Source organism: Numenius arquata, chromosome 19 (assembly GCF_964106895.1).
Source record: "Numenius arquata chromosome 19, bNumArq3.hap1.1, whole genome shotgun sequence".
NCBI lineage: Eukaryota > Metazoa > Chordata > Aves > Charadriiformes > Scolopacidae > Numenius > Numenius arquata.
The window spans coordinates 8,697,680-8,982,005 of NC_133594.1; the positions used below are offsets into that span (position 1 = coordinate 8,697,680).

At 47.8% G+C, this 284,326-nt stretch overlaps 2 protein-coding genes across 8 annotated transcripts; both read left to right on the forward strand.

Annotated features, from left to right (window-relative positions):
* Window positions 1-30,820: 30,820 nt before the first annotated feature.
* Window positions 30,821-185,266, forward strand: COL5A1 (collagen type V alpha 1 chain). Of its 2 annotated transcripts, none has more exons than XM_074161155.1 (66): window positions 30,821-31,028; window positions 67,607-67,774; window positions 73,429-73,642; window positions 74,274-74,436; window positions 100,086-100,217; window positions 101,991-102,137; window positions 102,262-102,510; window positions 106,792-106,944; window positions 107,192-107,248; window positions 111,382-111,423; window positions 111,718-111,780; window positions 118,974-119,048; window positions 120,607-120,699; window positions 123,638-123,694; window positions 123,856-123,909; window positions 124,538-124,591; window positions 125,421-125,474; window positions 127,872-127,925; window positions 128,907-128,960; window positions 130,398-130,442; window positions 133,207-133,260; window positions 134,470-134,514; window positions 135,179-135,232; window positions 135,856-135,900; window positions 137,069-137,122; window positions 139,431-139,475; window positions 141,021-141,074; window positions 142,965-143,009; window positions 144,121-144,174; window positions 145,864-145,971; window positions 146,561-146,614; window positions 147,882-147,935; window positions 152,513-152,557; window positions 152,905-152,958; window positions 153,932-153,976; window positions 155,053-155,106; window positions 155,700-155,753; window positions 159,282-159,335; window positions 160,949-161,056; window positions 161,253-161,342; window positions 161,434-161,487; window positions 162,125-162,232; window positions 163,955-164,062; window positions 164,685-164,738; window positions 165,336-165,389; window positions 165,597-165,704; window positions 165,800-165,853; window positions 165,939-166,046; window positions 166,181-166,234; window positions 166,623-166,730; window positions 167,818-167,871; window positions 168,232-168,285; window positions 168,757-168,810; window positions 169,240-169,293; window positions 170,033-170,140; window positions 170,588-170,641; window positions 170,731-170,784; window positions 171,484-171,591; window positions 172,079-172,132; window positions 172,818-172,853; window positions 173,667-173,720; window positions 174,090-174,348; window positions 174,751-174,863; window positions 177,005-177,073; window positions 180,962-181,195; window positions 183,873-185,266. In XM_074161155.1, the coding sequence occupies exons 1-66, from the start codon at window positions 30,929-30,931 to the stop codon at window positions 184,017-184,019; spliced, it is 5,514 nt and encodes a 1,837-aa protein (XP_074017256.1). In that variant the 5' UTR covers window positions 30,821-30,928; the 3' UTR covers window positions 184,020-185,266. The 2 variants fall into 2 exon arrangements, with proteins under 2 accessions (XP_074017256.1, XP_074017257.1); XM_074161156.1 differs by lacking the exon at window positions 177,005-177,073 and adding an exon at window positions 177,128-177,196.
* A 57,991-nt stretch (window positions 185,267-243,257) lies between these two features.
* OLFM1 (olfactomedin 1) lies at window positions 243,258-277,033 on the forward strand. Of its 6 annotated transcripts, none has more exons than XM_074161036.1 (7): window positions 254,846-254,999; window positions 255,431-255,474; window positions 256,989-257,117; window positions 262,521-262,676; window positions 265,134-265,353; window positions 272,020-272,126; window positions 275,282-277,033. In XM_074161036.1, exons 1-7 carry the CDS (start codon window positions 254,846-254,848, stop codon window positions 275,954-275,956), a joined length of 1,485 nt encoding a protein of 494 aa, XP_074017137.1. In that variant the 3' UTR covers window positions 275,957-277,033. The 6 variants fall into 6 exon arrangements, with proteins under 6 accessions (XP_074017142.1, XP_074017140.1, XP_074017141.1 ...); XM_074161038.1 differs by lacking the exon at window positions 255,431-255,474 and adding an exon at window positions 256,443-256,451 and having other exon boundaries at window positions 254,846-254,962; window positions 256,968-257,117; XM_074161039.1 differs by lacking the exons at window positions 254,846-254,999; window positions 255,431-255,474 and adding an exon at window positions 243,735-243,800 and having other exon boundaries at window positions 256,968-257,117.
* Window positions 277,034-284,326: the final 7,293 nt, after the last annotated feature.

Sequence of the window (284,326 nt, forward strand, 5' to 3'; positions counted from 1 at the left end):
ATTGAACAGGCCAATATAAACCTGCGTGCACCGCAGGAATTTTGGGCACAGCCTATTCTGCAGCGCTGGGATCAGGGGGTAAATGAAAAAACAATCGCCCCAGCTCTGCTTTGTGGGTCTGAGCAGCTACGGGTGCAGTTGGTCACTGCTCTTCAGAGGAGCCAGAAGCCCAATGGCCGGAGTCCTCCTCCATCAAAAGACTTGATTGCAGGTGGAGTATTCACGCCCAGGGACCTGCCCCTAAGAAAACCCTCGGCCCTGGCGTCAGGGAGGAGAAAACTGGGAAAAGAGTTTGTACACATGGGAGATTTCAGCTGCGAACTGCCGGGGCTGAGGAGCACGTGCTCGACTCAGAGCTGGCAGAGAGAGACAGAGCGGTGGGATGTGCCCAGCAGCTCGGTTGCAGCAAACAGCAGCTCCTCTTCCCCTTCCCCTTGCACAGACGCCGCTGCTCTGTTTATTCTGTCTTTTCCCCCATTTGCAGGCCAGAACAGAGTTTGGGATATGCAGGGCCAGGCACTGCCTCGGGGTGGCACTTGGGGGTGAAGGGCCCATGGGAGGTCCCTGATGCTCAGTGCCGGGGAGGAGAAGGAGCAGCTGATGGCCATTTTGGTGCCAGATTTGTGTCAGCCCTAAATGGAAGGTCTGAGCACGATGCCCATGGTTCAGATGGGTAGATATCTCCCTGAATTCCTGATGGGATGTTGAACAAGTCACTTTGACTTTGTAGCCGGGAGCGTGGAAGAGGGTCTCTTCTCCTCCGGGCACCGTGGAGGTGACATGGTGACCTGGGAGAACACATCCCTTGCAAGTGCTGGAAAACTGCCAGTCCTGGGCAAGGTGGGTGTTGCCATGTGCAGTGGTGTTGTGCAGCATCCCCTTGGCACCCGATGTGCCATCCCTACTGGTCTGGATGGACAGACGGACAGCAGATCCAACGTTAGAGCCAGGGAGGAGCAGGCAAGGCTCCTGCCTGCCTGCTCCCAACACTGGCTCTGGTGGCAGGTTAAATATATGTCAATAGATTGTTAAAGAAATATATTGAGGATTAGCTGTGCTGTAGGTATAGACCCCTTTCAGATTTGCTAAGTTTCAGCAAGTATGTTTTCAATAATTGGCTAATATTTTAAAGCAATGAATAAAACCTATGCTACTAAATCTAGTCCTTCTTTTATAATAAGACATTTATTGCATGCTCAAAAGCATATGTCTTTAATATCTGCAGCAAAAGAAAGTAATATATAAGGGACCTCTTCTTAAATTTGAATGCATGTAGCCATAATCACAATTATTAGCTATCATCAAACATACACTAATGAAATAAAGAAGCCATATCATTAGTGACATTACAACTGGACATGCTTAAGAAATAAAGACAAATAAAGGAATTTCCCTCTTAACAATCTGAGATTTCACAAGGCAGAAGAAGGATCAAACGCGTTGAGATGCCTCTGCATCTTTGAGGAGATTTATACACAAAGCAAACTGATAGATTTCTTAGGGAGTCGTGCAAACAGTTTTGGAAGCCATTCTTGCTCCTGATTCCTGGCGATTATATTCTCTTGAAAAACTAAAATTGGAAAACTATCTCGCTGCTGCTGTCACCGCAGAGGTTACTGAGGTGGTTCTGCAGAATTGTGTTCACTTGCTGATTTACTTGTAGAGAGGAACCAGCACCGCCTTTTTTCCAGTGGGGAAATAATTGTCCAAATTACGGTATCTGTGGTACAGGTGATATCCGTGATACAGATGGTATCTGTGTGGGACTGGGAACAAACTGGGGACAGCCCGGGCTGCTCTGGGGGTCTCTCGCACCCTGCAGCTGGGTTTTCCATCCTGTGTCTGCTCGTTTGGGGCTGGAGCTCTGCTTGCAGCGAGCGGGGCTGATTGCACCAGCTTTTTCTCTTCAATGGAGCAACACCAAGACTGGGATTTAACCCAAATAGACAGACAACCTTAGCCCGGCCGCAGAAATGAGCTTAGAAAACACCCGTGCCCCCCAAATCAGGTATAAACCTCCATGCTGAGACAATCTATTGAGATGAAGGACAAAAGCAGCCCCCCAGGGAAGCTCCCCGCTGCCCTGGCTGCCGCAGGCTCCTCTCCATCGGCACAGGGTCCGCAGTGGGTTCTGTAGATTTTCTCTGGCAGATTTTATTTCATTTTATTTTAAAGGCACATTACTAGTTTGCAACATCATTTCAAGTCTCCAGCTGTTATTTAAGCCTTTGATGTTGGTATATGCGTTTCAAATTCCCACCTCCTAAGAGAGGGGGAAAATACCTGATGACCTTCCCCGTTTCCAATTCTGAGGACATCAGCCCTCGGACTTTCTGAGCTGAATGCGCTGCCCGTGGATGCCATACAGCTCCACAGGTTTCAATAGTGTTGTCACCAGCTGAGACTCTGTCCACATCAATTTTGCTGTCTTATTTTGTTTCTAAGCTGGTGCTCGAGTTTTTTGGCTCACGGACAGATTTTCCCTTCCAAGATTTCAGTGTTGGAGGGCTGCTTCCCTAATCCCCAATAGTTTAAGATTATCTCTAGCCAACTATTAATCAAAATCAGAATCTAGCACTGCTTGCTTGTGCTGTTGCACTTGAGCACATAAAAAAAAAAAAAAATCCTCTTTTTTCCTCTAAAGAAACAGGGTTGCTACTTTTCTAATTTGTCTCTGGTTCCTTTAGCACCAGCCCCTCAGACACAGAGCAGCCACTTCTCTCATTCAATACTCAATATCGTACCAGGATGCCACATGGGCCAAGGGATGCTTTAAAAACACTGGTAAAACAAGCAAACACCGATTGAGGAAAACTTTAAAATAAGATAGAAAACAACAAAGAAATTCTCTTGGTTTTTTTCCTTCCACCACGTGCTCCTTTGAATGCAGAAGAATGAACTGCCTTATAAAAACCCAGCAATTAGCTCATGCAGTGACATGGGTTATAGAGCAGAAGATGGATTTTTACAGCGTCTTCCATATGCCATGTTTCCAAAAGCATTCACAGTGAAGTGAATTAAACGCCACTGACTTTTTAGGGTCGGGAGCCCTTTCTCCTTCAACAGGGAGTTGTGCAAAGCAGCCTGTTTCAAGCCCAGTTGGATGTTGCTAAAGAGGAATTCCCCGGGGCCCGAGGCGCAACTCCCAGGAATCCACTTAGAGGAGAACCTGGGAGTCCAGCTTAGCCACGCACAGGTTTTGGCCAGGGGTAGGGGCTTTTCCTGTTTCACGACCCCTGTTTTGTAGTTAAATCCCTTCCATGCTCTCATGGCCGGCAGACGAGCACCCGGGGACTTGGCACTGGGGTAGTTGCCCTAAATGATTTGTTTGTTTGGGTGCATGAAATTCTAAGAGGTACTGTCTGAACGCTGAGCCTTTGAGAAATGCTTAAAATGCAATTACAAGCATCTTTCCTCCGTGCCAGCATCTCACCGGCACCGCCTGGCACTGAACACAGTGGAAATGGCCAGTGACCCCACCTCGGACTCCCATTGATCCCAAGTCCTCGGTTAGGAATTCCTGCTCAGGGAAATGGTCCAGCTGGGTCCAACCTTTCCAGACCCACTGCAGACCCTGAAACAGGTGACTTTTCTTCCAATCACACAGTCTTCTGATGGGGTTTACATCAGTTCAAGCTGCCTCTCTATTTTAACATCTCTCCAGGCTAAAAAGAAATCACACTTCCCGCAGCAACACAAAACGGGCAAACTGGTGCGGCTTTGTCATATCTAATTTCAGGCAGCTCTTTTCCTTCAGCTGGTCATGAACAAGCGAGGATAATGTAACACATAAAATGATTCTCCCATGCTGAGTCCCAATCTACGGCTGTCTGAGGCACTTTGCTCGATAGATTACAGCACGATGCCAGCTCCGGCTGGCAGACTACCCGGGACTTGTAGCCATGAAACTGGATGGGATTTGCATTTGTCCTGCTTATTCTGAGAGCTGTCACAGGGGAGGGATACTGCTCTCTCGCTGGCACCCGATATCGGCTGAGGAATCCCATGTTATCACTGCTGTCATCTTCCAAGCTCCGTGTTAGACAGAGCAGGAAAGCTGCCAGGTTGCTCTGCGAGCCAGTAGGTATTCTTGGAGACAAAAAGCTGAGCCCGGTCCCAAAGCCGTTGTTTAAGCTTTACTTGGGTTTTATTTCCTTGAGAATTGGACGCTCTTCTCCCTCTGTCAGCTCACAAAACTGCAGCCTGGACTGGGCCAACCTCCCTTCCAAACCGAGGACCTGATCCAGAGCTCAGCAAAGACCAGCTCCCATTGTCACCAGCGTTTTCTGGACCAGGAGAGGACTGTTTTCAGGCTCAGCAGCTCCTGCTCCCTGCTTGTCCGTGCCCATGGATCTCATGGCCGGTGCTCAGAGCCTGCTGCTCAGCCTTGCTTTGAAGGCAAGGTGTGCTCGGACCCTCTGCTGGGGTAGTTTTACCAAGGTTTTACAAGAAACCCTGCTGAAAATGGAAAGTTCACATAAAATTGTCATATAATCACCGTGAGGGGCTCAATTTATAAACGCACTGTCTGCGGGAATAGTTCTGCCTCCTCTATTTACCAGCCAGCAATTATCCTCACTTGAGTTACTCCTTATTTAGCTGCTCCCCAATTGAAATGAACAGGAATGGCATTTGCTTACTGAAGTATAAAATGGAAATCCTCGTCTTTGCTGAGGAAGCACCAGAGGAGCACCAGCTCTGGCTGCATCCTCCGCTCCCCATCAGCGACGTGAGCTGCGCATGGGCTTCAGAGCCGGGGGTGTTTGTAGGGAGCGTGTTATCTTTTGGTAACACCAGAGATATAAATATCCTGCTTACAAACCTCGGCTTCCTCAAAGAGGTCTGTAAAACTCTCCTCCCTTCGTGCTTCATTGTGCAGACCTGGGTATTTAAGCTGTGATTTTTCAGGAGAGGAGGACACAGACAGATTGTTCCAAATCCAACATCAGACTGGCCACTTGTACACAGCCTGGAATGGCATCTATTTCATAACACAGGAGCCTTCATGTTTTTTCTCCACAGTACTTTGTTCACCAGAACCTGCCACAATTTGGGAAGTTAAGCAGCAGCTTAACAAGGGAGTAGCTGGAGAAAGAAAAAAGTTATTACCGAAACCCTGGTTGAAACCAACAGTACCACAAGGTCCCCTTCAAATGCTGAAGCCAGTCTAAGACACAGTGTTCTTCAAGATTATTATATTAAAGTTAAAATAAATTTTTAAAAAAAGGTGGGTTTGTGGTAAATGGAAAACAGAGCTCAACAGAGAGACGGGGAAGCTGTGGATTTTAACTGCAGCGATGGTCCTGGGTGGGTTTGGAAGATCAGCTGCTGGATACACGGGGTCAAGCAATGATGAAGGATTGGGAATGGTATATATATGGATCAGCAGCTGGAGGTCTCTGAGGCCAGGAGCTCTTGTGATCCACCAGCTCCTCTTAAACCTCTCATGAACTATCCTGTGCTACAAAATGCACCACCCTGTACAAATATGTGTACATTTATATATGGATGTATATTTGGCCAGGATGTATAAACTCTGCAACAGTCTTCAGACATAACTGCATGTGACCTTTGCTGACAGCTCACCAGAATAAAATAATTTAATAAAAATAAAATGTCCCCCTGTCTGCCCCTACTGATCTCCCCTCTCTGAGAGTGCCCATTTCCCACCCTTTATTCCCAGGGGGTATCCCCCTGCTGCAGCCACAGCACTGCATTTGAGCCAGGGACACGGGCTGTGATGCTCCAGGTCCCCAGGTGTGTGGTGTTCCTCTGCTCTGCTCTGCTGGGCTAAATAAGCTGAGCTGCTTCAGCAAGGGAAGTTCTTCATCTGCAGGTGATTCATCTGTTCGTCTCCTTGATGAAGGGAAATTGGAGGATTCCTTGTGGACCTACAGTGCTGTGTGTGTAGGGTTAGAGACAGCTGCTGGACCAAAATTAGATGTGAGTTAGACAAGCGAGATAAGGAGTGGTAGAAAAGAACCATTCGCTCATTTACAGCCAAACAGCCCAGGCACAGAGCAATTAAAACAGCTTGACAAAGGTCATGCAGAGAACATGCGGCAGAGCCGAGAATGAAATCCAGATCTAAGCCTTTAAGCAGAAGGCTGCTCTCCTGTGTCTGCTGCTACAGCACAAATCAGAACTGTTCCTGAGCTTTGTCTTGCTTCCAAATAAAAGTATAATATCTGGTGGGTGACCTTCATGCCCTGGAGAGGACACACGTGTGCCCTTGAGAGAGCAAACAGCAGGGCTGCAGTCTTCATGCTGGTCTCCCTCTTCCAGGGTGACTTCTCCAGGCTGGAGGGCTGAGCTCCAGCAGGAAAGCTCCAGGCTTCTGTCTGATGGGAGCTCCTTGGGGAGACAGGGGCTGGAGGGACATAGTGGGGGACACCCATCGCAGCACTTGCTGGGGCTGTGGCAGGGCGGGAGGTGCGGCCCGAGGTGCCAGGGAGGCTCTGAACCCTTCTCCGAGGACATGCTCCACCTTCACATCTCACCTACGTCAGAATTACCTCATGTTCATAACTCCAGGAATTTCCAGCTGGTGCAGCCAAGCCCTTAGCTGCTAAATTAAAGTTTCTACCTCTCCCCAGAGAGTTATTTTCCCTCCATTCTTTTTATTAATAAATTAATAATAAAGTATTGTGCTGGAGAGACACAGTGGATCCGGCTCCAAGCGTGGCAGAGCGAAACTAGAATAAACATCAGCTTGTTTATAAGCACGTCTGTCTGTGGGGTTTGGATACCAGAAATCAAATCCTCCGCTTAGCACTTGCCAGAGCAACTGGAAGGTGTGATGGATGTTTTTACAGGAAAGAAGCCTCCTTCTTTCTGCCCACACCATGGCACAGTTTACCCAGCCAGGCAGCCAAGCCCTGCTCCGTGGTGGGGTCCAATCTCCGGCACCCTCTCCCCATGCGTGCTGATGAGTGCTCCCTTCATCCCTTAAAGCTGGGATTTCTTCAGACCTGACCCACAAAATACTTAAAGCCTGATATACCCAGGGCAGCAAGGCTCTTGGGTTCCTCACCACTCATCAGTGATGCTGGCTTGGCGACAGAGACCTGCTTTGTCCCTCTGCAGTTAGTTGTATGTCATGTCTCCAAAAGTAAACCAAGTCCATCCCCGCCCGTGAGAGGCAAAGCTGGTAAGAAACAAGGTAAAGCTATTTTCCTAAGGGTCCATCAAAACCTTTTGGGAAACCAAGATCTCATCCCTTCTTCTTTATGGGAGGGGACATGAAGAGCTGCTTCTTACAGATGATTTCTTTTCAGTCACCAATGATCAAATTCTAGCACTGTTCCTGCAGGATCGCTTCAGATTTTGACTTAAACAATTGCATTTATTACTAGATCAACATCTATCCTCTCTGACCTCATTGATAGCCCTGGAGGGAGCAGCAAGCAGCTGAAATGTGATTGCGGTGGCAGGAAATTTCAGATGCAGCCGCTGACCAGCAGGGTCAGGGCTTTGATCAGGCACCGACTGTGGCACCTGATGAGTACTAATGGGTTGGAGATTAAGAGAATGACTGAACACACGGGGCCTGGCCTGTAAACTGGAGCCAGCCCAGAGGAGGGATTTAGCAGCTGGTTCCCATGCCTGTTTCCCGTATTCCCACACGCAGTTGGTGCTGCATGAGGGTCCTGCTTCCCAGGTGGAGGGATGGGGACCACCTGCCGGCAAAAAACCAAGCACTGAGGTGCATGTGCTGAGGTACAGGATTATGTGTCAGGGAGGGAGAAGGCAAAATGAGGGAGAGTGGGTGGACTCCGCACCAAGGCTCATGTTTTCTGTACTTCCACAGCACTCCTCGGCAAGACGTTGCTGCTGGTTTCCTAACACTGAACTGGAAAAGCCAGCTGGGAACTCGAGGAAAGTGCAAAGGAAAACCTCTGGATCAATAACCCTGGCCTCAAAGGGCAGCTCTGTGCCAAGGGCGGCTTCTGCAATAGCCAGGAGGGCTCAGGGTGATTAATAAATCCCTGTATTCCCTGTGTCGGTGAGTTAAACACGCCGACGCACAATAATCAGGGGTGGCCCATGAACGCTGCAGATCCGTGCAGATGGTACCGTCCTACACGTGGGCAAGTGTCCATTTGGGCAGGACATAAATAAATGGTCCCGCTTGAACCATATCTCTGGTTTCTGTTCTGATCTGAGCCCGGATGCCAAGGGACACGGCGCAGTTGTAAACACAAACGGAAAACTGCACAGTCTGCAATCTGTTGGTTCATCAACAGCGTATATAGAGAGTTTTATCCATTAACCTGGGACCTGCTTTTGTAATCGCCACACAAATCTCCAGCTGAATGTTGATTTATGATGGTGCCTTTCCCCCCCAGCCTTTCGGTGCTTTACGAGAGCTACGAGCTGACGACACAAAGGGATGTTTTTTTGGCATGGGGACGCGCAGCCATCTCTGGGCTGCAGCGTGGCAGGGGTTTAATGATGTACAGCGAAATGGCTGCACGCAGAAAGATGGCAGCTGGGAAGGGAAAAGGAAATGCAAAGGATCAGACACTTCTCCAAGCCGCAAAGCTGTGACACGGTAGCAGCTGCCGAGTTGATAACGCCCTGAAATGTCACTCTATGATGAATTATACATATGATGATAGAGAGGAAAAAGTTGCCATCGGTTGGTTGGAAATAAAACACAATTCTGCGTTCATTTACAGCGCAGTGGGAATTCGTGTCTGCAGAAGGCACAGCCCTGATGTGGAAATTAGCCAGGAAAGTGGTGGCTGACACCTCTGCTCACCCTCCCAGCACAGCAGGGCCTTGGTGGGAGCAAGCCCTTTTTATTACCCACGAAGAGATCTGCAGCAGAGCATCCACTCGCCTGCTCCAGGGCAATGGGGACAAATTCCATGGCATGTTATCCTGTCCTGCTGGCCGAGGTCAGGGCTCTGCATGTGGCTGCTGGGCAAGCTCAGCCCCGGCAGGGCTTTTACCTCTGCCAGAGGAGAAGGGTGATAGGACGGGAGGGGAAGATTTACAGGAAAGACCTCAGAATAACCAAGCTTAGGTAAAAAAGCAGCAGGAGGGTGAAGTTTCAAATTATTAACAGCTGAGCTTCCAGCTGAGCCCCATTCTGGGTGATTAAGAAAAGCAGGAGTGGGCTTTATTAGGAGCCCACAGGTAGCATCCTCCTCCTTGCCTGCCTGGAGTGGTGTTGGGGTGCATGGGGCTGGACTGGAGGATGGATGGATGGATGGATGGATGCACCAGGTAATGGCTTTCCTGGGATCCTGGATGGATATACCGCATAATAGCTTTTCCTGGATCCTGAAGAACATCGGTCTTTTTCCATGGCTGTCATTCCTGGGATGCACCTTTGAGATGCTGATCCTCAGCAAGTGCTGGAGGTGGGAAATGCTCTGAGATCTCCCCCACAAAGTGCTCCCCTCAGGCTGGTGGGGTCTGGGTGGGTACTGGGACCAGCTCCTGGTGCAGAGGATGCTTGGGCAGCTCTACCTGGGGAGGGCTCCCCACCTGGGACTGAAGGCAAAGGGATTGCTTTCTTTTTTACAGGGACTTCATATTCCTTGTGCATTTGGTCCAAAAAAAGCCTGTATGCTTTTGTTGTGGGCCAGGTTGAATATTGTGGGTAATGATAGCTTAAAACTCCTGAGTGGTCCTGTAGAAACAGCTGGTTGAATATTAGAGTCTGAACCAGATCAGGTCTGCTACTGGATGATCTAGAAATTAGACATACCCCTGTGTACAGCTACAGAGAGAGGGATGTTAATGGGCGTGAAGCACCACTTATGTGTGTGCTCTTTGTACAAGAAAGAGACATTCAATTCAGTAGACTTACGTGGAAGCAACGTATTTATATTATAGTAGCACCCAGCAATAGACTGGTACATTATTTTGCACAGAATGTAAAATATAAAGCTAAAAGGCACTCCCTTGTCCTATGATCTTGTAAGTGGAAGGGCAGAGGATGCTCCTCAGGCCACACTGGCTTTTGGAGCAGTGCATTTCTTCTGCCCTTGCTTAGAGAGCACAGGCTGCTGTTAGCTGGAAAACTTTAACTTCTGTTAAAGTGGGGCTTAATTAGAAGACAAGAACTATTCCTGTGAATGAATAGTAGCTTTACAAATATTGCAATGATCTTTCCAATGACTGGGTGGTTTTGTTTTGCTTAATACTGATAGGAAAGAAGGCGAAATATCTTGGTTTGTGATATTTATTGCTCACAGCTTAGTTTGATTCACTTGAACCTGAATTTCAAAGCCACATTGAAGTCAAGGGGTGTGAATCCACTTAAATTAAAACCAAATGACAGCTGGCTGGGATCCCTGGGAAGGGAAACTGTGGAGCTATGCATGCTTCCCACTGAAGCTGATGGGAAAATGATTATACCTTTGTCAATGGGAAAACTCCCATTGACTGCTAGGGACAAAATTGGATTTCTAGTTAGTGCATACAAACAATGCCTGTAAGCTTGTGTGTGAGTGGGGACCTAAAATAATTAAAACTCTTTTGCAACCTCAGCCTGAAAGTTGGTGCAGATTGTTTAGGTCCAGCTGAACCCTTGAGGAGCAGTGGGTGATACCCATGAGAGGAGGAGACAGTTTTCAGCCTAAATAATTGAAAAATAATTGGTGACATAACCACAGAATTACATTCCAGGGACTGAAGGCACCATGCCTTCTTCCTCATTAATTAAAGATAATCAAAAAATACTGTTTCTAATTATTAGCAGAGAAGAGCTTAGCAGCTCTAACATGATGCAGTGATTGAAGTTGAAAAACTCAAGTCCCAGGAAACTGTGAACCAGCATCCCCTTGCAGTGTCACTAAAGTATCTTTATGAACAGCTAAGATGTGTGGCTCTGAATTACTGAGGAGGAGGGGGGTTGGGATGCTCACCACACTGAGGGTGGGTTTGTAGCTCTGCCTGTGCTGAGGTGCACTTGGATGATTGGTTTGTTTTCTTCTCAAGTGTCTCTTGTGTTCCCAATCAATGATTAATTAGCTCCAGCTAATAGCAATAATTGGCAGCTTCTCTTTGAAGATGAGCTGAGTTTTGTAGGCTGCAAAGCTGAGAGATGCCATTTTCTCTCCAAATGCTTGTTAGGTGTCTTCATGTGCTTCCATTTATGTGCAGGTGAGAAACCCTCAGTAGTTCATGCTGTTTCTAAATGCACATTGAGGTGCACTAATGTGGTGTTCACACTGTGGGTGCACCAATGCAGAAATGCTTGGTCCAATCTGCTACTCCTTTTTGTGTTTGACATATGAGAAGCTTCTCTTCTTCACCCAGATGAAAGTTGGAAGCTCATCCCTTTCTCTTGTGCTTCTGTCTCGCTGCTTCCAATCCCTTGTCAAATGGGAATTGCAGATTTTTTCTTTATTCACTGGGCTAATATTTTGTCAAAAAAGGACTTTGGGATCAGGTCTTGACTCGTGAAGTGTATCTGAAGTCACACCACAGTGCTCCTCTCACCCAGCCAGGCTCTTCCCCTCCCCTGCAATATTCCCTTCCCTTTTGGCTTTATGGATGGCTCATAGCCTTATGGCTTTTGAGCTCATACTTTCCTATTGAGCAGCTTCGCAGTCAATCTTCATTAACTGTTACCAATCTTGCATAGCTTCTTACTCTGATTTCATGTTGAAATAATTCTTTATTCTTTTCCAGAAATATATGAGCTTTCTGTGAGTTGTTTGGCATCTCCATGCCATAGTTTAAAAAAGGTTGGTGGGAGGGCAGAGATGCAAAAGATGGTTTAGCTTTCATTTAAATGCAGCAAGCTGTCTCCTAAATGCACGTTTGCTGCACAGGAGACCAGACTGATGCACTCTTTTCAGAGCCAAGACATGAGGATCCTTATTATGCTACATGTTATTCATTGTGCTGTTGAATTCAGTGGAGCAGAGAAGGCTTGAAGTTCCCCCAAATAATTTCCTGCCTAGGACAAACCGTGTGCCATCACTCTGCTGTAAGGCATGAGGCACATGTACCTCCTAATTAAAAAAAAAAAAAGGAAAAGTATAAGCAGGGTTTTGAAAAACCATTTATAGCTACCATCACAGCTTGCATAAGTGTCACCTTGTAGTGTCTCGCCAAGAGAGACAAAGGTGTCTGTAGCTGAGATCAAAAAAAAAAATAAATGCTGGGGCAGCTCCTCAGCGAATGGTGGTGGTTGTTACCAGCCCCATGTGTTTGACATCTCTGGAGCTGCTGAGAATGTGGACCTGGACCTCGGTTCTCTAGGCATCAGCTCTTTCCACCATATGTGGGGGTTTTGGGATGTGTGTCTTCCCTCCCCAGCAAGAGAAACAAGGGAAAGCGGCAACAACAGTCGCTCTTTAGCCCCTGCCAGCTAAATGGAAGAACTAATCAATCTGTCTTGCTCTGCCTGTTTAATGTTCCTCTTCTGCAGAGAAGTGAGACAGTTACTTACACTTTCCAATATGTTGGGACAGTCTTTTGGCCTCAAAATGCTCCAGAATAATGAAAAAGTCTATTTACAGTAGCAAAAGCTCAGTCTGTTACCTCCTGGGATTAATTTACTACACTGGGATTTCTGAGAAGACTGTTTTCTGTCTCAAAAATGAGTATCTTGGCAGCTCCTTACAAATGCCAGGTATTAAGTTTTTGCAAAGGTACCATGTGATTTATTTCTTAAAGATTTGTGGGACTTTTTTTTTGAGGGGGAGGAGGGAAAAAAAAACCTCTGTTCTCCTGTGATGGTGAGACTGGAAGAGCTGCTCTGGGACTGCAGATGCACCTGAAGGAGCTGGTGCCCTGGGAGACCCCTGGAGCAGGGGTGGCAGAAGGGGCTGGCTGGGGCAGGGCTGCTCAAATCCTCCTTGCCTAAGGTTTACTGGTATTCCCAGCCTAATGGTGAAGGTCTCAAACAAGTTGCATGCAGCAGGATGGGCAAACACAGCCCCTGCCCTGGGCCTGGAGCCAGCATAGCCACAGCAATCCCTTTGCTTGGCTGGATGGCTGGCCAACCTTTCTGGGGGCCAGGTTTAGCCCTGGGCCACTCTCCTTGGTTTGAATTGCCATTTCAGTGTATGGCTTTGGAAGCTGCTTGGTTTTTAGGCTGTCCCTCGGAGCTGGGAATGTTATGGTGGAGTGTTCACCCATCTGGGTGCCACTACCATTGCCAGGAAAGGGGGTTTGGGAGCCCTCTTCGAGATGCCCTTGTGCTGTGGGGGTGTTGGAAACCTCCCAGGAGGTGGTGGAGCCATTCCGTGTTGAGGTGGTTGGATACTGTCCAGTATCAGATGTATTAGGCAAAGGTTTTGCACAATGTTGTCTGATACTTTTGGTGGGTAAGTGAAGAGGACAGCACTGTGAGCACCAGACACATCCTATTATCTGGGACTGGCTAAATCTGTCCCTTTTGGAAGCTCCTCTGTTTATTACAGTTATTGTTTTGCTTTGCTGTTATTTTTACTTTGGAGGAGTACGTGGGGAGGTTCTGGCACTCGGTACATATACATGCTCAGTGTAGCATTGAGCTGTGATCTTTGCTGCCCTGATCTGCGGGATATATTTATTTCTTTGGCAAACTGGTCTCCAGAGAAGTTCCGTCAGGGAGAGCTGTTCTCTGCCAGCAGCGGTGAGGGGTTGCAGCCCCCTGCACATCCCACACTCGCTCCCTGCCGTGGCCTTGGAGAGCTGTGGTACAGCCCGACTGTGGCAACTCTTCCTATTGTAAGTCCATTCCCGCTGCAAAACATTGCAGTCTGTTTGTTTGCCCATGTGAAAAATGAGAAAAACCAACCAACCACTAAAAAAGGAGTACAAAAGAAATTAGTGTTTTATTCTCTCCCTGCTTTCCTCTCACCCTGGATTCAGACTCTGGCTTTTCCCGTCCTTGGCTCCCCTGTTTCTTCTCTCGCAGCTTTGCTGGTGCCTACACACGTGTACAATTTTGCTAGTGGATTTATGTTTTGAGTCAAAATTGGACTCGAAGCTCCTGCTGCAGCTTCGATTCACAAAACTCTGGGCTCATGTTGCTGGAGGCAGTTAAGAAAACAAAAGCACAGAAGAAATGCAAAAGCCAGCTGTGTAGTGTAGTAGAAGCGCTGGGAGTTTGCTGTTCCAGGTCACAACTGGGATTTCACTTCTGTATCGTGATGCCAGTCATGGTACATCAGTCCCTGGGCTACCCAGGGGGGTTACGGGTTTCTTCATTGCAGCCTATAGATCCTAGAGGAAGACAGCTGATTTTCCATTACTGAGGAGCCCTCTGGCTCCCAGAGGATCCTTGAACTTAATTATTCCTGAGGCTGACCAGCTCATAAATTTCACATTTCATTAAATTGGTTGGTCTTGTTTAAAAACAACATCCCAGCTGTTCCCCGTGTCCATCTCGGGTCTAACAAGGGGAAAAAGTCAGGTTTGTCCAACAGTCTTGAGCTGTAGCTTTTTCCATATGATATCTTCTCCTGTGTTGAAGGGCTGGTAGACTCATTATGATGTCTCCTAGCTGCAAAGAGGTGTTTGGCAAGAAGAAATCCCTTTTATTCTCTTCTTGCATCAAAAGAAAGCCATGGTATGTATGAGAAATGCAAATAGCTTGGCTAATTTTGGAAATCGGCAGCTAAGATTGTGGCCTGTATCCCACAGAGTGGGACCGAGCCTTGGCCCTGGCTCTTCATGCCGTGAGTATTGTCAGCCGTAACTGCGCCGTTGTCAAACCTCTGGGCAGAATAGGAGATGAACACAATAAAGCCAGAAGTAATTCAGCTCTTAGGAGGAGGCTGATATACTGTGCTGTTCACTTTCTTGCAAGAGATTTATTTTCAGTTAACCTTACTAAATATCCAGAAAATGTTCGTGTTTAACTCTTCCCTGGGTGTAAAAAAGAAATACTTGCATTGCTCACATCCATATGCACATCCATGCCTGCTGCCTGATCACTAGAACAAGTGTAATTTGAATTTTCGAATTTGCATGCAGGATTTGAGTAGGCTGAGGAGAGAAAAGCATTTGTAATGGCACTTTCCTCTTTTTTCCCACCTTTCCCTGAAGTGCAGCAGTAGCCTTGTCTCTCACCTCTGAATACCAGGGTTTTTCTATACTAGTTCTGGCTGATGTAGGTAAATACACTGAGCTGGGAAGAGAAGATTGTGGTGCTATGAAGCAAAACCATGATATGGTGGCAAGAAACCTTCATTTATTTCATGATCTGGGGCAGTAATAGTTGGCATGTTGTTTTGTACCACTGGCACAGATGTGTTTATGAACCGGTGAGTCCTCCAATGTACATGCTGGAAATTGTTCCCTCTAAGGCCCCCAAAAGCTGTTGCAGTCACTGTGACAGCTGGACCTGGGAAAGAGCGGGAAACACTGCAGCAAAAGCTTTTGCTCTCTGGAAGAAACAAATGGTGAGTGCCTCAGAGGGACAATGTGTCTAGAAAGGGCCATTTGACAGCCTCTGAGTGGTGTTTTGGCAGGGATGCTCATAGAATTATCAAAAGCCATAGAAAGCTGGAGTCTTGCAGCCTCTCCTTTTTCTAACAAAGCCCATAGATTATCTCTTCTTCATATTACTGTGCTTTAAAAGAGATGGGAGTGACGGCTACGGAGCGCAGCTCTTTTCCTCATCCCCAGGGCTATTGATGCCGATGCGGCATTTGGAGAAACAACGAAGCCCCTGTTTAAACTAATAATGTTAACTCCATATCATAGCATAGCCAGCGAGGGGATGAATAACCCTGTATGGTTAATTGACATTTGGCTTAAGCACAATGAAGAAAACATGCTGTTTGTATTATATGACCTTTACTGTGCAGGAGAAATGATACTGATGCTTGGTCCTGGGGCAGCGTGTTGATAGCTGGAGCCTTGCAGGTGAAGGGGACTGGTCCTTGCTGGGAGGAGAGTGACAAGGAGAGGGTTGCGATGGCCACAATGGCTCAAGTGCTCTTGTTTGCACACCCTTTGCCTCCAGCTGGGCTGGTTGTAAGGTGGTAAATCAAGGAGTGAAAAGGAGAGGTTCTTTGGGGCTGCTGCTGTGCTGCATGGATGTGTGGTGCTTCCTCCTCTGTGTGGGTCTCCTGGAGGTGATGTTTGCAGGGTGCCTAAGGCCATCATTGGCTTTTAATATCGTCTTTTTAGTCTAGAGAAGAGAAGACTGAGAGGGGATCTGATCAATGCTTATAAATACTTAACGGGAGGGTGTCAAGAGGAGGGGGCCGGTCTTTTTTCAGTGGTGCCCAGTGACAGGACAAGAGGAAATGGGCACAAACTTGAATATAAGAAGTTCCACCTAAACATGAGGAGGAACTTCTTCACTTTGAGGGTGGCAGAGCCCTGGAACAGGCTGCCCAGGGAGGTGATGGAGTCTCCTTCTCTGGAGACATTCAAAACCCTCCTGGATATGTTCCTGTGCAACCTGCTCTGGGTGGACCTGCTTTGGCAGGAGGTTGGACTGGATGATATCCAGAGGTCCCTTCCAACCCCATGTGATTCTGTGATCACTTGCTGAGCTGCCTGCTTCTTGAGCACTTACTCTGGATGCCAGCGCTCTCATTGCGCACCCATTTTTCAGAGTTGCTGGGATAAATTCTGCAAGTAATCTGCCCCTGGGGTTTTGTGCAAATGGCCCAACTTCACCCCAGGCTCACTTTTGATTCTTGCAATGCTGCTGCTCCTGTGGGAAATACTGATTCTGCTCTGTTGTATGCATAGTTCTTGGCAAAGCTCAGTTTTTGTGCCCAAATCACCGTGTTTGTCTTGCTTTGGGAGGATCTGCATGTGAATTAACTTCAGTTACACTGAACTGATGCGTTATGCAGCAAATGTTGATCTCAATCCTGCTACTAAATGATACTTGTGCTGCCACGTGCCGAACATCTGTAGCGAACCAAGATGCTCAGTGTCTCTGAAGGCCAAACTGCGTATTGCAAGATATGATTTCTTCTGTGTTCGAGGGACTTCAGTAAATGAAAAGCCAGAGCAGGATGATAAGGAAGGCATGTACGCAGCTTATCGGACTTCGTGTATCAGATGCTGCAGCACTCACAGAGGAGAAGTTGCAGCTGGTGGTAAATAAAACAGCCCCCAGCCAGCTTTTTGTCATGTCCCATGGGGATAATGTGATAATGTTGCATGTGAAAGAATGAACTTGGGAAACAAATGCAGTAAAGCGAGTCCCTGTTGGGGTCGGGGGGGTTGTTCTTGGGCTTTTGGATGGTACCCGTGGGAGGCTGGCATCTCCTCCTGGAAGTGTCAGAGAGAATTTGGGCTGTAGCAAGGAGAATGCAGAGCAGCAGCAGGACTAGTCTGGGTTTATTTACGCCATGGGGATTTGTGTGGGGGATAATGATTTTACAGTGGACTCTAGACTGATATTTTTATAAACGTGTTTCCAACCCGTCTGAGGAATTTGCTCAATCCACGCTTAAACTATGAACTTGTGGAATACAGATATTTGAAGGTATTTAGTTATTCATTTGGGGATGCAAAAATGCAGGTGCTGAAGAGGTCAGCGTATAGCTTTATTGGGGGATGATTGAACCAGCACATCTGAGATGTTCCTAGCATTAGGACACAGTTCAGCTACTATACAATATGCCAAAAACTGTACACTTTATATAATGTGACTGAAGAGCTTTCAGTGCGAGGCTACACATGCACCTGAGACCAACACTCTTGTGCTCCAGATTTAGTACTGAGCTAAACCACAGCTCTTCATACCTGAAAAGAGCCACTTCTGATTATATTTTTTTTTTCCTTCATCCTGCCTTGGAGCAGATCTAGTGAGAAGTCACAGGTGAAAGATTTACAGGATATTTTTCAGAGCTGTCTGAGAATGATGATTTTTTTTTTTTTTATATGTTTGCTTCCTTTGCAGTTGGCAAGCTCTGCTTCTCTGGGACTAAACCTTATGGAAACTTATCATTTATCTTCCACAGCTGGGAAGGAGGAGGCGGCCAGGTTTAAATCTGTGCTCTGAATCAGGTAGACTACTAAATCTCTATCCAACATCCAGTGTTTTTCTCAAAAAACATAGTTTTGCAGCTAGTGCAGGGACTGCTGTTGAACTCCAGCGACTGATTCACCAAAAAGTCAGTAGAGGGGCTGGGAAATAATTTAGGCTTCTTCCCCATGCCAGTGACTCAGTCAAAAGGCTTTTTCCTTTGGCTCTTATGGTGATGGGACCAGTGCAGGCTCAGATGCACATCCTGCTGCTGGAAGTCCTCAGCCTGGTCCCTGCTGATGTCTCCTGGTATCTTAAAGGCTAGACTGCTTCCTGCTGTGCTAAGACAAATTAGCAGAGGATGTGGGAGAGAACTGGGCGGTTGATGTGCCTGTCTCTGATGCAAAGGCATTTTATTTGGAGGATGCAACTTGCTCTAGCAGGGCAGGTGCTGTTCCCGCAGGCTGCTCTGAGCTTCCTCTCCTTGTCTTCTGCAAACCTGATTTCCTCCCCTTGCACATCTGCTTTCCACATTTGCTGCCTCCTGATCCGATGAGGCTCTGGCAGAGCTGCTGGGTGAGATCCCAGCTCTCCTCTACCATCCATTGGGGCCCATCTAGCCAAGATCCCCCAGTGTTGGTGGTGGGAAGTGGGGATGGCGTTGCCAGCTGCTAACAGCCCCAAATGTGAGGTGAAGAATGGTGAAGGCAGCACGTGGGAACGCAATTCTGGCTTTCCATGAATGACTGTCCTTATTTGGATCCCAGGCCCAGCATCTGGGCCTTTTTGCATGAAAAAAACCACACTGAAGTCAAAGAAGTTCATAGGGCAACAGGATGTCTTTGGCTGTAAGTAGTTTTACTGATGTACTTGGATGTAACTAAGCAGAGGTCAGGCACAGGGTCTTTAAGAGGAGACTTGATATTTTTAAGTTACTTTTTGAGAATTTTAGTGTTGGACTGTTTGCTTTGTAATCACTTTTTTTTTTATTGGATGCCTCTGGTGTATCAGACTGTAGATGCTCCTGGATTGCTCAGAGGGAAAGATGCAGCTTGCAAATTCACTATGGAGATACCTGTGAACCTTGTAATTTCCAGTGGCATGTTAAAAAAAAAAAATAAAATAAATCTGTTAGCTTGGAAAAGCAGTCAGTGTTTTGGGTGCTTAGCCAAACAGTAAACATCCTGCAAGCCAGTAATTTCTGATCAGAGGTGGACAAAACTGTTGCAATGAAAAGTTGAATTTATTTGGGAGTTGGAGTGTCCTTGCATTTGAATGGAACTTAGAAAATTATTTGCTTTCATCACTTTCAGGAACTGAGCACCTCTTTCCTAATAATAAAAAGCCTGTTTACATGTAACAGTGAAGCATTTGCAGTAAAAGCTGTTTTATCTCAGTGCTACAGTGGGTATAATGAAATCAAGGATGGGCATAGCCCTGAGGGTTACCCTTAGTTATTAGTGTGGGAGGCATTGGCAGGGGAAAAATAAATGTGGTACCTGAGACCCTGTGCCTCAAGGGTTCCTGCTTGTTAAAGCACTGGCAGCTGGCATGACCTGCATGATCTGTGTAGCTGTTTATTCCAGGGGACTGGACTTCTGCAAGGTTGCCCCAGAATCAGTGGGACACAGAAGGGTCTGAAGGACAGGTTAGCATTCATATCTGTGGGCTTTCCAACACTGTAGAGTCTAAGCTATTATTAGTTTCATCCTAATCTTTAAATGCCAAAGGAGACAACCTTCTGCTGAGTCTTTGTTCCCTTTTGAAGGAAAATGTAATCCCAGAGGTGTTAGAAATGCAAAAAAAATAAACAAAAACCCAAAAGGGATGAACACTGTCATGACATAATGTCAGTGATGTGACTTGCCAGTCCAAACTCGGCTGGCATATTGATGCAGTATAATTCGTGTCTGCTGGGTAAGCAAATGGTGTCACCCTCTTCCCAGATCCCGAACAACCTCCTCAACGTGTAGGCAGCAGCCGCTGATCCACATGGAACAAACATGTCACCTTCCAACTTGAGACAACACAAGGTTCTTTGATTCCTCCTAATTGCATTTCAGTGTTTGTGGCCCAATTGTATGGTTTCTGCAGAAGTTCAGCAATTTTGGTTGCTGGCTTCCTCTCCTTGCTGACCTACAAATACCAGTTTTCAGGGAGAGATTTATGAGCAGCATGAAATTACCATCTTGTAAAAGCACAAATCACAGCTATAAATAGGGGCCTGGAATATGCAGAGAAACCCCAAGGGAATCGTGCCTCTTGCTTTGTCTGTGCAGGACAGCCCCGCAAACCCAGGTTGAGGAGGAGTCCGGTGCTTTGACTCTTGTAAGCTGGCGAAGCGCCAGCCACCCTTCCCCTAATCCATATCCTCAAGGATGGAAATAACATCTGGCCGGACTGACAGTAGTCAGGCTTCGGAGTAAGTGAGAGCTCTGAAAACTGAGCCCTTCTCAAGCCTTGTATGCATTTATCTTCCTTTCCAGAACATTAGTAGGCAGAGTTTGTTTTCAGTGAGTTATTTAGCAGAAAGAGGGATTAGACCTTGGGCTAGCATTGATTAACCCCTGCATGTTGAGTTGTTTAACAGCATAATGGATTAGTCATGTTTGCTGGTGACCTTTGTCAATTGAATCCTTCATCCGAAGACTCTTCTGACTTTTTAAATACACAGATCCTTGAAAGTGGAATCTATGCTAAAATGTCCCAAAAGCGAAGAGCTGGTTTAGCAGAGCACGGGACTGGGGCAAATAGTCCCAGAATGTTGGATTTTTAGGTTTGACGTTGCATGAGTTAAGTCATGGGAGCCCCACTCATGGAACTGGTTCCTTAGCACTTCCCACAGAATGGATCAGTGTTTGAAGTCCTGCATGAAAGCTGTGTATGAGCTGGAAATAAATTGTTGTCTGAATGGAAAAGCATTTCTGGAAAAGGTCTGAATTTTCTGTCGGTCTTGGGGAAGGCTGTAGAATGAGAGTCCAGCTAGCAATAGGATTTAATGTCACCCTGGAAATTAAATCATGCTCATGTTTGGTGATTAAGTAGGTGACTTTTTCATTTAAAAGAAGGTGTGGGGGCAGAGATGCTGCATGGGTAAAGCCTTATGGTGTGAAGCCTTATTGCCTTTGATGGAGCTATGTCAATTTAAATCGGCTGAGCACCTCATCTGGATAAGACACACATGTCTGCTGCTGAAGCCAGGGACTGGGGGAAGAAAAAGTGCTCCGAGGGGCCAAACATGACACCAAGAAAAGCATCTCTAACTGCAAGAAGGCACTGATGGCAATTTAAGGGTTGCCAGAAGGGTACAAAGGGCCCTCACATAAATCAGCCCTGGACCCAGCAGAATGTGTCTGAGACGAGGCTGTCTCCTCAGATCTTCCATTCTCTCAGCAGTGCTGTAAGGGAGCTGTTATACTTGACTTTTCAAGCAAAATACCATCTTACTGCAGCCAGGAGTTCTTTCTGAGCTCATTTCACTGCAGTACAAGTCAGGTCAAGAAGTTTGTTTTGTTTGCTAAAAAAGATACTCTAGTTCAAACAAGACTTAATTCATTGAAGCCCCATGGCCTCTGTGAAACATGAACTCCTCTGGCCTCATGATTTATGAATACAAAGCCATGGGGAAGTCTTGCCAGAGGAAAACAAGCTGTATGATAGGTAAATAAAAGGCCCTGGGGCAGGAAAGGGTTAAAGACATCCATAAATGCGGAAGCCACACAGCTGGGAGGTGTAATGAGCTGTCAAGTGCTCTGCCCTGCCAGAGAGGCTTCACTTCTGTGGAGGGGAGCTGCTGAGGATGGTTTGGAGTAGGTGCCCTTGCTGTAGTAGAGGGTTTGGGAGGTCTCCTGTAGCCCTGTGCTTTTGATTTCTATGAATCTAAATAGAATTGAAAAGAGTAAATCTACAGCAGCGTTGTGAGGCTGTTCTGTGGTGCTCAGAGGTGGAAGGGACTGAACCAGGGGAGCAGCCATCAGGGCTGGATCCCAGGGAAGGAGTAGGACCCAGTTGAGTCTTCCAGCCTTCTCTCCTTGCCCTCCTGTCTGAGATGTGCTGCCAAATTCCTGTTGTTGTGATCACCAGCAGTTTAAAAAAAAACAAAACAAAACAAAAAAAAAAACACAAAACAACCCACCACATCTGGTCCTAATCAGGACCACATGAATCTCTATGCCAACTTAATCTCCCCCAAATGTTAATTATACAGATATCTATTTCTTAAGTTTAGGAGTTGCCTATATGCACTAGATGTCTGGGGTTTTTTTCCATATATGTTTGCAGAACCCCTACCAGGCACAGTGCTGCTTCCCAGGCCTAATAAAACTACCAGGAGTGACAAAGCTGTGGTTGCAATTGCACTCTGCAGTTGGATATGGTGATGCAGCAAACCCTTTTAACCCAAGAAGATAGTTGTAACCTACCAAGCAAAAAACCAATGCAAGCCCATGGTGTATATATCCACATAGGTAGGTAGTAGCTTATGTTTTCTGAAAGGTATGGTTTAGTTGGAATTCAAAGATAGACCGTAGTCTGTCTGCTACCTGCACCCTGACACAGTTGCTTTAATGCCTCGGGAAAGAACAATTAAGGCTGTGTTTTTTCTGGATCAGATCCTCAAAGGGATGTGAAACACTGATGGAGTATTTTGCATTGCTGGTCTTGAAGATACGTCGTGTGCCCAAAACTTCTTGGACTTCCTCAAGGGTGTCTGAGAAATGTAAAAAAAAAAAAAAAAAAAAAACCAAAGAAAACCAATCCAAAATATGTAAACAGGAGGCTTTAGGATGCTGCTCTGATCTGGAACTGAACTGGGGAAAAAAAAAACAGGTCTGCATTTAAAAAATAATTAAGCAAGACACTCTGTAAGAGGTGACCAACCAGTATGCAGTTTCAGGTAGCTGTAAAACCTGGTAACAATTTCAGAAGACTGTAGATGCTACAGGAAAAAAAAAAAGCACTAGGAGGTACCTACTGTTCAACTACTCAAGCAGTAGTTGAACATCTATAGTAGAAATATAGTGGATACATGGGTGCTGCATCCTGGAAACCCAGCTGAAACAAGAGGCTGAGAGACTGGAGTGTGAACCAGGGCTGGCTGGCTTTGGGGTGATCTAGGGTGGTGTGTCGGTTCTTAATCTGGATGTACGAGCACCATGTCTCTAGTTAAAAATGTTAATGAGCTGGCACCCTGTTCTGGCCAAGGTCTGTACCTTTGGCCTTGCTGTTTGGTGCTCCCCAAACTGGAAAACTCCTCAATAAGGACGGAAGGGAATAAGTTACTGTGAGGACTGTGGAAAGGTGCTGATGCGTCTGAGAAGGTGACTTACTGGAAACACTGAACAGACAGAAGCAAAACTTAGTCATGTCAGAGACCACTTGGTGGCTGGATTGGATTCCTCGAATGATTCATCCGCAGAAATGACTGCTTTGCCTGACACTTTATTTCCCCTCTCTATTTAGAAAGTAGCTTAGACTTACGAAGACTGTTGCCCGTTGTCTGAATTGTTTTTTGATAGCTGGGTGGTGCACATAGCATCCCTGTACTCTCATAACTTCTAAACCACTACTTCAGCAAGGGGGGAAAAAGACAACAAAATGAAGGGTTTTGTCACTCCAGAATCCCTCTGTGGAATGAACCTGTAATCTTGTGAAATCAAAGGGGAATGTAAGGAATGTGCCCTTTTTTGGTTTAGTTAATGCAACAAAATCATAAATGGAAATAGCTGCCTGGAAATTGTGTTACGTGGTTAATTGATAGAAACGGTAAAGAACGGGAAAATGTGGATGAAAATTGCATGGTGAAATAAAATCTCTAGGCTTTAAGTTGCTCTACTTCTTTCTCTTTTATTTTTTTGAGGAATGACTAGAGGGTGAAAGGACTAGAGGACAAAAGGATCAGCAGCTGATGCAACCAAAATGTACTGGGAGGCTTTAATCAGTTACTAGCCCTGGGTAGAACAAATCATAAACGATGTTAATTTGGGGTGTGCTTGGACATAAGTAGAATGTGCAAATTTTTTTTATTGTTATTTTTCATAGGGATGAAAAAACACTTGTGGGGGGTTTTGCCAGCTTGTGTGTGTAAAACCTAGCAAATAACATTGCTTGTCCCGAAACGTGTGCTTGGTCAACAGGCAAGAAGACCTGCTGGGATGTCTTGTACATGCCAGCAAAGGCAGGAGAAAGCTGGAACCCACTTGCTCAATGGTGGGAGCAGGAGCCACAAGGTTTGTCCTAGTGCTGCGACCACACTTTCTTGTGAAATTCACCCAAATTTTTTCAGGATTACTGAGCTACAGAAACCATCAGCGGAAAAGATGTCTCTGGTCATCTAACTCTCATGCCAGGGCAGGATTGTTCCCAACAGTGTATAGGTTTGTCCAGACTGATTTGATATGACTCAGGCAATGGGATTTTTCACCACTTCCTTTGGGAAGTCTAGTGGATCTTCCATAGCTAAGGAGATCCTAACATAAGGATTTTTTCCTGATGTCTTAGTCTGAATTTTGTGCTATTTAATTTCCATCCGGTAATCTCATGCATGCCCAAAACTCTACCTGTTTGGTGTCGTACCCTCACATGTGCACAGATAGCACACGCTTGGGTTGCAAGAGAGTATGGAGCTCTGGAACTGTTGTAATATCCCCCCAAAATACACACAGATGTCTTTAGAGATGACTCTTTCTGAGAAAGCTCTTCAGGGAAGAAGTTTTGGTTGCCATGCTTCCAAAAGCTATTCCATATCCTATAGATCAAGACTTAAAACTCTTGTTGATTTCTTATTCAGTCTGATACCTCAATTTCCAGCAACTTATATTTTGGATTCAGGGCTTTCTTGGGCAGGATTCTAGCACATCTTTCATTAGGAAAGAGTTCAATTGTAGCTCAATGTAGTAGGGGAAACTCAACTGCTGGCTTTTCCTTGGTACCACAGCAGGTATTGCTTAGGCTTAGAAGCTATCAAAGATGGTCTTTACTAATATCAAATAACTGTGCATGGAATATTTGGCAAAAATGGCACGGTGATTGCTTGAAGAGGTGGGTAATGAGGGAAGGTTGCTGGGGATGAGCACAATTGACTGTCCTGGTCATTATTTTAGGAAATGTAAGGTAGCAGGGAGGAGAGCGACCTCAGTTCTTGAAACTGGGCTCTACCAGCAAAAATGCTCATCTGTATTCTTGGAACAACAATGAGAGGAAAAAAACCCACCCCTGCAACCTAACAATTGCTGAAAATAATGTGGTCCTGGCAGGTGGAGTGTTAAGTAAATTTGTGATCACCGTTAACATCAAAAAAGTGGAGGTGTATGAAAAGTAAGTTGTCATCTGTTCATTTGACTCCTGCCCATCCCCGTTCATCCCTGGGGAAAATATTAAAAATCTTCCTTGTGGATAGGCTTGAAAATGAGCCCCATGGTGGTCTACAGGAAAATATTTCTAACGGGCACCCAAGCTCAGCCCCTGAAGCCAGATGTCACGGGTGACTTTTGGACCTGTACATGAGCTTTGTGGTTTGGGCTCACCTTTAATCTTCAGGCATGATTATGATGGACAAACTGGAGCTAGAAAATGAACTCTGTGGTCTGCATTCAACAAAACCTTCATTGGGGTCAGTGAGAGTTTAATCCAAGTCACTTGGGAACATCTTCATTTTTTTTTTTTTTGATCCTTGTGAAGACCATAGAGTAAATCACAGGTCCTTGTTCATGTGCAGCCTCGTGGTTTAACGTAACGATTTCTGTAGCACCAAGGATTATCTCCCTGAAGTCTAGACAGATTATATAGGGTTTAGCCTGGGGCATTGACCGCAGATCATAGGGCATGAGGAACCTAAAACACAGGGATGTGAAGGGGGAATGGCAACTCCTGCCAGTCTTCCAGGCTGGCACTGGGCATGGAGAGCAACCAGATAAAATGGGAAGGAGGTGAACTGAGTTCATGCTTCTCAATAGGCACCATGATGCAGTTTGTCCTTCTGCGTTTAATAGCTCAGTATGTATTTTTCAAACACATACAAGGCTTGGAGTCATTAACATGAAACTGTAGAGAGGGCAACAACACTGGAAAAAGAGGAGGAGTGGAAAGTCTGTTCTCTTTATAATGCTATTTCCTCTATTAAACAAACCCCTTTGACTATGAAACATTTAAACATACAAAAAACAAGCCCCACCTTGTGTTGGCTGCTCTTTCCACTGGTGAGGCTTGTCCTGGTGCCACCTCATGGCAAAAATCAGATTTGAATTTCCACCAGAGCAGCTGGGATCTGGGAGAATTGGCTGTCCAGCTCCCAGCACTGTGGCCGTTTTGTAAAAAAACGGGTCTTGCAAAGCCAGAACAGGTGCTTAACCACAGGAGTGGTGTTATTTTTATTTCTGTGCTTTGTGTTTTGTCTTTCTGGGAGGGAAAATTTTAACTTTCTAGAGTTGTACATTTTTAATGTTTGGGAGTTACCCGTTGAATCTATTCATCATGTCACCAGCCAGCCTGGAGTCTAACCAGGACATAACGGTGTCTGTTCTACACATTTGGTATCACCCAATAGCTTTCAGTATTGCAATATCAGTGGTGATGTGCTACCCATCACCATGCTCTGTAAATGCAGACTTGTGATGGCTTTTTTTCAAAACGATGCTTTCAGAAAGGTTTTAGGGCATTGGGGAAGCTGCATCCCACGCTGTGGCTCTTCAGCAGGGTGGGAATGGATATGACCAGTCCTGGATAGTGCAGTCAACGCTCTGCTCAGATTAAAGACCACACAGAGCACTGAGGCTTTAGACACTGTCCCGCTTTGGGATACCAGATGTGGTGCTTCCTCTGTGGATAAGTGGATAGCTTCATTTTTCAAGTCTCAATTCAAAATGTCTCAGAAGTATTAAATTCCCGTTTTTTTTTTTTTCTTAAGCCGAATTTGAGAGCAATCACTTCCATGTCAACTGGTGTGAGATCATAAGTCAGGATTGTGACTTCAGCATAAGACAAATCCTATAAGTTGAGTTAGGGGTAGGGATGCAACACTGGTAATAGCTTTGCGAAGAATAAAGATGGGCTATAAGATTGCAGAGGAAAGTTGTCTTTTTTGATACTTGTGCTCTTCATAAATAGTATTTGAAACCATTCCTGAGAGCAGTTGTCTTTCCTGATTATTTATGCAACAGCTCAGGTAAGCTCTAAGAAAGTCTCATTTTTCAGTCAGTTCTCATCAACTGGTCATAGGGTGTAATGGTTGTCAGTAACACCTAGAGCTATTCTTTCTGATTATCCCAATACTTTCTTTCAAACTACAGAAAAATGCCCTTTTGGGCTTTTTGGCTGAATGCTCACGTCTGGCTTCATAGCATATAAATGATATTAAAAAGTTTTTTTACATATGTACCTGAAGCTATTTTTGAGAGCTCCCAAATGTTAGCTACAAACAACAGCTAGCTGGGCTCAGGATGCTGGGCTCAAGATGCATTTAGTCATGAAAATACTTCCACAAACTGCTGTTCCTTAAAGATATTTGGCCATCTGCCACCGCTGCAATGTATTCCTTTGGCTATTCAGACGTTACCCCGACTGGCTGCTGGAGGGATTTAGAGTTGGCGTCAACCAACCCAGCTCGTGTCAACCTACTTGGAGCTTGCACCACCAGATGATCTGGCCCACTCCAACTTGCCTGGCTCTTCTAACTTGGCACGTGGATGCCGGAATTTTCCAGTTTGCCATTACACGCTTATTTTCTGTATTTCTCTGTTATTGCCAAGGAGGGGCAAACAGGTCTGTGCAAGCTTCAAAATCACCTGGAAAGCAACTGGAAACTCAGATTTGCCGCTCAGCAAAAACTCCCTGGGCCGAGTTCTCAACTGGTGTAAAGCGAAGTTGCTTTGCATCTGATGTGGGTCCAGGTTTGGGTAATCTGGTTTGCTGCTGGAGTTGAGAGCCCTTGGAAAATGGGTGGTGTGTCAGGGAGAGCATTGCTCTGAGCTGCTTTTATTTCCTTGCCTGCATGTTTCTGCTGGTTTAGGTATTCCCTTTCCTAGAGCTTTCTGCCTCTGGAAGGGCAGGGGATGTCAATGCTCTGGTTAGAGTGTTAAGGTGTTAGTGGGATTTTTCACTTGCAGCTGGAGAAGACAAAACAAGGTCTCATTGCAAGACAATGAGCTGTTTGTATGATCAGAAATGCCAATCTGGGATGAGAAGACCCAAGATCCTGGTATTTGTGTGACGGGGGCTGGAGTCAGACACCCCACTCTGTCAGTGGGGCTGGTGGTGCCTCTGGGGGTGATTAGGCATCCATAGAAATCCTACCATTACTTTGTCATCATAATAAGAAGGGTTATTAGGAAGGGGAGGGTATTTGCAGCCCACAGGGTCTGCTGGTGGGTTTAGCAGTCCTAGTTCCATATCCACGTGCCTGAGATGCTTCATTGTTCACACAAATGGAGGGGAGAGAAAGCATCTCCATCGTGCAGCGTTTCCGTGAGCTGTGGAATAGCTTCTCCTGCTCCACACCAGAGGCAGCTTGGGAGTCTGTGGGAAGGACTGTTGCTGGGAGGAGTGGGATACTTTAAAGGAGGATGGAGGTTTGCAGTGGTGCTGGACACTCATTGCTGGGTTGCCTCCAGTGGGTGCCCTGCAGTGGTGTTTGCAGGGTTGTACAGGTGTTGCTTGTCCTAAAAGAGCTTGCCTCCGGGCTCCTCCTGGATACGGAGCATCACTTAATTTGTCTAGCCAGCCTCTAGTCATCTGGTTACTCATGAAAGGCAAGAACTGGAAGGGGCTTTCATCTGAGGGATTTGCCTGGGAGTGCCACTGGCACCGTACCTGCCCTACACGTGGCCACAGCTGGCACATGCCATGCCCTGCTCCTCCTCCCAGCTCGGGGCTTGCAGCCAATCTGCCTCTCACCGTGCTCTGGTGAAAGGCTCTTTTAACAGAGAATGTCTTCTTGCGTGTGGCTCATGCTCCAGCCTTTCCAGTTCCACGGGGAGGCTGGTAGGTGGGAGCAGGCATCTCATAAGGCTCAGAGGCGAAGAGGGATTTCCTACAGCTCTTCTCCGCTGAACCATTAGAGAACCTCTTTATTAGGCTATAAGCTGAGCAGACTGAGAGCACCCCTTTCCCCTTGCTTCCTTCTGCAGAGCTGGTGGGATTTGGCCTCCTGTGCTTGTGGGTTTTGATGAATTAGTTTGACATCAATTATCTCTCCAAGAAAATGCCATTCCTGCAGGTCAAAGATTTATGCTGAGATAATAGCTAAAGCTCAACATAAGCCCCTGTTGTGCTGAGTTCCATCAGACAGCCCAAAGCAGGGACAGGATGAGCGACCCCTAACTCATACATTGCCCCCCTTGTAGATGATAAATGGCCAGTGACTGCCCAAGTTCTTGCAGTGCTGAATGGTTGAACCCATAAACAGAGACTGGAGTTCCAGGGTAGACAGTGTGTGGCGGTTCAGGTGATGGCAATGGTTGTTTTCCCTGGGGATGATGAAGGCCTTAAGGATGCTGCTGTGCAAGGAGGGGAGGGCCGGGACGCTTTGGTGTGGCTCAGGGTATGAGTCTATAGGTAAAATCACTGCTCCATGAAAATCAGTACCACTCCAACCACTAAAGTCACAGGAGCTGGGACTGTCACCTGGATGTGGGCTAGCAATGACACTGACAAAGCAAGTATTGATACCAGCAAGTGTCTTCAAAGCGTTTTAGTGAAGGGAGAGGGCTGCATTTTGTTGTTCTTCCTTCTCTGGTCTCCAGATGACCTGATCTTGGTTTTGTTGAAGGCTCTATAGCATTGTATGCCACCTTGTCCTACAGCGTGAGGACTGTCCTCCTCTCCTGGGACCTGAGGGAGGACACTGTTGGAGAAAAGGATCTGGTGTGGGGAAGTTACATTATCTTTCATGTTTTGAGGTATTTTTTTTTTTACAGTACTGTTCTAATATTGCTGCTATATGATGCTAGACCAAGTGAAATAATTTAAAGTTGCTGTTTATCAGTGTGATGCATCAGCCACCACTGGTGTGACGAGGTGATGGGTGCTCAGCGGCACAGTGAGGAAGAGCGATGGGAGCAGAGGGGTGCTGCGACTGGACCCTGGGACAAGCTGTGCCTGTAGCCTGAGGGCCAGCAGCACTTTCAGCCCTTACTCTCCCCCTTGCTTAACCTGTCAGGAAAGGGTTTCACCACTCCATGCACTCTTACCCTTTGCCTGCACGTTTTTGCAGCAGCCTCCTTTTTTTTTTTTTGACCAAATCCTTGCTTTTCTCTTTTTTTGACCAAATCCTTGCTTTTTTTTTTTTTGACCAAATCCTTGCTTTTTTTTTTTTGACCAAATCCTTGCTTTTTTTTTTTTTGACCAAATCCTTGCTTTTTTTTTTTTTGACCAAATCCTTGCTTTTTTTTTCTTTTTGACCAAATCTTTGCTTTTTTTTTTTTACCAAATCCTTGCTTTTTTTTTTTTTTTTTTTTTGACCAAATCTTCCACATGCCCTGGGCCCTATCTCCCTCGGGGGATGGAAAGAGCTGGGAAGGGGGGGAAGGGAGAGAAAACTCCAGCTGGGGGTAATTCCCGGGGGGGTGGGGGGAGAAGGGGAGGGATAACCCCGGTTTGGGGGCGGCGATGCCGCAGCCCCGCAGCGTTCGAACTTGCCGGGGCGGGCCGGGGGCAGGGCTGGGGGCCGCACCCCCCGGCCCTGATTTGCTGCTCGGCTCCCAGATTGACAAACTCTTGCCTTGGGTTTAAAAGAAGGGAGAAGAAAAAAAAAGAAAAAAAAAAAAAAAAAAGAAAAGGGGGGTGGGGGGAGAGAGAGAGAGAGAAAGAAAAGTTTTTTCGCTGCAGGAGCAGGCAGGGGCCGGGAGTGAGCGCGGCGGAGCCCCCGACAGCCCTCCGCCCGCCCCATGGCTTTATAAAGCGGCTGCTCTCCGGGGGGGGCTGGCGGGGGGGGTCTGAGAAGCTTTTCTTCGCTTGTGTCTGTGTGTATATATATATATTATTGGTTTCCCCCCGCCCCGAGTTGTCCCGAGCTGGTGCCCCTTTTTTTTGTGGACCATGGATACGCACACGCGGTGGAAAAGGCGCAGTTGGATACGGAGCCGGTCGGTACCCGCTGCCCTGGTGCTGCTGGGTGCCCTGTCCCTCGGCCGGGCAGGTAAGCGACCCCCGAGTGTGTGTCCCCCCCCCCTCCCCTCCACCGCCCATCCTGGCCCATCAGCGGGGCGGCGAGCCCCGGTAGCCGCGGGAGGGAAGCGGGTGTCTGCGGGGCCGGGATGGGGGGGAACCGTGCGGGTGGGAAGGGCGAGGGGCTTTTGTGCGGGGCAAAAAGTTTGGGGTTTTTTTTTTTTCCTTACTCAATGCATTCCGGAAAAAAAAAAAAAAACCCACCAAAAACCAACCCACCCAACCTCCTTTAGCTGCCCGAGCCTGAATGCCATTTGTCAGGGGGCCCGTAAAAGGGGGGAAAAAAAACTTAAAACAATACTTTATTCGCCTTTCTTAGAGCCGAGCTGCCTGTTGCTGAGCTTGTTTGGTTTTGTTTTTGGTTTGTTTTTTTTTTTTTCTGGAGCAAAAGTCAGGATGTGTTTCTGGAGGCTCTGGTTCTTGATGTATCTGCGGGGGTATATATCTGTGTGAATGTATATTTAGTCGACTGGAAACCTCTCCTCTTGCGTAGTTCCTCCTCCTTGAGGAGAAGAAACTTTTTGTCCTGCAGTAATCTGCGCTCCCCTCCGCGCATCTCGCTACACAAAAGCTTTCCAGCCGCTTTGCTCCGCACCCCAAAGGCGTCCTCTGCCCCCCCCGCCTCGCCAGCCCCAGTTTGTTGGGTTTCTCCCTAAAATTGCGGCCGTTGAGTGTGGCGAGAGGAAGCTCTGTGAAGCACCAGATGTGCAACAGCACTAGACGTGCGGCCAGGAAAATAACCCCTGGAATGTCATTTTTACAATCGGGAGGGAAGGAGGGAGACTAAATCACTTCATTTCACAAAGTGGATGCTTTGGGGTTGAGTGCGTTCCGAGAGCTCTGCTTTCCCAATGTCTGCCTTCCCCGGGTGGGCTCCGAAATGCCCGAGAAGGGCGGATGGAGACTGGGGGATCTGCTGAAAAAGTTTTCTCTGTGTTTTCAGAGTGTTTTCTGGGTTTGTAGCGGTCACATGAAGGCATCAGCGCCCTGAGGTCTTTTTTTATATTGTGTTTCAAGGGAGAGACTAAGAAGGGGTTTGTTGGCGTAGCTGATTTTTGAAATCTGAAAAGTTAAAAGTAGATGGAGTTCTGCAGGGTAACTTGAGAAACCGAGAAGCGCCCCGAAGAGCTGAGCTGTCTGGGATTTGGCTTTCGTGCTTGATTTTTTTGCATGCTCTGGGTATTTTTCCCTGGGAAGCCCAAGCAGCGGTGTTTGCGGGGTTGGTTGTGTGTTACCAGGACAAATGCGTGTGGGATTCTGCATATAGCAGCGGGATTGCAAATTATTGTAATTTCTAGGTTCTTAAAATGACCTTAAGGAAAGAAAAAAATAAAAAAAAAAAAAGGTGGGCGTATGAGGAATGCTTTCATTGATGGTTTGCTTGCAAAGTCTGAGCGAGATGGAAAAGAAGTTGATAGTCAATGAGTAAAACACCTCCAGAACATCGCTGCGGGAAAAGTTAACGGCAGCGGGAGCTGCCGCAGGAGTTTGTGTTGAACTGCAGAAGTCCTGGACTGTTAGAGCAGTTTTCTCTGACTAAAGAATACTGGCGTGATATTAGCTCCTCTTGAGTTCCCTTTTTGTGCAGCCAGCTTGTCAGGCCGCCCTGTTACTTTGGATTAATTAAAAACTGAATTATTACCAAGCCTCAAGTATTTCAAAGGAAAAGATGACTAAGTTTTTCCTTTTTCTTTTGTCTGTGCTGGTGTTCTAATGGTTTCTGAGCATCTTCAGACACTTTGCTTGTCGGTATAGACAGCTTCAATGTAAGACCTGGGTCCTTTTAAAGTTACCTAGTAACTTTTCTGGAACTTTTGGGTCCAGCTGTGGGCTGCAGCTGGAGGAAGCAGAGGGCTGGCCGGAGCGAATGCTGCGCTGGGTGGCTGGGGAGCTTCTGCAGGGCCAATGTGCAGCTCCAAGTAATGACTCTGGCAGTGAAAGGCTTTGAGTTTTCCTAATGAGCCTCCTAATAGGACATCAAATAATTTGAATGAGGGAGGAGTCAGATTGGGACTGCTGATGGCATTGACTAATGCTCTTTATAGCTCTTTCTTTTTTTTTTTTTTTTAATCTTTCCAAGTTCTCTCTGGTTTTATTTCAGCTCAGATTGTTTCTGTTTCAGTTTCATTTCAATTGGCTTCTCTGTACGGAGAGAGGTGAATCTTCTCTGCCATCTTCTCCCCAAGCAGATCCATCAGGTGGCCCCCCCAAAAAAGAGGGAAGAAACCCAGCAGAGAGGGTTTCCAGAAAAATAGAGAAACCGCAATGTCAAAGGCGACACGGACTGAACTGCCTCTGAACACTGCCCTTCCAGCTCACATTTTCCCATATTTTAACAGATGATGTCACACAAAAATCTAACCCACAGACAAAGTTGGAATCTGTTTCTGCTTTTACAAATCCCTATAAAATTGAATCAGGTTTCTGGGTGAAAATTTTTGGAAGGAGCAGTTTCCTTTAGTGGCAACGAAAAGTGTAATAAGAATACATGGCATGTCCTTTAAAAGAAATAAAAATGCTGGAAATTATGAAGTATCCTGTTACCATCTGTTGCTTCTCTCCTTGGCTCTTCCCCAGTGATCTAGAACGAGCTAAAAAAAAATAAAAAATAAAGTCTTTATCCAGCCAGTTAGAAGTGTTTTGTTTAATATTTTGCCAATCAAAAGTGCTGATATTGTTTTACAAGAAGAAATATGACTTTATAAGTCTGGAATTGATGGCAGATCTGATTTCCAGTGTAAAATCTGGATTATGCTGTCAATGTATTGCCAGATTGGAACAGGACTTTGTAACTTAAAAGCACCCAGCTGTCAGACATGCCCTATCCAGGGGATGCAGGAGAGGCCTTCAGCTGAGGTAATATATTATTTTTCCATGTAAGCTGGGGTCAAGATAAAAACTCTTTGCTGACCGTTCCCTTCGAGGCTTTTTGAAGGCTCCTGGCCGTGCTGTAGCCGTTGCTGGATGCAGGAGCTGGTTTCAGACTCTTGGTTGAGGGGTTGGTTCTGCCGGCTCCCACCAAAGCTAACGGGGAACTTTGGTTCTTCAGTCCAAAGCACTGCAGCGTCTGGACAATTATTTGAGGATGGGAGAAATCCCTTTTCATCTCTGGTCTTTAGGGGTAGCTCTAAGGCAAAACCTGCTGAAGAGTTGCTGATTTTTGGCATACAAAGAGGGACAAGAGCATGGGCTCGCCCGCTGGCACTGCTTGCTTGGGTCTCTAATACTGGATCCTCACATATAAACCCTCTTTTTAAGAGCAAGGATAATCCAATAAACAAAACTGGCTTGGTGTAACTCTGCTTACAGACGTAAAGTCTGCCCCAGAACAAATAGGGAGGGACTGTAAAGGGGATGTGCATCTTTATTTTAAATGGGTACTGTCCTTGCCCCTTATGTTTTGTCGTCGATGGACTTTTCAGGTTCATTCTTCTTGATGTAGAGCAAATCTAACCTGCAGGTTTCTGTCTCACCGTAACTTGCAGGCGGATCATAGCATTGCAGGGGATGCTCCAATATCTATTGGAATCCTTTGGGGTGTGACTCGGAAATGTGGCTCCTGCTCCCATCTCCCACCTCTGCTGCGGGAGGGTGATGCCGGTGTGGAAGTGTGAGCCTTGTTTAACTGGGAATAGCCTCCTGGGGGTTCCCAAGAGAAGTTCATCTGAGTGCGTTTCTCTGCGTGTGTGGTACAAGCAGCTGTGCTCTGGGATGTTCAGCAAGGTGGTTTTAATTCTGACTTGGAGCTCCAAGACGAAAATCTTTGCCACTGTTCCAGAGGGCCAAACCCTAATGGCACATAAATGTCCTGTCATCCTTGGTAGCACGTGCCCAGTTGCTTTTCTTCTAACGCTGAAGATGAGGTCTGGTCCTGATGCTGTCTGTCCATCTCTCCTCTGGTGACTCAGTTTCCCCGTCTGTCCTGCAGCCTGGTTTGGGGGCATAGACTTCGAGTCTGTGTTCTCCCAACTGCTTTGAGTTACAGATACACTCCTTAAGATGAGCCCAAGCGTGGCAACAAGTTCTGAGAAGCAGAAGGCCCTGCTGTGGCCTGCACCACTAATGCAGAGGGGTTTGTGTGAAGTGCCATTTCTAGATGTGTTTTAAATAATCCGAGTTTTGTCCAGGCTTCAGATATAAATCTGTGGGAGTACTTTCCAGGACTCTCTTCTTCAGTCTGAGCTTTTTTTCCTCTTCTGTAGAGGTAAAGCAACTTGGCAATTAATTTTTTTTTTTTTTTTTTTAACAATTACTTTGTTGTGTGCCCTGGATGCTTTGACCTGCTCCCTGTGCTCTCCCCACGTTATCTGGGTGCTGGGGCTGTGTTGCGGTGCTGCCCTTCCCGAAGCCGGCGGAGAACGGGTGGCCAGTCGATGTAACGTGTCACCATGAAAACCTCAGGCTTGGAAAAACTGCACGGAGCGACGCTGCTGGGGATGGTTCCATCCCAGCAGAGTGAGGGTTAGGGGCTTTGTGGCCCAGCAAACCTACAAGGGACAATGAGGGGAAAGGGAGGGGGAACGGTGCGTGTAGGGTAGAAAAGTGCTCAAATGAGGTATCGCCATGGTGATTCATGGTTTTCTTATTTATGTGTGTTTGCGTGGTTGCCTGTGGATACGTCTGGAGAACGGTGGAACCTGGGAAGAGTGGGGAGCTGAGAACCCCCTGGCGTTGCCGGACGGCAGCAAACACTGCAGGTGCAGAGATGGGTCTGGGACCTTGCTCAGAGAGATGGTGGGCATGTCACAGATGGGACTATTTGGCCTTAAAGGACTTCCAGAATATAGAATTAAGAGCCTTTCTGGCTCTTGCTGGTTGGCACTGGCATTAGACAGTAAGGACCAGTCTGCATACGCCATGGTTTGGGGTGGAGATGCCCGGGTCTGGAGTGATTTGGGAAGAGCTGGTGCTCTGCCGTGGTGTGAATTGACTTTGAAGTGTAGCAGCCCCGAAGACGGGGGAAATCCCTGCTGCGTTACAAGGATAAATTTGGCACTTCATCACGTGTGTACACGCTCGCCCACGTATGCTCTTGCCTGGTTTGTTTAGCAGGAGTCTTATTCTCAGGAAGCAGCTATCATTCTATAAAATGAATTATTTTGCAGAGAAGGGTTTAAAGCGTTATCTGGGTTCTGCTGAAAACATGATTATAACTTTTAGTTGCCTAGATTTTGGTAAATGGAAACTACTGTTTAAAATGAGAGAAGAATTGTCTGGGAAATAAACCAAGAATGAACCACAAAACACACCTCTTCTCAGACTTTATTCCCGTGGAGGAAGACTTCTTCCTCTCCCTGTTCTGTGCTTTTATCCAGTGTAGATTTCCACTCTTCTGTTTAGGAAAGCCCTGACTCTGCCCCAGGTCTCTGGTACTGCTACTGTTGAGGATGTTTTGGGAATGCTGGGGCCCGAAACTGTCATCTGCTGGACTCGGGTCAAATTTAAGATCTGCAGGATTTGTCCCACAGTAAAAGTCAGTGTCACCACAAAGGCATGTGCGCACACGGGTTATGTTTCTTCTGGAGTTCAGTTTTATAATCTCCGCTGGTTTCCCTGTGCTATCTGTACAGGTCATTGACTTTGAGCTTCTTTTTAGTATGGAGCGCAACCGTCTACCTCGGATATACGGCAAGTCTTGTAGAAGCAGCAGGACCCGGTTCTGGTGTCGCATTGGGAGACACTGTCCCCACAAATGGGGTTTCCCCTTGGATCGGCTGATGTGGTGGGGAGCCCCAAGGGAGGGCTGATGCAACAGCTCTGGTTCTGCTGAGATGTGGAGGCTTCTCTGTGCTTGGTTATGTTCTTCTGGACTGCTCAGTGCTTTTTTTTGGCTCTTGTTATTTTTATTCTGATTTCTCTCTGGTTATGACCCCTTCGGAGTGCAGCTATTGCACAGAGCTATCGGGAACAGCAGTCTAAAGATGTTGGTACGTTTTTATTCCCTGCTAATGAGACGGTGGCTTTCTGGGGAAGCTTTAGGAGATTTTTTTGGAAGGGAAATCCTTCCAGGTGGATGCTGTCTTCTGCTTTCTGGAGAAGCCAGAGCCTCATATCTGTAGCAGGAAATAGTTTTGTTGCTGGAGTTTGGCTGTTCCCCTTTGGCTGAGCATCAGCAAGACACAGTGGTGTCCTGAGCTAGAAGCTTTGTGGCGTGGCTGTGGGTGCAAATCTTTGACTAAGACAAGCAGAATGCACTCTTCAGACCTTTAAGACTTTTTTTTTTTTCTGCCTCCTGGTGTTGCCTGTTACCTACTTAGACCTTCAGCTGGTTTTAGTGTAGGCAGTGTGTTCCCTCTCCTTTGCCCTCCTGGCTTACTTGGGAGGGGTTCCATCTTCTCCAGTTGCAGCCTGGCCGTGCTGTATGTCAAAGCTCGTATTTTTACTAGATAAATCAGAGCTCATGTGACGGGTACCGAGTTTGCAAGCTGGCAGTTTTTCTTAAAAATAAAATAAAATAAACCTTTGTGTAAAACAAATAAATAAAACCCCACTATGGGAAGAATGACCAAAACCGGGGGGGGAAAAATGTTGAGATGTGAAAGAATGGAAAAACTTTGTTAAATTCTAATGTCATATGGAAAAACTTAAGTTGGCAACATGGTATAATTAGCCACTGGGTTACCACTGGCAAGTTTCAAGGCTCTGGAAATGAAGCTTAGCACTGAGTGAACCATCCAAATGATGCCGTGGTTTCTCTGTGGATGTGTCTGGAAAATCTTTAGTTCTAAAATAAATGAAGGAGCTACACAAAAGGCATTTTTGAGGTTGGTTGCTCAGAGTCTGAGCTCTTTTTCTCTCCAGAATCCAACAGGATTCTTAGCATCATCTGGAAGCTTTCACAATGTTGGGAGATGTCATTTTTTGAAACTGGGAAAATGGTATTAATGCATTTACAATGCTGGAGTTTTCCTTCAAGATTGTTATAAGCTGGAGAGGGAAAAAGGATAGTTTGGGGATTGAATGAGTGGAATGAGCTACATCAGTGCTCATTCCTGACCTCTGCCGCAGACTTTCTTGCAGCCCTTAGTCTCCTCTGTGTTTCCCGTGCCCTGGGGCCTGATCCTGTCTCCCTGTATGGAGCCTGGCATTGAGGTGTTGCTTTAACACAAACGTAATGGTGATACGCCAACAAGACGTGTGTTTTCCAGTACTGAAGTGTTCTAAGAGTCTCTCTTCATCCCTCTGCCTCAGGTTATGTTAGTGGTTGTGGTCTAGGAGTTTTCTACTTTAAAACTACTTTTCCTCTCTGAGATGATTTTTCCCCTGTCAAGCAACATTAGCGCCTCTCGCTGCAAATCCAGAAGGTTATTTGGATTTTGACTTCAGATTTGGACAGATTTATTGCAGATTATATGGTGGGGTACAATACAGACCACCATGGCCTTATAATGACTACTCTCAGAACACTTTAAAGCATTAGATGCATAAATGAAACCCAAAGCAGGTAGAGAATCTCTCGAGCAGCCACAAACATGCTTCAGTTTACTGGGGAAAAAACCCCTTTGGAAGGCAGAGGGATGGAGATGGAAGTGGGGTGCTGGATCCTGAAGCCCAATATCCCTACTGGTGTCAAGCTGGCTTTGGGGTGGTGACATTCAGCTGTTTTGCTGAAGTAAGACAGCAATTCCAGTGTATTTTGTTGTTGAGTGCTCTGCCCTTATACAGGCTGGGGGCCAAGTGCAATCATCCCGATGGGTTTGGGTTGATTTCAGTCCCCCCCCCGCCTGATGCTCTGATCCTCCTGGTGCTCAGCCCTGCTGCTCTTAGGTTCACCGGAGAAAGATTTGAAGGCCAAGCCTTAGTCTTGCAGCGGTCAGGGATAACTTTTCCATTGATCTGAGCAATGTCACCCAAATGAGTTAGGCAACGTTTTTTCCTAATGAGGGGCGGGGGTGCCTTGGGGGACCACTTGTTCTCCTTAGGAAGCTGGAGCTTGAAGACCTGAATGATCTGCCTGGCTTAAATACAGCTAAATCTTACTGTTGGCTTGGGATGACCCCACATGCCATCCCTGCCAGGATCAAACTGTGCATCTGCAGCCAGGGAGATGCTAATTCTTTCAGAGTAAATAAAGTAATATGTGGTTTTTTTTTTTTTCCCCTGGCTCAGCTTTTAAACACACTGTTTAAATCCCTCCTTTTTCCTGGCCTTTCTGCACTTCCCCGCTATAACTTGCGAAGGGATGGGGAGTTTGCAGCTCTGCTGGAAATGCTGTAAGACTTTGATGGGAGGGAAGCGAGGTCACCAAGGGGTCTGCTGGAGTCCCTGCTTGAAGGGACTGTCAGGCAGTTTTAGTGGCCAGATTTAGAATTTCATTTGCATGTCAGCTGGAGTTTCTATTTTTTGAGTGTGGGTGCACAGGAAAGAGCTGTGCTTTGGCTGAGCTCGTGTATCCTCACGGAGAGCCTCGCTGGCCTCTTTTCCTCTGCTGCTCCTCCCTCCACCCCCTTTTTTGTTTCCAAGACAATACTTAAGTAAGAATTCATTGCAGCTGAATTCCTGGAGATGACACTGCCAGTTTCCCAGGATCTCTTGTACTCCTGCAGCATTTTATGCAGTGTTTATTTTATTATTTTTTTATTTAATGATAGGGCACAAGCTCATTCAGCTGCACCCCTCAAATATGAATTAAGCAGTGGGTTTGTGTGGCCTTGGAGGGGGCTCATCCTAGATGTGCTGGAATGAGATGTCTACTCTGTGTGCTCTTGTCTGCTGCAGGGTAGAGATTTGGTCCGAGGGCTGCAGTTCACCAGCTGAATAATGAATGCATTGTTTGTATGCCCTTATTTCCAGCTTGCACCATTAAAAGTGAATAGAAAGGTCAAGGAGATGAGTCACTGTGAATACAAGTGTCATTCTGCTCAGAAGAAATGGAAAAAAAGGAGCTTCCAAGCCAGGTGTTTCAGCTGGTGCCAAACAGCTCTGTTTCGCTGTACTTTCAAGGAGTTACAAGAGTAAATCTCAGCTGAGATCTGCTGAAGTGTTCAAGCACCTAAAAGTTAGCGAGGGGCTGGAGCTGGGATTTGGCAATTGTAGTTGCCAGGGGCTCCAAAGGCAGCTGCTGCTGTTGGCTGTGTACAGAAAATCAGGGTGATATTCTGGAAGTGTTGGGCTCGTTGCTGCTGCTGTTGTTTTGCAAAATAAACAGCAGGAGCCTGTAGGGTTAGTAAGCTCTTGTTCTCAGCTGCTTTATATACCCAGTGGTACCCAGAAAAGGCCTCCAAATCAATGTGGAGATGCTAGTGCTCAGCCAGGCTGCTTTCCTCCAGCGCTTAGAGTAAGGGTTAGTAATGAAGGTGCTGTCACGGGACAGTGTTATCTCTTGAAATGCTGGTGGGGAAAACGTGTGCACCTTGAGCCATGGGGGCTGGCAGGGTCCCAGCTCATCCCACACCATCCTGGGAGAAGGAGCTGCAGCACTGGAGCAGGGTGGTGGGATGTGGGAGCCCTCAGGGTACCTGGAAGTGAGCACGGACCCATCCCCTGCCCTGGCCTGATTAAATGCCCGGTTGTACATGAAGCTTTTTTTAATTTCCTGCCCCAAAGCTTCATTCGACAAGCCCCGGGCAGCTGGTTAACCACACTGGCAGAGCGCTGAAAATAGAAATGTGGCTGGTGGGTTGGGGGAGCGGTGAGCTATGGATGGGTTAATGCCAAGTGGGTGGGATAGGATGGGGAGTTGGCCAGGATTTTCCTTTAATTGATACTGCTGGGGCAATTTCCATAAAACAGCAGTGGTGGCCGGGAGGCCAGAAAACAGAAGCCAGTTCAAAAGTTGTAAATGCTGCTTTTTTTTTTTTTTTTTCCTTTTTAAATGGGGTAGAGTTTCTTTAAGTCATGGGCTCCTGTACCTATGGGTTTCCTTTTTTGCATGACTGAAACACCCTCCTTTGGCGTTATCGGCATTTTAGCTAATTGCTTGTCACTGTCCTAAAAAAGAAACATCCACAGCGCATTTGAGAGGGTTGTGCTGTGGCAGACACCCCTGCATATTGTCTGGCACTGCTTTGGTATTTTGGCAGAATATGAATCCTGAGAGACAGTACATAGAAATATTTACATTTTTGATTTCTAGCCATTGGATTTTTCTGTTCTGAAATCATTCCTCCGGTGTAAAACAGATATTCCTCCAGAAAAGAACTCTAAGCTTCAGAATCTTGATTTAACCTCCCCATCAAAATACACCTTCAGTAGAAAATGAAGCCAAACATTTTTGTTGCCCACCCAACGTAAGATCATTTCCATAAACAACTTTTGAATGAATTTACCAGCATAGCTGCGATGCAAGGGGACTAGCCAGAAAGTCACACGTTCCTTTGATATCAAATGACTGGGAACCTGGACTCTTTTGCTGGGGACACAGTGGCGTGATGCTGCCCTGGGGGTGTCACGAGGCAGGAGTTGATGGCTTGTAGCTTGTGTGCGTGGAAGGACCATACCTGGTTTGTGCAGTGAAGCGCTGGGTCTAGAGCCCTTGTTTTGGTATTGCATGGAAGCTGAAGCCTTCTGCAGATAGATAAGACGGGTAGGGGGGTTTGGCTGCTGTAGGTGGGACGTGGCTGCTGGCATGAGATGTGTGAGACTCCATGGGAGTCACCACGCAGGAGAATCCTGCTGCAGGGCAGGAGCCACGCTGAATGTGCCCCTCGGGGGGCGTCTCCTACAAGATACGAGTCTCTCCATCCCCCGAGTACAGCATCTGTTCCCTGACCATGGGCTGCTCAGTGTCTCATCTTGGAAAGCTGTCGATTCCTTGAAGGATAAGGACTGCTCGCCTGGAGCCCCGCGGCTGCAGAGGCTTTTCTTGATGAGGCCAGTGTTGTTTTTCTCTTGATCCTATTGGGTATTCTGCTTTTTGTAACAGGGAGGGCAGATCACTAAGAATCCCCTCATCAGTTCTGTGCTCCAAAAGCGACATGAGGGTGGGAGGAGGAAGCGGCTTTCATCCTGGTCACTGCCTTTGGCACATGCTGGCGAGTGCTCATATAGGGAAAACTGCTAGGAATGTTCTCTTGCAAGGGTTTGCAGGGATCGGGGAGAGGCATATTATCACGTCTTGTACACTTCGGGAGAAAGTCCCTCACTCTGCCTCTCTCAAATGTTTAAATTAAAACAATCTGTCTTTCTGCAACTGTTGGATGCTTTCCCTGCTGACCTCAGGAGCTGGGACTGGAAGGAGGAGCGAACAGCACTTAGAACTGGCTCTGGTGTTTTTTTTTTTAAGCTTCAGTTCTGATTCCCTGCAGGATGCAAACCAGAAAAACAATAAGGGCCGTATCTGTTCTGGAAACATCAATTTTCCCAGTGCTCTGTAATTAAAGAGCTATATCAGGAAGCCTTTATGCACTGGAGGCCGTTGTCCTACAAGACTATGTATAGAAAAGGCAGCCGGCACGCTTAACCCTGCTGCCAGAGCTGGCGCGGAGGGTTAAGTTCTCTGTAATGTCTCACCACCTTTTTTTTTCCCCAACATTTCCACATTCCCACAGCAGGGTCTGACTTCGAGATGCTCCCCGGGAGCAGAGCTAAGTACCAGGCAGGATCAGCCCTTTGCTCCGCCGATGGGGAAGGCAAGAAGCCTTTGGCAGACAGCAGTGCCCGAGGATGCTGGATGTGGCGCTTTGTGCCCAGGCTCAGAGCACAGCCCCGGGGTCCCTGCCGGGGGGATTCCTGTGCACCGAGGGGAAACTCAGCCCCGTGCACGGGCTAGGATTCTTAGTCCGACCCTTCGGCGCTTACACGCTGAGTTTTGTCTTGGCCCCGGTCCCTGTGGCTGGGCAGAGACGGGATTTTTTTTGCTGCTTGGCTGGGAGTCCGGCTCTTACAGCTCTTGCAAGAGCCCATCCACGTGGAGCTGCGGGTGGATGCGGGGCTGGGACCCAACTCCTGTTGATCTTGGGAATTCGGGCAATGAAGTAGCATAGCGTCACCAGCCCTGAATCACAAAACCACCCTTCGTCCCTTCTCTACCGCTGCTCTTCACTTGCTGCCTTCGTTGCCCACAGGCCCGCATTTTTTTGGCAGTTTATGGAGCGTTTATAGAACCGGTTGGGATTCAGCTTGGGGAAATGCAGTGTGATTTCTTGTGGCGATGGGGAATAGGCTTGAATAACACCAAGCTGACTAAGATTTTCCTATGAAATAGGAACCAGAACCAAAACTGGAGCTCGTTTTGGGTGTGGAAGTGTCTGTAAAGAATTTTGGGTTCTTCATTTGAAGATACTTAAAAATTCACACCCATAAACTCAGAGATGCTCTGAAACGTTCAGAGTCAGAACATCAGTTAAAGATGTTCCGCACATTCAGAGTAACTGAGTAACCCAGCATGCTCTGCCGCCTGAAGCTCCCTTCTCCAAAGCCTTGGCCAGACAAACCGGGGCCCTCCTTGCCCTGGGGACGTTCATCCCAAATAACGAACAGCCGCGCTGCTAAAATGAGCACGATTTCTGCGAGCCTGGAAATAGCTGAGCCTCTGCTGCCTGAGCAGAGCCGGCCAATTTGTGGCCCGGGACTCAGCTTTTTATGGATGAAGCTGAAACATCTGCTTTTGGGGGAGTGAAATCCGCCACATCTTTGCTTGTGTGGCCTCTAAGGAAACCGGGTGGGATTTGGGTCCCAATGTAGCCGTCCCCGCTGGGACGTGTTGGGTCAAGTTGATTATTTTTTCTGATGGTGGCAAAAAAGCCTAGCCCCAGAGTATCTTATAGGAAATGTTTGTCAATGGAAAGGCTGAAAATAGATGTGGGAGTTGAGGGGGAGCTTCTCTGAAACTGAACTGGGTTCTCTTACGCTGAGGACTGAAAGCTGCAGATGTGCCCCAAGAAATGTATTTGGGGGAACATCTGTCTCCGCACTTTTCTTTCCATTTTAGAGAGCGATGAATGATAGCAGAGGGGGTGTTGATGCAGGCAGGTGTGTCGTGCCTGGGCAACGTCAGTTGACACAGGATTAAATAAGGCATGTGGAAAAATCTTCTAGGATGTAAAGCCTAGTGAGAAATAATCATCAGAGGACTTGGGAGGTGAAATAACCTGCTCTAGACGAGCCCCAGTCCTCATCTGTGCCCCTGGAAATCCGCCAAGCGATGGATCAGCACTTTGGAGGGAAGTGGTGTAGTTGGCATGGGTGAGGTTTACTGGTCTGAGATCGGCTTTGCTTTTCATATAGGCTGGTTGTTCCTGGTTAATGTTCCACTCCTGTTTCATGCCACCAACCTCAGCAACTCTTAATCTGGATTTACAGCTGCTTTGAATTGACACAGTGGTGAATTTGACCTGTAATATCTTGGTTTTAATATGAAATTATTTTAATCTATTATGGATGCATTTAGCTATGGACTTTTCTGCATCCACCTGGAATGGACAGGAGGAGCCAAGATGGCACTGGGAAAAGGCTCTCATGGATTTGAGTCTTCTGTGTAGCTGATGTTGTATTTTCTAGGATGTCTGTCTTAATGTCAAAGTGAATGTCTCCTCCCTTCTCCTTGCTCTGGAGAAGATATCTCAGCATGTTAATGAAGGGAAGAGGAACATGCTGTAAGTGACCTCTTTGCCCTTTTGTAAGGACAAAGTTTGTTTTCCTGTGGCTATGAAAAGTCTGTCTTCCCTTTGAGTAATAAATGAGGGAGTATAAACTGTACACAGATTACTTTTAAGCTATTGTGTATACCGTAGTAAAAGTACTTCGTATATTGCTTATTTTAGCACTGGGGAGAATATCAAGGATGCTCTGTGTGTAAATTGGTCTTCTCAAAATATACTGATAACTTTTGGCATTTGTCTTGTCCCGGTTTTCCAAATATTTCCTTACCTCGTTTGGCTTCTTCCACTACTCAACATGCCTTTTGCTTATCTGTGTGAGTGTTGCTGGGCTGCTGTACTCATCTGCATGGATTGATGCCTTGATGTGTCATTTACCTTCTCTCTCTATATGTAAAAATACCAAACATTACTTATACACATTTACCAGTGGATGCACAAATGATTGGAAGTGTCAGCATGCACTTTTCCAGATGGTGGAAGCGTGTTCCTTACTTCATTTATTTCAAATGTCAAACTCGATGAAATTAATTACTACCAGACTTTGAACTGAAGTGACGGGGTGATTCTTGTCTCCGTTTCACCAGGGTGAGGTGAAGCCACACGCTCCATGGCTTGAAATGCGATTACGAAGCTGTGACTCCGGGCAGTATAAAAATCTAGATTTTCAGCAGGATAATTGGTCTTTGTTTGGTTTCACGGAGAAGAGCTGGGTTTGGTCTTGGTAGGGAGGGATGTCTTCTGGGGGAAGAATGGCTTGGTGAATGAAAAAACTAACTTTGTCTTGGATTTCTTTTCTGCTGTGCACGGTAGGAAGGTGGCAGCTTGCCTGGGAAGTGCCTTGCTGTTGGCGTGGTTGGTGTCCTGGTGCTTGCTGGGGCATCTCTCGGTGTGCCCTCCAGTGAGCTCTAGAGTCACCCTTAATTTACCTGCAAGAGGATGCTGTTGGTTTTTTTTTAGTTATTATTTGCACAATGACTTGATAAGCTCTCAAGCTCTTTGGGGACAGGAATCACAGAAGTACCCAAGTTGGACAGGGTTGTAGAGAAGTTGCTCTGCTCAGATGGTGGCAGAGCCCCAAGGATGGGTGCTGGATTTGGGTGCCCAAGTTAAAGCAATAAAGGACTGAATTTCAGCTCAACAGCTCTCTGAATGAAAGCTTTGGGCTCCTGGTGCTTTTGGAAACTGGGGTGGGTGAATCTTAAAACGTTCCCATTGAAATTGGACTAGATGATCTTTATGGTCCCTTCCAACTCTAAAAATTCAGTGAAATTCAATGAAATTGAAGTGAAATTAAAGAGAGTGTAGCTCTTGGTTGCTGTTGTTTTCCTGGCCCTGGGAACTGCAGAGCTCCAGGGACTGACTTGGTATTTCATGCAGGACCTGGTTCAGAAGCAGAGCTGAGAGGCTTCATCCAGAGCCTTAGAAACAATAACTGTGGATGTATTTTAAAATGTTTTGTTTCCACCCTGTGCTTTGCTTCATATGAAAAGGGGGCACATTCTTTTAAGGGCTTTTCTAGGTAATTCCTTTTAACAATCCTTAGCATTTCTCAAATACCCGTGTTCTTCTTTTCAGAAGATAGCTTGTAGCAATTCTTTAAGCAGATTGCCAGTTTGCCATTTACCTTAGGGAAAGAGCAGTTACTAGAGAATTTCTAACTATGCCCAATTTAGGATTCCCCCGTTTTTAACCTGGTGGTCCCCGTGCCTCTCAGGCTGTTATCCGGGCTCTCTCTTCCTCAGTGGCCACTTTTCCCAGTGTCTCTCCCAATTCTGTTTGTGAGCCCTCCCTTGCCTACCATGCCCAGAAAAATAAACAGCCCCGTCTCCTTTTGCCCTCTATTGTTTCTCTCTTTTGTGCTAAGTACAGTAATGCCTCTGAGCTACCCCAGGGCTCCTGCGTTCCCATGCTTCCCCATCCCGCTCACAAAGGACCTCTTTTCTCCCTCCCTTCTGGGTGTTGGGGCTCTGCAAATACGTGCCAGCGACCCTTTGCTCCGTATGAAAATAGCCCCTGCCTTTTTCTAGCTGTCATTTATTTTTGCTCCTTTAATTAGACTTGATCCTGCTTGTATTTTTTTTTTTCCCCCTTGACCCTTCTTTTAACTGCAGTAAGTTTTTGAAAAGTTTTTCAGCTCCCTTTCTACCTGTGCGTACCCAGCTGTGCTGGCTTGCACAGGTCTCTTCTGTTTGGATTAAGTTGGAAGGAACTTTAATTGCAGGACTTCTAACTTTCCCAAGTATTTCCTACTTCTGTGTTGTAAGGCTCCCCAGGGATGGGACTGCACACTTGTAGTTCAGATTATCCTTCCATCTGCTTTTGCCTAAAGCTGGCAGCTATTTGCACGACTCCCTCATACTTGCCTCCTGGTTATTTTAATACTGTTGTCATCTTGAATTTGAAATATTCTTGCTCAGTGGCATCTTCATTCATCCTGGCTGGCTGCTTTTCAAGGATCATGTCCAAACAAAGGACCTGATAACTTCTTATGCGCCAACTGTCATGTGCTGAGACTGTGGTTTTCCTATGTGTAGGAGAAGGATCTCTCCCTGCAATGAATTGCCCTCTTCTGTTAGGATTTGAGTGGAGTGATGCTGATTTACACCATGTGAGGATTTGCTTTGTGGTGTCCTGGTTATGAACAGCTAAGCTGTTTTCTCATGTCATCAATATCTCATTAATCAAAATCCCTCCTCCGCTGCTGATCGAAGCTCTGGCCTTTGCACAGGCACAGATTTACCTGGGAAAACATTTCCAGCTCGGTTTTCAGTGACGACCCTGGAGCACAGGCTGGAGGAGCATCCCTCAGCCACTGGACCACCTTTATTGTCCCTAGCTGTACCAGTGCTTGTCCTGTCACCAGCTTGCTTGGAACGTCTCTGCAGATCCAGCTTCTTCCCCTGTCAAAGTTGCTGCCTCTTCCTCCCTCTTCTCCATCTCCTCAGCTGGCTGTGCTGCTGCCTTGGGCTGGTCCCCAGGATGGATGCTGGGTGGGATGTGGACCGGCAATATTTCCAAACACATCTTGGAGTCGGCTGTCCTTGCAGAGCATCCTTGTACCTCCCTTCGCTTTGTGGAGGGCTCTTTCGTTCTGGTGCCTTTGCCTGGGTGGTGTTTTTCCTTGTTTTTGAGTCCAAAGATGTTCTTGGCAGAGATCAGTGTCTGCTGTTTAACTGTGCTGCTTTCTGAAGTTAAAAAAAAAAAAAAAAAGCGCCATTTTGAGATGTTGTGTGACTTCTCTAGGAGGAAGAACCAGAAAGTGAGTTTGCCACAGGCAGCTCTGCTGCTGTGCAGATCAAGGGCCTGACAGGGGATCTCTTCCCAATGCTCTTTGCAGAAATGCGAAGAGGAACAAGGGAGACAAAAGTAGTTTAATGTGGGGACAGAAGTGCTGGTTGCCCTTGCAGCTCTGCTGGAATGGGACAAATACACCCAGGGGACAGATGATGGAGACGGGAAGGAAGGGTGAGCGTTGCAATGGTGAGCAGTGGTTTCCAGTGTGCTTTGCTCTGCAAAGCAGCTGTGTTTCTTGGCAGATCTTGATTTATGAAATGGAAAGAAGCAAACAAATTCCCCAACCGGGTCTGCCTGCGAGTTGCTGGGGAGGTTGGGCTTGCCTAGCTGGGATGGAGGTGGCCAACAGCTGCTTTTTGCAGACAGTGCGTGTGAGCAGATTCCTGCCCCATGAGCTTGTCTGCTTGAAACAGCCTGGGGTCTTGTTAAAAACTGCCAAAGGGCAATAGGGCATGTTGGCCGTCATGCTCCAAGGGTGACTGACATGTCGTTACGGAGGGACTGCTGAACCGCTTGGGCGCTGGGGCAGGTTCTGGGCCATGTGCTTGGGGGGAAGGTTACGATGTGTTTGGGACTGAACAGTAGTGGCAGAAAGAAAATTTCCAGTTTAAGGCTTATAAAGCACATGCTTAATTAACATTTAATGTCTAATGTAAGTGATTAAGGGGAAGTTTATTGGTTCAACAAGTCAGGATGGTCTAATGTTCAGAGCTGCAGATGAACTCTCCTTATCTCTCAGACTCCTGTGACCTTGCTCAAGGCTACTTGTATTATTATCCTGCTTATGATAAAGGAAGAATAAATTTAACAAGAAATGTTGTGAGCCTTTAAAACAAATAAAGGGGATAATGTCAAGGTAAATGTCTTATGCTACAGAGAGAACAGTTTAAAAAGTGGTTAATATGTCAGGGTATTGATTTCTGTGCTGCTTCTTACTCGTCTGGGTTTTTACCTGCCGCATTTTCGTACCCTTTGGAAGGGCGAGAGCGATGGGGGCTCTGCTTGTACTGCAGTTAAGAGTCATGGGTAGAGTATGCATCAATACCCATCTGCATTTAGTCTCGCTATGCCGGATCCATCACTTGAAGCCAAAGGGCTTTTAGGGGCTGCAGAGTTTAAAGCAGGAGCAGAATCTTTCACCCTTGGGGCACTGATTTTGCTGCCGGCGGTGTCCGAGGCTGCTGTGTTAGATCTTGCCTGGGTGTCTCTATGTGCTGTGAGTGCATTTCTCAGCATCATGTAAATGAATGCTTGCGGTGCTGTGTTCTCTTACACAAATTTACTTTTTGATTACCCATCTCTTAGGGAGTGATTTGCCAGTTTATCACCTTACCTCAAGTGAATTGCCACCAAACATACTGGGATTGTTTGAAAGCAAAGTAATATGCTATTCCTCCGTGGGAATAGGGCTTGGGAGAGTTATGTGAGGAGCATATGGCTTCTGCAGAAAACCTCAGCTCTGTTAAGCCGTTTTATTTAAAGAACTGGAGTTTAGTTGTTTCCCTTCAGAGAATTCAGTTGTTGTCTGATGGAAAACTAGTTCTTCAGTGTTGGCAAAAATAAGAAGAACAAAACCAAAAAAGCCCAGCTTTTAGTGGACAGTATGTCAAGGTGTTATTCTTCTGCACTTCACTGGCTTTAAATGGAGTATGTCCATGTAGTCGTCTGTGATTTGTGCCCTGGAAACCCAGAATAATTTGAGAAGTGTTTGTTCCTTGATAAAATTATGAATTACTTTTCAGATTTGGCACCGTTTTAGGTTGGGGGACATCAGGAGAGTGGGCCTGCAGTGGAATTAATCTTTCAGTATCTTTTTAATCTAGTTTCTGATTTTAGTCTGAAACGTGAGGAAGAGTCTGTATTTGGGATTAAAATTGCATTTCAGTACTGCTGGCAGTGAGACTCAATTTTCTTCATCTTTGATCTTTTCCTCAAGCAGCACCAAGACTTTGTTTCATATTTTCTGTTGTATCTGACCCTTGGTAGAGCTCTGAAATAGCTCAGATCTGGGTGAATCATCACTCTTTACACCAGGAGTCCCTATGTGTCTTCCTTCTTTATTATTTATTCTCCTAATTCCCCCAAATCCACACTCTTGGGTTTATGCACTACAGGAACTATGATCTGAAGAGCAAGGTCACTGGCAACCGGGGAGGAGAAAACTTGTGTTGAAGGGGGGACAATATCTTGCTGGGCTTCCCTCTCCTGCCCACTGACCATGACTGAAAAGGCAGAGAAAATAAAGCGTGGTGGGAACTGCTGCTGCATGTGCAAAGGGTGGGCTGAGTTCCTCCGCAGAAGTGTGAAAGAAGGCCATTAATCCCACTGGTTCCCTTTGCCAAGAGCCTGCACGTGCCGCCCTTTATGTCGCCCTGTTTGTTTGGAGCTTTATGTATTTATTTATTTATTTATTTCTCCCTGCCTGGGAATGAGCATTTGCCCAGCTGTCTGTCAGGAGCAGGCCACGGTGGTTTGATGGGCTCAGCATCCTGCTGCTGCCAGGCTCTGGCTGTCTTCTCCCACGGTGGTGCTCACCCCGCGGCGCTGCCAGCGCCTCATCCCTCTGCCAGGCTCCTCTTCCCGTGTCACTTAAGTTACTTGCTTGCAGTTAAGAAGCCAGAAGTATCATTTCCTGAAAGCTCTCGGAGTATATACATAGCAGGGGTATGGAAAGCATCATTACAGCAGTCTGCAAATATTACAGGGCTGACTGATCAAAGTTGTGATTGAGCTCTATAAACCTCCAACTATGATTAAGAGGTCGTGCCATGAACCAGTTCCAGGCAACTGAAAATAAGCTTGAGACTGGAATTTGCCTCTCCCAGATGCTGAGGCAAAGCCAGATTGGTTTTGGTCGGGTTGTTTTTTTTTTTTTTGCTTACAGCCTGAGAAAGGATGTCCTGGAGATAGAGCTACTGAAATACAAAGCCCTTTTCTTGGCTACAGAAAGAAATGCCACACTGGTCACCATGCTAGCTGAATATTGCGTAAGGAAATCTTCAGTTGCTTCCATTTGTTAGCTGGAAAGGAATCAGTGGAGGAAAACATATTTTCATATTTTTTTTATTGATGCTTTGGGACTGGTTTGTGGGAAGGTTTTACCCGATATTTATTATCTACCATCTTACTAGGAGGGAGCACTAATTGCTCTCTTGCTTGAGTTAAATGGGTTCACAGCAATTCAAGTTCTCCCTGTGAATGCAAATACAGAGGGTCACCTTTCCGTCGGGCTCTCCAGGAACATCTTGCACAGAGACCCGTGTTTGACCAACCAACCAGTGATGAAGCCCTAGATCTCAGTGCCACCTCCTTATTGTGAAGGTAGCAGATTCCAAAGGCAACATTTTCTAGCTTTCTCCTCTCTTTGCATCTGTCCTGGGGGTGGAAAGACCACTAGGAGCGGGTGAGACATTATTCTTACTGTTCTAGCTTAACTTCATGGCCCCAGATAGCTTCATTTCTATTCTTTCTTCAGCCATGCTCTGATGGATTGTCTTGCTTGCAGTAACTTCCATCCCGGCTCAAAAGGCCTCAGGAGCACAATAAAAACTGTGAGAAAAGAGAAGGAGAAAGATACCCGGCAAGTGATTATGTACTTCAGCCATCCATTGCTAGATATCAGCCGGTGGCATGATGTGGCAGCGTCTGGGGGGGTGAGACGGCAACCAAACCTCTGAGCTGCACGTGCAAAACGAGGGTCGTGCCCAGGAGCAAGCGCGTGGTCACTGGTCCCTCCCTGCACGCTGGGAGCAAAGCTGTGATGGGAATATCGTGTCTTCTCATCTCTTTTCTTCGATGTTTTGGCAAAGTTGGAAGGGATTTAGGAACCAGCAGCTGAAGCAGCGATAGGGATTGAAGGCTGGACTTGCAGGGACTTGTCAGAACATGTCAGTAAGGGAAGGTCCTTTCCGGAGGCTCAGGAACCTGAAAGGATTTCAGTGCTGAACTTGACTGTTTGCTCAGATGGTGAATTTGAGAAAAATTAGGGAAAAGGAGCCATGTAGAAGTCCTTCAGGACCTGGTTTGGGGACCTTCACAGCTATTTCACAAAGCACAGCTGGAAAGCTGCCCAGCAGGAAGAGTGCCCTGGTAGGACCTGGGCTGCAGACCAGCAGATCCGTTGCTCTTGCAGCTTGTGCTCTGCTGTCCCCAGCTCTCCTGCCTCTGCTGCGTCCCCTGTTGACGCAAGGTCCCTGGAGGCACCTGAGGAGCTGGAGGTGTTGTCACCAGTTTGGGAAAAGGCAATTTTAATAGTGGGATTGATGAGAGGAGCCTGCATGTGCAGGGAGCCCCAGGGATCCCCAGCGGTGTGATCTGGAAGTGTGCACAGAAGTGACTCCGAACAAATCTCAGTTGTTTCTTACTGCAAGCCAGGAGCAGTTTTTCTTACCTTCCACTTAATCGGTATATTGAAACCTCACCTTAAAACTGGATTGTGCACATTTTTAGTCTTAAAGACCACCGCGAGTACCTTGGCATGTGTTTATCTCTATTTTTCTATGCGAAGTGGATTACTTCTATGTTATGTTTGTACGCTACAGTAGGACTTCAGAATTGAGGTCCGCTTTGCTGAGTTGTCTGCGTGCATTTGGGAAAAGTCTAGTCCCAAAAGCTAATGTGTAAAGCAGAGACATAAAAGTGAGTAGTCCAGCATCATACCACCACGAGTGGGCATCTTTACCATGAGACCTCTTACCTTTGCCTATTCATTTTCCATTTCCCCATCATGCAGTCAGCCAGAGGCAGAAGCCATCCCTCCTCCATCCCCTCACCTCTGCTGGGATATAGTCCTTTTCCTGATGGTCCCCTCTCCTGATTTTCCCAGGGGGGCAGCGACAGCTCTGGTGCTGCCCATCATTCAGTTAACTATCTCCTTGTCGTTGCTGCTGGGAGAACTCACAGGGATTTTTATAACTGTCATTGGCCCCTAATTAGATGGTCGATGCCAAAGTAATAATAATAAAAGGCTCTTTCTTTAAAACAAACCCATGTGAATAATTATGTAAATATTTGTCTGGGCCAGTTGTTAGTTTGAGTCCTGGGAAAAGCTTTTTGGATGGGTATCTTGGATATTTCTTGTTAGCTTTTACAGTAGCATATTTCAGCTTAGATGCTATCTTTGGGTTTGAATTCTCCTTCAAGTATAACGGAAGACCTGAAATGACATCTCAGCTATTAAGAGCAGTAGATATTTCCAAGAACAGTCAATGTACAAACCATGTTGTAACCAGGTTAATAGAAAATAGCTGAAGGGAGGGGGAAATGATCATGCAGCTGTGACCCAGATTTTCTAAAATCAGTTCTTGTCACTGCCACAAAACACCATAGTGGCAGCCGTGGGCTTTGAGCAGATTAATCCATGATCTTGTAGGAATATTGGTACATGATGAGCAAATATCCATCAGCTCCTGAAACAGTAGTGAGAGGTGTTTGCCTCCGGGAGGGTTTGTCTCCAATCACAGGTAGGGTGGTGCAGGGAGGAGGGGGCTGGTGTTGGGTAATTAGCTCCTATTTGGCTCCTGATAGCTATTTGTAATGGAGATACTGCTCTGAGTGGATGAAGGGAGTTAATGGATTGGCTTTCTCCCCTAATGACCAAGGGTCAGAGATCACAAAGGTCGGTCGAGGCTGAACAGGAGTTTCTTGATAGTCCCCTAATGCCACTTGATGTGCTCAGTTAATGGTAATAAACCCCCTTGTACCGTTTGGTGCTGCCCTGACCAGGGGCCTGGGAGGGGAGAAATCCTGGGCTTTTAATGCAAAACCTCATGATGTGCCATTTCTGAATTTGGGCAGTAGGGAAATACATCATGTACTCGTATTTTATTTATAATGAGACTGGGAAGCAGAAAGGAATGGGAGCTGGAGTGTTGTATTTGGATGAGCCCCTTCTTCTGCATGTTTGGACATCAGCAGATTATATATTATTCTAGCTGGTCCATAAAAAAACCTTCAATTGGCCTAAAGTAAAACAATGTTCATTCCCTAGTGATGTTAATAAAGAAATCTATTTAAACACCTAATAGGAATAAGATCTGCTGAATAAATATGGCTTAGAACTGAAAAAATTGTTAGGAACCAGTAGCTGAAGTGGTGAACTTCCCTCTCCCTGCTTGTAGGCTTCCCTTGAGGGCATCACAGCTCTTGGATTTGTTTGTGGTGTTTGCTGAGAACTGATGAAACTCGTGGCTGCGGGTGGTTAATTCAGGCCTGTGTCTTCCTCCTGCTGTTCTTGCATCGAGAGCAGCACCTGTGTTGTGCAGACGTGGACCATATAAACTCATAAAGGAACTAATGCTCCTGAGAAAATTTTGGGAAACAAGCCTTGGGAACGCTTTTCATGAAGTCAAGCAGATATTAATTTGAAATTTGCCTTCTGGCTACATTTTTGATGAGGAAAATCAGATATAAAGTAAATGCTAAGAGTTCATAGATTTAAATATCTAAGAAAGAATTGGGTTTACATTTCTCCTTCTCTGTGTCAAAATAGTCAAGTATACAGTGGTGCTGGAAATAATTCAGTGTCGGGCTGTTTAAAAATCATCCAATAAAATATTTAAAAAAAATAAAAATTACTTATGTTTGGTCCCATTAACTTCATGGAGAACTAAAAACCCCGCAGTGCATGAAAATGAGTCTTTAGCTCCTAAATGCCTGCATCCTGGAAGCATCCCAGCTGGGCTACCAGTACGGGTGTAGGGTTGTGCCCCGCAGTAAACTCCACTGTGGTTTTGTTCCCTTTTAAGTGGCTGATGTGATGCGCCAACCATGCGATGCTGATTGCCAGCCTGGCTGTAGCTGCGATGTTTACCATGGTGGAAATGATTGTAATTATGCAGGTGCTTGTGTTAATGTGTTTAATTAAGCTTATGGTTGGGCAATCCACTTGCAGCACCACAACAGAAATTAAAAGGCTGGGCATGGCTATAGGAAGGCTGCGGAGAGGGTGTTATTCCGGAATGGCTAATGCTTCCCCAAAGCTTGCCCGTTTTGGCTGCTCTTTCCTGACTCTATCGCTCTGGCAGATAGAAGATGCTCTCTGTCCCCCTGTGCCTCTTGTCCCTTGTGTCCTTGCATCCATGGCTCCAGCCATGGTTGCTGGGCAGCCTGCTCTAATGCTGGTACTTCAGCATCTCCTGTTGTCCATGAGTAGTGCGGGAAGATGCTGAGATGGAATGGAATCCTTTACCTGTAAGGGTGAGGGTGCCCCCATTTCCCTTGGCACAGACTTCCATGTAGGAAGTGGTCCAATCAGCTGTTTTTTTTTTTTTTTTTTTCCCCCTAGCCCTGAAGCCTCAAGAGGAGATGTGGCACTGGGCATCCTATAGGGATGTTGGCTGCTTATATGTGTCCTGTTGTGTTCAGCTGTGCCTCCAGCCACTAATTTGGGGGAAGGAGGAGGGGGAAAAGCCCTGATCGTGGCTTGTTCGGTTCCCAAACTGCCCTGACCTCCATGTAGGCTGCTGGGTGCTTGTAAGCATCCCATATAGATGGGCTGGGGCTTCCTGGGTGTAGGACATGGCTGTGTGTCTGTCCACGTATGATGGCTCCAGCCAGCCCGATGCAATTCCTGTCCCATGTCTGCGAGTGCTCAGTGACATCCCTGGGGTGCAATGAGATGGTTACCCGCATACTTTGCGGCCCTCTGGGTCGTTTTATTGCTTTTGCAGGAAAACCACTGTTTAGCTGTTTGAATTTTATTTCTTTCTGGAAGGTTTTTGTTTGGGAGGTTTTGAGAGAGATGTCGTGTTGGGGAGGCCACTACCCTGACCCGTGTCTCCCTGGTTTCATCGAAGGGCGATGCCCTTCTTGTTCTTGATTCGGTGCCGAGTAGCTTTGGATACCGAAAGGAGGAAGGAAGGTGCCCTTGGTGGTGCGGTGCAGCGGCTCGGAGCAGCCAGCTGGAGCAGATGGTGGCCCTGGCAAGCGCGCTGCAGCGGCGGCTGAGGGAGGATGCTCACACTTGCTCTGACAAAGAGGCTGTTATGTCAGGTCTTCATGGATTATTTCCCTCTGTCTGGGTAATGAGCATGCCAGCTTCTTTCTTCCTTGCCGGAGTAACTATTCCGCACCCCATTAAAACTGGTTGCTAAACTTCCGTTGACTTTAATGTGCTGCGAGATCAGGCCCTAATTAAATCTTGCAAAGAGCATTAAGTGGTTGATCATTACAAAGTACTTTGAAAATGCAAATGCTGTCCAAGTGCCAAATTGTCTGGAAACACATGGCACTCCTTACAGCAAAGACAAAAGGTTGAACTTTTCCTTTCCCCCCTCCGAGTGCACCCGCTTGAGAGCTGCGAGGAGCCGCCGTGGTGGCTTCGGTGCGAGTCCCCTGGCAGCGCAGTGACACTGGGGAGGGCAGTGGATGTCCTGTAAGCCTCAGCCAGAAAATAATGATCACTTAGAGAAGCTGTAAATAATGTTTTGCTTAAACCATCATTAGCCTGAATGAAGCTTGTAGCTGGGGTGGGTTGCCTTGACTGTGCAACGTGGTCACAGTAGAGTGTGACTTGGAGGTCCCCAAGTGATGCTGACGTATCCACAGTCCCTAAAACACTCTATGCACGCATGGTCCTGGGCTCGAGCTGTGTCCCTGCCTTGTGTTGGGACACCTCAGTGGGAAAGAGGTGCTGCCTGGGGACATCAGGACCTTCCTGTCACCAAGCTGGGCCATGTGGTCAGAGGTCTGTGGAGATACTAGTTGGTTCCTCATCACCTCCTGCGGAAAAGTATGAGGTCTACAGGCAGAGAGGGGGCAATTCTCACATTTTGGGGTGGTTTTCACCCCACCTCAACCTGGAAAACCTCAATGTTAAACCTGCAGAGGTGCTTTCCAAAAGGGTGTGCCAAGGTTTTGCTCGGGAAGAATGGCAGATCCCTTGGATGTGATTTCTATCTTTTGCTGGTACATCTCCATGTTCCCCCTTAGGGCTGAGGCAATCCAGGGGCCTTGCAAGGATTTTAAAGTGGGGTTTTTAGTAATGGAACCAGAGACTTGAGGCGGGAGGGAAGGAGAGGAGGGTGCTTGCCTGTTCATTTGCGCTTCCCTTGCATCCCTTTATAGCTGGCTTTCAGAAACTGTTCCTAAAACTGTGCTCTCTTTAAGACATCTCAGTTAATCATTCAGAAGATAGTCATGCTCCGTCACCGCTTCCTTTTGCAGATCTGCTGAGTGTGTGAGTTTGCAGTTTTAAGAACTCTAAAAGTTTTAGACTCCGTTCACCCTTAGTTTTTCTTTAAAGGGCAAGACTCCGGCTAGTAATCAAACTTCTGCTGGAAAACTTCCCAAAATGTCACAGCGACCCAGAAATACTTGATCCAACTGGTGGGGGATTGGGAAGCTCCTCCTGGATCCCGGCTGGCGGGGATGGGAGCGGGGCCGTGGGCAGGGTGGTATGTGAGGCATCTCTGCCGCAGCCCGGGTGTGCGAGCAGAGGCAACGACGGCGACTGCGAAGCTGGTGATTCACCTCATTCTTTTGACCCCGCTGTCAGGACGGGCCCGTAAAAACTCCTCGGACACTGAACAGTCGTGCTGACGTGGGCTGGGGGTTTGGCAAGGCTTGGCTTGGGCTCTGCCTTAAAAGGCTTCGTGCTTTTCTCCTGAGCCGATGTGATGGTTTGCTTCAGTGGAGAGGGGGGGGGAAGGAGAAGAAGTCGTGCTCTGGGCCCCCTTCCTGGGAACAACCAGTGTGAAACCCAGTGCGAATCCCACAGACCCCTGCAGGGATGGAATCATAGAATTGTCTAGGTTGAAGGGACCTTTAAGTTCATCTAGTCCAACCATCAACCTAACTCCGATTAAAAAAAAAAAAAGAACAACAAAACCAAAACCACCACAACAACCCATCACTAAACCATGTCACTAAGCACTATGTCAACCTGTCTTTTAAATCCCTCCAGGGATGGTGCCTCAACCACTTCCCTGGGCAGCCCATCCCAATGTTTAATAACCCTTTCTGTGTAAAAATTTTTCCTGATGTCCAGTCTGAACCTCCCATTCCTCTTGTCACAGGCGATAGGACCTGGGAGAAGAGATCGACCCCCGCAATGATGGGGGAGGCTGCCCACGAGCAGGGGAAGGGACACAACGCGGTGGCTTTGCACCCTCAGACCTGCCCTTCTGGGCACCCTGCCACTTCCCTTGCCCCGGGCTCTGGATTTTGTTTGGCATTTTTTTTTTTTCCCTAGGATTTGTGGTAATTGGGTCCAGAAGCTCCTTGAAAGGGGCAGAAGCCCCTCTTTTGGGTTCTCTCCTCCTCCATGTGCTCTTGGCACACAGCTCAGGCGGTCCCTAATTTCCTGGTGATGGATGTGTCACTTGGCCGCTCACTGGCCTGCGGACAGATGTGCCCTGGCTCCCACGCTGGCACAGGGCAGGAATCACCCCGGCCAGAGCTGCTTCCATGTCAGAAGAAAGCCCGTCCTCCTCTCTGACCCTTTAGTACCCTTTTTCCTCCATGGAGCATCCCTGTGCTCCTGGACCCAGCCCTCTCCTGCTGGGTTTTCCTTTCCCTTACCGGGGGAGAATCCAAAATCCTCAGTTATTCAAAATGAACAGGATGTTTGCTGCTCTTGAATGGGGCTGGGATTTCCCCCAAGGCCCTCAACGTTTGCTCCTTTTCTGTGCATTGTGGCTTTAAGTTTTGCATGGCATTTGCAGCAGGGATTTCTTTTGCGTGGTTTAATTATATTCTGTGGAGGAAAAGCCTGCTCTTTGCTTGCTGTTAGCTGCTAACACCACCGCTTTGTTAAAAACCCCAATGATTGATTATTTAAAAAAAAAAAAAAAAAAAGATTTACGCTGAAAGGAACAAAGATTATTTGATTCTTTGAATTTAACGTAGTCTTGCAGAGCTGCTCCAGTATCAGTTCTGGGTTTCTTTCTTTCCCTTTTGGGATTATGCATACGATCTTTCGAATCTGACTCTGCATAATGGTTTCCTTTGTTCACAGTTGGGACTATTTGGGCCTTTAAAAAACTCCGTAAGGGGATGACATGAGTCATTGGGGAAATATTCAGCTATCTAGAGCGATGTGAATTGACACAGCTCTGTTGCAGCCATATGAACGAAGCTGATGTGCACCAGATGAGTATCTGACCCCTTTTACAGCTGCCTTTTTTTTTTTTTTTTGGTGTATTATGCCCCTTTCCAGGGAACAAACTTTTACATTTTCAGTCCTGAAGCTCAGGTTCCTTGATTATCCTCCTTAAAATGCCTCTTTCCTCTTTGTCCAGATGTATCATTATGCTTCATTGGGCTGCTGGGATGCTGAAGAATTCAAGGGGCTGTATTAAGTCCATCCGAAGGACGCTTGAGCAATGGCAACTGGAGCCTTATATTCTTATTTTTGTCTCTATTTTGTCTTAGCCTCTGCCACCTTGTTTTAGTCAGTTATCCAAGGACTGCAGCTCGGAGTCCAACGGTGGTAAAAAGTGTTTAGATAAGGAGAAGGAATTGCTGAAATCCCATGGGCATGACCTGGAGCCTCCAGGCTCCATGGAAATACATCTCTAAGCGAAGCAGCTTCCAGTTCTTATCTGTGTTTGGCTGTCTCTTGTGGATCTCAGCACAAGAGCATTCACTCCTTGGTGTTTAATTCCCAGAATAATCCAAGACATCCATGTCAACCTCTGGGGAGTGAGGAAAGCCCAATCCCAGTGAAAGAGCATCCTTTCCCTTGCATGCTTGGCTCTGCCTTGCTGCTGGTCGGAGTTTGGTCCTCCAAAGGCAATAACTGAGTGTTTATTTAGCGCTAAGAGTAAACTGTCTTGGAAAAGTATTTAAAGAAGCAAAAGCTGGTGAAAATAGAAGGGAAAAGAGTCTGTGTTTGATGTGTCTTCACTTGGTTACTGCGGTGCCGCTGTGTGAGTGCACCCTGGTCTGATCTCTCACAGCTCGCAGGCTTTTTGGGCTTCTGTTGGGAATCACCTTTTTCCCTTAAAAATATGCAATAGCCTCTCCTCTGTCTCTTCCCAGGAATGGGTTATTCCTGTGCGTTCAGGCAGTTCTGCAGAATCCTCCTTTCCTGTTAGAAAGCAGTGAGACAGGTTGATGCTCTGCTTGGTGTTTGTGTGGGATACACTGATATTATTAATTGGGGAAAACATGTTAATAACTTCATATTTGTCATCCAAGTACCTGAAAGTGCCTTACAAAATTGTACCTCTTGTAACCTTCTCACAACACAGATGCTCGTGGTTTTTCTGGCTTGAAGATGACAAAAATGAGAGATGGGGGTGCAAAGGAGCAGGTTCTTTGGTGGCATAAGTGGACCTCATTTCATTAAAGATGGGAGGTTTAGATCTGCCTAGTTCCCTGGCACAAACTGTGGGGTGAGACAGCCCGGTCGGCTGCAGGAGCCAGCTCTCACCAGCCCTGGATGCTGTTGGCACTCTGTGTGCAAGAGAAATGGGGCAATTTAAGCCAGTTTAATTAATTGTGGGCAGGTTAATTATAGCGCCTCTTTTTGCTTTTTCTGTTAAAACTGTCCTTTCCACCTCTCTGTGGAACCTGAGATACTTTTCAAGGAGATGCTACTCTTGAAATAATCCTTATTCACCTAATTTACTGTCACTACCTGGGTGTGGGATAAGGTGGCAAGTTTGGTTTATATGGCTTATACGTATAGAGAGGCTTTGCTTCCCAGTAAAACCATTTCACTGGGGATGTGACACTTGGATACAAACACCCAGCCCTGGTGGGTTATGTGTTAAATGATGAGAAAGTTGCAGAGGCCACCTGGAATGAGCTGGGACCATAAGTGCTTATTCATTCTTCACCTTATGACCTCAGATCTTTGGCAATAATTGCACATAAAGTATATAGTATGACTAAGTGCTGTGTCATGAAGTCCTGAAGGTCTCTGGATGCCCTTTTAGCTGTTACGAAACCGAATATAGAAGAATTGGTTCTCCGCTGTTACAGGATGGTGACCCCTTCTCCAGACACCCAAATGCCTCAGTTATTGCATTAATGCAGCAACGGGTCGGCTCTGCACAATAAATGTGTGTCTTGGGATGCTGATGAGGAATTTTTTTTTCCACTTTGAAGGGTATTGTAAGGCAAAAAAGTTGGAGAAAGGGGATTTTTGTGACTGAGTTCTAGGAACACGTTCAGTGAAGATGCTGAAGACATGCTCGATGTTGTCAGGTAACACAGAATAAGCTGCAGATGTTTTTAGCAAAACAAAAAAACCCAAACCCAACCGCCCAGTCTTCCTAAATGACAGCTGGAAAAGCTTGAAGATCACTCCAAAAACCTGGGAGGCAAGAGATTTATAAAATTTTGGAAGAGATATATTAATTTTTTGTGCATAATTTGTCTTTAATAACATTCCTAAAACCAACTGTCTGTAGTTGAGAAAATAAATATATTTAAACTGTATGATTTACTGGAATCCAGACTGTGCTCTTCTTGAATGTCTGGTTTTGCCTTTCAACCAGTGCATTTTGGGGCTGCCCAGTTTAGCCCAGTAGGGGGTGGTCGGGGGGAGCAGCCACCCCCAAATGCCACCGCGTAAAGCAGGGAGGCCACGGAGAATGTCTGTCACCGGCACTGCAAGGCTACAACAGCTTCAGCCTTCAGCTCGGTGACAAGTTTAAATATTGTGGATTTCCTTGGGGATAAGGATTTAATTAAAGACCTTGAAAAATGACGGGGGGGAGAATTGTTTCGAGGTTTGTTATTTGTAATTTGGTAATTTTTCAGACACTGGAAACACGGGGACCCACAAGTAACATACAAGCGACTTATGTATCTTGACGCCCGTTAAAGTGCTTTGGGGCTCATTCAAGAGCTTTGCTTCAGGTGTTAAAAATGATTATTACAGGCATAAATATGGCTTAGATTAATGACTTCTGGCTAATGCTGCATATGGTGGGATTTTCAGCGTGGTCTGCAGAAGCTGCAGGTCCATCTTGCACTGAATTTCTGTAAGACCATTTCGATTAGGTTCTTGGGTGGTTTTTTGTTTGGTTTTTCTTTTGGAGAGGGAATTATTATCTTATTTTCCTGCTGATCCATCCTGCTTTTGAGACCACTAAGCTGGGGAACAGCTGGGGACACCCGTTAGCCCTTGCAGGAGTGAAGCGAGGGCAGAAATAGCTTCCCCTGGTGCAAGTAAAACAAAATGTCTTGGCTGGGGAAGACAAAATTAGGAGGGTCTAGACTCGATATCAAGCTTGGAGAAACCAAACTGCTTCACCTTTGGTTGTTAGGTAGATATGGTGTATGGAAAGTCTTTAACTGACCTTCACTGCTGTCTCTGAGCAAGGGCTCACTGTCCCCTTTTTTACTCTGTGACTAGCAAGTGTAATGGTATTTAAAAAGAACCATTCTTGTTTATTATTGCACATGTCCTGAAGGATCGGTGGGGCTTTAAGACGTCTTTCCTGCTTAAAAATTAATTTAAAGAACAGTCAGGGAAAGGAAAGGTGAGGATGAACAACCCAGTCGCGTTGGGAATGGGGTTTGCCTGTGGTCAGGGGTGCTCTAATATTCACCTTTTGGATGTTAATGATGCTCTGGTTTCCTTTTGAGTTCCGTGGGGACATTTCTGCTCCTCTATCCCAGAGCTGAGCCTGAGCAGGCAGTTTGGCTGCGGTCGGGGGTGCCAGGGCATGGCCACACTGTCCCTGGTTTGGCTGGAGCCTGTCCCCAGCCCGAAGCCAAGGAGCTTATTTCACTGAGTGCTGCCTGATCTGCTTTAATATTCATGTGGAAGGAAGAAAAAAGGGCTGTTGGCTGCTGCTGAGTGGGGGGTAGGGTTATAAACTTAATACTGACTGCCTCTATCCCAGGTTTTAACAGGTAATTAAATCATTAGAAATCAGATTAACGCAAAGGATTGGTCTTGTAGTTAAAGCCTTGGTCAGACACAGAGGAATTAGGGATTTAATTCCTCCTTTTCCCACTGTTGGTTTACCAGCGAGTCATTCATCTCTGCTCTGTTAAAACAAGGGGAGTAATGCTCCTTTTTGGTCTCATTCAAGGGCTTTACACGCTGCTGGATTCAGGCTTTGGGGGCAGCCTCTGGTCTGATTTTTGGTCTAATTTTGATGATTTGGGGTTTGCCTCTTTGTGTACCAGGTATATTGGCACCCCCTTCCAGCTGCTGGTCTCTTTGGGGAGCCCTGTGCATCTCAGGTGAAAAAACGATCCTGTGTGTAATACTGTTATTCATAAAATAGCAAGTTAAAAAAAAAAAAAGCTTTCATAAAGCAACAGCTAATTCAGTTCTCAGATGAAGGCCAAGTCCAGGGCAGGCTCATAAGAAATACCCTGTAGAGCCTGGTTTTGGTCAGTCCAGCCTCTGTCCTTCTGTGCCCGATGCCGTCATAGCTCCTAACAGGAGATTGCTGAGTTTAGATTTGGCTGAAAAATCAAAGGGGAATAAATAAACTGATTAGCTGGGCAGGAATAAGAGCTGCTCCTGTGTGAAGTGCATCTTTCTGGAAAGAGCTGGAGACTTTCATGCTGGTTAAGTCCTCTTCAACGCCATGCTCTTAGTGATGAAGTGCAGCATGAGTGGTCTGGAGGGCTTCAGCTGGCTCCTCAGCTCCCTTTTGATTTTCAGGAGCAAGCAGAGGTGAGACCCTCCTGTACATCTGTGAACAGAGGGTATTTCCTCTCCTGCTGGTTACCGGCATGGTTTGCAGTTGGTTTGTGCAATACCCAGACAGTTATTCTACTTTAATACTTTGCTTTGACCTAATCCATCATAGTTATGGAGATATAGAGGATCTTCATTCCAAATGAAGATGGATTGTGTGTTGTGTTTGGAGGCTCACAGCAGCGTGGGGAGGCAGGCAAATGCTGGAATCATCCTTTACAAATGAGAAGTGCTGCACAGGGCTCTGATGGTACGGAGCGGGGGAGTTGCTCACGGGGCTTTGAGCAGGGTTTGGAGTGCTGAGTCTGCTGCCTGCTCATGGCTGGGTGCTCCTGGAGGAGGTCATAGAATCGTAGAATGATTTGGGTTGGAAGGGACCTTAAAGATCATCCAGTTCCACCCCCATACCCTGGGCAGGGACACCTCCCACCAGACCAGGTTGCTCAAAGCCCTGTCCGTCCTGGCCTTGGATACCTCCAGGTATGGGGTAGCCACAGCTTCTCTGGGCAACCTGTTCCAGTGTCTCACCACCCTCACAGCAAAGAATTTCTTCCTAATGTCTAATCTCAATGTTCCCTCTTTCAGTTTAAAACTGTTCCCCCTCGTTCTATCGCTCCACTCCCTGATCAAGAGTCCCTTCCCATCTTTCCTGGAGGGGACTGGAAGGGGCTCTAAGGTCTCCCTGGAGCCTTCTCTTCTCCAGGCTGAACCCCCCCAACTCTCTCTCAGCCTGTCCTCACAGGAGAGGGGCTCCAGCCCTCAGAGCATCCAGCTCTGCTGAATGCCCATTGCCTTGCTATAACCACTGCAGGAGCTTTTGGCAAGCAGTTGCCATGTGGCTCACAAGTGGTGTCCTTCTGTTAATGTATAGAGCTGGCTAAATCTTCTGTTTTCATGTCGCGCTTCCTTCCTCTCGATAATGCTGCACAATTTTAGCCATAAGATCATGACAATGAGCAGCATCTGACCTGTCCAGTGCCGTACACTTCTTTCCTATGAGGTGACCACTACTGGCTCTAGCGTGTGCTGGGGCTCCCCTGCTGTAGGAGCCGATGTCCACACAGTTTTATGTCACGATGGCAACTGGCCTTTCAAAATGATGGATTCTTCTGCCGGTGTTTCTGTGGCCGCTGATGTGCAGCGCAGGGAGCGAGGCTCAAATCCCCCCGCCGCCAGCGTGGGGACCGGGCTGATGTCAGGAGTCTGGAATTCGCATCCCCTCCCCCTTGCTTTGCCTTTTTCCCCTCTCCTCCCTAAATAAATGTTGGAGGCAGCTTAGGAGCTGGCTGATTCGAATCTCTTGGAGCGCAGGGAGGGAACTGGAAGCAGAGCTGGAGTTTTATTGTGATTTTTAGTTGCTTAAATGCAGCTTGGGCTCTGTGTGTGTGTGTGTGCAGATACTTCTGTGTGAAATAAAATACAGTTAAAGGCAGTGGGAAGATCCAAGCGTCAAGGACAGCTTAGACAAATGTGTGTCATCCATATACTGTCTAACAAGAGTAAGAGAGATGAGGAAACATTACAGTTGTATGCAGCTTGGGCCAGACTCTCTCAGCTGGTTTATTATCTGCAGTGTTGGTTTGGATTTGCCATATGTTTGCAATCTCTCATTGAGGGCCCAACTTGTCAGGATTGTGGAAACTTTTAAAAACTACCTAACAATGTACATGCATTTTCCATGCAAATATTAGGCTGATCTTCTTGGTAACCAAAACTTTTTATATTGTACATGATCTGTTCACGATATTTTTTTCCATTGCTGGGGTGTTTATTGCATTCAGCGCTGATATACACGCTGCAGCCCTTTCCCCAGGGATGCGGCCAGTTGCATATAGACTCACAGAATGGTTTGGGTTGAAAGGGACCTTTTAAAGGCCATCTAGTTCCACCCCCCTGCCCTGGGCAGGGACACCTCCCACCAGACCAGGTTGCTCAAAGCCCCGTCCAACCTGGCCTTGAACCCCTCCAGGGATGGGGCCACAGCTTCTCTGGGCAACCTGGGCCAGGCTCTCACCACCCTCACAGCAAAGAATTTCTTTCTAGTATCTAATCTAAATCCTCCCCTCTTTCAGTTTAAAACTGTTCCCTATTGTCCTACGGCTCCCCTCCCTGATCAAGAGTCCCTCCCCATCTCTCCTGGAGCCCCTTTAGGGACTGGTAGGGGCTCTAAGGTCTCCCTGGAGCCTTCTCTTTTCCAGGCTGAACCCCCCCAACTCTCCCAGCCTGTTCTCACAGCAGAGGGGCTCCAGCCCTCAGAGCATCTTTGTGGCCATCTCTGGACCTGTTCCAATATGGAACATCCCTTGAAAATCCTCTCCTTTTTCCTCTCTGGCCTTTCTACTAATATGCGTGATCCCAACATGAGGCCAATTTTTACGTGTGGTGTTTTTTTTTTTCCTTGCAAGATGTTTTCCTGTATTATTTTCCTGCCCTTTGGGAGATCTGTTCTGTTTTTGCAGTAGCAGTGATGCCATGCGCCTTCCTGAATGCTGCTGGGCTGTTTGTGGTTGTTCTGGGAGCTGGTATTAAGATTTGCACCCTTGGCCATGGAGCGTGGCGAGATGCCCTGAGATCCTGATAGAAGCTGAGGCTGCCAGCCCAGAGGGGTTGTCTTGGGTATCATTGCAAACATCAGACTATCTGATGTGTGGCTGTCCTTGAGGGTCTGAATAATATTGTTCTCTGGAGAAAATAATGGATCAAGTGGCAAAAGGATACTGCTGTGATATATTGTCCAGGCAAGGCTAAGTGAAGCTCTTCTGCAGACATTTGCTTTGGGCACTGCTAGGGGTTTGCTGAGTTGGGTGGTTCATCTTTCTTGACAGCACTTTGCTCCAAGCATCAAGTCAAAATTCCAAATAATTTCTTTTCTTTAAGTGTTTAAAGTCGGATCTGGTTATTCCACTTCTGGAGACACCATCATTCCTGACATGAGCAAGACCAGATGAGGAAGTTAATAAGACGTATCACTTGCATTATTTAATCAATGTTATAGAGACCTGAACATCTGGAGGTGAAGCAGCCCTGGTTTTCCTGGCGTGGGGAGCACTGGGTGTCAGACAAGCTCTTTTCATTAATTAGTTTAATGTCTGCAGCAGCAAGAGTCTCAGTCTGGATACGAGCTTAATGGGGTGTGCTCCAGGAGGGCTCTTGAGGAGAGGAGCCTTTTTCTTCATGTCATTAGTCAAAATGCCCCTGCAGATTTTTTCTCTTCTGTGAAGCGTACGTGTTTTGCTGGCCGTCCAGCTGCGTGCTCGTGTGCCCTGGTGGTTGTGCAGAAATACTGGTGTGTCACGGTGGTGGGAATACCTGGCAGAGAAGGGGGAATTACTTGATGGGATTTGCCTGGGCTTGGGCTGAGTTACAGGGGGGACACTTGGCTGCTGCATCCCTGCCCCGTGCCACCCACCTTCACCCCGGGGCAGGGTTAGATGCTGTGCAGGAACCCTCCCAGCAGGAACATCCCACGAGCACCACAGCACCGTGCTGGGGTGCTGCTCTGCTGTAACTTGTCTATACCCTGAGGCATGGCTGTGGGTTTACCCGTTATCCCTGCTCGTGTGAATTTACTTGTGGTTGTTTTGCATGGGGGGGGGTGTGTATAATCCTTTGGGGAAGCTTGCTCAGGTATTTGCTTCAAAACAACTTTTTGGATCAACCAATTTAAGAAAAAAGAATGGAAATGTTTGCGCCGGCATGATGGCAACTTCTTGATTTAAAGCCTTTCTCTCAGATCATGAATTTCCTGTCTCGTGCTTAATCTTCAGGATGTGCTTGAATGATGGAGATTGGGTGAAGACATCCAGAAAATATAACTACTATATCTAATAAGACAGTATATTCTCCCTTCTGCCCAAGCGCAGACGGCTGATCAGCTCTTCCTCCCTGCAGTGAATTAGTGTCTCTGACCAGCAGTACGGCATCCTGGCTTTGAAGCTGGTATTAACATTGTACTTGCAGATGTATTGAAAACACATTTCATCTGCTTTTAAAATTGTGATGAATGATTTGTGTGAGGCAGGTTAATAATGACTTAGATCTGAGCAAGTGCCAGTCTTATTGCCTGCTAATTCTTGTTTTCTCCATTTCTTTTTACAGCTGAACCTGCAGACCTCTTGAAGGTATTAGATTTTCATAATTTACCTGATGGTATAACAAAAACAACAGGATTTTGCACAAGCAGAAGATCTTCGAAAGAAGCAGATGTTGCTTATAGAGTAACAAAAGATGCTCAACTTAGTGCACCGACAAAGCAGCTGTATCCTGGTGAGTCTGTAGCTTTTTATTTGTCATATGGAAATATCTGATCCTTTTCTCGGATTCTGCAGGCACATATAGGGAGGGCACTGCGTAATTCCTTCATTTTCGAAGTGTGCTTGTGCGCTCCCTTGGCAGGGAGCGATTCTGCTGTTTCAGGGGGCTGCAAACTTTCAACCATCAAATAACATTGCAGTAAGCTGTTCTTTCATCATTGCTCTTGCACATGGTGGCGGGTTTCACTGCAGAAGATGTGGCCAATGCCTACATCTGTTCCCTCCTATATTAGAAAGTTTCTGCTGTCTCATTATCACACAGTGACATCCAGCTGGGGAGAGAGGCTTGGAAGATGGAAAGGAACGCAGACCATGTTTTGTTCTGCGTTTGTGGAGTGCCAAGCACAGTAGGGTCTTATTCTGTGGCTGTGGTGTCTCTCAGAACACAAATAATCACCATATAAAAATAATAGACTGCCCCACAAGAACAGATGTCCCAAGAAGAGTTGTTTGAAGAAATCGGAGGTTCATTAGAGAAAGCCACTGGGATGCAGGAGTTCACAAAGCTCTTGAAGAACGTGTGGGCTACTGACCATTTTATTTGTCACTGAGGATGTACTGGAGTTTTTTAATTTTTCAGGCCAAGAGACAATTGCTACTGTAGAGTAAAATGTGCTTGTAAAAAGATTGGACATGTTATGGACCCAAACTATTGACTACCTAAGAGCTTCAGTCTGGAACACGTACACACCATCAGAAGTCTTCTTTCCAAAGCCATCTAGGAGCACTGCTGTGTCCCCGTTTTCTGTGGAGGAGTGCAGGGATGCTGGGAATAGTCATGGCAGGATTTTCTAGGTTTGGTGAGAAAAGTGCCTTTGCTGAGGAAGGTTTAGCAATGAGGCAGAAAGACGCTGTGTGTAACTTGTCTGTGAAGCTGGAGATGACTTAAGCAAAGCAGACACACACACATCCTCCTTTGGTGTCTGTGAGAGAATTAGTGATACAAAATGCATTAGCTAAATCAGAGGTAATGTGGCATGCCGCTACCAATGCTTTTTAATTAACATCCTGTATCTATCAGACCCAGCTTGTCAATGAAGACTCTGAGGCTGGACTGCCAATGTGCTTGCATCCTCCAGTCCTGTATTTCCTTCATTGCACGTGTTATCACTAAGGTTATTTTCAGACTTCATTATTATCCTGCTGTGACAATAAGCAGGTAAATTATATTTAATCCATGGTGAGCAGGAGCATAGCCTGCGTCTTGCATATTAACTGAGAGCCTGACATGAAGATGGGAGCAGCTGGGCCTGGGCTGTGGGGCTGGTAGCCCTCCATCGTGTGGTCAACCCTTAGCAAAGTAGCTGCTCAATTTTGCCAAAGCCCTGGATGACACCACTTATGACACAAGTTAACACAGCATGCACAACTGAATTGTGGTCATGAGAGAGAACGGAGCATTGTAGGAGATTTTCTTGAGTTTGTCCCATGTTACTACTTCTACGTCGTCTTTGAGTTCTTGGGTGAGAAGATCTGGATGCTGTTTTCTTGGTGTCATCAAGCAACTTTTCAATCTTTTCATCATCTGGATGACCATGGGGTGCGTGAAGCAGCTCTGTCCCTCTCCAGAGACTTCCAAAATTGAGTCTACTCTGCTGCTTGCTAAGGAAATAGGAAGGGAAGAGCAAAGTGAAGAACACCCAGTGATTTCCATCAGATCAACAGATGTTTTCTCCGTAAATCTCCATAACTAGATGTGACTTCGGCTCACACCACCAAATGAATGAGAGAGGAGATAAAGATAACAAAGTAATTGCAGTGCAATGTACCAGGGGAAATGTAGTTTTAGTGATTTCACGTTAACAGGCGGGTGGGTTATAGCATAACTTTCCCTCTCTGCTACAGAGCACCCTAGGCAAATGTACACCACACATAATATTTTGTGCTAATTAGAAGTCGGTCCTTTTCTAAGATGGTAATTTTATGGGCTTTGCATTCTGCTTCCACAGCCAGCAAAGCAAGATATATATGTAAATATAAAAAAGCGTGTCTGTTTTCTCAAGCCCACAAGAGTGAGAAAATCTGCTGAGATGCTCTTTGTCCTTGTTCCCTAAATAAGTTCTGTTTCCCAGCAAGACGGTGCTCTTCCAGCAGAGGCAAGAAAGGCAAAGTTTTCAGTGGCAGCCAGCAAAATGTCATTTGCATTCTTCTAGCAAACTCTGTATTCTCTGCACTGCTTGTGGGTGTCTGCATATATATTTAAGAGCTCAAAAATCTCTATTATAGCTTGAACAGTCATCTCTGAGGAAACCAAGCTATAGCAAAACTGAGACTTTTCTCAGATGAAGAAAAAGGCCAGAAGTTGGTGACACCGTTGAAGAGCTGTTTTCCTTTGAAAAGTGGCTCTGGAAATGACACCATCCTACACAATAGATCTGCTTTGTGTTTGTGCCGGGAACTGGATCGGCTCATTGTTTTTGCCGATTTTTTTTGCTATTAGGCAGCTAAAGCTTTTGTGTCCTTCCCGGATCAGCAGCAAGGCCCTTTATTTTAGGCTGTGTTTGGATACACCTGCAGGATCTGGGTTAGGAAGAGGTCCCAGCGCTTTGAAGACCATGAGATTGCACAAGAGCCTTTAATCCCTGGTTGTGGTACTGGGGAGAGAAGAAACTCAGCTTGACTGTACTGGTTTGTGTGTTGGGGCACACCACAGAAGGCAATCAAGGGAAGTTAATGACACTGGCGTGGGGTGGAGGGACCCGTGCGCACCCTGGACCTCCTCAGCTCTTCCCATGACTCCATCTGAAGAATTGGAGTCTTAACCCTTTGCTGCCTTGCAGGAGGTTGCATGTAGTGAATTTCAAAGGACTTTGCCGTGTGGTGATACCAAATTCAGCATCAGTGCGGTGCCGTTAAGCGCAGAAATGGATGTGCAACATCTCTCATCCTGGGCTCATTTGAAAAGGAGTGAATCCAAATACAAGGGCTTAATCCCAAACCTGTTGTTGAGGGGGATGTCTCCATTGTCTTTAAGGGGATTTGGGTCAGTTTCTGTGTGCTTTGTATATTTATTATGATGTATTTATTAGTATTGCTGTCTGTGTGGATGCGTTTTCATACATCATTCAATAGCCTGGGTCATTTCTAGCTATGACAGTGAAGGCATTGTTATTTTGCCAGGACAGCAGAGCAGCAACAGAGTAATGTCAGCTGTAATTCATCCATTATGGTTATTTGGGTTGAGAAACTCGCATCACCATGGAGACATTTTAATAATAATGAAAAAAAAATTAAAAGCAGCTTTTTAATGAGTTGGCAGCTTGTCCAAGTTGAAAGGTACTGTATTGTGGATTCATAATGAAATTTTGGACATGAACTATTTTACATAAAAGGCCCAAAACTGTAGCCTGTAATTGGAACCAGGAAGGCGTATGGTCTTGATTCAGTGCTACAGGAGGATTTGTATACAGCAGGAGGGAGATAAAGCTCAGTGCATCCTATGGGAGGCACAATAATCGAATGCCTGCCTTTGCCAAATATCTGGGTCTGTGTCCTAGGGGGAAATCGGGCTATAATCATGGCATTTAATTACTGACTGCGAGTCCTCTGTTCAGAATGCTGCTTTACGCTTCTTTCCAAATGCTGTTTAACTAAAGTGAGGGGTATTAACTTGGTGCGAGCACAATGTGTCTCTGTAGGTATCCTCGGATGTCCCCCTCGGTGTCCCCTGTTTGGAGAAGCTGGTGGTGGCAGTGCTGGTTTCTGATGCAGCCCAGCCTGTGCCTCTTCCTCCTCCGCTGCCCAGCGGTGTAGCCCCGTGTTAGGCAGCTTAGAAGCAGTTTAAACACGGGTTTGTTAATAAAAGTTAAAGCAACTCCCAGGCAGAAGAGGAGAGGAGTGAGCTCATGTCGTCTTTGCATTTGAACTTGAGAGCTTTGCTGTGGTCGGAAGAATTCCCCCACTCCTATGTTCCCTGGGTCAAAATCCCTTATGCAGCCCTAGGATACCATCTAAGAAAACCCTAAAGGGGTGAAGGAAATCTGTTTGAAGCTTATGGGCGTTGAGCTTGACGTTATTTTTTTGTGTGTGTGTGGTTTCGTATGGCTACGGATCCGCAGTTTAAAAACGACCCATTGTGTTGTTTCTGCCGGCTGCCACACAAGTAGATGGTCCCAGCACACCCACGGCATTGCCCACGGCGGGGCTGCCCCACTTTACCCTGCCCCGCCGGGGTTTAAGATTTCCCAAGCAGATACCCAGCGGAACAATGCAATCCTTGTTTTTGAAAGCCTGGACCTTAAAGGAAAGATGCCCTGCAAGTCTCATGCTGCTGAAGCACAGCACCTGAGGAGGTTAATGCCCTGCAGGTACCCACTGCTTCAATAGGTCCCACCTCCAATAATAATTTGATCAAGAAAGCTGCTTTACTTAACGCTTCTGGTGTTTGCAAGGTGTCCTGTTTGGGATGTGCACCCAGGCTCTTCAGTTTGGGCTCATCTTTCCAGTCTGAATGGGAAAGATTGGGCTAATCTTTTTTCCAGTCTGAGAAAACCCAAAGGGAGGAGTTGTATCCTGCACAGGGTGTGACTTGATGCCAATATTAACTTGAAACGTGAAATTCATTTGTCTGGCATTGCAGGGAATTGACCCTTCCCCAGGGCAGAGCGTTGCCTCTGGACTAACTGTACCTGCTCCATAGTTTGATGGATTTAATTCTCCAAACCTTGCAAAAATAGACAGGAATCAAGTAAGATCAGACAGCGTTGCTTCCCTGGGTGGAAAAAAAGCTAGGAAACTTGTTAGATGCTTTTTAACATGCAGACAAATCAGCATCTCCTACTGATTGCCAGTTTTATTTCTGTTTTCAGATTTTTTTTTTGGGTTTGTGGCTTTGGCTTTCAGGGTTAGTGCAGTCTGTGTTGTCTGGAATAGCCAAAACCTGATGCAACTTCCCAACTCCCTTAAATAAAACCCTTCAGTTTTTTGTGTGACTTAACTGGTACAGGATGCTTTATTTCCTATGTCACTGTGACATCTTCAGTTAATTTGGGGACCTCATGATACATGAAAGAGAGGGGGTTTTTTTGTTTTTTTTTTTTTTTGTTTTTTTTTTTTTTTTACCTTGTCTCTTAAAAAAAACTCTAGGGAAGGGTTAAGTGCAAATAATACAGATTTAAACCAACAGCTTTTTCATAAACTTCTATTTCCCCAGCACTATGGTCTCTTCCTAAAACAGTAGACTCCTCACCATCCTTTACTTGCAAGTTCAAATATGGGCTGCCTTTTGACAGATTTCAGTAAGGGCTGGAAAAAGTCTTTCTGATCATAAGTGAATGGTCCTCAGAGATGCTTAGTCCTGTGCTTGAGTTTTTGATGTGCCATTAGAGCAGGTAGCCCTTGGGGGACACTGCTCTGCACTGGCTTTGCTGGTGCAGCCCCCTTTGGGTTCCAGCCCATCCCAACCCCGTATCACAACAGGCTTTGGGGGAAAGCCAGACCTTCACCTGGCCACTAAGATGCTGCCCAACATAAATTTTTAGGATTGATGTGTGTACATCTAGAGGGATAAACCAATGGTCTCCTTGTGGGTCGTTAGACAAGAGGACTGTTTCTGTAGGGATTAATTTTCAAGGAAACCTGACTAACCTCTTTGCTTTTCCACTCCAGCTTCCCCATTCCCAGAGGACTTCTCCATTCTAACCACTGTAAAAGCGAAGAAAGGAGGTCAGTCCTTCTTGATCTCAATTTACAATGAGCAAGGGATCCAGCAAATTGGTGTGGAGATGGGTAGATCTCCTGTATTCCTGTATGAAGACCATACAGGAAAGCCAGGCCCAGAAGACTATCCTCTCTTTAGAGGCATTAACCTAGCAGATGGCAAGTAAGTGAAATTTTGTGCACAAAGGAAAAAAACCAGTACATTGTTTATGTCAATACCAGCATGTTGAACGTTGTGTAAAATGGGAGGCATGTATATGTAAACGTATATACACAACTTTGACTATTGTCTAGTGTCCCATTCTTGAATTTTGCCCTTTGGTGAATGAATATTGCATATAGAAAAAAGTGTAAATCATGTACCAGTCAGTGCAAATTGTCTGACGCTTATGGGGATGGGAACACCGTTGACTTGTGCTGCAAACGGCCTTAAGAAATCAGTTTGTCTTGCAAAATCCCCACTGAGTCCTTCACAGGACATAAGGAGGGTGGAAAAGGGGGATTTGCCAGGGAGTTATTGGTGGGGTTTTTTCACCTGTCTCTTGTTGAAGCCAGAACTAGAACTCTCCTACCTGTTTTGGAGGGATGAGAAGTGAATGGCATCATCTGTCAATACAGCCTTTCCATTTCAAATGACATCTTTAGGGTCTGCCCTTTCGTGTGTTTGCAGATGATGGCCAGCATGAAGGTCTGCAGAACATTGGTTTATGAAAGCTTCATTGTTACATATTCATTAGCTTGTTCTTGAAAGCCCAAGGCTCTGTTTAACACGTTTGTGGACTGTGTTCTTCTAGGTGGCACAGAGTAGCTATCAGCGTGCAGAAGAAAAATGTCACCTTGATTTTGGACTGTAAAAAGAAGATAACCAAGTTCTTGGACCGAAGTGACCATCCCATCATTGACGTCAATGGCATCATTGTATTTGGAACGAGGATATTGGATGAGGAAGTCTTTGAGGTAAGTCATGACTATGAACAGCTCTGGAGGTGTTCCACAGAGGTGATGAGCTGGGTTCTGCTTGACGAGGTATTTACAGCTCACGTTTGAAACTTGTGTTGGATTTTTGCATAATAGAATGTTGTCTTATGTAATTTAATTATTTTCTTAAATGTTTTTTTACTTTCTGTAATAATGACAAAAGCAGGGGATGACCTGTTGGAGTAAGGTCCTCTGGTTCTCTGGCTTCGGGCCCTTGATGGGGTTCTAGACCAGCCCTTGCACTGGGACTTTGTAGGTCTGTAGCTCTTGTGCTCTTGGCTTATTTAGCATGGGAAGGGCTCACAGGGCTTTCATTCACCCTTGTGTAATGATTTAGATAAAGTTGCAGGGGCAGTAAATGAAGGCTGAGGAAAGCACCCCCCTTGGAAGTCACAGGTTCACTCTGAGGCTACAGGAGTTTGCTCTTTTCCCATGCATTGGCCATTGATTCTTGGTTTCTTGCACCATGACATAAGGGGACTCTCCTCAACAGCTTGTTTGGCAACCCTGTCACCTCCCACACAGCGTCTGCTTTTGAAAAGCAAACCAAAATCGTGATGGGTGGAATGTTCCCATGAGCTCCTCTCATTTAAGCAAAGAGATAGAGGATTATTTATAGACAAGGTACATATGGTAGAAGTTCTTCCATAGTTCAGCAGCTAGTTTAATATATGCATTTCTCTAGCAATCTCAACCTCTGTGGTCTGCTGCACTTCTGAGGCTTTTGTGTGTACGAGAATCTTGTCCTTGATCTTTCTTGCAAGCAAGAATTGCTTCCCTGAAATCAGCGCCAGTGCAATGGAGTGTAAACTAAGACCTATTGATCTCTATCTCCTTACTTTTGTTGCATTTACGTGGAGGAAGAGATGTATCTCGTGGGGTTCTCCATCCCTTCGCTGGGTTGGGGAGGCCCACGAGATACATCTCCTGTCAGTGGATAAGCCGTAGCAAAGCCAGCTCTTGTCTGCATTTCGCTGTCACTCGGAAGGAAAGTTCCAGTCTGTTTAACATTACCAACATCTGGGAGCTGGTCTGCTGTAAACGGAGCAAGAATGCATGGACTGAGAGTTGCTGCCAAAATCTCGGTTACAGAGTTAGAACTGAATCTCTAAATTGCATTAAATTAATAGACATTCCCTGGGAAGTTTAACAATTAAAATGGAAAGTAAAAGCTGGCTTTAATGGGCACTGGAGTGTCTTTCGTAACCGTTGGACCTTCTGCCAAGACTTTCAGCAGGCGCGCTGGACGCTGTATTTTAAGCGGAGCTGGTATATAAAGTGGTGAGGTTTTCTGGGAAGCTGCTGGACCCGGGGAGGTAGTAGATCCACTGAAAGAGCCTGGTATCACATCTGCAAACCTCAGCTAATAAGATGCTCCCCAGTGTTTTCTGCACCCGTGGAGTTGCCTGGCTCTTACGTGTTTGTCGCTTTTGCTGGAAATTAAAATAACCCAGTTGGTTGGGAGTGGGATGGATGGCAGCGTTGGGGAGGGCTCAGGCTGTGTTTCAACATGGATCAGTAGGAGCTCTAAGTTGTGGGAGTTTATATTTTCCTTGTCAGGACTGTAATCAAATAAAAACCCCAAACACTCTTTGTTTTATTTTGAAAGTTGTAATTATTTAAGCTCCAGGTCTAGCTGGGGTCACAAGCGAAGCGGCTCTGCCATAGTCATCAGTCGAGCGCCCAGATGGGGACTTCCCTGCTCGTGTTCTGCTGCTGAAAAAGCCTGGCAGGAAAGGTTAGAGGAGTTTCAAAATATTTCTCTCTAGCACAACATTCTTCCAGTGGAAAAACGACTTCCTCTCATTAAAATTCAATTAGTTGGGAGGCTGTGTGGGTCTCTCTGTAGGGCTGGGGGGATGCTGGGGAGGTTTGAACAGGGGCCAAGCCTGGAGCCTAGGTTAGACAAGTTAAGTTTTGTGCTGAGCCGTTGTTCAAAACAGAAGTTTACAAATGTCAGGACAGGCTCTCGCGCCGGGGTTGGGAAGTGGCAGCCGGCTTCAAGCTGTGCCTGAGAGGATGCTGTTGTGAGACAGCAAAGGCCTTTTTTTTTTGGTTTGTGTTTTTTTTTTTTTTTTTTTTTGCAGTGAGAGAGGGAAAAGAGAAAAGAAATAGCCTATGGTGCAGGCTAAACACCTTTTCTCTGCTTGCAGGCTGTAGTGAGCAGTATCCCTGTGGCTACAGCAGCACTGGGAGGAAGTCAGAAGACACGTGAATGTATCTCATTTTCAGAGGGATTAACTGTTTCTTTTGACGTGCTTTTTTAAAACATACATTAGAAACCAAGTCCTAGCACAGCCTGATCGACGGGCGTAGGAATAGAGAGAGGATGAAGTTTGGGCAAGTCCCTTTCCCAGGAAGCCAAGCACCTTCTGCCTGAAACCCAGGGAGACTTTCCAAAATGCCCTGGTGATGTGATGGCCCTGCTCCCGCCTCCGCTCCGCAGCGATGCGCTGCGGGAGCTGCCTGTCTGGTGCCCATGATGAAAAGTGGGAGTCACCTTTTTGTGCAGGATCCCATCAGTTCTTGTGTGGATAACCAGAACCTGGAAGTGTGAGCCCACCTCCGCTGGCAGCAGTGTGTGGAACCCGGGGCTGCCCCGTCAGCCTTTGTGCTGATCCCTGGTAGCCTGTGCTGGTGTAAGAGCTGAGAACAAGTTGAACTCTTGTCAGGCCAATGCTTTGCTCACTTGAGGGTTTATTTGGCTGTTAGACACACATTTCAGTTGTGAGTTGTACCCATTAGCCATGGCTGTGGGCTATTTGGGTGCTTTGTGGGCTTTCAGCTGAGCTTGTCCTTGGAAAATGCTCTTGCCAAGGAATTTCTCCTCCGTTGCTGGGTTCAGGGGACAACACCTATCTACCTGGGGATTGCTCCTTCCATCAGGGTAAGCAATCAGGCTCGAATATAGTCCCTCTCCCATCCCCAACCAAAGCCTGGCAGGGCTTTGATGTGTTCAGCCAAAACAGTGTGCAGAGCTCCCTTAATCCATCCGTGCCCCAAGGACCACACGGATGGCACCTCCTCATGGGGTGGGTTTTCCAACCTGCTGTTTGCTGTGCTGCTCTGGTGGAGAAACCGTTCAGCTGACTCTGGGCTGAAGAAGTTGTTCTGGTTTAGCAGATGTGGGTTGAAACAAAGTTCAGGTCCTGGCTCAGTAAAGGTGCTGTGTTTCAGTCCCAGAAGTGGCTGTATTTATTACAGCAGTGAACCCAGAAATCCCCTAACCCACAGCTGGAGGAACTTTATGAACACAAAATGCTGCACAATGCCTGTGGCAGGTAAATGTTACTGATTCTGGGCTGGGTTGGGTGAACTTCACCCCTTTGCAGCGGTGTTCTGAAGCATCTCATGTAAGTTTGGTTTCTGAAAGTGTGTGGCCCAGCCATATTTTACCACTCAGCATCACGCTCTAGACCAGCACTTATAGCGATGAACAAAATGAAACTTGTCCGGACCTTGCCGAAGTCCCAGATTATGTGATGTCTTCCATATTTCTGCTGCAAATCCCATTTTGTCTCCTGGTCTGTTAGGAAGAGACTATTGAGTGAGGCTGCTGTGCTGATAAAAGTATTGCACAGCACCCGGCTGGCAGAGCTGGCATTGGCATCACTGCAATTGTGGTGTGGACATTGGTTAAAAAAAAAAAAAAAGGTAGGTTTTGGTAAAACTGCCGAGGGTACCTTAGTAACAAGTGAGTATATTTGATGTAAAATATTTTTGGTTCATCTATTTAAAACTTTGCAGGATTGTCCCACAAGGTAACTGGTGTTTTGAGCCTCTGGAAATTACCTTGGTTTGCAGTGGTGTCGTATTAGTGCAGATGAAATTAGTTTTCCCATTAGTGGAAAAGTTCAGTGCATGTATATATTGCTTTTTAAGGTTTATGTCTCTTACTGTTGGCTCCTCTGGAGACAAGAGGAGCTTATTTTGCCCAGCTGAGTACCATAACTTGTGTCTCATTGGCCTAGCTGGTACTCTAAAACCAAGTGGGTTTCCTCTGATTCTGCCAAACAAGGTGCAAAGTGAAAAGGGTCTTGGACACCTGTGGACACCCTTCTGCCAAGGCAGTGAAACCATGAGGGGCTGACAAAGTACTTGCTATTAGCTTATGTCAAAGCTTGTCCTGGGATAAGATACGGTGTGCTGCTGGGCTCTGGATGATGCTGAAAGGATGGTGCTTTTTATTCTCTTTTTCTCCTTTGTGTTTTTGAAGACCACGAGTGAAATCAAGACATCAGAAATGGAGGGAAAGCAATTTGTGCTGGGGCCAGCCAGAAAGCCCGGGCGAGATGCCAGAGGTGCTCTTAGGGCTGTTGAATGTTTCAAGGCGCAACAAGACAAAGCAGAATAGATGCTTCAATGCTCTCAGCTGAGACATTGGGGCCGTTCAGGTGCTGTGTTGCTCTTGGGTTGAAATGCCAACTCTCTTTTCATCTTCTGGCTTGTTTACACTTAAAAAACAATTATCACTGTGGTTGATAATCCCAGATTTCATTTCACTATCGTCAGGGCTTTCTCCCTCCCTTCCCATGCTCTTGGCTGTAGCGTTTCCAGCTCTGGAAAGCGCTCTTATTTTTAAAGTTTCTGTACGTTATTTTCCTCAGATGTCTCAGAGGTTATAAGATTGGATTAATAGCTTTTGCTTTAGCCAAAGGTGAACAAATCAAAGTAGGGTTCTAATACACGTCAGCACATCTTATGGTATGTCACGTCACGGGTATGAACCTGTCACGTTCTGCAAGACCTGGGCTTACTCCAGAGGGCCAGGAAGGAACTGAGCAGGACTCCCATGTTTATTAAGTTTTTGTTAATGTTCAAAAAGCATTTTTTTAATTAGGGTTTTTTACTGAGGTGATTTTCTCTGTCAAGATGCACCACAGATACATGCTCCCGTGTACTTTTCCCCACCTCGGCAGACTGCTGAAAGAAGCTAATTCACAGTTCTGGCTGCCTGTGTCCCTGCCCCTGCCAAATCTGATTTCACCTCTTCTGCTGTAGAGCCTTTCAGGGAGTGCAAAGAGTCGATGTTTTACACCACCAGCATATACCATGGTGTGAGATGATGGAAAATAAAACGTTGTGAGCCAGCATTAGGGTTCTTTATTGAAGATGTCTGTAGCTTTCCCCAGTCTCCTAATAATTCTCCATTTAGTTGCTGGTTTTCTCATCATTTCTTCTGCTTTTGTTTTTTCAAAGGGATCCTCTTTAGCAAAATGGTGCGCTTGAGACATATGGATTAAATCACAGAACGAGGCTCTTCCAGAAGAGCAATGCTGCCTAGAAAACGTCTACAATTATTGCAGATTATACCTTTGGATGGGTTTGCAATTAATGGTGAGATTTTTGTGCCAGAGCCCAGGCAAAGCAGTCAGTCTAATCAAAACCCAAATGTGATATTTGGCTCCAGCTGGCAAGGTCTCGGGACCAGCATTGTCTTACCCAGGTGCCCAGGGACGTCATCTGGTTTTATCAGCGTGTCTGTGCCGAGGGAGGGACGGGGCTGGATCCAGAATAAGAATTGCAAAACAGCTTGTAAAATTTAATCTGTGCTTCAGGTGGCTTCATTTGAATCCTGAACTGACACCATTTCATCCGACCTCCGGCTGTCAGGTGCCAGCAAGGAAAGTGAGGATTTGGGTGGAAACATCAGATTAATTGTTTGCATACGCTTTGTCTCAGGCTCTTGTTTTTCATTTCCATTTGCTGGGTAAGGGGCAGTTTAACCATCTGGGCTGTAGTCGGGCTTTGTGACTGCGTCAGAGCTGCCCGTAATGATGTAGCCTTATTGGTCATGATTACAAAATACACATATTTAATGTTTCTAACTTTTTTGATTTGGGGGGTGGGTTTGGTCAGTGGTAAACTCCATTTCATAAACTGTAACAGGAACTGTGCATCGGCACATGTAGGTAATTACTGCAGTTTTCTGCTATCGAATGCCTTCAGGCCTCTGATAGCATACAGTGTTCTGTTCGAACAGCACATAAAAGGGCTTTTATTGATGTTTAATGTCTTTTAAAATGGCCAAGTTAAGCATCAGCCTTGGAAGCTGCATGGTCTTATTGTTGCTTGTGGTTTGTCCAGAGTCAAGCCCCGGTCTTACAGGAGGACCTGCACAGGTTTCATCTCCGACTGGGTGCTGCTGGGTGTTACCTTCAAGGCAGTGGGTGTCTCTTACTGGGTGGGGGGCTGCTTCTCACTTCCAGAGATATGTTGTGTCAGATGGGGTTCCGACTGCTGGGAGTTCGGATTTCAATTCCAGACACTTCCAGTAATGTGAATAATCCTCCTCCAGATCTCAGTAAGATACGGCATGTGCTGTAACTTAAAAATAAGGTAGAGCGATGGCCCTTGAGCCGCGCTGATCTTACTCCAGGTAGTGATAAGGGGAAGCCGTGGGTACTCAAAGCACTTTATATTCCCTGTGTCCAGCAGAGGAGATAAAAGGAGGACTCTGCATGGGAGGAGATGGGGAAAAAGCAGCATCCCAGGAAGCCTGGCAGTGTTTTACAGAGGTGTCCTTGACTGCCTGTCCTGCCCTTGGTACTGGTCCGGAAAGGGGATTTAGTCCTTTTGGTGTCACCCTGTTAATCCATGTTTCACTCTGCAATCCCAAATGTGCAGCTTTTAGCCTGTTTAATAGAGAATTCTCAGGCATAGGCTGAACATCTATCTCGTGCGCTGGCAGCATCGGTCAGCACTGAGGAACCCGGTGGTGACACCCAGCTTGCCAGGAGCCCTGCTTGCTGGTCACCAGCCTGAGTGCAGCAACGGGGTGCTGGTGGCTGTACGTGGGGAAAAGACACCCAACCCTGAGCAATTGCTCCTTGAGGGGTCCCTCCTCATGATTTTGTTAGCAAAGGATGGTGAATGCTGAGGATGTGGGGCACTTAGTACTCATTAAAACCTACGGTTAATGCCTTTTGGGAATGGGGAAGGACATGGGACCTCACCCCAGTCTGGCTTCCCTGTCGGCTCCTGGACAGTGGTCACAGTAATAGTGATGTGCCATGACTCCAGGGGCTACCAAAGCAGGAAATAAGTAAGTTTTTTATTATTATGGTTCAAATAGGCAGCCTTCAGGCTCCAAAAACTGCCTTACTCTAGGGACTCCTGCAGGCTAGTTGGTTTGGATGAGCATTTGCCATTTTGGAGGGCACAGGCAAGGATGCTGAGTGGGAAGCGGGGAGAACTGTCAGTGGGAGGGATGCTAAGTGATACCACACAGGGCCCTCCATCACTGCTGTCATCTTGGGCCATGACATGGAGAAAGCTGTTCCCCAGCTTTCTCTGCCTTGGGGTACCTCCTGCAGAAGAGGGGTAAGTGGTTGAAGCCGCTAAGGAGGAAAACTGAGTGGTCTCTGGAAGGCAAAGCTCATCCTTCAAAACCATTTCCATCCACCACGGGGATCTGTGGGGTTTGGGGGAGCTGAGTTGTGTCTGCTTGTTCCTGACATTCACCTGGCAGAGATTTGTATTTAAATGCTGGCAGGCAGCAGCCCAGGCAGGCTCGTTATACATGATGGATGCCGTTAGGTGTAGTGTCATTACTCTTTCGGCTGACGGCTTCGTTTGTAGTTTGCTTCGCCCCCCTCGGATAGCGGGAGGCGGGAGGAGGAGGAGAGGGGCTCGGTTTCTTCCATGGAAACTCTGAGGTGCAGGAGGCTGATTGCTGAGCCCAGACGGGGTGATGTAATGCTGGAAACCTGCTCCTCTCTGGTGACATCATGCCAAGGCTTTACGGTGGCGTTGTGGACATGGATGTCTGCCGGGAGCAGGCAGAAGGAGAGGGCTTCAGGAGCAGAAAAAGCACCGTGAAGGGACCCGGAGTGTGTTAGAAAAGGCAGCGAAGAGGAGAGCAAATGGACATGTTTGAGAGATTATTTTCTTCAGCTTGAGCGTGGGGGAAAAGCCAAATGCTCGTGCTGTTGGGGAGAAGTTTCCAGCTGAACTTTATTGGCAGCATCACTATGTAATATGTAAAAGTGATTATTGAGAGCAGGGAGGGATAATGTGCCACTGGCCCAAATCAGTGCATGTTTTCCCTTGTCTGCTAATTTGGGAACCTTGTTCTGTGCAGAAGGTGACACACCAATTAGTCTTATTTGCATAAAAATGAATTTCTGGAGCAGAAGCATGTGAACAGGGAAACATCCCCTTTTTTTTTCTATGTACAAAAATCTTGATTGATTTGCATTGTTGCGGCAAACTGCTGTAGGAAGCACAGACTCGTCTGAGCCAAAGTCATGGGAGAGTCACTGGGTTGAGGAAGAGGATGGTGAGCCCTGAGTCCTGCAACAAGCTGGTCAGGGAGGGAGGTGGGCTTCTGCCCATGTTGACCTGACAGTGTTCAAGCTGATGTTTATTTAACGTTTAGGGCTTTATTGTTATTGTCCTGCCTTTGCAGGGCACTGCTTGAAGTCCTAATTTCTTGAAGATGGAGTTTTAAGCCCAGAACCCCTCATTGCAGTGAGGATAGAGTAAACCCAGCATAGAAAAGACCGTCCGAACTAGAAGCCTCTCAGTTGACTTTGTGTTCAACCCTATTCCCTTGTCATTTAGGTATGAACAAATGAAACACATGTTCTTTACACATGGTGAGGCTTTTTTATTTTATTTTATTTTTTTTTTTTCTGAGGCAGTCTGGGCTGCTTGCCAAAGCCCAAAGGAAAATCCTGGCCCACTCCAGACATCCCCAGTGTGCAGGTGTACTGCTTACTCTGACAGACCGAGCGGGATCGAATGTATATGTTCACAATAAATACATCACCCTGGGGATGGGAGCTGGAAGAGGGCATTCCTAATGAGTTGTGCAGAATATTGGATGGGATTTGTGTACTTGTGTGTATGTGTGTTTTCTATTCCCTCCAAGAACACGGAAAAAAGTCTCTAACCGTGGGCTCATTGTTCTCCACACGTAGCCACATACTGGCTGTGGTTCAGGAGGTCAAGTCTGCTTGAACAAACAGTGCTTTGGCCACTGATGCGAAATGTGTGGGGAGATGAGAGAATTTGTGGTGAATATTACTTTTGTGCACTGTTCTCTGCTCTGGAATGTCTGCAAACATAGCAAGGTTTTCCTGAGCCTTTGATGCCTTGCATAAGCAAATTTATCTGCAAATTATGTTTACCCTCTTCCAGCTTGCTGCTCAGAATACCGACGTCTGAGCTGTGATGCTCAGCTACTGCTGGCCGTGCTGGTCACGCTGTATTCGTTCCTGTTCCTTAATGGATTTTGTTCAGATAACCGCATTTTTGGGCTGAACTTCACATCTGCTCTTCAGGCAAAAAGGGTGTAAAAGCCCAGCTTCCTTTCTTGGGATGAAAAGCTTTGGGTAGTGCCAGATTAGCTTTGGTATGGGAGCTACGCAGGATTTTGTGTTTAAACACAAGACTTTTTGAATGCTGAATTTGAGATGGGAGATGCTGCACAGAGGTTGTCTTGCAGGAATAAAAAAACCCAAATCGTATTTCACGGACAATTAGCAGTGTTGAAACATAATTGCAGAAATACTCTGGAGTATGGAAGTGAGAGGTGTGTGAACAGCGATGAAGGAGACAGTCCAGATTCCTGGGGAAAGGTATATGGATGAGAGGAGTTATGCCTACACGTGCGCACCAGCTCAGTTACCCAGTTTCAGCGCTTTTCTGAGCAGCATTGGCCAAATTTGCAGCAAAGGTGGGGAATAGCAAGAGGAACCTGCGCAAAAGCTTCCTTCCCGGGTGGTCCCGGCAGATGCGTCCTGCTCAGTGTTCCATGGTTTGGTGATTGTCCATGGTTTGGTGATTCTTTCCCAACCAAAATTTGGTGTAAAGTTAAATTCTGAGTGTGTCAGCAGATATCCCCACGGCTAAGCATGTAATCCCACTTATATCCTGAGATAACTTTGGCAGCCAGGTCTATTTTTCCCCTATTCCCTTTAATCCGTAAAACCTGGATTCTGTATTTACCTCCTGGGGCAGAAAACATTCCAGGTCCTGATTAAAAGCCTCTGTGTATACAAACCCCTTGATCCTGAGCCACCTCGGTGTGGAGGGCTGAGGATAAAACCTCAGGGTGGATCATGGGCTTGTGGCAGTCGGGGGATGGAAAGCCCATCTGTGGGGCTGTGAAAACGGCAGCTCAGCTTCCAGATTAATTCAGCTCGGGGGGAGTAGGGGGGTGGAAAAGGAGTAAAAGCAAGGGGTGTGCAGCTTTTAGGTATTTTAGTCCTCAGAAGAGCTCCAGCTGCTGTGGGATGGGAGCAGGAAGCCCTGATGTGCTGCTAGAAGCAAAGAGCCACCCTTTGGTGATGGAAGTGAGCCCAGACCGGGGGAGGCTGAGGCTTTCCAAAATGAGCTGTGGGCTTTGGAGCTGTCTGAGGGCTCGCCTGGGGTTTCGTACTGGAGTTTGGGAAGTGTTTAGGGAGTGAGGAGGGGAGAGGGTGGGAAATCCACAGAGCATCCCTGGTTGCTCTTCCTGCCCTTGTAGCAGTGGTGTGAATTTTCTGATGGAGCTGTGAAATGCCCTCTGCTGTGTATGACCATCGTTGGATGGTCATGGCTAGATGTCTGATGGAGACCTTGGGTTGGATTTCTTTCCTGCTGCCACTTCCTTTTCTCTACTAAGACCGAATGCTCCTCAAGTCTCTCTTGAGACTGTTCACCACCTCGCCTAGACCCCTCTCTTTCCCTTTGCGTCCCTCACCTATATCACAGCCAGGGGTGGGAACGCAACCCAAAATTTTCTGGGTCATTGGGAGCAACACCTCCCAGGCAGATGCCACGACCCTGTTTACATAGGGCTGACTGAAAACTGAGCAACTGCCTCCACTTTGGCTCTGCGCAGCTCAATCAGCGCATTTTCAAATGTGTAACTTATGCCAAGAGCTTTGCTTTACTACATATTTTCCACTGTGAGAGAGTCCCCCTTACAATACACTGGCGTATCCAGCTCCGTGTGGGCGGCGCAGCCAGCAGAAGCTGATCTCGTTCCTTAATTTTCCATAGATGAAAGGGAAATAAATCAAGGGGAAACTGGAGCCAGGAAATGGCATCGTTTGGCGCGGAGGGGGGACGACACAAAAGAGCAACGCCGTGATGTGCCGAGCCGCAGCTTGTAATGAGGGAGAATCTGTTTTTAAACTATCCCTTATGGTTCACACATATGTCATTGAAAAATAACTTCTATAGGAAAAAGCCAGGCCTTTTAGCTCGGTTATTAGTGGATTATTTGATTTGGATGGAGAGAGGAAACTTGGAACAAGTGTGATCAGCCCTTGGTGAGGCGGTGACATCAGGAGATGAAGTTGGATGGGGGAAATGCAGCACTAAATGAAATGGTAAAGAAAATAGGCAACTTGAGTATGTGGTCAGGTCTGCATGACCACAAGAAGAAAAGTGAAGGCTGGGCAGCCTTTGGCAGCCTGACGGGCTCTAATTTGGGTTTACGTGGAGTTTTCAGAGACTACATGCCCTCCCCTCCAGGCTGCATCTCCTCTCCAAGGAAAACACTGCAATTTCCTCATTTCATTTGAGAAGTGCAGCCTGGATAAAAGGGTACTGCCCAGAGCTGATCCTCAGACGTTGGATGGGGACACCAACCAGGCCATGGGGCTGCTTGGGCCATGTGCCTTGGGCCCTGATGCAATGGGGATGGATCTTTGGGTGATGACGAGTGGGACCTGGAGAATGGTGGCACTGGTGGGGGAGACCTGGACTGCCCTGGGCTACCTGGTGCTCAAAGAGCAGTGGAGGACAAGGGGAAATGGGGACTTGGGTTTCTTCCAGGGATTCCTAATGAATGTGATGAGGAAAATGGAGAAAATAACTTTTTTGAGCCTGTTCTATGGAGCGCAGGATATTGAGCATATGCTTCAGAAAGGCAGCAGAATACACCGGATGCAAAATGAGGGTGTTATTTCAAAATTGCTCATTGTTTCATCTTCTCCTCTCTCCCTCTCAGCTTTATTAACTGCTAGTTAAAGGGCTGGCAGATCGTGATAGACAATGACATCCATTCATTTTGTCCTATTCATTTCTCAGAGGCCTGGGCTGGGCTTTGGTAGTTTTTTTTGTGTTTTGTGGTTTTTGTTTTTTTTTTTTTTTCTTTTTTTAATTTCCTGGCTGGACAGTGGAAGGTCAGGCTGACACTGTCCTCCCTGTATGTAAATGCCTCCCACAACGTGCAGGCCATCAGTTAATGTAGCTTTCCAAGCGGGCTTGAATATGAGTTTTGTGGGATGCTGCCCTTAGAGATGCTGCTGTCCTGGCAATGCCACCCTGCGCTGGTCCCCTCACCCCAGCCTCGGGGCACCACCAAAGCAATTAACACCCTGATGGAGGGTGATGGTGTGGGTGCGAGCTGCTGCCCGCTCCTGCCCTGCACGGCGGGAGCATCAGGCAGGGTGTGCATGCAGAGGAGGGACAAACCTTTCATTTTTTCCACTGCGAGCACTAATGTGAAGCCAAACTTTGCCTGGTTCTGGCACCTTCTCAGGTTGTCCCAGCAGTTGGCATCGCCGGTTGGTGGGGTCTGAGCCCCGCTGTCACACCGGGTACTTGTGGTGGCTGTCAGGGAGAGCATCACCTTGTCACACCACCCCATGGTTTTATCCTTGCATGAAAACTTCTTTCCTTGATCATCAAGAAGAAGCTACAGTTGTAAAAGCCCGTTGCTGGGTGCCTCCTGGGTTGCTCTGCCTAAGCATATCCATGGAAGCAAACTCTCTGAGCAAGAAGTAAGAGATTATTTTAAAAAAAAAAAAAAAAAAAACAAAAAAAAACCAAAACAAATTGCTGCTTGCAAGTGTTCAGAAGCATAATCTGACTTGATGCTTCAATTAGGGAACAAAGCCACACAATGTGAATAGACCTGAGCCAAATCAACTCCTATTGGAAAACAATCAGAAGAAACCACTTGAAAAACTTCTGCCATGGAGTTATTTGCAGTTGTTGTTTTGCAAACACTTTGAAATAGACAATGACTTAAAGAAAAGGAAAAAAGAAAACCATGCTTAAATTCTGGGTAGCTATCTGATAGCTTTTGTGTTTTTGACTAATCCGTTGCTATGAAGTCACTCTCAGCTGGTGGTATTAATATTGTAAACAGATGGAAGGTGTATCTATTACAGAATACCTGTGAACTCAGCAGTACAATTTTTGAGCAGTCTTTAAAGTATTCCTTTCAAACCTATAGATTCACTGTTTCTGGCTAAGGATTTGTCATCTGGAGAGGGGAAAAAACCCAACAGCTGTATAGTGACCATGGACCCATGCTATAAGGGTTGTATTTGGGCTAGATGTAAAGACAGTGACAACAGAGCCACATGGTGATTGTGGGGCCTCTATTTTTAGGGATCAATGCTGTAATTTGTGTGAAATATGACATAAATGCTGATTTTAAGTTACCAAATGAAGAGTTTGAAGGCAGCAATCACAGAGTGGCGAGCTGCTGTGTGGTCATATAGGGAAAAAAATAACTCCCAGGGTTTGATCCCAGTGTGTTTGCTGGAGAGCCAGTGATGATTACAAGGCTCTTGTGCAGCTGGAGAAGCCGTTCTCTTTGAGTAAAGGCTCGTCCGAGGTTGCCTGGGTGGCAATTCCTATGTGGCCAGTGTCTGATGACAGGTAGCAGCAAACCTTTGGGGTGCGTCGTGTCCCAGGATGTTCCTCTTGAGAGCTGCCAGGGGAGTTGGCGAGCTGAGACCTGGAGATGCTTGGTTTTCTCCTCCATTCATCTTGGGTCTGGAAAACTGAGGAGAAGAGGGTGTTTTCCACGTATAAGCAGAAATGCCAGAAGAACTGCTTATTTTGTGGTGCTTCTGCTCATCTTTTTCCAGTTACTGTGGGAACTGGGAATGTCAGAGATGCCATGAGATGAGTCGGGTCCAGATTCCCTAATTTGTCTCATGGTTGCTTAAACTTTTCTTATGGTAGGAACATTAAAGAGATGTGTTCTTGTTGTGTGTGCCCCTATCTGATGAGATGTGAACTTGCTGCAAAGCCTCCCCTCAGAGAATGAACTTGTACGATGCCTTTCTCTTACCCAGCTGTCTGTTTCCATGACATTTATAGGAGTTTAATTATCCTGAGCCTTTTTCCTCTGTCAAAAGTGATTGAAATCAGCTATCGGATTCAAGAGTTATTGAGATAGACGGACACACCTGTGGCTGCACAAAGAGATCACACATGGCTTGCTTTCAGGGGAAACCAGCCAAAAAAATGCATGGCTGTCCTAATGAATTCATTAGAGGAGAATGCTTCCTCATGTGTTAGTTTAAACCTTCAAATTAAATAACTCTCAATGTGGTTTCTGGTATACACAAGAGATGAATATTTAGTTGCTAGCAGTTGTAATTGCAGAGGTGGCCAGAAAGTTGGGTGGTTTCTTTGGTGAAGGTGTTTCCTTCTAGCATGTACAACAGCTCTACTCCAAATATTTCTTCTAGGTAGGATCCTTGTAGAGGAAGACTCAGTTCTGCTCTGGCTCCTTGTGCTGGCAAAAATGCCAGAACTGGTTCTGCCTCACTGAATGGAGGCAACTTTTAAGATCCCACACAAGGAGCATGCACAGATCAGGTCTGCTAAGGACCTACACCAGGTCTGACCTTAACATCTCACACGTTCCCTAGGAGATGGTGCAAGTGTGCCAAGTCCTTCTGCCAAGCTGGCCCTGCCTGCGCAGCCTAAACCTGCTTTTCTCTCATTCCAGCTCTTCTCAGAATCGGGTTTCCTATTTTTCAGTCAGAAGTGGAGAGGGGAAAAGAGTCAGACTATTTACCATGTTCATGGGAGTTTTGGAGCAGCCAAAGAAAACTGAGTCATTTTGGAAGGGTTCTCTGCAGTCAGGTTTTTTACCTTTTTTTTTTTTTTCCACTCTTCCCCTGAAATAGAAGGAACACCTTTGCCCAGCCAGCAACTCAAAAATATGCCAGCAAAGAGTTATTTCTTCCAGTCGCACTGGGTTAGTAGCATGGTCTAGAGAGATCACACTGAAAGGTTTCCATCCCACAGCTGTAAGAACCTCTGGGGCCTTTGATGACTTGGTCCCAGTGAGCCAAAGGACTCCAGCTCCTGTCCCATTTTCTGTTCTTGGGGAAGGTGTTGCTGCAGGAGATCTGTAAAGGGTTTCTCAGAGAGGAATGTCAGCTGAGGATGGTCCCCAGCTGGCCAGCAGAGCCAAAGCAGGCTGCTCGTTGTAGATGGATGCAGTTCTTCATCCTTCAGCCCTAAGGCCCCCCTGGAGCTGGTGCTCACCAGCTGAGGGTGTGGGCTTCTTGCCCTGCTGGGGCTGAAATTGGAGCATTGGTGGGTACCAGGAGCAGGATGTATCTTGGCTTTACATCTGCTGCAGGTGATGGAAATCCCCAAAGATTTGTAGGGCTTGGCTTGGGTGGCTGGTGAAGGAGTATGAATGGCACATGCTCAGCTGGCTTCAAGCTGGCCTGGGTCAGCCCTTCAGAGGAGGGGTCCAAGGCTGGTGGGGGAGCACTGGTGTCCCCCAAAAGGCTGGGTGGGACAGGGACCCTGTTCTCGGTTGCAGGTTGCTTCTTGGTAAGCTTTAGTGTGGGCTCTCGAGGCTCTGCTGGTGGGTCAGGGTCTGTCCCCGTGGATGTGGTATGTGGCCAGTGCTGCAGTGGGAAAGGTGTGCTGGGCTCCAGAGGCGATGCCCAGGCTCTCTCTAACTGTCTCAGCTTTCACAGGAAGAGGAGGGGATAAGGATTAAGCCCTGGCTTCAGGAAAGCCCCTGGGGATACATTAGGCTTTAGCAGGGTGCGTGCCCCATGCCAGAAGTGGAAACGAAGTCATGAGGAAGTCAGTATTTTGAAAATATCCAAAGCTGGATGTCCTCCTCCTCTGTCAGAGGAGGAGCTCCTTTAAGCTAGCAGTGTTTACCATCTGCATCTAAAGATGTCACACTTAAAAATATACATGCTTAGATATGCGGTGTGGATGTGCAAAACATGTATGTGAGCACAGAGCTATACAGTGGAGCTTAGAGAAGTGTGCAGGTGACATGCGAAGGGCTGCAGAGGAAAAGTGTCCTGGTCACTCGTGCCATCACTTGAGGTGGAAATACTCTGGAAAAGTATCGTGTTCCTGGGTAATAAAGACTATAGGCATCTATAAAGACTATATATAGACTATCACTAAAGAGTGATAGATGTAGGGTCTGCAACCTTAAATTTGATATTTCTGAAACTTTGGAGCCCTTGGAACTTTTTTTTTTTTTTTAAATTGGGTATGTGTGTGCACAGGCAGGTGGTTTTTCAAAGGAAAATTGCAAAATCAGCTTCAGCCATGTGGTCTCATTGACATCTATCAAGTTTATCAGCAAGCATAGGACATGCATGTATAGGGACCTGCATGCGTGTATGCGTATGTGTACATATATGAAGTATCTATTACAGATAACCTAACATGCAGCTGCTGCTTTAGAGAGAAAATATTTACTTCTACGTGATGAAATTTGAACTAGAAGTCATGCAGTTTAATAAAAACGTGTGGTTTGGATTCCTTGTTTTTCACATTTGTTTCTAATCTGCTGAGGGGGTGGGGGGGAGGCGGTTAGAACACACAATTTAAAGAAAAAAGTTTAAAAATGCTCATTCCGCAAATATAAAAACTGACTTTACAATAAGAAAATGAAACTTGAGAGTAATGCTCTCTCATTATTGGGGTGGAGAGAGATGGGACTGTCAGGGGTTTTCCTTTTTTTTTTCCTTTAAAAAGCTGAACTGCGTGCTATTATTATTTTTTTCCCCTTTTTGCAAAATAGCTGCAGAAACCTCTCATATTATTTTTGCCTGTGTTACCACAGTGCTTGGCTGGGCTGTAAAGAAGGAGGGAATATAAAGCAGCCTTTTGTCACACCATCAACCCAGCCCCTCTCTGTGTCCCTCTGTCCTTCCAGGCTGGGGCTGCAGAGCAGGGGAAGCCGTTCAATTACAGCCTGTGTCCGTAACTGCTTGTTTTACACCCAAAAATCCTAGCAGATAGGTTGTGGTTTGTTTGACAGACATAAATATACAAAAATAGCCAGCGGAGCTGAGCGTCTGAGCGTGTGACGGCTGTTGATTTAAGGATATCTGTCTCTTTGGGTGTTTTTAGCAGGTCTTTGTATTTGCTTTATTTTTTAAGGCATCTTGGCTGCCTTTTCCTTTCCTCCAGTCCCTACCGCTTGGCTGCCGCTTTGCCCTGGGTGTATTTTCCCGTCCCGTCGAAAGAGTTACGGTGTTTGTGCTTGCCCAACGGAGGAGGAAGGCAGAAAAACCAACGGCGGAGCGCTGGGGTTTGAAGAGGGCCCTGGGTTAGCGGAGGGAGCTTGAAGGGGAAGGGAAAAATCAAAGCTTGCAAAGATTCTCTTGCAAAGGAGTGCGGTGCCTGACGGTGATTCCACCACGTTTGCAGCAGCTGATGTGAGGCCGCCTGCCCGGAGCTGAAAGGCGTGAGGATAAACAGAAGCCCGAGGAGTCGTTTCTCCTCTGGGTTGGGTCCTGCTCCCTTGTGCAATTAGCTGCGGCTGTATTAAAAAGTACTCGCCCGCTTTGCAGTGCAGTCGGTGGAGCACGCAGCCCATGTCTGGGAGTTCGCAGCCCCAGACATGAGTCAAGGGAAAGCTGGCCGCGTCCCCCGGTACGTGCGTGGGACGGATGCTGCCTCCTGCTCTACCCTGCCTGACCCGGGATGCTCCCGCAGGAGCCGCTCAGCCAGCCTTGTGAGGACAAGGGATTTAAACCACCGTCCAGTTTCTGCTGTGTTGGCTACGTCTACCTTCAGATTATTTTTTTTTTTAATTTTTTTATCCTGTTAGTTTTGGGGTTTTATTTCTAGCTTAAATTTTCCCATTTGCTGGAGGAAATCCCCCTTCCTCCCAGCAGCCGTGTCCTGCCCCACCAGTGTCCCGGCTGGAGGAGGGCTGTGTGGGGCAGACCTGCCAAGGGGATGCTGCGTGGTCCCTGCTGTGCCTTCTCCACCTCTGAAACAAAAACCCTGGAGAAATACATTGCTACCATAGCCTTGCCGTAAATACCTTATAGATCTGATGCTTTCTGTGCTTCCGCCAGCGCCACCTGTTTTCCAAGCTGCCTCTTTCTTCAGGATTGTTTTTTCTCTCCTCCCTGTGTCCCCTAAGTTCCTGGATCTTAATTAAATGACAGGTTGCTAATTTGCCTTAGCTGGGTTTTTCTCACCCATTTGGTAAATTTTCAAACAAAAGACTGTCCTCTAAGGTCTAGGCATTGGCACTTGGCTGGGAATGACACGTTGCCCACTGGAAGCAATGCTCATTTATGGCTTATGGTGGGAGCCGCGGGGTGACAAACGGTGCGATGTGCACGTAACGCTGCATCCGAGCGCTGGGGCCCCCCCTCAGTCAGTCAGGGTCAAGGTTGAATAAGGTGAAGTACAATTGCCTTAGAGCATAAAGCAGCCCCAGAGCTTTTGGGGATCTTTAAACTGGTGATTAGATGTCCCTGCTGAAAGGACGGAGGTTTCAATTAGGCAAAGTGCCTGGGGGTGGATGGGTGTTGGCAGTGAAGGGATGGGGAGGATGGGACCGGGTGGTCCGGGTGGTGGATCTGGAGCTTGGCTTGGGCTCTTGCCCCATCATTAAATGGCTATTTGAGCTTGGTCAGGTTTTTCATCTTGTCCCTTTTCTGTTCTCTTCGGGGCATTTCCAGTCCCTACACAAGAAGCTCTTTGGGCAGGACGTGATGGTTTAATGGACCGGGGTAGCAGAGGGCTGAGGAAAGAGATGTTATGTGGGACTGGAGAGAGCAAAGGGACTCTGGGCTGCCAGGATTTGGTGAGAATTCCAGAGAAAGTGGCAGGAAGATGTCAGCAATGATTAATGTGTTTGACAAACTCAGCCATTTGGAAAGGCAAGAAAATCTTTCACCCATTGAGGATAGGAAACTGGAACGGTGGATGAGTCCCTCTTGTCTGTAAAGGGCTGTTGTGTAAATAATCCATACTGCTGATGAATACCGTGAATATCGGCTTTGGGAATTAGCTCTGTACTGTCACTTAAACAAAATAGGATCTCGGCATGAGCTCTGGCTTCGTGTTTGCTCCAGCAAGTGCAAAGGGTGTTTGGTGGGAGCATTTACTTTAGGGCAAGGCATTATTTACATTGTGTGGTTGTCAGGGCTGGGGCTGAGGGTGAAGTAGCTGCCTGGAAATGAACCTCGTATTAGTGTCTCCTGCTCTGCTAATGACTTGAGTCCTTGACTGGTATTTGGGTATTGGCAGAGCGACAGCTTCTTCAGGAGAGCTTTCCAGAATTAGCAAAGCCATCTGGCTTTTGCTCTCCTCTTAGAGAATCGCTTGTCCTTCCCTTCCAGTAAGGAGTCCTTCTAAACTGCTCATAATTTGTATTTCGATATTACATCAACAGACCTACAGCGTGCTGTGGTCTCTGCAAGCTGGGATGAAAATACAGCCCCTTGCTCTGGAAAGTCTCTTTTGTAAGGAACAGCCGTGGAGTGACTGACGTGAGGATCCAGCAGTTATGGATGGAGAAAGCAAGACGTGGCATCGCCCGACCGTGTTTCCATCCATCGGAGCAGGGCTGGGCATTGAGGACAGCTTGGAGCAGAGGGGAGCAGGATTTGGGGACGGGGAAAAGGTGTAGGGGACCACACTTTCTTGCCCTGCTCCTTCAAAGCCAGCGGCCAGGGCTAACAGCGAGTTAATGGGTCCTCGCGTGGTAGGAAATTGGGTTCCTCCCTGGGATTATAAAATATAAATGTTGAAAATTACTGGGGAGGTTAATTACCTTTGAGCCAAAGGGCTTATTTTCTTCTTGTTGCTGTGGTCAGGGAAAGAGGCATGTGGGTTGTCCAAATAATTACTGTAGTTTGTGTTCTGTGAGTTTAATATCAGAAAAGCTAATGGCTTAGCTTTGGGGTGGGGATACAGGACTGGGCTGGTGTGTCGGGAGAGCGGAGTTTCTTAGGGTACCCCCTCTCTCAGATGGAGATGCAGTGAGAAACTACTATCAGCCCTTAAGAGAGCTTTTTTCCTTGAAGCCATATTTGGTTCTAGTGAAGCTTCCATCCCTGTTTTGCTTAATTAAACCGATTTTTTTCTAAAGAGGGCTCAGAAGAGGCTGTTATCGGGGTGCCAAAAGCCAAAGGGAGCCGTTCTCGTGGTAACTGGAGCCTGAGAGGGGAAATAGCGGAGGTCTCGCAGCAAAGCTGCGCCGTCCATCCCCCCAGCCCCTGTGCGCAAGATGGGGAAGCAAACATCCGGGTTGGATTTATCCAAACCACCAAGTATTTGTAGCTGACTCACGACTGTGTGCGAGTCAAGCCTTTTTCTTTTTTTTTTTTTTTTTTTCTTCTTTTTTTGTGCCAGACCTTCAACTATTGCCTTCCCATTTTGGAGTGCAAAATTTTTGGAAGCCTAAAGGGATGCCCATTAGGTACCAGTTGCTCCATCCGGTGAGCTCACTCCTGTCTGTGGCTGAGCAGCGAGAGGGGTTCAGGACACAGGGGCCAGAGGGAGTGATGAGGTTTTGTCTGAGCCCTTGGCTGGGATTTTGCTGCTTTTCTGGAGCAGCTGTGATTAAAGGAGGGACTCTGGGATGATGTCAGTACAACAAAGGATGCACCAATGCTCTGAGTGGTTGTCATACCTCTGATTTGAGGTCTCGCTGCGCTGCCAGAGCCCGGAGGCACAGTGGGCTCGGGGTCACCCCTTGCTTGCTTTCTTCACTGTTTTCTCCAATACCATTCTTACTCCAACCTGTGCAGACAAGGAGCTGCTGTGAGCCTCGGAGCTGGGCAGCCACCGTGTCCTTAGCAGAGAGCCTCCATCCATGGGCGAGTGCTGATGACAGGTTCTATCAAGTGGAACATCTGAGGGCTGGCAGGCTGTCTCCCAGACAGGGATTAGGTTTTTTGGAAGCTTGCTGGTGGCTGGGATCTCTGAGCTCCCACTTCACCATCGAGCTCCATTGAACTTCTGCCACTCTTAAGCCACCTGACTGGGTTGGCACTTATGGAACCAGTGAGTTTGCCATAATAAAGCTCAACAACATCCCTGTTGCTTCCAGTAATTCTTAAGATTTTTTGTGTGTTACAATTGTACATCCTGAGCCTGTGGTTTTCCAATTTAGATGTAGGAATTTAAAAAAGCACATCAAGCAGCATTTATTGTTATGGATGTTAAGAGGCTCTAAGTCTTCAGGGGTAACGCACTCAAACAACAACCCAGTTAATTATGGGTGCGTTGCAGTGATAGCCATGAAGAATCCCAGTATTTGTGGAGCTGCTGCCAATGCCAGATGAAGTCACTCCGATTATCCTCGCCAGCTGTTTGTTTTGTTGAACCACAGCGATTTCTCCAAGTTACTGAAGTTGATGTCATTGGAAGTGATGTGACATTTTTTTGCACACATATAGAATAAGTGTTAAAAAATGCTCCAGAAGAGCTTTTCCAGTCTTGTCTGGGAGCTGGCTGGGGAGTTGAATTCAACTGGCTTGATGGAACTTAATCCATAAAGCAAATGAGTCATCAGGCATAAATGGCTTTACCATAAATGTCAGACAGATTCTTACTGGTCATGACAGTTAGTACTTACATCTGTTTGGAGCAAATAAAAGCCCCGCAATTCACTATCATCTTCATAAATGTGCTGTCCTGCCTCTTCCTCTTCATGGGAAGCTCTGGGAATAAAGGTCAAAATGTGTTTTATTTCCCTTTTTAAAAACTAGCTCTGCTGATGGATGAAATATTGGTTATTCTCAGACAAAAACGGACCTTTTTTTCCTCCGCTTCAAATTTTTGTTAAACCGGGAAAGTGTAACTGTGCCTTGCTTCTGCATACTAAGAAGCATTCCAGTTACTGGAGCACTTTCTTTGAGCCCTGTGTGCCCAGATGTGCCCAACTTGTTCACGTGCCAGAATAGGACTTTACCCCACCGTCTGCATGGGTGATGGGTGGCTGCAGGACACCCAACTGCTGACTTCTCCTATAAAGCAATACCAGTGCATTACCGACTTGTTCCCTGACTTAGATACCTCGTTACTTGAAAATAAGTCTTAAAAACCTAAATGACTTGGCTGGTAAAGTCTTCAAACCGCTCTCTTAGTGTAATTGTAAGTTCTCTCTCTTACAAAGGCTTCATGGAAAATCCCTTGTTGGTCCGTGTGTGTGGAGGGGGGTGGAAATTAATGGTATCTTCGTTATCGCTGCTTTTGCTGGAAAAAGCAGATGGTGCCATCGGAAGGGAGAGAGGTTTGGGTGTTTTGTGTAACCATAACAGTGAAACAAATAGACGCTTGAGCGAGGAAAGGGAGCAGAGCAGGCTCCTGCCTTTGTCAGCCCGCGCTGGGGCGGGGGGTGGCTATCTCTTGGGGCAATTTATTAGCGGCAACACACTTGAGAAGACACAAAAGGCTTGCAAACCTCCCAGCACGGCTTGCTCTATTTAAAGTCGGCTTTTTAAATCAAAGAAATGGGGCTTTTGACAGCAGAGCTTTGTGCATCTTTTGTGAAGTTCAGATAGTAGGGCTTTTTATTACAGGCTAAATTAGCCCATTTTATTGTTTTGCACTGAGGGATGAGGTCAGTTGACTGGGAATCTTGCTAACAAGGTTTTATTCCCGTCTGCTTTTTACAAGTGTTAACACGGGGTATCCACCAGTGCCGTGCACTGTTAATGAAACAAAGATGAATGGTCTGGTGACCCCATGAGCTCTCCTTCTTCCCCACCATGGAGCTGCTCAACCCACGTCCATGTACTTGAGCTCAATGCTCCATGGAGCATTCCTTTCTCCAAAATGGGGTGCGTTGGTTTTCCTTCTGATGTTGCAAGCTTGCAGGCTGCTGCTGGAACAATAAGAAAAGGGTGAACTTTGCTGGGCAGGGTGATTGGGTTTGAAAAGGAAATGGGAAAATAGCAGGCACGTTGAATGATGCTCACAAAGCGTGGTGAGCTCAGAAGGAGCTGTCTGATGCAGCTCATGCTTTTTCCTGGCACCCTTCACATACCAAATTTATTCAGTTATGCACTGATTTTCACAGATTCTTGACCAGAACTAGTAGGAAGCTTCCCTTCTTCATCTTTTCCTGGTCTCTCAGCAGCGACCGCTGATTCAACACTGTCCTTTGGTGTGTTGAGTGAGGTTGGGGTTTCTGCTGTGGCCACAGGACTTGAGCCTGTGGCTCCTGGAATCACAGGTGATGTCCTTCCATGCTCTCAAAGGAGCTGCCAGTGCCTTGAGCCATCAGCCCCAAAGGATGCTCAGCTCCTGCTGTGCTGTAGGGAAGCAGGGTGGGATGGAGCCAGGATTTCTCCCCATGCACAGCTCAGGAGCTGCCATCAGCTGAGACTAAAAGCAAAGGCAGCTTTAGGAAATTCTCTTCTGCTTAACCTTTTGCACCGTGTTTAGCCAATGTGCCTTTCCTTGCTTTATCTGTTCCTCAAGGAAACACAGTTATAGTGCTGGTCACTTATAGGATGCAGACTATCAGCTCTCCTTGAGGTGTAAATCCAGCCTTATCAGGAGGAAAAAGCTTTCAGCCTTCCTTCCTTGCCTTTTGGAGACAAGCACCAAGTCTGCTTTTGTGGCTGTTTTATTTCAGCTTATCCCAACAAGCGCTGGACACTCCCCATAACCCTGTGGAAACTGGGGAGCTTTAACCATCTAGCTGAGAGAAAGGCATAAAAGGCTTTACTCAGCTGTCAGTGAGGGGCAGGGGTGGTTGAGGTCCTGTGTGCAGAAATAGCAGCTGGTGGGATCTTCACATCATCAAGTTTAAGCAAATTGCCTTGGCCAGGTTGGGCGTCCTCCACTGGAGGGAGCTCCAAAGGGGCAGCCAGTTTTGTTGCTCTGAGAAGCCTTTGGAGATGGGGATGATGTTTTATGGTGTGAGTAATCCCATAACACCCCCCCAGCTCCTTCAAGTCTCTGCTCAGGGCTGAGCAATGTCCTCTAGGTCACACCATGGTTGAGTTCTCCATGCAGGTCGCATTGTCAGCTGGTGGCCAGAGCTGGCTGGAAATTGGAAATGTTTTTTGAGACAGAAACTTGGTGTTTTCTGTTTTCCCAATGCTGCATCCCCGTTTTTGGTGGTTACGTTGAAAAAGAAAAACCCAGAATGTTAATGACAGAACTGCTCCATGGATTTACAAAAAAAAAGTAAAATAAAAAAATAAAGGGAAAGGGAAGGAAAGACTATTTCTTAAAATAGAAAATTGAAAGCCACTTTGCAGACAATTCTGTTAATTTTGTAAAGGTTATTCACAGGAAACAGTGACTAATAAGCTTAAACCAGTGCTCAATTGGAGGGTAACTTGCGTAGCATCTGAGCGGTGCCTAGATGTTATGGTGAGATGCTGCAGGGATGGATGAGAGAACCTGGAAATTGAGGAGGGAAACCCCATCAGCCAAAAGCTGCCCCTGCCCCTCGGAGCCGGGCAGGATGCAGCCAGGTCTGCAAGGTCCTTTCAACTTTCTTTCCCTGTGGATCTCTGCCAAAAATGTAAACGGCACTTTTTTTTGGTGTAGTCGATGATATGTGTTGATGGGAGGCTGAGATCCCCATGGACCTGGGTGGCCCCTGTGGCTGGAGCGAGCACAGTTTGCGTGCATGAAGGGAGATTTGGCCTTTGGTTTTCCACGGGGATGTTTGCCGGTCTGGCCAGGCTCCATTCGGAGCTTCTGGTTCCTATTACGTGGCCAAGTCATCCTCCCAGTTTTGCTGTAACGCTCCTTCTTTTTCCCCTGATGCCTTAGCCATGTTTTTCTATTATTAAATAAGATATTTTTTTTCTTCCTAATTAAAATATCGGCTCTAATAATCCAAGTAGTGAAGTCTTATGTAACTGCCTACTAAATAAACTGCTTTTTGGCGTTACGGTGAAGCAGCGCGGCGGTTCTTCAGGAAACTAAGGAGCGGTTTCTGCTCCGACCTTTGGGCTGTGGCAGAGTTGTGCTTCGTTCGTATAAAGCGAGTGGCTCGTTAAGCAGCCTTGGTGCCTAATGAGCTTGCTCTGCACCTGGTTTTCAGTAAGCTACTGTAAACACCCGCGATCTATTCTCTTTTTCTGATTATCGGATACATTTCTAATCTCTTTGTCTGCCGCGCTGTTGTGGGTGGAAAATTGAGGTGAGGGCAAGGTGTAGAAAGGGGGGTGATGCCTTTTATGAGACCAACTGATGGGGTGGCAGAGAAGTTTTGAGGTCAATAAACAGCTTTTTGGACTGGGAAGGGCAACTCTGGAGCTCTGCAGAGCTGCGTGGCACTGATTTGGGGTGCATATAACCCTTTTCTCCTATTTTTACTGCATCCACCTTGCCCAGGGCTGTCAGCGCTGTTGTGTTGTAGGGGTGACCTCTCTGCAGACGTGGTTATCTTTGGGGAAGGTGCGTTTGGGACTGAGTGTGAAGTGTGGTGGCTTCACACCTCGCAGAGCAGCCTGCAATAAGCGGCTGCTTGACCCGGCCCTGGACACGGAGGGTTTTCTCCTGGCTCATCTCAGGTGATGTGCTCGTGTCAAGGAAAACGCCCTGCCAAGTGTTTTGCTTTTCATTTCTTGGTGGTGCTTTATCCCCTTTGACTGCTGTCCCAGGCTTGGTGGCTCCCTGTGTCCCATCCCTCCCCCTGACGCTCTGTTTGTCCTTCCCCGCAGGGTGACATCCAGCAGCTCCTGATCGTGGCGGACCCCCGAGCAGCCCACGATTACTGCGAGCACTACAGCCCCGACTGCGACACCGCCATCCCCGACGCCCCCCAGTCCCAGGACCCCAACCAGGATGAATACGTAAGTCTCTGGCAGGGTTTGGGGATGCTTCTGGGGCAGCATCATCATCATCCAGCTCCGTATTGCGATTGCAACCCCTCTGGGCTGCTTGCTCCTGCTCGCCTTCCCTGGAGCTTGTTTTTAGGATTCACAGGTTATGGTTTTGGGTCTCGTCTCAGGGGTTTCCCTTCCTTTCTGCGCTCCTCCCATTCCAGAGATTTAAAAGAATATTCACTTGGAGCTCAAAAACTTGCAGGAGAGACAACCTGAGCCGAGTGTGAAATACTGACCTTCCTTGGTCAGTCCCTGGTGGGTCAAATCCTGTCCAAAACAGGCACCTGTGTCTAAATTTCATTTTTCACTGTTGAGCTTGTAAAAAGATTAAGCAGTTCTTTTTCAATATTCTTTGAAACAACAGGTGTTAAAGGAGGGGGAAACGTTTTTTGCCCGTGTATTTGCCATTTGAATTTTATTTTTGGCAGAAATGCTGCTGGCTCCTCTGTATAAGCTGCTGCGCTCAATATTTTTTTTCTACAAAGAGTTAGCCTTAGATCTTTTTTTTTTTTTTTTTTCTAAAAAGAAAGGGAAAAAAAGAGACAGATACAGGACACCTTTTTTATTTCTACTGCTCAGTTAGAAATATCTGGATGTGGTTGATTTCTAGAAGAGCATCACCTGAGTTTTACACATTTTTGAGAGGTCTCAGGCTCAGCTCACAGCAATTAAAGTGTCTGGCATCCTCAGCCGCTCCTCAGCATCTTGGCTGCTCTCTTGGTCTGATTTGCTGGTCCGTGCACTCTCTTGCTTTCAGCTGATCTCAGATCTGCGGGCTCCTGCCCAATCCCCTTGAAGCTGTAATGCCGTCAGCCCCCTCCAATTTAGCTTTGGGATTGAATTAAAAACCGGAGTGTTAAATCCTGAAGCTCAGCCTAGCAGGGCTTTGAGGAGCGGTGCGATGCTCTCAGGCGAGGCACGGCTCTAACTGCTCCGCCAGCGCTTCTGGAGAAACAATAAATAAGTAAAATAAAATAGACCCTGGGTATGGTCAAAATATGTGGTAGTAGGAAAATAAAACTCTTCTTTTGAAGCCAGCAGTTCAACAAGGGCTGGCTTGTCTTAGGGCTGTGTTGCTCCATGTAAGAATAACTCTTCCACGCGCCGGCGTCTGCTGCCAGTGAGAGCGATGGACTGGCAAAGACATTTGCCATGCCCGGCTGTAACCAAATGTTTTGTTTGTATTTCATTTCGAAGAATGACTGACGCCTTGTGGAAAACGCTGAAAATATCTTGTTTTCGAAGCCCTTGTGCTTTCAGGCCGCGGGTGGACGGGGAGTCACACGGATGCTATTAGTGCAGTCGGATGAGTGCAAATAGATCCCCGCTTCTCAGAGCGGCTGCGTGATTCAAACGCTTTCTTCCCCCCTTCTGAATATCTCAGGTTTGTGACCTGGGAGGTCTCAACAATCTGAGGTTAAAAAAATTATAATGTTTTTTTCTTTTTTTATTATCGTGTTATCACGGGTGACTGAATTGCTGCAGGGTAGGCCCATCCTCTCTGATAAGGGAGAAGGTGCCGCAGCTGAGAGGTGATTGGGAACCTCCTCAAATCACAGCAGTTGCCAAATCAGCCCAAAGCCGGGCTCTTGGTGAAGGTGTCAGAGCAGCTGATGGACAAGAGGAAGGGAAAGATGTCACAGCATGGCCCCGTTGACATGAAATACCATCTAAAAGAGCTGGCAGGAGCGTGCTTGGGTGCTGCCAGCTTATTTTCTGCTTCTCATCTTCTCTTTGCAGTACACCGATGGGGAGGGAGAAGGTGACACCTACTACTATGAGTACCCCTACTATGAAGATGTTGATGAAGCTGTAAAGCCCGAAGCACCCACCACCAAACCCAGCACTCCTGAAGTGGCTGCTGGAGAGAGACCCGAAACCAAGCAGGTACCGACGCGGGGTCCTGGCAAAGATGGGTTTGATAAATGGCACCTTTACAGAGGGAGAGGTGGAGGACGATGGACAATTTTCTCTTTGTTTCTCTGATTCTGGCATTTTATTTCTGCAATAGGACTATCCTTCCCCAACACCATCACCTGATGGAGGGGACCCTGGGACGCGGATGAAAGGGGATGCTACTGTAGATGATCCCCTCGTAGATGAGTACAACTACGAAACCATTAATGAAGAGTATTTCACGCCCCTCCCCTACGAAGATGTCAACTACAACGAAGAAGTGGACCCCCAGGGCGGACTCACTGAAAACGCCGTGGAAGCGGAACTCCCCACGAGTACTGTCATCACCTACAACGAGACTGATGTAATTTTAATGAATGTTTATTCCTTTCACTGTGTCTTTTATTAGTTCTGGTACTTCATAGCCCTGAGAGCAAAGACGATGTGATCATCCGTATGGTAAATCTGTAAGTGGGTAGGGCAGCTGCTGGAAGAGAAAGTTTCTTGTAAAATAATTTCTCTCCAGATATTTCAGGGTGTGGAACACAGATACTTAGAATTTGGTTAAGGATTATTCCCCTGGAAATATCTGTTCATGTTGACACCTGCATTTCCCTGTGCGAAGTGCTTGTCTGACAAAAAGAAAAATGAGGGTTGGTTTTAAAATCTAAGTAAAAACATTTTATTTCAAAGCTATTAATATAAATCCTTAAAATGTTGATTTGGTGGAGAGCATCAATATTTTTCATCTTGCCATTCCCACTGAAATTGCATCTTTATGTTTTTCAGATTGTAATTTTTGAAAAAATATTTCAATGCAGGGACAAACCCTTGATTTCACACAACTGCATTCACCCAGAGACAGTCCCTCTGTTTTATGCACGGATCTGCTCAAAGATGAGATCAGTCCGGATCCCACAGCTGATATTTCTGTTGGAGCAATTACATTTTCAGTTACCCACACTTTAATATGCTTCAACTGAAATATGTTGCATCTGAGACTCTTCTATCCTTAAGGCTTGCCCAGTTCTTGCCTTTTTTATTGGTGCTCAAACAGATGAATGTTGGTCTCATCCTTAGATGAGACTGAGATAAATTCTCGTGCAGCTGCAGGAAATAACTGTGTTAGACGAGGAAAATTCTTTGTTCTCCAGGAGCATCAGCAAGGGGAGTTGATAGTGGGATAACGTTTCCTAGGAGGTAGGATGGGACTTGGCAGTGGTTCCTCCTCAAATGGAGAAGAATTCCTTAGTTATGGGACTGTCAAAACTCCAGCCTTTCTGGGAGGCGCTGGGGGGTGGCAGAAGAGACAGCAAAAGTTGGCCAACGTATTTGGAGTTGGACCTGGAAGCTTGAATGAAAAGGTGTTGGGGAAAATGTCCAAGCAAAGAGCCGAGCAGCTGGAGCGAGGCGGGAGGGCAGCCAGCCGCCCCGAGGGCTGGTGGTGCGGCGGGGATCCAGTCCAGCCAACTGGGGATAAAAGAATGCGGTGGAGGAGGAGGCTGAGCAGCCCAAAATGATACACAGAGAGAAACAGAAGAGGCTCCAGCATATCGAGGAAGCGAGCACCAACCTGAGGAGAACCCATGGATGGGAAACTTTTCTGTTTCCTGACCAAGAGCCAGAAATCTTTGGCCAAGCTTGAACTTTCTAATAGAGAGGAATTAAAGATTGGATAGCGTGACCTTGAAAAAAAAAATTGGTAAAGGAAATAGAGGCTCAAGGGGAACTTTAGTTGTTAGGAAAAGGAAATGGAAGAGGAGGAAAGTCCAGGTAGGAAAACACATGGCAAAGCTTTCCTATATGGAAGCTCAGCCTGCTCGCAGCAGGGCATCTTGTGGGGAGAGCGAGCAAACTGTCCCCCTCCAGCAGCTCCAAAAGGGACGGTGTTTGGATGGGGAGGGCTGTGGGACCCCCCCTGGGGTGGGAGGTTGCTCCAGTGGGTCTTTCAGCTGATGAAAGATGAGAAAAGGACACAAGTTGCCTGGCTGAAGGAGCTTCCCGTGCACTGAGGCAAAGGCTAATGCAGGGTGACATAGGGAAAACTCCCAAAAAAGTGCCAGACTGAGGGACAAATACCCACAAAGGGACAGATTCCGAGTTTACGCTTCAGAGAGGGAACCAAGGGCCCTACCTGCAGCCACCAACTCTTGGGGAAACCAAATCCTTTAATCCAGCAGCAGAGCAAGCTGCTTTATGAGCAATATGGAAGTGAGGATCGGGAGCTCGTGTGTGTAATTACCTGCTTAATACCTGTTATTAGAAACAGGGTTTCAGCGGGAGATAGACTGCTAAAGTGGTTGGAGGCATTTATTTGCTCTTAAAAACAATAATAAAAAACTCTCATAATTTTTTTGGCTAGTTGAGGGGAAAAAAAATAGTGCTTGTGGTCACGAGTAAGTGGCATAATTTCAATGGTCCCAGGTTCCTGTTGGCAGCTGGGGAAGGCAGCGGGAGCCCCCGAGGTGTTGTACAGGGGTGCGGTGGGGCAGAGGTGGGCTGGGACACGGGTGTCCCCAAGCTGCCGGCGGTGCCAGCCCTGGCACTGCTCGCTCGAGGTCCTGGGATCAAACGAGAGAATGTCGGGCTGGTGCAGAGGGGTCACTTTCAGCATCCCTTCACAGACCTGTTGCAAGAGCGGGATGTGTCCGTCAGTGTTGGAAGTTCACCTGTCTGTATTTGGGGAAGATTCTTTTTCCTGCAATGGGAATTAAGAGGAGATTTAGTTTTAAGCAAGTGAAACTTTGGGGAGCCTGTGTGAGAGGTTCTGGAGGCAGTAACAGTCACAGAACTCTCCTGGGATTGGGTTTCATTATGGCTAATAACTCCGTGATAAATGCCAGTGAAGCAATTCCGAGATTTAGCAGGCAGCAATACTCCCGTGAACAAGAGAAGCTGGGGACAGATATATTTTGTTCATTGCCTGCTATTCATCAGGCAGTTTGCTTTACTTGTCCAGATGCATATACCAGGGCCGCATATCTGCATCGCTTCCCAAAAGGGAAGAATAAAAGGTGTGATTTAAATGAAGCTGTTATCAGCAAAGGAGAGTCACAGTATTTTGCACACTCATTTTTGGGCCTCCTCTTTTCTTTGTGGACTGTTTTCTGACTCGTGGTCGAACAGCATTGTTAAGGAGATTATTTTTAGGCTTCTGTTTTGGTTTGTTCTCCAAAGCACCTGCAAATCTCAGCATGGAGAACTTTTCTCCTCCTCTGCCCAGTTATTCAGAATATCTTCCCTTACCATGCAAATTGACGTGGGGACCTTAATCAAAATATCAAACCAGACGTTCATTTCAAGAAATGCAATTTGAAAAAAAGGTTGCTCTGTTATCCCCAAAAGCTTTATAGCAAGATAAACAGGTTTCAAAGTGCAAACCTAGATAAAAGATTTCCAACAGGATAAAAGACGTGTGCGATAGCACTAGATCCATTTGAACAGTACAGAGGAAAAATAATGCTAACTTTTTCAAGCTTTCTAATTAATTGCCAAACTATAATTTCTGCAAAGACCAGTTGGTATTTGCAGAGGTAAAAGAAGATGGGGTGGCAGAGAGATGATTGCCTTAGCTCTAGGCTTATTCTTACTTTAAAACCTCTTGAATTTAGATACAGATGCTCGTGCTTATGGGTTCTGAGCCGTTTTGGCACGGAAACAAGGTCTGGAAGTGGTGGTGGCGTTTTTAAGTGATTTTGAATGCGTAGTAGTGAGGAGGTAATTTCTTTGGGAAGCACTGAAAATAATTCAATTTATGGACCGTTTTAGTCATTACCTGGATGGGAAAGAAACAACAAAAAATATTATCGGCACATGTTCTTCTTCACAGTGCTGCTCAGGGTAAAGGATGCCAGGAGATGGTCTCCTGCCAGGCTGCAGGAAGCAGAGGGTATGGACAGAAGCAAGGAAATTCTGATGCTTGTCTAGATGTCCTTGCTTGCGGTCCGTAACATCTGTTGCTGTAAGGATTCAAAAAGGATTCAGGGATTAATGCATCAGATTTGTAAAATTTCCTGCTTTTTGGACAAGTATAATCGCTGCTTGGATCCCAGACTAAACAAACAGGAGGTTTTTCTAGAAGCGAACTTGGATTTTTCCACATTTCCTCCTGTAATCCAACACTCGTAATGACACATTGCAGTTTTGATGTGCATTTTAAATATGCGACTGGATATGTGAATTTTTACGCTTAATAATCCAGTGTCTGCAGTATTGAGGCTGTGAGAGATAAGTAGAGCCTGGATTTTGAAACTTCTACTCCTTCTTTCCTTAGGCGTTTAGAGTGTGCGGGATCCCTCTGACAGGAGCTGTTGCTTTGTTGCTGTGTTTTGTTTTCCTCGCTCAAACTTTTACACTCACAATGTTATTTCAGGGATCGAGAGAAAAATCCCAGGGAAAGCAGGACATTTGACACCATTTGACATAAAGATCCTTCCATCCTTCTTGCCTGCCATTGGAGAAGACCCTTGGAGGTCTCTGGAGACCTTAAAATTCCAGACTTTAACTTTTCTTGTGCTTTTTATTTGCAACTATTATTATAAAGCATCCTCACTTTGCCAAAGCCACAGCCTTCCCCTTAGATTTCCAGTGTGTGTAACCCCAGAGAGATTTGCAGCCTGACATGTTGCTGCTCTTCTGCTTCCAGGATGCTCAAGGAGGAGACGACCTGGATAAAGATTTCACTGAGGAAACAATAAAAGAATACGATGGGAATTACTATGATAACTATTACGACCGAACAGTCTCTCCCGATATCGGCCCCGGCATGCCCGCTAACCAGGACACCATCTACGAAGGGGTAAGAGAGTTAATTTTCCATCGAGGGTAAGCCCTAGTTGAAAATGTTTGTCTTCGCATAATTTGTAGTGCAGAGATTAGGAACAAGGCGAGGAGGAGATACCCCATTTCTTCTCTACGCAATCATCAGCAGTGCTTTGGTTGCAGGAATTGTCCCAGGATCTCGGGTTCCTGCTCGGGGTGGTGATGCCGATGCAGGCGATATCCCCTTTGACTGTCTGCCTTTGTGTTTCCCTTCTGTGCTACAGATCGGTGGCCCACGGGGCGAGAAAGGACAGAAGGGGGAGCCTGCAATTATCGAGCCGGTAAGGACCATCTGGGTTTTTGGTGCTCCTTTTATTCTTTCCCAAGGGAAAAAGTACAAGGGGTGTGTTGGGTATGGCTTGGTGCTATCAGTGGTACAGCTGGGAGGAAAATTTCCCACGGAAGAATTACTTGGTTCATTTCGAAACTTTTAATATAAAATACTGTAATTAATATTTTTTTAAAAAACTTCAAGAAGCGACCTAAATTATGAAGGAAGTGCAAAATTTCCCATGAAATCTCTCATTTACCAAAATAAAACCTAGGCCTCTTAGAACTGAAGCGTTAGGCAGAGGGTACGTCTCACCTCTCGGGGGGTTTTGAGCTGCCCCTGCCTCAGCAGTGAACCTGCTCCCCCAAGCGCCCGCAGCCAGGGGCCAGCTCAAATCCTGACCTGAACTTGCAGCTTGGGGCCGGCTTTAATTGTGCAACTAATGGGTTTGTCTCGGTGGAAATAAAATGGTTGTCCCTGCACACAGCTGCGCTAGAGGAGAGGTTTGCTCCTGCGCCTGCTCCGGGGTCCCACCAGCTTTCCACCTTCAGAGGAACCTCTTGTCGTCCTGGGAGTGCAATCCAACACTCTCTATCATTCTGCCCTGGCCTGTTTCTGAGGTTGTTTTTCCTTTCTAAAGAATGGTTGTAAACTTCCTGTGCCCTTTGTGGTCTGCAAAAAATGTGGGTGCCCAAGCGAGCACCACCTTAGATGAGGATGGAGCCGCCCGTGGTGGGACCTCATGGTGTTTGCTCCGAGGTGCCCATTGAGCAGAGCAAGAGCCTGTTGGTGGATGTCTGTGTGTCTGTCCCTCATTGCCTATCAGGATGCCGAGTACCCCCATGCCTGCTCCTCCCCGGGGCTGGAAACGGGGCTTTGGGTCCTTGGAACCACCTCCCCAGAGCCTCAGCCCTGAAGGGCCAAGCACACGCTCGCTACGCACCAGCAACTCATTTAACCTAATTTTTCTTGGCAGAGGGCCAGCACGGCGCCCAGCATCGCGGCAGCACTTCCCATTCCTCGGAGACCATTATTTTTCTTTTAATTCTTTCTCCCTTTCCATCTTTGCCTGACACCTTTGCAGGTAGCGAGGAGGTAGGGGGGAGGGCAGTGAGAAGCTGGGGTGCAGCAACAGGACTTGAAAAGCCAGAACGAGCGCCTTATAAACGCATTTCCGACCTTGCCTTCATTTTCTTCCTCTCTGGGTCTCAATCTCACTCCGCAAACAAAAGGAGGAGCGAGCGATTTGCTTTATCAGAGGAGTGGGAAGGCTTGGGGTTGGAGAGGGGGGGAGGCAGTCGAACCCCAGGAAGACGCCAGCAGAAACCCAGCCTGCCCTGTCCAGAACCAATCTGAAATTGCTATGAAGCGAACAAAATAGTTAAGTTTAATCATCCAGAAAGAATTTGGCCGCCTTCGCTATTTCAAAACACTGGAGCATGTATAGCTTTTGCCAGAAAGTAAACAAGACCAAATGCTGCTTTTTCCCTCTCCGTGCGGTTCCTCTTCAGCAGAGAGAAATTCAGATTTGCTGCGCGCTTTAGCTCTTTTTTCTTTTTTTTTTTTTTCCTTTTTTGATGGGAGCTGCAGCAGAGGGGGAATAAAAACCAAACGCAGAGGTCGGATTCTGCTGGATTTTCTCTCCTTTTCCCTCAAAGCGCCTGTCCTTCAATCCTTGCTCTGTGCTGACGCTCACTGGAGGCAGCGGGGCAGCACAGGCGCAGGGCAAGGAGGAATGGAGCCCAGGGATGGCTGGGACCCCCCCTCAGCCCAGCTCTGGAGGCACCAGGCTGCCTTCCTCTCCTTAAAGCCCTCTTTGCTTCTGGGGGGGGACCCTGGTGCTCGCACCTGCCTTCGGGGAGGGTTTGGTCAGCCTTTGCACAACAGCTCTGTGTGTGGCAGCCAGCTTTTGGGCTGTTTCTGTGATACCAGCTTCACTTGTGGGTAGCAGCTGGGTGTTGATTGAGTGGAAGCAACACCCTGTTTTCCCCTGGGACAGTCCCAAATCCATGCTTTGCTTGCGACCCCCAAGGCGATCGCCCTTGGTGGCATCCCCCCACTGGTCCTGGTCCCTAAACCCTCCCACGTTTTCATCGCTCCTGTTGATGAGCAGTCATATAAACAGTGGAGGTTTCTTGCCGAGGAGAATCTCCAGATGTCCTTAAGGCTGGAGCTCAACATAAACCAACAGATAAATATGGGAAGATGCCAAGGATGTTTGCTGCGCAAATTGGCTAATTAGCCCAGACTCTTCCCTCGTGTGGAGGAGTGTCTCGAGGCTCTGCAGCCGGCCATGGGAAGCAGAGCCTCAGCGCTGTGCGTGCTCGGTCCATGGTCGTGCTGGCACCCAGCAGCCCCAAAAAGCCCTGGGGAGACGTTTGTGGGCCCTGACTCTGCTCCAACCCAGAAACAATGATCACTTTCTGTTTTGGAGCCCGCCACACCAAACCATGCCGTCATTGGTCTCAGCAGTGATGGACCTTGGGGTGTCCGGATGGAGAAAGGTTTGGGACCTCTGGGGTGTCCTGTGCAATGTCCTCAACGCGTGTCTGAAAAGGAGCTTAGTGGATGTCGTTCTCGCAGGACACCTCCATCAACATAGATGGCCTCTTCTTGGTAGCCTCCAACCACAAATAGCTCATATTTAGCGCAGGTTGGAGGAATTTTGTGTAGGGTTCACCCCTAAGTCCCACCCAGAAGAGAGCAGTGTCTACATGGCAGAGAGGAAACTGCTGTCAAAGTGGGCACGGGCTGAAGTCCATGACCTAATTTCTTACTGGTGAAGAACGACTGTACGGCTGCTTCTGTGATGACAGCAGCAGAAAATTTCCCCTAACGCATCCAAATGAAGCGGAAGGCGGCTTTTAAACGAGGTGGTAATGAGTAGTGTGGACACCAGGAAAGGGAAAATAGTGCTGGTCATGCACTAGTGGTGCAGCAACATGCATCCCGCTAATGAAGCGGGGATGGTTCGTGGCAGCATGGTTTATCCTATTTTTTGCTCCTCTGGGCTTCGAGACTGTGACTTTTGGGGCAGGAATGCCTGGATTTTCCTGTAGACATTTCAGATTCGTTCAGCTCAGCCCTCTCTGCTGTAGTGGCTGCCGTGGGGTCAAACAAGGCTTTTGGCGCTGGAGCCTGAGCCCAGGAGACCAGCCAAGGGTGACCCAAGACCAGTCCCTGCACTTGTTTCCTCTGGGCTTCTCCCATATGAGCCGACTGCTTATCTACAGATTTTTACAGGCTGATTTCATCCCATGGGAGAAATGTCCCCGTTTGCTGGAGATGAGCTGGCAAGTGCTGGGACTGCTTTGGCTCGACCTGGGTGCTGCTGGGGGCACGGTCACCGGTCCAGAGATAAAAAGGCAGTGCTCCCTGTGGGGCTCTTCCCAACAGATTGTCCTCATGCCTTCTGGAAGGCATTTGCCAGGTTTATTGGGAGGTTTCTTTCCTGCCTCTTACATACCCATGAGGGGAAAAAAAAAAAAAAAGCTCAATTCTACTGAGTACATGATAGACCTGATTTAAAGTTATGACAAAATATTTAGATTAAAAGGAATGGAATAACATTATTCTACCATTTTGCCCACACAGTGATTTCCTAGGTACACAGAGTAAATCACAGCATGCAGTCTGCTGGGAAAGTAATTTAAAAAAACCTTGCAATTTGATTATTAACTTTTTTTTTTTTTTTTTAAGCTGCTGGGATCTAGAAGCAGCTTCTTCCTGGAGAGGAGCTCTTCTCCCGCTCCAGCACCGTCAAGGCTGGCTGTGCCCCAGGGTTTGCCCTTTGCCTGGCCATGAGCTCAGGGAGAAGGGTTGTGATTAGGAGGGTGACCCTGCGTTGGGGCGAGGGTGGGCTGGGTGCTGGGGGAAGGGGCTGTTTTGCCGTGCCCCCTGCGCGATTCAAATAGACAATATTTGGCTTTTCAGTGGGCAGTGCCTTTTGTACCTCTGGCAATGGGGACACAGGAGGTGGCATCCAGAGAGAGTGGAAATCCTTCAGCTCTGGGATGCCCAGATCTAGCAGCAAGACCTGAAATATTGAAGAACAGATAAAGCATTGGGCTTTCCAGCCCTATAGTCAAAAGTAATTTTGAGGATGTGCCCTGCTAATCACTTTTTCCCTTCCTCTTGCTTTAGGGTATGCTGGTAGAAGGCCCACCTGGTCCCGAAGGCCCAGCAGTAAGTGACACTTTGTCTGCACCTTGCACTGGAGGATGCGTGTGGCTCTGGGGACGATGCTGGATGCAGGGGGACGATGCTGGATGCACGGGGAGGGCTCAGCATACAGCTGCTCCCGGCCTCTATTGCTTCCATATGCCATGCATGTGTACGGAGCGCTCCGGGGTTGATTTTCTGGTGCAAAAATAAACAGAAAGCTCTAACTCTTTTCCTGCTCATTGTACAAATATGTTACAAATAATAACACATTTTCCTTTAGTAGCTTATTTTTTCCCCCTGTCTTTTCAATGCTAGGGACTTCCAGGACCTCCAGGACCAACTGGACCCGTGGGCTTAATGGGTGACCCTGGGGAAAGAGTGAGTACCCATGTTTTTTTCCTCTTTGGCTGAAGCCTTGGGTCATTTTGGGTGTGCAAAGGGGGACTGTGGCCTGTCACTGGAGCCCTAAAATACTGCTCATCCTGTAATAGCGATCTCCTCTGAGTCAGCCCCAAAAGAAACTTGTGGTGGGGTACAGGGCAGACCTTTGCATCCAGCGGCAAAGGGTTGGGGAACAGCCATGCTAGTTAAATGCATTAAGGAGTTTTCTCCAGCATTAAGGCTGGCAAACCCTCTGCTCTCTGCACCCTTTGGTACTTGGCTTGCTCGTTCCAGTGTGAGAACTGGGCTGTGGAACTGGGAAAGCAGGGTAAGCAAACACGAAATAGTTGTTAGCACACTAAAATGAAGTTCAACAACAATTTTACATCCTCACTCCAGCTGGTGTTGTGAGTTCTGTTGAGGGTTTGGTTTTGTTTGGATCTGGGATGGTCCCTGGGTCACACCAGCGTCCTTGCTGTGGGTCTTTCCTTATGTTCGTTTAGTCCAAGACTGCTGCCAGTGGCAAGGTGACTCTTGTGCACCACCTCGTCTTTTCTGTAGGTGGATTATTGGTCTGTCCCAGCGACCACTAGAGGCTGATTTATGTGCTTTAGCAACGCAGTAACTTAGGTTTTGCGTGTTTGGTTTTGATCTTACTTTAAATCACTTTTGCCCCTGGCAGCCACTGCTTGGTAAATGCTGCCTGCAGGAGCCTCCAGCTTCGAGGTGTCTCATCGAAGGCAGCTGCTCCCAAGCACTTTTGTGGACTGTGACCCCAAATTCCACGGTTCAGCACCACACTTCGGTTAGAGTTGCATATTTACTCATTATCGCTGAGCCCTCACCTGGGATCAGGAATGACCAGTGTTTTGGGAGCTGCTGAACTGGAGCCTTGGGGGTCAGTAAGTGGTGCACAACCTGTGTGCTTGGCAATGCCGAAAATTAAACCCCACTCATTTCGCTCCCTGAAATGAGTCTCTGAAATGATTCTCATACCAATATGCACCTCATTTGCTTCACAGTTCAAACCAATTCCCCTCCCCGGCAGAGGCAGCCAGGAAGGTGGGTACCCATGCCCAGCTGCCTGGGCAGAGGGGACCAGGCTGTTCCCAGTGGGAATTTTGTCCTGGCATCCAGTAGAAGATTCACTATAGCGCAGATGGGCTCTGGCTTTGCACAGAGGCCGAGCTGGGATCAGCCTCAGAGCAGCTCGGTTTGGGTCTGAAAGCAGAGGAGAGCACGCAGAGCCCTTGAGCAGCACTGTTTTGGGTGATGGAGCACCGATGTCAGGGCTGTGCTGGCAGAAGAGCCGTTCCCGTCTCGGTGCAGCCCAGCGGAGCGGCGTGCGGTGCCCGAGCAGTGGCACAGGGGGAGACATGTACCAGCGGCAGTCACCTCGCATGAGTAAATTCATTGATTTCAGCAGGTTTGCGTGAGCAAAACAAATGGAGCTCGGAGCTTGACACCGTTTCAGTGTCTGGGCGCATCTTGACTTTGAGTGCGGTCAAATACGCCTTCAGAATAGCTCCCAGTGTACGGGTGTTTCATCTGGGGAATGAAATGCTGCTCCCAGCAGCCCTAATGCCAGCTGCTACCTGTGGCTTGTTGTGGCCTGAGGCGTCCCAACAGTCCCGTTAGCAAAAAAGGGCAAAAAATGTGCCTACAGATGGGTTTCTGAAGGCAGGCTTGGTTGGAGGTCTGTTTTCCCAGAGTTTCTCCTGGAAAGCGCAGCAGAGAGGAGGAGGAGAGCAGCAGCGACAAGAGACGTGCCCAAACACGCGACACCCCGCTGCTGCCGGTGCCGTCACCCAGCGAATGCAAAACACCTTTCCGAGGAAGGGAGCGCTTATCAGCAAACGCTTCCCTACTCTGATCGCCGAGGCCCTGAGCACGTTTTTCTGGCAGATAAGGAACCCCCATCCCACAGCGAGCTCACAAGCACCGCAGCATCCTCCGCTGAGTCAGCAGTTGGTTTCCAGATGGGGACCCTCATCCTGTTTGCCTCCTGGGTGCCCGGGGAGGATAAACTAGGGTGATCCAAGCTCTCTGCATTTGTAGGGCTTCACACTCTTCTGGCAGATCTTGGTTGAATTCTGCCCAGACAAGGTGGGAAAAGCCAATGACTGGGTTTCAGATGCAAAGATCTGGACAGATAAGGGGTGTTGCGCCCTTCTGATGGGTGTCTTAGCACAGCTAATTGCTGCGACTGCCACTAAGGATTTGTGTTTTGGCATTGCTTATATTTTTTTTTTTTTTTTAACTTTTTTTCATCTTAATTGAGTAATTTAAGACCCAGAAAGAACGAGAGGGAGAATTCACTCCATTGCAGATGATCAGAACAAGATATTTTCCCCTAAGTCTTTCCTAGCCTGGTGCTCTGCACGGGTTAAGTGGAGACTGACCCACTGTGCCTTAACTTGCAGAGGCCTTTTTTTAAGCTGATGTTTACCCCTCCTTTCTCCCCTCAGCATTTAAAATCCAGCTGTGTTCCCTTTTCAGTTCCCTTGAGCTGTTGTCCTTCCCTAGCATTCCCCTCCCACCTCTTGAGGTGGTTCTCCGTCCCACCTGCTTGTCAGCAAAAAGCAAGAGATGGGAAACAGCCCCTCTGCAGTTTGGTGCTCTTCCAAATTAGCATCCCATCGGAGTGGGTTTGGGACCCCTCAGGGCCTGGCTGCCTTCCCTGGGGGCATGGACAGGATGGTTGTGTTCCCAGTTGTTCTCCCAGCTGGAGGACAAAGCAACCAGCTGGCTCCAGACCTTCATTAGTCACCTCCCAGCCTGATGAGATGTTTCAAAATACAACCACTGAAATAAAATCATTGCTGGCCTGTACTGGGAAGTGTCTGCTGTGGTTTTAAGGTGGTTTTTTAAGATTACTCAGGTGTTGGGGTATTCTTGTGATGATGACCCTAAACTGGGCCCTGGTTTTTGCTTTTTTATTTTTAATTAAGGCTCTTTATCGCCTTGTTGGTCCCCAGGGTCTTGGCGAGAGTCCGCTGGCCACTGAACTCCCACATTTCCCCCAGAGTATTGCTGTAAAGACCCCCACCTCAGTTACACTCCTGGTGTATTTATTGTTTTTTGATGGAACAGTAATAACGTTTCTTGTGGTTGTGACATGATTGAGAACGAGAGGCCCTGACTGTGCTCCATCGATCAGTGCCTGCAAGCTCAGAAAGTCAATACTCGGCTGCAGGCTCAGCCCATGGCCAGGAGCCAGGGCCACTGCTCAGAGAGGTTGGCTTAACCCTTGAGACACCACGGTCCTGGTTCCTCTTCCACTACTTCAGCAGAAGGACCAAGGGAGAGCTCTGCATCCTTGGGTGTCAGACTTTGTAGAGGATGGGCAAGCTGGGGAAGGTCCCAGCAGTAGTTTTCATCTTGCAGTGGTCTAGGATTAGTCAAAAGATCTGTGTGGCTTCATCAGGCTCTTGGTGGGTCTTCATCCTGCACGAGTCCTACGTGGTGCCCAGCTTTCTCTTCTTCTCCACTTGATGTGCTGCTTCTGCTCCAAAGAATTCAGTTCCGTGGCAGGATGGATGCTGACCCTGGTGACGAGGGAGTCTCTATTTCTGCCATTTGTCCAGGCAGATGCAGACATTTGCTGGCCAGGCTCCTCTTGAACGGCCACGCAAAGCCAAGCAGCAGCAGCCACACTCTCCCCAATGATGTTGCTCCGCACCCTGAAATGAAAAGCGTAATTTGCATTCTAGCACAGACGGCACATTCTGCTTTTCTGAGTGTCCGGAACAGAATGTAATACAACATATTGTGCATAGAGAAGTGATGAACTTGCAGAGCCAGGAACTGCAACTGTATTAAAATACTCCTTTTCAATTAGAGCAGCTCCTCTTTTAATTTGTTTATTATTAACCCTGCGCATAGCTCATGAATTTACATGACACTTCTATGTGTACAGCGAGGAACATTTCCTATGCCTGCATCTGATGGAAGGACTTTTTATTTGCAATCAGGCAGGTGCACTGAATAAATATACCAACAATATTCGGCTATGTTAATATTGGCCAACACTCATTTAGCTCTGTTTTATTCATCATGTCAGTTTGTTCGTTTATCCCAGTTATTTTACAACACGAAGCAGAGCTTGCGTCACCGGCAAAGCTGCAGAGCAGCCTGATTGTGGGAGGTTTCAGAGGAATCGTCTCGGGGGGGAGGGAGAGGGTGGTTTAGGATGACTTAAGCAGGTTTCTTCAAGCAGTTGGAAGAAGGAAATATGGCACATGGGGGACCAGAGAGCTATTTCATGGATGCTCTGGACTGGAATGAAGAAAGTGGGAAAATGTGCTCCTTGGAATAAGATGAGCTGCAGCGTTAGAGCAAACGGCAACTCTGTCCCCCAGAAAATCTGGGGTGTCTGGGTGCTTTGGGCTTGATCAGCATGTCTCTGGGGGAAGGCTGGTTGCAAAGCTACAGCTATGTCTTCTGAAACCATACAGTCACTGCGTCCCAAAGGATTTATTCCCCCTGAGGACAGTTTTGCATCTCATAAGTCTAATAGGATCCCTAAAATACTCATTTGGGTTCCAAAAGGCTTGATGTTTTCAGGGTGCCTTTTTACCCATCAGATGCCAAGCGCTGCCTTACCCAGAAGACCCCAAATACTGCGAGAAGGGTCTTCTGTTGCCTAATTTTCTGACCAGGGCTGAAAATGGCAGAAAAATAATCCTAGAGAGAGAGACTTAAGGCAAATTTTGAGGCTCGGTACTGTGGGCTGCTGGGCACCACTCTCTCTGTCACTGACTGCTGCTCAAGGAGCCCGAGCGCTAACATCCCCAGGTCTCAGTTTAAACATTCCCTTGAAATATTGCATTAGTGTTTGCTCTCAGCATGGCGTTTTAGAGCACTGCACCAAATGAAAGTTGAAGTCCCCATCCCTGGCTGCTATATATCAGCAAATCTCTATTTACATAATGAGAGCGACACAGATTTACACCAACTGCGAGTCTGGCACGCTGCGTTTCTTAAAGGCATTCATGAATTCAAATTTACAAAGTGCTTTTCTGGGTTTGATTTTCCTCCATGCTGTTGCCCCCCGCTGCTCCACCCCACAAGGAAAAGACCTCACACACCCCAATCTGAAATAAAAAGAGGTGTTTATGTATAAAAACATGGCATCAACATTTGTCAGGCAGAGTACGCGCTGAGAGATAAACAAGCTCATTCCTGATCCATCAGATGCAGGACGGGAGTTAAAGGAGAAAAGAGAGAGAGGGAAGAAAGTTTATTATATAAAACGAGCTTGGCCTAAATTATTTATTGTGCTTCTGCTCCAACAGATGGGGCTGCCCTCTGCACCTCATCAGCGGAGTCAGGGACTCCGGTGTCGGCCAGACTAAGTAAACAGTATGAATGTAACATCATGAGCTTGTCTTGAAAAATGGATGGGCTTCTGTGTTATGCCGTCTCCCTTCGGTGCTGAGGGAGCTGCTGGGGTTTTTTTGGGTTGGTTTTGTGTTGGGTTTTTTTTTTTTTTTTTTTTGCTGATAAATCAGTGGCTGCAGGGCAGTCTGCTGCAGCGCCAGGAGCAGCATTGTTATTCCGGGCCAGTTGCGGTGCAGATCTCGGCTCCTGGTCCTCAGCGCTGCTCTGCCCTGTAATTGTGGTGTGGGTCGAGCCCCAGCCCGGCTGGGGCGATGCTCAGACTGGGGCAGGGTGGAGTAACAGCAGCTCTTCACCCCAACCCTGGGGCCGGGCTCTAATTTAGTGCTTGAAACTGTGGCTTGAATGTTTTGGGTTCCTTTTTAAGAGGGAGATGGCGAGTTGTTAAGTTGAACATGGCATGGAGGGAATGGAAGAAGAGGGAACAAAGAGATGTGAGAGATGCAAAGAGATGCACCGAGATCTTGCTGGAGGACAGCGGGGCAAGGATAACACATCAAATTTTTGGTTTTGTTGCCTGTTTTTTTTTAAATGTTCTGATTATTAGGCACTTTGTAATGTATTTCTCTTTCCCTCTTCCCTTTCCCACCTTTATCCACCTCCCTTTGCCTCATGGGGTGAGTGTGTGACTTTCTGGGGCAGGGTCTGGCTCTTCTGCATCCCCGCAGCGTGTCCGTATAGGTCTGTGATTTGTGGCAGGGTTTTATTTTTACTTTTGTTTGGTGTCTGTGTGGGCTGGAGGTCTTCAGGCAGGTTGAAGAGAATGCGAGCTAGTATGGATGTTTGTTGCTTGCCCTTCCAAGAGCTTTGCTTCTGCACGGATGGATTTATTCTTAGTGTTTGCTAAATAGACGAGCATCCAAGTCCTCAAGCTTGAGCTGGTGGCCAGGCAGTCCTGTCTGTCTTGCCATGAAATGAGCACCAGGGCTCCTCTTGGTCTCGCTGGGACGTGAGTGAGTCACTCTTGCCCTCGGCTCATTAAGCTGGTGTGAAAATTGCAATTAGGCATGCACATTGAGTAGCTGGATGTCATCCTCATTCGCATGTAGGATTGCTGGATGGATGTGCAAATTTGGGTTAACTTAAACTTTCTGCCAAGTGCACAGTTGGGAGTACAAGTAATCTATGGGCTGTCTTAGGAAAATTGGCCATATTTGATTATTTATAGCTTCATCAATAGATCTTTTACTGCGTACTCGTTTCTTTAGCACCAGTTAAAGATACTCAGCTGATGTTAATCAGCACAGCTCCATTGAGATCCTCAGAGTTTTACTGATTTACAGCCGTTGACAGGATCACTCCATTGTAGATGGAAGTAGCCTCATAGGATTAAAAAAAAAAAAAGACAGAAGAGAGAAAAATGGAATGACCCAGATGACTGAACATGTACAGAAATGTATTTATCTTTCCACGTTTCTATCTCACTGACCTGAGTTATGAATTTTCATATACTTTTTTAATAGGTTTTAACAGACCCAACTAAACATTGATTCCATTAACTTGGAACATTGCAGAGGCTTTTATTGCTCACTCAAAAATTGCATATGGCAGACCCTGGAAATATGGGGGCCAGTATGTAAGAAGAGGGAATTACTAAGAAAAACGTGTGCGCTTACAGACGTGCTTCCACAAAATTTGCTAGTGTTGGGACGCCTACGTGCTTAATGCCTGTCTGTCAAGATAGGGAGCCTTTTGTATCACGACAGATGCCTTTACAGCCACAACTACTTATGTATGGACAGGACTAAAATGACACTATAGAAATTTCTTTTTATTTCTTCTTCTTGTAGGGACCACCTGGTCGCCCAGGTCTTCCAGGAGCAGATGGCTTACCAGGACCACCAGGGACAATGCTGATGTTGCCTGTAAGTACAAGTGTAACTAAAAAAGCATTTAAATAGTTGGGCTTCTTGGCTTTGGTGCTGTTTATTGCCTGTTCTTGTAGAAGTCTTTCATCTCTTTTACACTGAAGACACATTTTCCTTGGTATAAAAGATGGATCCAGATGGTTCCCCTTGTAAATTTACTTTTTGCAAAGCACTGTAACTTCTTCACTGCTCCAAAGCACAGGGCAGGTAGGTTAAAATTTCCAGAAGTGATGAATAAGCTTAAGTGTTTCTGACTGGGCATGGTGTTGGAGGGTGAAAGTCGTAAAGAAGCAACTGAAGACACCTCCAAGGCCCAATTTCCAGGCAGAACCCTCCCTCCTACAGTGAGGAACCTCTAACAGCTCTTCAAAGCAGGTGCCAAAATTGTAAGCACATGAATGAACTGGTCTCTTTTGATGATCAGTGGTTAATTTGCATTGATTTTTTTTCCCTCCTCCGTGAAGGTAGCAAGGAGTCAGCCCTCTTGGTCCTGGGATGCTAAAGGAATGGTTATATTTTGTATCTGCTTTGATGTGAGAAAACCCTAAGGAAACCAGCTGCTGAAAATAAGTGGTTAGGTACCAAAGGGAAAGAGTCTTTAGTGAAAAACCACAGTGCTCTTGTACAGGCTCCAAATGGGAGGGTGATACTTGTGTAGGTTCCTGGCAGGGTGCCTAGGACAGCCTGGGCCAAGTCCTCTACGTGGAGCTTAACTGGCCACTACAATACATTTGTTGGCCCCTATGGTAACCAGCCTTAGGCCTATAAATTGCATCTCTTTGAATCCGCTTGCCAAGTTGGCGTGGTCATATACCTAGAGCCAACCAAGCCAAACGCAGAGGTGAGATGGAGGTGAAGGAGACGTCCAAGTAGGTCCTGCAGCCTGGAGAGTCCTTCTTGCAAAACGCCAAACACACGTGTGGTTCAGGCAGGAGAAGAGTGTGTGTCCTGGAAAGAGGGGTTGTAGCTGTTGGGGGTGGAAGAGCCAGAAGAAAACATTAAATTCCTTCCCTTTCAAGTTTGGGAAAATAAAACATTAATGCTTGGGTTTTTCTAAATCCTTTGTGTGTGGAAGGATCCTGGTTTGAACAATTGGCCAAACTCTGCTCTTTGAAGCACAGTACCACACTTGAGAAGTGCAGCCTTTGTCCCAGGGCACACAGGCAGCTACAGTCAAATAACCTGATGCAACCCCATCTCTGGGGGTCTCTGGGCCAACAGCGTCCGCACGGGGAATATCAGCCCTGTGAGAACTTTGCATTTAGTTTTGAATGGTGATGTGTGAGGTCCTTACAGTTCAGAGCCTACAATCCCTCTTATTGTGCTTTACGTTGAGCTGGCAGAAATTGCTGTGCGGGTACAGACATGGGAAACAATTGCTTTGTGCCTGTGAGCTCTTTGACCTGAGAACATGATGGTTAATAGGGTGGTCTGGAAGGACAGTGATGGGGTTGGGTCAGTCATGCTGAACAGAGTTGTTTAGGAGTCAGGCTAGCGTGAAGGGTTGGAGGGACAGCAACCCTGTGACCTGCTTTCTCCATCTTGTTCCCATCAGTTCCGCTTTAGTGGAGGAGGAGATGCTGGCTCTAAAGGACCTCTCGTTTCAGCCCAGGAGGCCCAAGCCCAAGCCATCCTGCAGCAGGCCAGGGTAAGTGAGGGGTTGTGGGGAGGATGTCTCTTGCGGCAGGTTCCTGAGGAAGCAGAGGAGGACTGGAATAAATGTGTCAAAGGAGATGTCTTCATAGCTGCACCATCTGTGGTGCTGGTGGTGGTAACAGCTTCTCATCTGAGATGGAATTGCTTGTGTGGCTTGAGGTGATGATGTCTGGATGACTTGGCCTTTTACCAATGGCCAGCAATAGCCCAGGCCCTAGAACCGTGGGTTTAAATTGCTTACAGACCAGGCCTTCTGCTGGTGCCAGTAGACATAGACCTGCTGGCTTCAGTAGTGTTTGCTGGTTATCTGACAGTTTTGAGAGTCTTTATGAACAGTTGTGGTATGTGCTGTAGGGGCTTGCTTGCTTTATTTTGGTTTTTTGGGTTTTTTCCAGTAAATAGTAATAATTAAATGTATATCACAGATGTAGGCTGTTCCCAGCTCCACAAATCTCAACAGGCAGACTGCAATTTTCATTAATGTATTTATTTGGAAATACATGATAACTATCCATGCAACCTTTTTTCCTTCGGATATTGACTGATGATCAAATAATCCCTGGTGGTGTTAATTATGTGAAACCAGATTGGCCATGCACGTTCCCAGTACAACTCTTGTTCCCTGATGCGATGAGTGCCTTAGTGTATAAGGCTTCATACTCATCTGTTCAAAATAAAATTTAATTTCTAGCCAGTACAGCTTTGAAATTTTTCTTCCCTGAGTGCTTGGTGTGAAGTTACATTTGATCATTGACATGTCAAAAGCAGAGGTGCGAGAGGCACAATTACAGCAGAAGGCAATGTGTGGGGACCCTACGAGTGCTCTTCTATCGTGTTTGCCCTGATCTCACCCAGGAGGGACCAAATTCAAGCTGTAAGCACACCCTTGCAATAAAAGTGAAAATATAAGATAGTTTTGGGAGGCAGTTCGCAAAGGGACATGGCTCTGGGGGCATCGCTCCTCTCCCAGCCAAATACAATCATCCAGGGCCAGAGCTCAGGTGTGCTCCTCAGGTCGGAAGCCCACATCTGTCTGCAGCTGGAGCATGTGGCTCAGATGTAGCCACTCTTGTTATTCAGAGATGTTTGCGGTCACTTTAGCACTGGCTTTTTGAGCCCGCCTGCTGAAATAAGCTAAAAAGCAATTTATTTCACCCTTGAATGATATAAAGTCCACTGGGGTCTCCACCCAGCTGGGTGGCACATGCCCCTTGTAGGTTTATAGCCAGGGTTTTGGCTGTTCTGGTTTCCATCCAACTCCCCTTTTACAAAAGAGTTTGATTTTATCCGTATTCAGGTAGAGTACAGGGCCCTGATGCCACCAGCCACTGCATTTTCCTGTCCATTAACCTTGCTCTGAGAATAATATTGGTGGATTATGTTTCTGGTGTTACCTTGTCAGTCTTAATTTCAAGGCTGCCTACAGTTTTTCCATCATCATTTTATTTTGCTGGGAAAGAGGGGTTTTGACCAGATGAACATTTCATGAGAAGCATCTGCTTTCTCAGACTCTCTGATTTTGGTTTGGTTTTTTTTTTCTGCCTGTTAAAAATTGTGACTGTTATGAAAAAACAAAGTCCCTTTTCTCTGTTTTTTTTTTTTTTTTTTTTAATTCCCAGTTTTTGGGAAAAACTTAAGCAAATCCTGGGTGACTTCTGGGCTGTGGATGAAAAGCTGATTATTTCCATGAAGGAAAAAATCCATTTCTTGTTTAACTTCAACCTATTGTCAGATAATTTCAGCTGAAAACCTTGATACCAAAGTAAAAAGGGAAATAAATAACATTTTTTGTGGGCAAGTTACAGGATATGGCAGGAATGGAAAAGGAGTCCTGCATGGGGAAGGGAATATCTTCTTTCCGTTTTAGGGGTTTGTTTTCCTTGTTATTGTTGTTGTTAATTGCATTATTAGGTTGATTTATTCCCTTAAAATTTGGCTTTCGTTAGACACCAAACGTTGTCCCAGCCGGCAGTGTTTCAGAGCATCTCCCTTTTAATGGGGTGTTGTAAAAAGATGCCACAAAATCTAGCATTTGTGGAATATTTATGCCATTCCAAGTGCAATCACGGGTAGATTTTAATTACTGGAGTACACAGATAATTACAACTCTCTTAAAGTGTTGAATTGTCACGAGGGAACAAATTGTCCAAGTGATGGTTTAAAGTGTGGGCCAGCCCCATTAACCACCATGGAAATTACTGACTTGATGCGTGGTTACATGACTCCTTAATTATTGAGCTGAAAGCTCCCCGTTGCAAATAGAAGTGTCGTTCTGTTTGCAGGATATTAAATAGTAACCAAAAAAAGGAAAAAAATTCATCCAAAATTGAACATTTAGGGTCATAAAGAAAAAATCCTCCTAAACAAAACTGGGGTCTTAAATATATGTGAATAAACCCCTGTAGCCTCCTCAGGCAAAGTTTTCTCCTTTACTTTCAATAATTTATTGCCAAAAGTGTCCATTTAATTCTGTTTATACATGATGATGGAAAAGGGGATCTGACCTACAGAGTTGGATTCTCATCTGGTTTAAAGGCAGGTGATCCCTCGCCCCTCTATCTGCCCTGTGAGTGGGCCAGGTGTGTCTATAGTGTCTATACTGGGGTTTTGTCGTTCATGTTCACGGTGCAGAGTAGGTGTATGGGGGGAGGATGCCTTTGGGCAGATGGGATGTAGGTCCATCTGTCCTCTCCCCAGACCCATGCAGCATCCAAGGGGGTTGGCCATTTGGGGATGCAGAAAAGAGTTGATGAGGCAGCAGGTTGTGGGTATTCTTGGGTTAATTCACTGAGGGTATGGACATTGCTCCAGGGATTCGTGGTTCTCAGGGCGTGGAGAGAACACGTGGCTGGTGGCACTATGGTGGCTTTGTCCCATTGTGGCAACAAAGCAGAGACACCAACTGAGCAGTGTTTCTCTTTCTGTTGCAGCTGGCGCTGAGAGGACCAGCAGGTCCAATGGGTCTGACGGGGCGGCCGGGCCCCATGGTAAGTGAATGGGCAGGCAAGGACGGAGCAGACCCAGTTGGCACCAGTTCTGTGGATGCTCTGGGTTACCTGCACGAATGACTCTTTCTTACCATGGTATGAATCTTCCCTCTGGCTCTGTTGCGGAAAAAAATGTAATAAATCATGTTCTCTGTCCAAAGGGACCCCCAGGCAGTGGAGGACTAAAGGGAGAAGCTGGAGAAATGGGACCTCAGGTGAGTATGGGCAGATTGGGCGACCAGGAGGGTCTGGGGGAGATGAAGGTGTGGAGCAGCCAGTTCTTCTTTAGAGGCTGTTGTGAAGGAGCGATCCAGTAACCCAGTGTCAGCTGAAAGTAGTCTGTTTTGTGTATAAACGTCCCTTCAAGTATCCAAATGCTCAAGACATAATTTTAAGCCAACAGTGTAAAATTCTGCAGGTGGTAATCCTCTCCTGCAAAGGCATCTGGGGAGGAGTCCTGTATATAAGAGATAGGCTGGAGTGTGGGGAGATTGCTAATGCTCAGGAAATTATTCTTCCGAGCCATAAATCCTGCATTAAGGGAAAGTTCCCATTTTCTAATGGTGGGGGCAGTGATTTGTCTCCTCCGTGTGGAGCTGCTTGCAGGGCAAAGGCCTCCTCATGGATAAACGTGTGCAGTTCCTCTCCAGAGCTGCTCAGTCCTGAGCCTTTCCTGGGCATTTTGAACCACGGGCTTTGCTCGAAGGGTTCACATCCCATTTTGTAGCCCCGGTGACCTTCACAGCCCCAGCAGTTCCTGATCTGAGATGCCAGCAGGCATTGGGTCCGTCTGTCCTGCCTTTGGGTGACGGCATTTCTTCCTCTTTCCTTGACGCATCGCAGGGTCCACGAGGCATCCAGGGTCCTCCCGGTCCGGCAGGAAAACCAGGCCGCAGGGTGAGTGTCCTGGGAACTGCGCTGACGACTGCATTAACTACAATTTCTGCTAGAAATTGTCTCTGCTGCCAAAGAATTTGTGAGCACCGAGAACGTTGCACAAGAGCGGGCAGGTGGCCAGCCGGTGGCTTGTCCAGGACCTCTCCGTCCATCCAGGCGGACACAAATGAGGATGAGAATTAAAAGCCGGGTGGCGTAGGGAGAACTGCAAATCCACACTTGCCACTCTTTTGTCTTCATTTTTTGTCTGGCTGTGCGACGCTGGGGTTGTAGCTGCATAAACGCTCCGGGCTGGTTTGGACAGTCCCCAGGTCTCGGTCCCTGGAGGGTTTTGGGAGCTGGTATAAATCGAACTCACCCGCTCTGTCGACATCCCCGATGCTGATTTTTATTTTATGCCATCCTCTGGCTCGTCATGATTTGACTTGCCAGAAGAAGAAACAAAGTCTTTTGTGTGACCCACTTCTGGTTTTCTTTAAAAAAAAAAAAACCAACAAAAACTCATTTCAATTTGCAGACTTCATCATTAGCATATCTTAGAACGTGCTGGAAGATAATTATTTCAAATTAAAATCAATGACCATCTCCCAGCATCCCATGTAGAGAAGAAACTTTGCTGCCATTTGTCTCACACCCCTCATTAGTGCCAGGCTGAGCCTGGGATGATGCTTCAAAAACAAACCAACATTTTTCCCTCGCTGAGGGAAGCTGCTCCCCAGCCGGCGAGATCCCGCTTAAATAAAACTTCACTCGGCCGCAGACCGAAGAGCAGATGTCTCTGCGGTCCTGCCTTACCCTTTGTATGTGACTTTGCTTTTCTCTGTTGCAGGGACGAGCTGGCAGCGACGGTGCCCGGGGAATGCCAGGCCAGACAGGACCGAAGGTAACGCCGCGTATTTGTGTGCTTTTAGAGATTGCAGCCACTTCTGAGCACCCGTGAACAGAGGGACCCTTGGCAGAAGGAGCCCACCTCGCTTGCAGGAGGTTATTGAAATGGTCCAGCGACCCCTGGGAAGTCATGAGCTCCCCGTTTGAGAGAGGGAAATTAAACACACACCTAGAAGGCAGAATAACAATCTTTCTTTTCTTTTTTTTTTATGCAACTTTTCTAAATTGCTGGATCCTCTTAAGAATGAAATATGCTCCCTTGGCTGCAGTTGTAGAACAAATACTTTGGAATCCCAATTATGAAAAACAAACATGAATGAGCGGTTGGAAACATCCTAAAATATAACTACCAAAAAAATACCTATTAACTGGGTGAGGAAACGTAGAAGGCGTGGTGAGGAATTCTAATGCCCTGCATTTTTATTTGAGACAAAATCCCTTCATTCAGCTGTGATCTGCTGGTATTATCAAGCAAAGAAGAAGCTGTTCCGCTAAAATTGAATGCAGAGAAAGTTTGCTCAGGGAATCATGTATTAGAAGGTTTAAGTACTTTATTATGTAGATACTTAAAGCTGGAATAGATGGGGGGTTTTGATACAGAGACAGGAGACTGCAAATCATTTACCCAGTAAAGTGCTTTAATGAGTGCCGACTGCCCTCAAAGGACTGGATGCCAGGGAAGAAGGGAAAACAGAATAACGAGCAGAGCTGGAAAGGAGAAGGAAATTTGCGGTGAGCAGAGACAGAGCGATGCTCTAGGACCCGCCAAAGGACAGAGCTGCTGGTTATACTGGGTGCACCTCGGCCAGGCTGATCTGTTCCCTGAGCCTCTCAGCTGCCACTGACTTTCCTTTCCCTGCCAATAGGTAAAGGGTTTGTGAAAGGGAGGAGCTGGTACCTTTTTCACACACTATTAATATGTGAAAATATAAGTGGCTTCGCCTGTGTATAGGGAAAAAGGGACTTTTCTATCTGTTGGGTGGTGCCCGCTGCCTTCTGCCCTGGGTGTTAGGAGATGGTGTCACCCATGATTAGCAAACACCCCCATGTCGTCTGTCTTTTCCAAAGAGTTGAGGCTTTCAGGAAAAGTCTGTCTTTGTGAATTCCTGTCCCCATATTGCCCCCCAGAACACAGGAGACTGGAACAAGTTTGGAGAGAAATCCTATTGCTATGGTTCACCGTGAGCTCTCCACGTAGTGACCCGGAGGAGCTGTGTAGGCATGGATGAGAGCCCTGGGAAGGCTCCTGCTCCCGCCTGCTCTCAGCACTCCTGGGGTTTTGCTTTTCCTTCCTCACACTTGAATTTCTCAGTGTTGCCTGTTTCCTTTGGGAGCATCCATGGACCTGGACGGGCGACAGGAGGAGTGCACTTAGGGGATGCTCGCATGGCCATTTGTAGGCAGACGCTGGCAAGCACTGCCCGTGCTCTGCCAGCCTGAGGTTGCATGAATTTCTCAACACAGTGCCAAGTACAAATTAACATGCCTGGCCTTTTAGCAGAGCTCATTATTTTGGGCTTGGCATTGTACTCCCCAGAAGGATGCCCAAAGCTCTATTTGGCCCAGAGCTGCATTTCCAGCAGCAGGCAGTGGCAGGAGCTACTGGTGATATGTGAGAAAGGAGGTGATGCTGAGAGCCAGCCTTGCCTTGATTTGCCTTCCCAGTATCCGTAGTTTGGGGCTATATATCCCCTATACGTCCTTGGTCCCACAGCTGGCTTTGTGCTGGGTCGGGCAGGGCAGGCTGCTCTTTGCAGGGTGCTGTGGAGATGCCCCTTTCCCAGTACCCTTAAGCATCCATGTGAAGTCACCAAATTTTCCAGCCGAATTCCTTTTAAGGTCAAACCAGATCTGTCTTCTGACCTTGACTTCATTAAGACAGTTTCCAGAATTTATTTATACATATATATTTGTTTCCTTGGAGTGTCCAGCAGGGTTAAAAGAAGGTATGGGATGGATGGCAGTAAAGCTCAGGGTGGTGTCTGGGGACCTGTTGGCAGGCGTGGGAATACCAGTGTCCAGTTTGCTTACCGGTGGATTGTTGTTTGCAATTCCATGGCATTAAAATTAGTTAATTAAATAATTGGACAAGAAGAACTTGTCCAGAAGGGGGATGCTTTAGATCATGGAGAAGTCACCCAGAGAAGCTCTGAAATCCACAGGGAAAAACATTTAAAACTGCAGGTGCTGGGGGGAAAGGGAGGAGGTAAAATGACTTTGGGCTTTTTTTCTGGTTTTAATCTATAGCTTTGAAATCATTGCTGGTCTGATGGGAGGTGAAGGCTGAATGTCTGAGGGGGAAAATCGATCCCTTCTTGACACAGAAAAGAAACAAATTGGAAAGATATTCAACAGCAGGTGGAAATGTGTACTAAACTGGTTTTTCTTTTAGGGTGACCGAGGGTTTGATGGCTTGGCTGGTTTGCCTGGTGAGAAGGGAAATAGAGTAAGTTGTCATCCCCTTGTCTTCTGGCCACAGTCTGTAATGAAACCTTGGCAGGAGGAGGTGACTGGGAGGTGCTGGGAGGAGGGCAGCTATTGCTGGGGACGAGCTACAATGGTGCCATTAGGAGAGGGTGGCAGTGTCCTGTAAGAGCGTGTGGGATGTCACAGCATCCCTCCCAGGCCTGGCATTCACATCCTGGGAAGCTGCAAGACCCTTTTGGGATTGCTTGAAATTGGAAAGGGGGAAAAAAAATCGCTTTAATAAAATGCAGACTAAAAAATAAAGCAAGAAGCAAAACTTGCTTTTAGACAGTGCAGTCAAGGATGGAAATTGCCAAAAACATAATGGGATTCTTCTCTTCGTTTTATAATTAAACAATGAGGAAAAAAATGCAAGCAGACGGGTATTTTGGCAGGCTGTTCGTGCCTCCCCTCCCTGGAGAGTGCAGCCACTGCTGTATAAAGCAGGGGAGTGTTTGAACAGAGGAGATTGCATCGTGATTACTAGCTACACAGAAAAGGGAAGAGGGTGCCTGAGAGAGATGCTTAATCAGCCAGAAATGGAATGGCATGCCTTGGGTAAAGCAGTAACTGTGTGCAGAGCCTGAGTTCCTCTCCTGAAGGAGCTACAGTGCCTGCTTGGTTCCCAGACCCCTGCTGAAGTGGCACCAGTAAATCCCATGAGCTGTAGGAAGTGGCACCAGTAAATCCCATGAGCTCCAGGAACTGGCATCAGTAAATCCCGTGAGCTCCAGTCCCTGGAGGATGTTGGTCTGTCAGTGCTGGAGCCCACGTGTGGTCCTCAGCAGGGGCTGCTGCTTCAGAGAGCACAGAGGCGGGACCCCTGAGGGTATGAGGACCTTCGGCACACGGTGCAGACAGAAAAGTCAAGCCCGTTGCTTGGTTTATCACGTTACCCGATGTTTTCCATTGCCAGAGCCTGTCTGCCCTCTCTGAAGCTTTTTCTACCTTTCCTTTATAGGGTGAGCCAGGCCCCCACGGACCCCCGGGGGCACCCGGAGAGGATGGGGAGAGGGTAAGTCTATCTCTGGACTCAGCAGTGCTTTGAATTCATAACTAACTCCTGTAAACAAGAAGCAGATGCAATCTCAGCCAGAGACACGGCGAGAGCAGCCAGGGCGGCGAGCACCCATGTGTTGTCTGCTGCCGGTCCTTGCATCCTGGGGATGCTGTGGGTGGCCCTGGCAAGAGGGAAGGAGAGCAAGGAGGTGGGAATAAAAGTGGAAAGAAGAATTTGGTTTTAAAGATCTGGTCAGAAAACTCAATTTTTGTTAAAAGGAAAAAAAAAATAGCACAAGAAAAATGTTCATCCTCTAGGTGAGCAAACTATCACTTCTGATTTTCTAACATCCAGCAAATTGCAGCAACACTTGGGGAATAGAAATTCCAGACAATTGTGGGAATCAAACATTAAATTGTTCTCTTCTCCTTCCACACTGTTTAGTCAATAGTCGAAGGCCTTTAGCAAAGCTCAAACTACATGATTACAGGTCTAGAATGGCTGGTTTAAGAGGAGAGATTGAAAATGCTGAATCTGTGGCTGAGGAGCATGTGGTTTAATCAGAGGAGCGAGTATGGATTTCCCAGGCTTTAATTCCCTTCCACGATGTTTGCTTTCCACCTTTGGCTATTTGTTTCCTCTGTAAAGCACAGATAATAACACCTTCCTCACCACGAGGTTGTTAGGATTAATTAGTTGCGGCTGTAAAGTGCTTTGAAGTTGAAAAGACCAAACCCGTGTCCTGCGGGGGAAGAATGAGTGTTGGGAGAACTTTAGTCCTAAAGAGAAAAAGAAACCATTCGAGGTCTGCAGGGAGAGAAGCTCAGAGGGCATAACTGGGAAGAAGAGCATGAATTTTATCAGGAGAATAGGAGGGTTTACAAGGGCTGGCAGCTGGGATTGATTTACTAAGAGGGAGACTCAAGTTTTGGGTGATTTAAAAGCAACTCAGGGGAAGCACCATCTAATATTCCCAGGGGATGAGTGGGGGCATCAGCAGGGGATGGGAGTGGAGGGATGAGGAATTCCCCCTTTGCTGCCTCTAGTTTATCTGAGGAACCCTAATTTGGCTAAATCATGTTCCCAGGGCAGTGCTCCCATGCTGGCTTGCCATTCTGTTTGGTACTAAATCTTGTGGTTATTGACTCACGTGCCCTGAATTGTTTCTACAATATCTTGTCTATTAGCGAAATCCATCTTTATAAACATCGACATGAATTATGAAGTATCCTTACAGCATTTCTAATCCTTGGTAAATTCTGCACACGCAATATTAGTCTCCAGGCTTACGAGGTCTTCCTTATGCACGGCTACCCCTTCATTACTCCAGGGAAGCTGGTTTTCTCTGTGATTATTATTTAACAAGAATGAAACACCTGTGATGTGACTGAAATATAACTGGTTTGTTCTGTCTCTTTTGCTGCCTCTCTCTGCGCCTTTGCCGCTGAGCAGGGAGATGATGGAGAAGTCGGACCCAGAGGTCTACCTGGAGAACCTGTGAGTATCTCCTCCTTTGGCTTGATGTACAGCAGCGCTGCTTTGGTCAAGGTCTTGATGTGCTAAAGGTGGTTTAGGGGTCCCGTGGGGCAGCTCTGCTGGTGCTAAGCAAGACCCCTGAGGTACTGCAGGGTCTGAGCTTCTCTTGCTCGAATGGTTTAGAGAGTTCTCTTTGCTGTAAAAACTGTTTTGCTTTATTTTTCACAAAGGTGGCACAAGAAGAGAAGATGCTTTCTGGGGTTTTTTTTGTTTGGTTTATTTTTTGTAATTTTTTTAAGGAATAAAATTCTCATTGATTTTGATTGCCCCCTGGCTAATATTTGACATTTAAACCCTATAATTTTAAGTGTAAAGCTTAGATTAGATTGATCTCATACCTTTCCTGCATGTATTGTTCTTCCTGATGGATTATTTAGGATTCAGGTAAGTAGGCAGGGGTAGAAATCATGCACGGTAAACATCTGTGAAATACAATTTTCATGAGTGTTCATAGAAAATTCTGGTGAGAAAAAGGTTTTGTCTGCTCTTGCGGGTAATGGCAGCAATTAGCCACGCAGCTCCCTTGCCCACATGCTTACTTTTATTCAGTGTGAGTGATCCCGTTTAAATCTCGGGATGAAATCCTGGCAGGATTGATCTTGAGGGGAGGGCTTTTCTTTCAGCTCTGACTTCCGTGGGGTCAGTATTCTGTTCACAGTGCACAAAACTTCAGAAATCTGCGGAGTTTGTCAATATTTTGGGCCTTCACGTGCTGCTTACTCCGCAGCGGCTGAACCAGGAGGAGGAGGGAAGAGGGAGTTCCTTCTATCATTAAGGTTAAGAGGAGATGGTAGTGTTGGACAAAAATCTCTTGACCAACCCAAGGAAATGCTTTCAGAGAGTATCCCACTGAAAAGAAGCAGTTGAGTTGTCAATTTGAGATTCTGAAAGCATTTTTTTTTTCCCCCAATACTGAGTATTTTTGACTTTATTGGCTATGGTAAACTCTGCTTCTGGCTGGCTGTGGATTTTTGTGTGGAGTTGAGTTGTTGGCTGCTTATTTCATCTAAAACGCATTTCCTTTGTTATGAAAAGAACATTAACTATCTATCATTTACCATCGGCTTTCCTTTGAAAATGTCTTATTTTGTTGTTCTAAGGCCCAGCGTGGTGGCCTGAGAGTAATTGATGAGAACTGTTGGACACACTTCATGACAGAAAGAGAAGCATTGGCATTTACGGACTTGCTGGAACTAAATTATAGACGAGATGTCTGATTAACTTCTGGGAAAGATTAATCAACTCGGCTATCTCCTTAGCACATGTCTAAGCAATAACTTATGGGTTATTAACTTCTTAAAAGCATTTATGTGCTCAGGTAACACAGTAACAAAAGAGGAACTTAAATGACAATAATGCATGCAGGGAAGTTTGTTTTTCTTTCAGCAACACGAGTAAAAATACCTGCGATGGCCGGAGTAAAGGTTCACATTGCATTACAGGAAACCTTTTGCCATAAATATATACACCCTAAAGCTGCACGTTTGTCTTTTTCTCTGCCCTGAGCCAAAAGAGGGTCTTTTTAAATTTCGTGGTAACTGAAACTAGTGCTGGGACTTCAATATGTGTTTCTCTTCATCGCGCTCCGTTTCCTTCCAGTTCCCATCGCCAGCTGATACAAGCAGAGTTTCTGCTCTGCTGGGGCTTGATGCATCCAGTTTTTGCTGCAGCCTGTGTTTTTTGCAGTCTGTGCAGTCTCCAAGACCAAACACTTTAAGTCTTAATGTCTTGGATTTTATCCTGTAACATTTCATTTTAATTCCTCTGCCTCTCTGCATAATAAGAAGGGAAGTATAATATTTGGGCAGACAGATAAAGCTGCCCGTCCATCAAGAACAATTTTCCTCTGTGACAGTGAACGAGCACCATCCTTGTAAATACCCAGAGTTCCCTAATTTTAGACGGGGCCTGCGTTTAAAAGGTGAGCTTTCAGATCTGCAGCTGAGTGTACGCAGGACCCCATCCCTTTCCTTTTACTCCAAACCCACCCGGAGGCAGAAGGCAGAGGAGATGCTGGGGTGTGATTTGCAGAGCTTCCCGGTGAATGAATACAATTCTCCTGCCATGTTGAGGCTTATTCAATGGGATGCTCCAATCCTACCCATTTTCCTGAAGATGATGTGAGTTAAATCTGGCGAGAAAGCTACAAATGGAAAGAAAACACAATGATACCAGGAGTCCTGACTGGTTAAGGTTTAAGAACCAAATGTCTTTGAAAGTGTACATTTACGCTGCAGGCTGAAAACCTTTTCCCACCTTGCTGAGTTGTCTAGATTGTCAATAATAGAAATTAAATCTGGAGAGATTTTTGAAATGCTAACCCTAATGATGCATCCGTGGTATCGGGTTATCAGGTCATTCTTCATGATACTCCACGGCTAGAATGACTCGGCTGCAAAGTGTTTTGCATCATGGTCTGCATTACAGTGTAATCCAGGAATATGATTAAATTAATTAAAAAAAAAAGTTGGTTTAAGCTGGCCTTCTTCCAATCCAAAGAATAAATGTCTGTGCTGGTATTATTAATCTTTATAATTCAAGGATATGTGTACGCAGGATTTCTCTTACTTGGTTATTGCAAAACCAGCGAGGTCATTGCTGTGCCAGCCCCGACACTTCCCCGGGCAGAGCGATGCTCAGCCGGGCACAGGCTCACCCCAGTCCACTCTCACGGAAGCGCTGGGGGGAACTGGAAACACTAACCCCGTTTGTTTTCCCCCAACAGGGACCCCGAGGACTGTTGGGACCGAAGGGGCCACCAGGACCCCCAGGGCCACCGGTGAGTTCCTGGGGCTGCTGTTCTTCTCAGGCCGGCAGCCGAGCTTTCCGGGCAGAATACCCTGTCCCCGTTAGTTATTCAAACAGACAATACAGCCACATAACGTTATACATCTGTGCAATGAAAACAAGCGGTGTTCAAGAAAAGTTATGGCTCAAAGTCCAGCTTCTCCCCCATTTTCAGTGGTGTCACGTCTCCATTTACGGCAGCTCAAGATTTGGCCCACCTGAGTAAATATTAATGCTTCGCTCAGGCTGAAAGGGAAGAATGAGAGTTATTAACACAGTGGCTTTGCTATTAACTTTTGCCTGAGGACTGGTGAGACTTTAAAGCAGTTTGTTCATATTTCGGGGGAAAGCCAAGGAAAGAGCATGCCGTTTTTTATTCAGGAGACAGTCACCTTACCTGTCGTGCGCTGCTGGAAGTGCTGATGCAAGGGCTCTCTCCGTAAATCACTGCAGCTCGCTGAAGGCCCAAAACTTAAAAACCAAAACTCAGGCTGCTGCTAGAGCTAAAGGAGTCAGCATTTAATGGTGAGCGTTGTGAAGCCCTTAACCCCTACTGGGACGTGAAGACATCTTCCCTCTGAGCTCCTAGTCCTGCTGAATTTAATGAGGTTTCAGGAACTGCTCCCAAACTGGCTCATCTCCCGTGAGCACGCCATTATAACCGGGTACCTCACCCTGCCCCAGAGCAGAACGGTGACAGGGGAACCCCCAGCGGGACATCTCCAGTTGACCATGTGCCACGTTACCCTCTTAATGAAGATGCTCAAGGTGTGTTTGACCTCAGTTGCCTTTTGTGGTCAAATCCTCATTTTGGCACAAGGCAGGGCAGCCCCACTGGCTTCACCCGCTGCCTTGTTGAACAATGCATTTATGTCCCAAGTGAGGTCTTTTGTCCAATTTTTCCTTTTTCCACTGTCAGAGGCGGTCGGCTGTGGTATTTAGCCAGGATTTGTTCGACCTGGTGCTGATTCTGCCTCGCAGGCAGGTTAAACCAGCAGGGAAAACACTGAAATGACTTTTTAAAGTGTAAACTGGATTCGTGGAATTGGCTGCTTTATCAAACACCTTTAGAAAATTGTTCTCTGTCCACAAGGTCCAAAGGGCCTCCTGATGTTTTGTTATTTTTATGGTGATTTCTCTGCTTTTGTCATGCGAAATAATGAGATGTTTTCTTAGTGCTGTTTTTTAAATCCTTTTTCAGGGTGTGGCTGGTATGGATGGACAAACAGGTCCCAAGGGGAACGTGGTAAGTTTTCACTGCAAACTTCACAGTCCAGATATTATAAAGAATCATAGAATGGTTTGGGTTGGAAGGGACCTTAAAGGTCATCTAGTTCTAACCCCTCAGTAAAATGTACTCTCTTAAATTAGATTTGCTAATCGCTTTTTTAGTCTGGTCTAGATTCCTGTCAGAGCCTGTGAAAACCACAGAGGGTATCTTCCTACAGCAAATGGATGTTAATTTATTATAATTTCTGATGGAATTACACATTATTTCCCCATGAAAGATCAAAAATTTTCATCGAAATGTGTGTTGTTCTAATGAATATAAAAATTTAGTAATTTAACTGAGGGGGGAAAGAAAATAACCTTTATGTGCCTCATACTTTATACTAATCGGATGATATGGCCTCCCTGCAAAAGAGCTGCTGCAAAGCCAGGTAGTGTTGGAGCCCTGCTCAGCAATGCATGTCCATGCAGGGAAGTGAGAGTGCCCTGAAATAACTTCAACCCTTTCTGTCCCAGCGGGGAGAGAAGATCTTTCCCTCTCCCAGGAGCTCTCAGTTCCTGGCGGTGGGATGCAGAGGGTGTGGAGATGCGGTGCCGGGGGCAGGAGCCGTGGTGCTCAAGGAAGCTCTGGCTCCGCTCTCCCCTTTCCTGCCTTCAGCTCTGCCCTTGTCTCCTCGCAGGGTCCTCAAGGTGAGCCGGGTCCCCCAGGACAGCAGGGTAACCCAGGTGCTCAGGTAAGAGGAAAACTCCTTTTCGATGGGTAGGAAAAAGGAATGATAATTTTGAATGAGCTTCTCTCCCCAGCCAGAGTCGGGACCAGCAATAAGTGGATTTGCTGGGAATTGACTTGATGATACATCGCTGGCCCAAAAATCTTCCAGAAAACGCTCCCAGTTTCAGGTCCCCACAGTTCTCACCTGGCTTTTGCTGCCACGATGCAAAGCCAAACCCAGGTCCAAGCGGTCTCTTCAGCCGAGCCTCATCTTGTGGCTCATGTCTAATTTTTAGCATCCCACGGTCCGGTTGCTCTGGAGTCAGATGTGTAATACAGATGTCCGAGCCTTGCTGTCAGTCTTCTCCACAGCTCCCACCAGGTCTCACTCCTCAGAGCATCTCTGTTTCCATCCTGGGGATGAGCCTGGCTGCCCACGGCAGAGCGGTGCAGCTCTCCAGAGGAGACGTGCCGTGCAAAGATGAAATTTTATCGTCTCTCTCAAGACATTTTGAGAATGAATGGAGCTGGGGAGATCCCCAGCCGTCGCAGGCGCTAGAATGATGCTCAGCTGAGGCACTGCCAAAATGTATTTGGAACGAATAACTTGTTCCTTAATGACCCTAATTTTTTTTCTTTTCACAGGGTCTTCCAGGTCCACAAGGTGCGATCGGTCCCCCAGGAGAGAAAGTAGGTTTAAATACTGCAGCTCTGACTTAAAACAACTGTTGCCATCAATATGCATTTACTACTTCAGCTGCTCCTTTGCCCCATGTGCAACATCTGTTTGCAGCCGTGCCTATGAAAGTCTAATGCTTCTCATTCCAGACAGAAGAGAGACAAGAAAGCATGGTTTACCTCTAATTCACAATATTTGCATTCATTTCCCATCTTAAGAGAAAGATTTTGAAGGCAGCCTATGGTAAAACATTAGGAGACGACTGAAAGTTGTCTTTTTTTTTCCGCGGGCTCAATGCCTGGAAGTCTTGAACGGGATGGAAATGGGAAGAGCCCGTGGATTTGGCTTGCTCAGCCGGGATCCCTTCCCTCTGGTCCTCCCTCACTGTGGACATGGCAGAGGTGCTGGTCTCGGTTCTCCCAGGCAGCCCCGTCACCATCAGGGTTAAACAGGGGGAGCAGTTTTTCCTACAGAGGAGTAATTCTCCGGGTGTTTGCTCAGCTCCTGATGAGCAGGGACACGGTGTGTGTCCTCGGAGAACCCTTCGTTTGTGTTGGCAGCATGGGGTGGACTCAAATTATCGATAATTCTCCTGCAAAATGAGGACATTAGCGGTTCTGCAAGATAAAGGGTTCTCTGGTTTCAGGGCTGAGTCACACACTCGCAGCAGTGGCGCTCCTCGGTGGTGTGGGAAATCAGGGTTGCTTAATTAAAAAGGTAATCACTGAACGGTGTTAAAGCAGCAAGCACGGGCAGTTGGGGAAGCTCCAGTCATCCTTTACCTATTAAGCACCTTGCCTTTTGTCACCAGAGAATGGGCATTTCTTGGTCCAATGAGCCCCGTAGTTTGATCCCCTCCAACCTGTGCAGCATCGTGCCCTCTCTGCAGGACGGCAGCTTTGATGCCTCGTCCCCACCGTCCCCTGTTGAGCTCTCATTGTGGTATCGTGACTGTCTGTGTGAGGGGCCGGCATTAACGCCGCAGCATCCCAGGATGCTGGAACAACTCTGCCCACAGAAATAAGTGGACTCCTGCAAGTCAGGGCAGCTTTTCCAACAGACTCACCTCTCTGCCACCTTTCACAGCTAGGAAAAGTGAGAAATGGGTCTGAAAAACCCCATCCTCTGGTGTTTTGGAGACTCTGACCATTTCAGCTGTTGATTTTCTCTGTTTTTTAGGGACCACTGGGCAAACCTGGTCTTCCTGGCATGCCTGGTGCAGATGGGCCTCCGGTAAGTCGTCCTCTCCTGGGTCTCTGCTTGGCACCAGGGCTGTGGGGGCCTGATCCTGCACCCATCCACCCATGGGGTGCACCACGGGCTGGTGAAGCGTGTAAGCCAGCAGCCTCCCCACACTTTGGCTGGATGGAAAGGTCTGAGTTTGAGAAGCCCTAGCGCAGCACCAGGCGCTTCTCACCATCCTTTCGTGCTTTTCTTCCCCCTCTTCCTGGTTCTCCTCTCTGGTTTTCAGTGGGTTGGCAGCTCACCGAGGTAGGGATGGTCTCCTGGGGGTGTGTGTTCATGCGTACAGCACACGGGGTGGCCCTCGTCTCGCTCGGGGCCTCTGGGCACTGCTGCGGAACAGTGATAAGAACAGGTTGAAATTGCATGTCGGTGTTGTATTCTTGCAGCTTCCTCCTAATCCTGCTTTAAACATTGTTTGCTCCTTGCTCTAGAAATTGGTCTTAAAAATCCCTGTCCTTTAAACCTGATCTCATTTTTTACACACCTCAGAGGCACCTGGTTTTAAGAATGACAAATGTGAAATAGTTACATTCCGCTAATGCAAATGCAGAGCATGGCAAAGAAAATTACATTTCCCACCCTGGGATTATCATTCCTACGGAGGGCATTTTTGAACATTGGTACAATTGTTAGCTGAGTCAACAGAGCAGCTGAAGCAAAGCCCAGAACATCTCTAAGGCTGTAGCTTTCGATGTGAAATTCCTCCAGCAGCCTCCAGGGAAGTTCAGGCTGGAGAAGATGCCGGGTCTATTTTTATGAAGGTTTTTTTATAGGTTGCATGAGACCTTCATGCTGAGCACGTGTGGGTGTGCGTGGACACAGGTCCTTTGCCACAAGTGGCTCCTGTAATTTGCAAATGGTTTGTAAGCACACGGGTTGCTCTTTCCAAGGACAAAAACCCGCCCATGTCCTCTTTATGGAAATTGGTCTTGGGAAAATATCTGAAAATCCCTGAGGGCCTGAAGCATCTGACTCCCAAAGCCAACCAAGTTGCTCATCAATTTTTGATCTTAGTAGCAGTAATGGAGATGGGCATTTGGAAAATGGTAATGATTAAATGTAGAGTGGACAAGGGCTTTTGAAATCTTGTTGCACTTCCATTTTGCCTCCCCTGGGGTGCAGATATCAGGAGGTGTAGGCAGGCACGGTTGGATGATGCCCTTTGTGCACTGATGCTCTTGGAACCATTTAAACTCCCAGGACAAATTCATACTGCATTTTCTCCTACTTTTTGTTGGTGTATAAATGACAGCTGTCATTTTCTTTCTTTATTAAACCAGCATGTTTTATGAAATCCAGCTTGTCTGACATTCCTCTTCTGAAGACTGGTGGAAAATAGTCTTAGGACTTTACTTGTTATATTGCTGGAAAGTCATTTGTGTATTTAGAAGGGAGTTCATAAGTAAAGAAACTATTGATTGCAGAAGGTCTTAGTGGCTTTAGAGCAGCTGGATGTGCTCTCACCATCTTTATAAAATGAAAGGGGTGCAGTGAGTGCCCTCATGGGAGACTTACTGCTTTTGTACAGACATTGCCAACCAAAGAGCCATCTTCCATCCTGGATCCATTTTGGTTCCGACAGGAAAATCAGTACTAGAAACGACTTTCGTGAATTTTCCCTGTTTCTCACTGATCCTTCAAGCTATATCTGAGGCAGTTCACGCTTTTGTTTTCTGCTGACTGCAATCCCAGCAAAAGGATTCTAAAGGCTGTGAATGAGAATGTGTTGGAATCTCTTGGATGTTGAGTTATTCAGCATCAAATCCCAAGAGGAATGCTGGCCTGCATCCAGCCAGCCGGCGTCTAACGGGGATGCAGGTTAGCTGAGCATTTGTCATGAGATCTTGTAGCGGAGTCTAGGAATTAGGAAATTAATGAGGGGCTTTGACCAGTCTGGGCATCTTGTGACCTTCACAAGTTTGCTCACACATGGAGTTAATTTTATCTGGTTTCCTATCTGCGAAATTGAGATGCTGCTTGCTGCTGAACTCACTGAGGTGTTCTAATATGTGAAGAATATTGCAAAATGGTTTGTGCTTCTCTGCTGAAAGCTGGTGAAAAGTGTAAAATAAGCAGGTGGATTACCACCAAGGTCCCAAATGCTGCTCTCTTCCTTTTGGGAGAAACTTGAGCTTGCAAGCTGGTTTCAGGGGGCTACTTGTGTAAGGAAGAGCTTCCTGGAGAACAACTGTTGTTTTACAAATAAATCTTAGCTGCCTGAGTGAGCTTGTTGGCTTCTGAGGCATTAGATGTGCACTAAACCCATTTCCCTCTTCTCTGTCTCTTATCTTAATAGGGTCATCCTGGCAAGGAAGGACCTCCTGGAGAGAAGGGCAGTCAGGTGGGTGTCAACCAAGATCCTCATCACTGGCAAGGGGAAGGTCACGGTAGCTGGATGGAGACAGATCTCCATGAGGCTCTGGGGGTGGCTGGGCAACCAGGGGATGCGGGTCAGTGGAGGTGGCAATAAGCAAACCCTGTTGAAATTTGAAAGCTGAGCCGAGCTTTCATCTGCCTGGGAGTCTCTTCTGGTGCTCGGGCTGGTCTTTTCTCAACTCCTTCTGGTAAGCAGCGCTCTCTAGCCCAGTGAATGCAAAAATTGAAACTGTGAAGGGAAACTTCTCTTGATCAGACAAAAATAAATATCCTTTGTTGCACAAGGAATGCAGAAAATAACTCTTTTTGTATTCCTGGTCTTCCCTTTTCCTCCCCTCCCCTTCAAAGTCCCTCTTTAACAATATATTTGAGAATATTGCTGGAGGCTAGAGTCCTTGAATTATACAGTCATCTGTCTGTCGGGGAGATTTGCCATCTGCATTCCCGCTGTGTCCCATTCAGTTGAAAAACATTGCATTTGTCAAAAGTCTTTGATTAGACCACAGGCCGGTTTGATGGACATCCGCTCGAGCCTTGGTCGGGTGCTGCACGGAGCACAGCCCACAGCCGTTTGTCCGGCTGGTGTCACACGAGGCTGAAAATTCAAACATTGGCCGCCTCTGCAGAATGTAAGAAGAATGTGAGAAGTGGTTGTGCCAGTGCTCCCCATGCTGGGAGATGTTTAGCAAACATCAGGGAGGTGATCTCGGAGCAGGGCTGGTGCTGCAGGTCTCCTCCGGCCGACACTTGTGCGAGGTCTGGGATGCTGCTGGACCATCGGCTCCATCTGGCTGGAAAAAATGGTCCATCACAGGCTGGGAGAAGTGGAAGGGTATTTGTTTAGTTAGGGAATTGAGCAAAACAAAAACCAACTGCGTTCAATAAAGAACCTGATTTATTTGCGGGTCTAAGTGTGGCAGTGAGGGTGGGAAGGAGTGTTTGCAGGGCACGTACTGGGCACCATGTCCAGCACAGCTCGTGGTGTCCCTGGGGATGTGCAGCAGTGCCAGGAAGGAGCTTTGTGGAGTATCTCCTCCTTTCCCACACAGTTGAGGCTGAAGGACATCACCCTGAGGCTTGTGCCTCAAGCATGACTCCTCTCTGTGATCATCATCATCACAGGCTCTGCTGTGTAGTTGTGGGATGCTTTGGGAGGGGGGAGACAGCAGAACATGTGCTTCCTCTCTTAGAGAAGTTGTTCTTTTCTTTAATCCAAAACAGAAATAGTCAACCTTCTGTATAAATCCCCTTTCTAACAAGTTATTGCTGTCTTGTCTCTTCTCTTCCTCCTTTCCTCTCGTACAGATCTTTGCCGATGGCTCAGCCCAGTGCACCTGCAGGAGGTGATGTTCCTGTAGCTCTCTGTGCTATTTTGGGTTGGCCCCTGCCATTTCCACCCGGTCTGAAGGAGCCAGGTGGCTGGGAGATTTGTTTTGCACACATTCTCCTTCTTGCTGCACCTTCATATTGATTTTTGATGTTTTTCTTGTCTGCATTTTTTTCACCCCAGGGTCCACCAGGTCCTCAGGGCCCGATCGGTTATCCAGGACCACGCGGAGTCAAGGTAAGGAGGCCACAGAAACAGTGTCCATGGCGTTGCTTGTTCAGCTCGAGTTCTCCAGCTTGTGCTGGAGGTGGACACTGGCCAGTGGGTAGAGATTCCCTACCAGGGCGCTTTGGGCCACCTCAGTGACCAGCTGTATTTACCGCTCGAGCAAGCCTTGGTCCAGTGTCTTCTCACGGGCCATGAGAATTACAAGTCCCCTGCTCTCCAGTAACCCCTCCTAGCACCGTTCAGCGCTTTGGAGAGATTTCTCTTTTAATTCTTCGTGAGCATGGCTCAGTCCCATTCCAATCGTTTCCAGTTTACAACCAAAGTAAATCTCAGCCAGAATGTGAAGACTTTAACAAGGCTTGTTAATAAAACAAAATAGCCTATTACTAAAACAAAGCAAGCTTTTCATGCTCCTGATCCGAAACCTTGTTAGACGAAGCTTGTGCGTCTCAGCAATGTGCTTTTTCACTAGATTGAATTCCAGCTCTTTCCTCACTCCTTTTGCCTGCAGTGCTTGCATGCTGATAAGGAGGCGGTGGGTATTTTGTTTCCCCATCCAGCCCTGGCTGTTACGCCCATCAGGATGTATTAGTTCAGGTGCAGATGCATCCTGCATCCCAAAGGTCCAATGAATCTGCAGGGGATCTGTGCTAGCAGATACAAACACAGCTTGGGGACTGACTAGAGGTGAATTTAAGCCCTCTTAAAGCCCCTTGTATATTTTTTCGGTAGCAGAAACCCATTTGCTGTTCTGCCTTCAAAATTTAAGCTGGATGTGTTTAACCAAAGCAAGCTTCCGTCTCGTTTCTTGCAAGGTTGTAGATTGAGACGTAGTGGTCCATTAGGGAATGGTTTGCTGTTGTGTTTACCACTAAAGTGGAACTGTTCCACATTAGAGCGATCTCAAGAAAGTGTGTCATGCACCAAACCCGTAGCGCCGACAGACGAGGTTTTGCTTTCTACAAACAGCGTTCTATGAACTGCATGAGCCTCCAGTTCGGGGGGGAAAAAAACACGTCTCATTGGGTTTGCAGCTATAAATAACTTTCAGATCTCGCCTCGCTTTCCAGAACCCTGTCCTGCTGCACAAATGTCGATGTACTCTTCTTAAGATGCTAAAGGGAAGAAAAATATAAAATACCCCAAGCAAAATATTATTCCCTAAAAAAAAAAAAAATAGAAAGAGCTTCTGGTTTTTATTGTAAAGAGCTGCATTTTGCAGTACAGCTGGTGTAGATACCTGAGGGTGATGTTTTATCCCAAGAGGCAGGATGGAAGCATGGACGTCTGCCAGCTCTGGGGTAGTGGCAGAGCAGGGACCAGATCCTGACCACGTTCAGCACCTTCAGGCTGAACACCATGGACTGAAGCTTTGCAGCATGTCACCGATGTCCCCACCAGACATGTTTTTTTTTTTTTCCTCCTTTTGGTGCCTAAATGTACTTTAAAAAAAAAAAAAAGTGCATGCACAGAGGTGAGAACCGTGGTAAAAAGGAACCAAGTTTAACCTTTGTAGGTGTTAGAGACAGCGCTACTACCTGCTGCAGAGCAGTGTGCTGGCAAGGCATTTGTGGAAATGGGGTTTTATTTGGAAATTATTTGTAGAAAACAAACTTTTCATAGTGCGTTTTATCCCTGGAAACAGAATTCCTGCAGTTAGGTGAGGAACCCCAACCTGCCAAATCAAGGCCGCAGAGGTTTGTGACTGTCAGGACTCTCTGGTGACCCCCAAAGCCAGACATCAGTGGCTGGTATTTGATTAGCAATATGTTTAGGAACATCATGGTTTGCAGAGATACCATTGTCAACATCAGGGGAAGCAAAAATCACCATAATTAATGATTCTTCACTCTTCAGCTTACCTATACCGTTGTAACATCTTTTTTTATCTCCTGCAAGGGAGCAGACGGTGTTCGTGGATTGAAAGGCACCAAAGGTGAAAAGGTGAGTTAACACTGCACGTTTGGGTTGATTTTCTACAGCCTCTGAGTGCTTTTGCAGGCTGGTCCCACAAGATGGTCCCTGTAACATTTGCTCCTGCACGGGATTTTCTCTGAGTACCCAAAGGACTGGTAACCTCTTTGGTTTTGGAGCGGGTGTGGGCTGGGTACCCACCATAATGTTCTACCACGTCTTGGCTCAAGACCTAGGCATAATCGAGCCTCTGTGGCCTGCTGAGGTTTTGAGGTATTTGCTGGGGCAGCTCAGGGCCCAGCATCAGGATGATTTCCTCCTGGCAAAATCTGTAGTTTGAGTGATTCAGTGGAGCTGAAGGGTTTGCGGTGTGTTACAGCTGGGTAACAGTGTAGGGGATATGCTGCCCAGACAGTCATCGGAGCAGCTTGTGAAATCCAAGTCAATAAGAAAGTCAACACAGTCTATCTCTGCATGTCTCAAAGATGCAATTGGTTTCTCCCAGAGGATGAGCAGGAGGTGGAGAAAGATCTCACCTGGTCCCATGAACGGATTCATGTTCCTTTGTTCTTGCTCCCAGCAATTCAGCAGCAAAGCTGTCAGTTTTAGCCAGGGAATCCTGGCAGGATCCTTCCAAACTTTAAAAGTCTTTCTGGGAACTGTGTCTTCATTGTCCATGAGAGATTTGCTGTAGGATGAAATACATTATTGATTTGAGCTCTGCAATTAAAGCTTCTTGGCTGAAAGAAATATTGCCACTGTCCTAGAGGTTGCCTCGAAGCCTGGTGTAAAACATCCTCCATGCAAATAAAACCAGGTGTACTTCAGAAATAATTAGTTCCTAGTACTGGCAAGGTGGTGTTATTCACATCGGGCCAGATTTGTGATCTTGACTTGCAGCCAGGATGGGATGTAGGGAATATGTGCTGTGATCCCTTGGGGACCTCGGCTTTCACAGCCTGGCTGGGTTTCCATACCCGTCTGTGCACACCAAGGACTTACAGAAGCTGATGTGACGGGCAGTGCAGGGACCTAATCTTGCCCTTCCCGGGAAGGAGCCATACAGTGAGGCTAGAGAAACCTTTTTTTCTTTTTTTCCGTCTATACATCTTGACTGTTTTTTCCCCTCTCTGTTATTTAGGGTGAAGATGGCTTCCCTGGCTTCAAAGGTGATATGGGCATCAAAGGAGACCGGGTAAGAGTCTATGACTGATGTGATCATGTAGTGCTTTGCCTTTCAAACCCGTGTGTTATAGTACAAATGCAGCTCGGGGAGGGCAGGAAGGTGGGCTCTTGCCGGAGTCCTTCTGGCACGTCTGATCTAGAGGCAGAAGCTCAGGAATTTCATGTTCACATCAAGCTCAGCAGTTGTAAATCCCTAAATTTGCTAATCCCACCTTGAAGATCAAAAAAACCTGAGTGGTGATAGAAGGCCCTGTCTTGCTGCTTTGACTGCTCGGAATACTGCGTGATCCAGCTGTATCATGTATTTATTTCCAGTATCTATTTTCCTTTGCAATATTACATCTAGGCTCTGGTAGGCATCTGTATTTGCTGAGCCTGATGTGCTTCCATACCATCAACGAGAAGTGTGAAGTTACCGGGAACACACTTTAATAGAAACCAAAGCAGCACTGCGAAAACTGCCAGTGGTGGAGTTTGATATCAGACTCGTATCTTTAGCAGAAAGTCACATTGCCCGGTCGCAAAACCTTTTTAAAATCAGTGGAACACACAGACCAGCAGAAACCCCAAATCATGCTCAGACTTGGCCAGCGGCTGCAGCCCATGGCTTTGCAGCAAGTCTGTCCATCCTCCTCGCCCAGACCTTGGGGACAGGGGACTGTCCTCGTCCCCTCTCCAAGCAATGCACCACCTGGGGTCTGGTGTCCCCCCCAAGCTCTGAAGCCCTCCCAGGGATCAAGAGAGCTCTGCCATCATTTATCCCCCTGTGAAAGGAAAAATGAATGCTTTGCGTGAAAGCTTGTAAAAGTAGAAACCAAATCCTCCATTTTTCCTGGTGTTTAACTGTGTAATTGAACAGTTAAAATAATTGGAAACTTCCCCAGCTCCAACTTCTCGCCAAGGAAGAAGGACTGAAGGTGGCATCTCAGGGAGGTGACTCCTGCCCTCGCCAAATGCAGGCAGACAGAAGCTCCTTCAAACAAAGCTCACGGCTCCAGTTCCCACCATCAAGCTCTTTGTGTTTTATGATGAGCGATGAAAGGACAACGGGTACTCGAGAGCCTGGCAGATAAATCTGCGGCCACCCAGCTTCTGGTGAGCGAGAAGAAGGCTGCCTGTGTTCACAGCGTGGAAGCATCTCCTGTTACCCTGCGTGACAAAGTGACAAGTGTTGTTTTGTGTGCCGAAGCCTGCGTTGTCACAATTCACGTTAATAGCTCCATCCTCTCCGCTCTCAGGTTTCCTAATGATTTTCAGCACAAAAGCTCCAGCCCAGTCTTTCTTCTCCAGTTGCCCCGTTCGACCCTCAATTAAACACTTCCCAGGGCCTTGCTTGTACATCCAACTGCGATTTGGGAACCGGGAGGTGGGTACAAGGGTGCGTGGCAATCAGAGCTAATGGGGGCTGTTTTGGTGGAGAGGCACTGCATGTAGATGGGATAATTGGGCCACAGGAAACGACGGCTGTTGCGGGAGATAATGACCAGGCTGTGTGAATGAAAGCTCGGTGCTCTAATAACGCTCTGCAATTTACTCAATGACAGTCTCGTCTGAACCTTTTGGTGAACAACAGCTTTCTCCAAGAGTTCTATTGGTGGCTCCATGGAGTATCTGATTGCAGCCGTGAGGGTTTTTACTGTCAGCAAACATAGGGTTTGGGATCTATCTGCTTCATCAATGCTTGTCTTGTGATTAACAGGGGGAGATTGGACCTCCTGGGCCCCGAGGTGAGGATGGTCCTGAAGGTCCCAAAGGTCGCTCTGGCCCCAATGGAGATCCCGGTCCTCTTGGTCCTGCTGGAGAGAAGGTGAGTCTCAAGGATGGAATGGCTCAGGGATGTCTAACAGCAAAACCTGCTTTTCTTTGGTTATCTTGGGTGGGTGTCCAGCATGGGGGCAGTAGTTTTAGGGCAGAGGGATGAAAAGGAGCTGCAGGAGCTTTCTGTGAAGGCTGGCCTGAGTTGTTCAACACAAAGACCAGAGGAGACCCAGGGGAGATGGTTTTACTGCAGTGGTGTGACTTGAGCACATTGAGATGTTGGTCTCTTTCAGGTTATCTATCTTCTTATGTCTTGAAAAAAAGACCAGCGAAAAAAAATGGAGAAATTGAAAGTATCATGGACTCCAGTCTAATTTCTAGGTGCATCCTTTTAAAAAAAAAAAATCAATAGCAAAAAAAAAACCCAAACATTCCCCACTAGGTCCCTGACACATTTATAGCTCTCGCTCTGCATGGTGAGCCAGGGGATGATGGCAGCGCCCGACAGCTTTATTGCACCCTGGTCACGTCTGCTTTGCTCTTGACTTCTCTGCACTTGGCATCTCCCCTTTCTGCTGGTGCAGATGTGAAGCAAGGCCTCTCTTGCCAACGCTAACATATTTTTATTTGTGTTTCAGGGAAAACTCGGTGTACCAGGACTGCCCGGCTACCCGGGCAGGCAGGGCCCGAAGGTAACTTGGTGGGGTTTGGTCCTTGAAAGGTGCGGGGGGTGCTGGGGACCCCAGTGGGCACCAGCCCAGCTCTGCTGGTGGTGGTGGGCGGAGGGCTCCATCCCCACTAATGGGACGAGGTGGAACAGCAGTGTTTCCCTCCTTTGCGCCCATGCGGGACAAATTTATAGATGGGTAAAAGTAGGTCCTAGCTCTGAGCTGGTGGAAATTGGTGACTGGTTCTGCATCGCTTGGGTCTCCTGTGAAGCACTGGGAAGAGATGCGGTGGGACAGGGGCTGCAGCACACGAGGGTGTGTGGGGCTGCTCTCGTGATAGGTACAAACAGGCTCCATGTGAGCTTTCGTGCTAGTAGCAAGCATAGTAGTCCTTCTCCTTGTATTGTATCTTCAAAGATCTGCGCTAGCGTTAACTAAATTAATTAAGAAGAACAGCTAATGAATCAGGGACTCCCTGAAATTAAAATAAAACTGCCATTTGCAGATTTGCAAACATCCTTTGTGTCTTATCTACATGCCCACCTTCATTTGGGCCATTTTCAAATGTTCTTTTTAAATTAAAACTGTGAATTCTACTACATAGACTAAGGCTGCAGCCCATTTTTCACATGCCCTGGAGGCTTTGGGAACTTACGTTTTTGTTAGCTTTTTTTTTTTTAAGAATCATATTTTATTATTCATGTTCGTTGCCTGAAAAAAACCCAGGCTTGTTTAACACTAGAGACATAATTATCTGCAAGAGATTGTTTCCTGGTTGTGGTGTTGATGGTTTGTTTTTTAATTTGCATTTTATATCTGGGGTAGGGTTGAGTCTTTTTTGCATTTCTTGGACTAATTCATATTTTAAAAGCAGCAGCAGCTATTCTCCAGGCGCTCACATCAGAAAGGAACAAGCCAGGAGTTAAATTTTCATGTGCAGCATATAGTGGCTTAGGAGCTAAAACCCAAAACCCTGCCTGTTCCCCAGGCGCTCGGGACAACCCTGGGCTTGGGCTTTTTGCAGTGACTCCTAATGAGGCATGGACCTTTTGTGATTTTGTTGTTGTTATTTTTGGACAAAATGTAGTTTCTGAGGTCATTTTGGGTCTGTCTCCGGTTATGTTTTTATTAAAGGAAGGTTAAAAAAAAAAAAAAAAAGGCATTGGGAGCTGCAGCCGTCAGCGGGCACTGGCGGGGGTTATTCCAGGCCAGCGGGCGCCGGGGTGGATGGACAGAGCTGCCCCTTTCGCCGTCTTGAACCACTCTCTCTCTCTTTGCTCTTTCTCCCAAGGGCTCAATCGGCTTCCCAGGATTTCCAGGAGCCAACGGAGAGAAGGGCACACGGGTAAGAGCCGTTTTGTCTAGCCGCTTTGCTGATTTTTTTTTTTATTTTTTTTTTTTAATTTTCTCTCCGAAAAAAAAAGCTCCTTGGGCAGGACGTGGGGAGCACTTTGGTTGGTTTTGCATGAAGGGGATGCTCCGAGAAGGGTCACCCCATCCGCCTGCAGCCTGGGACCAGGTCCCCGGCACAGGGAGCAGGGGACCGGCGAGAGCCTGGAGCAGGCAAAGGGCTCCCGACGGCGGCTGTTGGGAGAGGAGGATGCCAGTAATAGCAGAGTCAGCTCCACAGACAGCAGCTTTCCAATTAAACACTGGAAATTTTTCCCTCAAGATATTTTAAGAGATTTCTCTGAACCTGAATCCTTCCCGCGCTGTCAGACTTTGCTCAGGGCACGAAGAGCTTTTTAATTAACAGTAATTATTAGAGATGGGTGAGTCTGTTCAGAAGCAGCAAGAACCATCTTTAGCCTAACTTGGGATTCAAAATGCGTAGATGGAAACACTCTCACAAGTTCCTCCTCTTAATGAGCGCAGCTATTCTAAATTCATAAACACCCTTAAAATGTGGGGGCTCCAGACCTGTCTCTCCCTCTCACCCCACCTCCACAGACTTTGCTCCCGAGCAGGGATTGTCTAAATACACTGGCGATTTATTTATTTATTTATTTTATTTTGTGGAAGACAAGCTTGAATTAGGGGATTCAGGGTACAAACATAAAGTCATTCTGCACCAGCTCTGGTCACGGGGAAAAAAAGGAGGGAGTGAGGAGACCGAGTGGAATTAGTTTCCTTTTTGCTCTCATTTAAATACAAATGACTTCTAACAGACGTGTTTGATAGGAGCCCAGAAAATATAAATCACTTTGCACTGCATTAATACCAGGCCACTGAAATTTGGTTTATATCCCCCTCCTTTTTTCTTTTTTTCTTTTTTTTTTTTTTTCCCACTGAGTAATTTTCATTTCATTCTGAACTACAAACACGGCACCATCTCCCCTCCCTCCGCTCCGGCCGGGAGGGAGGAGGGAGGCCATGAATAAGGCAGCTGCCACGACAGCCTTGAATTCACTGTAGCTCTATAATTACCACCCGCCTTATCAAGTATACAGCAATAAAATCCTTGTGCTGGGTTTTTGGGTGGTGTAAAACAGGGCATCGGCAGCGCAGCGGGGCTGAGACGTGCTGCTTTGCCTCCCCGAGCATCCGCATCCCTCTTGCTCCCTCTGCTAATTTTATTCCGGTGGGATGGAGATCCAGACCGCTGGGGTGGGAAACCTTCCAGGGAGCAGAGCAGGTACCAGGAGCTGGTCATTTATGAGATAGGAAAATGCCCTCAGGGTTGAGCTGGTTGAATTTTGGCAATGCCCAGCCTGAAAGGGATTGAGGAGGGAGCAGGCGTGCTGGGAAAAGGCCCAACTTCAGGACCAAGCAATAATAAGCTAAGAAAAGACAAAAAAAGCAGCAGTTTGCTCACTTTTATTCTCATTGAGCTTTGTGCTCTTAGGAAGAGGTAGTAACACTTAGTTACACCCCCTGGCATGCCACGGTTTTTTTCAGTTTAGGAACAGAGAAAGGTTTTTTGCGTTTCAAGCCCAGCCTGGAAGGAGATGGGGCAGCTCCTGTGGTCCTGGCTCAGGAGCTGAGATACGACTGGACCAGATCTGGCTCCAGAGCATGCTGTGGTGGGGCTGGCACCACCGTTCCAACAGCCCCAAAACCTCTGGTGTAAAGGAAGGAGACGGGAATTTGGGAGAAATGAGGGGATTTTTTGTGCATGGGGAGCAGGGACTGGCACCCCGACCCCTAAGGGGGAGCACAGTCTGGCACACCTCTGTCAAATAGAAATAAGCTGGTTTATTTTATGGTAATTTTAACTTTTTTCTCTCCAGTTTTCTCTCAATTGGACCATTTATGTCATTCCACACCCAGTCCAGCAGCATGTGCTTGTTTTATCAGTGTGTTTGTGTGTGAGAGAGGAGAGAAAGAGAAGATTTTCATGGACAAATCTCGCCTTTACTATAAAAAGCCCGGCTTGAAAATGTTTCCAGAGTAGCAAAAATACTGATTTTCAGTAACTGCTTTGGTTATCCTCTTTTTTTTTTTTTTTTCTCCCAAATATCTGATTTGAAATAAGTGAAAAGCAGTTACATACAGAGTGATAGACTGAGCTGGGATCACACCACGCAAACCAAATGGAGACCATCAATTTAATTTAAGCCTCGTTGAATTAGGCTTGATAAATCCCACTCTGTTTCTCCTATGACCACTAAATTTGCTATTTTTATGAGCGTGTCCACGTATAGTCAAGGAAGAGAGTTTCTAAGATTTGTTCCTCCAGTGCATTGTGGAGTAACCCAATTTGCAGCTGAAACAACCAAAACCCATTTGTTTGTCATTCCCTTTTTACAAGGTATTACCATCACACTAGTCAACGCAGTTGTTTATGTGTCCAAAATATTATGAATCACACGTTTCTCTTACGGTCGTCATCATCTAGGAATTGAAATAAGCTTTCCAGTTCATTATTTCAGCAACACGAGTATTCATCCCGAGTCCTTAAATAATAAAAAAAGGTGAAAAGCAAAGGCAGAAGAGCAGCCGATCCTGCCAGCGCGGGCAGCTGGATTTTGGTGCCGGCAGAGCTAAATCTCCCCTAACCTGAAACCACAGCTTCTGGCTGTTCAGCTGCACGAAAGGGCTGGCAAAGTTAAAAATTAGGGGGGGGGGGGGGGGGGGGAAGGATGTTTGGTGGTTTTGGAGAAGTGTGACCTGTTAAATATCAGGATAGTTTTGGTGAGTGGCTGCTCGTCGCGGTGCCAGTTCTCACCCAGCTGCCCGCAGCCCGAGGCCAGCTCGGATGAGCTTGCTTGGAGGTTTTCAAAACCTGATCATAAAATCAATAGTTAGACGTGAATAAGTGGTCTTATTTTTAGAGCTAATAGGCCTCTGCCATTAGCAGGGGGTAATAGATCTCCCTGCTCACCAGCTCTGACAGAGCCTGGGGCGTGTGTGGAGGTACTGAAATCCAACCATTTATTTGGGTGCCTAGAAAATAATCTGAATTTAGGTGCCTTTCCCTCGGTGTGCCTGTTTGAAAAATATAGGTCTGTGTACATTTACCGTGCTATATAAATTCTTTGCAACAGTACACGGTGCTGTATGCATGATTAATGATAGCAATAAGCAAGGGAAAATTTTGCTTAAAAATAGAATTGAAGAAGGAGGAGAGGAGTGTGTGGGGCTACCTGCAGGGAGGTGGCACACACTCCTCTCCACCTGCTCTGGATTTAGCCTCCCGTAGCTACAGGAAAACCAGCTGGAGTACTTTAAAATGATTTTTGTAATTAATTAAAAAAAAAAAAAGGTACGCCGGCAGGGTATATTAAATGGAGCTGCAGAACAAGGAGGGTTCAGCAGGACTAATTTTAGTAGCTGGAAGAAAGTTGATTGTAAAGTTTTCCAGCTCCTGTTTTATGTTCACCTGGTTAATGAGTGCCAAACGCGAGAAGGCAGGATTGTGAGATGATGGATTTGGGGCAGAAAACGGCAAGTGATATTTTAAGCATTCTGTGTTCCTTACATAGAAAGCAAGTCTTTCTCTCCCTTCCTGTAGCAGGTGATTGGGGACAACACTGGGCTTCAGGTCCAGGGGAAGAAAGTTAAACCTGTGGGTATATTTTTGGTAACTTGACAAAAAATAGCGTTTTCAGGGAGCAAGCTCTAGGCCATTCGTTTTCTTTTAGGCGCAGGGTAATGGAGCTTAACGTAATGTCAGATTTAGGACCCAGCCGTCTGTGTCTTTTTTTCTGTCAGAATTAATCACAGTCCCCCATTAGAGGAAGCTGAGCGCGTCTGTCAGATCTCGTAAGCCCGCTGCTTTGTCGCTGCTGCAAAGCAGTCTCTTAAATTACTTGTTTAATGCGAAGTTCGCAGAGATGAAAAAAGATTTGTAAATATGTGGGGCAGCTTAATTGGCTTTGTGTGGTGTAAAATAACTGCTCAGAGCAGGAACTCTGCTCTGCTGCTCTTATTCCTTGAAATATTTAACAGTATGGGTCTTGAAACACATGTGTGCGTGGGGGTGAGCCAGCCTGCCCCACTCCCGGCCAGGGCAAGGACTAGGACAAGCCCTTCCTGGGTGATGGAACCAGCAAAGATCAGAGGAAAAGGGGTTGTACGTTTTGGGGTGGCAGAGCTGAAGAGCTTTCTGCTGGCTCTGGTGTGTTGGATGGTTTCTCTAGGAGACTGCCTGATGCAAGGAGGTGGCCTCATCTTTGACAATCTTTGTGGTGTTTTGAAGGACTCGGGATACTTTTTCTTAGGAGATTCCTTCCCTTGGATGGTAGATGTCATGTGAGCATTTGGATTACCGTGCAGGTCTGTCTAAGCATCATAAATGAAAATAAATAATAGAATCAGGAGCCAAACCCAAACTTGCTGTTGTCCTTTTCATTGTAGATGAGAACCAGGGAGGTTTTGGGAGCAGTTTGTGTGCAATAGGCTCCACTGCGGGTTCATCTCCTGCAAGCTCAGCCTGTGATGCTGGCCACTAACTCCTCTTCATTTCTTTTTTCATTCCAGGGGACACCTGGCAAACCAGGTCCAAGGGGGCAACGCGGTCCAACGGTAACAATCCAGTTCTTCATTCTTGGGCATTGCAAAAGCTTGTTAGTGCCAGGGGAAAATGTGATCTGATTTACGTCCTCACTGGGTGGGACTGGGCCTTCAGCAGTTAAAGCTAAGCTGGGGGGGCACAGTATTTTGGGGCTGGGGCTCACCAGTGGGCATGGTTTAAGGTCATAAAAAGATCATACCTCCAGTGGCAATGTTGAAGGCTTCTGTCATCCTCTTATTACTAAGGGAATGACTCATTGACCCGGTGCAACTCAGGCACTTGGGTGCTTTGCCTGATCACCATGTAGTGCTGTGGGTAGCAAAAAGGGCTAAAATGTCATCTTTTGTGTCTTTTTAAGGGTCCACGTGGGGAAAGAGGCCCTAGGGGAAGCACTGGGAAACCTGGCCCAAAGGTAAGCTTTTGGGGAGCCTAGTGGAATTGTGTCCTAAAAAGTGCTGGTATAAGAGACCATCTGGTTCATTTCCCTTCATTCCCCTTCTCCCCTTTCTCCATTGTATTTTGAAAGCTGAGCCCTCCTGAGCTTCATCACCCAGCCAAATGGCTCAGAACCCAATCATAAATATATGCACAGGTCTTAAAAACCCATTGGCCCACATTTCAGCGGGACATCAAGTGCCAGCACAAATTAAGGGCCAATGCAACCAGAAGCAGAGGGAGCACCCCCACGTTGGGGACCAGCACAACCCTACGACCCACTGGCGCTTCCCCTAAGCCCTGTTTTTTGGTGTTTAAGTGGCATTAGAGCCACCTTAGAGGCCTTAGGCTGTGCCGTGGGCGAGGGGACACGTATTGCTGCTGGGCTCCAGAACCTTGCACCTTGCCCAGCCACTTGGAATGCACGCTGTCCACCCACAATTGGTCACTGAGAAAAATAGGTATTTTTCTGCCAGCCAATCTGGAGGCACATTCAGCTCCAGAACCTGCTGCAGAGACCAATTAAGTGACCATCAATCGCTGGGCATGATGGAAGCAAAGCTTTTGTAACGAGACATTGTCACCACCGCGCTGCTGGCTTTAAAAATAAATGTCTCGGCTTTGTGTTTGGCATGAATTTTTGATAAATACCTCATCTTTGCGGCGGCATTTATCTCTCAGAGGGAGGCCGTTATCTGGTGGAAATATCCTGAGCTCACTGACGTTATCTTTCCTGTATTTTTATTAAGCGATGTGGGGGGAACGAGCAGCTGCTTGTTTGTCACTGGATGCTGCTCGTGATACAGAATGATGAATAGAGAGGGGCCGGGGGAACCGGTGGGCTGTGGTGTCACCGTGGGCTTTGGTGCCATTTGAAGTCTTTGTGCACAGCAGCTGCAATGGTAATATATGTATTTTTAATGGCGTGTTGTTTTGTTTCTTCGTAAAAGGGCAACTCTGGTGGTGATGGCCCCCCTGGTCCTCCTGGCGAAAGGGTAAGGCAAACTGTGGGGCTGAAGTAGGACTCGATCCAAGACCATTAGTTGAAGAGGGCAGATGAGGCGGGTTGATGAGGCTGAGATGGTGCTGGGGGAGGTTTTGCAATGAGCATCCTACCAAGTACCTTGTTAAGCAGAGAGGGATGGGCAGCTGGAGCCAGGATGCAGCTTGGCACACCTCGGTCAGCAAAAAGGAAATACTGTTTTTAGAAGTCCAAGGTGAAACGTGCTTGTGTGGAGGGAGGTCTCTCAGGTCACCTACAGCCCTTAGGTCCTTTCTGAGCTCTCCGAGGAAGGCTCGAATGGGACCTTGGGTGTCCTGTGCATCCATGGGAAAAGGGATAAGTCACCCATGGGTTTTGTGCAGGCAGCCAGAGCCCCAGTGTTCTGGAGGAGAGGGTCCTCCAGGACCTCATGCTGCTTTCCCCAGATTACAGCACACCAGGTGGAAAATATTGAAACAATGGGACTTCCATGATTTTTTTTGGCCTAAATTTCTGCTTTTTTTCCTGGGCTTTCGTTTGTTTGTAGATTTTCTACAAAATTGCCCAGGGAGGAAATATATGCACCTGGTTCTTGCTTTGTATCTGCTGGTTGTGACCTCAGGGTCAAGGGGGGAGCTGCTGCTGCTGCTCCGGGGAAGCATCACTCTGAAGAGCATCAGCTGCTGGGGGCAGTAGCCTCAGAGCCACCAGTTCTTCTTTTTCATTCCTACGTGAGCTGGTGGTTCCCAGTTGCTCTCAGTTGAGCTGGGATGGGGAAAGACCTATTTTTCATAGCACCAGGAGGGAAAGGAAGAAAGCATTTAATAGCCCTTTTCGTGTTTGCGGTGCTTTATGCGGCTGGCCAGGCCACCCGGTTAAACGTGCCCAGTGGTTCTTATCTCTCCATGCCCTTCTCTCAAGGGATGGCTCTGTGAAGCTGCATCTTGCACTTTGGGGCATTTTTTGGGGGGTAGAAGTAGCTGGCCTTCCATATCTTTGTGCTCATCTGCTGTTCGCGCAGAGCTGGTATTTCATAGTAAAGTGTTATACGTCCTTTAACTATGTTTTCTGGCTTGTTTTGCGTCCCAGGGACCACCAGGGCCTCAAGGACCAACTGGATTTCCTGGACCAAAAGGCCCCCCTGTAAGTATCTCTCTTTCTAGAACATGCAAAGAAATACATAAAGTCTTTCCCATCCAGCTGTGACTGCCTGTGCCAGCTCAGTCTTAGCTGCTTCCCTGACAAGCAGTGACGTACCCAATAAAAGGCATTACTGAGACATCATGATAATAACCCGACGGCTTAAGATTTTAAATAGCCAAGTAAATTGCGGCTGATTATAAATGCTCATTTCCTAATGACTCAATATCACTAGGATCTTTCATGGTTGCTCTGTTCTTTATTTTCCCTCTGTACACTGGGAGGACAGCACAAGCGAGTAACACTTCTGTCTCTGCAATTATTATACACTGGTGGGGGATCTCAGAAACCTTTTTGGAGTGATTTCCTTCTCTGTGGTGGACAGCTCGCTCCCGCTCTGGACCTGTAAGATAAATCTTTCCTTTGGGAGATGTATGGGAAAGGGCCATATCTTTTAGGGTTCTGAGCACCCCCGTTTCACTGTAAAATGGATGGGAACTAATGCAAGGAGGGAAGCAGGTTTGATTCAGTCCTTATCGATTTTACCACTGAGCACTTGGTCGTGTTCCTTCTCACCCTGTTTTTCTGCTGTGTAGGGTCCTCCTGGGAAGGATGGATTGCCTGGTCACCCCGGACAGAGAGGAGAAACCGTAAGTAGCCAAAACTCTTGGGCAGATCATTAGTCCCGAGTCTTGTCTTGCCGGTTGGTTTTTCTAAACCCTTCTGTGCAGCTGGGGAGATGTGGCCACATGTTTGGTTTCCCTGGAGGTCTGTGTCTCTCCAGCTGCATAGGATGGTCTACAGGAATCACCCCTCTTCTGAGCAGGACGGGTCGGTCTAATGATGATTTATGTGAAGGTTGTGCACCAAATCCTCTCTCTCTGTCCCTTTAGTAGATTGTGGAGGTCAACATGGGCATCGTGCATGGAGAAAACAGGAATGGAGAGACGTAGTGATGCTGATGACCGGCATGGGAGGCAGTTGGGTTTCTGCCGTGCTGGGTGCTGCAGAGGCAGCTCCTCGCGAGGTGGGAGGATGTTGGCTGAGGCTGAGTCAGGGTCAGAACCAGCACTTGGTGTGGTACTTGCTTTTGGGAGGTGGAGAAGGAGCTGGGGGGTGATTTCTAAGCAGCCCCTGAGGATGGGTTCTGTACTCTGGGGTCTCACCGAAGCGCTGGTCCCTTTGCCCTGCCATGGGAAGGCTGTGTCTCTGCTCTTCGGAGCGTTATGGGTAACCTCTGCGCTTTCTTTTTCCCTTTCCTTTGGAGAGGCACAGGTTTTACATCTCTCTATTCCAGAGACATAACTCTAAGGCTGTCAGAGCAGAAATTTTTCACGCAAGACAGACTCCATCCTTTGCAGGCTCAGCTTTCCGCACCCAGCTGTGTTAGGTCAGGGGCAGTTTTGTTTTCTCTGGAACCTGCAATGGGGAGAAATAAACGCTTTTCACTCCTTGATGCACCCTGTGGCCAACGCCAAGAACTGTTGCGTAGAGTTACAGAGAGAATGAGAGTTCCAGCCCAGTTTTGGCAGTGCTTGTTTTGAGAGGAAGGCAGTTCCTAGCCAAGATGTGTGGTGCAATGGTTTTGCTCTAGTTTTTCTGTCCGCAACTGGTTACTGCAGCACCTCGTGTATCGGCCGCTGCCTTAGCACCCGAGTAAGAAGAGCATCTCTGCTGACGCTGCCTTTTAGCCAAAGCTATGCACAAAGGCCTCACCGAGTTCTGCTTAAGCCCCCTCCAGCGATAATTCCTTGCTGCAGCCCAGGGAGCAGCTCCTGGCTGTTTTGGTCCCTCGCTGTATCGTACGCGTGCTGCTGTGTCCGTTCTAAAAGGTTTTGTTGCACAGATGTAATCATTGTTTCTCACCAAAGGAGAACGATGAGGCATGTGGAAGGTATGATACCCTGGCTGTCATGCGTCTCTGGTGGTCTGTTCTCTGCACCTTTTTTTTTTTTTTTTTTTTTTTTTTCCCGCTTGAAGGATACCCTAAGCCAAAATGACCCTTCTGCCACGTATTCCTCTGCATGCAGTAATTAGTGTTCTTCTGTTTGGCATTTTTGGGGGATGTTTATTCTTTTTCCTCGGCTGTTTACAATCCAGCTCATTCGCTGTTGTCAGTATGTCCCTCTCCCCAGCACTGCATGCTGCATGTTAGCAGATAGACTCTTTGTTCTGTCTTTATTTTACAGGGAAAAAAAAAACCCCAACCACCACCAATTTCCTCTACTCAGCTTTGCATTTCTTTCCGCTGCCTTTCCTAGCAAATGAGCATTAAAAAGGCTTTGCTCATTACGCATTTTTTGCCCTTAACTTATCACACAACAATTTAATTAACTTCCCTGGCATTTGCTAAGCAAGGCAACGCAAACACCGCTCAGCACAACGCCGGATATTTATTTACACTCTGTAAGACTGACTTTAAGGCAACGATTGTGGTATTTTTGAACACACAGTCCTCAGGTCAGGATTAACTTAAAGGTGAAGAGAAGCGTTTTCACCTGCCAGAGCCCGACTGTGACATTTAGTCTTCCCTCATTTGAGTTATCTATGACATCCAGGACACCTACACTCAAATTAGAGGGAGCAGTAAAAAGTTTTCCTGCATCTGCTGTTACCAGCTTTTGAGACTGGAATAAAGCATCCAAGTCTGCATGAATATGAATGGAGAAAGGGCTTTCAATCATTTGGGGTCTGAAAGTATTCCCTAACGGCTTTCTGAACTCATTGCAGCAGTAGCTTGCCTATAACTGGCAAATGCTTCCAGAAAACCAAAAATCTGTTAATCTATGCCATCAACAGGCTTACAAAAATCCCTTTCCCTTGCATCCTTTTGGGGTGCACACAAACCTGCAGATGCAGGTAACAGAAGTCCCTTTTTTGTTCCCCTTTCCTTACACAGTGCCAAAAAACAAGGAGAGAGACATAAAAACAAATTAAATATTGTTTCCACATCAGTAGCTTACTCTATACCTTCACACAATAAAACCTGAACTCGAAATCTGTGTGTCAAATAGTTCCCTTTTATTTTACTTTTCTTTTAGTAGCATATATGCACACTGAAGGACAGTGGAACATCTGACCATATTAAATTTAAAAAGATTGGATCTAAAAGAGAAGAAAAATGCTAAAAACTCTGTGCCCAAGGCTCAGACAGGATAAAAGGAAACCCCTTTTCTTCAGATTAATAAGAAAAGTCCTGCACAGAACTGGCTGAAATATTTTTCTGAGATAAGAGTTTAAATTGTACATTAGTTTCACAAAGCTGTTTTGCCATTTCCCCATTAATGGCAGGATATTTTCTGTGGTCTGCAGACAGCTAGAATAGCACTGAGTAGCTTTTTTAGCATGACACATTACCGTTGGCTTGGGATTTATCTGATCCTCTTTTGTGGCAATGAGAAAATAGCCTGTGTGCCCTAAATGACATTTCTCAAGCTTGTCAGCATGCTATACTAAGAATGATAATTAATGTGCTTTTTAAAGAGTGGCTTAGGAGAGCTAAATAATTGCAGTGGTGATAGTTCGTTATTGTCACTCTTCAAAATGTCATTATAAGTAGCTGTCACGGAGACTCCGCTCCTCACCCGCATTTGGAGAGAAACACATTTGTGATTTCTTTCAACAGACGTTGATGAAGGAAACAAAGCTTCTCAGCGCCCAGGGCTTCGGTGGGGCTGGAGGTTGGTGCTGCTGGTGCCAAAAGTGGAAGATGGTCACCCAACCTCCCGGCTCCTGGGAGCAAAGGCTAAAACAGAGCTGAGCCTGAACCAGAACAGGGAGCAGGAGAAGGGACGTGGTTATTAACAATTGCACAGCATGAAGAAACTCCCACATTCTGTCTTTTTAATAGCCATTTCCTCTATAGGACTTATGAGTGTAGCAAGTTTTTCTATATATATATGGCCAGTCCTTCAGCCAAACCATAGTAGCTCCATCAAAACAGCAGAGCTGAGCTTTGAGAATCCCTTTTTCTTCCTCTGTTTCATCCCTGTAAAAATGTACAAATACACATTTTCCACTTTCTGTTTGATTTCTTTTTTCTTTTGTCTTTGGGTGTTCACCCGTTTCTGGTCAGTAGTTTCACCGGAGGAGGAGCAGTTGGGTGGCAGCCTGTGACCCTGGCTGGAGAACTCCTTGGCAGAAGTGTCATCTCTCTCTCTTTTCCATTTCTGTAACAGGGTTTCCAAGGCAAGACTGGCCCTCCAGGACCCCCCGGTGTCGTAGGCCCTCAGGTAAGAAACAAATGTTTGCACCAGTCCTCTGTGCTCATCTTCACCGGTTCGGCTGGAGCTGCTGAGACCATAGGTTATACAGCAGAGAGCATCCACTTCCAGGGAAGGCAAAGTCATGTCAAAGCAAGCTTGATGACTTTGAAACTCCTGGCAAGGGTGTGGAATCATGGAATGGTTTGGGTTGGAAGAGACCTTAAAAATCATCTCGTTTCAACCCACCTGCCATGGACATGGACTCCTTCCACTACACCAGGTTGCTCAAAGCCCCATCCGGCCTGGCCGGGAAGTACCCCGGTAGGTCCCAACCCACCTTGTTGAGGTGTTAGGATGGATTTAGACAACGTGCCTGAAGGCTGCTGTAAATAAGGTGGCTCCTATGAACTTAACTGAGCTACCTCGGTGTAAAATAGGTGTAGGGTGAGAGAAACCAGCTACACACAACCCAACTGAAAGACCTTTGGTAACAGAGAGTTAAATGTGATCTCAGAGGGGTGTTAAACGTGATCTCAAAGGGCTGTTAAATGTGATCTCAAAGGGCTGTGCAGCTGCTGGGACAGTCAGGGCAGTGTAAGCGTGAGGCAAGAGTGCTCGTACGTGTTGTTGTGAAGAAAGGCATCCCTCTTTAACATGAAGTGCTGCTAGATCCTGTCAGAGTTGGGCTATTTTTCTCCTAGTCGCAATGAACTGTGCAATCTGCAAACACTAACTACACAAGCAGAATTCGTACCCCCGAAGCACAGGCTCGGGGACCCGTTCTGTAGGCAGAGCCCTAGACTGAGAGGGACTGACTTTGGCTTGAGTCTTCTTTCCTGAACTGCTGGGGAGGTTGCTCTTTAATTAGGAAGTAATTAATATGTCCTCTTTAATGATAGCGTAAAGTCCCTGATTTGTAAATTCCCTGATTAGGGGCAATTCCCTGACCGTGTCTGCCTTCTCAAGTGCAAATTAGGTTCTATGGCAATTTTATTTGGCTCTGCTGCGCGTACTTAGCGTGATCTGTGGTTGCTGAGCGATCGCAGTGTTATCTTTCTACTTACACTAAGTGGCACCCTGCGGCGTGACATGAATTGCAACCACCGTCCCAGCGGACACCAGCGAGCAGGGACGTGATAGTCTTGTGCGTGTGGCTTTTGTCCTCCTCCAAAACAGGCCACCTGGGAATCTCCTGCACTGGGCCTTCACTCGTCACCATTAGTGCCCGCGTATGGCACAGAGGCAGGCAGTAATTACCATGTAGTACCAGCCCCATGTAAGGAAGAATCAGCATGATTGTAGGGTACTTAGGAAGTCTTCAATTTTTTTTTTTAAAAAAACCCTAAGTATAATAAATGTAGCAATGATATCTCACTTATGTGAATGCTTTCATTCCAGAGGTTCCCAGTGCCTCTAGTCTGTCAAGTGCAATGTTGCCCACTTCCAAAACAAGGTCCCTCTAGATGCCAAAGGAGGTATCTCTGCAGGGATTCCTGGTGGCACTGCAGGGGACAGCTAAGGGAAGGAGCATCTTCCATCCCATCGCAACCCTAAGGAATAAACTGATAGCCTGCATCTCCTTCTTCAGTGTTTGCTCTGCTGATACCCACCACCTTCTCCCCGACCTCTTGTTTCTTCAGGGTCCAACTGGTGAGACTGGGCCAATGGGTGAGCGGGGACACCCAGGTCCACCAGGCCCCCCGGGTGAACAAGGTCTTCCTGGACTCACTGGAAAAGAAGGGACGAAGGTAGGGACCAGCAGCTGACCGAATTCCACCCTCCTTTCAAGCCTGGACACCTGCGTCTCTACCAGAGATGGAGGAGAGGGATGATTCAGAAGAGACATGATGTTTCACAGTGTCTCATCACGACTCGAGCCCAGAGGGAGGAGCTGGGTCTCTATGGAGCCTGCAGATCCTCAGATGTTTCTCGCTGTCGTTGCAGGGGGACCCTGGTCCCGCTGGCCTCCCAGGGAAGGACGGTCCCCCCGGCTTGCGAGGCTTCCCTGGAGAGAGAGGTCTCCCTGGCCCCATTGTGAGTAGAGGCTGTCCTGTCCTTCCCATGGGAAGGATGCCCAGGCGGTGAGCACCCACCTCCCAAAATGACTTTGTTTTCCTCCCTCTAGGGTGCTCCAGGGCTGAAAGGCAATGAAGGTCCCCCAGGCCCCCCAGGTCCAGCAGTGAGTATCCTTGCCCGTGCAGGCACCACCTAACACATTTACAGGCTTGGCAAGGCAAAACGGAGGGTTAGTCACAGCTCAGTGCTTTATCTGTTATTTCCTTTGCACTAACTAATGACTTGCTGGATATTGCTTTATTTTATAAGACACGCGTGTAATAGCTCAGTCATTTTGTGGTGTCAGCTATGAACATACGTGACAAGCTGAGAGAATTGGCATGACTCAGGACACTGAGAATTTTGTTTCTAAGGCACCTGCTTTCCCTGTGAAAGTTGTCCCCACTTGAGATTCGTGCTCAACACAGCCTTCCTGGAAGAAATTATTCATCATCCAACCCTCCCTGCTGCATTGGCCATGATGTGGCTCATGCTCTTGTTCCAAGCTGATAAGGTGCCCCCAGGAACTGAGCTCCCAGCACCATCCAGAGGAGAACCCAGCCCTTTCAGGGATTTTAATTTAAAAAAAAGATCTGCAGAACCTCTTAGGCTGATGGTAGCATCACATGGCAGTCACTCCATCAAATGTGCTCACTTACTGATGATGCATTTGCAGCATCCTGCTGCTGAATTTCTTTTTTCTGTATATACATGGAGCTTGGTACTCCAGTTAACAACTTCCTTCTTTCTTCTCCAAACAGGGCTCTCCAGGAGAGCGTGGTCCCGCGGGGTCAGCTGGCCCCATAGGCTTGCCAGGGCGACCTGGCCCCCAGGGACCTCCGGGACCCGCAGGTGAAAAGGGAGCCCCAGTAAGTACCAATGTAAAGATTAACATCTGTGAGTCAAATAGAAATGTGTACAGTAGGAAGCTGAGCACAGACATTCCCTTGGGGTAGGTATATAAAAGATGGGTGGTTTTTTTTTAAAAATGAAGGACTTCAGTTAGAAAGGAATTTTCTCATCTTGGGTGTATCAAACTGCTGAACGTTAGCTGCTCAGCTTCCCCGTTTGTGACACCCGTGCTATCAAAAATGGATGTGATCCCAGGGACTGAAATGTCTTCAGGCAATGAGAAGGGATGAGGACTGAACAGGTGAAATGACAGCCTGTGACCTCCTAGTGACAAACAGCCAAAGGACAGGCTTCTGGGCAGAGAAGGGAGCCAGCCCCCTCGCTGCTTACAAGGATGCAATGGCAGCAGCAATTTCCACGGAGCCCAACTAAATCTTTCCCTTCTCTCTGCCCGGGCCGAGGAGCAGCACGTGCTTCCCAGGACGCTGGGAAGGGTTCCCAGCAGCGTCCGTGTTCCCAGGCATCCTGCTGGTGCCCGTGGAAAGAGCCGCTCTCGGCAGGAGCCCGGCTGAGTCCTGCCATATGGTCCCTCTCCTGAGCCTTCCCCAACCAGCCCGCGCACACTCGCACGTCTCTCGCTCCCCAGGCAGGCGCCTGAAATGTCACGTGCGGGAAGGAGAGAGTGGGCTGGGATGACTGCTTCTGTCCCTGAAGAACCCAGCAGCAACAGTGATGGTCCCGAGGAGGAAGGCTGAGCCTCTTGATTCTCACGCCCAAAGGGTTTTACAGAGACTTTGGGGTTGTCTGCCTCAAACTTCAGCTCAGCTTCAGACCTGGCAAAATGAGCAAATGCTGGCATCAGTTATTTCAGACTATATGAGGACACTTACGGTGATAGATTGTTATCAAAAGTGTTTATCAGCCACTGTATTCCACATTTGCTGGCTTATTAGAAACTCCAGCAGCTAGTCCAGAGGCAAGAATTTCCTGGTGAATCAGCTTTATGGACATCTGTCCTGCCAAGCACCTATATGATGTAGCAGTGGATAGATGAATAGGCAATTTACGTGGCATCTAATTATTCAGAAGAGAGCACCCAGGATTCACATGCAATTAAATTATGTACAAGGAAACGGAAAAATATTCACTGTTCAGTTCCTGTAAACAAACAAATTTGATTGAAGGCTCCAGGTCTGAGGAATACGAGTAGGTGTTTAAGCGGGAGGCCAGCAGAGGTTGCTTTATTCGCTTCAGGTGTTTTCCTTTGTCCAGAAGCTCAGGAGGGATCTTGGGGCCTCCTGAGAAACCCCCATCAGTTGGGGATCAGCCAGGGAGGGAGCAGGCACCAAGTGCGGGGGCAGCCAGCACCAGAATCAGTAAAAACTGGCTTGTGGGAATAAAAATTAGTTGAGGTCTTGTTTGTCATCCAGAGAGAGATGGCAGAGGGTTCAGATTAAATCTGATTATATTGCTGTAGCAGTTGAATTGCAGCTGTGATCTGGGTATTCACCGTTTAGATTTGTTTGTTCTTTCTTTATCTCCCGAGATAGAAATTTTGTCTTGTTTCAGACAGTGAGCACAGAAAGTCTGATGAAATATGAGCTGGAAACCATTTTGGCTATGCATGCCTATAGAGTCAGGGGTTATTAGCAGCTGAATAAAACGTTAATGGGATGTAATGGGTTGGTTAGAGGGTGGAGGAGAGCTCTGTGTGACCTGTCTGCTTGTTCTGCTTCCAGGGCGAGAAGGGTCCTCAAGGACCGGCTGGCCGGGATGGCATCCAGGGCCCGGTGGGACTGCCGGGTCCAGCAGGTCCTGTTGGCCCCCCAGGAGAGGATGGAGACAAGGTGGGAGCACCTCCCAGCTGCATGGGGGTCACTCTGTGAAGGAACTGGGCAACGTGACTCGTTGCCGCCACGCTGCTTCCACTGCCATCGGGTTGGATGTGATGCTGGTGGTAACTCAAGGATGTTTTATGGCGCTTGCAATCCCACGAGATCAGCAGCATCCAACTCGGGGAGCAGCAGGCGGACTGGGGGGCTGTGCTCTGCCAGCCACACCGCGTGCTGGGAGCCAGTTAGCCTCCCCCAAAGCCTGTCACAGGTGGCCCGCCTGTGGGTGCCTGGCCTTTCCAAATCAATTACCTTTCTCCACTCTCTCATTAATCCCCTCTGGACCGGAGGATTCTTAGAAAACATTAGCTGAGACGAATCACTCCTTGCTGCTGACAAGGTCTGCAAAATGATGCTTTTTGCATCGCATGGCAGCTGAAGAAAGTTTTAAGATGTAAAAGGGTTTGGTTACACCTGGAATGGCCAAATCTCTGGCCTTTTTCAGAACATTCTGGGGTATTTCTGTGGGAATCAGCATCTTTGGGATAAGGGTGCAGACGTATGGGACTATTTCTTGCACGTTGAGATATGGAAGTGGTCACCAAGTGAACTAACTGTGACCCTTTGTACCCGGCAGGGCGAGATTGGGGAGCCTGGCCAGAAGGGCAGCAAGGGCGACAAAGGGGAGCAGGTGAGTGGGGTGGATGTCGTCGTAGCTAATTATGTTGTGTGACTCCCTGGAAACAGAAAAAACAGAATAATTTTAATTTCTTTGTATCATTGCATTATCTTCCTTTGCTTCATCAAATACCCACACGGTGTAAAAAAAGAGCAGGCGCCTGAAGTGTGAGCCTCCAACTCCCAGGAACACACTGAGATGTTTCCATGTCACCCATGTACTGTGTAAATATCTGCAAAACATGAGCAGCCTTTGCCATTAAAGTTGGGTGTTTGGCTGTAGCTCCTTTTCTAGTTGCTTGCAGCACACTGAAGCGCCCTTTATGTGCTGCTCAGAGCCTGAGGAAGATAAATTACACATAAGTATCTAGACAGAACTGAGTGGTGTGATATTACTTTGCTGGAGCAAAAATGCCCTTAGACGTGTCTGCTCTGCCATTGGCACCAGGGCTGAGGGATGCTGGTATCTGGGAAGACTTGACCCTGTCCTCCCTCTCTGTTTTGGGAATTAATGCACATCTAATGGAGGTTGGGTTGGAAGGCATCGCCTTTTCCAGGTGAGTTTTTCACTCTCTGCTCCTAATGGTGACATTGCACTTCTTCATGACAGGGTCCACCAGGTCCTACTGGCCCGCAGGGTCCAATCGGTCAGCCTGGCCCAGCTGTGAGTATTGTCCCCTTTAGCAGAAATCCCCTTTCTTACCATAAAATCTCCTGGGAATCACTGAAGGATGGGCAGTCTCTGCCTGGCACTGCTGATGCCCAACACATGAGTTGGGCATTGCCACTGGCTGTGGCAGAAGGTGGTGGGGATGGAGATTTGCATCTGTGTTGTGGCTTTGCCAAGCTGTGTTAGACTCTGTCCTTGTAGGGTGCTGATGGAGAGCCAGGTCCTAGAGGACAGCAAGGCCTCTTTGGTCAGAAAGGTGATGAAGGACCCCGAGGTTTCCCTGGTCCCCCTGGCCCTGTGGGCTTGCAGGTAATTTGCAGCATCAAGGGAGGGCTTAGGGTAATGAGAGCTGGGGCTCCACCTGAGATGTTCACAGCTAAAACTCATCCCCTCCACCTCCACAGGGCTTGCCTGGACCACCTGGTGAGAAGGGAGAAACAGGTGACGTTGGGCAAATGGTAAGATGCTTTCATACTTCTGTTTTCATCACTGACAGACATTTCCCCAAGAAACGTGTCTTAAATTTGTCTCCCTTTCTCTCAGGGCCCGCCAGGCCCACCTGGACCAAGAGGCCCATCTGGACCACCAGGAGCAGATGGTCCACAGGGTCCTCCCGGGGGAATAGGAAATCCCGGTGCAGTAGGAGAGAAGGTAAAGCATCCAGACAAACCTGAAGGAAGCCCACAGGAGTTAGCTACAACACTCATGCAGGGGCTTTGCTATGTCAGCAGAAACCCCGGCACCCTGCAGAAATGTAAGTGCTCATCCTCTTTTCCCCTCTACAGGGTGAACCTGGTGAATCTGGTGAGCCTGGTCTTCCTGGCGAGGTTGGCCTCCCAGTAAGTACGCTGCAGGGTGGCTGTTGCTCTGATGGAGAAGAGCTTTTCTTCAGTGGTGTCCCCTGAGGAGCTGGTTGAAGGGGTGACAGAGAGAGATGGACGTGGCTGGGGCTGCAGGGACTGAACCAGCCATGTCCTTGGTTTGGGTATTGGGTGACACATCGCCATGTTACTGAGTATTTATAGTATAACATTTAGTCACAAAATATGGGCTACCCACGACTGAACAACATGAACACCACTTTATCTTTGTGGGAAGGGACTGCTAAATCATGTCCTCATGTTTGGAGATACAAATAGAGCTTCTTTCTCAGAATCGATTAAAGGAAAATTAGAGATTGGTAAGTTGTTTTCCTGGATAATAGAAATACCCATTTTTCTTTTACAGGGTCCTAAAGGTGAAAGAGGTGAAAAGGGTGAAGCAGGTCCCTCTGGTGCTGCTGGTCCACCCGGTCCCAAGGGTCCACCAGGCGATGACGGTCCCAAAGGCAGCCCTGTGAGTACCCCCTCCTGTCCAAGCAGTGCTTCCTTGTCTTGCCCAGCAGAGAGTTCTGCATGAAAAGATGTTTTCCAGAGATTTTTGTGGCAATTTGAAGCAGTTAACCAGCCAGAGAATTGCTCCTCTAACGATATGTGGTATTGGTCCCCTTCCTTTAGGGTGCTAATGACGAAAAGACCCAGTTGTACCATATCTTCCATCAATACTTGAATTATTAGTCCTTTTTGCAGGCTATTAGAAAACTCACCCCTGTGGAGAGGGCCAGCAGTAGGTTTACTTTGCACTTCAGCTTATGCCTTGCCAAGGTCCTCTGCACCAGGGCGAAACCTCCAAAATAGGGGAGATTTATGTGAATGTGGGAGTTGTACCTCCAGGGTCAGATCCCTGCTGATGCTAATTGCTGTAGTTCTATTGAAGCCAACAGAGCTATACTGATTTATACCAGATGACAATGGTACAGTATTTATCTTGCTGGCTTCTTTGATGCTTGCTGGCTGAAGAAATTTATTATGCGATAAGCAAAGATGGCATGAAGCAGCAGAGGAGGCAGGGGAGTTAGTCATCTCTCTGAACAGATGGGTTTGGGGATATCACATTATTGGTTGAAGCCAGTTGTCTGAACGCTGGTCTCAGAATCATTTGAAGTGCACAATAGACATTGTACGGAGAAGAATGTGAAGTGTTTTAGTCATTAAATGCTTTGAGAGGATCTTTGTGTGAAAAATGTTACACATCCTGTAGTAAGCAAAAGCAAAGTCTTCTAATCTGCCCGTTCCCCAAAGGTGCGAGGATTTCGCTGTCACTTGTCCGATGTATTTAGGAAAAAAATGATGAAAGTCCCAGCATTGACACTGGAGCTTTGCGTAGTCTGGATGCAGAGCTGAACTGGTGGCTGTGATGGGATGAAATTACTGAGGATGCAAAGATGGGATGTGATCTGGGATTGTGTCTGAGGGTAGGGAATTGGGGTTTTCTCCATAGGGTTGACTCCCCATGTTGTCGCTGGGTTAGCAGGCACTAGTGCTCTGAAATTCTCCAGATGCGATATCTCTGACTTGGGGATCTCCTTCTTCTCTCTTTGCAGGGTCCAGTTGGTTTCCCTGGTGACCCTGGTCCTCCTGGAGAACCTGGTCCAGCTGTAAGTGTTTATCTCGCGCAAGGGCAGTTCAGTGCCTCCTCTTGGTTTTGTGAAATACGACTGTATGCTCTTCATTCACCAGCAGCTCCTCTGGTGTGGACTCTTTCTTTACTCGGGAAAGAGTAGGAAGTCCCACCATAAGACTGTTTGTCTGAACTTTGGGGCAGTAGTGCCCCAAATCTGCTATCCACAGTATTTGACAGGATGTTTGCCGTTGTTAGTGTTCTCAACAGGAGATGGGAAGGGATGGAGCCTGGTGACATGAAGACCAGCTGAACCACACCTGCTGCTGCTAATGCCCTGCTCAACCCTATTCATACCCGAAGTACACCTGCTTGTTTCTTTCTTCTTCTTTTTTAGGGTCAAGATGGTCCCCCTGGTGACAAAGGTGATGATGGCGAACCTGGACAGACTGTGAGTAGCTGGATAGATGAGATCTGTTTCCCATCAGTGCCCACGGTTTCTGTCCAAGGACTAAAGAACTGTCCAAGGACTTTTAACACAGAAGGACATAGAGCATCTAATTCCCACCAACTCCTGCTTGCACTGGTCCCCTGATGGCTGTCCCTCCTGTCTGTGTCAGCCTGGCTGCTGCCATCCATCCAGGCTGCTCAGCAATACATCCTGAATGCAAAACTTAACTTACGGAAAAACAAAAATCTAAGTCTTTCATTTTAACTTTGCCGTGCCTTATGGTGTTGTATGGTGGGAAGGGATAAAACAAGATACCACCTGCACCCCCGAGGAGGTGTCGGGAGTTGTACCAGCCACCCACACCTCGGCTTAGCACAAACTCTGCATCTCAACTCGAGTTTTACACGTTTGCTCCTCCTTCCTGCGTCTCGAGGTGCAATTATGGCTTGTTCTCCTCCCCTCTCCATCTAGGGTTCCCCTGGTCCCACAGGAGAGCCAGGCCCCTCCGGACCTCCAGGAAAAAGGGTAAGCTGATTGTTTAGGAGTATTTTTCCAAATGTATTTGTATTGACTTTTTGAAACTAATGTTATTACTAGGTTTACAGTAAATGCAAGGCAGTAGACTGTAAAATAAATAATAATAATAAAAAAATTGATGTGCCATCCACAGCCATTGGAAATTGATGGGAAGTTGTCAACCGAATTCCATGGATTTTTTGGAGTTTTTAACACCCAAAAGAAAATATAAGTATGAGGTGGTCCTGCTCTTCCTGCCTTGCTGGCAGAGCCCAGGGATTCATTTAGCAAGAAGCTAATTTAAAAAGCTTTTCAGAGATATTTGTCTCCATTTTGTCTTCTTCCCTGGGGCTGTCGCATCGTTTTGTTAATTCCAATAGACCATTTCAGATCAGCATGATCTAATTGTGTTTTCCATCTATTTTGTGCTTTCTCTAGGGCCCTCCTGGTCCAGCTGGTCCCGAAGGAAGGCAAGGAGAGAAAGGAGCCAAGGTAAGAACTGAATGGGATTTCACTTCTACCACGTCCTTTGTATGCCAAAAGGATCACCCTCTGACAGCCTTGGTGTTTGAAAGACAGTGAATTGATTTTTCTGTATATTACAACAAATTAGCCTGAATTTGGGGCCATTGGCCTCAAATCTAAGCTTATGTTTCATCTTTTAACAAACTCAGTGGAGATAATTAGAGCTTGGTAAGGTCATGGGAATGTTTTTCTTGCTTTGAAATGACAAAGTGCCATATTTGGCAATTTAATGTGTTGTAAAAACTATGGTACGCACAGCCCTATGTCCTTTCCCAGGGCAAACACAGCATTATTGGACTATGACTGTTTTTGTAGGGGTGGTGGGGAAATGTAGAGTGGGATCAGAAATTGTAGGTCTGATTGTTGCAGCAGCCGCAGGATCACTGGTGGCAGAGGATGTCCTCTGCTAGCTCATCTCCCAGGCCCAAACCCAGGAAAGCTTCCTGCTCTGGAAAGCTGACAGCCAAAGAGCGGTTCCTGCTGGAAATCAGCAGAAGTAGGCAAGGCTGAAAAGCGAAGGAGCTTGGAGACTTGTCCTCAGCGCGTAGTAGGAAGCAGTAGGAGCAGTAGGAAAATCAACAAACAGAAAGTTTTACATGTTTTTCATGGAATTGCATTCACTCCGTGATGTCCTGGCAGCAGCCACATGTGAGAAGGTTGATTGATGCCCCAATGCAAATTGAAGCGTGCTGCCTCTCGCGTCTAGGGTGAAGCTGGTTTGGAAGGACCTCCTGGGAAGACTGGCCCGATTGGTCCCCAAGGTGCTCCAGGGAAGCCTGGTCCCGATGGCCTTCGAGGGATTCCTGGTCCAGTTGTGAGTATTCCCAAACTGAGCAAAGTCTGAGAAAGATTCTGGGCAGGGTTGTTCCTGGTCCTTTACCGTAACCCATCTGCCTTGAAAGATGCCTTTCTCCCAGTGTGATGTTCTGTCTGTGCTTACATACCTGACAGCAGATAAAACATCTTTAGTGGAAATAACATAACAGTCAATATCACCTCACGTCGTGTTTTATTTGAGTCTTGGTTCTGCTCACCCAACTCTCTGGGGTAACATTTCCATGAGCTGCAAAGTCCCTTTTCCAGTAGAGATCTGAGCATGAAAGGAACATAAATCCTTTTGCCTTTACCCACCTGTGAGAAGCCAGGTCAAATGTTCCCTGGCACAGGGACCAGATGAGGATGGGTGAATAATCTGAATAATCCCAGCTGGAAGCACTGCTGTTGAATGTGATGGATTTGAGGGAATTGCACTGTTTTACAGGGTGAACAAGGTCTCCCAGGATCCCCTGGCCCAGATGGTCCTCCAGGCCCTATGGTATGTCCAGACCATCAAATTCCATGAGTTTTTGAAATGGGTGAATGTATTTTACATTAATTCATTCTCTCTTTCTCTGTCTCCTAAAGGGCCCACCGGGTTTGCCTGGTCTTAAAGGAGACTCTGGTCCTAAAGGAGAGAAGGTGAGAATGGCACACGTGAACTCACGGCATGATCTGATGCCCATGGTCGGGGTGTGGGGGAAAAATTGTCATTTTAGAGGGGTCCTGCAGCTGGCAGGAGAAGGCTGAGGAGTGCCACCCGCCCTGTGTGCTCTCTCTCATACTCGGGAAACATTGGACATATCTTTAGAGGAGTGGTGGAGAGTTGTCGGTGTGCCCCAAGGGATGAATCAAGTTTTGCCACCACCTGTCTGGATCCAAGACTGGGTTTCCCATCCTCATGTCTCCAGCACTGATGACAAGGAGGGACACGGAGGATCTGAATTCCACTCTGTCAGCCCTTGAAGTCCACAGCAGCTCTAGTTGTGGGGGCTGCCTGAACACAGACTCTTTAGCAGAGGGCGTAGGGAGGTGCAGACACCAGGCTTGCTTTGGGACATCGTTCTCAGCCTTGTAGAAATTCATGCAATATATGTTAGCACATGGAACGAGCAGGTGCTCCAGTGCAGCAGTTCTCTTTCTGTATTTGTAGCATTTTCTGTTGCAAAAAGCTAGTGCTTTTCTCTGTCCTGCCACTTCCAGGTGTCAGGAATAGCTACAAACTCCTCTCACCTTGCTTAGATATTTGGGTTTGTGTTTAGAAATGCCTTTGCTGGGTACCTTTGGTGTTCAGTTGCCTCCGGCAAGAGATCATAATTAACATCTGCTGTTTTCCCCTAGGGTCATCCAGGTTTAATTGGTCTTATTGGACCGCCGGGAGAGCAGGGAGAAAAGGGTGACAGAGGTCTCCCAGGCCCCCAGGGCTCAGCAGGACCTAAAGGAGAGCAGGTAAATATTCTGTAAGACCTTAATTAAATGTGCTTTTGAGCTGTGTGGTTTGCTGACTTTGAGCAGGTACGGCATGGAGGGATGGCCAACCTTGGCAGGAGACTCTTCCTAATTTCTCGGGGATATTTTCTATGTTAATGTAGTTTATTCTACATGTGAAATATAGAGATGCTCCAAAATGATCCATTTTAGTGGAAAGCAGATTCTCAAGGGTCATATGAAAAGAATTGAGTAGACTCGGAGGGATGGTAGCATTAAATATGTATCTAGAGGACTAATTTTTTAGAACTGTGTGCCTAAATGAGATATGAGGTTCCTCAGTCATGCTCTTGTCTGGATCATGCACAAGCTTAAAAACCAGTTAAAGCTCCAGATTTGTATGGAGTCCTCCAAAACTGGGCGGTAATCTGTGAGCAGATGTTAGTTGTGTAGTTATAAGCCAGCACCTCTGCATGCAAATCAGCGTTGTTCTGCTTTTATTTTTCAGGGTATCACAGGTCCTTCTGGACCAATTGGACCTCCAGGGCCACCAGGATTACCGGTATGTAATAAGTAATTATCTTTTAATTCCTTGGGAGCTACACAGCCCTTCTGGGGTTGCCTTGGTGCTCCCAGATACCCAGCACAGACCTTTTGGCCTGACCTTGTACGAGGACGCTGATGGGAATGGGGGTTGCCCAGCTGAGCCCATTATAAACACTGGAATGAATTACAGGAGCACTGAGGGGGTGACGTGTGAGCTGAGAGATGGGCACAGGGGACACGGCGTGACAGAGGCAGGGAAATCAGCCCACCCTGTTTCTTTCTCCCTTTTCTTTTGGATTTTCTACAATCATGTGGTGATTTCTTGCACTTTTTGCTATTTGCATTATTTTCCCCTGGGTGCCTGCACCTTTGGGTGACCAGCATTTGCTGTTGCTGGGTGTCCTCAGCCCGGAGCCAGGACCAGTCCCGGGTTATGGTAATCACCCAGCAGCTTTTCCGGTCCCCATCCAGGCAGGAGTGTGGAGCCGCTGACACAGATTGGTCTGACAGAAATGCTTTTTGTGCGTTGGCAAATAAAAGCAACACCGAACTCAAGTGGATGTGAAAAATGGAAACAGAAAGGAAGTGAATTAAAATAAAAAAAAGCACCTTGTATAACACTACTCTGCCTCTCTCTAAGGAGAGACTGACTTCTCTGCGAGGAAATGTACTGACTCCTTTCTGTATTTTTCTCTATACAGGGTCCACCTGGTCCCAAAGGTGCTAAAGGATCATCAGTGAGTATAGACATTGTTAAATGAAAAGGCTGAGGAGCTCTTATTAAGTGTGTAACCTGCTGCGACTTCTCCACATCAGTGGCATTAAAGGCAATTAGCCAAAGATGACTGTGGCAAATGCAGCCTTTTCAGGCTGTCTAAGCCCAGAAATTATAATTGGGAAAGGTTTTTGTTACCCACACTGTACTACATTGAACATCAGTGCAGCAAAGATCATAAGGAGGAATCCAGTGCATAGTCCTTAGGAGAAAGCCTACTGCTGTAAAGCGGAGGGTATTAAAAATAGACTGTGAAGAAGCGGGAGGTGGGAAGCTGAAAAGCAAAGAACTCGGTGAGAAACGCGACACTGAAGCAAGCTTCATGTTACAGATCTCCTATGCAGGCAGCTAAAAATTCCTCTTGGGCAACTTCCTAAAGTCTTTTTTTTTTTTTCCATGCAGAATTCAATGTTTTATTAATTTTAAGGTTTTATTTGATTTATAAAGCTGTTGGATTGATTTGGAGAGTTAACATTTTCATGCAGTGGAAGATCCTTCCTTTTCCGTAGGAAGCCTAAGCACAATTTGAGTGTCTAACCCCAAGTGTTTGACCCATCTTTTCTTTTGCCCAAGCATTGAAAAATAACCAAAATAAAAATTTTCTTGGTGAGGTGCAAGGAAACTCCTCTTGTGTGCCTGAAGGGACAAGAAGAAAGTTTTTGCCATGAGAGACTATTAAAGGAAATAATGTTTGGGATGTGATATAGGTGACAACTGCTTTTTCCTGAGTGACTCAAATGGTTTTCTCTTTTTTTTTTTTTTTTTTTTCAACCAGGGTCCAACAGGTCCAAAGGGTGAATCGGGTCTTCCTGGGCCCCCAGGGCCTCCTGTAAGTAGAACCCGTTACATGAAGTGTGAAATGAGGTTCAGGTTTAATGGGTGTTACAATGTTAGGAAGTAGAAGATTTCTGGACAAAGATTCAGCACATTTCAGAGTCCTGGCAATGGATCGATGTTTCTGAGAGATGCTGGGGAAGAAAGCAGGATGCAAAGGGAGAAGTTACTAATGGAAAGATGACAGGAGAAGGTGGACCCAGTGTTCAAGCCTGGTGGCCAGGGTTTTTATTGGTGTTTTACTTGTCTAGTGTGTATCTTGTGCTGCTGCTTCTCAGTGCTGGTGACTGCTTTGGCCATCTCTTGTGCCTCTTCCCTACTGCCAATGCAATGAGAAGTTGTATCTTCTTTCCCCACAAATCAGGGTCCTCCTGGAGAAGTCATCCAGCCGCTGCCCATCCAGGCTTCCAAGAGGACCAGGCGAAATATTGACGCTAGCCAACTGGTGGACGATGGAAATGCCGACAACTACATGGACTATGCAGATGGCATGGAGGAAATTTTTGGGTCGCTGAATTCCTTGAAACTGGAAATTGAGCAAATGAAGCATCCATTGGGCACTCAACACAACCCAGCACGTACCTGCAAGGATCTGCAGCTCTGTCACCCCGACTTCCCAGACGGTGTGTCCTGGGACAAGAGGGGGTGTGGGGAAAACACAGGGGGTTTCCCAACTCCACCCAGGGAATATAAGGGAGTGCAGGAAGAGAAATAATTTGGATAGTCCCTGGGCTGGTGCCCCGTGAGGAATGTGGCTGACAGAAGTAGAGAAGAGTTGGTCTAGATGATCATTGTAGGTCCCTTCCAACTGAAATATTTATATATGATGAAAAATAGCTGTTGCTGTAAGATACCACATTACTATGTGGAATCAGAACATAACCAGTTTTCCAAAAACATACATATAAATAGCACCCTATGACAGAGAGGAAACATCCCTGGTGGGATGGTTGCTGAAGTGCCCATTGTCCTGCCTTCACAGTGCTGATTCTTTTCTTCCCTTTTCTTCCCTCTCGTGCATCCAGGTGAATACTGGGTTGATCCTAACCAAGGATGTTCCAGGGACTCTTTCAAAGTTTACTGTAATTTCACAGCTGGTGGAGAGACTTGCATCTTCCCCGATAAGAAATCTGAAGGAGTAAGTCCACACAATTTTTTTTTTTTCTTCCCCCTCTATATCATGGTGATAAGAGCTTGTTTCCTAATATGAATATTCATAGACAGTCAATTTCAGGAGAATTGAACAATAGCGAGGAAGGATTAAAGATCCAGAACGTTACTTTGTTACACAACATTGGCTTCTAAAATAACAAGGAATGTGTTTACAAGGAGAATTTCTTTGAGTAAGTCAGATTTAAACTGTGATTTGGGACAAGTCTTTGACGATTTCCCAGGCATAATAAATGCTAAAACCTTAATTTTATTTTTTTTTTTACTTTGCTTTATGAAGGCAGAAGCGTGTGTTGTCGCAGGAACCGCAGCTCCCCCTGAGCTTCATTTAACTCATTCCTTGTCTCCCTCCTGCAGCTGGGCTGCGGCTCCGCTGGCTGCGGGCATAAGCACCACTACCCTTTCTGTGTCTTCAGGGAGATAAATATTTATCTCCTGACATTTTTTTTCCTGGTGTTTCTTGTGGGTATTTAGTTTCCTAAACGATTACAGCTCGCCTTAGCGCTCCTCCTGGCACTGATGCACAAGGTTGATTAAGTTATTTGTGTAACGATGTGCATAGCTCAACCGTACTCATCATTTTCATCCCGGATCCATGCGCTCTGTTTTCTGGAGCTGCTCTCCCTGATGCCTGGGGACCAGCTCTTGCACTGGCCAAGCAGAAACTCTTGCAAAGCGGCCTGGGGGAGCTCTCTCGGTGGCACAGTTGTGCCCCAGCTGGGTTAAGATGCAGACAAAGCTGTTCGCTCCAGTGGAAGCCGTTTGCTTGCTGAATTTCATCCGCCAGAGATATGTGCCAGCACAGGACAAATAACATGCAACATAAATCTTCCTCGAGTTTTTGTTAGGGCTGTTTAAATAGGAGGCGGATTTCTTCTCCTTTGCATTAACTTGCCCCAGCTCTCCTCAAAACATTGACAGCTCAAAAATCAGGCTCTGCCCATGATCTTACAGCTGCTCCAACTCCTGCCACCCCGACTCTGCGAGTGGCTCTTTGGCCCCATCTCGTCTGCTGTGGAGCTGCTCTTCTGACCACAGGCTGCGATGCTCCTCAAATGCAAATGGTGCTACACTTGTGCAGTACTGTCATAAATAAGAAAAAAAGCTTCAGCCTGCTCTTTCTCCAAGTAGAGGAATGAAAACAGCTACCAGACCGGCATTAAGTATTGGCTGAGTGGTTTTATTATAAGCCACAGCAGAGTTTAAGCCATATCTCCTTTCAGACCCAGCAGAACCACACTGACTCACTTTATGGTTCATGTACTGGGAAGGAAAGGACAATCCCAAGACACCTGCATATAGCTTGGCCGTTGTTTTTTGTGGAGATTTATGGCAGAAGTGAGGGAGCTGGTGGGAGGGTAAGGGAGCAGACGGCGGCCACGCTCTTTTCTTGGGCTCCGACTCAAAAAAAGGGATTGAGCTGCTTCGGTGAGGCTGCTATAAAGGATGCTCTGACAGCTTATCGCTTGTCAAGGTCACCCCCTGCATCACTCCAGGTAGTTGGAGCTTCATCATGTGTGATGCTCCAGCACCGACTGTGGAGGATGCACTGCCTGTGCTACACCTTGTTGCTGCACAGATGCAGAAGACAGGCAGAGGCTTTTCCTTAACAACACTCTGCTTTTCCCAGCCCCACAGCATCTGGATTTAACGTTAGAGTGACATCAGCCTTCTCTACTATCACCATTCCTTTCCTACCCCAGCCCTCCCGTGAAGATCAATGGATCTTTTACCGCTGATATTTCCTTTTTTTCCCCCCTCTATCTGTCCTTTTAGCTCTCCTGCCGATAGACTGCACTGCTGGTTTTGCATCCAAAGGGTCTAGGAGGCAGAGATCATTAGCCCTGAGCAAAGGAGGCTGATGCCAAGGCAGCGCTGGGCACCCCAGGGCAGCACCACAATGTCCTGTTCTGCTTGAGAGGCTGCTGGCACCTCAGGGCTCTGCTGACTGCTCTTGTTACTGGTGTATAAAGATTAAGAAAACATTTTAAAGGAAGTCGGACAGTTTCAATAAGACATGCAGACTCTGCTTGTGAAACCGAATGTAACTTTTTTTCTTTCTTTTTCTTTTTTTCTTTCTCTCTTTCCTCCTTGCCGTCCGCAAACTAGGCTAGAATTACTTCTTGGCCAAAGGAAAACCCAGGCTCCTGGTTCAGTGAATTCAAGCGCGGTAAACTGGTAAGATGCATCTCAGTGCTTTCTGTTTTCTTTAACCCGTGTCGTATTTTACAGAGTAAAATGGCTCGTTGGCCCAAAGAACAGCCTTCCACATGGTATAGTCAATACAAGCGGGGGTCTTTGGTAAGTGGCTAACCCTGGCCCTCTAGTCTGAATCAGAGCTCATCATCTGCTTTGGTATGGCCAGACCTGCTGCACTCTGCATGCTGGACTAATACCCATCGCAAGTCGCAGTGAAAATATTTAAGGTGGAATACTGAAAAAAAGAAACAAAACCCAATGGGGTTTTTCCAGTCTGCTTGACTGGAAACGGAGGTGAAGAACTTTCCCCCACATTAGGAGGGGACATGCTGATGTGCTGGGGGGACCCTGCAGAGCTAGAGCTGTTGCAGGTCTGTCTCCATGGATCACTGCAATGGTTGCATCCCACGGGAGCCCTCTAAGCAGTTCCCATTATGGGCAAACTGGGTGTCCCCGTGCTGCCATCCCCCAGCAGCGTAGCCTTATCCCAAGAGCCGAGCCACGCAGCGTGATGCTTCAGCCTGGAGCTGGGAACGCTGCTGTTGCATTCTGTGCTCGCTGGTACCCGGGCTGAGGGGGTGAATCTGCACGTCTCCAGACTGGTTTTCCCCAACAGAAGAATCTCATCTCCCATGCTGGAGATGAGCCACATTGGGGGCTCCCACGCCACCCCCGGAGCTTGGGAGGTGAGAATTCATTGGTTTAAAGGAAGATTTCAAGCCAAGCATGTTTGCTAAGCTTGGTGGCCTGGAGTTTGACTTAGTCACAATCAAGGATTTTTTCAAGGGAGAAAAACTGTCATAAGGTCAAACAGTGTTTGATGTCAGCAAGACAGAGAAGAAGCTCTAGTGTTTTGTCCCTTAACAGGACATGCTCGTTGTGGATAGATCTCTCCCACGGAGCCTGAGCTTTGGTCAGGGGCGTCAGAGCAGCAACTGATTAGTGTAAACCAGGTCTCCTTAAGCAACAGGAAGCTTCCACGTGTGTATCAATTCTTGTAGGATTAGTGGGATGCAGATAATGAGCTCAGCCAAATCAGGAGAATTAGGGAAGAAGGAAATATTCAGCGGATAAAACCGCCCTGCCCCTGAAAGCAGGAGATGCTCTGACAGACCCCGCTGAGCTGCCTCCCCAGGGCAGTGGTTTCTTGCAATGCCCCAAACTTCCACCTTAAAAGGCAAACAACAAAGAAAATCACCGCGTTGTTTTCCTAAGCCACATTTCACCGCCACTAAACACATTTGCTCTGATTCTGCCCACAAGAAGGATATGGCTTCTGCAGCTTTTCTGCATCATCGAATAAGGCCACAAAGCCAAGGCTTCAGCCTTGTAGCTCCTTGGAGGGCAGCTACTCATAGCTTAATTACAGAGCACTTCATCAGTTAATATTAGGAGTACCTCCATTTCTCCATCTTCTCTGCTTTTTTTTTTTTTTCCCCGGTCTGTTTACCAGCTACATTAGAGGCTGAATTGCCAACCTAGAGCTTAGGGCCCATTTTTTTTAAACAGGAATTTCAGCGCTACTTGGAGCCCTTTGTTCCATCTTTCTGTGTTGCTATTTTCTTGCTTTTTTACCTGTCCTGCGTTTTCTGTTTGGAAAAAAGCCACCAGCACGTAGAAGACCTGCCCAAGCAAACCACGAAACTGTTAAACACACAAGCCATAAAAGTGAAGTTTGATTTCTTTTTTTTTTTTCTTAAAAAATACCTCTCATTTCACCCCAGTCAGTATTTGGAACTATGAGGCCGGTAGATCGGGGAGCCGTTTGCCTGGCCTGGATCCAAGCTTATTTGGAATTTGTGTGTAGGTGGGTGGGATGAATGAGTTTGAGTTCCCCTCTGGGTGCAGCGTTGCTCCTCTGACTCCCTGGAGAAGGTCCCTGGTGTCTTCCCACGCAGCCTGAGTGCGGTCTCTTGGGGGGCTGAGCCCACGGGGACCCCCAGAGCCAAGGGGAAGATTTCCAGGTGGCTGCTCAGCGCTGCTGATGGGGGAAACTCTGCATGAATCCCAGTGCTTGCACAAGGTGTGCAGCCGTGAGGATGCTTGCCTTTCTTCTGGGGATATCTGAGGCAAGAAGGATGGTAGTAAATATGAAATACAAAGAAACCACCTTGTTTTGATGCTTCCGCACCGTCATTAATCAATGACACGGAGTACTTGGACTTGATTTCTTACCATTTCTCATGATGCAGCCAAACTGCATTTAGAGGGATAAAAGGGTTTTGCAGATGTTTTCTTCTGGACTCTGCTTTCCTTCTGCGTGTGTTACAATTCCCAGTGGCTCTAACAAGGCCTGCCACCCATCCTGTCCTGTTATCCTTCGTAGCCATATGGCACCTGCCACAGGGAAATACTGTCACACAGAAAACAGGAAAGGATTGATTTTTATTTTTTTTTTTTGCAAAACGGCGTTCCCTCAAGCAAGACTTATGTGCACAACCAGTTCCCAGTGGCTCCAGTTGCAAAGCTGGGACAGGTCTTCATGCAATCTGCAGAGGGAGAACAGCAGCCGAGACCCCGTAACAAGCGGTCAGGCTCCCAAACCAAGCACTGCTTTGAAATAAGAATAAATAAGAGAAGTGGCTCCTGCAGATCAGCAGTGCCACGTGTCATTGAGTGCCACGTAGTCGGCACTTTGTGTCCCTTTCCTTCCACGTCCTGGTGGTTTTCTCATAGCTCTCCTCCTGGCATGCGTGGCTCTCTCATGGTCAGTCATATTTAACTCTCAGAAGGACAGTGCGACGGTATCCTGACAACCGGTTGGTATATTTATTTATTTTCATTATCTTTTTACTCATGATTTTGTTGTCTGGTTATGAATCTCTTCTACTGTTTGCAGCTTGCACCGCAACGTGATGTTTCACGGTACCTCGAAGGACACTACGATGTTTGCGTTGCCTGTATTTTTCTCCTGGTCCTTGCTAAGGAAACCCACTATCTCTAGATGACAGGACCCAAGAGCAGCTCTGGTAGCTCGGCCATGGCTGGAGATGCCACCACAACAGTTAGTTTATACATGCAAACTGGCCGTGCCGATCAGCGTTTGCTTCCTTGGTGCGGTACGAGAGAAAGTCCCAGAAAGTCCTGAATCCCCGAGGTGCTGGAAGTGGGCTTCAATAAATTGTGTTTTGCATAAAAATATCTCTAGACACCACGCTCCTCCAAGGGAGAAAAGGAGCCTTATGTGTAGAATGGAGCAAATCCCTGTGCCGGTGCAGCTCTGTGTTTCATGGCATGCCCTAAGGGCAGCAGATGCATTTTCCCTTTAGCTGAGCGTGGCCTCGAAGATGAGGGCAGCACAGAGTCCTTATCGGCAGGAACAGGATTGCTGCAGATTAAGTGCAAAGATTGCTTAAAAGCCAGTGCGTTGGTGCCCAGGAAAAATGAATGGGAAATACCCTAGTGTGTGCAGAATACAGTACTCAGAGCAGTTAGAACATCATGTAAATAGGACAGAAAAATAAAGCCCCAAACCCTTACAGAAATCTGTTTTCTCTCCTCTTCAAAAGCTGGAGAAGTATGCTCAGCATAAACGTGAGGCTCATATTCCCAGATTTTCGTAGCACTGCACCTTTTTGGAACCAGGGCTGAAATCCTCCTTCCTTTCTCCTCCTGCCCTGCATTAGCCTTATTTTTTTAGCTCATAACCAGCAAGAGAAATAAACTGCCCTTGGTAGACATGTCCTGGCTGCAGGAGGACCAGAGCAGCCTCGTGGCAGGAGCGGTGTCTGCGCCCCAGTGGGGTGGTGAGACCGAGCCCCATGCCCAGGGTGGTAAAGATGGATGGGACTGGTGGTCCTCAGAGCCCCGAAGATGTGTTGCATTGCCCCTTACTGCCCAGTGTTTCCCCTTCTCCGCTTCCCATAGCTCTCCTACGTGGATTCGGATGGCAACCCCATCGGAGTGGTGCAGATGACTTTCCTCCGGCTCCTGAGCGCCTCGGCCCACCAGAACATCACGTACAACTGCTACCAGTCCGTCGCCTGGCACGATGCCACCACCGACAGCTACGACAAGGCCATCCGCTTCCTGGGCTCCAATGACGAGGAGATGTCCTACGACAACAACCCCTACATCCGAGCCGTCCTGGACGGCTGCGCGGTACGTGGTCTTGGCCAGCCCCTGCAGAAGGGATCGGTGCTGGAGATGCGGAGTTGACTGTCCCCCTCATCTGGTTGTCCAGCACCTTCTGCCTCTGAGCAAATCACTTCCAAATTTCCTGTGCTCGCTGATGTAGTTGTCGTGAGGATTGTCCCCAGCATGGGAGACGTTGAGCTTTCTATTCCTTATGCTGGGAATACACAATTCTGCTCAGAAGAATCTGAGCAGAAGGTCAGGGGAAGCTGCAGCACCCTTAGAAAACAGATTAATTTTTTTTATTGCTGGCTGTGCGTAAAGTAAAACCTGAAACTGTCTGAAACCACCAGTTGTTTTTAAATGTCCCCCCTTGCTTTGCCCTTACTCTGTTTTCTCACACGGGGAGAAGCAAGTGATGGCACCCAGTTGTGTATGAGTTTTGCAGGCTTTGATGATAATGTTTTTAAGTGATTACAGGAAATCTTGGAGACAAAGCATTAAGGGCTGGGGATCAGGTTGGTTGTGTGGTTTTTTATGTTACGCTGCTGTGTGCAGCCCCAGGAGGGCTCTGGGCTGTGCTGGGTGCAAGGAGGCACCCAGCTCTGGTCCAGCATCCCCTGAGCTGCTGGAGGAGCCCCGGCACAGGGCTTTGGTTTGCAAGACGAGATGATGCTATGGGATGCAGGAAGCAGAGTTTTGCATCCCTACTCCCATTTCAAATGCAACTTGTAGCATCTTTCTCTCCATCCCTGTTCCCTGTGACTTTTTTGCCCAGAGAATAGAGGTAGGTGTTATGCTGCATCCTTGCTCTCCCCACGCTGCTCTTCACCTTGTGGCTACCAGCAACAGCCAGAGTTTCCAAAGGGACCCAGCATCCTCCCATTGCTTCTGCCTCCTCCTGTTGGGTGCCTGATTTGGGACTGAGCTCTGAAAATTCTGCCCTTGGGAGCTAAAAATTTGGCAAAGCAGGTGCTGCTTGCATTTATTTCAAGACCCAGCGTGCCGGTGCGGAAGCGTGCGTAATTCTCACCCTTCTGCAACTGCAGCGCTTGGAGCCCACGGGACAGAAAGATTGAGATGTTTGACAGAAGCCCTCCACGTAATTTGAGATGAAAGTGGTTCTGTTCTGGCACAGGCACGTTTGTTACTGTAGGAGCAATGAGGAAAATCAGATTAGAATCACTGCTTCTTTTAACACATTCTCGGAGAGGGAAAGGGCATCCGTCCCGCTTCTGGAAACACTCAGAAGCCGCGTGGGGAAGTTTATCATCAAGTACTTCATATCTCCTGCTAATGCAATGTGTCCTCAGTAAAAAGTACCTTCTCTTCCTTTTCCCTCCTTAAGTCTTAGGGATGCTGCAAGATCACATGTTGCACATTTTAAGGCAGATACACCTGCTGAAAACCCTTCTGGTTTAAGTGGTTTGGCTCAGGTGCCCTGTGTCCTCTCTCCCTAACGAGGGATATTTGCATGTTTATTTGCTCGGTTACTTCTTGCAGCCAAGTCTCAGTGCTGCAAATAAAGGACTATGGCAAGAACTAAGTCAGCGGGAGCACCAGGAGAGGCTGAACAAGTCCCGGTGCGATGGTGGGGACACAGAGATGTCATCTCCCATCTCACGGCTTTGGGCATCGCTTCCAAACCGGCATGCCCCAGTCCTTCCTCTTGGCTAGAGATGTTCTTGCAGGCTATAAAAAGGAGGTAAAATATGTCGAGGGAGCTTATTGCAGCCTTGCAGAAGGAGGCTCTACATCTCCTGTATTCCTGGACCATTTCCGGTACCCTGGTAGATCATCCTTCCTGAAAACCACAGGCAGGATATTTAAGATTGAGCCCTACAATGTGAAAAATGAGGTTGGGCTGCCTGACGTGGTGTTACTGCAGAGCTCCTGGTAGGACCCGCGCTCCGGCTGTGATGGAGGGAGGCTGCTGCAGCCGGTGCCGGAGGATCTCCAGGGCCAATGTTCAGGCCATTATTTGAATGTGTTTTTCCTGATCCTACAGTCCTTTCTCAGTAGCTGTGGTACAGCCTATTCTACTGAGAGACACAAATCAGAGGGTAAGGTAGAGCCAAAAGCTGCTCCATAAATTCACTTGTTTGTGCAGCTTTGTATGCCCTCGGGTGCACTTCTGCTCCTCTAATAATTATTTATATTTCGGAAATAACTGTATGGCTACCAGGCACGATAAAAAGACAACATCACCTTGTGAATTCCATCAAACTTTAAATGTGATCTTTTTGGTAGCGCTCGGATAATAGTCAAACTAATATATTCAAATTAAATCGCTCGCATTTGCTCAACAACCCATGCGTGTCCTCGGGGAGGCAAAACAACTACACCACGGCCACAACGATTTTACCAGGCTCCTGTTGCAGCTCTGAGATGTGCTGACAGCAGAGTTAGTGTCTTTAAATCTGCATGGCAGCAGCTTTTTCTGCTCCAAAGTCTGGGCTCGGGACAGTCGTCTCCCAGGGGTTTGCTCAGTGGTCACCATCCCACTTGAGAGCACGTCTGCTCCATCTGCAGGGCAAACGTAGGGTGTTTGGGTGCTGGGTGCCCCTAACTCAGCTCAGAAAATGCTTGGGCAAGTTGGTCACTGTATTCCCAGCTGACTGGTCAATGCTCGTTCATGATAACTAGCTGTGGTTGGGTTGGAGGCATCATCAGAGCTCCTCTCTCTCCCTCTTCTCCCCGTCAGGCAAAGAAGGGCTATCAGAAGACCATCCTGGAAATCAACACGCCCAAAGTAGAGCAAGTACCTATAGTCGACATCATGTTCAATGACTTCGGAGAAGCGTCACAGAAATTTGGATTCGAGGTGGGACCAGCTTGCTTCATGGGCTAAGAGCCACCTGAAAACTAGTCTCCAAATGAGCAACCTCGTAACCTCATTGCGCCATTTAATTAATTAAAAGAAAAAAAAAAGAAAAAAAGGAATTCCTTGTCACATGCACGTTCTGAAACTGGACAGCGATGGGTTATTTTTTTCCGTTTTGTTTTGTTCCTCGTTTTGCCCAAGTTCCTCTGTGCCACCGCACCCACACTTACCGAACCGCCAACCCAGAGGACCGTTCCCACGACAGACGCAGAATCGCATGACCGACCGCCGCACACGTGGCCCAGAGACCTGTCCCCGTGCTGCCATCACCGCTGCTGCTCCACAGCCACCCAGCAGACCCCACCTCCATCAAAGACGACTTCTTCTCCTTGCCACGAAGCAATACCAAGCGCTTGTCTATACGTGAGTGTTTGTTTGTTTGTTTCTAAGGGAAAAATGGAAAAAACTTGAAATTCCTGTGTTCGGCTTGACGTTGAAGTCCCGGCAGTCCTGGCTCCAACGCAACCCCTGCGGAAGCTCATCGGAGGCATTTTGTTGACTTCCACGAGATTTGGATCGGCTCTAGCAAGCAGACGTCACGGCCACTTCCAGAATTTTTAATATCTCCATTGAATCGGGCAATTCTACATTTTACAAAATTGAACCCCATGAATTTGATACCTAAAAAGTCACACTGGGCATCTCTTTCCCATGTATTAAAGGTGCTTATATTTTTGTATGTTTGTAAGTAAATATTTGTATTGTATATTATTTTAAATGTCTAAATGTTTCTGGCTTCAAAACATGCATGTGACCCTGTCTGTATTAAAACCACCGCCCTTCCCACCACCGGCCCAGCCTGGGAATGAAGACGGTGGCTCACGTCCCTACCAGCCTTGCCTCTTCCCAATCCAAGCCTGGATCTGGAGTGACGCCCAGGCATGAATCTTTGCAGGATGAGGGCCCAAGGAGTGGCAAACCAGCCCCCCAAGCCACAGATGCCTTTTGGAATGATTCGCTTCAAAATAAGGAAATTAAGGCCTATTTTTAACAAGATTTCTGCAAATCCCTGATCTAAAAGCAGGATCTGCTTTAAGTCTCTGCCTTTTTATACACTTGCTTACCTTAACACACGTGTTTTAAATTAATTCTTCTTTTTTTTTCCTTCAGCATTCTTTTAAAATAATAATAATAATAATATGAATATAAAAAAAATCCATTCCCAGTGGCAGATTGCAGTGGCAGGGGAAATCCGTTTGTCCTCTCTGAACATAAAGTGTAAAAAAAAAAGAAAAAAAAAAAAAAAGGTGCTTTTTATTTTTACATGTCTCTGTGGTGCTATCTATTTGAATAACTTTTAAGACAACACTGGTGATACCCTGCCATTGGCCAATCTCCCACCAACCTTTGCTTTTTAGCCACTTTCAACACAGACTGCAGGCTTTTGCTACAGTCTTTGATTATAAATGCATGCCACCTTCGTACTTGTTATGTAGAAGACCCTCTCCTTTCCTTAATCATATTGCGGTAGCTTATACGGGCCATGTAGAAAAAGTATTAAATGTGCTTACATCTTTTTTTTTTTTCTTTCTTTCTTTCTTTCTTTCTTTTTTTTTTTTTCTTTTTCTCCAAGAATATTCATGCATTTTATCCGGTGGTAACCGTACCAGATTGTACTCAGTCGCTGAATGTTTGTGGTGCTAATTTATGTATTTGGTGGATGTCCTGACGCGATGCTGAAGCCGGGTGGGTGCCTGCCCACCCGGCGCTCCCGGGATCTGCAATTTTCCTGGTCTTCCCACGGTGGCTCTGCCAGGATGGCTGCTTTTGTCTTTTTTTTCCATGCAGTGTTTTCGGCTCGCAACCTGCTGACACCATCTTCTCTTTCCCTTTGTTTGTTTGTTTCCTCCCTGGCCGTTTTTCTTGGTTTAGATCTCTCGGCTGGAAAATAGATGTTGCAGGGTGCTTTTTTTTACTATTATTATTTGGCCTGGAGTATTACAGCAACGCTTGAGCCAAGGGGGGTCTTTCACCATAAAGGAAAAGACATCACATTTACTGTGAAGAAAAGCCTATATATGATGTCTTTTCCCTCCTCCTTCCCAAGCAGAGAGCAGCAGCAGCCGAGGAAGGGAGGCGAAGCCGTGCTGGAGGCAGCGGCGATGCCGCGCGGTGCTTTTCGGTCTGGGAGAGCCGTGTCCATCCCTCTCCCTTCTTCTGTTGTGTTCTCTCCTTTTTGTTTTTTTTTTTTCACTTAGGGGAGAAAAAAATCAGAAAAAAAAAAAGGTGCTACCCTAAAAACTGCAGACTCCGGCAGCAAAGCAGTGAAAAGGAGTATATAATAATTTATAGGGGAATTCAGCTTCTCGGTCACCTTGGCAAGAGCCTTGTTCAGGAACGGTGGGAAGGTCAGAAAAGGTTGCACGTTCCTCTCTGCGACAGATAAGCCATATATTGATGTATGTACACACGTGTGCGTCTGTCTAGGTCATGTGATTCTGTTATAAATTTTCATCAAGGGAGCTTTTTTCTTTTATTTTTTTCCTTTTATTTCTTTGCTTTAAGAAAAAAAAAAATCCTCTGTTGAATTCCACAGTGTTGTAATTGTACTGAGCTCCAAACTGTTCCGATTTCCCCAGACCACTTAGCTACGGTATATTGCAATAAAATTACTACTTGTATTTGCAGACATTCTTTTTGTGTAATTTTATTTCCCTCCTCCCCTAATATATATGACTTGAACAAATGTTGATAAGAAAAATAAAACCTATGGAAAAAAATTTTAGTACATAAGGCCCTTTTTAAAATATAGTGTCGAATGACATATTGTACATTTCTTCAAAGTCCAATAAACATGTCATAAAATTTAAGTGTAATGCCCATAAGAGCTATTTTTAAATATTTTAAACCTGTGTAATAAAGGAATAAATGTAATAGATTTTTTTTTTCAATAAATCAAGTTTACTGTTTCCACCTAAACCACCATGATGTGAATGTCTTCTTGAAGTTGATTGCAGCGTGATTTCCCCACGACCCTTCTGCTCGGTGGAGCCGGAAGAGTTCATCAGAGGAGCGGTGAAAGCGCTTAAAGGTAATATACACTGTAAAATAATAAACCAAACCCATCAGAGAGAGAACTTCCAGGCCTAGAATCTTTTTTTTTCTCAGTGAGAAACTCGGATGGACCCAACGGTGCAAAAATCCAACCCGGGGACTTCAGTGGCTGGGACTTGGATGAGAAGATCAGGTGGCCACCAGCTCTCTGCCTTCTCCACCCCGGTGGCAGCAGTGCCCCAGGAGTCTTCGCTTGGCACCACAGCCTTTGCTTTGAGTGATCTCCTCGCCCCAAGAGGAATTCAGGAAAAAAACCAAACATTTCTCCAGCTTTTTGGTGAGCTCCTCAACCCCAAACTCCTGTCTCAGGCCCAGGGCACTGCTGAATGGACATGCTGGGGGAAGTAATGTAGGGGACGCTTTGCTCGTCCTCTCCTCTTTACCCCTTGCGGGTTTCACTCCAGGGACTCGCAAGAAGATGACGGCTCCTCTGGAAACCGCTGTAAGAAGTTCCCCCCATCTGCCTGCCGACACTAGCCTCTGCTGCTGGATTTGCATCACTCTGGTTCTCGGGGGCTTCTTGCAGAGATCATTGGGTTGGTGCTGCTGGTTCACAGGTTCAGGAAGATGCCTGCACCTCGAAAATGGGCAACACAGCAGGTAAGGTGCAGTTCAAACATAACACACGTGTGCACAAACCCCACCTCTGCACAAAGCTTTGCAATGTCCACACCAAGCTGTGTGTCCCGTCAGCCTCTCCCCTTCATTCTTTGGCTGCAATTAATGGTAGATCTCTGATTAAAAGAGATCTTCAGGTAAGGAGCCAAAATTCTTTAGTCCAAGTATAAAATTAGCTTATAGGAGTAGTTTTGGCAAATCTTGCAGTATTATAGACAAATCTTTATCCAAATGGACCCCAGAAATGCAGAGATACCACAGCCGGGGGAAGAAACTAGGGGGAAAATTAGCTTTAATTACTTAGACCTGGCTAGAAAGATTTAACTTGGATCCTGATGATGCTTCAAGGTGACACTGTGTCCGTGCTGACTTGACAGTTGTGATTTACACTGGATCATCGCTGGTTGCAGCAAACCCTTCTAGCAAATGCCTTGAGGTCTCGCTGCCGAGAGGAGCTTTGATCTGCCATTAGGAAAAAACAGCGATCCGAGCGAGGATGTGACTGTTTATGGAGCTGCCACAGACACCGTGGTGTATTTTTCACCTCTTTTTTGTATAACAAGAGTTATATTATAATTAATATATGTTAATATATTAAATATATTATTATATTATATTATAATCAAGTCCTTGATTTGGTGCTAGGGCTACAACGCAGTAACTCTGTCTGCTAAGTGAAATACGGAGGGTAATTTATTGAAGACCCACAAAAGAAAAGAGCAGCAGATGATTGAAACGGAGCGTGAGCACCCACGGCAGCTCCGTTTTGCTCTGTGGAGGGGGTGAGGATGGGACTACTCAACCCAAACTCACACACACCCCAGGGGCTTTGCCTGGGTCTGGTCCCGGTGCAGGGGATGCTCCCCCCAGCCTCGAGAATGGTGCAGGGTCCACAAACCTCAGGATGCACCAGGGAGAGCAAGAGGACCGAGCTCAGCACCCACACGGGCCCCGGGGGGAGCAGAGCAGCACTCACCCCACGTACAACCAGAGGAGTTAGAGTTAACCAAGCGCAGCTGAGCCCAGTTGAATTTCCAACCACCTTTAAAAGCAGCCGAGCCAGCCTGGGCAGGGAAGGGGAAGGTGTAAGGCTGCTAGTGTCTGCTTTGCTTTGCCCTGCCTGTGATTTATTTTTTTTCTGAACAGGCAGGGGCTTAACTAGGCTGGATTTATGCACTTCTGTGTATTAAGGAGGAAGGCAAAGCCTGAAGAGTTTTTCCCATCCAGGTACCTGAGCTGACCCAGGCATGAGGATGTGTACATTTACTTCCCGGCTGTTTCGTCAGGTAAACCATGAATCGCTGTGTGACTTGATTTCTGCAAGTACAATGTCCCTACGTTTGTCAGAGTAGGCAGTGGGGCAGAGAAAAGAGCTTTCAGCGTGTGCTCAGCCGTGTATTAGCCACCTGAGACTCCACTGAGAGGTTACTTGTGTTACAGGAGGTCACAGGGAGTGCAACCTCATGCACCCATTGCTCACATGGGATGAATCATAAAATCATAGAATGGGTTGGAAGGGACTTTAAAGATGTCCTTCTGATGTTGGTGGCCCCAGAGCTGGAGGGAGCACTGCAGGGGGGTCTCCCCAGAGTGGAGCAGAGGGCTAGAATCCACCCCCCCCTGCCCTCTGGCCACGCTGCTGGGGATGCAGCTCAGAGTGTGGGGGGCTTTCTGGGCTGTGAGCACACATTGCTGGGTCATCCCGCTGCCCAAAGGTGTTAAACGGCACCAGTCCCAGTATCGACTCTTGAGGAGCCCCACTCGTCACTGGTCTCCACCTGGAGCACTGGTGCAGGTGAGCCCTGGCCCTGGGCTGTGTGGGAGCAGCTGGTGTGGGGGGGTGGTTGGGGTGAAGCCGTGGTCTCACCATGTGCCAGCTCTGCTGCCTCTGCAACGGCACACACCCAGCACGGTGCAAAGTGGATTTTCCAAAACCCAGCTCCCTCTAGTCATGCTTCACCCCTGGGGCTGCACCACCTGTGACCAGTGTGTTCCTGCTCCTCCTGGGAGCTGGTGGGGAAGAGGGCCGGGGTCCTCAGCCCAGCTGGGGTCCACATCACGCCGGGGGAGGCACAGTTCTGCCATTTACCACTCCTAGGGACACACCGTGATCACACACCCTTTGGTCTCTGCAAGGCACAGCAGCTTTGGTTGGGATGTACCATGCTCTATCCCTGCTCTATTATTATCTCTCAAAGCGATGCTTCTCCCAGCTCCTTAAATACTGTGTTTACGTGAGACCGGTAAAAGTGAAAATGGCTAAAATAGAAGTGTTGGCTAGGATTAAATTTAGAGACCAGACCCTGGGCATTTCTTCCCTATGGTCTAGGTGAGTTTGGGCAAACAGAAAAACTGTGAATGGGTGTTTTATACAAAAGCATTGGGCTTCCTTAGTGTAACTAAAGCTCTCCTGGAAAGAGAGCAACAGCAAGACATAGTGGGAGGGGAGAGGAATGTGCCTTAGCATGAAGAGAATATGTAAAGCATCAGGTAGAGCGAGGCTTTCGCAGTGTGCAAGACAAGCCAGAGCTATTTTCATTGTTCAACTGCTTTTTGTCCACCATCCCCTCCCCAGCCGGGCCTGGTTTGACTTGGGTTTTTTTATTAGTATCTCAATCAAAGGACTAGAACTGATCTGACCCACGGCTCCTTGCGGGGGGAAGAGAAAAAACCCAACCTGTCCATGACTTTCTGTGAGAAAGAGCAAGAGAGCTGGAGATGCCTCCTGGCAGTTCACTACAACCCATAAATTAAGCTGCAGAGTCTCCAGCAAAAGCTAATACAGCGCGAGCCAAATGTGTCCCCTCTTTCTTAACACCTCGTGCAGGATCTCTGCCTCTGCAATTCACTGCTCTGGCTTTCCTGCCAGCCAGGCACTCCACCAGACAGAAAATTCCCAGAGTTTTTAATTTTATTATTATTTTTTTTAATATGGGTGACCTGAGCAGGACAGACCGCTGCCGCAGCGGTGAGTCGCATCAGGCTGATTCTTGTGTCACTTGGCTCTGAAGCCGGGCGTCCCTCTGCCAAGAGCATCGCGTCCCATCCTCTGCTGGGGTCTGGGTGAAGGATACAGCCCGCAGCAGCAGCAGTACCCGGGACCTTCACCCGTGGCTGGAAACACTCAGAGATGTCTCAGCTGCAGCAGTGATGGGAATTATCAGCTCAAGGGCTCTCAGCTGCGCTCGGTTTCTGCAAGACCCAACAATCTCAGCTTCTACCAGTGCTGTGCGACCAGACCCCTTCTTTCCAGAGGGAAGCTGGGTTTCACCCAACTGGGACTAGGGTCTGCCCAGCACCGCAGTGGGTGGTGGGGCGGGATCCGGCCCTGCAGCCCCCAGTGCTGCTGAGGGCTGAATCTGAGCTCATCTGACACAGCCCCCTCTTCTGCTCTCCTGTTTTGCTCCCCTTTCCCCTTTGCTTTGCAAGAGCAGCAGGTAGAAGCAATAGTTTATCATAACTACATAAACAATCGTGTCACTGCAGTGAGGACTTCTGTTTTTTCCTTCCTTTCTGTTTTCTTTAGCTGTGTTTTTCTCACTGTCAGGCAAGAGCAGCCTTTGAAGCCAACGTGGGCTGATGTTCTGTACATCTGTCAGTCGCTGTTTAACCAGCCCTGCTCTCCTGCCATTGCACAATGGTACAAAACCCCAGAGCTTTAATGCTTTTCGAGGCATCTGGCTTAATCCAAGTTCTGATTTCAACCAGGAGGCACTACTGACGCTAGAGAATATAAAAGTACAGCTTCGTGACTTGAGCAATGTCAAGAAAAGACAATGCTTGAATTCCAGCCCCTGGCATGCGGTGCTTACGGTCAAGTGTGGGGATGGCAATAGGTCTGTGGTTCTTCCCATGGGCTGCTCTCCATCTCTCCTCCAGCACAGCAGGATGCTGTGCCGCAGTTAGCGACCCACTGGGGATGGATTGTCACTGCAAGATCACCAGCAGCGAGCTCTGGTCCACCAGGATGGTCCTGCAAACGCACCTTCGGATCGTTACCGCATTGGAAATAATTTACTCTTAACTCATCCCTCCCTTGGTGTTTCCAGCTGTGGGGAATGGTGGTCCCCTCTCTCATCGAGGAGAGCTTCAGTACCAGCATCTTCTCCGGGCACATAATCAACCTGCTGGATTTGGGGCTCTTGCTGGTTTTTCCCCAAGTCACAGCACTGAAAGCTGTTTTTGCTTTTGATCTCCAAAGCAGGGGGAGTGTTAATGTGCTGTAGTTTTATTTATGGCACCTATTGCCATTTCATTTATTCCTTGTAACTTCTCTGGCTGCAGATTTTTTCCCATCCTGGGGCATCATGGCAGCAAAGTGATTTTCTCCGGAGGCACAAACTCAATAGTTCAGACAGGCCCTGTGTGTTTCTACCTTCATAGCAAACAAAACTTAGCAATTTATGCTTGTATTTAATGGGTTTTCTCAAATAGCCCAGAGCAGAAATAAACACCCCAAAGAAATCAAACACATGAAAACCCTAAAGAAGAAGCTGGTTTTTCTCCTTCAGAGAGAAGGCAACACGCTTGTTTTTTAAGAGATGCATAACTAAGAGAGCTCTGAAGCGCTGAAATTACATCTTGTAAGGTGCAGGCTGTCACGCTCAGAGGCACCCCTGGAATCGCTGCTCGGCACAGCTGAACGCAGAGAGCAAACGTGCCATCTTCGGGCCCTGCACTGGGACTTAATGTTCTCATTCTAACTAATTATTAATATGTTAATTTAACAACGAGATGTTCCCCTTTGCAGAGAATTTTCTGCACCGCACTTGGCTTTTTGTCAGCTGCTCCTTAGCTTGGCAAATTTTCCTTTTTCTCCATTTTCTTGGCACAGGCAGGGCGGAACCGTGGGATGCACCCAGGGGACCCTTCCCTGAGCACCCCAGAGTGGGGAACAGGGTATCTGTGTTGGGTGAGCATCGTGCTGGTGCTGACTGCAGTGTGACCTTGGGGACATCCCTTAGCAGAGCTGAGGGGTGGTCCCAGCCCTGAGGATGGGGACTGCTGTGGTTATGCCATTGCTGGTGCACACAGAGGGAAAAGATGCCCTGACTGTGCCTTTTTAAGGGCAAAAACTTCACCTGGGCAGCTCAGCAGGGAGGGATCATGACCTGGTAGTGGCATACCTCCACCATGGGTGGTCTCCTCCTCCTGTACATGAGTGTGGTGAAGATTCATAGAATCATAGAATGGTTAGAGTTGGAAGGCACCTTAGAGATCATCAAGTTCCACCCCCCTGCCCTGGGCAGGGACACCTCCCACCAGACCAGGTTGCTCAAAGCCCCATCCAACCTGGCCTTGAACCCCTCCAGGGATGGGGCAGCCACAGCTTCTCTGGGCAACCTGGGCCAGGGTCTCGCCACCCTCACAGGAAAGAATTTCTTTCTAGTATCTAATCTAAATCTCCTCTCTTTCAGTGTCAAACCCTTCCCCCTCGTCCTATGGCTCCCTTCCCTGGTCAAAAGTCCCTCCCCATCTCTCCTGGAGCCCCTTTAGGGACTGGAAGGGGCTCTAAGGTCTCCCCGGAGCCTTCTCTTCTCCAGGCTGAACCCCCCCAACTCTCTCAGCCTGTCCTCACAGCGGAGGGGCTCCAGCTCTCACAGCATCTTTGTGGCCATCTCTGGACCCTCTCCAACAGGTCCATGTCCTTCTGGCGTTGGTGGCCCCAGAGCTGGAGGCAGCACTGGTGGGGGCGTCTCCCCAGAGTGGAGCAGAGGGGCAGAATCCCCCCCCCCTTTCCCTACTGGCCACACTGCTCGGGACACAGCCCGGGATGTGGGGGGCTTTCTGGGCTGCCAGTTTACATTGCCAGCTTGTGTTGAGCTTCTCATCCGCCAACATCCCCAAGTCCTCCTTCTTAGGGCTGCTGGGTGTTTGGGCTCTACTTGTGCTTGGAATTGCCCCAACCCACGTGCACATTTGGTCTCTTTGGGATTGCAGTGATAATTCACATCCAAACATCTGCTGGGGGCTCCTAGAAAGAAGCTGGGGTTGGAAAAACGCCTCCCTTCAGCCCCCATCTCCCCAAGAACTGAAGCTTCTCCTCTGCAGGTCGGACCCCAGCCTGGAGCTGCTCCTTGCTGCTGATGCTGAATTTCAGGAGAAAGCAGGAGCAGCTACCAGAAAAAAATTGCCCCTTTTTAAGGTTTTTCTTTCAAGCAGGCTGATCAGAGACCCTGTTGAAACGGAAATCAAAAAGCTGCCAGACTTGAAACATTAATTAAGATACACAACAGGGAGAGAGGGGGAGAAGGAAGGCGGGGAGTGTCTATTCATGGATTATCTGCTCTAAGAGGAAATGTTTGTGTATTCGAAACGCATATATCATTTTGGTGGCGAATGAAAGAAATTGAATCAAACTACACAGGAAGTTTGTACACCACCCTGGATTTAATTTTCAAACTTGCATTGGGCAAAGATTAACCTTGCTGAAGGGCGTTAGCGGAGCAGGCAGGACGTGTAAAAATTAATCCCTGCTATAAGTTTCTCCAGGAGGAAATACTAAGCAGTATTAAATATTTATTGTATATAAATACCTTCTTTTTCGCCCCCCTGCTTTCTTTCCTGTATTTCAGTTGCTCTTTCTGCCCAAGCCTGCCTGTCTAACAAAGCATCACGCCTGGTTCACGCTGTGGCCCGGACTGCGGGTGCCTTTGCTGCACAATACAGATGCTAATCCATCTAGCACTGCTGAAAAATATAAATATTTTTTTGTAGGAACCACTGTCTTTGATGCGGTGGGACCCGTCCCTGTTCCCGCATCCCCAGCTGCGGTGCTCGGGAGCCTCGTGGCCGATGTCCCCTGATGTCCGAGGAGCAAAGAGAAGGCACAGTTTAGCCTCTAGTCTCAGCACTCAGGGAAGCAAGGATCGGTGCTGAGATACGTCTTTGGAAAAGCCGTTCAGTCCCAAAAGTAGCATCTCTCGTCTCTCATCCTTATGGGTTTTACACTCCCAGTTAATCTCTTTCCCATCAACAATTCCACGGTTGCATTTATTCCAGGCAGGAGAGCCCGCTCAGCTCTGTATGCTGGGAGGGATTTCACCAGGCTCCATGGCAGGGGGTCACCTCACCCTGAAACGCCTCTGCTGATGTCTCCTGTCACCTGCCTGCGAAGGACCCCGGCAGAAACCCCTGGTTGTAACGTGTGGCATCCATCAGCCTGAGCAGCTTGAGCCCCTGGAGCATTGATGCTGCCACCTCCTGCCCCCTCCATCTGAAATGGCTGCAAATGGACACTGGTTTGCCTCAAAGAGAAAAATGGGGCTCAAATATAGGTCCTGAAATAGGTCCAAAAAGAGACCAGAAATCCTCCCCAGCGTTTCTTTCTGCTCACCACATGCAAACTCCCCAGGGATTAATTAGTGTTTTCCCAGAGCCTGGAAAACACAAAGCACTTCGTGTGTATTTTCAGTAGGTCTGAGGGGGATGTAGAACACTTCTCCATACTTTGCTCCCTATCTTTTTCCTGTAATTTCCCCATTTTATGTCTGGCAAAACACAGACGTTTCCATTGCCAAGTGTTGTATAATCTAATTAAACAAATATTTCCAAAAGGTTTTGAGACCCTTGGTTGAAAGCCAGCTGTTTGCTATTACATATTGTTAATAAGGTCAGCGATGCTCCAGGCCCAAAATGTTTGTGTTAAATACTGTAGATAAAGTCGTGGGGAAGCCCTACGCACACCCCAGCTCCTGCAGCATCGCCTGTTCCAACCAGAGCTTTCCTGGTGCTGGGAAAGGCTCCAGTTGCTCCACCAGCAGGTCCATGGAGCATCCCCCGGCTCCTCTCCTTGTCCCACGTCGCAGATCGCAAGGTTTTCTTTTTCACCTGCCTGAGGAGAAAGGTATGAGGAATAATTCATTTGCCACCTTGATTTTTTCCACTCCCTTCCCTCTAAAGATTGATACCGTTTTACTTAAAGGGGAGAAAATCAAGTTGTGCTGATCTATGACCACACAGTATTTATTCTCATGGAGTCTCATCTGCAATTTGTTCAGCATCTTTGGAATTAAAATCCCTTTGCAATCTCCCCAGCTAGCTGAAAATATGCCATTATTTCCCTCCTCTTCCTTCTCAGATGTCTTTTCCCTCTGATCAGGGCACAATATTATCGATGCTGTGATTCTGCTTTACATTCAGATGGTTGTGAAAGTTTTGGACCGTAAATAATGCTCCTGTGCAGCTCGAGCAGAATTATTCTGAGGTTCTGGGTTTTTTTTTTTTTTCCCTTTTCTTCTTTCTATTTCTTTTCTCTTTCCCTTTCTCTCTTTCTTTCTTCAGATCTTGGAATGGGTGATAAATTAATCATTTCTTCCCCCGTAGCAACCGCCAACGTACAATATGGAGTGGATTTCTTCCCACCTGTGATGTAGACTTAGAGGTCACCCTGCAAATGGCAAAAAAAAAAGAGTCTATCTCATGGATCCCGTGCTGCCTGGGAGGAATAAACCAGCCTGGCACAGAAACACGGCTCGGCACGTTAGTCCTAGAAAGCAGCTTACAGTCCCGGTGTCCCTTCTTTGTCCCCGACACCTGGAGCAGGGACAGCCTGGCCAGCTGAGTCCACACCTGGGTGCATTTCTGGAGCAGCTGCAGGCTGCTTTCCACTTTTTGCAGGGATTAAGGTGGTTTCCACGGGTTTTTTTTCTATTTGGCAGGATGATGGGACTTGTGCTGGCCTGCACATGTCCGCCAGATCCTGCCCCAGCTGGCCAGAGCTGGTAAGATGTGATCAGCCAGGCTGCTTCACTGCAAGGCTGTTTATTTTATCTGATTAGAAATAGAAAGCAGCTGAGGGCAGGGGGGAGATGAGCCCATCCCATCGGGTACCACCGGTTCCTCCTGGCTAGAAACCAGGCAGACTCCCATCCAACAGAGACAGGAGCATCCTCAGGCCACCACGTCACCTGCATGACCTCGCTCTGCTGAAATATGAGGGGTCAGTGTCCTGGACCCGCACTCTGGAGTGTCCCAAACTCATCCTGGGGGCTGTAGTGTGTCCCCCGATGGGACACTGCCTGTCCAAGGGCAGAGCTGCAGGGTCTGGTTTGTGTCGGTGCTTTGTAACTCAGAGGAGAGCCCAGGTGGCTCCAGCTGAGGGGTCAGGACCCCCTTAATTTGCTCACAAGAGACTGCCCAGCCCTGGTGTCACCCCAGAGCTGGTGGCGTGTGGCCATGGAGGAGAGGAGCCCCGTCCTCCTCTGCCCAGGGGAAGGGCTGGAAAGGACTCGCAGACCCCTCCAGGATGCTTTTTCCTATTGTCCAGTGGATCCCTCCCTCTCATTTCCAGCACAAATAACAATTTGTGACTAAAAGGAAATCCACCTGAAATGTCTGGCCCACGGAGTCATTACCCACTTGAAAAGGCTTTCCTGGGCCCGATCCAACCCCCTTCTCATGGCTGCGTTTCTATTTATTTTTTTAAAGCAAAAGATTTCATGTTGTTTTGTTTCTAATTTTCTAGAGCGCTAATCGGATTGGCAAGCAGAGAAAGAAACTATTCAAGAGAAGCAGCTGCTGAATAGCAGATAGCATATAAAGCTGGGTGTGTAATCCAAGCTTTACCCACAGCCTTATTAAGATCTAGATGCTTTATTGCAGGCATATATCCGGCTGGATTTCATATTAAGTTTTGTGCTTTCTCCCTTTCCCCCCCTCCCCTTCCCAACTTTTTTTTTTTTTTTCCTCATATAATTTGCTGCCTTTTGCTGGAGGAAAGAGTCTCATTTAACTGGTACATGTGTTGCACTGAGCAACATCCTCAATTTAAATGGAAATTCTATCAATAACAAATGCGTTCTCTCTCCTCACCCAGGAAAGGGCTTAGAAATATCATTCAGAGGTAAAAAAAAAAAAACAGAGCTCAAACCCGTCGGTACAAGAACAGCCACAGTTCTCTTGCAGAGGCCAATTGCAGATAAGAAACTGCCCATTTGTTTGCAGCCAAGGTGGTATAAATTATCCGGAGAAAATATGAGTTCAGTCATCAAGGTTGAAAATTAAATGAAGGTGGGGGGGAAGTGGGAATCTCATTATATAGTTACTATTATCGTTTATTGCCACAGCCCGGAAAGACTTTGGCTGAAAATAGGGGCCAATGGGTGGACAAGGAAACAGAGCGAGAAGCTGAGGGAGCAAGGAGGAGTCTGCAGCAGGTGTGAGTAACAGCCCTACCCCTTCCCCAGCAGCTGGAGAGGGGATTGTTTAAATCACTTAGTCAAGGGCACGAGGAGTTTGAGGTGGATAAAAGCACTAAATGCCCGGTTGGGTCCCAGCCTGTTGCCCTCCCCAAGTCTGCAGCTGTTTCTACATGTTTTCTTTTCTCACAATTCACTCATTATATTTCAAACGTGACTGTAAACTTCTTGAGTCAGAGATTTTTCTGTATCATGTAGTGTTATGGACGCCCTGTAACGTGTCCCTGATGTGGCAGAAGCCTAAACATAACAAATAATTTAAAATGAAATGGGGTTGAAATACATTTATCCCTATTCTTGTGGAAAAGAGGGAGAAAATCTAGGATAAAATATGCAATTTTCCTTTCATTGTTCAAAACTCCAGAAATCTTCAGAAACAGCTCTTTTCTGGATGAGAAACTTTTCAAAATGAGAAACTTTGCCAGATGTCCATATTGTGAAAAAGCCATTTTCTCCTGGAAGAGATGCTCGGAGGAAAATTTTTCAGCCAGCTGTAAAAATAAATCATTGAGTATTGCTTCGTTTGACTGATGAGATTTATAGGCCACTGTATCAATGATTTATAGAGGGGGTGGCATAAAGTTACTTTCTTGACTGCACTCAATAAAGTCAAAGTCTTAGACTTCTCCCCAGCTGGTGCCGAGAAATGATGCTCTACTGACGCCAGCGACGCCGGGTCCCATCGCACCGGGTGAGGATCAGATCCGTGGGCTCTTTCCCATACACGTGATGCAGAGTTATATTTTTCTCATGTTCATTCGGGGATGATGGGGGATCCAGGGGGAGGCACCCAGGTGTCCCCAGCCCCACAGTTCCCCTTCCTGAGAGAGCTGTGACTGATCCCCCTGTTTTTTCAGAGCCGGGCTCCCAGAACCAGAGCGCGGGGAGGTGAATGCCCCCCCCCACCCCGGTCTATATTAATCAAGCAGGAGGATGTTCAGCAGGTCCAGCTGTGACAGAGATTGTGTGGGATGCCACGGGGGATAAATATCTCTTTCCATTTATATTGGTTTCACCTGTTAATTTATTTACTGCTGTCTAGACCACCGGGTCCCGGTGGTCCCCGACCCCCTCTGGCTGTGACAGCAGAGACCCCAAGCTGCATCTCCCATCTGTGATGGGCTCTTCTTCACACGCACAGGGCAGGTTTCTCTTGCGACGTGGTGCACAGAGGTGAGGATGCTCCAGCTCCCCCAAAAGTTCCCGGTCCCTGGCCAAATTTGGGGTGTAGCTGATTTTCTAAATCAGTCCAGGTTCATTTATCACTGCTCTGGATCCTCCGCCCATATGTTTAAATACCAAAGAAATGCAGCCTTGCAAATATCTGCTCACCCGGGATGAATAATTTTGGTTGACAGGCAATCAAAAAAAAAAATGAGTATTTTTGTTGCCATCAACAACTCTTAAGATATTTGGTGAGAAGTTTCCACATCCCTTCTTTCTGCAAAGATGCACAGCATCTCACAATTTGCTGCTGCTGCTGTTAGTACGGTTTTCTTTTTGCCTTTCAGCTTGGTCCCAAGGTGCAAAACTCTTTGCAAACGCTTAGTGCCTTCCTCAAAAATAACACAAGCAGGGCCTTCCACCTTGTGTCATAAATCACAGCAGGAAAATTGATATTACAGGAGCTTACAAGATCCACCAGGCCGGGAGTGATGCTGAATTCATCAGTCCTGTGGCATGTCCGGAGCTTAGGTTTGAGCTTAGCCCTTTACGACTGGTGCTGCATACAGGAGAGATTTCTGAGCCTGTGGCAACGATAGTAATGAGGAGAAATAATACATAATCATCTGTGCTGTCTGCCTGGCCTGCCTCTATTTCAGGAAAGGCTGGAGGAGCCACCTGTGTGAAATAAAAGGCTTTAAGGAGCAAAGGAATCAATTTTATCCAAAGCTATTTTTCTCCGAGACTGAGGAAGAGATCCCCTCTGCCTTCGTGTACATCCCTGCTTAGTAACTGGAGTCTTCTGTATGAAATACTGTATGAGAAAACTACAGTTTCATTCACTAAATAGAGTTTCGGAGACAGGGAAGACACAGCGCTTCCTGAGGACCATGAGAGCAGCGAAAGCTCTTTAACACCTTTAGTTCCTGTGTAGCATCTGCTGATATTTTATTTTTGGCGCCTATAAAGCATCTATTATCCCTGCTGAGTTTTTGTACCCAGTTGTCTTTGCTCGTGGAAAAATAAAATCCACCCAACAGTAAATAAATGCCAGTGACAAAATAAATAAAGAAGGAGATTATCCTGGGAAGGGAGCTGGGCCTGGAGCTGCAGAGGCTGGAGAGTCCTGCAGACAGGATCCCCGCAATTCAAGGGGCCCTTCAATCACCAAAAGTGTTTTTCAAAGAAACCTATTTCTTATGCTAAATCTAATGACTATATCGGCTGGAAGAACTGTGTCCCCCCAGGGCAGCCTTTTCCACTGAAGCAAAGAAGTGGTGTGATTTTCCAGGGTGGAGGAAAGGAGGAAAGGTTAACATATTATTAAAAACTTCATTAATATGCTAACGATCAAGAAACTTCTGCTAAAAGTCATTTCTAACTGATTAACTCTTCCCCCACACCTTTCCCCCTGTGTGTGCCTACCCCAGCACGGAGCTAAATGACTTTTCCATCATCTCCCCACACTTTCTGGGACAAATTCCTCCGGTTGAATCTCTGGGGCTGGACCCATCACTGCAGACGATGGCTGAGAGCGGCCCATCTTCCCACCAGCCGGAGGAGTCTCCCTCCAAGGACCATGCCAGGACCTGACCCGGCTCCTTCCCTGGGCATCCCAAGTCGGGGGACAGTGGGGCCTGTGTCCTGGGGTGCCACCAGTGAGGGGGACAAGCGGCTCAAGGGGGCTAGTCCTGCTCTGCCAGTGTGGAGGGGGAGATGGGCAGATTGCCACGCCATGGAGATGTTTTTCCCTCTCCGCCGTCTGTCGTGAGGATCCTCCCCGCCGTGACTCACAGCCGGGTCCATCTGTCCCCACCGATGAGCTTCCGACACCGGCAGGACCAGCAGCGCTCGCTTCCCTCCGAGAAAACAAAACACGATATTCCTTTGGAGAGGGACCATCGGCAAGGGCTGATATTTCAGGGCTTATCTATGGCATGGAGTTCTCACTGTATTTTGCTCGAAGGAGTTATCTCATTAGTGAACTCGGATGCTGCTGACTCATTTATTCCACTGCTTTTAGGCTGGCTATATATATAGATTTCGGCACTAAGGCGTGCTTTGTATTTCGGGAGGAGTGGGGGGAAAGGGAAAAGAAGCAGGAGGAGAGAGCATTACGGCGCTCAGCTTCGTGCCCAGCTTGAGGTTTGCTGTAATGGCTTGCAAATGAAATGATGCCCCATAAATATCAATCTGTTTTGAAGGCTTCTCACACGCTGTAACTTGTCATCGCTCCAGCTCCAGGGAACCGGGGCACTTGCAGGAGTGTGTATTTCCAGGGAACGGGTCTCCCGCTCATCACAACAGAGGCGAAAAGAAATTAGGGGCTCTTTGCCTTCCTTTTCCTTCCACATTGCCCGCATCCCCTCCACACCATCACACCTCTGTCTGAGTTAGCCTTCCTCCCTCTTTGTCTTCGTTGACTCCCTATGGCTTTTCAACTCTTCACTGGAAACTTTTCTTGGCTCCCATGCCTTGCACACTAAATTATTCTTTCCCTCTGCTGTTATATACCAGTGTGATGCTCCCAGATATGTTCTCCTATACAGTTGGGGTATGGAAACATTGTAGAATTGATTAAAAAGGGAATACCTCCTTTTTGGCATTGGTGTCAGGTACTGGAGTTTGTTTGTGGTCTCCTTAGACAGGTGGGACCAATTGCTTTTGGAAGCTGCTTCCTTTCCCTGTTGACCTGAGCACACCTGGAACTGGTTGCTTTGCCTTTGGATGGCTGAAGAGAGAAGAACTGAACCACACTTTTAGACTGGAATTTTCAAAGGGACTTACGTACCCTAATTCCTCTGTAAAATTAGTCCCTCCGGCATCATTCTCCAGCTCCCCGTCTGCTGGTGAGTCTCGGGGGCTGGGGTCAGCATCTGCAGCCACAGAGACCTCACCCTGGGAAGCTGAAATAGCCAAATTAAAGATTTGGTTTTGATGGCTTTCATGCAGGTAAGCCAGGAAAATGAGCCTAAAGCCCTGTCTGTGGCCCATCAGATGTCCTTGCCAAGTGTTGGTGGTAATGTGATTGAAAAAAGTAAATAAACATGCAAAAAAGTGTATGTTATGGCTTTGTTGCCTGACCTAACACCCAGTGGTGATCACTAACAGAGTTATTGATCTGATCGTTTGCTGCTATGAGAATTTTGAAAATGCCAGGTGGGTGTTCATAAATCATACAGTCCCACACGTTTTTCATGCTGGAGTCAGAGCCCTGCTGTGGCCGTGTAAATCACTGTGTACAGAACCTTTATTGGGTGCTATAAATCTCAGAGCTCTCACCTTTTTTTTTTTTTTTTTTGTCTTTAATAATTGAAGTCCAAACTAAGAAGAAGAAAGACTGAAATCATTTGCAAACTCCATGTTTTGGGGGGATATTTCTGGAGGGTTTGGAGTGCTCAGAGAATGGGAGCCTGAGATTAACAGACCAGAGGGTGGGGAGAGATCTCCTATGTGTGTATGAATTTATTCCTCTTTGAAGCTGAACTTTTCATTTACAAAAATAGCTTATCTTGATTTTAAAATCAAGATGACTCCACCACAAACACCGCAGCATTGCTGCTATTCATCTTCTCTCTAAAAAATGTAGGTTTTATTCCTAGTCAGGAATTAAAAAAAAAAAAAGGACTGCTTAGGAGGAGACCCAGAAATCTTGCTGTCAGGAAATTCACATCATGCACTACATAAAACAAAAGAAACTTGGGGTTTTTTTCTTTCTTTCATGGGGCCTCTTTCCAAATTAGAATGAATGAGATGATTATAAGGATATAAGAAAAAGATATTGAAAGAACAGTCCAAATTGTTTTAGACATGGATCTCAGGGGGGAACATAGTTATAAAAATTAAGCCAATTAGATTGAATATGGGTTGTTTTTCCCCTTCATGAAGAAGCACACAGAGGTAGATAATTAAGACCAGTACAGATGTAAGGATTAGTATTCCTGGCTGTGAAGCCCACAGTTTTAATTAGTCACTGGGTCTTTCTCCAGGGCCACGCTAATAGACAAGGGCGGGGTGACCTTTTCTTTGCTTTTTCACCAAGTTCATTACAGCCCTGCTCATTGCCACCAACCGTTACAGCTTTATGCTCGCAGCTGCTCTAAAGGCAAAATGAAAGCCATAACCATGGGTCACCCCAAAGGCACATCAACCATATCATCCAAAACTAAGGAGTCCTCGGTGTCCACCTTTACGTCTGCATTTCTTTCTGGAGCAGGGGAGTGAGAGACAGGGTGGCTGATGGAGAGCAGGCTCCAGAGAGGGAAAGGGACGGAGGTATCAGTGCCTATTGGGGTGTATGGATCTTCTTTTCAAAGGCATATGCTCGACTCTATATGAAAGCCACCAGGACACAAGCTTTGAATACATGTGGATGCTCGTGAAAGCGTCCCCTTGCCTGCCCGACTTCCCTCGTGCTCTGCCTGCAGGCAAACATGGATTTATCCTTTCCCTTTTCTACCATTTCCCTGTTATCTTCAGCTTCTTTTAAGAAAACTACCGTGAGAACTTCTTAAGGAAATCTTAGGAAAGCAAAGGCATCTTTAAAACACTGATAATTTCAACACCTTGTCTTGCACTGCACGAGCAGATTCCCCACCAGCATTTTGAAATACCAGCAGTTGGTTATAAAAAGTTAAACTTTCTGGATGCGCTCTGATCCGCGCCCGGTGGCTGAGCTGTAGCTGCCATCACAGCCATCATCCGTCCCCCACAGCATCTATGGACAAAACCTGAACACGCAGGAGGGAACGTACATTTACTGTGCCCAGGGCACTGCTAGAGGTCTGGGGGGAGGGAAGTGGGGCAGCGATTTCAGTCTCAGTGAAGGGGAGAAGCTCAAGATGCTTTTCCAAAGGTTTATTTTAAAAGGATTGGCATGGCTGACAGCAGAGTGTAAGACCCAGTAAAGCTCTTGGTGTCTGGTAGAACACAGAGGAGAAACTCAGTCCCAATCTTAAGGACATTACTCCTCCTGACACAAGCAAACTCTCAGCCAAGTCTCATAAAAGGAGAAAAAAAAAAAAAAAACCCCAGAACTTTTGTTCTTCTTAAGTGATTTAGTTTGACAAGTAAGTACAGCTGAGGGCCTGGCGGTTCCCAGCACAGGGCTTCTCTGCTGTTAATTTGGGAATGAAGCTCATTATGCACAGGAAGACCAGCTTGGTGCAGACAGCCCAGCCATCCCCAGCATTGCACCCTCCATTGTCACCTCCAACCCTCTTTCCAGGAGCCGAGGGGACAGGAGGAGGGTGCAGACAGTGCTCCTCTCCTGCACAAACTCCCCGAAGGTGTTGGCAGGGAGAAAGCTTTCCTATCTCCAGAGGAAAGTTTTTCCAAGAGTTGCGTATGGATTTGTGTGTGTAGAATAACCCAGCTGTTTAGCAAACCATTTGTCTCTTGGGTTTATTGATGCACAAAGATTATTTGCAGGTCTCTGAAATGGAAGTATCTGTCTCATCCCCTTTGTGACCGTGTCAGAGTCTGTGCCAGGCTGGAGGAAATCAGCCGGACTGACTTTGCAAAGTCCCTGTTGTTACACCGGGGTAAAAACTCATGTAAAGGAGATCAGAATCAAGTCTAAACCTGGCAGTAAATGAACTGCAGCAGCAAAAGCAAGTTTAATGGATGTGTACTGCAGTTTAATGGATATGTACAGCTCCTGTTTTATTGCTCAGTTTTAGGAGAATAGCAACCATTTAATTGACTTTGATAGAAGAGGGTCTCCTTAGCACTGTAGTCTAGGGCAAAACCAATCATGAATATAATTAGGGCATTTACTTCTAACATATATTTGTTCTTTCTTACTGTAACTCCTGCCTTGCAAACTTTGCTGGCTGCAGGAGGATGGGTGTTGGTGTGTTCCCCACTTTGCCATTGAAAAGAGGGGACCACTTTACCCCCAACTCTGCTTGTTCCTGCCACAATGACCCAAGGGTGCTATGGCTAAAATGTCACGGGCTTCACGCTTTTCTCTCGAGCACAATCAGTGTCAGCAACAGTGTGAGAAGCACTGAGGGGTGTGGGAGAAGATCCCCCCATGGTTCCCCTTGTCTCTGCAATGGGCACCCCAGGCTGCTCCTTACCCCATCAGTGCCACAGCAAGCCCTTGGCATGGCCACCACAGAGCATCGCTCACTTTCCCACACCCTGAGAGTGGGGCTTTAGTACTTTTAGTAACGAACATGTCCCCTCCCTCTCTTCCCCAAGACAACGTGCTTTGGATGCTTTCCTTTCATGTTTCCTTTGAGGAGTGTTGGAGGTACAAGGGCGTGCAGTGACTGTGTAGGTGGCTGCCAGTGGCTACTGGAAGCAAATCAAGGGCTCCACCTCCTGCAAACCCCCAGGCTGGAGCCTCAGCCTGGGGAGTAGGGATGAGCCTTGCTCAGCACCATGAGCAAGCAGGAATGACAAGCATCCCACCAGGCTCATCAGTGAGGTGTGGAGAGAGCTGCCCATGGAGGATCTAATGAACACTACAGGCAGGGATTGCTGTTCCTGAGCCTTTGCCAGGTTTCACCATGCTGCAGCCTCAGAAATGCCACCACATCTCTTCCTTCCCTGGAGGAACCTGCCCAAAACGCCTGGTACTGATCGACAGGGAGAGGGGAGGGTGACCCATAGGCTCTGCTGATTGGAAAGAGGTGGCTCCTCTCCCTCCTAGAGATTTCATGGAATCACAAGCAGATGACACTATTATGGTGGCAACCACCCTTTTTCAGATGGCTCCTGTCCATTAAAGCAAGTACCTTCATTTTTCCTTCTGAGCAGAGAAACTACTCTGCTCTATCTGGTTACAAACATCCAACCTTTCACTTCTGAGCAAGTCCATCCTTTTGCATTCTTTTCATGACAAAAATAAAATAAAAAACAAATGCATAAATATGAGACAATTATCACTCAATTATTTCCAGTCCTGTCACCAGAACACTCTGTTTGACCTTATTCACAGTTACTTGATCTTCAGCTCTTTAATATTTCAGATGACCTTTTGGGCTGGAAAGATACTGCTGTTTCTCACTAGCATTCATGAGTCAACTTGTGCATCAAGTCACAGCAGTGGACCCAACCTCATTTATCATTCCATTTAAGGTGTCAGCAGAGCCATTATTCAAATGACTGGCCACACATGTAATCAATCTTTAATGAAACAATAATTGCACCTTCCACTCTGCAAGACCTCTGCCTTTCTTAAAGGTTTCTTGTATATTAATTATTGAAAACAATTGTGTTTTACCAGCAATAAGTTATGTTTCATCAGTTGCCATCTTTCAAGAGAAATTTCACTGAGAAATTTATGACCCTCTGTTTCACCGAGGGATGGGTAAACAGCAGTTTCTGCTCCTCTTTCTCTCACCTTAGTGTTTCTTGTGATTCCTGTAGGTTTTTGCATCTTGCCAGAAACAGAGAAGCACAGGATCAATGGGCTGCTGGGCCATAAAGAGGTAACATGTACATGCCACTCCGAGGGGACCTTGGTGAATGTCCCTGCTCAAAGTGTCCCTGTTCTGTGAGGGGTGATGCTTATGGCAAAATAATAGAAAAGCCCCAGAAAATGTTTCCAGGGTGGGGGACCTCGGGGCTGCCTCTGTCAGACTTGCATTATTTACCAAGATTTGAGAGGGTTAATTCTGAGGCATGTGTTAGTGAATGAGGCTTTCACCAGGTGAGGCACCTGATTGCTTCTGCCCCATAAAAAGCCAGCAGCTGCAGGCTTCTTCTTCCTTACAAACTGAGAAGAAGCTTCCCTTGCGTATGTGTTTCTCCCTGGAAGTCAAGTGGAGGTAAACCAGAAGCTTTTGTGATGGTAGCAGTTGGAAGCTGAAAAATCTTATCAAGATCTAAGTTGGGGTTTTTTTGTTTTTATTGTTGGAACAGTTGATATTTTTTAAATGAAAATTAAAAAATAAATAAATCTGAATTTATAGATGCTAAAGTACTTTATTCCTGAGAAAGATTCATGAGAAAAAGTTAACTGGCTGTAATGCTGTTTGGTTTGGGGATGAATGGCTTAGTGATAGAGCAATGTTTGTGAAAGGGAAAGCACTGCCTGTGGGGTAAGTGCTATTGTTGGCCCTGGTGCAGTCTCTGTGGATTTCAGAAATAGCAGCAGGGTGCTTTCGTCCTGCAGCAACAGTGAAGTTAATATTAAGAAAGTTCCTATTATTAGTCTCTTTGTTTCCTCAGTACTGTGTTATTTTACTTGTGTATGTCTTTCACTTTGTTTGCAACCTTTCAGCTGTTATTCCAATTGGATTTATTTTTTTTTTTTTTGTTCTCTTCTTCCTGAAATTACCATCAGCCTTGTTGGAAAAGGATATTACAATGGTCTGGTACCCTGAGCTGTTTGCACTAATATCCCAACGGAGGAGGTGAGCTGGCTGGGAGAAGAAAATGAACAGTTCTATTTATGCAGCAAATCTAATGATGGTGGAGCAATGTAAATATGCTAACAAAGAGCCTCTGTTTGCCTCAGCTGTGACAAGGCTGTATCTTGGGGAACAGTCTCTTGTTAAGTTTCTCTCCCATCCTTATTGACTCTCTCTGTGCCGTGTTATGGCAGCTCTTGCATTATACAACAAAAAAGGTGATGGATAAAGCAACCTATTGAGCAGGTAAAGCTTCATCTACAGTGCCGTATGCAGTTTTTTCTTCTTTTTTTTTTTTTTTTTTTTCCCCCCTAAACCGTTTTCATGCAACTCCATTCTTCCCTGCTGTCGGCTGCCCTGGTTCAAGGTTCCCCTGTATTGAACTCTGAGCTCTGTGCTTAATGCACAAGATAAACCAGCAGTTGAGAAACCACTTCAGCAGAGCCAGCCTGGTACAGGCACAAAGGAAACGTGGTGTGACTGTCTCAGCAACACACACCTTTCCCTCCTCTCTGTCCCCCCTGTAATTCTCATTTCACTACCAGCCCCCTCCTTAACACACCACCAGCCCATGGCGAGGAGCTCCTCTCCACCCACCTTTGGATCTGGTCAGGGGTGAATGAACCAGGGATTTTTCTTGCTTTACCTGCGTTTTCCTGTTTAATGGCAGTTCGCTTCCCCCGTGGGACTTTGTGAGGCGCTGAGCTGGGTCCCACAGGGATGTTTCTCATTTCAGGGAACCATGTTCTGTGAAGCAGCAGGCAGGGATCGGTGTGAGGGCGGGAGCAGGACCCCAATCTGTCCCTGCCCAAGGTCTTGGTGCCACTGTTGGTTTATCAATGAGGTGCATGAGTGAAGCCTTTTGGGGTCAGGGACAAGTGACACACACCTCCCCACCTTGTGCCAGCTTATTGTAGTCTACCAGTGCAAACTCCTCATGTATAAGGGTATTTCACTGTGTTTATTGGCATGAATAAGTTTTGCTTGTATATCCTTGGGGCTGGCTGGTTGAACGCCACATTGGGGATGATGCATAGGGCTGAGGTTTCTAAAGGAGCACTGGGAGGCTGAGGGCATGGACCTTGCCCTGAAGAAGGGGACACTGATGAGGCATCCCATGGAAGGGTCCCAGCTTGGGCCACCTGCATTCAGAGGTGGCTGCAGCGTTGCCTCAGCCATGGGGAATGATCTTGGAGCAAAGCCCCAGAGCCCTTCAGAGGGAAGAGGGAAAAAAATGTTAAACCATTCTGCTAGTACAGGATTAGTTAGTGCCAGCTTAAATCTCACTAATTTAAAAGGCTGGATTGCAGGGTGATAAATGACATGGGTTCCTGTATTGTTTGATAATTAATTGTTTGAATCCTATTGTATTAAGGGGTGGAAAAAACAGGAAGATAAAAGAAGAGGAATGCCTTCCTCCTTCTGTGCACACTGAACTCCATTCGTTGGGAAAGGATTTATAGTTTTCATCATAATTTAATTCTAAAACCTATCACTTAATTAAAGGGATTTATTAAAATCCTCTGGCAGTGCCTTCTTACGATTAGCCCAGGACTCAGCCCCTGAATGTCATGGAGAAAATTCATCAATTGATTTGTTTAACTGCACAGATCTCACCCCCTCCCTGCTCTGGCTGACTCTGGGTGGAAGAAAGAAATCTATAGTCAAAAGCTTAAAAATCTGCAAGATAGATTGGTTTGCTGATTTCATCCCTTTTTTCCTTTCCCTCCCCCTATCTCTGGGACCAGTTTTACAAGCCTTTGTTAATGAGACGATTAATATTGATGGTAGGGCACTAAGCTGTCAGTTTGTCCACCAAAGATAAGGAGCGAGCCTGGCTCCAGTGTTTGATGAACTCTGCTCTGGCCTGCCAGCAGCGACAGGGACACCAGTTGCCCAGCCTCCAAGGAGGACATGTGAGATGGGTTCATGCTGGGATGAAAATGGTACCTGCCTGTCCTTCAGCAGGACTTTGGATTCTGTATATCGTATGAGCCTCAGTTAGCCCTGACCCTACAGAGGCTTTCTGACATGGATTGCTCTGTGAAACCCCCCCAAAATGAGCGAGGTCCTGGGATTCTATGGGAGAAACGCTCCACTTACTGATGGCACAGCCAAAGAAAAAGGCTTGGAAATGCTTCTAGGCTTCTTGAAATGCCTAAAGGTTCAAGATACTGGAGGCAAACAAGAACACAGAACAGGTTGTGAATGAGCATCCTGCCTCTTCACCCTTTCTTCAGCATCCAGGCTGGTCTGGGAAAAAAGAGTCTGTTTATGCCCTGATGGGGACTCGGGAACAGGATCACATCCAGCTGCAGGACTCAGCTCCCTTGTAACCAGCCCCAGCCACTGTCACTTGTCTCCCAAAGAGTTATTCTCCTCCTGTTTGAACTTCTGATAAGATGTATCGAGAACCGCTCTTCTCTAAACCCATAAATCCTCCCATAACCCAAGCGCAGAGCTTGGGACTCTTATTAAAAAACTCATGAACGAGTTCAAACCATCTCTGATGACATTGTGCCTGTAGCCTTTTAAGTCTTGCGCTGTGAAATCAGGACTTTCAGCGCCGTGTTTGGCATTGCTCCCCGAGCTAACGGCTCGTGCTGAATACAAATCAGCCCTTAAGGGCTCCATCTCTGGATCCTCGTGTCAGGCTTAAATGCTGTAAATCTCTGGATGTAGCTGTCTATTAGCCCTGTTTATTAGACCTGGAAGGACTAGGGGAGGAAGAAAAGAAGAAGAAACCCACAGAGGGAAGGATCTTTCAGTTCTCTTCCTGCGCTGTACGGTGATGTGGACTGAAGATGAAATGTTGCTTTGGGAGACACCTTTGCGGTCTTACTGTGCTAATGTTTTAATTGGCCACTGCGCGTTTAGAGTGGGAGAGTCCAACAGTAGTGATTGATCCTTTTCTTTTTTTCCCTTTGCCATCTCAGGTGCAGCTATTCAAGTCAACCCCAGATGGGTGTAAAGGCTTAGTGTTTGGGGTAGAATGTATGAAGGCTCTGAAAGTATTTGGGAAGGCTTTTCTTATCCCTTTAATGGGTTTTCTGACCCTAAATGTTGGTGACCCTCTCCTGCTCGGGGGCAACAACATATTTTTTCTGCCTCTTGCCCAGATTCTTGATGCACAGGCAGGCACCTGCTCTGACCGCACCGGGTGCTTGGGACCAACTGCATGAACCTGGTCAGACCCACCCAGCAGATAGGGTTCATCTTCTGATGTGAAAAGATGAGAATAGAAAACCCCTTTCCCTGATACCTCCTCCCACATCTTCTGCTTTCAGACCGCAGGCCCTTTCTGTCAGGGTGACTGAATTTCCCTGTGATGCTCCAGGTAGTTCCCATGAAAATCCCAGGTGGCCTGGGGAGGACAAACCACTTGCTGCAGCATTTTTCTCAAAAATATCTAATTTCACTTGCCCTCTCAGAAGTGCTTTTTCCAAAGCTTTCAACTCTCCCCTCTTTTCTGTTGTGGGGTGAAGGTTGCCGGTTCGGCAGTTCATTTGCATTACAAAACGCGAGTAAGATGTTGTCCTCAGGCTTATGAAGTGCTGTCAGAAGACTGAATTAAAATACAGTGCCCCAAGTCCCTCCTGGTTTTTATTTAATTAAGGTCTTTCATTCATCATTTATTTCTGCATCCCATCATCTTTGGTAGTTTATGAAGAAAGAGGAAAATAAGGCTTCCTTCTGACAAAGAAGCTGATAAGTGTTTTCTGAAAGCAACAGGCTCCTCTGGCATCTGTACTCCTGTTGATGATTTCTTTAACCCATACATTTTTTTTAATGATACAGGCATATTTTTTTATTTGCTTTTTTTCTAAAGGGAGTTCTGCCAAGTTTATAAGAAAGAGAGGATTGTTCCTTCCCCCTCAATGCTAGTTACATGCTGAAGTCTCCCTGCTGCTCCCGACGCTGGTGCCCAGTGCTTTTGGGGGACAGTGAACTGGAATGTGTTACTTTTTTGGACAAAACTGAAACCTAATGAGGAAGAGGGAAGAGTAGAGTCTGTCTCCTGACTCTTACTAGAGACTGCTCTGAGTCAGGAGCTCCCATCTCCCTTCAGCAAATGTCCCTGTGCTGGATCTGGAGTCTTTCAAGTCTGGATATAAAAGGGATGGTGTGCACAAACCTTGGCTTGGTTTCTATAAAAATTCATTCTGAAAAGGGGTTTATATTTATCCTCCCATCTTTCTTCTCGTTACCAAAACACACTCTCTCAACACAGGTAATTAAAAATGCACACACATCTCAAGAGCAGAGCTATTCTGAAGGCAGCTCAGGTGCAGCCGAGCATGCCCACTTCTATATTTTACCCTTTGAACTTCACAGGAGTCAAAGAGAATAATGTTCAGACAGTGATGAATAGCTTATACTCCCATTTGTTTGCTTAGTGTTTTCCTTTAAGAAAATGTGAACGCTTTTGCTGGCTGTGAAAGTGCGGGGGAGAGGCTTCAGTCCTCCCGAGGTGTGAAGAGAGAAGTCGCTCCCGTCTCGATGCACCGTGATGTTGCGGTGTGGGGGGGGGTCGCATCAATCCCGAGCTGCCAGAGCACCCTTCAGCCTGGGACTGGGGCACCCGGAGCTCTCCCAGCCCTGGGGAGACGCTCAGCTTTGTCAAAACACTTCAGCTCCGCGTGGCTAGACCCCACCTTGCTTTATAAAATCCCTCGCTGCGTCTCTCCTGATCTGCCATCCTACTTGTCTCTCCCCAGGGTGAAGGCTGGCATTCCTAGCACTTGCTGGGGAAAATTCAGGGATATTTATCACTGTCAGCGGGGAGGCGGAGGGGTTCTCATAACAACTCGCTACATGTGTTTCCTGCACATGATCTGCTTTTTTACATAGGCTTAAATCTGGATCGATGATCTGCCCTGTCCTCCGAAGAGCTGTATCCCGGCAGTGACATTTCAAAGCTGCCTTCAGCATATCACCACGAGCCGTGCCAGAGCAGTTCCCCAGCTCTCATCCTTTCTAACGATATATTATTTAAGAAAATTAAATCCGAAGTGCATATGCGGCCATCCTTCTGATTCACAGGGTCACACACCAGGGGCTTTGATGGAATAAATTAAACCCTCTACTTTCAGCTTGTTGGTGCAGTTGCCTTCATTCAAACCTTTTCTGACAGCGCTTATCAATTATTTGGGTCCACATTAGGAGGGAAAGACTCCGTGCCACGATGTCAGTTGTTGCCGGTGAACAGCCCCGAGGCTGATAGCCAAAATTCTGGGTCCCCTGGGCGCTGCTGGCAACAAGTTGGAATTTTCTCCTCTCCTTTGCTCCGTGTGTGTGTGTGTGTGTGAGCAGCAGAAAGGGGTTCTTATCAAGTCCCATCCGGGGCTTCTCCTCCTACACAGTCATCGCAGCTGTGCCTCATTGTTCATGGCAGAATAATGGGAGCGAGGGTAAGATGGGAGGAGAGCTCTATCCCGTGGGCACCGGGAACAGACGATGCTCTTCCCCGCTCCCTCTTTAGCCTCCTGCTGATTTTGGTCGGCTCTGCCCCAGCTCCCATTGTGCGGGGAAGAAACACAGCTGGGGAAGAGAGAACAGGGGGAGGAGATCGGGGAGGCTCTCAGCTACTTGTGCAGTAATAACTTATTTATTTAAAAATTTGAAAGGTATGTTATCTCTGTGGTGTATCTGAATACACCAGGGGTGAAGACAGCTAGAGAGAGGAAAAAACTGTGCATCTTCTGGCTCCATTTTAATTCTTCCCCTCCCCCCACCTTCTTATAGAAACACAGTTAAAATGGTGAAATGTGAATGTTTTGGACCCAGTGTGTGACACGTCACGTAACGGTCTAGTAAATAAGTCTGGAAATGCAAACTTCTGTTTCTGCAGCGTTGCTTCAAAGCCAAACCCAAACTGAGAGAGAATTCACTAAAATTCATGACTGCTGGGAGACCCTGCTCAGCCGAGCTGTAGCTGCCAGGGCTCCCCCCAGCCCCTGCTGTGATTCCCCAGGATGGTTACTGGGATGACGGTCTCAGGAGAGATCAATGAAATGGGACCATTACTGTGATTTACGATGGGCTGTATGGATCTGGTGGCAAACCTGCGAGACTAAGCTTCCTCTCTGTCCCTGCATATTGTCCTCCAGGGCCGGGCTGGGGAAAGCAGAGGGCTTTTTATTGGGAAAAGCAGGAGGCTTTTATCGCTGCTTGCCTGAATGTACCTGTTCAGGAGATGAATAAAGGCCACTTTTCTCCAGCGCTGTCGGCCGGGCTCCTTTTACCAGCAAGTTTTGCCCATTTTGTTCTGACACTTAATAAGAGCTTTAGAAGGCAGAAGCCTCGTACTGCATTTTCTGAAATAGGCCCCCGCTCAGTAAAGCACTGGTATTAAGGAAGCACTTAAACTGAGGCAGATGTTTACATGAATTTTGGAGCAGAAGCTGCAAAATGCTTAGAGAATACACGGCCGAGCTCCGCTCCTCAATAGAGCACTGAAATCCTCCGCTTTGGAGCCGTGGTTACATTTCATTCTGTAATTCAGTTTTCAAATACACAGAGCGCCTAAAATGATGTTATAAAACGTTCACCTCGCTGTTAATCTGCACTACAATCTAACCACCTGAAAGCTGCCTTTTTGGGGATGAAACAGTGTATTTTGTTGATATTGTTTTGGGTTTTTTTCTCCCTCTTTGTTGCTTTTTTCCTTGTTCCTGGAACATCCTTTGCCTTTTCTGCCAGTATCTATCAGAGCCAGGTCTGGAAGTGCATGCGGTGAGTGAAGCCGGGGTGAGCTGAGAGGCTCAGCACCGTGCCCAGTGTTTGGGCTACAGCGAGGATGGAAATGGCCTTGCTTGAGGGGATGGGGCAAGAAATACCGGGGAAAAATGGGCAGGAGAAGCATTTGCTTTGCCTGTGCCTTGCCAGGGCAAGCCTGGCTGCTCCTCTTGCCGGCAGGAGCATCCGCGGGATGTTTAATCCCTCGGAAAGCGTGAGCCCCATCGTACCGTGTCGCGGGGATGAAGGAGGTGTTGTGTGGAACGGATTATTCAGGGAAGGAAGCTGCGGAGGCTCAGCTGGAAGGTGAGCCCTGTGCCACCAGGGCCAGAGCGGCTGGTGCTGCCCACGCCGGGCAGAGCAGGGCCGGCTGAGTTTAATTGTGCTAAGAATCTGATTGATTTCTTCTTTTTTTTTTTTTCTTTTTTTCCTGTAACTCATTACCCAGCAAGTCATTTTAATTAACACCATCTAATATGGGTTGAGATGTATTTTGCAAATGTCAGCACTCTTTTTTCTTTTTTTTTTTTTTTTCCCCTGTAGACCAAATGCGGAAAGTTACAAGAGGACAGCGCTAAATGATTGCAGTTGATTTAGCAGTGGTAAAGCAAGTCGTTAGCAAAGTGCTTTATGAAGCCATAAATGTCCTTTCCAAGTCCTTTATAGGATTCTTGGGGAAAATCTGTTTGTCACAGAGGAAAAGGCATTGCACTGCTCTTCACCTGACGAGCAAATGGGTCAGAGTAAACACGGGGCTCTTGTGTCTCGCCTTTGTGGGGCTCCTCTGGAAAGAAATGGAAAGGCAGAGCCTGGTGCAGCACCCTATGGCCCCCAAATTCTGCTCAGCTCCTGGGTGCCAGTGTAGGGACCTCCCCCCTGAGACCACCAGGGACCCCTCAAGGCAAGGTGGTGCCAAGGTAGGATCAGTAACTAACAGGAGCAAGGCCAGCTCTTACGGGATCAGGTGGGAATTGAATAAAACACCTGATAAAGTCACTGCAAAGCTCTTAATGATTTCAGTTGTGTCTGCTCAAGCCCCAGGAGCAAACTGAGCCAGTCTAAGTTTTGCTTACAATTAAAGCCTCCTCTGTTGAGCTATACTGGTATGGATCCCCACCAAAGTGTCAACAACAGGAGGCATTTACTGCTTGTCATCTCTTGGCTCAGTTCTCAGAGCCTGAACATCAGGAAAAAAATATTTTGGTCTGAAATTCTGATTAAACCTTTGAAACCTTCAGCAAATGTCCCCCATCACTGAGGACTGATGGAAAAAGGGTTGCAGAGAGAGATCCAGCAACTGCCAGCTTTGTGTGCGTGAATGTAGAGGAATAGGTGAGCAGCCCTATAAAATACACTTTCTCCCCTTATATCTCTGACAACATCACCCCTTCCTTTCTGCTGGCGTTCAGAGGGGGAAATGAAAAGTATAAAACTGCAGCATCTCTATTAGAAAGCTGATACGCTTAAAAATGGGACAGATACTCCCGTAGCACAGCTGCAATATAACTGCAGATAAAAGCATGTCAAGAGCAAAGAGGTTGATGGAAGCAGTGACCATGGACTGGGCTATTCCTTGGGGTTTTATTTAGTTCAGTTTTGGAGGCAATGTACTAAGTGATTTGCTGTTTCCAAATCACTCTCAGAGCTGCCAGATCTAGTCTGATAAATAGCAGTCAAGTTTAGTGTAAAAAGTCCACATTCATAAACTAGTGGCTTTGTGTAAAGGATCCTCCTCCCCCTCATTACAGCGGTTCAACAGACTGTGCTGAACCATTGAAGAATTTGGTACAATATATATCAAGTTTAACAACATGTGCAGAGCTATATTTTCCAATACATTTCTCTCGGATACCCTGCATTCCAAGCCTAAACATGAAATACAGCAGGTGCTGCATTCAGCATTGTTGCCTCTCATCACCCGCAGGTGCAAAAATGATCTGTAATATTTAATATCTATTCAGCAGACAAGATTTAATGCAGACTTAAAGCACGAGGCCTGGTGTTTTTTTCCTTCCTCTCCCTTCCATTTGTACAACTTCGCTGGCTTCAGTTCAAGCTTCATTAGGAGCAGACAATTACGTACGGCAGCCAAGGATGTACAGCTCGTAATGAAGGCTGGGGTTTGCAAGCTTCCTCCTACTCCCTACCAGCAAGCCAAGCCCATAAAGCTGGTACTACATCATCATTTTTCATTCATTGCGTGTAAATATTCTTTCCACGGAAAGTGGTGTATAAATGCAGCCCGTGCCCCCCCGCCGAGGGTTAAACTGGGCTGTGAGTGGATGCTGGTGCCAGCTGGGGAGCGTGCCCAATCTTGTGAGGGGAAAGGCACCGAGGCATCTCTTGTTCTCACTTCTAAAAAGTAGTTTTGCTGGCAAAAACATGCACCCCCCTTGTATCACACATCCCTTTGGATGCTTCATGGCCAGTTCTGCAGTCCCAGGGAGGTCTTTTAGGTTCAGGCCATTCCAGGTTGTGTTTCAACAGATGTTTTTATGGAAAAAACCCACCATGGGCTTCAGAGTCCTTTCCCAGCTGTCTCCAATTAACTTAGATCTCATCAATTAATGACCAAAGACTTCTTGACCGTAAACTGCATTTCAATTTGGAAGTAGATAAGTAATAATGGTAGTGATTAGGATGAAATCCCAGAAATGTGTCTGCTTTACCTACCAGGGCACCTCAGTCCAAAGGGTGTATGCCGAGGGGTGAACAGTTGCGTTTGTCTCCAAGGAAGAGACCATCCTCCATCCCACCGATCTCCTTGACCCTCCAAACCCAGCACCAGGTGGGGGCTTGGTTCCCTTCCCGGCACACACAGACGTAGGCAGCCGTCACTGCCAACATATGTTTTTATCTGTATCTCTGGTGGGTACCTCGGTGCTCGCTGAGGCTCACCGGTGTGAATCCCACGCTGGAGACGTACCTGACCTACATAGAAGAGTCTCAGCTTTAACCTTCAAGGTTTACACTTATGGATTTTTTTCTGCGAGTAACCGGAGAGCTGTATCGCCCTGGCATTTCTCTAGTACGTGTGATAAAAACTTGTGATTTATATTTCTTCCCATTCTTTAGCATTTCTCCCTCATTCCCGTTTACCCAGCAGGTGTGCTCATTTTAGGATGAGAGAATTAGGAAAAAAAAAAAAAATGTGTCAAGCATACAAAAAGAGACTAAAAATCATAGAGTCCCTGTTTAGGAGAGAGGTGCTAATTTCCTTTGGGGGAAAATACTCCATGAGAGATATAAATGGATCTTTCCTCTGTTTTACTCCATAGCAATTACTTCTGCATGGCCAGCAGAAGTAGGCTGATCAATTAATATTTTAGCCTTCCAGTCAGCTTGAGTTTAGAGCTCATCTCAGCACCAGGAGAAGCTAGCACAAGAAGCTTTCCTTGTTGGCCTTTGTAATGCAGAACTGATTCCTTTGCAATACCCAGGAGCAGAGGATGAGCTTGTGCATGAAGTGGCATCTCGGGAGGTGATTGTCCCCCTGTACTGGGCACTGGTGAGGCCCCATCTCTAGTGCTGTGTCCAGTTTTGGGTCCTTCACCACAAAAAAGACATTGAGGGGCTGGAGCGGGTCCAGAGAAGGGCAACGGAGCTGGTGAGGGTCTGGAGAATAAGTCTTATGAGGAGCGGCTGAGGGAGCTGGGGATGTTCAACCTGGAGAAAGGGAAGCTGAGGGGAGACCTTCTCGCTCTCTACAACTCCCTGAAAGGAGGCTGTGGAGAGGGGGAGTCGGTCTCTTCTCCCAAGTCACAGGCGATGGGACAAGAGGAAATGGCCTCAAGTTGCACCAGAGGAGGTTCGGATTGGGTATTAGGAAAAATTTTTACACTGAACGGGTTGTTAAGTCTTGGAACGGGCTGCCCAGGGAAGTTGTTGAAGCACCATCCCTGGAGGTATTTAAAAGACGGGTTGACATAGAGCTTAGAGACATGGTTTAGTGATGGTTTTTTATCAGAGTTAGGTTGATGGTTGGATTAGTCTATTGGACTAGATGATCTTGAAGTTCCCTTCCAACCTGGGCAAGTCTATGATTCTATGATGCAGTGGCATATATGGTGGTGGCATATGGGCTGTTGGAGGGAGACGGGGGAGATGTCTGCGAGGACAGGCACTGGGAAAACAGGAAAATGGAGGAACTTTCTCCCAGCATCAGCACTTTGACAGTTGTGAGTGAGACGTGCAAATGAGATTGATTTGCCGTTCTAAGGGGAGTCGGATGAGTTTAATTTATTCTTGAGCATTTCTGTAGCACTGACATAAAGCTGTGCTGATGTGCATGACGTGCACGATGCATCCCTTCGCCCTCAAGCTTCAGGAAGGTCAGTTTGGGAAGTTCTTCAGTGTAGGGTGTTTCATTGCAAGCCCACAGCATTAGGAGCTCTGGGGGCTGCATCTGCCCCCTCCCTCAGCTGCAACACTCCTGGAAATCCTTTAATTTTGGGACTGGCTGCACTTAGAAACAGGATAGCGGGAAAGAGTTCTGACATGATGCTTCCCAGGCTTCGGAGGCTCCCGCTTCCCCGCCACAGTCACTGCTTGTGGGAAGCTGAGTGTGATGCAGCAAAAGGGCACGGGGAGAAACATGGCTCATGGTAAAAAATATTTGCATTAATCAGATCCATCATCTGACGTTTCAGGCATGTCATCGAGACAGGGGGTGGGACCCAGATCAGCCCCAGCCTTCCCAACATCTGGAAAGAGCTTGATGCTAACGTGCCCTGAGAGGGATGTGCTAATGGCTGGGTGAGGGCAGAGAGCAGCTCAGGGATCCTGGGGAAGGATAGGGTTAAACCACCTTCCATTGCAGAAAGCCTTATCATGGGCAAGCCTGAGTCAGGTGTGATGAGTAACTTTAATGGCTATTAATTAAGTTCCAAGTCATTACCAAGGAGGCTATGTAAGTCTCAGTGGCTGAAAGCAGAAGCTTTTATGTTTTTCTGCGCTTCTAGGTTAGTGAAAGCATTTTGGTCCTTCCCTTTAGAGGCTAAAGTTGTTGCTGAAATATTTTCATTCTTTGCTTGGTATTTAGACGTGGCTGCTATTTCTCTGAGGTCTCCATATTCAGGCTTCAATTCCTGTCTTTGTGTACACTGTCTTGTTTTCTGGGGGTCAAGGAGAGGTAGGTATCGAGGGGCTGGGTCTGTGCCCTCGGGGGCACCTTCATTAAAGGTCTTAAGAACGGCAGGGGGGAGCATGAGCAGGGCAGGGGCAAGGGGCGACCACTGCTGCCTGCAACTGCTCTCCTCCCTATACCATCTACGGGATGAGACACTATAGCAAAAATCCTGCTTCTGCCTGCACAGCTCTCAATTTTCATCGCTCTTACTACTGTGTGTGCCTTCAGCAGAACAGCATAATTGCAGCTCGGTCTAGCAAAGAGCTGGGGCGATTTCAGGTCTCCCTTTGAGGGCTTGTGGTCACCACGATCTCGGGGACTTGTTGACAAGATTAAATTTTTTTTTTTTTTTTTTTTTTGCTTTTGGAGAGAACAGGTTTCCCTTGTGCAAAATCACAACCTCTACTCGTTCCGCAGTAGCGATGCTTCCTCCTGTTTGTTCCATCTGCTTCTGCTCAGAGAGCTGGAGTTGGCAGTGCTGCTTCCCCCCTCTTGGCCGGCGTGCTGCCCTCTGCGCCGCAGCGAAGCCCCAAGCATCCTCCTGCGCTGCAGAAGACGCGCCTGTCCTCAATGTCAAAAGAAGGTACCCGCCGTCTTCGGGGAGGTTTACATTCACACACGTGCACAGTTCCATATGTCTTCACCCTTCAGCCAGTGGCTTTGGTGTTTGGTTTGAGTTTTATTACCTGGGTAATGATGTCCTACCAGCCTGATTTCGGCTGGACTCCCACCGTGCTGCTCTCCTTGGCAGACACAGGGATGAGGGCTCAGCTGCCACCTCCACCGGGGTGGCCAAGCTCTTAAAATGAGCTGGGTCCTTAGGGGTTGGCAGGGATGGGTGCTGACACTAAGGGGTGATGGTTGGTGGGTCAGGAGGGCAGCGGAGGTGGCTCGTGCCAGGGTCTGGTCCTGTGCACCTCCAGGAATCATTCCCCGCTGAGAAGCAGCTGGGAGTGAAATTCAGATTATGGCAATGATGAAGCTGTGCCCTGACAACGCAGTAAGTTCTGGGCATTGCTGGCTGCCAGAAATACTGAGCCCCATTATGCTACTGCTCAGAAATACTCTGAATCGGGCACAGGGAAACCTTGTGATTGTGTGGAAAAAAAAAAAAAAAACACATTTAGCAAATCCTTCTTGGGTTGCTTCCTCTTTCCTTCTCTTTCCTTCCTTTCTTTGTTTCTGAGGCCTTAGCTAATGCACGAATCATGTTTTTCCACCTTTGCTCTGGCACTCTTTACAACAACAAAAAAAGCTTTTTTTAAAGTAAAATATGTGATTCCCAGGTAACCACCTAGCCTTGAAGCTGAGGGTTTAAGAAAAACACTGAATACCTTATAGCTCATGATTAAAACACTGACAATGATCAAAGCAGCACCAGGCAAATTATTTAACCTTGAAAAAAAGGGAGGTTCATGTTAAGCATTAAGGAAAATTCCAGTTATAAAGATGGGCATATGCTGGGAGGGAGTGATGACCGGACGCAGGTCAGAGCTCCCAACTCCCTCCCCTTCCTTTCGTTATAAGGTTTGGGACTGTCTTTTTGCTCTGTGTATGTATGAGGGGTCAGATTGGCTTTACTGAGAAACAATTAAACTAAAGGGCTGGCTGTTCTCCAAATAAAACTCAAGTTAAGATACCTGGTTGAAAAATTCAGCTGAGCCATGGGAGCCCCAAGGCTTGTTGTCTCCAACAGCACGTTCCCCAGGAGCTGGTTCTCCCCACGTTCACCATCAGAGCCTGGACCTGATGAGCCCCAGCTGGTGAGCAAAGGCAGCTGGGAACTCAGTAAAATGAGCTAAAATCTTCCCTAACGAAGCCTGAAATCTCTGCATTGGAGGCTGCGTTGCCCTTTTCACGTATTCAGCCTCAGACCCTGTTGTTTTTTGCTGGAAAAACTCAAGAAAAAGCAAAAGAGGGGCCAGTCCCTAAGGCCTGCGCTTGATTTAATACTAATCGCTGCAAACATCCAAACTGTGGCTGGGGCTGGCTTTAATTAAAATGACGAAATAGGGGAGCCATGGGGATGAATTACTGAAGGAAAATGTTATATTTCCCTACAGCTAGTTTAATTAAAAAAAGCAATGCATCAGGCATGAAGTGCCTCCTTCCCCGTGCCAAAGCGGGAAGGGCAGGGCTGGCAAGGGGAATGACGATGGCATCCTGGTAGGACCGTGTCACCCAAACAGTTTCCTCTGTCATTAAACCCACATTGCTGGCTCCAGAAGCCCCTCTGGTGCATCCACTTGGCTGGCTTTGCTGCAGTTTTTCCCCTCACTGCCCTTTGTTATTTGTATAAATTAACATACCCCCAGGCTCAAACGTCTGAGATGCTGTGGTTTGGTTGCAAAAGGAGAAATAAATAGAGCGAGTAGTGTCTCTCTCCATCCACGGCTGAGCACTGGGGCTGCTCATGAGCTCTGGGCTGCAGGAGGGATGTGGGGACGGAGTCAGCCCTTCCAGCAGTTGTGGGCAGGACACGGGCTGCCAAAGGTTGGTGGCAATGGCCTTGCTGTCCTTTCCACTCACACGTGCATGATAGTTAGGATCTGAAGGACAGAAGCAAGTCTTCGATGTTGGAAGGGAGGTGGTGGGGGTCCCCTGGATCTGGCTTTGCTGGGGGTTGAGGCGATGTGGAGGGTTGTTTGCTTTTCTTCCTGCCCTCAGGCAGTCAGGAGCGCTGGCAGATGCTCCTGTGGGGAGCAAAGGATTGCTCCTGAGCTACATTCGGTCCCTTCATGTCCCCGTGCAAGCACTTACCTGTCACTGCCAACTGCCGGGAAGTAACAAGGCATCCACAGGCAGCTGGAACCAAGTTAGGAAAAAAAGAGGCAGAAATTAGAGCAGCTTGGACTATCTCAGCGTGCTCTTGGTGAGTGGAGCCCTGCAGAGGGGGTGTCAGCCCCACTCCTGCACAGACCCCTGTGATGTCCCGGTAGGAAGAGCTTTTCCTGGCTGATGCATGTGAAGAAACAAGCTCCTGGCTGCCACCACCACCTTGGGCAGATGCTTGGGGGCTGCAGCTTCCCAGCCAGCTCTTGCAGGCATCACCAACTCCTGTCCCTGCAGGCTCTGGCCAGGAGGATTGGTGCAGATGACAGGGACACCACAGGAGCCTCCTGCTGGAGTGCCAACATGTGCCCAGACCAGCAGAGAAAAGTACTTAGCAAACACATAGGAGGATCTAAAAGCAGTTTTCTTCATCCTGGTAGACATTTACTTACCTCTTATATCACCTACGAGCTTCACAGCTGCCCTCTCTATGCGAGAAGGTGCATTTTCCAGCCCCAAAGTCATTGGGGTCTAGTAGAGCCTTTGTTTTCCCTACTTGACGGTAGAGCCCTATTGTTTCTTTCTCAGGCTATTTTTGGATTCCTTTTTAGAGTAGAAGAGTGTCTCTGGATAAATAATTCTTGACCTGCAGTTTGACACATGCGTTCAACTGAACTCCTGTGCATGATCTCTCTAGCTCTCCAGAGACGCCTGCTCTCCTGCTATTAAAAATAATACTCTCATATCTAGCGTTTGCTTCTTGCCCACCTCTGAACTCCCAGGATCATCTGGGCCTGCATTAAACAAGACCAAGTGCAGCCCATCTTCTGATCTCCCTGGGTTTGGCAACCAGAGCATGTGCCCACCAGCCCGGCTCGTGCACGGTTTCTCACTGAGTCCTAACGCACTTTGATGATTATTGATTGCTAATTCCCACCCACGGTGGGAGCCAAAGAGCTTCGTCCAGTACTCGGCTTCAAGGAAGCTTTGGCGTGAATCCCTCAGCGTGTCAGATGGCATGGGGCTTCTCGTGTCTTTTGTGCCACGCTGAAGAATTAAATCATCCTGTGAGTCAATACATGTGTGTCTGCGCGGACAGCCATGCCTGCAGATAACTGTGCAACCATGGTTACAGTCTTTTAGGTGCCAGGATATCTGGGGCGGATTGTAATTTTGGCTCTGTGGCTGTGCTTCAAAAGATGAAGGGGGGGGGGTGTCTGCTAGAAAAGGCTCTGTCCCTCTGGGTCTTCGGAAGGTGGAAATTGTTGGGGGTTTATGGTGGTTGGGGCATAAGGACGTGCAACAGCTGGGCATGGTTTAGTTGTCGTTAAATCGGTGAATGACACAATGACCTGCAGGGCCCGTGTTGCTCAGAGGGTAAAGCAAACTGCTCGTGGAGCTGCTGGGAGCTGGGAAGTCCATGCCACCAGTTGATTTACCACTGAAATGGTGATGCTGAGCCGGGTCGATAAAGAAGCCAGACTCCAAAATGGAATTAAATAATTATTCTCACTTTCTTTCACTTCAGGAGGATCCTATTAGAGAAAAGAGCCTGGATTACTGGCTGGCTGACATTTTCCTCTGAGCCTGTCTCCAGATTGGATTTAGCTCTTTTATCTCCTAATCCCCAGAGCTTTTTAATGTAGAACGTAATGGCATCCAAAGGCAAATTTAATTTTGACAAGTAATCTGACTTCCTTTCCTTTTCTGGAGTCGGGTTTTAATCCTGTTTGCTGTCTGAAGCTGCATTATGTGGATGTATTTAAAATCCTCACTGCTCTAAAATCTTTCAAAGAGGGAGAAAAATAAGGGAAACTGCCAGCCTGGAAGCAAGGAATAGTTTCTTATCAAACATTTCAAAACATTTTATTGCTGCTGGTTTTATTAACCCCTGCACTACCCTTCAACTTGGCTCTGTGCTTCCTTTCTTTTGCTCCATTGTGAATGTTAGAACCACTCAAGGAGTGGAAATTTCAGGTCTTCTTCAGCTCTTTTGTTTGTATTGGCAGGTTGAGTCTGGGGACCTTGGGGTGATGTCCCTCTGCCGCCAACAAGCCCTGGGGTGGAGGATGCTGCCTACCAGGTCTTTGGCATTGGGCATCAACCATTGGAAAAAAAAGCTAAACCAAATCAGAGGGAAAGGGTAGGGTAATGGAGCTTCAAAGCCACTGATCTCAGCAGAGAAAATAGAAATGTATGTTGTTATTACATTTCTGCAACTCCAGGTCCCAAAGAACCACATCGAGATGAGGATCAATTGAACTGATCGTTGGCTATTTCCGATGCAGCGACATCTCACCCTGGGCTGAGTTCATACCTGAGTTCACCCTGGTTCATACCAACTCAGAGCCTACAGTTTCCCTGAAAATATCAATTGCAAATAGGGTCTTCTCCTCCTGAGAAAATCTGTACTTATTGACTGGGGACTGTTTTCAGAAAAAGCCATAAAATGCAGAATGTCCCTGTCACTCTGCAGCAACTCAGCTGATGGTTCATTATTCCAGCACTTAAATACCTGACTCCCGCAGAAGCAAAATGTGCAGCTCGAGGCATTGATGGCATCTCACTGTTAAATAAAAAAAAATGTATATCTGTCTCGTTCTAGCTTGGTTAAAAAACTACCTCAGCAGAAGAAGGGATTACGTATAACTACATATATTTGCAAATGCCAGCCTCAAAATTGGAAGAAAAACTTGCAGCAGCGCTGTGGGTCTGACGGAGATGGAAATGGATTGGTTTTACGTGACGAGGCACCGCTGGTCAGAGGGAAGCTAAGTGAAATAAATGGGGGCTTTGCTGCGGATGCGTTGGTGATGAAGCCAATTAGGGTAAGTCGGGTCGTGTCCCACGTGCCAACATGCCCCATTAGGCTTCAGACCGGGGCCACGCGCTCTCTGTAGAAAACTAGTGTACGAGCTGCATTCGTTAATCAAGGGGCAAAATGGTGAAACCATTTTCTGTTGCAGTTCCCATGTTTTCTTTCCCCCTCCTTCCAAAGTCACCAATACATCTCACTCAGGATGTGTCGTGGAAGGGGATGATAATTTAGAGGATTAGTGCTCCAGGGATGCAGTAGCAGGCTGGCTTCATTAGGAGCAAGGGAAAAATATTTGGGCAGGGTTTTTATTTTCATCTGCTTTTGTTTGCCTGGCTCTGAGCAATCTGAAAGAAGCAGTGCTTTTCCAAGCTCTTTTTTGGCTATGGACAACCACACCTGGGCCATGCTTCTGCCTGCATTCCCACCTACTCACCAACATGCGCCACACAACCCTGGCATGGACATAAGCTGGAGGATCTTCTTGTATGTAGTTGACTGGAAGAGCATGTTAAAGGACACGCTGCTTTGAAGGCCTCCTTGATGCAGCTATAGAATCAAAGAATCATAGAATGGTTTGGGTTGGAAGGCACCTTAAAGATCATCCAGTCCCACCCCCTGCCATGGGCAGGGACACCTCCCACCAGACCAGGTTGCTCAAAGCCCCGTCCAACCTGGCCTTGAACCCCTCCAGGGATGGGGCAGCCACAGCTTCTCTGGGCAACCTGGGCCAGGGTCTCACCACCCTCACAAGCAAAGAGTTTCTTCCCCACATCTCATCTCAATCTCCTCTCTTTCAGTGTCAAACCCTTCCCCCTTGTCCTATGGCTCCCCTCCCTGATCAAGAGTCCCTCCCCAGCTTTTCTGTAGGCCCCTGAAACCTGATGGCCAGCCGACATCTCCATCAGCTTGAGTCCTTCACTACGCTATTGCTCGGTCACTTTGGTCCCCAAAAAGAGGGGGGATTTGCAGCTGTTGTACCCACATTGTGGAGATGCTCTGCCCTGCCCTGGAGCAGGGAATGCCTGGGCAATCACAGCCAGCTGATCCAAAATGGACAACAAGGCAGCTCACCCCGCAGCCCCCCTGATCTATCAGCCTCCACCTTGGCTAATCAAGGGCCAGCTTTGCTGCTAGAGAAGGGCAAATTGAATTCACTGGGGCTGCTGTTGCGGCAGATGTTTCCTAGCAGCTGCCTGGTGCATGCGGTTCTGAGCATTTGTGTTAATGATGATGATGGACACTGGAAATACGTCTCTTCAGGAAATCAAGACCCGATCAGCCCAAGCACCATGTAAGCTTCATTTCTTTCACAAGGCAAATTACTTGGGCATGAAATATTGTCACTCTTTACCCCGTGGATGACTGATTCCAGATTTGACCTAGTGCAAGGCAGTGTAAGTAAACACATCTCCATAGCTCCCGTAAATGATCTGAGTGATCTAACGCTGAGAATCAGGAGAGAAGTGATAATACTCTCCCAGTGTTGTTGGATGAGCTTAATATATTTTTCTCCTTGTGTTTAGCAGGGTGTTTCACATCAGGATGGCAAAGGGTGCATCCATCAGTGCACAGATGACGTACGGCTCTGTGGTGGGTGCAACGTTACCAGCTCGCTCACGTGTGGGGCGTTGGGAGGATTCACTGATGCTCCCCAGTCCCTTTTATCATCAGCCAGCCCAGCCCACAGCTTCTAGAAAGCATTTCTCCCAAGCTTCTCAACCGTGTTTAAGTTCATCGAACCCAGATCCAGCACCAAACTGTCTCTCTGACGTCTTCATACCCAGGCATGAACAGCCTGGAGGGAAGCGTGGATGTTGGGTGCTGCAGGAGGGGCACAGCTGATGGTCATCTGCATAATTACAAAAAATCCACTCCTCTCTTTTTGTTGACAGCATTTAAAACCTGAAACACCTAAAGCTAATTTTAGAAATAACCCATTTGGTTTTTGTAATAGAGGGGGATCACTGTGAACTATTCATTTTTTTATCTCACCTGCTTTGTCACCTGCTGTCAAAACACAAAGCTCCAAAACCACCATTGCCAACAGTAACCCAAGCCAAACGGTAGGCAGGAGCACCACGATTAATTTAGTAAAGATGATTTAGGAAAATTGTAATTACAATAACAATTCTCTTTGTACCATCTTAGTTTGTATTTTCAGGAAAGGAGCATCAAGAGGAGAGGACTGAAGCTGTATCACCATTTTGACACATCTGCAGCAAATAAAGATTTCTGCTGGATAGGTAAGTGCCAAGCTTCTAGAGAGGAAACACAGTGGAAACCTAGTGTCCTTGATAAAATGGGTAGGAAATATAACCTTTTTACATGTGTCATGAGTAGCCTCTTAGTGGAAAACAGAGTATAAATACCCCCAAACTCACTCCCTGGGCAGTAACTCTTTAACATTGGGTACGTATGTATTAGTCTCAGGGCAGGACAGGTAGTTTCCTACTGGAAAACTACCAAAACATTGTATTCTGGTCTGGTTGCAATATCTCACACCTCCCTGGCTGTTAAACAACGTGTCTGCTCTGGTGGGGCCCCTCAGCTCATGCCCATAAGGAGTCAGCCCCAACGCCTGGAATGGAAAGGGCTTTGTCCAGCCAAGAAGGGGTGAAATGGCAAAGCCTGTGTGTGTTATGGGCTGTGAGATGGAGAGGACGTTGGGACCTGGGACAGATGGAGAGGAAAGGGGGGCAGCCAGAAAAAAAATTACAATTCCAGCCAAGCAATATGTCCGGTTACCAGTTTTGCCCCTCTCTTTCTCTTTAATATTAAAAGTAATAACAGTACATTATGTGGAACTGAGAAACCCCTCTCAGGACCGGGCTTTTATCATGTGCAGACTGAAGGGTGGTGGATTAACCAAGAAACATCGCTGTTTATTTGGGAGGCAGTGACAAACAGTAGAGTCTGAATCCCTGCATCCCAGCACTGCAGAGAAAGCTTAAAGGAGAAGACAAGCAACCTGTCTCTTTACCTTGTCTTTTTTTTTTTTTTTAAGTAACTAAAAATATTTACATTTATATTAGGCTTCTGTAAATGCCTCTAAAGGCATGCTGAAGTTGGGCTTTACAAATTTCTGCAGAATCTCCTGGGAGCAGCAAGGGCGTCTGAAGAAGCAATATTTGGATGGGAAACTTATGTCCTCCAAGCTGGCAAGTTGCAACGCTGACACAGATTTTCTTGTAGCTGCAAAGCTCTCTGTATAAAGGGTATAAAGTCCCTTCTGCCTTCCCCTCCTTCTCCCCTCCGTTATTTAACAACTGGCTATGATTTACATGGTTCATTAATGCAATGGTAACCCTGACACACACATTCCCAAATAAGCCAGAAGGTTTATATTTGACCTGGGCCCTCTGTTCACTGCAGATGCCCCAGAGGATTTGAAGAACAGTGATTTGAAGTGATTGCCTTGAATAAGAACGTTACGCTGTGCAAATACAATTGGATGCAAGCATTTAATTTTTAAAAAACAGGGCTATTGGAGTGCCTTTGAGCTCATGAAAACAACAGTTTAGCTCCCTTCGTGGTCTTGGCTCTTTCTTCTCCCCGAGGACAGAAAAGGGAAGCAGGACCAGTTTCAAACTGGAGAGGTTTCTTCAGGCAGCTTGGCTGGGATTGCTCCGAAATGGCCCCTTCCCCCGTGGGTCCCACCCTGGGGGACTGACATCCCTGGCAGGGTCGCGGCAAAGATCTGGGGTGTCCCTGTGCTGCTCACCCCCTCCCCAGGCAGCGCAAACAACCCCTCTGCTCCCAGCCAGCTTTCTGACAGCCAGCAGGTCGGTCCCAAGGATAAATTATAAAGGTGATTGTTTGTCCCCCTCGGGTGGGATTTTTATTGCTCCATTTTGGCTATTGTGGAGTGAGGGGAAGAAAAGGAGAAGGTTTTAAATGATGATTGCACAATAAATGGCAGCATCTCTGCTAATGTGCCGAGTGCCTACAAACAGCTGCTGGTCAAATCCCCGTAAAGGCTTGCTTTGATGGGGTATATAACCTTCTCCCTTCCTGCAAATAGCTTAACTCCATCATGTCCTTGCCCTTTCCCAGGCAGGTGCGGAAATTCCAGGGAGCTGGAGCACCGAAAGCACAACTGCTGGGGCAATGGGAGGAGACGGGGGGCTCCCCGGGGACTGGTGCCATTCCCTGAGCTCCCTTCCTTCCGTGGAGACCATCAGGCTCAGAGATGGAGATATATAGTGAAAGAAAGCCTGTAAAAACAGTGGGAACAGGAGACAAGATTGCTGAACATGAGAGAACAAAGCAGCTAGACCGTTCCCAAATTCTCATGTGCCCAAGATTCCCCAGGGTCCCCCCTCTGATGTCTCTGAGAAAATATTTCCTTCTGCAAAGTTTATTAAAGAGGCTCCCAAAAGCAACAGGAGAGGGAGGGAACCTTTAGTGACATAAAATAGGTCTGGTTCCACCTCTTCAGATTTTTTCTTTGCCTTTTCCACCCCAGATGAGAGCTGGACCCCGACAGTCTTAACCCCACGAAAGCCAGCACATGTTCCTGTGCGTCCCACGGTCACTCTCGCAAATTAATCCTTCCTGCACCCTCTAAGGTCTTCCATGATCTGCACAGCTCTTCCCATCTCAACGTGTCCCAACTATTTACATACAGAAATAATTATTACAGTTTCTCTTTCTGGCTCCCCAGGCTACAGGAACCATCGCTGGCAGATTTGGCAGGCGGGAGAGTTTCCTGGGGAAACAAGGCAAAGCAGCCGCCTTGCCTCTGTGCCAGCTCCACCCCCAGGAGCTCTGGCACCATCCGAATCTGAGAGGAGGGGAGAGATTTTAAGGTTATTTCCTTGGGTTTGCAAAAAACAGGGGTTGGATCGAGAAAGACCCAAGTTAAAGGCTCCAGGCTTGCTTCTTTGCTCAAACCCTGGCATAACCCATAACCAGCTGCCTGTTGGGCATGAAGGGACTCACAGTCCGAGCTTGGGATGGCAAAAAGCTTCTCTGGTCCAGTATCTCTACAGGAACCAAGATGGAAAGAGTGGAGACAGCTGTCCCTGCTTCCCCTTGTGACCCTCTGAGCTGTCAACGGTCCTGGGAGGACACTAACAAGAGGAGAAAGACAGATCCTGGTGGGTCTCCATGGGGAGCAAGCTCAGGAAAAGCAGGGATTATCCATAACAGCTTTTGGCTCGGTCTGAAAGGAAGCACTGAAGGCACTGCGAAGTGTTAGAGCAAAGTGAAGACATTGAAACACTTCTCAAAACGCCCCTGTGGACCTATTAATTGCAATATTGGATCTTCCGTCTTTTCCAGCAGGTTCCTAGCACTAGGCACGCAGCCAGCTTTGCTGTGGTTTTGTTTGTTTTCCAGCTAATGTAGCAGCAGGATCAATTCCAGATAACAAACCCGGAAATGTCACAAAAATGATGTCCAGTTCCCATGGATAATTTGTGACATGCACCTGGTAGACAGTCGTTAGTAGCACAATTAATCGTAGACTCAGAATAGTTTGGGTTGGAGGGGACCTTCAAAGGCCAGTTAGTCCAACTCCCTGCCACTAGCAGGGACGTCTTCAACTAGACCAGGTTGCTCAGAGCCCAGTCCAACCTGACCTGGAATGTTTCCAGGGATGGGGCATCTCCCACCTCTCTGGGCAACCTGGACCTGTGTCTCACCACCCTCAGTGTAAAAAATTTCTTCCTTATATCCAGTCTAAATCTTCCCTCTTTTAGTTTAAAGCCATTACCCCTTGTCCTATCACAGTAGACACTGCTAAAAAGTTTGTCGTCATCTTTCCTGTAGTCCCTTTAGGGACTGGAAGGGGCTCTAAGGTCTCCCCGGAGCCTTTTCTTCTCCAGGCTGAACCCCCCAATTCTCTCAGCCACTTGTCACCGATCTCCGTCTGGACACTGAGCCGTTGATTAACCCAGCGCTATGGCAGAGGAGTAGGGGCACCTTGCAGAAGTGGATGTGAATCATGGAAAAACCTATCATCAGAAAAGCGGTAAGAACACATTTGCCCCGTTGATTATCACTGGCCACTGGCAAGATGGGAAAATTGGGCTTGGAAACAGGGAAACACACACAAAAACGCAGCTGTGAAGGTTCCCTGTGGCACCTCTGCCCTCAGGACTCTGAGTGGCATCTGAGCGGTGCTCATCTGGCGCCGTGCTGCAAATGAGTTCAAAATGTGACTGTCCAAACCGAACCGTCAGCTCTTGTTACCAAACCCATTAAGCTTTAAACGGCACTTGAGCCTTGCTCCTCGCTCGTCCACGCTGGGCTTGGGTTATTTAACACATGGGCTCAGCCACAAGCCCCAACGTTTGCACCTGCAGCCCCAGCCCTGCCTCAATCTGGTGGGAAAGGGAGGTTTCTCCTGGGGGGGAAGAACGAAAAAAAAATCAGGAGAAAGAAAAGGGCAGGAGTAGGCCAAGAACAAGCAAAAAATGGATTAAAAAATTAATAGTTTTTGCTTTTTCCAGTAGTTTGGATGGGATTACACCAGGTGCCACCTTTCTGTGGTCCCTGTGAGCGCTGGGTTCTGCAGGTCAGTGCTTGCCATGCACAAACTCTTCCCTTTTATCTTCTCGCCTCTCTTTTATTTTTAAATATGCAAATACATCAGAGGAGCTTTTCAAACTCCTGACTACAAATAGATCTGAAGGGCCTTTGAGCTCTTGAGAGGCTTCTGCCTCACTCTAAAAAAGAAACTCAACCAAATGCATGGATGCTGTGCATTCCCTCTGCTGCTCCTCCATGCAGGATCCAGCGCGAGGTCCAATCCTGGCTCCCAGCAGCTCCTGGCCTGTATCCTCCCAGACCCAGCATCATCTGCCCAGCGCTGCCATCCGCCTCCCAGGGCACAAGGCATCACTTGCAGCAGCTTTCCCCTTTCCATCCTTCTCTGGGATGGGTTCAGCTCCGTTTCAGGCAGGGGTTTTGGGGAGGAAAGCGCTGGGTTGATGAGCTGAGCGAGCAGAGGCAACGTGGGGCTTTAACTTGAAAACAACTGAGCGTGAGTCATAATTCTCAAGAAAAGGAATAAAAGAAAAAATAAAAATGTGCCAGCTGGGAAGCACAGCGGCTTTGAAAATCTCTGATTGGCTCTGATTGAAGTATTGAACTGCAGCGGGTCTGCTGGAAAAACCTGAATGAAGGCGCGGAGGCCCTGATTTGGCTGAGCACACCCGGCTTTGTGCTACTGGGAATTCGGCGGTGTAGCAGGACAAACCCAGGGCAGCGGAGCTGGCTGGAGGAAACTCTACAAAAGACACAAGCAATTCCCGTTATTCCCAATATTGCATTTTTCTCTACATTCAACACTTTGGCCAACTTTGGTTTGTTTACCCCATTGCTATTATTGGCTCTGCTTTAAATGCTGAAAAATTGAGGCCCAAGGGGAATTTGGACTGTTCTCCAGGTGAGGGGAGGAGAGCCCCAGCCCAACGCAGCCCCACAGGACCTGCTCACTCCTACTCTCCCCGCAGCTGAAATCTCTGTTTCATAAAATGATAGCATCGTAGAGGTTGGAAGGGACCTTTAAGATCATCAAGTCCAACCATTAACCTAACATTGCCAAAAACAGCACTAAACCATGTCCCTCAGCACCTCATCTATATTTATTGCACTCTGTTTATTTACAGCAAGGAACTTTAAAAATACTAAACGCTCAGAAGGAGATTTCAGTTCAGATTTGATCCCCAGGCTGACGTGTGGTGTACAGTTTAATAAGGCTGGTTTACGTATGTTGTACCCCAAACCTAAAGTTCAGGGGTTTGGTGGCTGTAAATATTCAGCCCACATAGATTGGGTCTTTTAAACCTCCTTTTAAATATTTATGATGGTGCTTCCATGGCTGCAGGAGAACGTTGTAACAGTATTAAGAGGAAAAAAAATCCTTCTGTATCTAAAAGCTCAGCATGAGGCATTTTCATATATTATGCATCACTAAGTGCTGTTTATGGCCGTTCTTGGCAGAGTCTATACCGTATCGTGGCAGAGTTCATGAATTCGGGGCTGTGGGGAGCCCAGGGTGCTGGCTGTGCCATGCATCAGCCCTGGCATTGCCTTGGCCTCAGCAGGCACAGCTGATGGGGCAGATGAGATCCTGGCAGCTGAAATCACTTGTAGACTTTAATCAGCTTCTAATTAAAACGGAGATGGGTTTTTGTCCCTATGCAGAGCAGCACAGCTCAGCCTGACTGACACCTCTTCCCAGGTGCTGCCGGGGAATGGCCTTATTACCCTTATCTCTTTAATTTTCAGAAGTGCTTACAGTTGAGGGGAAAGTGCTACGTCAGCTCGGTTTCCCAGGACTCGTGAACCTGTATCATGAACTTAATCTCCCATGTGAAGTCATTTTGTGCACTGTGAGGGGAAGCAAACTGGATTTTCCCCTACTGCATTGAAATTGGCCCCCAGCTCTACAGAAATAGCAGAGTGATGGACAAGTGAACGGATGCAGAGCACGCACCAGCGTGCATACAAAGGGGGAATGCCATAGGCTTCATTTCCTTAGGAAATCAGGTTTAAAATTAAGGCTAATCAGAGTTAAAAAACACTGCAGTTACCCTAGACCAAATGATACTATAATGTACTCAGCATATTACATTCTCAATAGCAAAGCAGCATCTGCTACATAAAATGAAATGTGTGTGTCACCATATGTAGGCAGCATAATGTGGACTCAAATTAAATAAAAACATTTCAGGGTATATGGTCCAATATGCAATCTGGGCCCTGGGAAATGCTGAGATTTACTCTAAAGTTCTTAGCAGTTGGCTAAAACGCTGAACCCAAAACAGTGCAAACTTGTTTTTTTAGCAACATAAGCTGTTGTCTGCACTTCCCTCCCTAACGAGCCAATATTACTTCTGGAAATTCAGGAATGTATTGTTTTTCTTTTAATTTTTATTTTATCCTCTTTTTTTATTATTATTTTTAATTTGTCTGAGGCTTTTAGCATCTTTCCAGGAGTTGCAAAATGTCTGAGAGGGCAGAACCCCAAACGGTAGCAAATACTGCCTTCCATTTAATAGCTGCCTTCCAGAAATAGCATGGAAACTCTTGGAGAGCACACCAAAGCCCCATAAAACAGTCAGATAGCCTGTTATCCCTGTACCACAAATAAAAAGGAAGAGGTAAACTCTGCAAAATGACTTGACTCTCACCTTTTCCGGCTATTTTTTGCCTGCTGAAATCTCTCCCAAGCAAGGGGTTCCTCAAGCCAGGCTGCACAATTTAGTGCTGTTTTAAAAGAGATCAGGCTGCTAAACTGCAGAAGGCAATCTTCCCTGTGTGACTCGGGCTCGTTCAGTCTCTGATGTTAGTTGTTATCCTCCTTGACCCCATTTGTTGATACGAAAATGTGGTATAAAGTGTGGATTCCCTCCAGGTGTCACAAAGAGGAGGAATGTGCTGGAGGTTGGGTAGCAGAGGAGTTTGTTATCATGAAGCTTCATTGATCCTTGTGTGAGTTTAAGGCTGCTGGGAAGCTTGCAAGCCCTTTAAAATCTGCTAATGTGGATTTTGTTTTCTTTCGAAGAGAATATATCAACTGCAGAAACCCCTTTAAAGCGCTGGGGAGGAAGGTGATGTTTGCACAGGAGCTGTGACCGGCTGCTTCAGAAAATTCTGCCCTCCTGCTCCAGGTTTGCCTGGCACGGGGTTTTATGTCTCTTGCTCAGGTCCTTGAATTATTTGGATAATGAAGAGGCCAGGAAAGGCACTGTTCTACTCTTTAAAAGCAGCAAAACAAAATTTCCAACTGTGAGCCTTGGACTGAAGCATTTGATGAGGGGGAAAAAAATACGACCGTATCAGAAAGCAAAGGAAAACACAACCCCGCTAATGGAACTAGCTGTGCAACCATCTGGAAATTTGGGATACACCTGGAGAGACTCTGGGAAGTCACTGGGACACAAAGGCAAAATACCCCCACGCCGCTTGCACCGGGAAAAGGGAACTCAAGACAAATTATAGGGAGAAGACAGTAACAAACCTATTCCTGCCCGGGGCACTGCGGTTGACAGCAGACTTTGCCTTGGGGTTGCCTGAGATTTCACGCGGCATCGGGGAAAGGTCTCGGCATCGCACAGAAATAGGAGGCTGGATGCTGCCGAGGTTGCTGTCTCCCACATCCATCCACTGCCCCATCCTCATGAGGTTCAACAAGAGCAAGTGCAGGGTTCTGTACCTGGGCCGGAACAATCCTCAGTATCAATACAGACTGGGGGATGAGGTATTAGAAAGCAGCCCTGAGGAAAGGGACTTGGGGATGCTGATGGACGAGAAGCTGGACATGAGCAGGCAGTGTGCACTTGCAGCCCAGAAGGACAATCACATCCTGGGCCGCATGAAAAGATGCGTTGCCAGCAGATCCGGAGAGGTGATTCTGCCACTTTGCTCTGCTCTGGTGAGACCTCACCTGGAGCACTGTGTGCAGGTCTGGAGCCCTCAATATAGGAAGGACATGGACCTGTTGGAGCGGGTCCAGAGGAGGGCCATGAAAATGATCGGGGGATTGGAGCACCTCTGCTATGAGGACAGGCTGAGGGAGCTGGAGTTGTTCAGCCTGGAAAAGAGGAGGCTCCAGGGAGACATAACAGCAGCCTTCCAGTACCTGAAGGGGGCTACAGGAAATCTGGGGAGAGTCTGTTTACAAAGGCCTGCAGTGACAGGATGAGGGGCAATGGCTTTAAGCTGGAGAAGGGCAGATTTAGATTGGATATTAGGAACGAGTTCTTTACTATGAGGGTGGTGAAACACTGGAAGAGGTTGTCCAGGGAGGTGGTTGAGGCCCCTTCCCTGGAGATATTCAAGGTGAGGCTCGATGAGGCCCTGGGCGACCTGGTCTAGTTGGGGGTGTCCCTGCTGACTGCATGGTGGTCAGACTAGATGACCTTTGGAGGTCCCTTCCAGCCCGGACCATTCTGTGATTCTATGACTTTATGATCCTACAGGAGAGCCAGAGAGGGACTCTTTGTCAGGAAATGTAGTGACAGGACAAGGGGTAATGGTTTTAAATTGGAAGAGGGGAGATTTAGATTAGATATTAGGAAGAAATTCTTTCCTGTGAGGGTGGTGAGGCACTGGAACAGGTTGCCCAGAGGACTTGTGGATGCCCCATCCCTGGAAGTGTTTAAGGCCAAGCTGGACGGGGCTTTGAGCAACCTGCTCTAGTGGAGGTGTCCCTGCCCATGGCAGGGGGGTTGGAACTCGATGATCTTTAAGGTCCCTTCCAACTCTAACCATTCTATGATTCTATGATTTCTCTTCACCACCAACCGTGTGCTGACTCAGTGCAGCAAACAAAGAGACGAGCTGCAAACATTATTAAAAAAACCCATCAACCTGAATGGGGTTTGGTTTTTCTCTTGCCATTAGGTCTGTATTTCCCAGTTCCCTTCCTACTATTTGTCTTCTGCGCCTCCCCATTTCTTCAGCTGCTGCATTATTTCTTCTCTCTGATGGAAAAGGCTGTCTCTTACCATTCCTCTCACACACTGCTGGTTTCTGACCTGTTCTCACTTGGTCTCCCTGAAGCATTAGTGGATGAATTGAAGTCTGGTGGTGTCTGCTCCTCAACCCACTTCTGAGCAGGAAGGTGAAGAGCTACAAAGAATGAGAGATGTTTTCTTTAAAAAAAAAAAAGCATACCATGTTTTCAGATGCATGCATGCATCTTGCTTTTCGTTCCTATCTCCTCCATCTTTTGGGTGCATTTTGAGTTCCCAGGGCTGAGACAGCAGGTGAAAATGGATGGGAAGTGGCCTTGCCTGACTCCAAACCAACTGCCTAAGAGATCAGGTCCTCGGAGAAGGAGGTAAATCTGGGAAAGTTGCCTGAAATGAGCTGAAATTGGCCCTAGGTTGTTTATAGCACTTCAGGGTATGGGCAGATAGTGAGGCGGCTTTTCCAGTGCCCATGTGGACATTCATTCTGCAGTGAAGACATGAGCAGACTGGGGCTGTGGTGCCTACAGGGAAGCATTTGCCGAAGCATCATGTCATGTCCCTCCTGGAGAGAGGCTGCTGCTGACAGCCCACAGCTCTGCTCCCCACCACCCCCTGATGATGGTGCGACCGATTCCCTCACCCTGAGCATTAGCTCTGCCTGTGCTCAACACCAAGGAAAAACCACAACCTTCCCCATCTCCCCTTTCCAGCTGGGATGGGGACAGCCCGATTCCTCCTTCATGGTCCTTCCTACCGAGTCTGTGTGGGACCTGCGGGTGTTGTTACCTTTCTGACTTGGCTAATCCATGCCTTTTCCAGTCCATCCTCATCACCAGTGCACTCTGAAAGTCCATAAAGGCTCTCCTGCAGGTGATGAAAGTGAGGAGGGGACGTCCCACAAGGGGATGAGCAGACAGAGGCTCTGTTAAGAAAATGTTGTGGGCTGGAAATTAACCCCCACAAGCAGAGAGACAGCCCAGGGTAGACAGCTCTGCAAGGAGGCACATGGCTTGGCCCGGTGCTGTCCTCATGAGACCCAGGAACAGGGAAATGGCTACTGCTCGCTGGTGTTCCTCAGCCCTTCCTACCTTGGGACCAAATGCAAAACCCACCAACGTGAATGGGGAGGTATTAGGGGGCCAGTTATTGAAGATGTGTTCAGGTGGGCCAGTCAAAGAGCAAGCAAAGAGCAGGCTCAGGCGTGGGGGCAATTTGGAAGGTCTAGATGAAGTCCCCTTGTGTGTATTGGCCAAACACACGGCATCAGTTTGGTGTCTCTGCTGGGAGTGGACAAAGGCAGCTGCAAACAAGATGTTTCTAGATATAAACAGTACGTGGGCACATATAGGATCATTTTTCAAGATGCGAAAAAAAAAAGAATAAACAGCCTGTAAATACTTGTAACCCTGGGGCAACAGAACCATATATCCTGGCAACGTATGTGGGTTTTACTGTTCCATGACAATTTGCTTTGCTATTCATGAAAAAATATGTTGGTGCTGTTACCTTAGCAACTGCCGCATCACGTTATGGTGATGCTCTGCCCGAGGTACATGGAGCCCTGCCTTAAAGCAGCACGTACGGCTTGGTGGTGCCTTTCCCCCTGGAAAGGGAGAAGAGCTGAGCCCACACCCTCGCCAGGGATGCTACATAAGTGGGGAATGAAACAGGAGGAAGCACGTTAATTTAGGTTTGCTTGTTGGACCACAGATCATGGCCCAGAGCCACTTTGGATTACGTGCTTTATAAACTTGCAAGAAAAGCGGGGTATTTTCCAAAAGTATTTCCACTTTGTAAGGGAAGGAAAAGGGACCACAGGCAGGCTGGATGTCCAGCTTTGTTCAGGTGCCTCCACCCCTACTGTCTATATTAGCATCTTCTACTAGAGTGGGCCAATTTTCCAAAAAACACCAGGTTTGGCCTTCTTTTGGGTTGATGCCACTAAAAACCACTAATGAAGGAATTCACCCCCGGTACCTGGAGCTGGGATCCTGATGCAATTCCTACGAGAAGATAAGAGGAAAATCTACCACACAGGCAGCCACGGTGGCATCCAGGCTGCCAGAAGAAAACATCCCATGTTCATCGTTGAGTCTGTCTGCATGAAATGGGCTGTTCAGGAGGATCACACAGGTACGATTTCCTCTGAGGATAGATTGCCACTCCTCGAGTATCAGACGCTACTAACCCATTGCTGCAAGCAGAATGAGGGCTCCCAGAGGGGTCCTTGCAGCGACTCCTCCTGTCACACACTCTGAAGCCCCACGACAGTGATGCTCATGCCTGGCATCTCTCCCTCTGACATCATTCTGCCAAAGGGATCAATACTTTGGGTCTATTTGGACAGTCAGGTTTACACCAGGCAGCCCTTGAAGGACCACCAGCAAAACGTGAGCTGAGCCAGTGGCCCCGGGTAGGGGACAGGATCTATCTCACCTCACTGATTGTATGAGAGTGGTGAACAGGGCAGGAGATGGGAAGGTTTTACAAATCTATATCCCCAAACGGCTCCACAAGGTAGTCTCCTTGGGGTTCATGTTTGGTGGAGCTGTTGCCCAGTGCAGTTCAATTGCAATGCTTGATTTGGGTATTTACCAGGAGGTAGCAGAGCCCTTCCCACCCAGAGGATGGAGGGCTTTTTGCAGAGGGTGAGCTGTGAGCTGGGGAAAGGGCAGCTTGTGCTACTGCGTGGCTCATCCAAGTCCAACCATCAGCAGAAGCAAATGAAAATGGTTGTGTCTCCCTTGGAGCTGCTGCAAAACCTGTACCATGAGTATGGTTGCACCCCAGTGAAGATTTTGAATGTGGAAACTATTTATGGTTCCACCTGGAGTCACACATTGCTCTCCACCCCTTCTCGGTGTCACAAGCAGAGGATGAGGCTAAATACAATGGCTGAAGGAGAGTTAGTGTCATTATATCCAGCCTGGGGCTGCTGAAAGTCTCCTACTTCTTTGTCCAAACTATTGCAAGTGGAAGATCCTTCCCGTTCCATTGAGTTTGCTTTCTTTTGCCCTCTGGGTGTATTGGTGCTGCCAGAGCTGACTTTTACCTCCCAGGTCTTCCTGACAGCCACCCTGGCTCCCGTGAATCGGCTCAAGCACACCAAGCTGGTAGCCCTGGGAGAGTCCTTCCTCGATGTGGGGCAGCCCTGGACATCCCAGCAAAGAGAAATTGGGCAGTACCAGTATGATCACACGCTGCTTGGGGGGAGCAGGCAGGGAACCCACTTCCCAAGAAGGAACTCGCTTTCCCACAGTTTTCTGCAGGAGATACCCACGCAGGGAACAGCAAAGAGCAGGGATGGGCTTAAGGATCATTTCAACATCCATCGTCTTCAGTAAAGGTTCACCCTGGTACAACTGACACCGACATTTCAGGGGAAAGGGTGCAAAAAAGACGGGAAGCCGTTTTCACTGAATTTATACAAAAGGCAGGATAAATGAGTATGGAAAAAAAAAAAGGTCTTCTGAAAAAATTGCATCTGATATGTGCCTTTCTGTAGGTAACAACGTTATTTTCACCATGTCTGGAATAGCCTTCATCTCCGCAGAGAGGAAGAGAGCAGGACCCCAGCGAGCAAGAGGCACTTGGCTCCACGAGAGGTTTTCAGAGAGGCAGCAGGTGAGTGGAGATGGCAGAGCCAGGAAAGCTCCCCACGAGGGAGACCAGCAGCCTCCTCTTTGAGGAGGAAATAGAGAGGTTTGTTCTCTAAATCTAGACCCTCGTACAGGGCAGAGAGAACTAGGCCGCGTGAATTAAGGGCCACCATCTGGCCCTGTGCAGTGAAAGCAGTGGATGGGGCTCTGGAAGGACCAAACCAGCTGAAACCCAGCGCAGAGGGAGGAAAGGCCAAGCAGGAGCTCACTGGCTTCCAGGGGAGCTTCAGCATCCTCAGTCGAGACCCAAAGAGGGAACAACACGCCTGTCTGTGTCCCCCCCGGCACACGGCAGCACCAGATCAGCCCTCCCAGTTGCTCACGTTGTGGCTCTGCAGACCCCTCCGGTTCTCAGCGCAGAGGAAGGGGCTCCCTGCCAACCCCTGCTGACCCCTAATGTCCCCTGACATCCTCTGCCGTCCCCTACCATCCCCTGTCCATGCGGTGCTTTTGTATCAGGATGCATCCCAGCATCCCGGCAAGTTTGCATCCCGGCAGTGGACCACTCTGGAGGGCAGCACAGTCTAGAGAGCAGGGTGCTGTCCTAACTTGCATCTGATAAAGCAAGAAGAGAAACGAGAAGTGGTTTGATCTCCTCTTGTGCATCACGCAGCAGGGGTTCATTGAAGGCACCTTACCTGTAATTTCTGGAGGAGCCGGGATGCATCTTTCGGAAAGGCTTTTGGCTCTGATTTAACTATGTCAAGCAAGGGAGAGGGCACCGTGCCTTCAGCTGAGTTATTTCACAGTCTGATTATCCTCCCCTGAGGAAAAAACAGGTCCTATTTCTACTCCAAACTGTGGACTCTTGTTCTGACTTTACCAGATAAAAGAGCCTTCACATACAGAAACCTTCCCCCAGGCAGCCTCCCTTTTGCTGGTGAAAGAGCTGGAGCATCTTTAGTCTCACTCCATGGGCAGGTTCTCCAGACCTTGAACCCTTTCCAAACTTCTGGAGGTATTTTTCAAAGTCTGGGTAAGACACCATGGGAACCAAAAGATTGGGTTGTGTTCCCAGGCTCCTCTGCTGTGTCACAATAGGCAATTTTTGATTCTTATTTCTCTTTGTTTCTGTGATTTACTCCCTGGGAGTGGAGCTCTGTGGGACAGGGCTCTTTCCGGGAGGAAGGACTGTCCAGGGGCTCATGCTCTGGAGCCTGGAGCTCAAGTTCAATAAGAAGGTTCTTGATATTAATTAAGAAAGACTTCAAAAGAGGAATAAATTAAAACCGGTTGCAGAGCTGACACTTTTGTCATTTACCCAGGTGCAAGCTGTGACTATTACCATGAAGGTCAATGAAGCAAGATGTGTATAAAAGCAAAGGAAAGGGAGAAAAGAGATTCCCCTTTGGGGACATGCTGTTGCTGCCTTGGAAAAAGTGCTGTTTCAGAGCCTTATCTGGTACCATCATGGAAAACAGGGGGGATTCTTCTCTTCTGAGGTTTGGGACAGCCAAACTGAAGTCACCCTCCGTCGTCCCAGCTACTTAAGGTGAAGCTGATCTCATCACTGAAGATTTTTGTATGAAAGACACTCTCATTGCTAGTCTTCTGCCACCTCTTGAGTCTATTTTAAGCCCTGTGAGCTCCAGCTGCACCTGGGCCCTCACACGGTGCATCCTGAGCTGCGTCAATGATGTGCTGCCTCGTGTCACAGGGCTAACGGGACGCTGCTCGGGTGGGTTTTGAAGGCACTTGAAACAGCGCATCCAGCAGAGAAACACAGCCGTGTGTAACTCCCTAGTTCCCCCTTCCCTCCCCTGAGTTTTGGTGAGAGCCGATTCCCAGGCAGGGCATCCCGCTGCGATCCCTGCCAGGGGGAAGGTGATGCCCACAGTAAAAAAAAAAACCCTTTTAAGGCCCCAGGGGAGGATGTGCTCAAACCCTGTCGTACCACTGATGCTTTTGGCCTTATTGCGCTGCTTTTGATAAAGTCAAGGGGAGCTTAATGCTTTTTAAAGGTCCTCAGCTTTTATGGGCTATAAAGCATTGACCTTAAAGGGAGGTGCTGAGGGAAGTATATTAAAGACAGATCTGTGTAGGATAGTCAGACAGGCCGGCTTTCCCACAGCTGCTCTCTAGACTGCCTTTCGCTAAGCTTTCTTTAAACTAATGTGTTTATTACCTTCCTAGAGAAGAGCGGCCTGAAGCTGCAGGGTGCTCTGAAACCTGCTCTTGGGAGGTCTGGGGCAGCCTTCCCTTGGACATTTGCACACAGAAGCCTTTTCCCAGTTTGTTCTCAGCTCTTTGTCCCCACGGAGCCTCAGCCTGGGATCACCGTGCTGCGAATTTCCTGCTTTCTGCTGATCTGATTTCCAAGTTTCCATAACTTGGAAAGGGCCCTGTGTCAGCTCCTCACTGCAGAGCCCACCTCCTGCTCCAGTAATAACCAGAGGACTCCAGAAAAAGAAATCCTTTGCAATGAGCAATCAAGGGGGGAAATCCTCTTGTGGGTCCTCTGCTAATTGCAGGCCTGTGGCAAGTAGTTTCTATTAAAGCATTTAATGATAATTAGGAGAACGAGATCTGCATTGCATTTCTAACCTCTGGAAAAGGGGGATGATGCTATTCACCTGCATTGCCAGCTACTAAGAGACTTAATAGTATTTATGAGGTCCTGGGAAAAACGTGGTTTGGAAGGCATTTAAGGAGTGTGTGTGAGAGAGATAGGAGGGGTAAGCAGTTCCTGTGGTCTTGAGGAGGGGAAGGGCAAGGAGGGGCCCAGACCGCCAGCAGGACCCAGCCAGGAGTCCTGGCTGGGAGTGGAGGGTTGTCACCCTGCTTCTACTGCCTTAAATTAACTTGGCTCTGAGCCTTACAGTGAACGTTGCTCAGAGCCCTCCCGGAGGGCTTGGTCTGGGGAGGCGTCTTTGCTTGGGGGGTTAGTACTTAGGGGGTGATGCCATCCCTCTGCACCCCACACTGCCCCATCACCCCCGGAGAGCTGGGGCACCTGAGCGAGTCCCTGAGCTCCCGGGTGGCAGGGAGGGAGGGGGTTAACCCCCTTCCCCTCCCCGGCTCCAGCCCCGGCCCCGCCGTGCCGCTGCCGCAGCATCCCCCGGCCCGGCCCCGCTCCCCCTTCACCGCCGCTCCCGAGGCTGCCTTTCCCCCTCTCCCTTTGCCGTGTTTAGTTAAATTTCCCCCGCCTTAGTTGATGTCACATCCTGTTCCACAGCCATCCCCTGCTAGTAGCCAGCCCTACCAATTCCTTTTTTTTTTTTTTTTTTTTTTTTTAATCCCTGTCCTCTCCCCATCACCCCCCCTTTTCAAGGCAAACTTTTGGCAATAGCAGAGATAATCATTTCGTGCTCCGTTGAATTTCTCCTCGCAAACGTCTTTCGATCAGGGGAGCCATTAAAAAAAGGAGAAAAAAAAAAAAAAAAAAAATTGCCAGAGAGCCAGCACCGGGAGCAGAGGAGAGAAACTGGGATCCCAATAAATATGCAAAGTGAAGGCTCTGCTAAGCAGATTTCTTGCATTGCTTCCTGGGGGTGCTGAGAGCCGCCCGGAAAATCATTCTGATTTATTTATTTTTTTTTTTTAAATTACGTTTTGTTGTCTTTTTTTTTTCCTTTTTTTTTTTTTTTTTTTGTGTGTGTGTGTGTGTCTTATAATTAAAATAATAATAAGAATAAGAATAAAGGACTGAGGAGGCAGCGAGGCGCTCGGTGATCGGCACGGGGAGACTCGCCCGGGAGGTGATCTGTATGCAAGGTGCCTAGAACTGGGTGCGAGAGATGCAACCGGCAAGCAAGCTCCTGACCCTCTGCTTCCTCATCCTGATGGGCACAGAACTCACTCAAGTAGGTTCCTCTCTTGCTTTTCCCACTCCCCCCACCACCACCACCATCACCACCTCCCCCCTTGTCTCCCTTTCTCCCCATCGCCATTTTCTATTAAACCTCGAGAGCACAAAAGAAAACTGGAGTAGGAAGCGGTACCTTCGTGTCCCCCCCACCCCCCCTCCCCAGGCATCCCCCCTTTTGCTCAGCCCGCCCTGCAAAGGATCCTCCGGGAGGTGATGGGGGGGACGCGGAGGAGCTGGGGGGGACAGGTCGGGGGGATCAGGAGACCGGACCGGGGAGAGAAGGGGGGTGCCCCGGCGTGCCCCCAAATCCGCGGGGGGCGTAGGGCCCCCACCTGCCCGCCCGGCTTGCGGGGAAAGTTGGCGTGCGGGGCTGGGGCGGGCGGGCAGCGGGACCCCCGCCGCCGGGCTCGGCTGGCCCCGGCCACCAGCGCGGGGCTGGGGCTCGGCGAAGTTCGGGGCTGCCTGTCCCGGGTCCCCGCAGGGACGAGACGTGAGTGCACGGTGGCGGTCCCTCCTCGTCACCCCCACAGGCTCCCTCCCTCCACACCGTCTCCTCGTGTGGGGGTAGCTTTGCTGATTTTTGGGTGACATTTAAATGTCCCTTGATGTTTCCATCTGTGACAGGCTTGTGGGAGAGAGGAGCATCTTATTTATCTCCCTCTCCTCCCTCCTCCTTTTTTCTTTTTCCCTTTTTTTTTTTTTGTTAAACTGGATTTTAATCCTTCCATTTACTGTCCCGGCCCCTGGACAAGTGGGGCTGGGGGGAGGAGGGACCAGGGAAGGAGGCACACAAAAGCCATCTCTTGCAAGTGGAAATAAAACTGCATTTGACTTCTTTAAGATAATTGGGGAGAGGCAGGCAGAGATATGGTCTTTTAGGTGGTTTTTTTTTTCCCAGTCATTGAGGAAAGGAAGAAAAGTAATTGCAAGAGGATGCTCTAGATTGTGGGGTTAATTGTGATGCTGCCTGGAAGCAAAAAAAAAAGAGAAAGAAAAAGAAGCTATAAATAGGAGGGGAATGGAGGCTTCTTAGTGTAGGAGCAATTAGCAGCTGGGCTCTCATCCTGGGTGCTTTATGTAGATTGTTTTCTTCCCTTTCTCCTGCTGACAATGCTCTCTCCTGTCACTGCCCTATTGCTGAAGTTTCAGTAGCTGAAGCCTTTGGGCTTTGCACCCTCAGAGTATTTCTGCTGCCCCCAGGAAGAAACAGCTAAAGTAAGAGCTGCCTTAATTGCAGGGAGCCCTCCAGAGAAGGGATGAGAAGGGAGTAATTTGGGGGAGGAAGCAAAGAAATCCAAGAGCTAGGTGGCTGAGGAGGGGTGGGAAGGCACCAGAGCTGCGAGTGAGTGCCCAGGAGAAGCCCATTGTGTGCGAGAGGATGCGGGGGGAGCGCGCATGCGTGGGGCTGGACAAAGCCACCAGCGACCGCCAGCATCGCTCGGGGATCAGCAAAAAGGGGCTCCTCGCTACGCACGGCCAGCGCAGGACCACGGCAACATCCTGGCGAAGCAGTCCAGGGGGGCTGCCCCTTTGCCCCTCCAGCCTCCCCTCCTCCCCCAGGGGCTGCACCTGTGGCCTGGGGACTGGCGTGGTACCCCCCCCCTCCCCAGCGGCTGTCACCGTCCCTTTTTGGCCTTGTCAGCCCCCATCTCTCTGCATTGATTGGTGTCTTTCAAGGACATCGAGTTACCACCTCTTGTGCCAAGGATGCTGCTGTGCCTGGCTACTTTTTCCTTGCTTTTTTTTTTTTTTTTTTGTGTGTGTGTGTGGATGCAGCACTCCCAACTTTTCACCCAACTTTAATCAAGGTGGGGATGGGGACTCAAACCTGCTCTGAGCTGGGGGGCTGAGCGCTGCGGGCTGACTTTGGCAGTGCTCCGTCCCTTCCCGCCGGTGGGAGATCGGAAGCCCCTGCTAAAGCCCTGCCTTTGCTGAGCCGCCGTCAGCTGGGGCTAGTTTCTGGATTGCGGTGGCTACCTGGGCTTTGCTGCCTGCAGGTAGCCGAGCCCTGCCAGGCCCCGCGCAGAGCTCTCCCACCAGCGTGCCTGCTGTCTCGCTTGGCACTGCAGAGCCCTCTCAGAGTTTTAGCATCTCATTTCTGTAGCACAGCTGCCAGATGCAATCCCCAAATACGCCTTTCAGCCCAGGCACCGCCCAGCTCGGCGTCTTCCACGTTTAATTCCGTGCCGGATTCACATCTCCATCACATGCGTGGTGTCTCTCTCCCATCCCCTCCAGAGATCCCGTGCCAGGGGAGGAGGGATGGAGGTTCAGGGGAGAGAGGTTGCTGATTTTAGGCAGCTTTCCCTGCTGGTGCAGAAGCTACTGCTGTCCCCTCCTCTCCCTCCCTGCAGTGGTTCTGGCAGGCCAGCACACCAGAAAGGAAGAAATAGGGAGAGGGAGGGCTGTTAAATGGGGCTGGAGGGGGGTGAGCACATGGTTGTCCTTCCAGCTGGGTGATGGGAAAGCTCTCCTCGTGGAGGGGAGGAAGTTGTCTTCAAGGTATTGGTACTGCAGCATCCTCTGATGGTCCCCCTGGGTGGGACCCAGCTGGGGCTGCACCCCCAGGTTTGGCAGGGGCTTTGAGACCTGCTGAAGGTGGATGGTAGTTTTACCTGTGTGAAACAAGGGGAGAGCTGCCCCCACACACCCCAGTCCTTTGCAGAAGCCCCTTCATCTCCCATGTGTCCCCGACAGGCAGCACCGAGGAGGGCGGCGGGAGCCTGGGGTGGGACCTGCCTGAGGCTCTGGGGTTTCTTTTAGCTGCCAAAGGTCTCCCAATTCGGTTTGCACCTTGCCTTGGCTCTCCACAGGTCACTGATCAAAACCTGAAATGACAAATATTTTGGCTGAGTCAAACGGGCCGGGTGTTGGTATTGGGCTGGGGGGGCAGAGCCGCTGCTTTGGGCACCCCAGGGGTGCAGCACCCTTTCTCTGGCTGTGCAGGCAGCTCTGGGCACAGGGTTCTCGGCAAAGCACAGGGCTTTCTTGCCTTGTCTTCTTCTCGGTGAGAGCCAGGGCGGCTCTCCTGGTGGCCACGAAGGAGCAGAGCCAACTTATGCTCTCTAAGGATCTCTGTCACGTGCGGAAAGATAGTGCTGCCAGCAGGGCAGGGGATTTGGGCTGCTGTAGTAAAGCCAGGGGTATGGGCAGAGGGGCTTTAGGATGCCATCTGCTTGTCTGTCCGACCCGTCCTGTTGTCGTGCCTTGTGCTTGCTGGCGAGCTGCTGGGATGTTACCCGTGAAAACCTCTTTGCATTCCTCAAAGTTTTGCAGGCGCAGAGTGGAGCAGCCGGCGCCCGGGCATCCACTTACCCGGGAATCACTGAAACCACACAGGAAGAAATACCTTCCTGGAGCAGGCAGTTATTAAGCATTTATGGCTTTTTCAAGGAAAAAAAAAAAAACAAACCACAACCAAACAAAAAACCCAAACCAAACAAAAAAAAAAAACCCAAACCAGTTTTGCCCTTAATTTTCCTAAAAGCACATCAGGTGCTTAGGGCTATTTTCAGGGAAGAGGGGAGCTGCCAGGGCTTCACGCTGCCCTCCCCAAAGCTGCCTGTTCCCCTCTGCCCCAGCAGCACCCATGCATCTGGGGTTTCTCCATCCCTGGGGAAACTCCCAGTGCCCAGTTTGGTGGCCAAGCTCTTCCCTCCCCTGTCAGGGAGACACATGGAAACTAGAGTAGGATTAAGCTGCAAATCTGCAGCCTGTAACAGGAGGCAGCTGCCTCATCTCATAAACCAATTTGTGTCTCATTTCACTAACTTCAGCTTTAACCAATAAAAAAGAAAGGTAATTTTCAGCCCTGGGTCGTATTTATTACTCAAGTTATCAGTCCTTGTAATCAGTATTAGCATCACCGTGTAAAGTAATACAAAACTAATTACTATCTAAGCGAATTAGACAGATGAAGGCTGTAGACCGCGTTGACTGTGGAAGAAACTAATTCTCGAGTTATGAGTGATAAGTGTTGGCTTTGCTCTGCTGTGATGAAGCCACGAGCGGAAGGGAACAAGGCAGGGACAGGGACACCTGAGGAGTGGTCTGGGTGCCTCAGCTGGGCTCTTTGGGAGACCCAGGTCATCAGGGGGATGCCCAAGAGGTCGAGACAGTCAAGCAGATCCCCAAAAAGGGGAAGATGCTCTTGGGGAAACTGAGGCACAGCTTGAGATGTGTCTTAGCACCAGCAAATCCTGACTGCGGGGGAAAGAGCACCTCAAAATCCCGATGCTCCCTCCCTCTTCTGCAGACTCTAGCCATTGCTTGCCACTGCCGTCCTGGAGCTGAGCCCTGGTCCCAGCCTCTGGACCAGATTTCTCCTGGAGTTTGGCCCTGGGGAAACTTTTTCCCTGTTCAGGACCCGGGTCCTGGCTTCCAGGCTCCCTCCCCATCCCAGCTGGGAGGCAGCAATCAAAACCATCCAAAATGCAAAAGATCTCCTGGAAAGATAACAGTGGGGCAATGGCAAGTGTCAGCGCTCGGTCTAGGAACGCGGAGCAGTGAGTGACCCTGGAGCGGTGCCCTGTTTTCTAGCAAACAACACGCAGAACGAGTTCTCGGTGTAAAGGCACTTTGTGACTGGAGGCGTGTGACCGACCCAGGGAAATATGCCAAAAGAAAAAAAAAAAATCATCATCCCTAACCAAAACATCCGAGTGACAGGAACCCGCTGATGCGCCCGCGAAACCTGCGCCGACGTCGATGGGCTGTGATCTAGCCCCCGGGCTCTGACACGCGCTGGCACTCGCTGGCAGAGCATGGGTTTAATGTCGAGAGCAGCTTTAGCTAAACACGGATTTAGACAAGGGAAGAGCTGCAAAAAGGGATTATTCTGTTCCAGCGTAACGTAAAGAGCATGTTCTTTCCGCCGCGGGGTGTTTCTGCTGGCTGTGCAGATAACAAAAGGAGAGGTTGTGGGGGGGTTTGAGTGTGGAAGGAGCAATCCCAGTGTCCAGAGCTGGGGGTTCACTTTTCGGAGTGTATTGGGCTCCTGTTGGGCTCCCGAAATGCGGCCATTCCTGGGGCCAGGCTCAGCACCAGGCACAGGCAGTTTCCCACAAAGTCCCACCAGGAGCTGGCGGTGACGTGCAGCATCATGTTCGCTGTTTCCAAAGCACTTTGGGGATCTTTAATTGGTATTTTCTTTTCTTTCTTCACTTTGCCCGTCTGTCCATCCATACCCTCCCTGTGGCAGGAGGGGAAGTTTTCTCTGTGTTGGTACGGTGCTGAGGTGACAGAGTCCAGCTTCAGGACTGAGGCTTGTGTGAGTGATGGTAGCACAGACAGTGACAAAAAAAAACAGCCAAAAAAGTGAGGGCGTTTGGAAGTCAGACCCAAAAAGCAGGGGAAGCTGGTACCATTTAGTTCTGCGGCATTTGTGACCTGCTGAGGGACAGATGCCCCACGGCAAATGCCACAGAAGATTGTCCCGCGCTCCAAAGGTGATGGGTACAAAGTGTATATTCCTAAAGGAGGATGAACTTGCCCACACTGCCTCCCAGGGTAGGTGGGGGTGCCTTTTCTGCCTGGCACTGTTAACAGCCCCCCGACGTTTCCTGCAGGCTGGTGTGGAGGGATTTTGGATACCTCCTACCCCAAGCCCAGGCAATGGGGAGTGCGAGGGAAAGGGGATGGATGTTACTGCATTCAGAGCGGGATGAGAAACATCATCCTTCTCACAAGAGCAGAGTCCAGGGCTCTGCCCCCTGTGACCTTCTGGAAAGCACAGAGCTTTCCTGCAGCCCCTGGCCAGAGGGCATGGGACATCTTGGGGGTTTCCAGTGCAGAGGAGGAGCCAGAAGGAGCTGGAGTTTGGGCTGTCCTATGCATGGCAGAGCAATCCCAGTGCCTGGTGAAATTCCTGAGCCCTGCGCTCCCAGGACAGGAGCCGCCAGCCCTGGGAAGGTGCTTGGGACACTGCCCTCCATCGAGCAACCAGCTCAGGTGGACACATGCTCCTCGCTGGAGAAGTTGGGTGTTAGCTGAGATGCCTCCTGCGCTTACTGAGCCAGCTTGGAGCCCCAGCAAGATCTGAGGCTGTTAAAATACAGGTGTATGTGTTTTAAAGCAGATCCCATCCTCTCACGGGGCATTAAATAGGAGTTCTCTGTCTGGGCTCTACAGACACTGTCCCCACGAAAGCTTGGGAGCAAGAGAAACTTGAGCACCTCTTCTCTGAACCAGCCAGGAGAGGGAGACAATGACCACCGTGTCCTGCACACTCACACAAACACAGGCGCACACACATAGACACACACACACGAGTTGGCCTGTTTGCAAACCTTGACCCTTGTAGGGCTGCTCTGGGCAGACAGTCACATTTTGCATTATCGTTTCCCAGCAGCGGAATTTTCCACTAAGTAGCTATTTTGGAAGACCCCGTTCTTTGCTTTTATCTATCGTTCCTCCTCTTTCTCTGCTCAGAATACATGGGTGCAAAGAGGAGCTTTTGTTCCCCAACAGTTCATCTTTCTCTGAGTTACTCTGCTTTCAGCAGGAGAGGCAGGGAGGGGGTGGCTCTGCACCCCCTGATCCCATGGGAAGGGCGGCTGCAGCAAGTGCATTGGGATGAGAAAAACTCCGTGACATCATGAGGGGTTTTTTTCTCAAGGCAATGCCCTGTGCAAAAAAAAAAAACCCAAAGTGATCAGGGGAAAGGGGAACTCAACCAGTTTAGCAAAACTGGTAAAAAAAAAAAAAAAAAGAGACTTCTGCAGACATTATGATGGAAAGTTGCTCTTTTAAGGACAGATCCTGCTTTGCTCTGGGAAGACCCATCAGAGAATGCTATCAGGTCAAAAAGAGTCGTGAGTCTCCTCCTCCTTCATTTTGCTAGTGTTTCTTCTCATTCGCTCTAGCATGAGGGAAGGCAATGTCAGGTCTCCCACATCAAGGTCATGTCCGGACTGTTTTTTTTTTTTTGCTGTGTTCTGTTTTGTTGCCGTGCTGGGCTTCTAAAAGCAGGGAAATCATTAAGGTAGGGAAGATGCTTCCATGTTTGCACATCACCTACTTCAGGCACTGAGATGACAGAGGTCACTTTCCTGCTTGATGCCCACAACCTGGCACAGCACGAGGAGACCGGCAGCATCTCATTGCACAGCAGCGACCGCCGCCTCTTCCCGCTGAACAACCCTTTGGCCCTAAAAAAAAGGGAAAAGGCGGCGTTTCTGGGAGCCTCTTTTTTTGTCAGGTCTCTGTTTTTGGGGCAGCTGACGTGGGCACAGCTCTGGGTGGCGGTGCCACGGGCGGACGGAGGTGCTGGGGAAGGGTTGTGGTTCTCTGCCAGCACGGGTGATATGGGCTCAGGCCCCCCCTGCTCCCGGCACAGGTCGTTAAGGCATCAAGCCACTGAACTTTCTGAAAAGCTATGGAAGAACAGCCCATCTCTTGATGTCCCTGCCTTAACTCCCTTTATCTTATCAGCAGAGTAAAGACTCCCCAAAAAAACCCAAAAAACTGCTGCTTTTGGCTATTTCATAAACACTGGAAGCAGGAGAAAGAAAGAAAATCACCTGGATTCCTCTCTCCCTCGTTGTTACACACTCAGCCCGTCTCTCAGCTGCCAGGTTTTGCTCTGCTGACCGCGGCTGCCAGAGCCCGGCCTCCCCCCGCCTGCAGGGACCCTCTGCGCCGGGCACCGGGAAAAGATTCCTGGGAATGGGCCCCCTCTCCTCAGTAGGGTCTTATGGCTGTGGCCCCTCTCTCTGTGCCTTGCTGGCCCCATCTGCAGGAGCTTTAATCATTGCAAAGCGTTTGAAGGGCATAAGGATGAAATTACCTGCATGCGCTGGTGGGAAATGAGTGTTCTTTTAGTCCGGGTGGAATCCAGAGCAAGGCAAAGGAGTGCTTGTTACCCCGCTGAACACCATTTTAAATAAGAAAGCATCCGTAGGTCTAATTCCCTTCGTATGTGTTTGGAGTAGACAAATATGAAGGATAAACTTTACTTACAAACTCAGTTTCAAAATGGACATTAAGATGATTTAAGCGTAACACTCGAGTGTTTTATATGGTATGAAATCAGATAAGCAATCAGGGTCCGGGCTGCTACAGTGCTGAGCACAGCATAAGCACCTGTTAGAGCAGAGCGGGCTGAACTGGGACGGGGAACGGGGAGCTGTGATTTATTCTCAAAGCCGGAAGCCATCTGAGGCTTTTGCCTAACGAACCTGTTCCTACAACCGCAGCCTGAAACACCTCCTTGGTGCTGAGCTCCCCAGGCACAACCCTGCGGGGCCTGACAGCGGTTTTGCCACGGGAAGGATGCTCCTGGGCTGGGTGAGGCTGGTTTCATGGGGTGGAAATAGTTTATCTGCTTCGGGAGCCCTAAGCGGGACAGTGATTCAGAGGGCAGGAGCGTTTTCTTACTCATTTCAGCAGCAGATTGACCTGTCACCTGGCTGACTTACCCATATTAGAGCCGCTCTGGCCTGAGCAGGGGGAAAGGGCAGGGGTGACATGGTTTGAGGGTGTTGGGAAGCGAGGGAAGGGGTGGCATTTCAGTTGCTGTAGCCTGTGGCACTCACCAGCCTCTGCCTCCCAGCTGCCAGAGCCTGATTCTGCCGCCGTGTTGTTGGAGGGACAGGATCCGACCTGGCATCAGCGCTCGTGCTCTAACTCATCTCTTTTTCTCCACCTGGTGGACTTGCTAAATGTGCTTCCATGTCAGTGCTTTACAGACACTCCCCAGCGCTCTCTGCAGAAACAGCTCCGCTGGGCTGTCACCAGTCTCTGCTCCCTTTGCCCTGACCAGCGGTGCTGGGGTGCGCTGGGATGACCCCACACCGAGGTCCCCAGCTAGGGGCAAGGTCCTGCTAAGGTGGGACAGGCCAGCTTGGCAGCAATTGCATTTTGGGGCACAGCTCCCTGCTTCCCTGGCTGGGACTTGCTCCACAGACCATCCTGGATGCTGTAGGGCAAGGAAGGGGTGGGTCAAGCCTTTGGGCACCCCTCAGCACCCTCTCATCTGTAGCCCAGCCAGCTCCTGGGGAGGGGATGGTGACACCCACGACCCCAAGGAGCCCTGCCATCGAAAGACCAGATCTGGAGGTGGCAGGTTTGGGGCTGAGCTGATCAGAGTCCAGTGGGAACGTGGTGGCTCCTGCGGGCCGGCCAGGCTGGGGTCCTGGGGCCATGGAACAGCACAGGGTCTCCTGGAGCAGGGCCATGGTGGCCACTCCAACATGCTGAGTGTTATGCCAGAGCGAGGGATGTCACTTCTATCCTCTGGAGAGGGCCAGGAGATTAATTTCATAATTTGCATTTGACAGGGTATTTAAAGGTCCAGTTAGGGAATGATTTGTGAGGACCTGCAGATCTCTGTTAGTTGGAGACTTTGGTTCTGAAGTCACCAGGACAGTTCTGCAAACGCCTTCAGACAACCAGAGTTGTGCACAAGCTCCATCTCGCTGCAGACTCTATGCCAGGCCCGTGCAGGATGGCTGTGCGCTGTTTGCAGCGTGACGGTCCATGGGATTCCTCGGCAGGGTTTGCCTCGGAGCCACACCAGCCTCAGCAAGCCAAGAGTTTTTCTTGGAACGGGGGTGGGATGCTCCGGCCGCGTCTGATGCTTGTCCCGTCTCTCCTGCCCATGGAGCCCTTCCTGCTGGGAACGTGGCAAGGGCAGGGCTGCCAACTCCAGGGCAGAGTTTTGGGCATTTTGGTTCAACGCGAGCGTATTGCGTCCCTGTGCTGATGGAGTGCGATGAGGCGGGGGGCAAGTGGGGATGCGGGGGATGCTCTCTGATGGCCCGCAGCCCTGGAAAGCCCACAGGCTTGGGGACCACCAGGTGCCAGCGTCCCGCACCCCGGGTGTGCTGCTCTCGACTTTCCTCGCTGGCAGCAGCCCCCCCCCCCCCCCCCCCCCCCCCCTTTATCCCCAGAAGAAGCTGAATCCGCCGACCCCGGCGTCCGCACCGCGCCCGGTCCCGCACCGCGCCCGGCGGCGCCGCCGGCAGCCGGCAGGGGGCGCCCCAGCGCCGCGCCGCAGCGGGGCCGCGCCGCAGCGGGGGAGCCGCCCCCCCCCCCTCCGCCCTGTGTCCCCCCCCCTCGCCGACCCTCCTCTCCTCCCTCCCCAAATCTTTTCCGTCTCCTCCCCAAATCTTTTCCGCTCTCCCCAAATCCCTTCCCCACCAGCACCAAATTTTTCCCTCTCCTCAAATCTTTTTTCCCCTTTCCCCAATTTGCCCCCCACCCCCTTTCCCAAATCTTTTCCCCTTTCCCCAAATCTTTCTCTCCCTTCCCCAAGCCTTTCTGCCTCTCCTCAAATCTCTCCCCTTCTCCCCAAATCTCTCCCCTTCTCCCCAAATCTTTTCTCCCTAAATCTTTTCCCTCTCCCTAAATCTTTTTCTCCCTAAATCTTTTCCTTCTCCCCAAATCTTTTCAATCTTTTTCCCCCAAATCTTTTCCCTCTCCCTAAATCTTTATCTCCCTATATCTTTTCCCCTCTCCCTAAATCTTTTCCTTCTCCCCAAACCTTTTCAATCTTTTTCCCCCAAATCTTTTCTCCCCTCCTTTCCTCCGCTCCCCCTTCCCCAAATTCCCACCCCCCCAAAAAAAAAAAAAAAAAAAGGAAAAAAAATTATTTCCCTCCCCCAAATCTCTCCTCCCCTCCGCTCCCCCCTCCCCTCCCCAAACCCCCTCCTTCTCCCTCTCTCCCCCCCCCAGCCTCCCACCCGCAGTCTCTCCGGCTGGCTGGGTGCTCACGCCCCCCCCTGCCGCCCCTCCCTCCCTCCCGCCCCGGTCCCGTCCCGCCTCCCGCAGCCGCTCGCTCCGCTCCGCTCCGGCTGGGGCGCGCCCGGCGGCGGGCACAGGGAGGAGGCAGCCCCGCTCCGACGGCACCGGCTCCGGTAGAGGCACCGGTAGCATCATCGCCAGCGCCGGGCAGGGCCGCGGAGGGGCGGCGGCGGAGGCGGAGGATGGGCCGGTGGCGAGCGGCGGCGGCGGCCGGGCGACTGGCGCAGCCCGTCCCCAGCGGCATGGAGCCCGGCGCCGGTGCAGAATGAAGGGTGCCTGGCGCCCCCCCCCGCAGACATGTCTGTGCCTTTACTCAAGATTGGAGTCGTCCTCAGCACCATGGCCATGATCACCAACTGGATGTCGCAGACGCTGCCCTCCCTCGTGGGGCTCAACACCACCAAACTCACGGCGGCCACGGGCGGCACCTTGGACCGCAGCACGGGAGTAAGTGCGGGGGGCACCGGGGATGAGGCGGGGGGGGGGGACGACCCTGCCTGGAGCATCCCTACCTCCCGGGGCGGCAGCGCCCCGCTCCCCCCCGGCTGGTCCGCTCTCTCTTCGCCTGGGTGTCCCCCGGGCTGCCTCAATCCCTCCTTGCCCGGTGTCCCCCCACCCCGGGACCACCCCGGCTGTCTGGCTCCCTCCCACCGGCAGGCCCTGCGGGAGCCCCCCCGGCTGCAGAGAGCAGCACCCCGGGGAGATGCAGGGCCGCCGGTCCCTCCCCCCCACCCTCCGGGTGATGGAGCGGGGAGCATCTCTTGCAAAGTGCCCCCCAGGAGCGGGGTCGGGTCGGTGCGGGGCTGTGGGGGGGGGGCGGCAGAAGACGGGGGAGTGGGGTGGTGATGCGGGGAGCACCTCTTCTCCTGCGCTCGGGTTTAGCCATCACTAGCCCCGGGCTGGGGGTGACCCGGGTGTCCCCCCCTGTGCTTTCAGCCAAAGGGTGGCAAAGTTTCCCTCGTCGCTGCTTTGGTGTCACTGGGGGAAGCGGGTTGGGACAGCAGGTCCCGCAAGATCTCATTTGCTTCCCTGCCTTTAATCAATAGTCGTTAATGGGATGGAAAATGCAGAGGAGAAGTTGCGGTGTATTGTGGTGGTGCCATATGTTTCCTGTCCCTGTTTGGCTGGGGGGGGGGGGGCTGGTACGGTGCCTGGTCTTGCCACTTTGGAAATGGCTGAGAAATCCAATCCTTCCGTCTGTCTCCCCTTAGCAGGGAAAAATGGGCACCTTTCGCCTCCAGGCTGCATGCTTGTGCCTTCCAAAAGAGCTAACCTATTACAGCTCTGCTGCTTCATGTAGTGGTTCTGCTGCTTGTGAATGAAACTGAGATTTTTTTTTTTTATTATTTTTTTTTTTTCGTTGTTACCAGGGATTATGAGACCCATTTATTATTAGGGTTTTTTCGGTTGTTTTAGCTAGAGAATCAAATTTTTGCTCTGTCCGCCCAGCCGTCTCTCTCGGTGCGTGCCTGTCACCATGGGTGTTTGCAAGGTTATTTGTAATAGATTGAAACAGTAGAAAGAACATTTCCCTTCTGGTTGGCAAAACGGCGGTACCTTCAAAGTGATCGGAGGCCGAATTGTGATTAAATAATGTATTTTGCAAAGTACTGGGAGATCAAAGGAAAATTAAGATCAGAGAGGTTTGGAGAGCACAAGGGGCAGGAGGGGGGCTGGGGAACGTGCTGTGTTTGTGGCTGGGCTCCCTTTCTGTGGCGTGTCCTGGAAGCTCAGACGGAGGTTCTGATGGACCCTCTGGACCACATCCCTTTCTTTGCCGGCATGCTTGGCAGGGCTTGGCACCAGGCTTCCCTTGCCCGGGACCCACAGAACGTTTGGAGGGAGATGGTTGTCTGGTGGACCTCCCCATCCCCAGGAGAGTCTGCCAGAGGAGGGGAGAAACGTAACTCCCGGTGTCCGTTTACTCAGAAGCGCTGATTTTCCTGCTGCCGGATCCGGGAGAGCTCTGCAGAGGCACCTTGACCACTGCTCAGCCCTCAGCCAGGACACCATATCCTCGCTGGTGGCTCGGGCACATCCTTCTCACGCTGTCAAGGAGAAGATGAGTGCTTTGTAACGATGGCTGGGCAGCAGGTTCCCCACCCCGATGCACTCGGTGTCTTACAGCTCCCTCCAGCCCTCGCCGCTTCATGGCTTTCCTCGTGTCCATGCATTCGCACTCGCGTTGCCTTCATGCTTCAGCTCTTGCTCTCCTTTTCAGACCCTTCTTTTATTTGTCCCCAATCCATATTTTTGCATTACAAGTGAATTTTGCCAGCTGGGCCCTCGGAGGAGCTTCCAGCACGGCTCCAGTATCTGCCACATCCATCCTGCTTCCTCCACTCAGCCCCCATCACCTCTCACCCCCCTGCCAGGCCTCCCCCCGTTGACTTAACCCCTCTTTCCCTGTGTTAATTAGGTGTTGCCTACCAACCCAGAGGAAAGCTGGCAGGTCTACAGCTCTGCCCAGGATAGCGAGGGACGTTGTATATGCACAGTGGTGGCACCTCAACAGACGATGTGCTCGCGTGATGCCAGGACAAAGCAGCTGAGACAACTATTAGAAAAGGTAATGGTTGACCCCCTTCTGGGAGTGGTGGTTTGGTTTGGCATGACATTGGGGTTAAAAACTCGAGCGAGCTGGGCTGAGCCTTGGTTTCCAGGGAAGATGGACCCCTTGGCCAGCCCTCCCGTGCTGTCCCCACGCCTGTAGTGGGGAATAATCAGCCACAGTCGGGAGGATAAATCTCTTAAGTGTTTCTGAGGCACAGAGGAAAAAGAGACCGTGGCCTAAGGCCAGGTTAAAACTGCTGAGATCAGAGCAAAAATATTGAACCACATTGCTAAAAAAAAAAAAAAAGAAGAAATTTTAAAAAAATGATGTCATTTACTCATTCTTTTTCATTATATTAACACAAGTGGTTTCAAAGGATGAGCCTCAACAAGATGAGAGAAGATAGAATTAAAAACCCAAAGCCCATGCATTCCTAGCCAAGCTGATATTAAAAAGGTCGAGTAAAACAGTACAAGCTGTCAACATCAAATAGCACAGAAATGACAGTTAGTGGTTTTCTTTCTAATGTTGACATCCACTTGATTAGTTTTTAATAGTCTACTGTCCGAAGAGATCAAAGAATCTCATTAGGGAAACATTCCTGATAACAAGAAATTTTCCAGATAATAGATTTCATTGAAGAAATGCTGTTTCATGTGAAATGGTGCTCTCCTCTTTAAAATATAAGTGGACTCCTGTGCTGGATATGTAATTATCCCTCACGCCCTAATGCTATGTTGGCATGTGTGGTGCATGACAAAATCATCCTGCTGCTATCAGGAAGTTGATGTATTAGTCACTCATAATAATATTAAACCTACTCTTAACTGATTTTTCCTATGTGGTAGGGACAATAAAGTGAGGCGGGAAACATTTAGCCCTAAAACACTTCTTTTGGTATGTCGGAGGCTTCTAAAAATAATCCCACTCAAGCTTTTTATTTCTCTAAGCAGTAACAGCACTGGGTCCAACAGCACATTTGCCTGAGAGGCAGCACGCGTTATATTAGCAGCTGACACGGGCGTCTGAGGGCTGTGTGTTCCCAGAACTGCTCATATGCATTAAACAAGCAGGATTTGACCCAATGCCCTCTGCTAATGGACAGGGGAGTTGGGCACAGGAGACCTGGGATAACATCAGTTCCCGTGCGGAGGGTGTAAGTGCTCAGTAATTTATTATTTTTTTTTCCCTTATGCAGCTCCGCGGCTGCCAATGGGTAAAGTGAGGGAGGAGCGGTATTTCAAGGCATGTGTTCTGGGGATATGTTACCTGCCTGCTAATCTGTCTGCATCTCACTCCTACGCTAACCTATATGAAACCCCTAAAATAAAGAGTAGGCTCTTAGTGCCAGACATCTGATCTTGACGAAGGCTGAACTGATAATCCCTGTAGGAAAACGCAACCGCAGGGAAGAGCTTCCAGCTTCCCAGGAAGGATTTCAAACCTGAACACTCCTTCCCTCACCTGACATTTTAACTCTAGCTTTGTGATGGGGAAAACTCGCAGCTCCCGGTTTCTCTCTGCCAGCAGATGAAGAAGCCTAATGTGTCAAAGAGGTAATTGTGTTTGGATTTTCAAAGGAGAACACCTGACAGTCACCTATGGAAATAATAAGGCGTTGCTTTTAAGGGCGAGAAATAAGCTGCATTTGCATGTGTGTGTATGTGTGTGTGTGGACACAAACTGATTACAGCATCTTCAGTGAAAATCTCTGCACGGAGGCTTCAGCAGCAGAACGTACTTGGAGGCTCAAAGCTGCCAAGACCCCGTCTACCCTCAACACGTGGGCACAGGCATATGCAGAGAAACTGCAGTTCATGCTGTTTGCAAGTGAATCCTGGGCACCCCGTCAGCTGAAGGAGCAGGCATTCAGGGAGGTGAGGTGAGCCAGGTCTGCTCGCCACCGCACAAACTGTTCAGCCCGTGTTTTGCCACCGAGGTGTCTGAGCTCATCTTTGGCTGGAGCACACGGAGTCCTTCCAGCCTTATATGTGTCAGGTGCTGAGTCCAGATCCTGGACTGAATCCAAACCAAGACATCACCTAAATCCTGTTCATAAACAGATTATGTTTTATCTTCAACGGATTTTTTTTTTTTTTTTTTTTTTTGGCCCTGTTATCTGGGAGGGCTTCCTCCTCTGATGGTTAAACCATTTTTGGTTTCCTGCCAATTCTTATTCTTTGCCAGCACTGATTTCCAGATTAAACAGTTCTTTCTGTTCCTTTGATATTCACTCCAAGGTGTGTGTAGGGAGGACAGTGACATCTCTTCTCAGCCTTCGCTTTGCCTTCTACAGACCTTATGAGATGAACTTCTCATGTTCTGGTCCATCAGCTGAGTCCGTCTCTGCTAATTCTTCCTGTGGACCACGAAAATCTCCCTCAAGATGCCTCATGCTATTGCTCCACCAGTTTGTCCAGCTTCCCAAAGCTAAAGATTCATCCCAGTTCAAACCCCAAAGATGATCTTAGAACATCCCTGTCCGAGCTGGAGTGAAAGGCTGATCCACAGGGAAGCTTGAGCAGGGTTTAAACCATGGCTTTGGCCATATAAATCTCAGTAGGGCCATCGGGCCAATATTGACTCTCCGTTACTCTGGTTTAGTTCTGAAACAACTCTGTATCAAACAAGATGACAAGAACAGCGCTGGAAGTTTCATTTGTATCAATTTTCTATTTCAAATGCTAAAATTAACTCTTTTCCCCAAGACAATCGCAGGTATCTCTCTCCCATTAGCTTGATGGAAAATGAGGTTTCACGTTGAGAGTGCGTGCTCTGCCAACGGAGGCAAACAGCATTTTAGCTGGTGTTTGAGGATAGCGGTTAATGGATGAAGCTGAGGGAATTTGAGAGACAGTATCCTTCAGTCTCGGTTCATTAGAGCACTTATGTACATGCTTAAGTTTAAGCTATGAACAGTCTCATTGAAATCTAATCATGTGCCAAAGTACTTTGCTGGATCAAGGGCTTAATATGCTAATGAAGGAAAACAAGTAGATCTTCAGCTGGTGAAGCACGCAGAGATCAGGAAGGATGGAGGCTGACTTTTCACAAGTCTGGCCAGGATCTCGCCTGGTTGAAAACAATACGGGCAACAAATAGCGAGAGTCTGGACTTGTAAAACCGATTCCCCAAAATAGCACAGCAGCTAATTTTAGGCGTCTGGGTTTAGAGACATGTGAGGAGGCTGTTTTCCTCTGCAGTCAGGGGAGAGGCAGACTCCTCCAGCGGTGATTCAGAGCAGAAGCCTGAGCGAGATGCTCTGATTCATTTCCTAGCGGAGTCTGGCTCTCCCTCCCCACCACCCAAGAGGCAGCGTAAGGGCCCCCCCGTAGCCTTGCTCAGCCCCTGCAGGGTCACATACCAGCACATCATTACAGAAATGCTCTTTTCTAATTACTTGCAGCTTGGCCTTTAATTGGGGGCAGGCATTAGTGGAAAAAATAAGATCAACTTTGTACAATCCCTACAAGTCATTCCTATTCCAACCCATCGGAACAACTCTGCTGTGTACATACAGCTTGACTCAAAGGAGCATAGACTGGATTACCAGAATAAAAAATATCTGCAGACAAGTCATGCTTGTCCAAGACTTCCCTTCTCCTGCCTCAGGGTGGAGAGAGGTCTTCAAACTCCTCCACATCCAGCCCAGGTAAATTAGCACCCAACCGTGTCCGCTGAGAGCTCGGGTACCCCGGGGGAGGCACAGCTAAATGGGAGCCTGAGCTCAGGTTTGCTCTTTTCTTCTTCAAACCAAGAGGGTCTTGTTCTGCCCTTCCCTGCTCCTCACACGTCCCTGAGCAGGCCCTTGGTGGCTGTCAGGATGGGTGCTGGTTCCTCTCTGGGTGATGTGTTGGGACTCGGAGACTGAAAATAGCTTCACCTTTGCTGAGGGAGACCATTAGGCCCCCGGAGCAGTTTTACTGGTTGTACAGTGTTTCCTGGCTGTTGGCCTTTGAAATATAGGTTGTCCATACATTTTTAATAGTTCCCTGTAATAGTTTTCTTGTCATCATGCATGAGCAATGGGCATTTTGATCCCCTCGGAGATGCAGCCGCCAAAGTTGGCATTTGACCTATGCTGGTTTCAGCAAGTAGCCTCCGAGACCTGGCTGCGTGCGGGTGTCCCCGCCGTCCCCTCGCGCTGTCACTCGAGGTAAGTCGCAGCAGCCCCGTGTCATTTGCTGGGGGCAACGTTGCACTTGGCGCTGTTCTTTCTCCCTCTCAGCCCTGGCTTTGGCGAGGACGGAGACGGGAGCAGATGCGGCAGCATGGGCTGTGGGAAGTGTCTGGGAGCGGATCCGCAGAGACGGCGCTGGCTCGCGTTTGGGTTTTTGCTCAGACGCCCACAGCTGAGGGGACTTGGACCGGGATGCTTTTAGCGGGGGCCCTGACGCAGCAGACGGGCGTCATCCCTCCCGGTGCCGACAGTCGCATCGCTGGGGCAGGAGCACCAGTCGCGGGCTGAGCCCGGTGAGGTACCAACCGTGCTACAAACACAGCCATCCCGGATGCAAAGACTTCATGCAAATTACACCCATTGCTTAATGCTAAATAGGTGCTGAGGTGCCTGCCTAAGCCAGAGCTTCATTTCCCCTCTCAAAGATGGGAGAAGGGAATATCTTAAGAAATCAGATGGCAGCCAGCCTTCAAAACCAGGTCAGCCTAGCTATCGTTTCCCTCCTCTCCTTACACCTTCAGCGCCAGCAGCTCTTTTTTCTCACGATGAGCCCAGCCAACCCTTCTTGCATCATTCCTTCGGCGGGGCCAGATGGGCGCTGCCCGGGGATGCGGCACCAAGAAAAGATGCCGACGCGGCGCATCCGCCCGGGCAGGGAAGGACCGGTGGGGCCAGGACACGCACGCCTCGGCCCCCACGGCGCTTCCCAGCTCCGGGATGCCCTCACCTGCAGCTGGGTTTGTTGTGGCAGCTGCTGTATAAACAGTCGGGCTGTTGGGATAATGAAGTTTTTACTGGCTGGGAGTAAAGTTTGCACTTAGGCAATCAGTAAGTGTCACTTGCGTGCGTGAAGAAGTGATAATGTGCACCTCGGCAGAAGGGTTTCTGGTAGTCAGGTGTGCTTCTGCTCTGCTAAGAGCCTCTCCTCGCGTGATGGCAGGTGCCATCCCAGCCTCTCAGAGAGGCCATCGAGAGTGACGCCTTTTGGCCTTGACTACAACCCTCATTTACATGTGTGATTGTTAAATTATTCTCCGCAGCGTGGCAGAATAAATGTTTATGAAACCAATTTGCTCTGTTTTAGAGCACGAGGGCTGTAATACTGTTGATTAACCGGTAAATAATGCCCAGGCTGATTACCCTTTAGCTTTGCTGGCTGTGTAGGACAAGGTCAACGTCTGGCGTTGGGGTGCAAGTGGGGGAAGCACCTTCTTAATGAGTCCCTTCTCATTTGACAGGTGCAAAACATGTCCCAGTCGATAGAGGTGTTGGACAGGCGGACTCAGAGAGACCTACAGTACGTCGAGAAGATGGAAAACCAGATGAGGGGACTGGAATCCAAATTTAAGCAAGTGGAAGAAAGCCACAAGCAGCACCTGGCGAGGCAGTTTAAGGTATGTCCGCTCTCCAAACCGCTAACGAAGCCGTGGCCAGGGATTTCGTGGGGTGGCCCCCGTCCCTGGCAGCTCACGTAGCCGTTGGCCCGGTCGTTTGCCCACCCGTGCAGCTCCCTCCTGTCCAAAGCGTGGCCAGATCCAGGTTGCGGCATCGCGTCCTCGGCCGCAGTACATTTTTCTATAGGGTAAAAGCATAAATCTCCGCTTTCCTGTAGTCATGAACCGCCTTGGGTGGCCCAAACAGGGCAGGGTAGGATTGCTCCGTGAGAGGGGAGACCCCAGCGCAGCTGAGGTCAGGGCCACCCGAATTTCCCTCCAGGGCCAGGCAGCCCTTCCCCACACCGTGCCCAGGACCTGATTTTCTTGGGAAACACCAGGAGCTGGGGCTCCGTTCCCGTTTCTGCAGAATGTGGCAAACCACAGCAGGCTGTCACCAAACCACTGCCCTCCTGGGGCTGGTTGTAGCAACAGGGCAACCCATCAAACAAATCAACCCCCCCCAAAAAAAACCCCAAAATACTATTGCAGCTGTCCTTGGGCTGGCAAACTGCACATCTCAAGGATGTGCAAACGTCCAATTTAGAAATAATGGTGTTGGCAGCAGCACCAGCACCTTCTGAAGGATTAGACCTGTTTTGTCCTGGTGTCATACAAATGAGAAGTGAAGGTATCAGCCTTTTAAATGAAGCTGTCATTGCGAGCAATGGTCAAACTTTCAAGAACACGACTGAGAACAAATGAAAGTGCCAAAAAGAGGCTGTCAGCAATATTTGGAATCTTAAATTTTAGTAATGCTTTGGATTAATAGATAGAAAAACCCAATTGACAGGAATTCCAGTGAAATCTGGGGATGTTTCGGCTCAGCCACCCAGCTGATTCCCTTCCTTGTTTTCAGGCAGCTGCCCAGCTGGCTGGTGTTTTAAAGCAGAATCTTTTAATTGATGAATTAAATACTGAAATACCAAGATTACATTATAAAAAGCTGGGAAGAAGGTTCTTAAAACTTTACACCAACTCCACCTCCTCCACTCCCTATCTCTGGTTACCGCAGGACCTTAAATTTAGCTCTGCGGTCTGGACATAAGGATCATCTTTCTGATTTAAGCATGAGTTTCTTTTTTTTTGTTTCCTTTTTTTTTTTTTTTCTTTTATTCCCTCCATTCAATGAGTTTAATCCTCCCCATTGCCTGCCTGGGAGCTTGCACCGGGAAGTGCAAGGAAATAAGAAAATAATATTCCCCACATTCCTGCAAACAGCAGGAGGGAAAGCTTCTTGACTTAAATAGGAGGGGATGGGAAGGGAAGAAGTGAGGCTGAGGACCGATTTCTGATCCCCATCACCCCAGAGCTGCTTCAGCAGCAGCAGCAGCCAGATGTCACAGCCCCTGGCCACTGTGCGATAGTTTAAGCAGCACCAGGTATACGGTGTATACTAACATGCTTCATTAACGGGTAGGTGCATGCATATTTATGTCTACTCATTAGCTGCTGGAGCAAAGCATCTTCAACAAAATGCTGCGTACTGTGCCTTTAAACGAGGCCTTCATTTAGTTTAAAAATAAAAATAATAAAAAAAAGACTTCGTTTCTGCAAAATAAATTTGATAATGGCTTTGATTTTTATGTTCTTTAGAGCACGCCTAAAAACAGTAAGGAATTTTTGCCTAATTTGCTGCCAAAGCACCATTTTAAATAACAGCCACAGCATTTTGTTTCTGCTAATGCCAGCATTAAAATGTGAGTGGTTTTAGAGCTCTTGTGTTTTGGTTTTTGTTTTGTTTTGTTTTGTTTTTTCTCTTTAGTTCCGTAAGAGTATTTGTCTATGAATGGCTATCTATATAAGGCAGGTTAGTGAGCTAGATCCTCAACAGTATTTCATTTTCTTGCTTACAGGGCTAACTTAAAAGCAAGTTTTTTCAATGCTGCAGTGACTGAAGAAGCAGTTCACTCCCATGTAACCATGAAAAGAGGGCCACAGAGCATTTTGCACCATGCATTTATTTTTTTGATTATTTTCCAAATTAGCACCATATCTCACTAAGGAACCTTGAACCACACAACCGAGATCTTCCTTTGCATGCAATTGTAGATGCATTTCATGAATAGTTTGAAACCCTTGTCAATGCATATATATATTATTTTATTTTATTTTTTGGAAAGAAAAAAAAAAAAAAAAGAACTCTTTGTGTATGTGATCTGAAGCATGTAACCCTAAGATGTTGCATTCTAAAAATGACAAATAAAGGCCTTTCCCAAATATTTTGGTGTTCTGCAGCCTGTTTAATATGTTCTTTCCAATACATCATTTGGACCAAAAATAATAATTAAAATAATTTTAATGATAATAATTGTGGGATATGAACATTGCACTCACGTAGGAAGCAACCAGGTCAAGGCAGAGTGTTGCAGATTTTTGCACGCATAGCACTGAACCAAGCTTATTTTAACCTTGCAGGCAATAAAAGCGAAAATGGAGGAACTTAGGCCTTTGATACCAGTGTTGGAAGAGTACAAAGCCGATGCAAAATTGGTATTGCAGTTTAAAGAGGAGGTCCAGAATCTGACGTCAGTTCTAAACGAACTCCAGGAAGAGATTGGCGCCTATGACTACGAAGAGCTTCAGAACAGAGTGTCAAATCTTGAAGAAAGGCTTCGTGCATGCATGCAAAAATTAGGTAGGCTCAGACCAACATGGTGGCACTGGCTAAACACCATCGATGTCAAACCACCCATCCCGTCTGGAGGCAGAGATGCTAAGGCTGGACATCTCCCCCCCACCCCGGGCCTGGCCTGGCTGTAAAGGGATGAGCTGGCACAGCCAGGTTTGATCCTGTAAATATTTATGCTCTAAGTAACATTAATCCCGGGAGTAGTCCTGCTGAGGATTACTCCCGTGACCGATGTTGCTCATGGCGTAAGTGCTTCAGGATCGGGCCCTCCACTGGGCATGTGACTTTTTGCAGCGTTTGCATAAGCGGGCGGCGAAACGCGGTGAAATGCAGGGAAATGATGCCTGTGCCCCTGGCAAATAACGCTTATGCAAAGCAAACACATGCACCCGTTTTGCTTCTGCATCCGTGGCCGATCCCGTTGCTGGCTGGACCTGGCGCAGCAGCAGAGGTCTCTGCGCCCCCCTCGAAGGTGTGCGTGTGTGTGGGCTGTGACTCGGTTTCCCTTATTTTTATTTTTTTTTCCCTTCCCTTTTGCATCTTGCAAATCCCCCGTTGAGAAGAGCATGATGGTGCGGGTTCGCGGTTTGGTCCGGACGATGCCGCGCGCAGGATATAAATCCTCCCCATCTCTCCCGTTCCCCGAGGAACTGGGATCTCCCGTTCCCCGAGGGAGCCCCCTTCCATCAGGCCAAGTAACCAGCAGTGCTTAAAAAACCCCAGAGATTCATCTGGAATCTCGTTCAGAGAGTATTAATTAACCAAAGCCGGTGAGTCTGTTGTGGGGAGACACAGCTGGAGCTGAACCCGGGGTCTGACCCCAAACTGGGAATGGAGAAGGGGGGAAGGAGGGCACTGCCTCCCGCAGCAGCGGGGGATCTCCCCCCGGTTTGTCGGCCTCGCTCTGACTTGATTTAATTTCTACTTACATTATTGACTTTCTTGTTAAGCAATTTAGATAATCTAAACACATTAACTGCTCTGCAGTCTATTTTGGTAGCACATATGAAATTACACTCTCAGGTAACTTCACGGAGGATCAGATCTCTTCTGAGCACTTTATACCCTTGGCCAAGGTAACGCTTTGTTTCTCTCCTCTCTCTGCTGGTGGGATTGCTTTTGCTTGTTTCTAGACGCCCCCACGCCTCCGTGAGCGGCCGCCTCGCCTGTATTTCCCCCCCTGAATTTCCACCCTCTCCCCTCTTACCTCCCACATCCCTTACCAGCTACCTCTCGCTGGAAATCTGGGAAAGTGAATTTCCGTGTAAGCCTGGACGCTCAGAAGTAGGAGCGTGCAGCGAGTCGTGCACCGAGATTCCCCCCCGGGGCTGCCCGGGCAGCGGGTATGAACACCCCCACCCCCGGCTGAGTGAGAGGGCAGGGCCTGATTTCTCATTTATTAACGAGCGCTGATGTGCCCAGGTTCGGTTCGGGGGCAGGACAGGCTGAGGCGAGTAGTGCCATCGCTTTCTGTGGTCCCTCTCCTCTCCTGGGATAGTCTTTGGGAAGGCAGCAGGGTTTGGGGGATGACAGGGAAGTCCTCACCTTCCTTGTCCTCACCCACCGGAATTTCACCCTGAGAGCTTAATGGGGACAGAAGTGATTGAGATTTTAATGACTTGGTGCTTTCCGTGTTAGCAATACATAATACCCGGAGCGTTATCTCATGGGGACCATACAGACATCTTGGGAATGACAGTCCTGTGGTGGGTAAGATAAGAAAGGATGGAGAACAGGTCCAGGAGCATCTGGTTGACCAAGGTCACATTGCACACACACCCCCCGGCAGCCCCACACCCCCAGCACAGGGCAGCTCTGCCCTGTGAATGGCTTTTCTCATTCCTCCCCTGCCAAAGGCAGAGATGGGTGAGATGAGAGGAGGGATCCACTTGCTGCATCCATAGCCTTCAGCCCATCTCTTGACGATGAGGAGGAGCTGTGTGTGATAGGGAGAGGGAACAGCAGCAGGACCAGGGATTCAAGTCTGGGCTGTAGAAGTGCTTTCCCAGGGATGGTTGTTTAAAAAAAACCATCCTGGACCCCACAGCCTCTCTCCAGCTGCCCAGCCCGGGATGACCTACCAGAACCAGGGAAGCTGGATGATCCTCCCACAGACCCTGGGCAAACTTTAGGAAATAACTCCCAAACCATTCAGGCCTCCAAAAAAAGATTTTGGAGAGCTCCTAGACCGTTAGCTTCTTCTGCTCTGGGCCATGTCCTGGCTCATTGCATCCCCATCATGGTCAGGTCCTCCAGCTGGGACATCCACCCAGTAGCCCTGGTAAGACTCAATGAGGCAGCTAGGATGGCCAGCTCTTGCAGGCAACGTCTTCTAGAAACTTTGGTGGTTTTGTGTTTTTTTTCAATTTTTCCAAGGCTTTATTTGGGCTTTTTGGCTGTGCCCCTTCTTTCTCCTCTTCTCTCTGTGACCGTGGGGTCAGGGCAGCTTCTCTGCCTCGGGGTGTTACAGCAGCCCTGGGTGCTCATGGAGACGGGTGCTGAGTCTCGCAGGGGTTCACCCGGGAGCGTTTCCTGCTTGCCCAGGAGGGTGATTTATTTGGTCACTTAACAGCAAACAGCACGGATTGAATTTCCAATGTTGTTTATCGCTCCGGAGTGTAAACCAGTGAAAACGGTAGTTAATTGAGTTAAATTCGGTTAACAACCTTAAAGACACTTTGCTGCCTGGCTGCTGAGGATTGCTGTTTGCTGCAAATTATCTGCTCAGAGGGATTCACTGACGTTTCAAGTAGCACGTTTCGGCTTAGGTTTGCTCCTGCATGGGTCAGCAGCACCGTTCACCCGGTGCGTGTTTGCTTCCTAGAGCTCAGGGTGCAGCTTAGAGCTCCCAGAACAGGACCAGGGACCTGCTGCAGTAACCACGGGATGAGGGAAGGGGAAGGGATGTGCCCTGTTGCCACCTGGTTCGCCTCTCCCCAACCTCTGGGAAGCACTGACGCTCCACAGTGCAGCAGCGTTTTCCTTAGACAAGGTCCTGTTTTGCATTTTGGGTTTCCTAAGCATTATTGATGGATCAATAGTGAAAACGCTTCCTGACCCTGGCATGTGTGTGAAGGGAAAAAAAAAAATCGATAATGGCACGTTCAATCTGTTATTCTGTTTACACTCTGAAAGATCACTATTTATACAGGGATTTTAACGTTTCCATTAATGTTCCTAAGAGAGGAGCCTTGGAGGAATGGAGAGGTTGTCGCTCCTTGATTCGAGGGGGAATTTAACTCGGCTGTGCCCTACCAGCTCGTGTTTGCCTGAGAGAATGAGCTTCCCCTGACTCTTCCACAAAATCCAAGCCCACATTCCTGGTGCAGAGACAGGGAAAGAGCCCTGCCATCCTGTCCCAGGTGGATTTTGGGATGGTGGGAGCTCCTGGATGGGTGACAGAGGCAAGGGCAGGGCACAACCCAACCGCTGCAGCCCCATTCCCTCTGGGGAGGGCTGGGACCGGGATGTGGGATATAGGGATCAGCCCTCGGCTTCCTGGGTAACCCCAGCAGGGAAGGCGCTGGGCTGTAGCAGCGGCAGCCCAAGCAGAACCACTGAGCCCAGAAGGAGACGGTGCTGGTGTCAACGTGGTGGTTGCGTTGGTGGATAAATTACTGCTGAGCCACTAAACATCGCTCACGGGCTGGACCTTAGGAGAAATATGGAGCGGGGGTGTTAGTGTCCTGGGAGGATGGTAACAGTCGGTTTAACTGGCTGGAGGAAAGTGTGTCTTCTCCTGCTGGAAAATTCCTTGTGCGGCTGGAGGAAGGGGATGCGTGCGTGGAGGTGGTGTTTCATTGCTGCTCTGCTGAGGTCAGAAGCGGTTGGCTGGGTCAGCCTGGAGGGTCACTTGGGAAGAGGCTGATTTGGGCTGTTTTCTAGGAACATGGACACACCGGTCCCCATGGGCCAGGAGCCTGAATAGTGCTGGGGAAACTGGAGTGAAAACAGATCCTCCGAGCATGCCCCAAAAGGTGCTTCTCACAGGCTTCCTCTGTGTCGTGGGCTCATGGATGAGCACCAGGTCACGTTCTCCTCTTGTACGTTTGTCCCTGAGTGGCTTGAAATGCCCGCAGTGTCCCACGCTCCTGCCATCCCAACAGGAGGGCAGTTTTGCTGCAAAAGGCTCAGCACCCATGGGTGCTAGGCTGCTCAGGGCTGCAGGGGGGCTTTTCTGGGCAATCAAGCAGCAGCTTTCAGGCAATCACAGCCAAGGCTTAAAAACTCCCCTGATGTTGGGCGTCTTGGGCTCCCTCCCCAGCTCTGCTCTCCCAACCCACCACCCCATGCTCAGCTCCTCACCCGCAGAGGAGAGCACTGATGGGAGTAGTGGGTGCTGCTGGTGGGTGCTTCGAGGCTGCTGCTTCTTGCCAGAACGTAGGGAGTCACAAGAATCCTGTCTTGTGAGCTACTGCTCTGAGTAAAGCTGCGACATGTCCAAGGGAAGCAGTAGATGACAAGAGTCCCCTCTGCCCCCAGTAGAGTAAATCTTCCTGCATTTACTGATTGCCAGCCCCATAGAAATGGGGAAAAAACCTGATGGTGTTTGGAGTGTGGTTTGGATCTCATGAGGAACAGAAGAATGAGGATCACAGGGGCTGTAGTTGTCCATCCCTGGGTGGAAAGCCCATGAGAGCTGCAGGGAGCCAGCTCACTAGGGGCCTTAAAGGATCCATTTTAAACTTTCCCCCCAGCATCTGAGTGCCTTTGATAGATTTACACCAAGAAAGAAAACACTTTGCCCTGTGTAAGAGCAACCCTTTTGCATTGCTGAAGAGCTGTTGTGAATGTGCCTCCAGCTAAACGTGTATGAGATGCAGCCTCACCACTTGCAAACAACACTGGTTTACCCTTATCAGCTGCTGCTACTTTTTTTTTTTTTTTTTTTTTACCTTTTTTTTTGTAATCAATGAGCTTTTATACAACCTTTCTCTCCAGGGAAATGGAAGGAAGGAGATAAAGTGACAGCAATGTAGGGCTGCGATAACGGAAGGCAGCGTTGAGCAGATCTGTGATTAGAGGAAGGCTGGTCCTCTGCAAGGGAAATTTGCAAGACATTAAGGATTTATTATTTTAACCCATTGCATCCCTTTGTCGATACCTTGCTCTCCTGAGCTGAGAGGGTTTGAATGCATCAGACAAATTCCCAGACGTTGTGTCTCAGTGAGGCCAGCAAAGCTCTCTGCTTCTCGGTGGGATCTCTCTTTATCTGTTTGTTATCTGAAGGCTGTGGGAAGATGGATGCTCCCTCTGCCCATGTCATGCTGGTGCATATCAAGAATACCTTCATCAATTTTATGCCCTGGGCTAAGGTGACCCCTTTGCCCACAGCTCAGAGCTGAGGTAGGCGGATGTGTCCCATGGCCGTAATCAGGAATATACAGGGGCAGGTGAGACCAGGCTAAGGAGAGAGGCAGCTAAGAGATATTGCAGAGTGTACGTGCTGGAAACATTCCAGGTCAGGTTGGACGGGGATCTGAGCAACCTGATCTAGTTGAAAATGTCCCTACTCAGGCAAGTTGGACTAGATGGTCTCTAAAGGTCCCTTCCAAGCCAAACTATTCTATGATTCTCTGATTCTAGTTGGTAATTTTGAGCAGAAGGACCTTGTCCTGGGCTGGCAGAGCTCCACACATGTTTCAGCAGCACCTCCGTGGGCTCCCACCTGCATCCCCCGTCCCGGGGGGATGCTGGGTTCAGTGCCAGGGGACAGAACCACGGAAGGGAACAAGCTGCCGGTGCAGTGAGTTGGGGGGAGAGTTGCCACTGCTTCATCTCGTCTTTAGGGCTTAAAAACACAGCCAGGCACTTACCTGGGCTTGCAAATGTGCTGACATGGATTCAATGGCATGAAATCAAGGGTGTGGAGCACCTAAATATGCTTCAAAACCTAGCTCGTAGCGCTGCACGGGTGCGGGTCCCTGTCGTGGTGATGTTGAGTCTGGGCAGGATTCATGGGGTGGCTCCCAGGGGACCCTCGGGACACCCCACCTCCTGCCGTGGTTGGGTTCATCTCCCAGAGCTGGTAAAGGAGGAGATTGGTGAATTCATTAGTCTCCTAAGTGTGCAGACACCATAGGGAACAGAGAAAGCGGCTGATAGAAGCCAGTAAACGGTCTTTGCGAGGAAGAGATTTATATTGATTTATATTGCGTATAATTTCCCACCTTGTCTTTTCTTTTTTTTTTTTTTTTTTTTTTTTTTTGGCATAACCTGTAACAAATGCATGTTTCCAACGGGGCTGGAGTAGACACGTCTGTCTTTTTATCTTGGCTGCACCCACTCTGTTACAGCAGAAACGAGCAGAGCTATTCAGCTAATTTCTCCACCTGGCTGCTCGACCCTGGCTAACTCTGCTCATTTTCTATTCTGCGACGCCGGCAGCACGGCTGGCTCGGGAAAGCTTGTTTTCTTGGGGGCAGTGTGATAAGGACAATTGTTATGAAGAGGCACAAAACAAACAAAAGCACCCGACAGTTGTTCCCGGCCTAATCACCTCTAATTAAATAAAACCAGATCTGCCCATCAGCGGGGGGGAGAGCGGTGTGGGTGGTGGCCGGCTCTGGTGCCCCTCATCGGGGCTTCGGGGCTGGCTGGCGAAGACCCACGGCCACAGGAGCGGCGGTGGGGGTCTGACGGGGTGCTCACCAGCCTTGCACTCTCTTTCAGCTTGTGGCAAGCTGACGGGAATAAGTGACCCGATCACAATTAAAACCTCGGGGTCCAGGTTCGGATCGTGGATGACGGACCCCCTCGCTCCCGAGGGAGAGAACAAGGTAAGACCGCGACAGCTTCGTCCCCGTGCTCTACCCACGCGGCTGAGGTCATTGAAAACTCACTACACGCAAGCACCAAAGCCCTGTGAAACCTGTGGAAGGTCCTAATTCATCTCAGGGGGCTCTGCTGACCTCCTCTGCAGCGGGAGGGGGCTGAGGATCCCTCAGGGAGGGAGGAAGAGGAGGGGGCTGAGCAGCCCCAGGCAGTGGTCCCTTCCCAGGGCAGGTGAGACTCACTGCAGTGATGAGCGTCCATGGTCTCAGAAGTGTCACCTCAAGGTCTGTGCCCCCCGTGGGAGGGAAAATTCAAATATTGGGTTTCTCATCTGGGTTTGGCAGCCAGAAGGGAGCTGGGGCCGAGCAGAGGGATCTGTGGTCCCAGACCTTGCTGCTCTTCTGCTGCCAGTGCCTCCAATAATGTCATCTGACTGCATTTGTCCTCCATCCTCCACCTTCATTGTTGTGAGGAATTAACTGACTGCAGCCAGAGAGAGATTTGTTTTGCTTTGTTTTGGTCTTTTTTTTTTCCATTCAGACCATTCAATTTTGATCCCAAGGAGGTAGGAGGCCAATAACTGGCTGAAAATCAATCCAGGCTTCCCATGACTGATGGAATGGAAAATATCTCGAGTGTTTGCTGAGGATTTTCAGGCAGCAAAACAAAACAAAAATCACAGAGCTTGGCTGTGTGGTAATTCCCTCCTGCATGCAGCATCCTTCATCAAAGGACGAAGGCACCAGCAAGGGCTGTATTGGGGCAGCTATTTTGAGAGCTTTGCCCTGTGATCAGTTTTCTGTAGCTGAGAGAAGATGAGGGATGCTCCAGAGAAGCCACCCCTGGGGGTGGCTCCATTGGCCCATGGATGTGCAGCAACGAAGCTGCGGTGACTTGAGATGTCGAGCTCTTTCCCTCCAGCAGCCAACCGGTTGGCACTGGTTTCCCAATACACCACCTCCGTATTCTACAGTTATTAAAATTTCACCCATAGCCCCAATAAGATCCTAATTATGGAGTGAGATGAGAAGACTTTACCCACATCACATCTTGTTTTGCTCAAGAGAAGGGACAGATTTGTCCCCTTCGGGCTGTGTTTGCTGCATCCCTCGGCACTAACATGATTTATACATCTGTGAAGGAAGAGTCAGGTGCCCGTTGCAGCTGAAGCTGGTTGATCAAATGCTAAAGATCTTCCCATATCTTCAGAGAGTTTTGTCTCAAACCAGTATTTTTTAATATTTTTATTACCCATGCCTTTTTCTGCAGTGTATTTTTGTCGTGAGAGTAGACAAGCAGTTTTCTCTGGATGGTAGCTCAAGCTTCACAAGCGTGTATGTGTATATAATACATACATCTACTGTGAATTTTCTTAACAATTAAATGACCTTCATTGCCTGCCCGGCAGAGTGGGAAACTGGGGATGGGGAGAGATGGCCAGTTTATCATACCCACCTTATGTCACCAAGCCCCAGGAGGTGTTTGGTCGTTCAGCTGGTCATTTGTTCATGTCAGGAAATCACTGAACACAACTGGGGGGAATTGCGAGTCCCGCGGGAGCAGCCCATCAGCGGGTGGACGCTGAGCACCGGGATTGATGGGGATTGGCAGGAGGAGGCTGCTCAAAGCCAGCCCGTGTGATGGGACGGTGCTCTCCATCAACCTCTGCTGCTCCAAAGCACGAAATGCTGGTGGGTCCTGCCACCTTGCAGCCCCAGCGTGATGCCATGGCTTCTGCTCTTCTGGGCTTCTCTTTGTCTCTCTAAAAACTGAGCACAAGGCACTGGCATGTGTAATTTTTTAATAACAAAGAGTGAAATGGGAGCAGCATAGAGACAGTTGTTTTTCTGGGTATTGTTGAGGTTTTTTTGTAACTTCCCAAGCTGGTTTAGTTGAAGGTGGGCATTTAATGACATGAGGAATGCTCTCCAGCACCAGGTCTGACGGCAGAAGCTTTCCCAGGCTGCAGGCCCTTCTCTGTCTTGGACACAGGGACGTGTTTTTTCCTAGTGCTTTTGCAGCCGCCCTCAAGCCCACAGTGGAGGTGTGAAGGTCAGGGCCATCTGCCACACGTCCATTCCCCACCTCTGCAGTGTTTCCAGGGAGGTAACGATGGAGAGCTTGAAGTTCCCCACAAAGTTTTTGCAGACCCCACTTGGCCTTGCAAATACAGCAGCCAAAAGCAGTTTAGGTGCACACACCGTGTGGAAACACTTGTCTTCTCTCCCCAGGGAGGCTGGAGACAGCCATATTGCAGAGACGATACCGTCAGATTTAGCACAAGAAGTTTGCACTACAACATTACCCAAATCTGCACCCTTAACGGCTTCCCTCTTGCTATTTTAATTTACTTTTTTCTCTTTCCTGAAGAGTTTCCACAGAAAGCAGCTATCTTTTAGGCAGCAACTGCATATGGAATGTCACTCACTGGATGGATATTTCTCCTTGATATTAACTGCACAGCTTTGTCATTTGCCTCCGAATTGGTTTCATATGACAAAAGCTTTTTTTTTTTTTCTTTTAAGGAGTCTAGACAGTGTCCCTAGCGAAGCAGCGCTTAAATGATGATCTGAAACCTCTCCCCCATCTACCGATAGTGAGATTTTGATGTCTTTGTCTCTCATGTTTTAGCAGCCTTGGTTTCAGCTTTTGATGCAGAAGTGTATGATTTTAAAACCAATATGGACTTTGCCTGAATTTCTTTGACAATAAGAGATTGCATCCGTCGCTTCTGCATGCCAAATTAATGGAGTTCTGCGCAGCAGCTGCTGTCATTCACTGAGTGCTGCCACGAATGGGGCTTACGGGAAACAAAAGCAGAATCAACATAATATGCAGGGTTTAGCCAGGGAAAAATTGCCCTCTGGAAGGACGATGTCCATCATGCAGCGTTCCCAGGGAACCTCTTCAGGTCCCAGTTTCCTGGGGAAATAACAGGTTACCCCCCAGGAAAGCTTTGCTGTTCAGTTGATTTCTTGGCTGATTTGGGGGCCCAAAAATTGGGTTTATTTCTGGGTGTAGGTGGCAGGCGTTGGAACACATCATTTTCCAGTGGGTTGGATTCCTTGCTCTGGATTTTGCTCCCAGCTCAGTTTCTAGGGTGATGTGCAAAGGGCTCTCTGCTGTTTTCTAACCCCATGTGTTTCTGTTACTTGCCCAGGTCTGGTACATGGACAGTTACCACAACAACCGCTTCGTCCGTGAATATAAATCCATGGCAGATTTCATGAATACTGACAATTTTACCTCTCACCGTCTCCCTCACCCATGGTCGGGCACCGGTCAAGTGGTCTACAATGGCTCTATCTATTTCAATAAATACCAAAGCCACATAATTATCAGGTTTGACTTGAAAACAGAGACCATTCTCAAGACACGCAGCCTGGATTATGCCGGCTACAACAACATGTACCACTACGCCTGGGGTGGCCACTCGGACATTGACCTCATGGTGGATGAGAATGGGCTGTGGGCCGTCTACGCCACCAACCAGAACGCGGGCAACATCGTCATCAGCAAGTTGGACCCCAACACCCTGCAGAGCCTCCAGACCTGGAACACCAGCTACCCGAAACGCAGCGCCGGGGAGGCCTTCATCATCTGCGGCACCCTCTACGTCACCAACGGCTACTCGGGAGGCACCAAGGTGCACTACGCCTACCAGACCAACGCCTCCACTTACGAGTACATCGACATCCCCTTCCAAAACAAGTACTCGCACATTTCCATGTTGGACTACAACCCCAAGGATCGGGCCCTCTATGCCTGGAACAACGGGCACCAAATACTTTACAATGTCACCCTCTTCCACGTCATCAGGTCTGACGAGTTGTAGTCCATCCTTGTTTAGAAACTGATCTAGAGAAAAAAAAAAAAGGGAAAAAAGGGAGAAATGAATTTAAAAAAGACCACAAACTAATATCAAGGAAACACACTTTAAATAAGTAAATATATAAACAGCTGCCAAAATTAAGACCAACATCATGGAGGATTATTCAGCATAAACCTGACAGATCAGCATTACCTCTACATTTCTAGAAGTCTGGCCCTGTGTTATAGACTCACGAGTAACCATGTACTTGCAGCTGGAACTGCACTTAAAGAACCACTTAAGTTTGGGGTTTTGTTTTGTTTCTGTTCCGATAGCAAACCTAGAGTACATCCTAAAGAAGTAAGGCAATGACTGTTGAAAGTTTATCCTTGGGAGACTCGCTCTCTTCTGTGTGTGGGTTGCATGGACATTTTTCCCGACATCCCGGTCAGCTGTGATGGATGTGTGATTTGTATTTCTAAGCAGAACAAGCTGACCCGTGAGGAGCTCTCGCTGTCTGAACAAGACCTATCACAGGTTAGTTTTCTTCGCCTTCCATTGCAGCTACTGTCTCTCAACTGTGTTCTTGTCACTTAGATTAACTGTGCTGAGACCCGAAGTAGCTCATGGATCTGTGTCTTAGTAACTATTAAACACGATGGTTTAAGTATGTATTATGAACAAGTTGTTGTACCCATATTGTTTGAACTTATGTATTCAGCAAATATATTGTATAATGTATGTCTGTTATTTACCAGAGGTGGCAAAACTTTGTATGTCCAGTTTATGCAATGAATGTTGTAAATGCAATGATGTAGTTTGGATTAATAAATGATGGTTTTGTTTCTAAAAAGAAAAAAAAAGATCAGTGTTCACCCTTATACACAGATAACCAATTTCATGTTGATAATTACAAGAATATTCTCTTACTGTTATACTATCTACATAGCATTATGGTGGTTGGAAATTGCTTCTGTGGAAATTCTGTGGCATCAGATTCCCATGGGAAGCCCTGTTTATGGAAGTGTGAAGGTAATTAATTTTTTTTAAGAGGAAAACTTTGTACTATCCACAGTTATCTAAGGAACAATAAAAATATTAGGAGACTTCCCTGCTTTGTTTATTGTCTTCTCTCTACAAGTGACCAAGGGAGGGACTCTTCATCAGAGAGTGGAGCCACAGGACAAGGGGGAATGGTTTTAAACAGAAAGAAGGGAGATTTAAACTACATATTAGGAAGAAATTCTTTCCTGTGAGGGTGATGAGACCCTGGCCCAGGTTGCCCAGAGGAGCTGTGGCTGCCCCATCTCTGGGGGGTTCAAGGCCAGGCTGGATGGGGCTTTGAGCAACCTGGTCTGGTGGGAGGTGCAGGGGGTGGAACTGGGTGATCTTTAAGGTGCCTTCCAACCCAAACCATTCCATGGTTCTATGACAGGACCCATCCTGCCTTCACTTCCCTCCCAAGGACCCCACTGAGCTGGATCTCGTGGGCAGCTGGGCTGCCTGGTACCCATGGCAGCTGCAAAGGGCTTGCTCTGGTGTCATTAGATCGTTGTCGCCTCCTTCCCAAACTGAGAAGCAGGTGATGGTGTTTATCACCACCAGGCTTGAGGGTTTTTCAGCCAAGTGGTATGTGAACAGCTATATTCACTGATGAGGTTCAGCCTTCGAGCTTGGCAGATGGATGCATTAGGGCCCTCGGAAGGAGCACGGATCACTGAGGTCAGGAAATTGAATATAAGCAATTGGCGACTGCTGCAAATTGCACATATGGATTTCAACCTCTCGGCCTTAGCAGAAGGTCCCTGCTGGGCTCTTCAGCAGGAGGGGAGGGGAAAGAAAAAAAAAAAAGTGGTGCGATGTGGTTTCCCAGAGCCGGATTAAACCACAAGCAACAAACGATCCTCCACATGCAGATACTTGAGCCGGTTACATGGGTTTGAGATACAGCCCTGTGTCAGCACTACTGCTCGTACAGAAATGCTGGCTGCATCCAGAATGGGGACAGCTCTCTGAGGACTCGTTTCTGAGCTACAGACCATATTTCCAAGGCTCTGGACTGCCAGGTTTGTGGAGATCTTCGATATTTAGCAGTGGGTTTCCCTCCAAGAAGCGAAAAAAGGGGGCTAGACACCCAGGGTGTAATTGGCAGCAGTATTGATCTTCGACGCACAAGAGAAATCTGTTAAGCCAAAAAGCTGTAAGGCACCTGCAGTCATTTCTATTTAATTAATGCGTCGCTTCAGTGCAAATTCATTTAAGGGGAGCATGTTGTTTTTGTAAGATTTAGAGCCGGATCCAGGGATGGCTGCAATCAGCGGGAGGGATGCTGATGGCTACGGGAGGGGCTGGGCTTTTGCAGCCAAGTGACCCCACTCGAGCGCATCGGCGTGATTCTCCCGCACGTCTTGCTTGAGTTTTGAATCATGGCTGTTATCAGCTGCACGACACGCCGAATTGCTTTTCGGTGTAGATTATTGTCCCAGCAGCTGGGTTTTGCATTCTCTCTTTTCCCGCCCGCCGCGGAGCTCCGCTGATGGCCCCAAGCACCAGACGGTTCCTCTCTGAGACCTCTGCAGGTGGCCACAGAGATAGTCCCAGCCAATCTGCCTGGTTTGGGGGAGATGTTTCAGGTAGATAGAGCACATGGCAGGGCACCACCCCAATGTGCCAGCAGCCCGGCCAGGCGTGCTGCCACACCGAAGCATCGCCGTGTGCCAAATTACCCAAAGTCAGCTTTGTCATTAGGCAAGATTTGAGGACAAAAGAACACGTTTGCTTCAAAACATTGATCTGCAAAAATAAATTGAATTACAGAAAGGCAAAATAATGCTGTTTGCTTTAGGGCACAGCTACATTTAGATTCTAATTTTCCTAGTGCAATTCGTTTAAGACAAGACTCAACAGCACAAAATGTCCTTGAACGCAACAAAGACAGAGAAGCTTTTCTGTAACATGTACCCAAAGTTAATGAGATGAGAAAAGTGCTTTAAGGGGCGTACCTTTGTCCTATTTGCCTGTAGTGCAATATTCTATAAATGGATGCCATATGGTCATATACTTAATGGTATGTATTACTTTTCAAGTGGATGAGCCATTCAAAGACAAGTACGTCCCAGAGGATTGCTTTCTATAGCCTATGACTTAATTTGGTGCACGAGGCTTGCTGGTCCAAATTTAGTCATGGGAGTCAGTGAGTTACTTCAGACAAACATCTGACCGTGCTTTCGTATGTGTGTTTGTGTTGTTAATATTTTATAAGGGATTAATTCGAAAGCACTATAGTAGATAATTGTGAGGGTTTCGGTTTGACGCAGAAACCAGGTTCTGCTCCAGCCCCACCAGCCGTGATGAGTCCCAGCTCCGTGGCTGAGCAAGTAACTGTACAGACTTAATTTTGTATGATGTCATGACATTGCTCTCCTTCATCCTTTGAGTCAGCTGGTACATACCTGCCTTGGGATGACTGAGGTATCTGATGGGGTTTGCTCTCGTTCTTGCAGTTCACCAAGCCGTGGTCCTTTTCTATCCTTTGCTCTGAGACAAACACCTTCCCTGGAGCCCTCCTGCCCACCCCAGAGGATTCTTGCCCTGCTTTTGGGCACAGTAGGACATGAACATGGCTACGTGCCTCTGGACAGCCCAGCTGTGTGTCTGTCCCTTCACCTCCTCACAGTGACATTGCTGTCATTCTCCAAGGTGGGTAACCAGGTTTGTGTGAGGGGAGAGCCTGGCTTTCAGGGCTGACATAGGGAAATGACCTCATCCTTCCCCCACTGGTGGGAAAGCCCATGGGGAGCCGCAGTGGGCTCCAAAATGCAGCTCAGAGCTGTGATAGCGCTTACAGACTGTCCTGTTGAATTAAATGAAGCTTGCTCAGCACCTGGCCTAAAACCCAGGCAGAAATACTGGCTGTTGCTTAGCATCATCACAACACCGAGAGCTAAAAATTTTCCTTTCTTCCTTTGCTGTTACTTCTCTGACCTTCATTAGTTCTGCAAGCGCTGAATGCAGAGCCCATATGGAGACAGTTATCATAAAAAAAATGAATCCTGGCCCCTTAATTAGCTCCTCATTATCTGAGAGCTCCATATTGAAGCATTAAGATGTTGCAAAGCAATTTGTTGAGTTTCCAATTAAAACTTTTTAGAATTGTTGAGCCTTTTAATACTCTGTGTTTACAAATTGCCTTGGACCTACACCAATACACACATTTCCTTCACTAGGGAAATATAGCTGAGGAGCTGATAGTTATTAATATAAAATCCTTGGTTTTAATAAAGTCATAAACTATGTCAATGAAGCTGCTCTTTTTATACCTGACACAATAGAGATGACTCTCTTTGAATGAATGCAGAAGAGTAAGAATCATTAAAAGGGCAATTATGGGCTGATTTCTTAATAACTTCGCTTTTACAGCACTGTAAAAACAAATGTACACATCCCTCTTTATATTAATTTACCCTGGATACGTTCCCACCAGATGATGGTAGGTGCTGAGACCCTCTGTTTTAGGAGAGGGGGAAAGGAGTTAGCAGGGCTCAGCTCCTCCCAACATTGCAGGATCAGGCCCATCGCGAATAAATAAAAGCCAGATGGGCATGGATTATATTCCCTGTATTGCGCAAGCTGTTAGCTGGAGGAGTGCAACTATTAGATAGGAACATAGAAGAAAAATAGGTCTCTTCTACTAAGCATGGGGCTGGGTTCCTTGGATGTGTCTAATGTCTGATCTACTGCGGTGGCCAAAAATTGGGGAGATGGGTGGCCAATTGGCAAGCCCAGGACTTGGTTTTTCCTGAAATCTACAGTTGGTGTGAAACAAGGGGAGTAGCAATGGAGAGGGATTAAATTATTTGCTTAAGACCTCTTAAAAAGGGGTCCTCACCTGGAGTGCTGTATCCAGCTTTGCAGTCCTCAACACAGAAAGGACATGGAGCTGTTGGAATGGGTCCCGCGGAGGGCCACAAATATTATCAGAGGGCTGGAGCACCTCTCCTATGAAAACAGGCTGAGAGAGTTGGGGTTGTTCAGCCTGGAGAAGAGAAGGCTCCCGGGAGACCTCATAGCAGCCTTCCAGTCCCTAAAGGGGCTACAGGAGAGATGGGGAGGGACTCTTTATCTAGTGATAGGATGAGGGGTAATGGTTTTAAATTGAAAGAGAGTAGATTTAGATTAGATACTAGAAAGAAATTCTTTGCTGTGAGGGTGATGAGACCCTGGCCCAGGTTGCCCGGAGAAGCTGTGGCTGCCCCATCCCTGGAGGGGTTCAAGGCCAGGTTGGACGGGGCTTTGAGCAACCTGGTCTGGTGGGAGGTGTCCCTGCACATGGCAGGGAGTTGGAACTGGATGATCTTTAAGGTCCCTTCCAACTCTAACCATTCTACGATTCTATGATTCGACGATCTTCCCATCGTATCTGATGAGTTAAAGCAGTGATGCAGGTTGCCTGCAGCAGACAGGCACCAGCCCATGGAGCTTTAACTAACCCCAAACAGCTTCTTCCGCCTGCAAAATATTCCCCGGGTCTGCCAGGCTGGATAAGTTTATGGCCATTAAGAGTCTGTTGTGTAATCGTCACAGGAGGACACGTATCGCTGAGGGATGTGGCTTTGGTGCTCAGCAGAGCTGGATGGGGGGATCGGTGCAAGCTGTGGCAATCAGCACCGCGCCGAAGCCACCTGTGCTGGGCTTTTGTTCTCAGCCCGCGCCGAGGACCTTGTGATAATATGGTACTTATGTTCTTTGGGATGTTGTAAAGCCATGAGCTGATCTGTATTGAACATGTCATTTGTATTCCCACGCTGTTTTTTAAGCAAATCTGTCAAATAAAACCAAAAAAAGCACAAAAAGAGGAATGCAAAGGAGTGCTTACATAAGGAATTTGCTGCGCAGGCAGCCGTGGCCACGCTGGGCACCGGTGGCTTCCTGGCTTTGCCGTCCTCCAAGAGGAGTAGGAAATGACCCTAAGGAACAGTTTCGGTCCGAGACAGAGAGCAGAACCCAGCCCACCGGCTGACACCCAGACAGGGGCTCAGGGCCACCTCCAGCCACTGTGTCACTGCATTTGTCCATAGGCTGCTGCTCCCTCCTGGCCCTCAGCATCCTCCCGGCTTTGGGGCTGCTTTGCAGTGAACCACCTCCCTCTCGACAGATGAGGCCTGAGCTCTTCCTCACCCTCCCTCTGGCTGTTTTGATCTGGCTTTTAAAGACCTCATCGCTTCCAGGATCGTTTTTTTTCATGCCCTCCTGTGCATACTTTCCCATTTTTGCACTTTCTGAGCACCCGGCTAGCAAAAAAAAAGGTGTCTACGGGCAGATCGGCACCTGCAGCAGCAACGTGGGTCCTTCCTCGAGCACGTGTAGCGAGCCCCCAGCAACGCAGGCAAGGGACCTTGGGGAAAGGAAACATAAATCTGCCATCTGTGGCAATTTAGCATTTACCAGTCATGTTGCACTGGGGCACTGTCACTTTGAATGAGTGTTAAAGCGTTTCCTCTCTGTGGCCTGAGCAGTCTCCTTTCCCCATCAAATTGGCCATGGCGTGCCATAATAAAATAGACATACTGTGGCTGTGAAGGGTCACTCAGAGGGGCTGACATTAACTCGGGGAGGTCCCCTTCTGAAGGAGGCATTCAATTAAAGTTTTATTGCAATTCTGCAATGTGAAGCCGCAAGGGTGAGTCTCGGTATCTGTGCTGGGATTTTAAATTAACAGCTGAGTAGGAATTTGCCAGTGATCCTGGCCGTGAGCACTGGGCAGTTTGCTGTGCTCAGCTGCGGGAGCAAGGTCCGGGGAAAATGCTCTGGTGGCACCATGCGCTTGCCTTGGCTTTGCATGACTGGCAGGATGAGCAATTACGAGTGTGGGATGAGCTGGGAACAGCTGTGGTGGAAGGAAGGAAGGAGAGATCTGGCTTTCTGGAGTGCCATGGTGAGAGGGACCGTCCAGGGGACATGGGGTGGCTCTGGGAGCTGGGCTTCAGACAGCACTTTGAGAAACGAAAGTTGGGCGAGTCCTGCAGTCCAGGAGCAGTTTGCATGAAGAAAAGGTGTTAGGTGAGGCCCACACAAATATTTGTGCTCTCAAGCAAGATTTCCTCTTGCAAACACCACTCGAAAGCACAGCGCATCAAAGAGCTCAGACAGGAGCCGAGAAATATTTCCAAACTTCCACCTTCCTTCTTTCTTATCATTTCCCCTCAAACAGCAGGAAGAATCAGCACAAACCACTGATGCAGCAATGGCCAGAGGCATTCGGGACTTGCAGTGAATGGAGCAAAATAGGGCTGTAATCCTCTGCTACAGCTGATGATGATGATGATGATACTGAGCCAGGTCTGAGCACTTGATCCTTGCTGGATGCAGGGCTGGGTGCTAGCTCTTCTCTGTAGATTTTAGGATCCAAACCCCTGGGAAAGAAACCAGCCTCTGGAAATGCAAGGTGTTCTGCAGGAATCACGGAATTGTCAGAGTTGGAAGGGACCTCTAGAGATCATCTAGTCCAACTTCCCTGCTGAAGCAGGATTGCCTAGAGCACATCACTCAGGACTGCATCAAGGCAGGTCTTGAAAATCTCCAGAGAAGGGGACTCCATGACCTCCCTGGGCAGCATAAAGTTTTTCCTCATATTTAAATGTAACTTCCTATGTTCCAGCTTGTGCCCATTGCCCCTCGTCCTATCGCTGGAAACCACTGAAAAGAGTTCAGCTCCATCCTCCTTCAACCCACCCTTTAGGTACTTGTAAACATGGATAAGGTCTTCCCTCAGCCCTCTCTTCTCCAGGCTAAAGAGCCCCAGCTCTCTCAGCCTTTTCTTGTAAGGGAGATGCTCCAATCCCTTAATCATCTTTGTTGCCCTACGCTGGACTCTCTCCAGTAGTTCCCTGTCTCTCTTGAACTGGGGAGCCCAGAACTGGACACAGTATTCCAGTTGTGGTCTCACCAGTGCAGAGTAGAGGGGGAGAATGACCTCTCTCAACCTACTGGCCACACTCTTCCCTAGGCAGCCCAGGATTCCATTGGGCCTCTTGGCAACAAGGGCACATTGCTGGCTCATGGAAAGTTTGCTATCCACCAGGAATCCCAGATCCTTCTCCTCAGTAGTGCTTTCCAGAAGATCCATCCCTAACCTATGTTGGTGCCTGGGGTTCTTCCTCCCCAGGTGCATGACCCTACGTTTGCCCTTGTTGAACCTCATTAGGTTCTTCTCTGCCCAGCTCTCCAGCTCTGCTGAGCATCCCAAAGTACCCACACGCTCACCGCTCAAGTGCAGGTGCTTGGAGAGAAGCTGCTGCCGCAGTAAAGCCAGAGGAGGGGAAGCTGCTGTAAAGGAACAGGGCTCTGTGCCCAGATTTTAGCCGTAATGCTTTCTTTCAAAAACTCAATAAACTA

Excerpts from the sequence above, each read along its gene's own strand:
- COL5A1 (XM_074161155.1), top strand. The coding sequence starts at position 30,929 with ATGGATACGCACACGCGGTGGAAAAGGCGCAGTTGGATACGGAGCCGG. Across the intron at positions 125,475-127,871 it reads CAGGCCAGACAGGACCGAAG|GGTGACCGAGGGTTTGATGG; the intron begins GTAACGCCGCGT and ends TTTTTCTTTTAG. Across the intron at positions 161,343-161,433 it reads GAGGTCTCCCTGGCCCCATT|GGTGCTCCAGGGCTGAAAGG; the intron begins GTGAGTAGAGGC and ends TCCTCCCTCTAG.
- OLFM1 (XM_074161036.1), top strand. The coding sequence starts at position 254,846 with ATGTCTGTGCCTTTACTCAAGATTGGAGTCGTCCTCAGCACCATGGCC. Across the intron at positions 257,118-262,520 it reads TGAGACAACTATTAGAAAAG|GTGCAAAACATGTCCCAGTC; the intron begins GTAATGGTTGAC and ends CTCATTTGACAG. Across the intron at positions 265,354-272,019 it reads TGCATGCATGCAAAAATTAG|CTTGTGGCAAGCTGACGGGA; the intron begins GTAGGCTCAGAC and ends ACTCTCTTTCAG.